Source organism: Hippoglossus hippoglossus, chromosome 8, assembly GCF_009819705.1.
Source record: "Hippoglossus hippoglossus isolate fHipHip1 chromosome 8, fHipHip1.pri, whole genome shotgun sequence".
NCBI lineage: Eukaryota > Metazoa > Chordata > Actinopteri > Pleuronectiformes > Pleuronectidae > Hippoglossus > Hippoglossus hippoglossus.
Genome location: NC_047158.1, coordinates 21079131 through 21311744, shown reverse-complemented (window position 1 = coordinate 21311744; position 232614 = coordinate 21079131). Strand labels below are relative to the sequence as shown.

At 46.6% G+C, this 232614-nt stretch overlaps 18 protein-coding genes and 3 long non-coding RNA genes across 47 annotated transcripts; 15 read left to right on the top strand and 6 right to left on the bottom strand.

The window, feature by feature from the left end:
* Nucleotides 1-9263: 9263 nt before the first annotated feature.
* Nucleotides 9264-26747, bottom strand: si:ch211-194b1.1 (protein Wiz). The gene is given in 18 exon segments (XM_034592513.1): nucleotides 9264-10248; nucleotides 10250-10376; nucleotides 10799-10964; nucleotides 11986-12235; nucleotides 13856-14067; nucleotides 14147-14701; nucleotides 14837-15343; nucleotides 15765-16205; nucleotides 16284-16823; nucleotides 17533-17679; nucleotides 20136-20531; nucleotides 21082-21513; nucleotides 22880-24358; nucleotides 24470-24615; nucleotides 25315-25390; nucleotides 25610-25802; nucleotides 25883-26072; nucleotides 26491-26747. Coding segments are annotated over 17 exon segments (5991 nt in total). The 5' UTR covers nucleotides 25973-26072; nucleotides 26491-26747; the 3' UTR covers nucleotides 9264-10014.
* A 655-nt stretch (nucleotides 26748-27402) lies between these two features.
* pglyrp6 (peptidoglycan recognition protein 6) lies at nucleotides 27403-30571 on the bottom strand. Its single transcript, XM_034592514.1, has 5 exons — nucleotides 30427-30571; nucleotides 28598-29410; nucleotides 28305-28515; nucleotides 27922-28216; nucleotides 27403-27525 (listed from the first exon to the last, which is right to left on the bottom strand). The coding sequence occupies exons 1-5, from the start codon at nucleotides 30494-30496 to the stop codon at nucleotides 27508-27510; spliced, it is 1407 nt and encodes a 468-aa protein (XP_034448405.1). The 5' UTR covers nucleotides 30497-30571; the 3' UTR covers nucleotides 27403-27507.
* A 1725-nt stretch (nucleotides 30572-32296) lies between these two features.
* trappc5 (trafficking protein particle complex 5) lies at nucleotides 32297-34534 on the top strand. 2 transcript variants are annotated; one of them, XM_034593518.1, is made up of 3 exons: nucleotides 32297-32394; nucleotides 32889-33161; nucleotides 33249-34534. In XM_034593518.1, exons 2-3 carry the CDS (start codon nucleotides 32892-32894, stop codon nucleotides 33543-33545), a joined length of 567 nt encoding a protein of 188 aa, XP_034449409.1. In that variant the 5' UTR covers nucleotides 32297-32394; nucleotides 32889-32891; the 3' UTR covers nucleotides 33546-34534. The 2 variants fall into 2 exon arrangements, with proteins under 2 accessions (XP_034449409.1, XP_034449411.1); XM_034593520.1 differs by having other exon boundaries at nucleotides 32318-32394; nucleotides 32886-33161.
* A 441-nt stretch (nucleotides 34535-34975) lies between these two features.
* Nucleotides 34976-42399, top strand: mcoln1b (mucolipin 1b). 2 transcript variants are annotated; one of them, XM_034593517.1, is made up of 14 exons: nucleotides 34976-35175; nucleotides 36220-36470; nucleotides 36594-36755; nucleotides 37234-37390; nucleotides 37893-37968; nucleotides 38065-38161; nucleotides 38451-38550; nucleotides 38674-38780; nucleotides 39223-39372; nucleotides 39478-39579; nucleotides 39728-39850; nucleotides 40175-40381; nucleotides 40659-40806; nucleotides 40900-42399. In XM_034593517.1, exons 1-13 carry the CDS (start codon nucleotides 35133-35135, stop codon nucleotides 40791-40793), a joined length of 1710 nt encoding a protein of 569 aa, XP_034449408.1. In that variant the 5' UTR covers nucleotides 34976-35132; the 3' UTR covers nucleotides 40794-40806; nucleotides 40900-42399. The 2 variants fall into 2 exon arrangements, with proteins under 2 accessions (XP_034449408.1, XP_034449407.1); XM_034593516.1 differs by having other exon boundaries at nucleotides 35000-35175; nucleotides 40897-42399.
* Nucleotides 42400-48096: 5697 nt separating this feature from the next.
* Nucleotides 48097-79222, top strand: wu:fb95e10 (cell surface glycoprotein 1). Of its 5 annotated transcripts, none has more exons than XM_034592594.1 (6): nucleotides 48097-48387; nucleotides 65133-65867; nucleotides 66226-66307; nucleotides 74400-74623; nucleotides 74822-75359; nucleotides 75477-79222. In XM_034592594.1, the coding sequence occupies exons 2-6, from the start codon at nucleotides 65240-65242 to the stop codon at nucleotides 77923-77925; spliced, it is 3921 nt and encodes a 1306-aa protein (XP_034448485.1). In that variant the 5' UTR covers nucleotides 48097-48387; nucleotides 65133-65239; the 3' UTR covers nucleotides 77926-79222. The 5 variants fall into 5 exon arrangements, with proteins under 5 accessions (XP_034448485.1, XP_034448484.1, XP_034448483.1 ...); XM_034592593.1 differs by having other exon boundaries at nucleotides 74822-75383; XM_034592592.1 differs by having other exon boundaries at nucleotides 74822-75386; nucleotides 75459-79222.
* LOC117765947 (uridine-cytidine kinase-like 1) lies at nucleotides 55402-57100 on the top strand. The gene has a single exon (XM_034592595.1). It carries the CDS (start codon nucleotides 55445-55447, stop codon nucleotides 57011-57013), a length of 1569 nt encoding a protein of 522 aa, XP_034448486.1. The 5' UTR covers nucleotides 55402-55444; the 3' UTR covers nucleotides 57014-57100.
* Nucleotides 79223-87580: 8358 nt separating the features above from the next.
* Nucleotides 87581-109040, top strand: LOC117765937 (serine/threonine-protein kinase N1-like). Of its 3 annotated transcripts, none has more exons than XM_034592572.1 (22): nucleotides 87581-88006; nucleotides 100291-100591; nucleotides 100835-100980; nucleotides 101084-101204; nucleotides 101853-101998; nucleotides 102090-102303; nucleotides 102379-102573; nucleotides 102670-102779; nucleotides 103131-103274; nucleotides 103463-103538; nucleotides 104068-104203; nucleotides 104449-104539; nucleotides 105619-105710; nucleotides 106059-106131; nucleotides 106818-106909; nucleotides 107019-107195; nucleotides 107343-107405; nucleotides 107492-107568; nucleotides 107743-107885; nucleotides 107971-108078; nucleotides 108215-108295; nucleotides 108486-109040. In XM_034592572.1, the coding sequence occupies exons 1-22, from the start codon at nucleotides 87986-87988 to the stop codon at nucleotides 108687-108689; spliced, it is 2811 nt and encodes a 936-aa protein (XP_034448463.1). In that variant the 5' UTR covers nucleotides 87581-87985; the 3' UTR covers nucleotides 108690-109040. The 3 variants fall into 3 exon arrangements, with proteins under 3 accessions (XP_034448463.1, XP_034448462.1, XP_034448461.1); XM_034592571.1 differs by lacking the exon at nucleotides 87581-88006 and adding an exon at nucleotides 96732-96874; XM_034592570.1 differs by lacking the exon at nucleotides 87581-88006 and adding an exon at nucleotides 97855-98231.
* A 2812-nt stretch (nucleotides 109041-111852) lies between these two features.
* On the top strand, nucleotides 111853-119465 carry engl (endoglin, like). 2 transcript variants are annotated; one of them, XM_034592577.1, is made up of 17 exons: nucleotides 111853-112098; nucleotides 112922-113013; nucleotides 113367-113539; nucleotides 114050-114187; nucleotides 114347-114521; nucleotides 114608-114779; nucleotides 114886-115030; nucleotides 115198-115390; nucleotides 115588-115754; nucleotides 115872-116027; nucleotides 117053-117136; nucleotides 117251-117508; nucleotides 117627-118160; nucleotides 118504-118648; nucleotides 118728-118829; nucleotides 119019-119143; nucleotides 119293-119465. In XM_034592577.1, the coding sequence occupies exons 2-16, from the start codon at nucleotides 112953-112955 to the stop codon at nucleotides 119129-119131; spliced, it is 2616 nt and encodes an 871-aa protein (XP_034448468.1). In that variant the 5' UTR covers nucleotides 111853-112098; nucleotides 112922-112952; the 3' UTR covers nucleotides 119132-119143; nucleotides 119293-119465. The 2 variants fall into 2 exon arrangements, with proteins under 2 accessions (XP_034448468.1, XP_034448466.1); XM_034592575.1 differs by having other exon boundaries at nucleotides 111855-112098; nucleotides 119019-119133; nucleotides 119290-119465.
* Nucleotides 119466-121568: 2103 nt separating this feature from the next.
* LOC117765940 (zinc finger protein Gfi-1b-like) lies at nucleotides 121569-124644 on the bottom strand. Of its 2 annotated transcripts, none has more exons than XM_034592578.1 (6): nucleotides 124542-124636; nucleotides 123618-123872; nucleotides 123253-123410; nucleotides 122285-122407; nucleotides 121989-122154; nucleotides 121569-121891 (listed from the first exon to the last, which is right to left on the bottom strand). In XM_034592578.1, exons 1-6 carry the CDS (start codon nucleotides 124609-124611, stop codon nucleotides 121695-121697), a joined length of 969 nt encoding a protein of 322 aa, XP_034448469.1. In that variant the 5' UTR covers nucleotides 124612-124636; the 3' UTR covers nucleotides 121569-121694. The 2 variants fall into 2 exon arrangements, with proteins under 2 accessions (XP_034448469.1, XP_034448470.1); XM_034592579.1 differs by having other exon boundaries at nucleotides 121574-121891; nucleotides 123618-123971; nucleotides 124542-124644.
* LOC117765941 lies at nucleotides 121836-123396 on the top strand. Its single transcript, XR_004614643.1, has 3 exons — nucleotides 121836-122088; nucleotides 122301-122389; nucleotides 123263-123396. It is a non-coding gene; the product is annotated as an uncharacterized LOC117765941 (long non-coding RNA).
* Nucleotides 124645-129121: 4477 nt separating the features above from the next.
* si:ch211-106h11.1 (volume-regulated anion channel subunit LRRC8D) lies at nucleotides 129122-133304 on the top strand. 2 transcript variants are annotated; one of them, XM_034592574.1, is made up of 6 exons: nucleotides 129122-129304; nucleotides 129953-130321; nucleotides 130415-130996; nucleotides 131085-131335; nucleotides 131472-131849; nucleotides 131992-133304. In XM_034592574.1, the coding sequence occupies exons 2-6, from the start codon at nucleotides 129980-129982 to the stop codon at nucleotides 133112-133114; spliced, it is 2676 nt and encodes an 891-aa protein (XP_034448465.1). In that variant the 5' UTR covers nucleotides 129122-129304; nucleotides 129953-129979; the 3' UTR covers nucleotides 133115-133304. The 2 variants fall into 2 exon arrangements, with proteins under 2 accessions (XP_034448465.1, XP_034448464.1); XM_034592573.1 differs by having other exon boundaries at nucleotides 129929-130321.
* Nucleotides 133305-133981: 677 nt separating this feature from the next.
* ddx39ab (DEAD (Asp-Glu-Ala-Asp) box polypeptide 39Ab) lies at nucleotides 133982-139139 on the top strand. Its single transcript, XM_034592250.1, has 10 exons — nucleotides 133982-134121; nucleotides 135316-135532; nucleotides 136152-136279; nucleotides 136575-136851; nucleotides 136937-137055; nucleotides 137166-137297; nucleotides 137546-137655; nucleotides 137802-137946; nucleotides 138035-138182; nucleotides 138474-139139. The coding sequence occupies exons 2-10, from the start codon at nucleotides 135325-135327 to the stop codon at nucleotides 138488-138490; spliced, it is 1284 nt and encodes a 427-aa protein (XP_034448141.1). The 5' UTR covers nucleotides 133982-134121; nucleotides 135316-135324; the 3' UTR covers nucleotides 138491-139139.
* Nucleotides 139140-139494: 355 nt separating this feature from the next.
* Nucleotides 139495-146403, bottom strand: si:ch211-106h11.3 (CCN family member 1). The gene is made up of 5 exons (XM_034592249.1): nucleotides 146210-146403; nucleotides 144526-144739; nucleotides 143423-143863; nucleotides 142742-142920; nucleotides 139495-141782 (listed from the first exon to the last, which is right to left on the bottom strand). Exons 1-5 carry the CDS (start codon nucleotides 146258-146260, stop codon nucleotides 141477-141479), a joined length of 1191 nt encoding a protein of 396 aa, XP_034448140.1. The 5' UTR covers nucleotides 146261-146403; the 3' UTR covers nucleotides 139495-141476.
* A 3769-nt stretch (nucleotides 146404-150172) lies between these two features.
* Nucleotides 150173-153402, top strand: LOC117765766. The gene is made up of 3 exons (XR_004614619.1): nucleotides 150173-150280; nucleotides 151031-151108; nucleotides 152929-153402. It is a non-coding gene; the product is annotated as an uncharacterized LOC117765766 (long non-coding RNA).
* Nucleotides 153403-154387: 985 nt separating this feature from the next.
* txn2 (thioredoxin 2) lies at nucleotides 154388-159316 on the top strand. Its single transcript, XM_034592246.1, has 4 exons — nucleotides 154388-154517; nucleotides 157285-157562; nucleotides 158121-158244; nucleotides 158438-159316. The coding sequence occupies exons 2-4, from the start codon at nucleotides 157285-157287 to the stop codon at nucleotides 158552-158554; spliced, it is 519 nt and encodes a 172-aa protein (XP_034448137.1). The 5' UTR covers nucleotides 154388-154517; the 3' UTR covers nucleotides 158555-159316.
* A 6627-nt stretch (nucleotides 159317-165943) lies between these two features.
* LOC117765759 (myosin-9-like) lies at nucleotides 165944-193874 on the top strand. 2 transcript variants are annotated; one of them, XM_034592225.1, is made up of 41 exons: nucleotides 165944-166150; nucleotides 177196-177527; nucleotides 179175-179331; nucleotides 180185-180212; nucleotides 180361-180454; nucleotides 181176-181196; nucleotides 183124-183216; nucleotides 183325-183388; nucleotides 183484-183582; nucleotides 183688-183831; nucleotides 183933-184028; nucleotides 184503-184774; nucleotides 184856-185029; nucleotides 185169-185342; nucleotides 185489-185603; nucleotides 186567-186754; nucleotides 186844-186965; nucleotides 187056-187125; nucleotides 187233-187393; nucleotides 187575-187683; nucleotides 187776-187907; nucleotides 188039-188245; nucleotides 188338-188475; nucleotides 188579-188702; nucleotides 188814-188985; nucleotides 189129-189341; nucleotides 189437-189581; nucleotides 189666-189872; nucleotides 189966-190070; nucleotides 190215-190367; nucleotides 190517-190765; nucleotides 190884-191096; nucleotides 191194-191406; nucleotides 191513-191674; nucleotides 191771-191899; nucleotides 192004-192092; nucleotides 192181-192304; nucleotides 192461-192669; nucleotides 192845-192953; nucleotides 193209-193381; nucleotides 193508-193874. In XM_034592225.1, the coding sequence occupies exons 2-41, from the start codon at nucleotides 177201-177203 to the stop codon at nucleotides 193614-193616; spliced, it is 5883 nt and encodes a 1960-aa protein (XP_034448116.1). In that variant the 5' UTR covers nucleotides 165944-166150; nucleotides 177196-177200; the 3' UTR covers nucleotides 193617-193874. The 2 variants fall into 2 exon arrangements, with proteins under 2 accessions (XP_034448116.1, XP_034448117.1); XM_034592226.1 differs by lacking the exon at nucleotides 181176-181196 and having other exon boundaries at nucleotides 165973-166150.
* Nucleotides 193875-196297: 2423 nt separating this feature from the next.
* LOC117765762 (mitochondrial glycine transporter A-like) lies at nucleotides 196298-199911 on the top strand. 4 transcript variants are annotated; one of them, XM_034592244.1, is made up of 9 exons: nucleotides 196298-196315; nucleotides 197138-197226; nucleotides 197269-197308; nucleotides 197653-197777; nucleotides 197969-198053; nucleotides 198163-198342; nucleotides 198472-198640; nucleotides 198718-198878; nucleotides 198992-199911. In XM_034592244.1, the coding sequence occupies exons 3-9, from the start codon at nucleotides 197294-197296 to the stop codon at nucleotides 199112-199114; spliced, it is 858 nt and encodes a 285-aa protein (XP_034448135.1). In that variant the 5' UTR covers nucleotides 196298-196315; nucleotides 197138-197226; nucleotides 197269-197293; the 3' UTR covers nucleotides 199115-199911. The 4 variants fall into 4 exon arrangements, with proteins under 4 accessions (XP_034448135.1, XP_034448133.1, XP_034448136.1 ...); XM_034592242.1 differs by lacking the exon at nucleotides 196298-196315 and having other exon boundaries at nucleotides 197109-197206; nucleotides 197251-197308; XM_034592245.1 differs by lacking the exon at nucleotides 196298-196315 and having other exon boundaries at nucleotides 197118-197226.
* A 1274-nt stretch (nucleotides 199912-201185) lies between these two features.
* Nucleotides 201186-214488, top strand: ubn2b (ubinuclein 2b). 10 transcript variants are annotated; one of them, XM_034592228.1, is made up of 16 exons: nucleotides 205306-206363; nucleotides 207579-207707; nucleotides 207832-207933; nucleotides 208219-208350; nucleotides 208570-208673; nucleotides 208928-209426; nucleotides 209643-209713; nucleotides 209802-209931; nucleotides 210193-210299; nucleotides 210417-210527; nucleotides 210835-211029; nucleotides 211114-211156; nucleotides 211251-212513; nucleotides 213325-213529; nucleotides 214124-214192; nucleotides 214371-214485. In XM_034592228.1, exons 1-16 carry the CDS (start codon nucleotides 206046-206048, stop codon nucleotides 214436-214438), a joined length of 3546 nt encoding a protein of 1181 aa, XP_034448119.1. In that variant the 5' UTR covers nucleotides 205306-206045; the 3' UTR covers nucleotides 214439-214485. The 10 variants fall into 10 exon arrangements, with proteins under 10 accessions (XP_034448128.1, XP_034448126.1, XP_034448123.1 ...); XM_034592229.1 differs by having other exon boundaries at nucleotides 206046-206363; nucleotides 214392-214488; XM_034592230.1 differs by lacking the exon at nucleotides 214124-214192 and having other exon boundaries at nucleotides 214371-214477.
* On the bottom strand, nucleotides 207031-230903 carry LOC117765761 (protein Hook homolog 2-like). 3 transcript variants are annotated; one of them, XM_034592239.1, is made up of 23 exons: nucleotides 230686-230903; nucleotides 229036-229118; nucleotides 228617-228689; nucleotides 228435-228485; nucleotides 228158-228290; nucleotides 227818-227885; nucleotides 227610-227675; nucleotides 226717-226797; nucleotides 224939-225105; nucleotides 224607-224747; nucleotides 223953-224154; nucleotides 223700-223810; nucleotides 222371-222458; nucleotides 222049-222115; nucleotides 221577-221714; nucleotides 220934-221021; nucleotides 220565-220570; nucleotides 220373-220407; nucleotides 220209-220291; nucleotides 220001-220104; nucleotides 219767-219868; nucleotides 219408-219479; nucleotides 217623-219299 (listed from the first exon to the last, which is right to left on the bottom strand). In XM_034592239.1, exons 1-23 carry the CDS (start codon nucleotides 230728-230730, stop codon nucleotides 219171-219173), a joined length of 2133 nt encoding a protein of 710 aa, XP_034448130.1. In that variant the 5' UTR covers nucleotides 230731-230903; the 3' UTR covers nucleotides 217623-219170. The 3 variants fall into 3 exon arrangements, with proteins under 3 accessions (XP_034448132.1, XP_034448130.1, XP_034448131.1); XM_034592241.1 differs by lacking the exons at nucleotides 217623-219299; nucleotides 219408-219479 and adding an exon at nucleotides 207031-207042 and having other exon boundaries at nucleotides 219687-219868; nucleotides 230686-230858; XM_034592240.1 differs by lacking the exon at nucleotides 220565-220570 and having other exon boundaries at nucleotides 230686-230858.
* Nucleotides 215100-216893, bottom strand: trir (telomerase RNA component interacting RNase). Its single transcript, XM_034592248.1, has 4 exons — nucleotides 216769-216893; nucleotides 216055-216385; nucleotides 215677-215748; nucleotides 215100-215584 (listed from the first exon to the last, which is right to left on the bottom strand). Exons 2-4 carry the CDS (start codon nucleotides 216346-216348, stop codon nucleotides 215477-215479), a joined length of 474 nt encoding a protein of 157 aa, XP_034448139.1. The 5' UTR covers nucleotides 216349-216385; nucleotides 216769-216893; the 3' UTR covers nucleotides 215100-215476.
* Nucleotides 221600-222645, top strand: LOC117765765. Its single transcript, XR_004614618.1, has 3 exons — nucleotides 221600-221723; nucleotides 222349-222486; nucleotides 222558-222645. It is a non-coding gene; the product is annotated as an uncharacterized LOC117765765 (long non-coding RNA).
* Nucleotides 230904-232614: the final 1711 nt, after the last annotated feature.

The following is a 232614-nucleotide window of genomic DNA, read 5'->3' as shown; positions in this document are numbered from 1 at the left end:
ATTTGCTTCCTCGCAGCCCTCTGGTGGCTAATTCGCTTTTCACTGTATTTGGCTTTTATCTGCGCCGGAGCTCTGGGAACGCTCCCCTCTTTAACGCAGCCTCCACCTCAGAAAGCATCTGAACAGATCGATATCGGCGAGCAGGGCTGAGAGCATCCTGTCGGGCGGAGATCTGTAAGTGATGAACGCGGGAGAAGCTTTCATCCCACCCGAGCTCCTGTTGAAACTAGACAGACTCCGGTTCTTCAGAGGTGAAGTGGCTCAACGCCGCACACGAGGCGGGGACGTGTGCAGAAGAACAGACGAGACGTTCAGGAAGTATTCCAGAGAACGTCTCTAATTTTAGCTTCAGGCGAGACGCTGGTGTGGTCTGTGGACACCAACAATAAACCTTCCCTGGGCTTTGATCACATCTTGGCAGAGAGACTGAGAGCGATGGTGAGAAAACAGGAATGTAGGCAAGATGCAGTTTTGATTGTTTGATATAAAACTAGCAACGAGGTTTAAGTGAATCCAGAGTGTGGACGGTAAATAAAGATGGACGACATGACTGCTTCCCAAAATGAAGCCAAAGTGTTTTGATCGCCCCCTGTTGGCTGGTTGCAGTATAGGTTATTAGTTCTTCAAGTATAAAAGTATAAAAGTATAAAACACAAAGCCAACAGACAGAAACTATAACCAGAACAATGACAGATGTAATTACACAGGGAGTCTGGTCCAAACTAATGGATCCACCACGTTGCATCATTACGAAATCTTGACCTCTAATTACAGCGTCCGCGTGAGTCCAATCAGCGTCCTGCTCAAAATGCCAGGACACGGCGCCAAACTGCGTGATCCCTGTGGAATCGCATGTGACATCAGATGATTGAGTTTGATATTCTGCCATTTTGTGAGATGTCTTATGGAAATCAGCTCAGAGAAACAGGGTCTCAGGCGAAACAATAAAACGTAGTGACGACGTGAAAACGAGTGAAACCCCGACTGAGCCAAGACGCAGCCAAACACACGATGATGGAATCTTCCGACGCCGGATCCAGAAGAGTCGCGTGGTGATTGAAATCAAGAGGAGATTTCTTGGCTCGTCTTTAAGTTGATGATCCCAAACTCATCCCTCCTGGGGGGCGAAGGCCACGTGGTGACGTTACGAGACGCATCGCAGCGCTCGATGTTCTGAGGGACGAGGGACATTAACGGACCAATTAGAAAGCAGCTGGTGAGACGCTGATGTGCTTCATGCTGCTGCAGGTCGGAGACGTTCTGTCTTCACGGGCTTCGGCCAATCAACGTTCATCTCTGCACATGGTGGCTATCACCTCAGCGACCTGTTGTCTTCATGCCGGTGATGAGCCTCACAGCAACTTCACGAATGTTGTGCTTTTACTTTGAGGACAAACTGTCAAACAGGAAGTGATTCTATGAATGTTGTTGCCATGACAGAGATCATCACCCCTTAATGTCTATTAAAAATACATATATATACTGTATATAAATCAAATTTGACACTGGACTTCCTCCCTCACAATTTACAACACACTTGCCAAGTGTGGAGCTGATAAGATAAACAAATAGAGAGATGTTTGTTCCACATACAAATAAACTGGGACTTCTGGAATTAGTATTTACATAAAAAACTATTAAAAATGTATTGGAGCAGAAAGATATTTGCTGATAAGTGTAATGCAGTAAAAGTGAAAAGCACCTGAATATAAATCTACTTAAGTACAGATACATTCAAAATGTACTTCAGTACAATAAAGTAAATGTACTTAGTTACATCCCAGCTCTGGATGGATCCTATCTATTTTTCCTGAGAACCACATAATCCCGTGTTATTTCAGTCGGTCCTTCCTCTTCCAGCTAAAAGCTACAACTTTCCGTCGTGCGTCTCCCGGGAGCATTAATACAATTTTTTTTTTTTTTTTTAAAGTCACCTGCACCCCCGAGTCGTGTCCCCGTCTTCGGAGGAAACCGCTCCATGAGAACCTCGGACAAAGTGAGGAAGCGTAAATTTAGGATTTGTGTTTAAAAATCTGAAATATCAACTATAAACAGCAGGACTCCTCTGGGACGTGAAAGACAAACATTTCACAGCAGAGTGTTTCTCTGTGAACAAAATTGGTGTTTTCAGCTGCAGTCACAGACGCAGCATGAGCCAGGATAAACAAAGCCCCCCCCCCCCCCCCCCCCCCGTCTCCACACACACACTAACAGAGAGAAGACTGTGTGTGATGTATATTTGTAGATAAGGTTTTGACTGAGGTATTTCTTCTTCTCTCCCGTGGTTTTAAAAGACCCAGTGATGATATAAATGAGCATCTCAAGCGAAAGCAGGGTGTGTTTTTCCCGTTTGCACCTCAGGCCTTGTGGCTAAACAGATTTTTTAAAAAAGGCTGTAAGGTGAACGTGTGCAGGCCGGCCTCCCTCACACAGCTCCTGGTGATGTACGATTCCCTGGGGGAGGTGTCATCGTCAGAGCCGGACGGTGAGCCTCTGCTCAGTGTCCCAGCATCTTCTAAGTCTGTGAAATAAAAAGGTGACAGTTCAGAAGACAGCCCGGGAAGGAAAAGTCTATAAATAGCCGCCCTGCCTCGTCCAGAATTAAAGTTTATTTACAATATCTTGAGTCAGTGTCAGGCCGGATGCTGGTGAACTTCTTGACTCACTTGTGCATCTTCTCCTCGCTCCAGGAAAAAGTCTCATTCCGGTCAGGAAGAAGACGTGTGCATCTTTTTATAGTTTGGTTTTTAAAGTAGAATTAAAGTTTTAAAGAAGCGGGAAATAAACTGTTTATCACAGCTGGAAGTTTGATTTTGTTTCTATTGGAGCGAAGACGGTGGAGGTGCTGAGGGCTGCAGCGCCCCTGAATGGCCAGGGGCTGTAACTACAGGGCTAAATACGTATACGAAAACAAATCTATAAACATTACAAATTTTATGGAAACATTCTGAGTCGTGTAGTAGGTGAAATGTTCACTCCTTTTGTTAAAGGGAGCTTTTTATAAACAGTCTGTGGTGCAGAGTGAAGTTAGAAAACTTTGTGTTCATCCTTCCTGGTTTATCTGCACATCAAATGAAACTGAATATTCTTAATGACTGTTCACGTCCTTGGTTTAAACATAAGTTTGAATGATTTACTTTACTGATGTTATGACTATTTCCGAGATCATCAAATAATTAAAACCATAGAGGAGGCAGCGTTTATGACCTATACTGCATCCAGCCACCGGGGGGCGATTGGGACACTTGCCGCATGTCGTCAATCGTTATTTAGTCCGGTTCTAAAACGCCATTGGAGACATTTTCAGTCACAGTTTTATATTCATCGGATCCAGAGCGATAAATCCAGATTATTCTTACGTGAACTTTATTCCGAACATAATCTTAGATCCATCCCGTGCTTCACATTCCACTTTCCCACACGTGTGCACAACCTGCAGAGTGAACGGCTGCGTCTGGTCGGAAGTGTCCGTTCACTCTGCTGCCAGGGAAATGTTTACATTTTTTCACATGATAAATTACATTAAACACGGGCGAGTTTCTTTTGAAGCGAATCCCCGAGAAGAAGTGGAATAAGTGAAGAGGCTGGAAATGTTTTCTTCTTTTCCTCCATCGAGGCCACAACATCTTCCATGTACACGTAAGTGGAACCATACACATGGTGGGCAAATGTCACAAGATGATTTTAAAAAACGTCTTTCTGTCAGAGACTCGAACCACATGATTAACTCAATGCAAATATTACTTTTAGACATGAAATTTAAATTACCAAAAGAAATAAAAAACATTTTTATTCATCGTTATTTTGACTGTTTCGCATCTTCACCGTAAAATGTGTTAATTTGCTGCAGATGTGTTAAACACAAACATGCTTTGTATGAAAAACAATGTTAACGCACTGTAACATGTTTGTGTTCGGATCCTTATCCAGATGTGAGGCTGATTTGAAGTAGCTTCCAAAACTTGACTCTTCTGATTTACGTGAATTGCACAAATTCTCAGAAAAACACCAAATTCATTTTTGATGGTCTCGACCTCATGATGGCACGAAATCATCAGGAGAACAAATGTCCTTATAAAACTCATGTTCCCACCGACAAGGAGGTTTTCATCTGCGTTTCTTTGTTTAATATTCGTTTGTTAGCAGGAATACGAAAAAACTACTGGACGGATTTCAACGAAACTTGGAAGGGTGAAGTTTGGGTCAGGAAAGAACCCATGAAACTTCGGTGTGCGTTATTTTCTGTCCACTTTCTTTGACATAAGGCGACATTTTCTTTGTTTTAACATTCAGAACGATGGTCTTCATGAGGGTTATGCAATAGAAGTTATGTTTTCACCCCAGTTCATTTGTTCGTGGGTTTGTTTCATTGTGCAATTTCATGCAGATCTGTAAAGTTTCCAATCCACCATTTTAATTTGGATTACTTTGGAATGGTTTCTGACAAAAAGGAGATAATATTATATTATAAATGTGGCCTGAATATCACCTTAAATATTGTCAAACCGAAAATAAAAAAGACTCAACATCAGTTAAACATCGACACGAATTATTAAAAAACCACAAATCAATTGTGTTCACTAGAAGATTCACGTTGATCATATTCAAACTGAAGGATGAGCTCAGCCATGTGTGTGTGATCAAGGGAGGAACAGGTGACTTCCTGTGTAACTTCCGGAGGCGGAGCTACAGGAGGAAGTAGCCAGGTCAGGCGAGGAGAAGAAGAAGAAGGAGATTCAAATTAAGATTTAGATTCAACAATTAATATTTAGGTTTAGATTAAAAAGTCACATTTAGATTTAGATTCCCACGTCAAGGTTTAACATTCAGGTTTAACTTAATATTTAGATTTAACATTGACATTATCTTGGATATAAATATATTTTTTAGACGAAAGAAGTCAATGTGAGAAGGTTTGCAAATATTGCTGTAAATCTGTTTTTAAAAAGTTACTTTAAAATGTTGGAGGCCTTGAACTCTTCAGATTCCAGAGTTTTGTGCGAACATGACTCAGAGGAGCCTCCGGGTGTCTGAACCAATCCTCAATCCATTACACTCATCTGTCAACAAGCCCCTCATCGCCCTGAAGAAGACGCCTCAGCTGACACGTCCGACTGATGGGTTTTCAACAAGTGAGACGCATCTTATTTCTGTCCTAACACAGAAGGAAACTTGTGTTTGTGAAGTATTGTTTCAGTATGTTTACACAAACTATCACTGACCAAAATACCAACGTTTCCCGCCCTTCTCTCGACTCTGTTTACCTTCTCGTGAGGTTACAATCGGTCCAGTTGGGAGGTTCAAGCGGCACCGCAGGGGTCCACAGATCTAATCACGACACAGAGATACTAACTGTTCTGTTTTCCTTCTCAGTTTCCCTCCAAATCAGTGTCTCGCAGATTCAAAAACAAATGTCCAGAAGGAAAAAGTGGAAGTATCGAGATGCAGAGAGGCTGAAAGTGCCAGAATGCATCTGTATAGAGATTAACTTTTTAAAAATATTTGGATCCACCCGTCCAGACACTTAATCCCCTTCCATGCGGGTCAGTGATCGCACGCTCACAAAAAACTGTTGAAACGTGGAATTAACTTTCAGCCTCGCACCAAACATGGATGTGAAATGGACGAGAGCTCGGCTAATAACGGAGGATTAACCCGTGAATACTTCCCAGCATTTTATTTACATACGACGGAAAGTTTTTACTTCTGTAGCACAAAAAAAAACACAAAATCAAACCAGGCCTGGACTTTGCGGACATTTTTGTAACCTCACACATTTTACAGTAGTGAAATCACCTCAGTGTCGATTGTGTCTAAATTTAACTGGAGCAACAGGACGTCTTTCTTCCTCAAGACGTTTCACCCATTTCCTCATCATTTGGTTTTCTAATGATGGTGGTGGGGACAGAGAGAGGCCCAGTGTGTCGGACCAAACCCAAAGGTGTGAGAGAGCTGGTGATCACACGTTTCAGTGACACACACACACACACACACACACTGTTGTAACATGTGAGAATGTGCAGATAGTCTGTGCTGCCCGCTGGGTGTGTGATAAGAGTGAAGATTGTGATGAAACAGCTGGAGTCAGTTACTGTGACACACTTTGATGAACAGGAAGCTGAGGCTGATCAGAAGATGAGGCTCGCCAGCAGAAAATCTCCCGATAAGACTTCAAGCATCTTTCCTCCTGCTCTCATGTAAATTCATGTCCTGAGTCGTATTTGTTTCATTACAGGATGTAAATGTAGCAGCCGCCCGGAACCTGAACGTTTCTGAATAAAAGAGCTGCTGCTCAACTTGAGGATTTAAGGTGTTTATGCTTTATACTGCTGTTAATTCTAAACATCTACTACTACGTTTCATTAAAATGTCTCTGAATCTGTTCATTTTAATATAGAGCAGATAACTGTTCTGTAACTGGTTGAAGATGTGAGTTATTACTCTTTTCTCAAGTGGCAGCTTTTTGATATTTGTGTGCTCGTGGTGTCTGTGTGTTGGCGACGGTCAGAGAATTAAGAGTCGAACATCTGCTGCTTCAGAACAATGTGCTGAGTCCAAACCAAACAGCTAATCACAGTGTGTGTGAACCCTCGTATTCATCCAGTGTATGAGAGCCATGATGACAATTAGAGAAGTGTCCTGAGTTTAGAATGAATCCTGATGACAAACTGTAAAAACACTGACAGGAAGCCGGAGATTTGTTCCAGAGTATTTGCTCAGGTGCACAACAGTGGGGTGTTGTTGCTGGATGAACTTGCATCTGTGGTTCAGGGCTTGATCTCAGTCAGAGCCTCCTCTTCCTCCCACGCACAATTATCGGAGTGAGTTTCCCATCACTGAATGAACTGAGGGAATACAATAACAAAAGAGGGTGATCCTCACAGATGTGGGAGCAGCACGGCCAATAAAACAAGAGGCAAAGAACAACTTAGTGAGTATTTCACAGGAATCATCTTGTTTTGTGAAGCCGATTCAAACACGCGCCGCTACATTGACTCACTATATGACAGTCCAATAAAGCCTGGAGGTTGTGAGGTCATGGGATTCGCTGCCAATACTCAGGTCTTCAAATATGCAGGTGACTCAGAGGAGTCGGTTTTGAGAAACTCATTAACCTCATTGATTAGAATCATTGTTTTTATTGGAAGATTAATAAGAATTGATCTTTAGCCTTTAAAATTTGTTAGTAAACCTGTTTTTAATTTACAAATATTGATTATTAGAGCTTGAAAACGTTGTGTAGCATATGTTAACAGTGGTGTCATAAACATCTGGTGTCATATCTTTTCGTTATTATTTTCTAACCGTGTCATGTGGTTTGAAATCCTTAATATTAGGAATAAATAATAAAAAACATACAGCCAGTGAAATATGAGGCTGTCACACATGCAACACAGATGACGGAAGTGAACCCATTGTGAGTTCTGCTGTGTGGTTGAGCCAATTTTTTAATTTCAATGAAGTTCCTAATTAACTTGTTCTGACATGAACATCACAACATGAAGCTTGTTGTGTAGCGCCTCCTAGTGGTGAAAGGACACTTCTACCTCCAACATCCAGAGAACACACACAACACACGAGATGTTTCAATAAAGAGTCTGAGGCCGCGTCTGAAATTGAAATCACATTTATTGTTTGTTCTGGAGTCGATTCACTTAAAACTTGCCCCTTTGTTTACAGTACTTTCCTCAACTGCATCTTTTTCTTCGAAGTCATCGTCATGTCACTCGTCTTCTCTCTCACACACACACACACACACACACACACTCTCACTCACACACATTCACACCAAGCAGCCAGTTTCACCAGCTGAGGCTTTTTCAGGCAATTTTTTAAAAAGGGATCCGACACACCGGCCTCATCGTTTACATCCCATAATGCAGCCACAGAGCTGTGAGAGGCGTCTGTTGCTCTGTGGCTGCAGGGAGAGGTTCATCATCATCATCATCATCATCATCATCTCGACGTGCAAAGTAGTCGTCCCCTTAGTTTATTAGAGTCCTTTGATACCAGGACGTGACAATCACATTTCAATGTTTTCCTCGCGCTCAGTCGCTCGCCGCCTCGTGGAACATTCTCACCAGCACCAAGGTTTCAGCTTGGAGAGACTAACAGATAAAAATAAAAAATACTCTAAGATTCACCTTGCAGGACTGCAAATACAGAAATGCACAGAGCAATAAAAAATACATAGATCAAAGGTTGAAATCAAATCACACCAGAGGAATTAAGATCACTTAATTTTCTTTTTTAAACTACCTTGCTATTAGAACTGCAGACGGCTCTACTAGCATCCACAGCTTCTTAAGTACATGTAGTTATATAGTATGTATCTATACTCCATAAAAGGGTCGGGGTATCATTTGGATCGAACAGTCATGTTTCAAACACTGGAACAAAGTTTTAAAAGGTCGTCAGCCTACATGGACCCTTCAGTTATTGCCTCAGCTCCACGTTGATATGAACACACTTCCTGACGCAGTGCAGAAAGAGACAGAACGACGACCTCGGCCTCAGGAGCCCGAGGTCGGCGGCGTTTCTGTGTTCGGAACGAGGGCTGAAGCTTGATTTGCGTCTACTTGGAATAATCAAAACCCTATAGTAACAACAAGAGTCCCGTGACGCTGCTCCAGGGGAGGATGCAAATCGCCGCTGGTTCAGTCCATTGTTCAGTGTGGAGCCTCGGGGGAACTCGAGAGCTGTGCAGAGCTTCCTCCACCATCAGGTCCAATGTAAACAGCTGTTCCAGAGGCAAGACAAGGAAGTAAACAGACTCTTTGGCACATCCGACACGGTGATGGATGCATTAAAGTCCTGATCAGACTTCAGGCCCCCCCCACACGGAGTCCGATCAAGCAGGTTTACTTCTGTCTTTCTCTTTCAAATGGGAAACAAATGCACGTTCGCTATGTATGTACACAAACATACAAACTAAGACACACACACCCAGACTGCGCGCGGGAGTAAAAGTGCAACGCTGACCTATTTTTCAAACATTCCAAAGATCTACTTAAGCTTTAAAATGACCTAGTTTTACCACATTCAGATGCATGGTAATCATAATAAATAAATAAGAATTTGGGCGACACTGAAAATGGCAGGAAGAAAAATCTCAAAAACACTGTGAACGGAACAAACTTTGTGTGGCGTAGGAACATTTTCTATGGCCCCACTTCTCAGATATAGAAACGCAACTGTGCCTCTGACACGACAGCAGCTCGGCGCTGGAAACAGTAAACTGTGTTTGAGCAGCAACATCACGGAAGGCAAAACGTCAACGGTTCAGTAAAACGGGGGCAAATGGTCGATTGTGTGTCTGTACGTGTGCAGATAAGGTTTCAATAGGTGCTTCAAGCTACATTCAAGCAAAATGTATATTTGGGGGGGAAGTTAATACATAAGAAAGTTAACTCGGGGATCTTCCCTTTTTGGCTGTGCTTCCACTTCTTGCTCCTTTAACCAATCAGAATTAGTTGTTTCAGTAAGTGCTGAGTGACCTCAACGGTAAAAGTGCCTTTTTTAACACTAAGTGTTACCACATGTTTAAAATCTCAACCACAAGATTAGAGTAAATGTCCTTTAATCTCAGTCCGAGGGGGGGGGGGGGGGGGGTAAAGTTTGATTAACCCCTGATTCGCCCAGTAAGCGAGAGGGGGGGGGGGGGGGGGGGGGGGGGGGGGGGACAACGAGGGTCCGAATCGACACCTTGACATTCAAGATAACCAAGAAACGCAAAAAACATAAGTTCGTCTCTCCTTATAACCTTGGACAGTTCCCACAATCCCCGGCGTGCGGATAAGCCAGGAGGGCTTCGTTCCCACGGTAACGGGACTTAGGAACAGCCCAGGAAGCTACTTCAAAGGTGCTCGGGGCTGCGAGGGCTCTTTGGAGACGCTCGTCCACAACAACACTTTGTGAAGGCCAACGGAAAGAGACAGATGGACGAAAAGAAGGCGTGAAGGCAGGAGGAAACAAGACGGGGTGAAAAACCGACAGTGAGCGATGACTTTGAGCTTACACCATCTGGGGGGGGAGGGGGAGGGGAGTGGGAGAAAGGGCGGGCTGCTCCTCCGAGACCTTTACGACCTCTGTGGCAGTGGCGGTGCGGGCACACTCGGCTACAGGCGTAGGGGAGCGGCTGTTAGGTGCCGTGGTGCGGGTCGGGGTGGAGGTGAGGGCCGGCGTGGTGGAGGTAGAGGTGGAGGCCGGGGCGGAGGCCTGGGCCGGGTCGTCGGCCGGGGGGGGCCGGGGGTTCAGCGGAAGCCGCTCTGGGAGCAGCAGGCTTGTTGTAGTTCATCTTGAGGATGTGCTGCTGGAGGTGTCTGATCCAGTCCTCCTGCACCGACAGCGGACCGTGAAACTCCACCTCGCAGAACCTGACGGAGACGGAGACACACACACAGTTGAACCAAATGCCACCGACGCTGTGAATTCACCGGCGGCAGCCATCACGGCTCCTGCAAAGTTCTCTCACAAAGAAACTAAATGAAATCTGATGCTGTTGAATTCGCCGCCTCCCTCGGGAGCGAGCGGCTCTGTTAAAAAACTTTTGTGCTGCAGTTATATCAGAACATAAGAACTCATTCAGGGCGAGTGAAAATCCCAAATGGTCCACTCGTCCCAGTGTAGTGCATTAGTCCTGTACGGTTCGGGGGGGTGGGAGCGGTGTGGGTGGTGATTGCTGCTCGGGGATTAAGGGACCATTTAAAATCTCTGCCCGACACATCCATTACGCAGCCGTCTCACATTCTTCTACTGTTAAATGTTTTTCGCAGCGAGTTGTGCAGGTTTCACTCACCGGCACTTCAGGGTGTAGAACTTGCCCACCAGTTTGACCAGTGGGTAGGAGGGGGGTTTGGGCACCAGGGCGGGGACGGTGCCTGTGCGGGGGGGCTTCGGAGGGCCGCTGTCTCTCTCCGTTCCATCTGGACAAGACGGGTGCTTCAAGGGCCGCCGCTCGAAACCTTCGCAGAGGGAGGAGGTGACATAATATACTTGTATTTAAGTGCATCAGGATAGAGCTGCTGCATAGACTTTGTTTTTAAGAGGAGGTAGAGGCATATTTAATCTAAAATCACGAGGTGCTCTTGACTTCAGGCTTTGCAAGATAAAGCTGAAACTGTCGTCAGTAGCTTGGTATCTGGAAACTGAAATCAACAGTAGAAATGTGTAAAGATAAGAACAAGTCACTGGAGACAAAGGCCGGCACAGTGCAAACCTTTCGATTCGTTCTCCTGGTGAAACACTTTGATTTCAATGTTTCAAACTGATTATTTGTCCAACTAGTCCAAAGTTGTCCCAAAGTTAAAACTGCTATTGCGTTGCTGCGAGTCTTCAGTCCTCCTGTTCACACTTTGAATATTAATAATATAATAATAATATCGTTTACGCTCTTTAACACTACGTGCTTCCCACACAAAAGACACAAGTAAAAATAACATAAAAACAAATAAAAACAGTCGTAACAGAATAAATAAAAGACTAAAACCACTCAAATTTAAGGATTATTACCTGTTATGATTATAAAAAGTAGAATTGGGTAAAATTAGAGAATGCAATATGATAAATCTACGTTCAAAATTTTGATTTAAAGTAGTTTCTCAGAGCATCGGAGCTTTTAAATGCTCGATGCTCAAATGCTGCTGTTGGTTGGTGATGTTGATCATTGCAGGTATTTGTTCAAACACAGGGCATCGGCCATATTATAATTGTGACCTGATGATGGTGCTAAAAGGATCCACAAGGTTACTGCTGGATTTAAAAACACATTTCGTTTCAATCCATATTCAATTATTTCACTCTAAACAACAGGCATCAATCGTGTGGTGATAATAAAGAAGTCAGGGAAGAGATCGATCAATGTCTGTACATCCAATAGGTTTGTAACCAAGCAACCAAATCATTTGCATTCGTTAAAGTCGACTATTCTGAAGTTGAAGTGTATTTGTACACGTGAGCCAAACCACGAGCTGGATCCTCACGTACCTCTGGGCAGACGGACATTCAGCTCGCTACGTGCCACCTGTGCTTGGAGCGGGAGGCCGCCGGCGAGCCGCGAGAGGCTGGGACTGCTGCAGCCGGGCCTGGCGACGGCGGCCCGGAAGTCGGACCCAGCTTCGACGCCCTCCGTGGCCTTGGAGGATCCCTGGACGACGTCGCGGCTCTGCGATCGCACCAGGCTCACAGCCAAAGAAGAAGACCACTGCGAGGAGGAGGAGGAGGTGGAGGAGGCTTTCTGCTGTGAGAGGAAGAAAGAGAAGTGTCCTAGTCAGCTTTCACCTCACGACACGGAGCTGGTGACGTTATATCGGTGCCTTGTTAATACGAGAACGCTCACAGAGCAAATCTCTATCTCAGCACATATTTCTACAGTCAACACTGATCAGTCTGGACAGTAAACATGAAGCTGCAGCTAGAAACCAGTTAGCTTAGCACAAAACTACAAACTTGTGTCTGTTAAATTGTAAACTGACTCTTTGGGTTCTGGTTTGTTGGTCATGGAAAAACATCCAAGACTTTTAGAGACAATGGATTCAGGAAAATGATTCGTTGCAGCCAGACAACTAATAATTACTTTCATCGTTGCTCCAGCAGCTGACAGGGAAAATGTTAGCAGTGAAATATTTTCCCTTCCTGTAATGAAAACCAGAAATGTTTTCCTGTGTTTGAACACGAGCCACGAATGCTTTGTAGTAAACCACCAGAAATAAAGTATTTAATAGCATTACATTGGACTTTATCTATCATTTTTAGTATTTGTATGTATTGTGGTACTTTTATCATGATGTTGTATCTCAAGCATTTGGTAGAAATCTTTATTATAAGAAACATATATAAGAAAAAACAAGGGTTGTTGTTATCATTGCCCAAAAGGAAAAGAAAAAGCAAACCAAAGATGTTTCCATAGCTTTTTACTTAGCGGGGTTATTAAAGGGTTAAAAGGAATTTTTCGTTCTGTTAATAAAATTGTGAAAAATTGCTAAATATAATAATATTTCCCAAAAGTCCAAGAGCTAAAAGTAGCTCAACATTTTCCCTGAGAAACTGGAACCATGTTTTTTTTTCGTTTTTGCGTGATTGCTTGAAACATAATTAGATCAGATTAATTTCTGTCAATCCACTGATCAATTATTCTATTTATATTCTCTACAAATGGATGAATACATTTCTAATGGTGCCATCGGTCTCGACTGGGACCTCAGATGTACGTGTAACCGCCCAGTACGAGCAGCCCAATTTTCCCAGTATGAAAAGAAACGTACAATATGATTACAAGGACGTTTAAAAGGTAATGCGTTCTGTATGTGTGTCACATCCCAGCTCAGGGAAAAGGTGTGACAGTGACGCAAATGCACCAGAAACTAATTCAGGAGGGGAAAAAAAAAAGAAAAAGGAATAATAACACACGTACATTTTTCTTCTATCAGCAGCAAACCATAATTTATCTGAAGATGAAACATAAGCTGCCAGGCACCCGGGTTACTATGGCAACTATCAGGCCAATAGCTGAGTTGTTCTGGCATCTGTCCCCACAGTGGTGGTGCTTTTTTTCGCAGGGTGTAAAGACACAGGATCTACAGTGAGGCTCAAAGCTGTTAGACAACACGTCTGAAGCTTTCCAAGACACAAAATGTCTGTCGAGCCACCGGCTGAGGAATGTTAGATCTCCAAACATGACGCCTGTGCTGAGATGCAGCACAGTGGGTTTTTATCTTTCACACATACTTCACATTTTCTCTCTGAAAAGACAGATTCACATTTGCCACAGTAGATTTCGCTGGAGTGCAGATTAACCCAAATGATGCCTGAGAACTTAGTTGCTGGAGTAAAACAGTTAGTTCCTGCGTCTCCTCACCTTCTTGAGGGAGGAGCGGCTGCCCTGCATGTAGCTCCGGTGCATCTCCAGGACCTTCTGTGGCCGGCTGCGCATCCAAGCGCTGAGCGTCTCGATGGGGGATCCATTTACACACCACTCGGTCACGCCAAACTGCCTCAGGTGGGCCCGTGCGTGGCTGGCCAGAGCCTTACGGTTCTCAAAGTAGAAGCCACACAGCTCACAGCTGGGATCTGAAGTGGAGGAGGAAGAGTCAGTACAAAACTGATGAAGAGTAAAATGAGAAAAGACAAAAACCTGACATCTGCTCACCCTGGTGTCCGTGCTTGTCCGGGGAGGCTTTTCTTTTGTAGGAGAAATCGTGCGGCAGAGGTGAGAAGGTCTTCAGCTGACGTGGAGGAGAGCGGGAGGTCTCAGCGGACTGGGCCTCCTCGGACAGGGGCCTCTTGCCCAGCGGGGACATCCTGAAAAGCTTCCCAGCAGGTGGCGTCCCAGATGGGCCCATGGACCCCAGGCCCTGCTTGTGGAGTCTCGAGCCCGACTGCAGCAAACTGAGAGGAGATTTACGGTACTTGGACGAGTGATAGCCCGAAACACCCAAACCCTCTGAGCTGCTGGCGCCCTCCCACCGGTTGGCTCCCTGGCTCGACTCCTTCTTCACTCCCAGGTCGGAGGAGGAGCTCACCCCTCTCTTGTGCATTACCTCCTTGAGGGTGTCGATAGGCGAGCCGTTGACGGACCACTCTGTGATGCCCATCTGGCGCAGGTGGGAGCGGGCGTGGCTGGAAAGGCCTTTACGGTTTTCAAAATATTCCCCGCAGAACTCACAGCGGATATCCCTTGTTGGCTCGACCTCATGGGCCATGGCTGAGGAAGAATGAGAAGATATTTAATGTACAGACGCAACAACACAGGTCTGACACCATCAATACTCTCATCTAACTCTTAGCTAAACAGGAAAAGTGTCAACTATTCCCTTGAATCACTAAAAGACAACGTTACCCAAGTTGAGGGGGAACGAATTGTCCGCGCTGCTCCAGCTGCAGCCCAGAGGTTCAGCGGAGAAGCTCCCAGATCTCCCCACAGCTCCAGGCGTGGTGACCTCCAGCTGCACCGGCTCAGGCTTCAGCTTGAGGATTAGCCCACCAGAGGACGTCGGTGGAGCCGAGCCCGATTTAGATACGGTGGGCTGGGGAGGACTGGAGGGACGGGCGAAGGTGAAGGGCAGGCGGCTGAGGAGCGTGGCTGAAGGAGAGGAGGAGGTGGACAGAGGAGAACGAGGGGGTCCCGGCGAGGATGGAGGCAGAGTTTTGAGCGGTTTTAGAGGAAGGGCGCAGGGGAGGCCCCGGCGTGTGATGATCTCCCGCAGGGTGTCGATCGGGGAGCCGTTTACAGACCACTCGGTGATGCCCATCTGGCGCAGGTGGGAGCGGGCGTGGCTGGAGAGGCCCTTGCGATTCTCAAAATACTCCCCACAGAACTCACAGCCTATTTCCTTTGGAGGGTCACCTGAGAGTTGATGTGTTTGACAGAAAAACAATTACACACCTCATCCAACATGTGTGTCAGACGTGCACTGAACTCCGGATAATCTCCAGACGTTCTCCGGAAGAGTGAGGAGAAAACAGCAGGAGATTATCTGGAGGATTCGAGCAAGTGGGCGGATTGACGACGTTTCTAACGCGTGATGGACGCAAAAAGGAAAGAAAACATAAATAATGCAAATTATCTCAGGATGAAAAAGAGGAGAGATACACAAAGTGATATTAGACGACGCTAGTGTCAAAGATCTGTAAAGAAAAACACGTGATCTCCGCAGAAGAATGATATGTTACCACCTCTCACCTGATATTTAAGATATAAATATATTTCTGTGTTGTTGTAAAAAGATTCACCACGTTCTTAAATGTGGTGTCATGGCAGCACTTACTGTGTGGAAGCGCCATGAGCTCGCCACTGCTCAGGCGGAAGAGCTGCATGGAAGAAGACTTGTGACGTTTGGCAGGCGGGCTGAGTAAGGACGAGGTAGCTTTGGACGTCGACCCTCCTCTAGCCGTGGTCACCTTGTAGAGGAGGGATGACGGGGGGGAGGAGGAGAGGCTCAGCATGGACAGCTTCGGGGAGGAGAGCGTGGTGGCGTGGCCCCGCGACTCTGTGAGGCCGTCAAGCGTCAACGTACTGGTTTTGTGCTTGAAGTCGTCGCTGTCGATGAGCTGGTTCAGGAGGTCGATGGGCGAGCCCTTGGACTCGGAGTACTCCACCCCAAAGTGCCGCAGGTGGGCTCGAGCGTGGCTGGACAGGCCTTTCCTCGTCTCAAACCAGGCGCCGCACAGCTGACACACAATGTCCTTGTTGGGGTCGACCTCCAGCGCTGCACATGGAGGAGAAACAAAACAGTGTGATCTCTACAGTGTTATCAGGGAGTCAGAGCGAGGGCGGCGACACTTACTGAGGTTGAGGGGCGCGTCGTTCTCCTGTGGAGCCCAGAGCGGTTTGGCTGCTGTGACGGTGGAGGAGAGGGTCGAGGTCAAGCCCTTCATTCCCCCGGCCTTGTGCTCCGGGGAGCGCAAGGGGGAAGACACAGGCAGCAGAGAGGAAATGGGGGCTTTTCTCACTACTGAGGAAGGGGAGCCGGAATGAGGCGGCGCTGGGGAGGCACCGGGAGAAGGTGTGGGCGTGGAGGAGGAAGAGCGCGGCACCGCTTTCACTGCTTTGGCCAGGAGGGAGAGAGGGATCGGTTTCTCGTCCATGTCGACTAAATCCTCATCTTTCTGAGGAGCGGGAGCGGAGGGGCCCTTGGCTGAGAGGGGCGAGCTTATTTGGCTGTCGATGTTGCGCTCCTTGGCAATTTGGTAGAGGAGGTCGATGGGTGCGCCGCTGCTCTCCGAGACGCTGATGCCCAGCTGGCGCAGGTGAGAGCGAGCGTGGCTGGACAGTCCCCGCCTGGTCCCGAACTGAGCTCCGCACACCTCACACTTCAAGTTGTGCTCTGCGAAAGAGGCAAAGAGCAGCTGATGAGACACGATACGAAACTTATAAATATCTGTTATCACAAGCTGCTTTCAGACATGCACTGAATCTCCAGACGTTCTCCAGAGGGGCTGTGAGAACGGGAACGCCCGAGAGGCTCTGGATATTCTCTGGAGTTTCACCGCGAGTGGTTGTGTTGATGAAAAACATACAAAATTAAAATATCTCAGGATGAAAAAGCGATGCCACACACGTAGAAGACACCGACGAAGATGTCAAAGAGAGCTTAAGGTGATAAGGGCCGAGAAAGGCCTCTGGAGAAAGTCTGGACCCGATAGTTCCCCGGAGTTCATGTCTCAAAACGACTATTAACATTCTGTCGATGCAGCAATAACACAAAGTTTGCAAAGCATCAGCAGGTGGCTCAGGTTGTTTTAGAGGCCACAGAAATCCCAGAGGACACGTCACCTCACTTACCCTCCCTGTCTACCTCCAGTCTGCAGGACCAGTGTGAGAGACGCTCTGATTAGCCATTAAATACCTTTGTCTCCCTCTCAGGATTTCCCTGAGGACACCCCTGCCTGGCGGGAGTTTCTGCGACGCCTCAACGCCGACCCGAGGGTCAGTATTACAAATTTCCCCGCTGACAGCTGCGATAAGATTCGGCCGTAGCAAATCCCACATCCTGTCAACACCCTGGGGTCGGCGTTCCCATATTTATCTCTCACCCTTGGCGTCTGCATCCTCCGCGGGAGAGATGCCGTCCGTCTCGGCGCCGCACAGCCCCGTCCTCTCCGGGCTGGAGCTCAGAGCGTCCAGAGCTGAAGGCTGCGGCTCCTCCTCGTCCTCTTCATCAGCAGCCTCCTCCTCATCCCCTACAACACAACATCCACATGAGTGTGCCACGTTAATTACACCAATTAAAGCGTCTGTGACGATAAATCACCTCGAATGAAACAATGTCGTCTGAGGACCGGGTCTCGGGATCAGATTGGATTTGCGTCAGTCGTATAAAGATTGTGTTTTCTGGGATGGAAATAAAAGACGGATGCTCATTCCCTATAATTTCTCAGTCCCTGCAACAAAAGCACATCTTCTGTGAGGAAAACAATTCAAGTAGCTGATGAAAGCCGGTGACAGAAAAGTATTAACTGGCTCCACTGTAGGAAACGAGCACGGCAGAGGATGGACGGTTCCCCGCAGTCACACATTCCTGGGACAAAAGTGCCATTTTCTGCGACAAATCGTTAAATCAAAAGCGACGTGGAGTCAGACAATGGTTTTTGTCTGGTGGGCGGATCTGCGCGTGTCACTTCATCTCCTGACTGTAAAAGATGTGACACCTCAGGGCGTGAAAAAACACTGAGAGTCACAAAGAAGACGATGCTGAGGAATCAGGGGGGGGGGGATTTTGGGGAGAAAGTGGATGAGGCGATAAGTTGACTCGCAGGAGAAACGCGGAGCCCCCCCCCCACCCTTCACCCCGGGGACACGGATACTTCCACTAAAGGAGCGGATGAGTTGTAACGAGATGTGACAAAAAGTTACAATGGTGTAAAAACACGCACAGACGCGTGCACATGAAAGCACAGCGTGTCCCCTATCAGAGATCAAAGCCGAGGAAAATGGCGAGGATTGGGCAACTGGAGGTAAATTCACGGATCCTGCAGCACTGGAGGGTTCGGACGTCACCCCGGACGCGCACGATTAAACACCGACACCAGCGCAAAATGCCCGCGCGTGCATGACGGCCGGGTGGGGGGGGGTGGCAGCGCAAACAATAACAACGAGCGTTCATCTTTTTTTTGTATTATTTTTGGGGGACGTGCACGAGTACCTGCATGTGCGCGACCCTGCCGCTCCGATAAAGACTTTTAATGTCTGGGGCGCGATGTGACAGCGGATGCGGCGCAGGACGCGCAGCCGAGACGCCGCCGTGTGATCCGAGGACACGCGGTGCGCAGGAGCGAGAGCGCGGTACTCACCGGTCCGCAGCCGCAGTGCATCGGACTCCCGGCGGCTGGAGCCAGACGCTTTCTCCGCTATTGTTTGGGTCTGCGGGGAGGTGGAAGCAGCCATTTTGCCCCCATATGCACCGCTAAGCTAAGGCGTGACCAATCGAGTGGAGGCGGAGGTTGGGATGAATGCGCCGAGTGCCACATCTACCACCGGCACCAGGGAGAGCCACTCTCTCTCTCAGGCACACACACACACACGCTCGCTCACACGCACATGCACACGCACACTAAATGCCTGAACATAAACCCAGGTCTTAAGCCTCAGTCTATGTTTAAAATGGTCCTTACAAAGGTACAAGTATAAGTAGACACACACTGATATATATCTATATATATATAAATATATATCTATCTATATATAAATAATAAATGCTGGAGCTCTTTATCCATCCCGACTAAATTACATCATTGTTTCACTGATCTGAACCTGATTCAGTCTGAACCCTCTGACAGATACATGGACCGACCACGATGTCCTCATAAGGTCAACAAGTCCACTGGTCCTCACAAAGACAGGTTTATAGACATTATAGTAGTACAAATACACACACCTATATCTTAGTGAAAACACCTTAAAACACACACACACACACACACACACACACACACACACACACACACACACACACACACACACACACACACACACACACACACACACCATCTTGGTGAAGACTGATATAACCTTAACGTCTAACCTAAAAACACCTCTGTCTTAGTGAGGACACTGACTGACACAATACAAAATGCCCTGAACCCACCACATCTACCTGCAGCACTTCCTCTATCACACATCACTCACACACTTCCGGTTCAGCTGTCAGAGGCAATGTGGGGTTCAGTATCTCACCCAAGCACCCACCTTCTCATTAGTGGACGACCCGCTCTACTGTCTAAGCCACCAAATAACCCCCAGACCCAGGTCTTAACCCTTAAACAGTCATTTCAAGGTGTTTCACTCTCTCTTTACCAAACTGTCCTCAGTCCAATAAAGTCTGACTCAATCACTGGTACCCACAAAGACACAAGAACAAGCAAACACACACACGCACACAACCCTCCATCACCATCGTGGGTCAACACGACACAACGGTGCAGGGATGTCACCCGGTTTATATTTTATTCAGAGTTAAAGATTCAAACCAGCATCTGAACTCATACCTCCCATTGCTTTATGTACTGGTAATGGTCTCTAGCTGGGTCTTTATACCCAGACAGGGTCACCAGGTCATGGCTATCGAACACACCAGTGACCAACACACTGGTTATTACAGGTGGACGTGACACACTGTGGATCAATAATGGAAACTTACCGTCACACTCCTCTCCACCGTCCTCTGTCTTCCAGGTTGGAGGAGATCCCGAAGGCTCCGCATCACAAATGGCAGCACTCAGCGTCCTTTCACTCTCCTCCCCCTCCAGCTTCACCTGAGTGATTCCCTCCCATTCCTCCTCCTCCTCCTCGTCCTCGTCGTCCTCCTGTGGGGAGACGAGGCTGCGGGGGGGAGCCGTGGGGATCACCAGGTCGGGCCTGCTGGAGAACAACTCCCTCAGGATGTGGATCGGCGAGATGGTGACGTCCCAGTTGGTGATGCCAAAGTCGCGGAGGTGGGCGCGGGCGTGGCTGGACAGGCCGGCGCGGGTGTCGAAGCCGGCGCTACAGAACTCACAGTGCATCACGCTGAAGGTGTCCGGGTCAAAGTTGGCAACTGAGGAGAAGACGGACGATACAAGATTGAGACGTGTGACTGAATGTGCAGATACTTTAAAGCTTATAATCCTTTGAAAATTGTATTTGGTGCCAATCATCAAATGTTAGCATTGGTCATTAAACCTGCTAGGTTTCAAATAAAGTTGGTGGAAGCCAGAGGGTTGTTCGCATTTAGATCAAAGCAAAGTGTAGCTTTCATCTTTTGCTATTTTAAAAACTTTACGGAGTCCTAAAGAAGTTAAATGATCCAGAAGGGAAATTAAAATGAAAGAAACTTCATACTTTGTGTAGCAGAAACTTTGACCCTCAGAGTCGTTGTGTGTCCATTGAGCGGGACCTGCCCCCCCCCCCCCCCGTGTAGTAACCACATCTAAAAGCAGGTGATGAATGTCTAGGATCTTTTTCAGCTTGACCCAAGTTGTTCTCACACACACACTAAGATCAGGGTCATTATTCAAAGTATATTTTAAGGCATTTTCTGCTTGTGTTACAAAATGTGCTCAGACAAAATCAACGTAATAAAGAAACACCTGCAACAAGCCGCTGACCTTTTTTCTTCTTCTTCTGATACGAGAACTTCCTCTCAATCGCGTTGACTTCCTCGGGGGAGATGAAGTGACGCACGTTGTAGCTGACACCCACTCGGTTCAGGTGGCCTCTCACGTGATTGGCGAGCCCGATGCCGTTGTGGAATCGATCGGGGCAGTAGGGGCACTTCCTCTCCACGCTCTTCAGCGCCTCAAAGTCCTCATCAATCTCGTTGTTCTCCTCGTCCAGGAAGCCCTCAGACAGGAAGCGTCGGACCCGCTCCTCGTCGGTGTCGTCGTCGCTGTCGCTTTCTGCAGGTGCACCAGTGACTCGGCTGCTCCTCCGCAGTGTGATGACCCTTCCCTCTTTCTCTGCTTCCTGCTCGTCTTCGTCCTTCACATTCTTCTTAGGCGGAGGAGAGAATGTCGGACTCTGCTGTGTTGAACTGTCGTCTACAAGGAAAGAGAATAATAATAGTTATTTACATGATTACACGTCCGGGCGGCGCAACACCTGACGTGACTGTAAAGAAGCTGCAGGAAGGTGTTGATGCACAGAGTCTCCATGGAAGAGTCGTCAGGAGGAAATCGTACCTGTGACTTCTTGACAAACCATCATCGTTGCCTGAAGTCTGCAGAGCAACATCTGGATAAACCAGCGACGGTTTGAGATTAATGTCCAGAACTCACTGAGATTTCGTGAAGTTCATTCTTCCCACTTTGTTCACTTGGCTTCCAAAGACACATCTGGATAAGCCAGATGTTGCGTTGCAGACTTCAGATGTGGACTCTTGTGATGTGGCTGCAGATAAGGTTTCCTTCTGATGACTCTTCCATGTTTGTGCATCGACGCTGCAAACTGGGCTCCATCGCTCCTGCGGCTCCTTTACAGCCACGCAGCAGTGAAAAGTCCAGATCGCGTCTCGACCTCAACGATTCCCCTCAACTGAAATCTCCTGAAGACCTTTTGATCGGTGGAAGTTTCAATCTGGAAGCGCTTTGATTTCTTTTGCATAGTTTTGTAGGAATCGGTTAAATGGTTGTTGTCAGCACAAGGTTTGAAGAGAGAGGGAGTTTGTGGAAATGTCATCAACTGAGATCTTCAGAACGAAAACAGTGTCCGGACTTATACCTTCATTATTATTTCTGATGGAAATAGATTTTTATCTCAGACCTTTTATTTGTTATTTTTGCATTACTTTGCCAAAGACAGTTATGTACCAATTTGTCTTTGTGAGTTAATTTACTCGTTTGAAAATGATTCATTGAGCATGATTGTGATTTTTAATAGTAAAAAAACAACAATTTCCATATCCGATTTTATGTTTTTGTGTATTTTGGGTTCCAATATGTTGATAAACTTTATCAAAGTAAAAAAAAACTTTTTCTCTCTCAGGTTCTTTGACTAAGCACTTTTAAGCAGTTTTCAGACGTGAACTCAGAAGAATATCTGCACATTTGTCTTTGTCTTTCACACAAACAACACAGCAGGAGATTCTCCGCTCAGACGCGTTTACAACAACACAGAAATCTCCAGAGAATTCAGCTGAAGGATGTTTCAGCATATATATATAAATATATGTATAAATTCAGCTGCAGAGATCACATGTGTTTGTTTCCAGCACATTGACTCTGGCCCTCAACACCAAAAGCTCTCTTGACATCTTCGTCTGCATCTTCTACGTGTACGGCTCCACCTTTTCATCCAGAGATATTTGTATTCTTTGTGTTTTTTCATTTTGGGTCCCAGCATCTCCGGCTGTTTCCTCACATGAGCTCAATCAGACATTCTCCAGAGTTTTTAGTCAGAGAACCTCACCAGTGTCCGATCGCCCCCTAGTGAAACGCTTCACTCCTGCAGGTGAGACGACCTCTCGTCCGGACGCTTCGGTGTCAAGCTCTGAGTTCTGATATTCATTCAGCTCTTCTTCTTCACTCCGCGGCTGCGTGTCCTCATCCAACCTGTGAGAAAACTTAGCCGGATCCGTCCAGGTCTTCCCTCTCCGGCTGAATCTCCTGTTCCCGACCACCAGGCTCGTGGGCCGAGCGGCTGCACCGTCCGATGCTGTGTTGTCCTCGGATGCAGCGACAGGTTTAGAAATTCGAGCGACCACGTCAGTCTTTGAGCGGCGGCCAGTCTCATCGTTGGAGAACTGTCCCGGGTGTGCAAGTTTGTGGTGTTCCCTCAGTACAGTGTCACTGGAGGTCCGGAAGGCACAATGACCACAGGCCAGGGAGGTGGACGTTAGACGTAACGGGGACCCAGGAGGCGGCGAGTCCGCCTGGAGGACGTTTCTCTTCCTGTTGTGGGTCTTTGAGTGATTGGCCAGTGCCTGGGACGTTCTTGTGCTGAAGTTACACTTGGGGCAGACGAAGCGACGGCGGTAGGCAGAGACGGCTCGAGCATGAGCTGGGGATCGAACTGAATTTGGAAGAGTTGCATCGGAGGAAACAACGGCTGGGTCGGCCTCTGGTGCTGAAACTGGGGATAGAGGTGGAGATGTGACCGTTTCTGGGTCTGGAATCAAAACGGGGTCTGGACTTATGTTCTTCACCACGTTACCGTCCAACCCTTTTCCATTTTCATTCAGCTTTTCAATCTCCTCCAGGATCTTCTCACGGGACTCCTGGTGCCTTTTGCGGTGGTCTGCCAGAGCCAGTCGATTCGGCAGGTTCCATCCACACTCGGTGCACCGGAAACGAGCGCTCTTCCCCAAACGCCGGCCGCCCCCCGACCCGCTCTGACAGTGCTCGACCATGTGCTCCTGCAGATGGACCTGCTTCTTGAAATAAATGCTACATTCCACACAGGTGAAGATCTCTTTACCGAGCCCCAGCCCACTCTCTTCTTCTTCCTCTTCGTCGTCTCTCTTCCCTCGTCCCTCTCCGAAGACGACCTCCTCGAAACCGTGCACCCCTCCACCTGGATTCAGCGGTGCCATCTCTGAGGACGTTGACTTCCGGAGACTCGCTCGTCCTGCCTGGTGGCCCGTCTCCGGCACCGTACGCTTCAAGTTGCCAAGTCCGGAGAAAGGCCTGAGCAGCACCCTCTTCTTTCTGCACCGCTGAATGAACGTGCAATGGGCCCAGGGGGCAGGCGGGGGACTCTCTGGGTCGGAGTCCCCAGGGAAGGTGTACACATCTCTATCGGACTCCTGGGTTTCTGTTCCCTTGGGCCTCTTGTCTCCCTCGTCTTCCTCACCCTCCTCCTCCTCCATTTGGCAACTTCCCTTTGGTTTTACTTTGGACAGAAACAGCTCAGCTCCCTCAGATACATTCCAGACTTTGCCGTCTGCCACTGTGAAGACAAAACAGAGGAATTGTGAATGAAAGGAGCCTTGAGATAATAAAAAAAAAGAGAAGATAGCAAGTGTGCAGGCGGATTCAGTTTCTCCCGAGTGGCGCTCACATTCTGCTCGGCCAAGCTGAGCCGCATTCGACTCTTCTGTCTTTGTGCTCTCGTTGGTGTCATCGTGCTCCTCCGGGGGAAACGGATCCATTTTACTCTGCAAGTGCTGCAGTTTTTCAGGTTCTGGGTCGTCCTCGCTATCAAGTCTGGAAGGAAATAAAACATTAACTTCAGCTTTGAACTGGTGAAGCTTTAGAGTCGCTGCCTGAAATAAGTGATTTCATCACATTATATTCATGACAGATGACGTGTGAGCTCTTATTTCTTATTCTCTGTGCAATAACTACTATCGAGGACAATGAGGTCATGACCTTGATCATTCTGCTGTGAATTAAGTGGGTTTTAGTGAACTGGGTGTAGTGTAAATATAAATATACACATGATATGAATGTTTTACACTGATTACAGAAGTTTTAGAGTCTCTCTATTTAACGCTGTTTGCAGACACGAGCTCTGGAAACTGTCTGGAGCATTGGGTCCAAACATTCTCCAGTTTGTCCTTCACATGCAGCAGGAGATTGTCCAGGTCACAACAATGGGAAAATTCAGGTGAGGGGTGAGAGGACGTGACGCGCAATTCAGCTGCGGGAAGCTCGGCGTTGGTTGTTATCACCAAACACAGAAATGTAAAAGAGGAGAAGATGCCAACGAAGATGTCAACTTGGAAAGACGAGGAGCTTTTGGGGATAAGGGCCAATGTCGGCTCTGCCCAGGCTCCACCCCTCTCCTATTCCTGAGGTTGTGAATGTGCCGTGAATTGGACGATCTCCGGCTGCGTTCAGACAAACCCCGGAGCAAATTATCCGAAAACGACTCTTCCTCCTTCGTCTCCTCCTCCTCCTCACCTGAGTCCAGAAGAAGGAGATCCTGGGCTGTGAGCAGCCAGACCATGAGGGTTAGAAAAGTGCTGTAGCTCCTCCTCTGACACGCGACGCCACACAAAACACACAACGACAGAAACATCACCGCACGGCCCAACAGTTAAAATCCACATTTAAAAATACAGTGCATAGATGAGACTACATTTAAAGCAGTAAGGGGACAACAGTGACGGGTGCTGCTCCTCGCTTTGCTGCAGGCGGTGAACACTCCTGAGAAAGCGTGCAACAGGTTTCCAGGAGATATTAAACCACGTGTTACCATCTTGTGTTTCCTTCTCTGAGTCAGAGTCCCAGCTCAGGGAGGAAGGGAAGGCCGAGGACCTGAATCTCCTCTGTGCGTTCCTCCCTGGGTCGGCGCCGGGCTGAGCGTCCTCGGCCTGCGTGGAGCCCTCATCCCCGGCTCGACCCCACGAGCGTTTCAGACCATCTCTCACATTCGGAGAACACGAGGACTAGAAGACATAGTTCCAATAAGAGGGTTTTACTGTTGCATGATGGGAATGAGAGCTCATGTGTGGATGAGGGGTTTTACCTGTAAGGTGCAGCTGAGGAAGGTTTGTGCTGAGTTGAAGGGTGGGGGCCCATAGCTGGTCCCTGGGGTGAGGGGTCCTTCTGGCTCCATGGTCCCCCAGAGAGCAGTATGGAGTCCCACTGGAGAGCAGCCGGCCTACATTGTGCAGCCTCCTCCTCTTCTTCAGGAAACATTCACACATGAACACACACTGCAAACACAAATCAAAAGTTTTACAGACCCTGGAGCTGCAGGGCACAGAAACGTTCACGAAACAGCGAAGCAGAGTCGGACCTGCAGAGGCTGTGGTGCCAGCTGCAGGTTTTCTGGTAGTCTGACCTATTTTCTCTGCTCTTAAAGAATGAACTGACGCCCAGATGGTTACATAAATAAGTGGCCTTTATATTCAGGCCCATATCCTCCCCTGCTGCCCCTCTAAAAACCAGGAAAATGTCCGGGTGGATGAAGGTGTCCCACGGGCTCTGCCCAGAGGACGCGTCTGTCATCGATCCAGCGTGTGTCAGGTGAGTGTTGTGAAATAATGCATCCGTGCACGGAGGTCTCAACAACTCTAAACGCGTAGAAACTGCATTCCCCCCCCTCCACACCTCCCCTCCACAGATACTCACAGGAGTCGGCCTGGTTGTTGCGGATCGCGGGGCAGAGGAGAGGCAGGAGCGGCGGGCTGCTCAGGCGGGGTTCGGCATGATCTCAGGACGGAGCCGAAGCCTTTCACGGGCCCGAGACGATGCCGTCACACCAGGGGGGTGTGGGGGGGGATTCACTGCCGCCGGGGCCGGAGTCGCTGCGTGAGCCGCCGCTCGGGCTTCGGTGCACGGATCCCGTGGAGATGCCAGACCGAGCAGGACTCCATGTTATTTGGCTGCGGGCGCGCCACGGCTGCTGCGTGCGTAACGTCGACGGGGAGGGTGACGAGAAGAGTTTCCACAAACCCGCGGACTGCAAGTTTATTAACTCCGACTTTCACCTTTTAGAACACGCACGTTAATGTCACGTCTTTGTTAGGACGTTTCTACGAGGATGGAAAATCTCTCTGGTTATTTGAAGCTTTTATATTTAATAACACGGTGGGACAAAAAAAAAAAGACATTTCATATTGTGTCACAGTGATAATAACACTTAATAATATTTTTGTATAAGTGTACAGATACTGTGTTAAATGCAATTTATGTCTGTTTTACAGTCAGTTACAGTTTATATGTGTCTCACATGTTAACTCGGTATTTAATAAGATGTAAACTCAACGTGTTGTGGGTTCCTCCCTGTGTGTTGTGTTCAGTTGTGTTGAGTTTAATTAGTTTGTGTAACAACATTCCTTAAATACTTTAAATCAATAAAAACCTCCAACTGCTCATTATTACGCCTTCAGATAGCGCCCTCTACTGGTCGCAGGTGGGACTGTGTCATTGTTCAGGCCTTTTTTATTAAATTTAGAAAAATCTGCAACTAAATCTTTCATGGGAACAAAATGGAAATCATATAAGTACAAATACCTCATTAACAACAGGACGGAAGTAAATGTAATTTAGCTTTTATTGACATATTGTTTATTGTGTTCAATGGGAAATTATACATTCATAACATATTTATTGGTGAAGTTCTTCTTCTTCTTGTGGAGTTGATCATCAATTCTTCTTCACCTCCTGAAATTAAATATGAAGGAAAATAAGTGAAACGTCTGATCATTTATATGATTTTATATATATTTATATTTGTTATATATATATATATATATATCATTTATATGAGCATGTGAAAGAATTCTTCTGGAGGAGGATGACGTCTGCAGCTGAATTATTTATTCTCACTACCAGAGGAATCATCACAAATCTCAGCTGTCTTTGCAAAACTGAATATTTTAATCTCACCAAACCGTTGCTGTGTCTTCTCTCTAAGGAAGAGACGTGTTATCTCACTTCCTAACTTAATCCTGCGTGTGGGTTGAGCACGTGTGTCTATTTCAATATCTCATACATAATGCACAGATACAGAATACATCACTGTGCAACACAGTTTATCAGTATATTCCTCCTACATACCCCAAAGTGCTCCCAGCTTGTGATCTCCTTATAGAAGGCGTCTCCAGGACAGGACGTGTTCACCACCTGTCTGTGGCCCTGCAGGGTGAAGTTGGCCTTCAGTCGCCCACCGCCCACAGCGCAGGACGCCAGCTGATCTCTCACCAGCCCCATGGAATGCTGGGAAGGCAGACTGCTGGCGTAGTCTCCGATGAAAGAAACCCCGAAGCCGATGGAGTTGTGTCCCAGGGTGTGAGCTCCTCGCCAGTGCCAGCCCCGGCCGAGGTAGATGTGTCCGTCTGAGCCGGCGACGAAGCTTCAGGGGGATCAGAGTTGTAAGTTGTTGCCACACTTTCACAGATGAGCATGTTTGATACAGATGTGTGACGTCAGACAGCTGTTACCTGTATCCTATGTCGTCCCAGCCCCTGTCCACCTGGTGGAAGCGCTGCATGGAGCGCATGTCTGCGGAGCACTGCTGGAAGGTGAGGCAGGGCAGCCCGGGGGAGTGAGTGTGGTGGATGTACATGAAGGAGAGAGGCAGCGACAGGTTGGTGGGGGTTCCTCTGTACGGCTCCGCACCCCACATACACCGAGGGATGATGGGGGGGCAATCTGAAACAGATGTGAAACCACAGCTGGTTAGCGGCTCACCACAGAATTGCCTCACTTCCTGTGTGTGGTCTCGTGCTCTCACCCACGAACATGTGGACGAACTCCTTCATTCCCTCCTTCACCGCAGCCGTCAGCTGCTTCCTCTCCTTCAACTCCATCTTTGACTTCCTCTCCAGTCTCCGCTGCAGCTCCACTGACTTCATCACATGTCTGACCAGCGTCGGAGGGACCAGCAGCTCCCTGAAGTTCCCCCTGCGACGCCGGCTGATGAGGCGCGGGGCGGCGTCCAGTCCTTCCCGGTCCAGCTGGTGACAGTAGTACTCTGTGAGCAGACTGCTGAGCCTGATGGTTCTGGCCTCCATCCCCAGAATCACTCCATCCATGGCCCCGTTGACGTGAGCGGTGGTGAGCAGAGTGGGGGTGTCGGAGAGGGTGAAGACGTGCGGAGAGGTCAAACTGTCCCAGCAGCCGTCCGGCCCCAGACGCTGGCTGAGAGGAGAGCTGTGCCTGAGCGACCGGCCGAGGTCCCTGGCCAGGGTGAGCTGGTACAGACCCCGAACACGCTCACTCCGCTTGGACAGGAAACCGGCCTCGATGCCCAGGAGCAGCGGCCTGAGGGCAACGCTGGTGCCATCAGAGGTCAGAACCACGCCCTCCTCCCTGGCATCATCGGTCACCCTGTACGGCACAGTCTCCCTGATGTAATCCAAGAGGCGGGCGTCCACCTCAAAACCACTGGAATCCACATCTCCAAGGAAGTGCTGGATGAATGGATCCCTCAGACCAGCTGCCCAGCGCAGCCTCTGCAACACAGCGACTGGGTCGGCCCCGGGGACCCCGTCCTCCAGCTGCTTCACCGCCGCGATGAAGTCGTCCATGTGCCGGGACACTGAAGCTGCAGACGATATAGAGAAAAGCACGTGATGTGTCTAGATGGATCATCGTCACGGTCTCACACGTGTCTGATCTTTTAATTCCCTGTTTACCTTCTGAGCAGCTGGAGATCTCTACAGTCTGCTGTCACTGACACAAGGAAACGAGTCTCTTGTGATGTTTTATTGTCATATATGCACTTCTGTATTTTAACCGTTTGTTCTCTGTGGTACTTGAAAAGGGCTTTATACATGAAGTTCTTATTGTTATATAATATCATAAAAGTATATGTAATATTATGCAGTTCCGTTTCCTTCGGTTTCAGAATCCGCTTCATCACGATGATCTCAGTTTAGTGACAGTGTGAGACAAGCTGTGTTTACAAAGTGTTTTTATTACTGTGGATTTATTATCCTCTTGACTTTCATGTCAATAAATCCATTAAACTAACTGGAAAAAAAACTGTCTCAGCCATTGCACGTGTTTGAAGTTAATTCGGCTTTATAAACTTTTATGAAATACAGTGAAAACACTTTTAAATGGATTTGTCTTGTGCTCAGGATTTAACTGTGAAGGAAATATTGGTGCAGAGCAACTTGTGACGATGACATTTGTACACACAGAAAATACTCACACGTGTATCAGTACATCAATATAAGTGTATCAATAAATCCGATAAATTCCATTGTCACATGTGCTCAGTGGTTTTGCACCAATCGAACCTTCAGATATGTTGATTTGTAGAATTCAGATTGTGCAGAATTTATCTGTTAATTGTTTGTTTCCTGAGTCAGTTAATTGTACAGTTGTGTGAATATTAAAAGAGAGAGGTCCTGTTGACATGAGGCTCCACACACAGACCCAGATGTTTGTGCTGCATGAGGAATTATCTGATGCAAACACAAGACGTGTGGACTTACACAGGTCGTATTATTGTCAAAGTAGATCAACCATTAAGAGTCTCATCTGAAAAAGTATCAAAGTAATGGTCCAAATAAAACATCAACACACACAATGCAGCTGTAGATATGTTCTGACCTTCTGTATCGTAGGTGCTGCTCATGACCACAACAAGGGTCAGAGTGAGTCTCCAGCAGGTTGGATCCATCCTGAGCCTCCAACACCTTCAGCTCCGAGCCTCGAATGTCTCTCACCTCCTTTCCTCCCCCTCTCATTTATAGACGTTCATATGCAGAGTATGTGGGAGGTTATGTAACATGTACACATGCTGTAGATACGTCCGCCTTTCATCAGCTGGCGTGGCTCCGTGAGAAAACCAGCACCTGCGGCTGCGGACCTGACCGCTCAAGGTCTCTTCCTCTGCAGCGTCAGAGTGACCGACCTGGACATTTTGGAGAAATTCACAACTTCTGTAATTAATCTGTGGCTGCTATTTGTGAAACGCACTCTCTGGGAATACTGGCAGCCAACAGCCGACTGAGGATTGTTGTACAAACCCCTGGCACTCCTCTCTGTGGCAACGTGTGTCTTCTTGTCCATGTTCAGAAAACACAGAGCACAACCGAGGAAGTCCCGTGAATCACATGTTTGCTGTTTGTGTGGCAGCAACCGAAACATATCTGATTCCTTCATTAATGATTTATATATATAAACTTTATATTTGCAGATATGAGACATTGTTTGAAGATCTGTCGCAGTTTTGTGTTGTAGGTGATATCAGTGTTTACCTCAGACGATACAACCAGCTCTGCTCCCAGTATAAACTACATTCACAACCATTATGGACTGCACTTCAACACTTCAAGTCTCAACTGTGCTGTATTCATCTGTCTGTGCAATTCACTCACTGCAAATATCCTCACACTGCACATATTCCTCCCTGTCTTTACACTGTATAAACTAGTTTAATTACATTCATAAGTTTTTATCTATTTATTTATATTCCCTTCACTTGAGTATTGCATGTTACTTAATACTTGCTGATGTCTTTTTGACTGTTGATGCTGTAATACTGCAAGTTTCCCCATCGTGGGAAGGATTCTCTCATGTGTGTGGTCTTAAATGAGGACAGGAACGGGAAGTGCACAGTGTTTGGTTCTGCTGGAAAATACATTGCAGAAATGTCAAAGTACTTTTGTCTTTAACCTATGTAGATTTTTTTATGGGGAAGAACGAGAGAGAGAGAGAAAAGCTGACGCAGACTAAAACAAGAACATGAAAAATAAATATATACAGTTTTTTAGGGCTCAGGCTGTAGATTGAAACGAAACTTGTATCTTTCTTCAGATGTCGTCAAATACAAATGTGGCTAAAAACATTAATAAAACTCTGCTTTACCTGAGTCGTTAGGTTCGATTTTTGTGACCTTTCAACGTATTGAAACTAAAATACTCCTGCAGGCTAACTCGGGTTCTTTTGTGTTTTTCCCACTGATCTGTACGTTTAATTAAAAACAAATGAATGTGTAAATGTTCAGTCTCGCATCCTTCACAAAATCCTCCTCCACTGATCCCAGGATACTTAAAACTCGTCTGTTCACAAATACCAGTAGTTTGTGAATCCTCAGCTAATATCTCCACTATAATTCTCTGTCCCTGTTTGTTTTATTATCATTATTAAATAAAAACCTTTCTTGCTTTACCTGTAAAGCCCTTAGTACCTTGAAATCAATGTTATTATTATTATTATTATTATTATTATAAGTAGTAGTAGTAGTAGCAGCAGTAGTATTAGTACCAGTAGTAGTAGTAATTAGTAGTAGTAGTATAAGCAGCAGTAATATTAGTAGTAGTAGTAGCAGTAGTAGTAGCAGTATATATTAGTAGTAGTACTAGTAGTAGAAGTAGTAGTAGTAGTAGTAGTAGTAGTAGTAGTAGTAGTAGTATGCACATGTAGGCCAATAATATAATATAATACAAGTACCGCTTCTGTCCACTGGGTGGCGGTATACACTTTAAGCTGAGGTTAACAGTATTTGAACCCCAGAGGAGCACGAAGAAGAAAAACGAGGAAAACAGGATATAAGCTGATCTTCTGTCAACTGAGGTTTGTTTATAAATGAACGCGACACTTTTATTAAACCACGATAATAGATATTAAACATTATCTGTGTGTGTGTGTGTCTGTGGGTTTGAGTTGTTTAGCCAAATTGTGTTTGTGTTCCTGGAGGAGCTCGCATCGCGGCAGGAAGCGTCAGTTAGCATCTGCAAGCTAGGTGGCTAACAGCTGACTGGGGGCGTCGAAACGCTGAAACTGAGCAGAATAATAAAAACAGCGTTAAACAGCTGATGTTGGTGAAAGTTCATCACATGTGCAGTTTCTGTTCTTTACTGTGAAATAAGATCCACTCTCTTTCAGTCTGATGTCTTACTATCAAGCTTGTTTACGTCTCAATGGCAGCAGATGTTGTTGAGCTGCCTCAGGGTGATGGAAGGTTTTCTGCACCATTTATTATCTGATGTGATATATTTTCATAAAGCGTGTCTGTGCTTCCTTATGAGAATAAATACTAAACTGTGACAACCATCCCTCCTCCACAGGAAATGGACACGCGGTTCACTCGAGGCAAATCCAGCATCTTGGAGCGGCCCCTGACTCGACCCAAGACCGAGGTCAGCGTGAGCGCCTTCGCCCTCCTGTTCTCGGAGATGGTCCAGTACTGTCAGAGCCGCGTGTACTCCGTGTCCGAGCTGCAGACCCGGCTGGCGGACATGGGCCACAGTGTGGGAGCCAGCATGCTGGACGTGCTGGTGCTGAGAGAGAAGAACGGGAAGAGGGAGACTAAGGTTCTGAACATGCTGCTCTTCATCAAGGTGAGCAGATGGGAAATGCTGATGTTGCTTTGAGAGGAAAATAACTTTGTACCTGAAACTTTTAAACTTGTTTTCTGTCCTTTTCAGGTTAACGTGTGGAAGTCCTTATTCGGGAAAGAGGCTGATAAGCTGGAGCAGGCCAACGATGACGACAAGACTTATTACATCATAGAAAAGGAGCCTCTCATCAACGCGTACATATCTGTGCCCAAAGAGAACAGCAGCTTGAACTGCGCTGCGTTCACTGCCGGCATCGTGGAAGCCGTCCTCACACACAGTGGGTTCCCGGCCAAGGTCACTGCCCACTGGCACAAAGGCACCACGCTCATGATCAAGTTCAACGAGTCGGTCATCGCCAGGGACAAGGCTCTGGACGGCAGATAAAACACGACTGGAGACACTGGCTGGTTTTGGTTCATCAATACAGGATGAGGATGAGTCATCCAGGTCCCGTCTTGTGTTAAAGTGTAGCTGACTGTGACTGATCTTCTTTCTGGTAACTGATGTGATGATGAATGGATCTCTGCAACGTACTGAGCCACATCTAGAGCAGAAACGATGCAGCTGATTGGTCCAAACTTCCAGTTTTCTGTGGATCTTCTCACTCACCTCATCAAGTTCCATACATTTGTTTACCTTGCATCACTTTTCATGTGTGGCTCCATGTGAGCTAAAGAAAATACAAAAGTTTGTAACTTCAGGTGAAACAGTGTTTCTCATGAACTCTACTGTTGCTTCATTGTAGATCTGTGCAGCCCCCCCCTCTCTCTCTTTTTGGACCATCAGAAAATCCATTAAGTTTCCACCATCCTTCATCATCCTGACCACACCACCACAGATAGACTTCTGTGAGAAGCACTGTCAAATGAGAACATAACATGATATTATAATATTAAATATCTGTCAATAGATCCCCTTCTAAATCCCACACACTGGTGCTTTAATTAAATATCATGACACAAGGCTCTGGGAAATTGTGATACCCCTTGAAACTGCTTTTAGACTTTAAAGAGTCTAAACAATGAATCAAAGAAAAACAACAGATTATTGTTTGCTGTAATTGACTCAAAGTTGGGTGGAGATGAATCTGAATAACAAACAACCTTCTAAATGTTGGCCAATTATTTTCCATGGAGTCGAGAGTCGAAGTTTTGTTTTCTCTTGTTCACTCCACTTCAGCTCAAGCTCTCAAGTTTCATCTCTGTAAAATAGATTCAGTCTGGTGCAGATACTGAGGTCCTCACTGTTTATTATTATATTTGTATTAATAATATTTAGATTCATTTGTTTCGTGTACGTGTGCGTGCATGCAGAAATTGAGGGTTAAACATGGGGGAGTTTCCATTCCACAAATAAAAGACTTAAAACACTTGGAGAGTTTTATAAGATGACTTCATTGTTTTTGATTGAATAAGATTTAGAGAACATATATTCGAGCTGAATGAATTATTATATCATATTTACCTAAAAGTGGTGTCAATCAACATTTGTCAATTATTGCTTATCATTATTAACACAGTTTTAGTGTTTGTTGGTAATAAAGTAAAAAATAATGTTACTGTTATTGAATATACTCACACATGTGGGAATCTGTAGGAATGAAGAGAGAATAATATAATTATGATATTGTTAATACATATATATAATATCCAGCTGCAGACAGATTAGGCTGTAGATTAAACTCACTTTATATAATTAATACATATATTTAATATCCCGCTGCCGACAGATGAGCCTGTAGCTCAGAGCTCTTGTTTTGTTTGGTTGCTAAGCAGCAGCAGCTCGTTGCCATGGCTGCAGACAGCGGTCACGTGGTGGAGTCACGTGCTAACCCGGAAGCGGTGATGTGATCGTAGGTGTCGTCCAAACATCGCGACGCAGAGATGAAGCAGCTGTGATGACATGAATCCTCCCGGTGAAGAAGAGGAAGATTCCCTCCTTCATTCCTCTGTGATCGACTGAAACATCAACATGGCGTCTCCAGGCTTCACCCAGGTCCAGGACAGCGACACAGGTCGGTGGTTTCCTGTTTACCTCCATGATGAGTCTGTTGTTTACCTGTTTACCTCCTGTTGTTTACCTGTTTACATCCATGATGAGTCTGTTGTTTACCTGTTTACCTCCTGTTGTTTACCTGTTTACCTCCATGATGAGTCTGTTGTTTACCTGTTTACATCCATGATGAGTCTGTTGTTTCCTGTTTACCTCCTGTTGTTTACCTGTTTACATCATCACATGTTGTTTACCTGTTTACCTCCATGATGAGTCTGTTATTTACCTGTTTACATCATCACGTGTTGTTTACCTTTTTACATCCATGATGAGTCTGTTATTTACCTGTTTACCTCCATGATGAGTCTGTTATTTACCTGTTTACCTCCATGATGAGTCTGTTATTTACCTGTTTACATCATCACGTGTTGTTTACCTTTTTACCTCCATGATGAGTCTGTTATTTACCTGTTTACATCATCACGTGTTGTTTACCTTTTTACATCCATGATGAGTCTGTTATTTACCTGTTTACCTCCATGATGAGTCTGTTATTTACCTGTTTACATCATCACGTGTTGTTTACCTTTTTACATCCATGATGAGTCTGTTGTTTACCTGTTTACCTCCATGATGAGTCTGTTATTTACCTGTTTACCTCCATGATGAGTCTGTTGTTTACCTGTTTACCTCCATGATGAGTCTGTTATTTACCTGTTTACCTCCATGATGAGTCTGTTGTTTACCTGTTTACCTCCACGATGAGTCTGTTATTTACCTGTTTACCTCCATGATGAGTCTGTTGTTTACCTGTTTACCTCCACGATGAGTCTGTTATTTACCTGTTTACCTCCATGATGAGTCTGTTGTTTACCTGTTTACCTCCATGATGAGTCTGTTATTTACCTGTTTACATCATCACGTGTTGTTTACCTGTTTACATCCATGATGAGTCTGTTGTTTACATTATCACATGTGTTGTTTACGTGTTTACATCATCACGTGTGTTGTTTTTTAATTTGAACGTTTATAATTTCACATCATCACATTTCTTTGTGTTCTCCAGAGAAGGACCGGCTGCTCTCCTCCACGACCAGCTATGGGTCCCAGGACCTTCTCGGGGTCGGGAGCCCACGCCCCGCGGGTCTGGTGGAGTCTGAGCTCCACCAGCAGCGGGAGGAAGAGGAGGAGGAGGAGGCTCTGAGGAGGAAACTCAAGTACTTCTTCATGAGCCCCTGTGACAAGTATCACGCTAAAGGGCGCAAGCCGTTCAAACTGGGCCTGCAGCTGCTCAAGATCATCACGGTCACTGTGCAGGTGGAGAAAACATCTGTTTACCTCAGAACCTGATAAAGTCCGAGAGTAGATAGTTTGTTTTATCTGTTGATGAATCTGTTTGCTTGGATCTTGACTCTCTTGTGTTTTGACTCCGACTCTTAGCTGGTTCTGTTCGGACTCAGCAACCAGATGGTCGTGACGTTTAAAGAGGAAAACACTGCGGCGTTCAAACACCTTTTCCTGGAGGGTTATGAGGAGAGCGCTCCTCAGGCAGTGCACACGCAGAAGGAGCTGTACAGCCACATCCACTTCGCCATCGATCAGGTAACCACACGTCATCTCTGCTCTTTTATCTCCAGCAGATTATCTCTGACATGCAAACAGTCGGACAGACGAGAGGCTTCAGGAGCCTCAGTGTTTTCTGTCGAGGAGAGAAACTCCCTTTACTGGAGACCTTTAGCTTTTTAAGAACTTTTACAGTCACAAAAATCCATAACACACAAAAGAGGAACTGGAAAACCTGAAGAAGCATTTGTTCCTGGAAGTGCTTCGTAAATGGCTGACACGACATTTTCAACCACTCAATTAAATACAAAAAAATCTAATCAAAAAAGCACAGATGATGGGAATATCAGGAAAGAAGTAGTTTCTACTAAATTAAACATTTTGGCCGAATGATGACGTAGATGTTTTTCAGACCAGAAACAGCTCCAGAGTAAAAACTGTGCTTTATTGTGTGGAAGCAGATTTTGTTAACGTGCCTCCAGCTCAGTTTGAATAAAGGTTCTCGTCTCCCGCCCAGTACCTGGCTCTACCGGACATCTCACTGGGACGGTACGCGTACGTGTTGGGCGTCGGCGCCAACGGAAGTGCGCTGTCCCTCTGCCAGAGGTACTTCAGGAAGGGAACCATCGACCCCGTCAACGACACCTTTGACATCGATCCCCACGTGGTCACCGGTAGGGAAGCCCTTCAGGTTGTGGAATATTTCTGCTCGGTGAAAAAGTGACCGCCTTGTTTTGTTACCCAGCGACTGTATTTTCCCGGCCCTGAAGGAAATGACTGTGTCGGTGAGTCACTCTGTTGCTGCTCCACACATGTCCAGAGGAGCCCGGACACTTTGTCCTACTTTCACAGGCCTGACGTGGTCCAGTTCTCAGAAAACACAGCTTTAAAGCTTTGTTTTACCCGTATGCCTCGGGAAAGACTTTATTTGCATACACCTGCTGGTTTGGCGATGAATGAAAAAATCTTGTGACCGAAATAGATCAAGATGAATAAAATCAATGTTACGCTCCAAGGAAACGATTAAAATGCTGAGAGGAAGTGCTGGAGTCTGGTTCAAGCTGCATGTGATGTGGAAAAAGATGATTTATATGGTTTTTTAAATAACATTTCCCCATCTGATATCGTTTAGTTCCTCTAATGCTATTTTTGGGTTTCTGCCTTTTTTTTTTTCAGATTGCCTTGGAGTGGATCCCGTGAATTACAGCTTTGGAAACAGTGACTACAAGAATTTCACTCTCAAGTTTTACAAGTAAGATGTTATGATGTGTTTTCTCATCATTAGACCCAGAGAAGTATTTTGTTCCCGTTACAGCTTCAACACATTTAATTCTCTGTGTGTCTCCAGGCTGATCAATGTGACTATTGACTTCCAGCTGAAGGCCATCAACATCCAGACCATCATAAACAACGAAATCCCCGACTGCTACACCTTTGCCATCACGGTGAACTGCCCCTCCCATGATCCCTATTCCAGTGACCGTGTTGCTTTACGTTTCACAACAGACAAGAAATCTAGTTTTTCCAATTGGAGATGATGTAAATAAATGGATAGATCTAAAACTGACATGAGAATTATGACACATATTGGATGAAATTGCAAACACTGATAATAGATAAATATAATAGACGTGGTGTATTGTAACGAACAGTAAACAGAGAGTGTATCGCACACAAAGACGTCCATATCCACAGTTTGTATATTCACTACGGTTCTTCTGCGTCTGTGATCAGATCGTCATGGATAACAAAGCGCACAGCGGCAAAGTGAAGATCAGTCTCCTGAACCAGGCCTCGATAGCAGAGTGTAAAGACCCCAATGTGTCTGGGCACGGTGAGTAACTGGTGCTGGACCAGCTGCAGTGGAGAGATTCATCCATCTGTGTCCTGATATCAACTCTTTCATCTGTAACTTTACCCGTTTGCCTTCGGTCCCTCTTCTCTTTGCCTCTGGCAGCGGAGAGCTATGCCCGGGAGTTGTTTGACATGCTGGTGGCGGTGGTTTGTCTGTTGTCCCTGCTGCTGTGTGGACGCTCCATCCTCAGAGGCATCGTCCTGCAATATGTAAGAGGGCCGACCGGACGTTTATGCAACGCTAACTTTTTCAACACTGTTTGATAAGATCAGCTTCTCTGTTGTTTTGTGGCTTCGTAGAAAGTTTGGTCTAAAACTCTGCTGTAACCTTGACCCTCGACGGATTGGAAAACACTCTATGGCACATGATTACTGCACAGCCACATTATTGCACAGTTCACCATAGGAAATACGCCAAAAAAGCACCAAACTAGCCTAAAGCCCACGTTGGGCTGCAGGAGGAAGCTCGAGTACCCGGAGAAAACCAGGAAAATCATCACAGAACGAGGGTTTCTCGAACCACCGGTTTATTTACACTCACACTGCTGAACAGAGATTAGCAGAGATTCCACAATCCTCCATATTACAGGATTAGAATCTCACCTTTAGAGGGCAAGTCTGTTTAATGTTTGTCTCTTACGTCCCGTCCCAGGAGTACGTGCACTTTTTCAATCACACACTTGGCCGCGACGTCAGCTGGGGAGACAGGATGGAGTTCATCAACGGCTGGTACATTCTGCTCATCATCAGCGACCTGTTCACCATCGTCGGGAGCTTCATCAAGATTGGGATCGAGTCCAAGGTAACGTGGCAGATGTTACCAGTAAGACGACCTTCAAGAAGTCGTCAGGGACAAATAACTGTAGCACCGTTCATTATAATCATAGATGTCCCTGTTGTGATGCAGAATCTGTCATCGTATGATTTGTGCGGCATCCTGCTGGGAACCTCCACTCTGCTGGTGTGGGTGGGAGTCATCCGCTACCTCAGCTTCTTTCAGAAATACAATGTATGTGGAAGACACACACACACACACAAACACACACACACACACACACACACACACACACACACACACACACACACACACACACACACACACATCTATCGGCTGCTCTTTCCTTGAAGTGTAAATATCTTCTGCTTCTCGCCCACAGATCTTGATTGTGACTCTTCGAGCTGCTTTTCCAAACGTTATCCGCTTCAGCTGCTGCGCCGCTGCCATTTACCTGGGATACTGCTTCTGTGGCTGGATCGTGCTCGGGCCTTATCACGCCAAGGTAGTGAACCCACTCAGGAAGGTCTCTGACCAGAAAGGAGGCGCCATGAGTCACTCAGACCAGAAGTGCACGTCTTCACAGCCTAATTATAATAAAATGCCCTCCAGCATATCAGCCATGTAGCTGGTGTATTATTAATGAGAGAAGGAAATTGACCTTTATTAAATATGAATCGTGAAAACATTATGTTATATTGTTTTGTGTTGTGTGCTTGTAAATTAAAAATCAATCCTTACAGCTAATAAAAGGTAATTTACAGATTGAGAGGTGGATGAAAGGGATGATTTGTAGTTGACCTTGTTAACACTGATGCTCTCTGCCCAGTTCCGCTCCCTGTCCATGGTGTCCGAGTGCCTGTTCTCTCTCATCAACGGGGACGACATGTTTGTGACGTTCGCTGAGATGGAGCGAAGCGGCACGATGGTGTGGATCTTCAGTCAGGTCTACCTCTACACCTTCATCTCCCTCTTCATCTACATGGTGCTGTCCCTCTTCATCGCACTCATCACCGGAGCCTACGACACCATCATGGTACAGTTCGGTTTGTGCTTTATGTGTTTTGTCACGGTTCTAATGGCAGTGTCCTTCTGTCGGTCCGTCCACCGGCTGTCCAGACTACAATTTACTTTTTCGTAAGACCTTCATTGTGTCTAGAAGATCCAGATCCGGATGAAGCAGTAAAATGTTTGAAATTAGCCTTAAAATGATGAAATGAAAAAGCCATTGCTGCCATTAGGAGCTGCAAACCAGTCACTCTGGACATAAATCAGAAGAACGTGCACATGTTAATGTCTGTTGACCCACACAGGCCCAAACACAGGAGCAGGTGCCCGTCACTGACCTTCACGTCTTCATCGCTGAGTGCACGGACACGCCCTGCTCCGGCAAGTTCCGTGGACCCGAGGGCTCGTCGTGCTCCTTCCTCTGCTGCTGCGAGTGGTGAAGAGGATGTGAGAGTAAGTAAAGAGATTTTGCTTTTCTCTTGAAAACCACAGAGTTTCCACTCCAGTGACGGCTGATTGCAATTTCACTCCTTTCTTTCCCAGAAACCCAGCAGGGACGATGAGTGTCTCGACAGTGGACGGACTGACCTTGGAACATAATGTCCTCTGCGCCCCGGGTTTGAATTTTGCATTTAAATTAATTCTGGACCAGTAGAAGGCACTTATCAGTCACAAGGCCAATTACCTGCTTTTGAACTGTATGAATAATTTATTGTCTCTTTCTCAAATCTTAGTTTGTTGAGGCTTTGATGACGAGACACTTGATGCCAGTAAACACGACTGGACACGGTCCACCAAGTAAAATGAAAATGTTAAACGCTCCACTATGTACAGGATGGATGTTTTTATAATTTTACTGTCCACTACTTAGGAGACATTCTTTTGTGACCCGTGATTATGTAAATATATGTAAGCATCTGGATCTTCATGGCAGAAGTAGAATAGACACAAGGGAGGCAGGCGAGCAGACAAACGAGCGGCCATTAACTGCTGTGTGTGCATTAGCTCCTGCAACACTTTTCATCAGTTTGGTCCTTTTCCTCACTCCTCATCCCCTTCGTTCAAGTCCCGCCTGTAACTGCAAGGAGATGACGGCTGCACGAGGAGGGACGAGCCCTGCAGCCAACCAGTCAGTCATCAATATGTATGAGCTGCTTCTGCTGTAAAGAGCCAGGTGCACGCTAATGCACTGCACGGTTGGGCATTTCCGCTGTTTGTTTTTAAAGTGCTGCACACGAGGCAGCAAAATAAATGTCGTAGAAGAAAATGTTAAGATTTGCACATTGTCCCGGACTCGTCAGCCCCTTTTAGCCAACGTCTTGTATTTGTTATAACAAGATGAATCACTAAGATGTGTGTGTATCTCCAGGAAACAGGAACAACTGATTAACTTGCTTTCCCTTGTGTATTTTTAATGATTTTCTTTTTTATTCATGCTGTTTTTATCCCTGTAAATTGCACATTTCTATGGTTTAACCATTTTTATTTAAAGGTACAGTGTCAGAGGTGTCAGACCAAGTCGACGTCATTACACTGACATTAAAACCGTGTGTAAAAGGTTCATATCTATTTCATCATGTCCATGAATGACGAGGATCACCTCTACAAACCAGCAGTTCTTCATTGATGCTTTTCAAAGTAACACGTCACTGTTACTATGGGAACTTGCTGAAGTGGTAACGTCCCGCGTGCTGTGTAAGGTCAAATGAAGGACGCTCACTGGAAAAGGGACGTTCACTGCACAAACTCTGATCAGGAGAAAACAGAACAAATGTACACGTCTGTTTGATGCTTTGGTATTATTGTGTCGCGTTTACTTAAATTATCGGATCTTGTTTACAGTCACAACAGGTACGTTCATTTACAGTTTATGTGCACTTCATGAAGAGCGATGTTCAGCTTCTCTTGATTTAAATGTGTCACCTGGGAGCCGTATAGCACAACGGAGCCCAGCGCTGTGTGTGTAATGCATCTGTTAATGTTCTCCTGACACTCCTGGGAAGGTTCGTCAGTGTAAATCTGATTTAGTAGTTTTACTGCTCACTAGGTTTGTTTACAAGTATTCCGTATGCTGTCTTAATTATTTTTACCTCGTTTCCAGAGGAGGTGTGTACTTGTTAAAAGGGAGTTTATCTGTTAATGCACCGGAGGAAGTTGTTCAGGTTTTTATCGTCTTTTGTATTTAATGTTTTCTGAGAGGATTCTGCCTTCTTCTATTATCATAGAAATAAACTGTGTCAAGTATATAAATAAACCAATAGACTAATGACATGTTATTTTATCATGTTACCATGACTGAGTTCAATGTTTATCATTTTCAAACTTAAGATTCCCCCAAATGTTTTGGTTCAATTTGGATATTTGGGAATTTTAATATTTAATCAGGATGTTTTTGCCGCCTTGTTAAACCAGGTTGAGAAGCTTGATTATTACTCATTGTTATAATTGTTATGCACTAACTTGCCTAATAGAATCAATGTAATACTATAAAATGAATTAAGTAAACTTAAATGTGATGCCATTGGATGAAAACTAAATAATTAATTGTAACACAAAATAAAAAACTGTTACCATGGAAAATAAGATCAATGAAACAGAATTTCATAATAAAGAGTTGAGTTTTATTGATTTCATGAGTTATTTCACAATTGTTTTTGTTCACTTACATGTACTATACATGATTTACTTCATAATAAATACTTGTTTATACATCAAACACTGGGCTCTTTATGATCATGTTAACACAGGATGAACATGTACATTTTTAATGATGCTGTGATAGGTTGATGAAGGGATGTAGATGTGATACAAGGTCTGAATCTGGTGAAGCTCTGGTTTCTCGTGGTGGTTGTGGTGGTGGTGGTGGTGGTGTGGCACCACTAGGGGGAGAGAGTCTGCTCTGTCTGCAGCCAGTCACAGGAAATCAATGCAATCCATAAGCAATAAAGAAATGAGACGAAGCTCAGGCACTTTGAGGAGGAGAGGAGGGGTCGCTGCCTTCATTAAAGATGAATAATGCTGAGAGTATAATTAAAGTACTTAACCTTCGAGTGAACCATTATCACAAACTACCTCTCTTCTCAACTCAAGGTAAAGCAGAGTCGGGCCGTGCCAAAAGAAAAAGAAAATGCACGTGAGCTGAAGATGCAAATGGACGAGAAGGGGACAGAGAGTCAAGGCACAAACTGTTCGTGCTCACTCAGTCCTCTTAGTGCGCTGGAGTGGTGTAGTTGTCCAATATGCTTAGTGCCTACATGCATTATTTACTCCAGGAGGCAACCAGGGCTGAGACAAAGCACTTAGATCAGACCGACAGGAACTGGCCGGCTCTGGACATCATCAGGTTTCAGGGTGAAGCTGATTTAATGGAAAAAAACATACAAGACAAGGCCTGGTAGCTGGTTAACTTAACATGGCAACTCACTTCCAACCCAATGACTGAGAAATACACCAGAAGCAATGAAGATCCTCAGATTAAAAGGTTCTTCATCTTTGCATTTGCAGTCAGATCGTCACGTTACTGGAGGACATACATGATAATAATGATCCATTGATAAGGTTCCTCTGCATCGCTTTTCACATGTTGCCTGTCCGCGGGAGCAGGAGCATCCTGCATGTTAATGATATGCTGTGCTGGCATGTTGTGCTCTTTGGGGAGTCAGTGCTGTGCACACAGAGCAGCAGCCACACAGGCGTGTTCCAACCTGCACCCGCCTGCTGTTTACTCACACACACACACACACACACACACACACACACACACACACACATTTGAGAGATAATGATATTCGCGTTAGTGGAGTGTGACACCGCTCGTGCATTTTGAATCCACTTGTGTCAACAGGGGTTTGATTTGTGAATATCTCTACAAAAAAAGATGGCGGCTGTGTCTGATGTGGTGGGTGTGTCTCCCAGCGGTGCCAGCTCCTCTCTCTGCTGACAGGAAGAGACTCAGACCTGTGCACAATGTGACTGTACATGCTGGGATACACAAAGCCCAAAGGGAACATGCCTGTGTCTGCTGCTGGTAATGAGTTGGGAGCAAGTCAAAGGTAAGACCCCTGACTGGCGGCCAGGTTTTGGAGCTTGACAGAGTGCCAGTGCTTGTGTGCTCTGGCTGCCCCCAGCTGCACTGTGGGCCGGGGGGGAAAAAACAATGAGATAAATAGCACGGAAACCGCGCTGCAGGGAACACAGCCCTGCCCCTTCCTGCCTCCGCTGCCGCTCACCACCGCCTGTGTGAAAACACCTTCCTCTCTTTGTTGTGGCTGGGTGACCATGCCAATACGTCCATCAGCGACAGGCCGGCAGGCACCAGGAGGCACCACCCTCCTCCTGGTCTGCTTCCATGTCTCTCATGCACTTGCACACGCACCTGCACAAGCACATGTTCATTTTTTAACTCTTATTAATATTTCTGTGGGCTTGACTTGACCTTCAGGTTTGATGTGGATGGAGTTCTCTGAGCTGACAGGCCGAGCAGTCGGAGGTCAGTCCACTTCAGAGGAGAAGCTTCCTCTGGAAACCTGAGCAGGAGCGATAAAGAGGCAAGAGACAAATGTTTGTAGAAAATAATCCTAATAATAAACTTTATTTATATAGCACCTTTAAAATCTGTTTGTTTCAAAGCAAAAATGCCAGACAACAATGTTGAAGTGGTCGAAAACAAAGTAGAATTCAATTTAATAAATATTTTTAACACGGTCCCACAAAAACTTGATCACATAAAAGCAGTAAATTGAATAAATGAAAATATATAAAATAAAAGGTGATAAGGAGACAATAAAAAGACGACATCACATGAAAGCACGTCTATAAAAATGAGTTTTAGGAAGTAATTTAAAAGAAGTCACCGACTCTGCGAGCCTTATCTCCTCAGGCAGGTCGTTCTAAAGCCGAGGGGTCCTGATGGCAGGAGAATGGTCACCTTTACTATTGAGCCTGGACATTGGAACAGCCAGCAGGATCCATCTGAGGATCTAAAGCTGCCAACAGGCACATCGGGGGGGTCAACATATGATGTAGATTGAGGTCAGACCCCAGCGTGCTTTGAAAGTGATCTGTAAAAATGGCTGATGGAAGCAAGGATCGGGGTGATGTGATGAAGTTAAAGCCGCTTGTGTATTTTTTAGTTTAGTGCCGTATATTTGGAGCCTGAGTCAATCCGAAACCTCCCCTGTCCAGCTTTTGGAAAGCGAGCACCACCGGCTCAACAGGCCCGAAGCCCACATCCCCAACTGAGCAGCACACAAAGGCCTGGCTCATGTAGACAGAGGCAAGTGGCTGCTGGGGGCTGAGCAGCGTGGGGCAGCAGACAGACAGGCAGACGGGCGGCATGCCCTCCTCTCAGACTATCTCTGATGAAAAGCCCCGTTCTGGTGAGGAACGTGGCGCACACAGAAACAAAAGGTTTTCAAATCCACGAAAACAACGCCCCTCAGTGTCGTCGCATTGTGACTGAGAGACAACACGCTCGGCTACAGGCTTCCACACTGTCTCTGCTGCTCCTTGCTGCATTTCCTGCCGCTTTTCAAATTCACTTCTTTCTATTTCGGGGCCTGTTTGCTCATCTCTGTGACTAAACTCGCAGGCAGCCTCACATGTTAAGCTGCATCACTTCTAAAGATGCTTGTTTGTGTGTAAATCCTCTAATCCTACATCCCAATATGGAAATAACTTTCTTTTAAATTGGCTCAATAATTATCCTAATAAGAATGTTACGATCAACAGGTCTGAAATGTGTTGAGAGATGTTCAGGTTCTCGATGCAGCGCTCGTGTGGACAATGCAACTGCTTTAATGCATGTGGGGCAGCAGTAATGTGTGTGTGTGTGTGTGTGTGTGTGTGTGTGTGTGTGTGTGTGTGTGTGTGTGTGTGTGTGTGTGTGTGTGTGTGTGTGTGTGTGTGTGTGTGTGTGTGAGTGTGTGTGTGTGTGCAGTCGTGCATGCAGTGAAGAAGAAAAGGGGTTGAAGAGGACAGAAAAGGGGTCCAGGGGCCTGAGAGGGGGGGGGGGGGGGGGGGGGGGGGGGGGGGGCAACAGACAACTGGGAGGAACTTGGGGCAAGACGGTCGGGTGACTTGCAAGAGGTGACATCATCCTTCGTTTGAATAATCCCTCGAGCCGGGAGGTGATTGGCTGCTCCCTGAGAAAGCAGTGCCCCTGCTATTCGCTATTCATCCCTTTCAATTTCAGCATGGCGCGCTGTGCAGGAGAATGTGGCCTTCACGGACTCGTAGATTACTAGATTCATTTGTAACAAGTAACAAACACACACAAAAGACTTAATGCCTTTAGGGCCCTGCTATCTTACATTGGGCATTAATACTGTTTTGTAATAATGACTCTATTTATATTGCACTTCTCAAAACAAACCAACAAATTGCACATAAGCAAAAAAAACTAAATACAAACACAGTCGCAATAGAATAAATAAAAGTATAAAAACTCTAGTGACCACTTATTACAATGATACAAACTAGAATAAGGTTTCAAAAGCAACACAAAGAAGAATCGTTTAAACAGATGCAACAATAAAATAAGATAACAAAACAATAATAATACAATAAAAGCGCAGTGATTATTAGATCTGATAAAAAGAGAAAGAGACATGAGCTCCTTCACGTGTGATCATTATTCCGAGGTTTATTTAGCAGCACCTGAAGGCAGCGGCAGCCTCTCCTCCTCATCCATCCGTTCACCGGCGTGTGCGTGTGTGCGTGCGCGTGTCTGTGCGTGTGCAGCGTCACTCTCTTTCTTAGAGACAGCCAGCTCGAATCGTGGCAGCGGCGGCTCGGAGAGGCACTTCCGGTGGCAACAGAAACTGCCACTGATTTGTGAAGGCAGCTGTCAGTTGCCACAGCTGTTTGTGACTTATTCAGGGAGACTGGGACCAGTTTGTGAATGTTGACCTACTTGTTATTGTTCCGGGGCCTGGATGGTTATGACTATGAGATGTACTTGAAGTTATTGGTTAGCCAGGAAAGTATTAATAACAGTTTGCTTCAATATCAGAACATTTCAGCCTGTATCAATAGTGCTGTCCATGGAGTCATTGTCACTTAACTGAATTCATATAAATACTGAAGACATGAGAATAAAAGTTGGTTCAAAAAGTAGGTCAGTAGCTGTTTGTTGTGTGAAGCTTTGTTTGTCATATGTGGAGTATGTGCACTGATGCTTTTACACCATAGAAGTTCATAACTCATAAAACAACAAGTCTATTTAAAATGTTCTTATGGATGTTAGTGTATTTAACTAAGAGTCCTTGCAACTGTGAATGGTTAATTAACTTTATTCGCAATTGTAAAGTCACATTTTGTTGTTGTGTAACACAGAAACACAGATTTAATTTATTAAGCTGTTACTACAGTTACTAAAACTTTGTTCCTTTGAGGTATTTCCATCTACTTTGGTCCAGTTATATTCAATAAATTGCTACATGGAGCAGCGGCAGCTCTGTGCACCATTGCTATCATGGAGTTATAATTTAAGGCAAGGATACAAATGTACATATTTTCTTTTGGTTCATCACATCAAAGACAGCTGCCTCCAAACAGTACAGCATCACAGGCAGCTGCCTTTAAACAGTGTGGCATCAAAGGCAGCTGCCTTTAAACTGTGTGGCATCAAAGGCCATCGATGAAGGCAGCTGCCTGGACATATCAGTGGCAGCTTCTGTTGACACCGGAAGTGCCTCACGAGCTCCAGCTGCCACGCTCTGAGCTTGCCCCCCCCCCCCCCGCTGCTCTTTCTTCCTCTGTGAACGCGCATCACTTGAGGAAAACGGCGCTCGAGACCCAGAAGTTTCTTGTCCTTCGGCTCAGCTCGACTCGGCTCGGCTCGGCTCGGTCTCCCTTCTCTCTTCGTCTCCTTCTTCCTGGTTCTTGGCTCTCTTTTTTTTTTATAAAAGCCCTCCTCCGCCTCTCTCCGCCTCTCTGTCTCTGCTGACCGGAGGATCGAGCCGGGGCGTGCGGGGCTAACACTGGGCGTAGCTGGGGAGGATTCCGCGGACCTGCCGCCACACCGACTGACCGGTAAGACCGCGGCAGCTAGCATGCTAAGTGTCCGCTAATAACTGACGGTTGTCTGATTTTTAAAATCTGCGTGAATTGGTCAAACCTCGTGTCCGTGGCCCGTCGGTGTCATCCCGGTATTTCCCGTGATTCCCCCGGTTCACACCGCTCCGCTCTGTAGGTCGAAGTCCCCGGTTCAGGTGATTTCATTCCCCTGCTGGACCCTTTTTCTTTAGTGTCCCCCGTGTTTTTCAAAAAGGATGAGCCGCCCCTGCTCCTCGTCCACCGGCTCCTGTGTGTTGATGGGGCGGTGGCAGACAGGAGAGCTGTGGAGCCCCCCCCCCCCCACACACCCCCCCCACTCAGCTCATCTTTAACCAGGGTTTAGGCTACACGGTGATAATTAGTTTTGAATTCATGCTAGTTTCTGTGTGGGCTGCACAGGGACACGTTGCCTCCTTTGTGACACCATTTTCTGTGCTTCTCCCCTCCCTGAACTTTCCAGCCTCGGCTCCCCTCCCTCTCCATCCTCCATCGTGGATGCCCATTGTTCTGCAGATGAGCCAAGTGGTGTGTGTGAGTGCTGAGACATGTTGCAGCCTCCTCCTGCTCATTTCCAGTCTTCTCCTCCACTATATATATATATATAATTTTTTTTTTTTAAAGCATTGGATAAAGCAACAATTTCCCTCAGACCCTGTTTTTTGAGAGAGAGAGAATATCTCTGTTTGTTGTGCACAGACTTGAGCCGGCATGTAACCAGAGGTGATTAATGTCACCCCCCAAAAGTGATCAGCTATTGTGGTGTGAGAGTTGGAGCCGGAGGGGGGGGCCGTGGCTGCTCCGTCACCGGCTCTCTCTCTCTTTTTGGTGGGTGAGTGCAACAAGACAGATTACACTCCTCTTTGTAGAACAATGGGGGAGGAGGAGGAGGAGGAGGAGGAAAAAAACGCTGCCAGTTCCCAAAGCCCGGCCAAGAGCATTTTAATAAACGGCAAACATGCAGGCATTGAAAAATCTTTATCCTCAGCCCACAACTCTGCTTCCCCTTTCCCCTGAGGTGCTGCAGACAGGCGACATGAATTGTCTCCAGCTCTGTGGAACTCGGCGGCGGGCATGTGTCGGTCAATAACGTGCCGCGATCGACCAGGAGGTATTGATGTCATCCAGAGTAAATGGCGTCCCAGGGCGACTAATATGAGCACTTTTAAGGCTCTGTCACACAGGGCTTGGAGACACTTCAGGAGGTGGGCTAAGCCATCGGCTCGTCCACCACCCCCCCCCCCCCCCTCCGGTGCGTGGATGAGAGAATGGCTGACTCACAGTGTTGGTGGATGAGGCTGGGAAATGGAGGACAGATGCACGGCCTAATGCAATAATGGCAAATTAAATTTAGCTGCCATTAAAAACCACACTCAGTTTTTTTTCTGAAGTTATTTAAGACGATCTTAAAGGGGTTATTAGGACGAGTATTTCCTGCCACAGGGATTCTGTGTGTGGAGAGGATCTGTCTGAGATTATACTCGTTTAAATTAAGCCGATTGTTGTAATTGCGATAAATGTCTAAAAATTGGGAGCATTTCGTCAACTGTGGTTTCTTTGCTGCTGTATTTTTATGCCCGTGTCTGAAACAATCCTTCATGGATGTAATGTCGAAGCTGTGATTCAGTTAATCAACAGCTGGGCAAACTTATTTATCAATTGTAATCAATATAAATCAATGGTATTCAGACTAATGATGTCTGAAAGTTCCTTGGTTTCAGTTCTAGCAGCTGCTGATAATTCAGACGTACGTTTCCAGCCCACCAGCCACACGCCTCTTCTGTTGCGATTGTTCTCTGCACATTTGAACACATTGAAGAGTTGTCACTGATTAATTTCCCATAGAACGTCTTTCATGAGATTGTATTTTGAGCAAATTTAAATTTTAATGACCTGTTTTACCCCCGGCTGGCTGCTCGGCCCTGATAGAGGGAGATGATTGTTGCATTAATAGACCTGTGTGTCAGCTTGCCCTTAGCCTAAGGACTGGTGTTGGGGTGGGTGTGACTCAGAATGACCCCCCCCCCCCCCCAGATCTGAACTTCTCCTTTGTGACAAGGGCAAGCCTGTGCCTCTGGTCATCCTCAGGCTTTTTTCAGCCTGAACCAGTGACCCTTGCACTTTTTAACGTCATCAGAAAAGATGACTCTCTAGCCCTGTTTTGAGCCGCGGCAACAACTGCACAATGGTTTCTTGTTGTGAGTTTATCAAAACACCAACAGAAACAGTTTTTGGCTCAATTTCCTCCTCTGTTCTCCGGGTGATTGAGGCTTGAGGAAACTGTCGGGGGCACCGCCGGGAATTTGCAGAGCGAAGATAAAGCAGAGATAAACTTTTCTGTCGTCTGCGCTCCCAGTCACGATAGCAGCCCCCGGGTTGTTGGTGTCACAGTTGTCGGGGCATGCAGTTGGCAACTGGCGGCGTGGTTTTGAGGCTGTATTTGCCAGCAGCTGCAGTAATTTGCTGTTTTCGGACGCTCTGAATTCCTCTGGTGGGAGGATGGTTAATGGATGTGGTGCGCAGCCCTGTTGCTAGGCTTCAAGACCAAAATCTTCATGGCACAGTGTGTAAGCAGCGCTCGACTGTTTGGTGTAACGCACCCATGGAGATGGTAAAATGGGGCCAACAGTGACGTTTGCGATGTCAGTCATTTGGTTATGCTTTACCACCTGTGGCACACAGATATTGATGTCAGCGGGTCTGAATTTGTTATCACTGTGCTTTTGCTGGTCTGGCCCAGTGGTTGATATGGTTACGATTATTTGAGAGGCTGCCCAGCATGCCCACACCATAGCCTCGTGTGGAATGACAGGCATTTGTGCCAGACACTGGTGCTGACAGAATGACGAACTCCTTTTTACCATAGGCAGCTGTAGGCGTCAATTTGTTTTTCTGTCATTTCAATTTCTGCCGGTGACATTTAAATCTGGCTATGCCCTGTCTCCGCGGACCGCTGCTGTAAAGATACTTCAGCACCTCCATGTGAAGTGTTAACGGCACTGGATGGGGTTATGGTTGTTGTGGATGTCAAAGAGTGGCGTTTTAACACCAGTTTCATGGCGTGTGTGGTTAAATTCTTCGAAAGCTGTATATTGTACCATCCAGCCTTCCTGTCGTCCTGCTAGGGATCAGATTCCATCTGGAACGTGCCTTGTTCTACTTCAAACAGGACGACATAATCCTCTTACGGACACGGTTGTTCCACTTGTACTTTGTGTGCATGTGTCCGTGTCCCTCGTGCAAAATGTGGGGAGAGCGCCACGGCCTCTCTGGTGTGTTTCTGCCACCCTGTCCAGATGCATCAGTTCTGCCCTGTTCCTCCATCTCTGTATCTGCTCTATCTGGTGTCAGTGATCCAAGCCACCAGCTGGTCCTGGGCCGGCCTGATCTCATTTACCCACGGCGAGGAGCTTGTTTGTGGGCAGACGGCCCATTATGGAGATGATCCAGCAGCTCTTCAAGTTACAAATTAGCCTCAGTTTCTCTATCTCGCCTCGTGCCTTGCTGTCCTTCACTTTTCCTCCCCCTTCTTCCCTTTTTATTGTCCTCTCCTATAACCGAGTCACTGCCATCTCCCTTATCTCCCAGGGGAGAGGACTAACAGCATCAGAGGAACCTGCTTGACTAATGCACTTCCTCTGTCTCTGTCTGTCTGTCCGTCTCTTTCTTTCCCCTGCCCATCTGTGGAGCCGTTGGCTGCTCCCCACTCTCTCCTGTGCGATCAATATCCACACAGTTGAGCTCTGCGCTGTCCTGCTGGTCGTCCCTGCAGGCAGTGGGGCTTACCCAGGCTGTAGTGGGGTCCTCGCTGACGGGGCCTTGTTTGTAGTCGGGCTCTGTCTCAGCCTTTTATTGTTTTGGGGCTCGTGGACCCTCTAGCCCTGCCTCCCTACAGTATTGTCTGGTTTCTAGGACATACTGAGGCCTCTGTTGCTGCCGCGTATCAGTCCCTCGTTCTTTCTTGTCTTTCTTGGGCTTCTCTCTGTTCATCTTTCTCTCCGTCCCTGTAGCTGTGTGTGTACGCTGTTTGAGGACAGTCTAGGCCGACTGTACAAGATTAGCATCTCTCTTTGTCCGGTGTTAACAAGCTCTGTCATGTGTTAATCTGCTGTCCCCAGGGGGCCGAGTTTCTCCGAGCATGGCCGCCACCATGGGAAGGACGGGTTTGTATGTATGCGTTGTGTGCGTCAGATTGTTTGGTGTTTGCTGGGAGGGGGGGTGGTGTGAATGCACACAATTTACAGCACTGAACTATGAAGGACATAGGAATTCTCTATCATCTGTGGAGGTCGCACTCGCTTTTTGCTGATTTTTATATTTTTCTTACTCACTGCAATGGGAAATTTTATTAACAAAGAGGTATGTTTTTTGTGTTTTTAGTCTTGTAATCTCCTAATTTCATTTGTAAAACCTCAGTATGAATCTTCAAATAGTCCTTAGGATTAGCGCCAGCCTTTCTGATCACATGTTCGTCTGATCCAGGTGTCTGTCTCGCAATCTGCTGCTCGCTCTCACGCAAAACCAGCAGCCAAGTAAACAAGACAGAGACAGAAAAAGACTTGTTCCTTCCTCTCGGCGGGGGCCTTTGTTCCGCCTCCGTTTGTCTTATTGAGCATCCCACTGACCCACTGGAAATCAATGGGTAGATATGACCGTACTCTATAATGGGAGTAGTCTAAGTTACAGGTTTATATTTTATCTAAGTCTTCATCTCGACGCAAGTTTCCGTCCAGTTGTTTTTACGTGTATTTTGAATTTGAACATACTAAAATATTTCAATGTTTTACTCTTTGCTCTGTGATGACAAGGGAGTGATTTCCACAGGGGATGGCAGGGACATGTCCCCCTCACTTCTCACCACCTCTGCTTATTTTCTAAGGGAAAATAATTTAATCACAGTTAATATTGTCATAAAAGATTAGATAAATCTGAGCTAAGGCAGGTTTCCTTTTAAAGATATCACAGTTTATAAAGCACATTTTTGTTTGTACTACCATTACAAAGCCTGTTAACTAGTGTCGTCATAATTTCTTGATTTCTAGATTAATTTAGATGTAATCTATGTGAGGAAAGGTGTTGCAGTATTAGCCAGATTTGTTGTGAGTTTATTTGTGTGCAGGACAGAGGGAGTTTCCTGACCTCACAGGTCAGGGGTGTTTGGGGAATGTGAGTTAGCATTAAGTTGATGGCAACACTGGTAACCCCCCAGCTGCTTTTAACAAGCAGTCACATACCTTCAGGACCCCTTGTCCGACTTCCACACACGAAGACATTATTTCTTATATTACGTCTGATGGTTGGCGCTCAGATGTTGTCTTTAGGGATCAGCAGCGAGAGACGTGTTCGTGTGTTGGAGCTGAGGAAGAGGCAGTGACTCGCACAGCAACCCTCCCACTAAGTGTCAGGGGGAGAGAGTCAGTGGTGGCTGTGATTGTGGGCAGGAGAAGTAATCGCTCTGAAAGACTCCTGTGAGTGCTGTTACATAAGTCCTTTACAGTAACGACAGGAGTCCCAATGAGAAAAGCTTACTTTACAGACAGGATGTGTCAGTCTAATACTAATGGGTTTACCGACCATGGAAACCATACACTGTGTAGAAAGATGGACGATGCATCTACGTCTCCTCCAATTATACAGAAATTAAGCCAAAATATCCTGGATATGAATCCTTCCATCAGAGGATTGAACTGCAGTAGTGGAGACGTGCTGTTATACACGCTCCACCAATCAGGAGTCAGTCTCAGCTCAGACATTTCTTTTTATCGCATCAATTATTTGAGTGTGATTAGAACGACCTAAAATGACAGAAACCATCTTTGAAAAACCTATTTGATATGCATTTTGACTTTCTAGTTTTGGCAGGCTCTATGACCTATACTGCAGCCCGTCAACAGGGGGTGCTGAAGAGGCTTTGGCTTCACTTTTGGGTTGCCGTGATGTCGTCCGTCTGTGTTTACAGTTTGTGAAGGAAACGCCCTCTTTCAGAAACATCTTGTGTAGAATGCAGCTGCTGGTCTGTTGCTGGTGTCCTGCCAAGATGTGGCTGAGAGTAAATGAAACATGCTGCATTGGGGAGTGGAAGCTCTACATCTTTACTTTTGATCCAGTTCTCTAAGCAGCAAAGATAAATCTGTCTCCCTGCCAGTCCCTGTAGCACTCCTGTGCTTGAATTTACACTTATGGCCCTCTGCCAGCCTTCCTCCTCACAACCATTCTAGTTGCTGATGAAGTTGTCTGTTGTATTATACTTTCTGACAATTCTGTAGTGCTGCAATAAGGATGGAATATATAATGTTAGCTAGCTTACACAGGTGAATCTTTACAAACAATAAAACCGCTCCCTGCAGGTAGCAGGTGGCACTGTTTATCCCATTTAGTGGGATTTAATATGAACCCTTTTAACTAAGTTACATACCCCCCCCCCCCCTTAAATCCTGCTGAATTGGGGTACAATAAAACTAGTACTCAAAAGAGCATAATCGTATTCATTCAGTCCAAATCTTTCCACTTGGAATTACGTCAGCAAGAGATTGGCCAGACCCCTCACCAACATAGACTCAAAAGATGCTGTTAACACCTATAATATAAACTAAGCTCTATAACAGGGATAACCACACGTTACCACATGTTATCACTAATGTGAGTAAAAAAATTTTTTTTCAAAACAGTAGTAAACTATCCAGAAAACATGTTCCTGACAAAGAACGTCATCGTGCTCCTGCAGGTTGACCAGTTCACTCCTTGGTAGAGAGGCAACTTGGTCGACAAGAGCAAGTTGCGGAATATCTGATCCAGTGCCTCTGACTTGGCTTACACCTCCAGAGTCATGTGCATCCAACACAGCTGACGTCCTGTGAAGATAATGAGGCATCATCATCAGCTTCGTCCTCAGGCTGATCAACAACCAACTGAGTGTTAGAAGTACATCTGGATGCATCCTGTACTGTCCTATCCAACAACCCACTCACTTGATTCTGCAACAAATCATAAGGTTCAGTTACAGGGCAGGGGCCTACTGGACAAAGGGCTCTCAAAGATGGAGAACGAGGAGAAAACAGCCTCTTCATCGAACAGTGGAAGTGGATCGCTGGACCGACTCCTCCCCTCAGTGAGCACAGGCCCGACACCTCGGAAAAATACCACCAGCCAGTGCAAGTCTGAGCCTCCTCTCCTACGCACCGCCAAACGAACCATCTACACCGCTGGACGCCCGCCATGGTACAACGAACATGGAACACAGTCCAAAGAGGCCTTCGTCATTGGTCTGTGCGGCGGCAGCGCTTCAGGAAAGACAACAGTAGCCAGGAAAATCATCGAGGCTCTAGATGTGCCTTGGGTTGTGCTACTTTCAATGGACTCTTTTTACAATGTCCTCACCCCAGACGAGCAGATGCTGGCCGCCAGTAACGACTATAACTTTGACCACCCTGATGCCTTTGACTTTGGTTTGCTGACACAAACCCTGCGCAACCTCAAACAAGGCAAGAGCGTTAAAATCCCTGTGTATGACTTTACAACCAATGACAGACGTAAGGAGTGGAAAACTGTGTATGGAGCCAGTGTTATCATCTTCGAGGGAATCTTGGCCTTTACAGATAAAGAGCTCCTACAGTTGCTGGACATGAAGATTTTTGTGGACACGGATTCTGACATTCGCTTGGTGCGCCGGTTGAGGAGGGACATTACAGAAAGGGGGCGAGACGTCGAGCGCGTCATCAAACAATACAACAAGTTTGTGAAGCCAGCGTTTGAGCAGTACATAGAGCCCACAATGCGCCTGGCTGATATTGTGGTGCCACATGGTGGCAGCAACATGGTGGCCATTGATCTGATCGTGCAGCATGTCCACAGTCAGCTGGAGGAGCGTGAGCTCAGCGTCAGGGCTGCCCTGGCATCTGCAGACCAGGCACAACCCCTCCCCCAGACCCTCAGCATCCTGGAGAGCACACCCCAGGTCAGGGGTATGCACACCATCATCAGAAATAAGGAAACCAGCCGCGATGAGTTGATCTTCTACTCCAAGAGGCTGATGCGTCTGTTGATCGAGCGAGCGCTCTCCTTCCTCCCCTCACAGGTCCACCTAGTCCAGACCCCCCAAGGAGAGGATTATGAAGGCAGAACTTTTCATGGGAATAGGATCACGGGCGTTTCCATCCTGCGAGCCGGGGAGACCATGGAGCCGGCACTGAGGGCCGTCTGCAAAGATGTCCGCATCGGCAAGATCCTCATTCAGACCAACCAGGAAACACGAGAACCAGAGCTTCACTACCTGCGTCTACCTAAAAACATCAGTGAGGATCATGTGATTCTGATGGACTGCACCGTGTGCACTGGAGCCGCTGCCATGATGGCTGTACGAGTTCTGCTGGATCATGATGTTCAGGAGGACAAAATCCTGCTGGTGTCTTTGCTAATGGCGGAAATGGGAGTCCATTCAGTGGCCTACGCGTTTCCACAGGTCAAAATCATCACAACAGCCGTCGACAAGAAGGTCAATGACCTCTTCCACATCATACCTGGCATGGGGAACTTTGGGGATCGATACTTTGGAACGGATGCACGTCCTGACCGGAGCGATGACGAGATGGACGAGCCCAGTTGCTAATGGCGTTATTGACTGTGCACTAAAGTGTCTGGTGATGCTGGTCAGCGCCCCTCTGAGGACAATACACGGATATGCTCTTTGCTTCGGTCAGGCCATGACATACTGTACAGTTTTGTTCCTCCATATCTCTGAGGAATACCCACAATCCCTTGCCCCTAGGGCTCACCGCTCCCTGCAGGTATATACTCTCCACACCAGGTGGCACTGTTTATCCCATTTAGCGGGATTTAATATAAACCCTCTTAACTATGTTACAGTTGCACAAAACAAGACATTTGATGACATCACCTCAGCGCTTCTGGATTGTTATCTGTGGTTAAACTAGATTTGATTCATTCCATTCCAAGTCTTGGGTCTGAGTAGCGGTAAATGAGCTGGAGAGTTGACTGAGACTACTGTTGTCATTTAGATTGAATAGACAATCAGAGGCCGCTTGCCAGCGTGCGGCATCTTGGATCGGACATTGTTGCCATTGCAGAGAGGAGGAGTGATACGCACTCGCACACACACACAGAAACAAACATTCAATTTATTTCAATCGTTTTTGGTCACAGTCTCAAACTGCGTCAAATCTGAGGCCGATTGCATCATCCCACTTACCCATGGGCGGTGGTGCCATGAGCAAGAGTGCAGTAAATAATTGAAGCAGCTCTGCAGAGTTGTGCTCGTGGCAGAGAAGAGTTTGGAGCTCTTGTGCCATTTTAGGACAATGAATCCAGAAATTCTCTAAAAAGAAAAGGACTTTATCAATAGATATCAGACTATTGTGAATTTAATATTCACACAAAGAGCATATGACACTTCTCATCTTTAGTCTTTCATGGTTGGATTTGTAGAAGTTGAAAATAAATTAAATGAAGAGCTGTTCAAGAAAAGCTGGTCCTTGTGTAGCGCCCCCCCCCCCCCCCCCCTTTAAGTTCTAAGCCAATGGTAGAAAGGTTAGAAGTGCAAACATCTCTCTGGGTCCGTGAGCGGTTTAACTAGAGTTTAACTATGTTGAACAGATGACAAATCTATTGCCTAACAATCACAATTCATTCACAGTACTGGATTTGTGGTATAAAACACAATGAAAATAAAATAGAGCTCTCTTAAAGTGCCAAATGAAATAGAAAAATAAAGAATAAATGTCCTTGTGGGGATCTGTGACCCCAAAAGGCAGCATTTGAGTCCTTGTGTGTGATGAATATTATGTTCACTGCTCCCCGGGTAGACTGTGTGTATCCATATGAACGGGTTCACCGCTGGCCACACCGTATCCACCGCTGGCCAAAGCTCCGCCATCATTTGACTCTTCTTTCTCGTTCACATAAAAAACAACCCACACAGTAGTAAATAATTCCCTTCTCTTTCTGTTCTAATATGAGATCTCATTAGATGAATTGCTAGTTATCACAGCATTCAATGTTTTAACCTTTACATCGTAAATTGTTTCATTCACTTACTATCTGTAACCATTAATTATTTATTCCTACATTTTTGCCTTCTAAATCCAACCTGTGCTGTGTCACGGGGGGGAGGACCCTTTTATTAGCAGTGTCAAAGAGCTCAGTGTCTTGTGTTTGCTGCTTGTGGAGATGAAAGCGTGTCAATTACAGGGTCAGAGGTCACTGAATGCTCATTAAAAATGTCTTCAAAAAAACAGACCCTGCAAACGAACGTTCTCTCACCTCATTGGCAGCGTCTCTGCTCGAACCCTCTATCCTCTTACTCGGGCATTAGTTATGTCTTAAGTAATTCTATCAAGCGTGCTCGAGTTCACGTTGGCATTAGCTAAGGGTTACGTCGGCCACAAAAGCTCACTTTCTTTTCGCATCTTCTCTGCCTTCTCCCCTGCCCTACCCCCACCCCCACCACCACCACGGCCTCCTTCCCCCACAATCCCTCTCTTTGACTACTATTTAGAGTAGGCCCCGGGGATAGAAGAAGGCTCACAGAATGCATGTGCGTTTGTGTGCGTTTGTGTGTGTGTGTGTGTACACAGTTGTGTCCTGTGAAAGCAGTAGTCCAGTCTCTACCACAGCAGTTCATAGATGCTCTGAGACGGTTGGTTGGCTGAAATACGGGAGTGAGTGAGCGAGCGAGTCCAATTTGATTCGGGTCTTTGTGTAGATAAGGCGAAGAGTCTCTTGTTTCTAACCGACAGCGGCTGTGATCAGACGTGAACACACACACACACACCACAGCCCAAGAGCAGATTTCACATTAACATTTAGTCTCATAACAAGCGCTGCATCTTCTTGATTTCAATCTGCATAATAAATCACAGCTACCCTTTGCACGGTTACTTAAAAAACAGGATTCAGATATTTGGTATTTCCCTCAGAGCGGTTCTTCAAAGGAACCTGCTGTATTCTATACATGCATTGTTGTGCATTGTGCACCCCCCACTACTCACACAGTAGTAGATTGTACACAAAAGGGGTCAAAGTACCAGTTTTTCTGTTTTAAATATGCTGATGACCTGATTATTCAAGAACAGCATGTTTTTGTCTAGACAGTCAGAAAACCTTGAATCCCTCAGTGGAGCTGGATGCCTTCCAGATATTGACTGTATTGGAACTGTCGAGTGCGGATAGAGAGAAGCACATTAACATTTGAAGACACACACAAACACACACTTTGTTTATGTCCCACTGTGGGTATTAGGAAGGGATGATGCCGAGGAGGATGATCTCACCTAGCAGAGCTGCTTGGCCATCATTAGCTTACCACTTGAAGCCTATTAACTGGAATAATAATGACAACAACAACAACCGGAAACAAACTGCACAGCCAGAGTCAACTTATAAAAGGTCTTCAAAAATCGTTGTATTGATAAAGACGTCAAAACAAGAAAGGCATCTTGTACGAGATAAAGAAAAAATTAAGTTTAATCTGTGTACTGTGTGTCAATAAAAGTTCAGTTAAGATAATAGAACAGATTTAGCTGAGGTTTAAATATGATCAGATTATGCATGACTGAATAATTATTGTACAGTGTGTGTGTGTTACCTCTTCAGGACCATTTCCAGTATAAACAGTGACTGTGTCAGGACCAGCAGACATCATGGAGCCTCATTTCTGAGCTCCTGGTTAAGGTCGGGGTAGGATGTGAGTTGTGGTTGAGGTTAAGGTTAGTCATTGCTAAGGTTGGAAATAAGGTTTTGGTCTGACTTTCTGTGTCCATGACTGTCACACCAAAACAATGCAGAATCCAAACAAGGATAGTTGTGTGTGTGTGTGTGTGTGTGTGTGTGTGTGTGTGTGTGTGTGTGTGTGTGTGTGTGTGTGTGTGTGTGTGTGTGTGTGTGTGTGTGTGTGTGTGTGTGTGTGTGTGTGTGTGTGTGTGTGTGTGTGTGTGTGTAGACCCTGACCACTGCCTCTGGTATTTGTGTGACTTAGTATTTGTGTGGGTTCCTTTTGTTCTCAGTTGCTGTGTAGCTCATCATCGAGGCTTGCAGGGAATTTGGAGTGGGATGCTGCGACCACATGACTTGGACACACCGCGAAGGCCGACACGCACATTTTTTTGCAAATTCAACTACATTCACAAGTTTACTTTAAACCAAGAGGAAACCAGTGTGAAACGTCCAATCTACTACATCCATGCGACTCTGTTCCATCTCCAGCTGTTGTTTTTGGGTGGAGAGTGAGTCCAGTGGGGATAACAACCCCGGACTGTAGAAGTAGTTCTTGGGCGACAAATCATTTGTGTGTGTGTGTGTGTGTGTGTGTGTGTGTGTGTGTGTGTGTGTGTGTGTGTGTGTGTGTGTGTGTGTGTGTGTGTGTGTGTGTGTGTGTGTGTGTGTGTGTGTGTGTGTGTGTGTGTGTGTGTGTGTGTGTGTTGCTCGGACCACAGGAGGTCAGGACAGCTGATAGATGCTGTCCAGCTGCTGGGTCTGAGGTAGGTTGAATAGAAATTCTCTGCAAATGTAAGCCCCCCTTTTATGCTCTAAATACTTCACACTGCGCAGGGTGCCTATAATTAACCATGTTTTGAAATGAACCTAATGTAGCTGACAAAGCCATCTGCCTGGAATCCACTGCAAGAAGTGTTCACTAACTCTCAGACCATTATGTCTCAGGTCATTGAATTCATTTGGTCTCTTATGGGTTGAAAAATGCCTGTTTGTGGGGGTTGTAGCATTAACAGGATCAAAGTGGGTGTCGGAGAGGATTTCCCAATCTGGGTTTTTCCCTTGGTTCTTGGAGCAAAGCCCGAGTGTTAAGACAATTGGATGGAGACTTGATTTTTTTTACCTTGGAATGGATGAGCTTAATTCTGCCAGATTTATTCATGTCAGTTTGGTAGACGCCAGGGGAAATGCATAAACCATTGCTTGGAGAGAGTGCTGGATCAGTGTAACACCAGTGTAGTGGTTTTTAATATATTATAATTCCATTGAAACTCCTGTTAGAATGTACTTTGATCCAAAATCATCCATAGATGGGGCATAAATAATTGATTATTGAGGAATTACACGTGCTAATTTAACTTTTGAAGCCAGTTCGTATCCAATATCCATTTTAGAAACTAGAGTTCAGCTTTACAGTGTTTAGAAACACTTGAAACATTCAGTCATTTTACAGCCATTCAAATAGGCTAATTTATAAATATGTGCCCTTGTAGCGAGAGTCCCAGTTTAGTCCATTAACTGCCTTCAATCTAATTAGGTTGAATGAAAACCTGTAATTGGCATTGAAGATGTTTCAGTTGGGAGTGCTGCAGTGATTAGGAATGGAATTCAATACAGTACAAAGCTGCTGTAATTACTGTGCAATGAAGAAAGAATTATATATACGTCCAAAGCCTTACGTATGGGTAAATACACATTGTTGCTTATAAATATAGAAGGCCAAGAGTTAGATAAATTGGCATTTTAAATTGGGGATTAGTTTTTCTCCTGAAATGGTGAAAGTGCCTCGATGCAGCTTAGTTTCTGTGCAGACTAGATGAAAAAGTATGTTTACTGCTGCGGTGTTTAGCCTGTTTATGCTTACCTCTGACTGATGGTCCAAGTGACGCATGCCTGAATGAGCAATCGAAGCCAGAGAGAGAAGTGCAATCTCACAGCTGCCTGGAGACTCGCAGGAGAGAGAAATGTTCCTCTGGCTGTGGGTGTGCAATCTGGATTTATCACTCTCTCCAACACACACACACAGACACACACCTCTACTGTGGAGAGAAGCAGTGACATGAACAGTCTAGCCAGATGCTTAAGTCTACTGTGGGAAGAGCAGAACACCAGAGTCTGAAAGACGGAGGAGGGATTGGTGATTGGACACAGTTTTATTTCCTGGTTAACTGCGCGGTCATCTCCTCCTCTCTCTCTCCTCCTCCAGCTCCCCGATCTGCCTGTCGAATACGTGTTGATGGCTATAAATGGTCTTAACCAAACCGCAGTGTGCGTTTATTCAGGAGTCTGAAGTATCAAGTGGGTGGAGTTAGAAGTACGAAACTTAATTTGTCTCAAAAACAACATCTGGTGCAATGAAGAAGTTTGCTCCTCGCATTTTGAAGTGAAAGTTATATTTTCTTATCCAACATTGCAGGAAAGAAACTACTTTCCAGTTCCTAGAATGTTGAAGTGAAGTAAGACAGCTGAAGATTAACCACATTAAGTCTCAACCACAGCTTTAAGATAGCTGGTTAAGCACATTATCAATGCTGATTATATTATCAATATATATATTTATATATACAAGTAAATGCATGTAATAATGAACTTTCCCACATTTATTTAACTTCAATTTGTTTATTTATTCAGCAACATATCAAATGTAAAACTCGAAATGTGTTTACATGGTTGAACAAGATTTATATTCAATCATTCAATTACACAAAAACGTCAACCAACTGAATTGAATGAAATGGCCTCTTAGCTGATTAGTTTTTATGCCGACTTCCTGAGGCACAAGGAAAACCGCAAAAGTTAATTTATTATTATTATTGAGGCAAATTTTGGAACAAACAATAGCGTAGGGGAGGAGTTGAGCAACGCATCAGAGATCAAGGAGGTTGCCATAGGAATGAATACACTTCAGTTTGACCTGCTTACAGACACAGTCATGTGGAAAATGACTGTTATTTTACTTTCCGTATTATTGTCTGTATTCCACCACTCCTCTCTCTCTCTCTCTCTCTCTCTCTCTCTCTCTCTCTCTCTCTCTCTCTCTCTCCCACCAGGCTTCACCCTGTCCCTCTCCTAAAAGCTGTGACTGGTCGTGGCATAATTAAACCAACTGTCCACAGTTTGTAGCCTCACTGGCATTTAAAAGCCTCCTGTGACCGACGGGTGCGGCAGCATGAGTCGCCCCTCGCAGCTACCCGTGGTCTCTCAGCCTCTAAGGTTGTTTTGGGCAGCGGCCTGTTGCACTGACTGTGTGTATCTGGTCTTATGTGTTGTTTGGGATGCATGGATTCATTTTTTTTTTTTCTCAGTCTCTCTTTCCCCCTCTGGCCCTGCTCAGCTGCTCGAGCCATCTGTGCAAAGGCAAACAGAGAACAGAGGGATGGAAGGAGAGCAGGAGCCATGGGGGAGGAAAGGAAATCGAGGAGAGGGGAAAATGGTCGGGAGAAATGGGAGGATCGCCGGGAAATGAAAAGAAGGAGATTTAGTTCAGACGAGGAGTGACCGAAGAGGGAAAGAAAGACGAGTCGGGGTGTGCGAGAATTGTTTCCAGGAAGCCAGCGGCACAAAGATGATGTCTGTCCCATTCTAGAAATAGGACAGTGAGTGTGTGCATACAAGTTTAGGTCAGTGGAAACTGGGATGAGTAAAGATGTCTGGATTCTGCAGTTTGACCAGCAATCACCAGCCCAGTAGTGAGCTCATTTTACATCTTGTTTTTTTCCCCCTGTCTCTCTCCTCCCCCTCTGTCCCACCTCCTCTCACTGTTCCCATGCTCCGCAGGCCAAGCCTCTTCCTCTGGGCCGGCCTCTGCTTTGCCTCAGAGTTTGTCTCGGCACTTGAGCCTCCAGCACAGTCGGCTCCTCGCTCTGTTTGTAAACTTTGACAGTGCAGTTTCCTGCGTACACGCGCCTCACACACACACACCCTTCTCCCCCCTGCACTTCGCTTATTCCCTCTCCCGTCATCCGTCCATCTGAAAATTGCAGAAGAATCACAATTAATTAACACAGATGGTCGCCCTTCACCAGGCCTCGCATGCCTCACGTCCCCATTTCTTGTCCTCAGTTGCTCATCTTTGTTTTTCACCCATGAGTCAAACTGTCTTTGGGCTTGTTGTTCATGTCTTGACCCAAATACGTCCACGCCAGTTCCACATCTCCTTCCTTTTTCTTTTCATATTAATTTAAGTCAAATAGTTGGAAGTTGTGTTATGATTACTGGTGGTATATACATACTGTGTGTGTGTTTTGTGTGTGTGTGTGTGTGTAGTTTTTTTGCTGAAGCTTTTAGTCCTTGACGTGCTCTATCCCAGAAAACTAGTCTTCCACACTAGTGACTCTGATGCCATTTTGTAACGGGGCAAAAAAAAGAAGCCGTTAAACTGTGTCACTGAGCTTTTTGGTGTCACAGAGGGAAACATTTGCCACGGCACTGCAGTTGGCATTGAAATTAATGAAGGCTATTTGTAGAGTATGTCGTTCCTGCGGTAGACATGTGGCCCCTACCCCGCTACACCACCTTTCTGTGGCCCCTGGGATGTCGCACTGATCATAAAATGTGTGGATCTAATGGTTTATCCGCAGGTTTCCTCAAGCACGACTTTTATGAAGCTGTGATCTATTTTCTTTTTAGTGCCGCTCATGTTTGTGTGCATGTCTCTCTCTCTCTCTCTCTCTCTCTCTCTCTCTCTCTCTCTCTCTCTCTCTCTCTCTGTGTTAAACTGTCTAACCTATGATTCAGTCTCCTTAGGGATTATGCAGCAGTCTCCTATACAATGTTATGGCACATGATTCTTATACAGTTCTCCAGATACTTATATAAAATATATCTCTTTGTGTGGGGAAGCTGTAAGTAGATAGAAGCCATTGGTTTATCTGATTCAAAGGGCTAACAGCATTCCTGGAGCTCTGTGTACTGATAGCAGAGACGGCACACTGCGTTTCATGCCTGGTCTTGCTGGTGACTAACTGGGTTATGCTTTTCTTTATCTTGTCTCTTTCCAGACCAGACCTTGTATTCTCCAGAAAGCCCGTAGACCTGTGGCCATCCTGTGAGCTTCAAGTCCATCAGCCCTGCCCTGCAGAGACGGACCACCACCACTCAAGAGGAGATGAAGCCGGATGGGGTTGCCACGGCAGCAATGGAGCCAATGGAAGCATTGGATTCCAATCCAGGAAATGAGGCAGCACCCGCCGTAGGACAGGAGCCCAACCAGGCAGCCAGTCCGGCGGAAGAGGAGACACCACAGCAGCATATAGGAGATACGGTTCAGGTGGAACCTCAGCCTGAACAGGCCAAGGAAACCCCAGCTGCTAAGACTGACAACAAGTCCTCAGGAGACTCCAAAGCCAAGACTCCAAACAAGGCCACGGCCAAGACAAAACCTTCCTCCACCACCCAAACCAAGACCACAACTGGCTCACGGCCCAACACATCCCAGAGCCGCGTCTCGAACGGCACGTCGAAGCCTCAGACCAACGGAGTGGCTAAGAAAGCCGCGCCCGCTCCAGACAAAAAGAGCACTCTGACCGCAGCGCCCGCCAAAAGACCAACAAGCACGGCTGGAGCGCCGCCCCCCAAGAGCAAAGTGGGTGAGAAGAAGTCCCCCGGTGCCGCCACCACCACCGCCAGTTCTGCAAAGCCGCTGCCTGGACCAACCGCAGCCAAGAAGACGCCGTCCTCATCTGCAGCTGGTGTTAAAACCAGCGCCACCGCAGCTGCTGCGAAGAAGCCCATAGGTCGGTGACCATTTCATCAAAAGACTGGAATTTGACATCGTTGTGAAAGTATATTTCTAAATGTAAACAGGAAATGTTTCCACAGCTCTAACTCCAATGAGGAATATTTATTGTAATGTGATTACATGCGGATAGAGCGCACGCATTAGACATGCCCGAGTGACTGCTGCTGATCTAGAAATACATTTGCCCCAGATCCATCTGACACACAATATGAAAGCAATACGTGATGCACTATTTATACGCATACTAAAAATGGCTTTATAAAGCTTATTGTCTCATATGGTGTCACATGTCCTTAACTTTCTCTCCCCATCCTCATCCTCATCTTCATCCTCTCCGTCTTTCTGTCCTCCAGGTCCAAAATCTGCTCCTCCCTCCAAACCGGCCACTGCTGCCGCACCTAAGCCTGATAAGGCCGCTGTTTCCAAGACAACCAGGTAAGTGTGACATTTGTGTAGAGCTGAGGCCTCGCTTCTGCTGGAGCCTGAGAGAGACTGTCTGTCTGTGTGTCTGTAGATAGCACAGGCAGCCGTCTTTAACTGGTCCTCTCCTCAGACCTTCTCCCGGGGAACATGTTCCCACTGGGCTCCTTTTTTTTATTAAAAGCCTTTCCAGTCATTTTGCTCGCAAATCACTGCATTTACTCCAGAACAGCAGCAAATCGAAATAACTTTCCAGATAGATGGGTATTGTGGGGAATGAGTTCAGCATTTTAAACACGCTCGGTGCCAAGTGAGAAGCAGTTGGTTCAAAAGGCCTCGCTTGACCACAGGTTCAAAGAAAACACTGTTTAAGAGAAAACCCACTGGAGGACTGGGGGACAATGATCCCCCACATAGAGGCTTGGAGGGGCTGGGCATAAATAGGCCAACAATCCACCAATGTCAGAATAAGCCTCAGAGAAATGCCTCGCAGGGTTTCACAGCAAGTATTATACAGCATTATTAATTAAAACAAGTTTTCAGTAGGAGGAAGGGCATTCTCCAGAGTTAACTGAGAACAAGAGAATACTCTTAATGTTTCGTCTGCGTGCTTATCTGCGTTTGTGTATACCAGAACGTCTGTTTGTGTACAATCACGTCAACATGTGTTCCTCACCTGAGTCACACTGGGTGCATGGTGTTGGGTCCTGAGGTGACTTGGCAGCAGACCAGTATAGGAGGATGAAGGAGGCCTTTGTCTGAGACAGTGAGGGTCCTGATCAGATGCAGCCTCCGGGAAGTCTCTGACTCTTCTTCCAACAGAAACTTACACTGCTGCCTCTTCCTCCTCTTTGTTTATTTGTTCAAGCAATACGCCTCTTTCTTCCTGACTGTTTTTCCACTATGGTGCATGGTTTAGTATGAAAAGTGTTGTCCCCATGTTGGCATGTCTGTATGTGGGCACATCGGTTAGTGTGGAACATACATACACACACATATATGACCTTTTGGCTTGTTCCCCTATTCTTTTACTGTAGTTATTACCGATACACCAACATGACAAACGTACAGTTGCAAGCTGCTCTCCTCCACCTGAGAGCAAGGTGTTTTACACCCCACCCCCCCACCCCCTCTCCACACTGCACGTGCCCTGGGTAGCAGTTGGTGTGTGGAGATTAAACTCAGATTACAGCTTTATTCAACAGTTGATGTGCAAACATCTCATTAAAAGGTATTACACGGGGGCATGCAGGCAATCACCAGTGCAGAAGAGAACACTCATTGTGTGCACTTCACGGACTGTCATGGTGATTTCATTCTTAATTGCACACACACAGGCCATAAACTCCTCTTGAAGTGTTGATACTTTACTCATGACTGTGGTAGAGAAATGATTGACTCTGAGTAGTTTGACACGTATCAGGCGCTGATCTCATCACTGGTGTACGATAGATGGTGAAGTCACTCACAGTGCTGTTGTTAACAGAGATGTTTAGATACCAGCATGGCCACTGGTACTGCTGGAAATACCGGGTTGGGCTACTGGGTGGAATTAGTTTCACCCAGATGAAACTGCAATTTCCTTTTCCCGGAAATCCCCTCTCGTATTTTTAGAGCAGTGTAGAAAAAGTGATTTCTGGTAGTTTACCGTTCACCAGAGCTTTGCCACTTCCAGTTCACACTGGAAAGTCCCACAAGTAAAAGCGTGACGTGTACCGAATGTAAGACTGTCAAGTTTCACGGGGGGGGGCACTGGCACCAGTGATATCAATTACAATGATAACAATCTTTTCTCACACATGATATCAGTTACACAATTATTAGGAATCGGTTCATCTTGATCAACAACTGGTGAAGCTACTTCTCCGATTCAGCCTCAATTAACCAACTGCAGCAACTTGTATTCTTACTTTTTCATTGCAGCCAACAGTGAAAACTTTTTCTTTTGGAATATTTGAACTATTCCCCCACCCCCCCACCCCCCCCCCCCCCATAATTTCATCTCAGGTTTCTTTAAGCACAAAGAAATCCTTGTAATCAGGTTAAGATCCGATTATTAGTGTGTTTTTAAGCGCAGCTACGTCTCATTATTCATTGTTAGTGTGTGAGTCAGTAACATGTGTCACACTCGGTGCATGTGTAGCCCACGGAAGCGTTTTACTGCAGCAGACCTACATACAAATCCCCATGAGAGAGGTATAGCCATTACTGATGATAGGCTCATCTGACAGCACCGTGTAGCCATCCCTTGTTAAGTGTGTGTGTGCGTGCACGTCAGCGTCTGTGTGTGTGATGTGCTCTGACGGGGCCATAAATTTCTACTTTAATTAGATTTTGCCCTTTTCCTACCTCACTCAAATCTTAATCCAGGCCTGCTATCAGTAGAGTGGTGGAGCCGGATACATTCACTGGCACAGCAGGCACCCCCCCTGCTTCCCCTGTTGCTGTCACAGACACACACAAACACACACACACGCACACACACACGCACACAAACAATCCCAAAGTGGGTCTATCAATTTACTTAGTGTTTCTCTGTGGCTCGATTGATTTAATTCCATCTGCAGCAGGTCACACTTACCAGAAATTAAAAAAGTGCAGAGCAAATGTTCAGTAAGTGACTTCCGTCTGAGTTAATGCCACTCACAAGTGTTTTATTCTTCTCCTCAGCTGGGGTTTTAGCTAAATTAGATTAGGTTTGTTGCCAGTGGCTATCACAGCTCACTCTTTGTCTGGGTAAACACCCACACTGCACAGCCAGGCTTTTTTTTTAAAGAAGACCATTGAGTCATCTGAAAGCTCACGTGCATATTTGCCCAGTCTCAGCATCTAACTACTCAAGGAACAGGCTCTCTTCACACGGCACTTTTATGAGCTGCAGCGGGTCAGGGGAAGGTGTTGTGTTGACGTCACAGTCGGCGACCAGTCAGTCAAACATAATGACACCTTCAGTGAGGGTGTAGAGGCGGAGTCGGTGGTGATATTTTGTTTAGGTTGCAGGTTGTGAATGTGTTTGTACAACTCAAGAGATGTTTGTGGGTACATCAGTGCACATCGCGTGTGTGTGTGTGGGTGCAGACACAAAGTGTTTGTGCATCACGCCTCTACTTCCCCTTTAGGTCAATTCTCATACAGTATTAATGTTTTGTTTTCGAGTCATGTGTCATTGTGTCGCTTGCTTTCTTTATGAGGTGTGTGTGTGCACCTGCTGTTAAAAACAAATTGCCCACAGCACGCAGCTTGTGACGGGAAACATTTCAGCCTGATTAGTGTGCAAATGGCAAAAGTAGAAATCATCACAGGTTGTGTGAACATCATGTCCGTGCGTGCTGCAATGGATGCTCACAGTTTGTGTGTCAGCTTGTGCGCATGAATATTCACAAGTTTCTGTCTCTCGGGCCGCAAATATGATTCATGTTTGGCGTAGTTAATTCAGCGACTGGTATGCAGCACGCAGGACCACACAGCAAACTGTATGTGTACAGTGTACATAATGTACAGTGTGTGCATGTGCTGCAGCTCCTGGACACCTGCATAGTAGGAGCAGCATGCAATTAGAATGCAGAGCATGTGTTCATTTGCCGGTATATTAGTCAGTATGATGCGGAGGTAAAGGGGGATGGGAGGCGTACACGGTGGAGTGCTGGACATGTGTTACGTGCGCACATGCCACCGAGCTGCTTCCTACTGCCGTGTGCCGGTGCAGCAGCGTGAGGTGAAAAAGAAAAATGGTGGCGGGTGGAGTATGGAAGCTACATGGCTGAATAAGTCATGTGTCCCTGCTGGGCTCCCATCACGGGCTGCCAGAGAAACGTAGAGAGTGAGAGGGTAGTGCATGCAGAGAGTGTGAGGTGTGTGTGGGGGGGGGGGAGGTGGTGAGGAGGTGGCGAGGAGGCGAGGACCACCGGGTTTCTCTGCGTGAAACAGAAGAAAATATTGAGTAGAGGACACAACAAGGGTATTTGCTCCTGTAGAAACTCTAGATGAGACGGGCTCGCTGTCGGGCGATCAGGTTGTTTTCAGTTTGTCCTGCCAGCCTCTCGTGTTCCCACATTAGTCATGCTGTTCCCCTCATTGATGGTCCCTGGGGAATGATTCATTTTTACTGCAGTGGGTTGAATGCAACAATTCTTCATGATCTTACAAATGACTGCTGATGTAATGGTCCAGCACTGATGTGTGTGTGTGTGTGTGTGTGTGCTGAGCAGCAGTCCGGGTCCTCGCCCCCAGATAGAGGACGTGTTGCGCAGCCTGTAAATCATCTGGACTGTTCTGGGTGTGGTCGGTGACGCTGCGATGCGGTCCACTGCTGCCATGAAGCCACTGAGCCAATTACCAAATGGATAGAGTGGGAATTAGTCAGAGAGAAGTGAACAGAAGGAGGCGTTTGTGTGTCTGAGGGTGAGACAAAGGTTTAAGTGTGTGAGGGGGTGTTTATGGGTGTGTTCCCTCATGCTGCAGACATGTGACACTTGTTTATCTGTAACAGAACCAGTTTACTGCTCTATTTTCAAACACAACTATTTGTTTTTATTATTTACTATGAAAACTGCTCATCTGATTTCCACGAAAGTTTGGGCAGACGCTGCTCTGGGGGCGGATCCAGGATTATTTTTCTTTTTCTTTAATATTGTGACGTTTTTCCACATTTTTGTTGATTTGTTAGATATTTACTGAGTCTGATATTCATGAGTTTCAAGTCTATTTGTCACATCGGTATGTGAGTTAACACAGGGTCAACTGTACAATGACAAGTGTTGGATACAGACATCTCAGCTCAGCAATAAGAGCAATGTCATAGAGAAAAAGAGAGAGGAACATTTAGATATGGTAAAATAGCTCAATATTAACAAAGATAAGATACCATTCAATCAGGTGAGTAAACAAACATGTGCTGCCAGATGTGCAGAGGAAAGTTGGACATGAATTGAACTATGAGTTGAGAAGCCTAATGGCCTGGTGGTAAAAACACGTTCTGGAGTCTGGAGTCAGATCTAGTGACTTTAAATGTGGTTTCATTTAAAACATAGAGCTCACAGGTTTTCATTGTACCCTGTAGAAACCTTTGGGACGGGAGAGCAACAATCTTGTTGACTGAGATCTGATCATTTTACAATAAAATCCCCAAAGTGCCCTCCTTCCTTCTCGAAGTGTCTGAAGCCTCTTTAACCCAGATAAAAATCCCGCCTCCAGGTTCCTACTGCTTAATTAACACACCATCATCTTTAATTTGCTGCTCGTCTTCTGAAGCTCGTCACCTCCGCTGCAGGCATCACGTCTGCCCGCATGCTCGCTGAGCTCCCAGCCACTCACTCGCCCCCTTTCGTGATGCATCTCATGATTTAAATCTTGGCCTAACTCCTGTTGTATCTCAACAAAGCAACACCAGCAGGCAGACGCTGTTTCTACACACTAATCCCTCCTCAGCCGCGACGTTTGAGGAATAGTAACAAAGCTAAGGTGAACTTTAAGGCATCGCTGGGAACGTCAGTCAGCCTGTAGCGAGTAACTGTCAGAGTCATGTGATGTTTCTGCTCCAATGCATTTCTGAGCTTCCTGTGCAACATTTGCTTTAACCCCAATTTATACTGTTATTTATAGTGTTTCTCTGAGCTCGGCCTGTGGGGAACGAGGGGCACGTTTCTCTCCTCCCCTATGATACATGCTGCTCATTGAATTAAATGTAGGTGCAAAGTGGCTGCAATAACCCCGACAGCCATTCAGCTGACAGCGTAATTACAGCCTGAATGGAGGCTTAGAATAAATCAAGCATCACAACATTGTTGGTTAACAACACATCCAGTGTTGTTAAACCCATCTAATCCCAGAACACAACCAGAACACACAAGATGTAATTTTCCTGTGGCCCAGTCTCTTAAATCCTGCCATAATTTTACAAGAGTGCAGGCTGCCGTCTTCAATGAGACACTGATATAAGATAATGTGTAATCGGATGAACATTATCGGCCTCCGCTCGCTCATCTCTCTCCCTCTTGCCTTGTCTCCATCTCCCTCTTTGTTCCTCAGTGGCCTGGTTCATTTCTAGCTCTCTCCAAAGTGCTCCTGCCTTTTTGGATTACCCGTCCTCCTTTATCACACTGATTATTTTGAATAGTCTCTGAATTACCCTCGGCACACTTCATCTCTAATGCCAATCTCTGTATCCTTTAATTCCTGTCTGATTTAAAAATATATATATATTTTTAACTTCAATTCAGGCACCACCACAGAATTTATTCTCATTTAACCTTTTAAAAGCTTAACACCTCCCTGACCGTTTCCCAGTTTAATCTCAGGAGATAGAGCTTTGTGGTCGAGCGTGTTATAGAGTTCCAGTAGAAATTTTAGATTAAATTTATTTGCAAGGACTGAACTTAACTTTCCTCTGGAGGATTAGCTCCAGGGTTTGAATTCTACCGCTGAGTCACCGGAAAATCATTTTGATCTATGTCTTTTGTACTGTCTCTGTAATACCATCTTCAGAGGGCTGCAATAACAAGAGCACAATAACTTCACATCAGCATTTCCTGATTTTACAGTCAACACAATCTTCTCCAAATACAACAAATCAATGCCTCACAGACGCGTCTTATCCGTGGTTTTATTTAGCCAGAAGGGCTTTGCTCAGTAAAACGGTGCAGACATGATCCAACAATCCCAATATCAGTAACACACCTTTCACTGGCCCAAAGCCTATTATACATTACGAGGATTAAGTGTAAATGCTGGTCTGAACTTCCAGCATGGCCACACCTTAATAGTGTTGCCACCCGCTGCTCTCAGGCTTTAATCTCATTTCATGTTACCAAACAGTCTTCCACTACCTCTGCCAGGTTGCGGATGGCACGCACCACTTCGGTGCTTCCGACACAGCCCACGGTTCAAACTGGGCAGATTTGGAGAAGTTATTTTTATTCTCCTTTCAGTATGAAAGATTAACGTGCCCCCAGCCTTCTTCACTCTCTGTCTCTCTACCTCCCTCTTGTTCTCTTTCTGCCAGTCCTAACTCGATTCTTTATTTAGAAGCAGGCAGTTAGTGTAGCATGGGCCCGGGAGATTGCACACCACAGCGCTGTCAGAACTACTGGATGTAGGTTACTTCACTCGCACAGGACAGGGAAGCCAGATTCTGGGCCAGGCAGGCCGCCAGAGCAGGCAGGCTGATGCATACTGCCCCAGGTGTCGATGGCGGATATGGACAAGAGATCAGGGGCAGGGTTCACTGGGGTTTGGGCGCCTCGCCGGCGTCCGCTGTGACTCACGTTCCAAACTTCATCGCTTCACAGGCTCTGTGGGGAGTTTGTCCTGGGGTTGTGGAAAAATGAGCTGGGCCTGAGCCTGTTTTTAACATTGTTTCAGATGCTGATTCACTGAAGGCAAGGTCGCGCTTGTAAACAACTAGTTTGTTGCAGCATGTTGTTCATATCTGAAAGCTAAAGTGTCTATAGATGGTCAATTGGGTCCGGGCATTTTCCAGAGTTTGTCTTTCACATATTAATAAGGCAGGAGGAGATCGTCTTTTTCCTCCTGAGATATTTGTATTCTTTTTGGATATTCGTCCGTCGCACATTCTGCCATAATGAGGGTTGTGCATCTTCCCTCCAGTCTTTGAGTAGGTAGTCATCAACAACTCATTGTAATTGGGCTGATGCTCCATCTGTAAAGGTAATTTAGGTCATTAAGTTCTGAGGTGAAAAGCCTCCATACCCTTGTACGGTTTCAGTCCTGCAAGCTTTGCAAACAACCTTGACGGTGTCGGTGCCGTGTCTTGGGGTCTGTCTCCTGGCTGTGACTAATGCGTGAGACATCAGTGTTGCTCCCTGTCACAATCCCTCCGAGCGCTGACCAGCACATGGCTGGAGTGAGATCGGATGTTTCATACTCGCTGTGAGGGGCTTGTCAACTCAAATGCCTGAGTCACCTTCAATCAATGTTCATCCCTTGTAAAAAGGGAACTCACCATCTTGTTGAGCTCACTTGCATATGTCCGTCTCATAGGGATTTGGAATGATTGGACAACTAAGAATGGACCAGCAGAGAGAGATTTAGATCCTGATCTATGTTGAAGAATGTCTGTTAACCCCGTTCTTTGTCTTCTTCACTTCAGGCCAACAACCACCACTCCAGCGTCCTCTCGTCCAGCCACAGGCGTAACCCGGCAGCCCCTTGCAAGTGCAACCAAGAGCTCCCCCGCTGCATCCAAACCTCCCACTCCCAAAACCCCGTCCTCCGCTGCTAAACCGGCTGCCGCCAAACCAAACTCCTCTGCCCCCTCTGCTGGCAAAGCTCCCACATCACAAACATCCAGAAACTCAACCCCTGTGAAGAAAGGTAACGATAAAAAGATGATGTTATGAACAAGTATGAGCTGTAAGCATGACAATAAAAATCAAGAAAACGTTTTCATCCTTAACCTAAAATCAGTGACATCCCTACAGAATGAGTTTTGGTCTTTTGTGTGGATTATAAAATGCTGTCTTTCAGTTTCATTATGAATCTAACATTCCTTGTGCTCTGTTCTCCCCCTAGATGTTACCAAACCAGCAACCCCACTCAAGAAGGCTGCAGATTCTCCCCTTACCCGCACCCCAATTACTACAAAGCCCGCAAAATCTGAGACCCCCAAATCAGCCTCAAAATCAGACACCACCACCAAAAAGCCTGCTACTACCACCCCCAAGTCTGTGGACACAAAGACACCCAGCCGCCCAAAACCACAAGAGAGTAAGCCCACACCTTACAAGACGCCTATCTCCAAAACTGCAGCCAAGACCCCCACCCCCAAGAAAACTGTGGGCAGCAGCACCCCGACCCCAGTGAAGCGTGGCCCCAAAGCAACAACAGTTGCCAAACCTGAAATGGAAATTGCCGCAGCTGTAGCTGCTGCTGCAGCTATTGCTACGGCTGCAGCTGCCATCGCCGTGCCAGAGGAACCAGAACCTCTCGCCGAAGTAGCTGTGGAGCTGACTGCTACAACTCCTGAAGCAGTACAAGAAAAAATCTCTGAGCCCATAGTAAAACAAACACCAGAACCTGTTCGAGAACCAACACCAGAACCCATTCGAGAACCAACACCAGAACCCATTCGAGAACCAACACCAGAACCCGCTCGGGAACAAACACCAGAACCCGCTCGGGAACAAACACCAGAACCCGCTCGGGAACAAACACCAGAACCCGCTCGGGAACCAACACCAGAACCCATACGAGAGGAAACACCTGAGCCTCTATATGAACCAACACCAGTACCTGTAAAACAACCATCTCCAGAACCCCTTGTAGAACCACTGTCTCAGCTGTCATTAGAGGAAGAACTAGGAGATGATTCATTCCATGATCAAGCCTCCAGTGTTCCCGTGTCGGCCCAGATGGACCTTTTCAAATTTCAGGAGTCGGTTCCTTCCTTGGGAACTACTGTCATGTCTCCTCCTTGCTCCCCACCAGGCCCAGTTTCCCCAGTCAGAGAGCCACAGAACGCTTCCTCTGGGCTGGACATGCACTTTCAGTCTGACCCCTGGGCCAAGAACCAGCACTTGGCCTCGTCTGACTTTGCTTCAGAGAGCACAGTCGGCATGATGAACTTCCAGACTGAGGAGAGGGAGAATAAGGAACGATTCACACATGAGACAAGGGAGGAAGAGGAGGAGGAGGAGGAGGAGGAAGATGACGAAGAGAAGATCATGTTTATGCCTCCCTCCACAGCTCCATCTGCAGAGGCCTTTAATATGATGGCACAACCCCCCTTGTTGGTTGCCTCGCCCCTGGACGATTTCACCCCCAGGGACCTGACCTCCCCTCATGAAAAGGAGGAGGCAGTGGAAAAGGCTGATGAAGAGATCAATGAGGATGATGACGAGGAGGAGGAGGATGAAGATGAGGAACAGAGGAGACTAGGCCATCAGCCTTTATCCTTCACCACTGACATGAGCACTTCTCAGCCCTCTGAGGAGTTCCAAGTCCGCTCCTCAGCGTTTGGCGGTTCCGCGGGCTGGCACGGCGACGACCTCCTGTCTGGGATGGACTCAGAGGATGTGAGCAGCTGCACCAGCAGCCGGCAGCAGGGAGTCTCTGACCTCAGCAGCACCCAGCACACGGCCATCTTAGAGGGCACCCAGAGCTCGGATGCCATGATCGATTCAAGCCTCCGTGGCTCCGAGGGAGATGGTAATCTCATGGGTTCCCCCAACGTGGAAACCCTGGCCAATGAAGAAGAAGAGGAGGACGAGGACGAAGAGGATGAGCGGGTTGATGATATGGACTTAAGTTCAGAGAGAATAGAGGAGCGTCACAAGGTGTTCCAGCAGCAGGAGCATGATGAGGAGGACGATGAGGATGTAGAGATGCACAGTGAAGGTGTGACGGAGAGCTGTGGAAACGTAGATGAAGATGACTTCAATGAGGAGGAGCATTTAGACAACCTCAATCGCTCTGTTCCTCCCCCCTGCAAGCCCCCAGCCGCCTCCTGGGGCCAGACCAACCCTTTCGCTGATACCTGGGGTCAACCAGCGTCCCTGCTCTCTGTCTCCTCCCCCAGCCCGGTGTCCGACCACGGGGCAGCTGAATCTGAAACACCAACTCAGTCTCCTGCCCAGACATGTTTTGACGGCGGTGCCCCTTCCTTTGTTCCTCAGGCAGAGCCCCAGCAGCTTCAGTCAGCCCACGAGGAGCTGAAGGGTTCCGAGGAGGCACAGGACCTTCTTGCTGGCCCGGCTATGGGCATGTCTAAGAGTGGCACAGGTCTGTCTGCTCACGGCAGCAGTGAGACGAGCACGCCAGAAGAACTCCGTGACTACGACAGCAGCTCTGGGGTGGAGTCGCGCTCTGACAAGCAGCACACCCCGGTGCCTGCTTCAGTCCAGCCTGACATGGAGCAGGACCTGGGTATCCACTTGGAGAAAGGTGATGGAGAAGAGGAGGAGGCTGAGACGCTCCCCGCCGACGAGGTCCTAGGAACAGGACCCCCAACTGCTCCAGCATCCGCCCCTTCTTCCCCCTCCACCTCGGGAGACGAGGCCAGTGATACGGAGGGTGAGATGCAAATAAACGACCCAGACGCACCGATGATGATGGATGAGAGTGCTGGATTTGAAAGCCCTACTCCAACCTGTAATCTGCCAGCTCTTGACGAGGATGAGGAGGCAGCAGCTGCTGGAGACGGCGAAGAGGACGGAGGCGGGGCCACTCCCCAGTCGGCCCACTCTGTGGCGTCTTATGGCTTCGACTGCACCACATCCAACTCCAACGCCCACTCGATGGCCGAGAGCTGCGGAAAGAGCCCGGGGATCTTCTCCCTGGAGAACGAGGAGCAGCTGCCCGAGGAGGCCAAGGACCCCTCCCTTATCAAGGAGCTGACCCTGCCATCAGCGGCCGCGGCTGCCTACGCAGACGACCTGCTGGGTAGACCTGTGGACCTGATGCCTCTGGGCCTTCCAGGAGGAATGGCGCCCAGCCTAGATGAGCACCACTACATGCTGGGTGGAAAGGTCGCAGCGGACCACCTCGGGGAGGTCGATCCAATGGGGTCCAGTCGCCACTTCGGGGCCCAGGAATCCGGAGACACCGACGATAGCCAGCCACCGTACTACTCAACCATTTGTGATAAGACTGATAGTTTTCTTGCAGGTAACGTATAAGTCCCTGCTATTACCCCTGGAATGCACCTTTTCCCCACAACCCCCCCCCCCCCCCCCCCCCCCCTTACCTGTTGTCTGTTTTCTCTCCAGTTGAGTTAGATGGCTTAGAAGAAGAAAAAGAGGAGAGCCAGATTGTAGGAAATGATTTTAAAAAATCAAAAGAGAGGAGATGAGAAAAATGACTGTAGCAAACTTTAAGTGAAGCCTCCCTCTTTCATACTGTTATGATCCTGGTTATGAGTGTCTGGCTTAAACTCCTTTATGTACAATAGCTACTACCATTTTCTAGTAGAATGTTCTTTTTAAGTAACACTGCATATCCTGTAGCCCCTGACGGGGTATTGACTGATTGGTCCAATGTGACTGAGCGTTTAAACCGAAAAAGGAAAAAAAAAAATTGATGGAATGAAATGGACTCATTGTGTATTTATCCTACTGTTTTTACCGAACAAATGTCAATGACTTTTTTCTTTTTGTTTTGTTTTGTATTTGCTTATTTGTTGTTTTTTGTTTTGTTCCGTTCTGTTGAAACCAGGAGCCCGTGCTGCGAAACAGGATTTTACGATTATCGAGGTAACTGAAGCTTCAACTCTTGAGTTTTTGTAGTTCTTCAAAAGCCGTTCGGCACCAGTTACCATGGTGATTTGATTTACCCGGCAGAGTTGGCGCCGACGTTACCTCGCTAACCGCAGATTCCTCCTCGCCGTGCAGACCCCTGGTCCTCCCTACCCTGTGTACACACGCTTCATGTTCAACAGCACCATAGCGATAGTCACATGCTCCTTTTTAAAGGTTGTGTTCCTGTTTCAAGACTTTTAGCTTTCGAAAATAAAGGCTAGTTATTAACAGGGCCGCTGGCCCGTACAGATGTGTTAGGTCTGGGAGTGTTAGATTGCAGTTGGTGAAGTTTTTTAATGTGTGCATCAGGAGGTTGTGCGCTCATAGGTCGTTAAGGTATAACGTGCAGTCACGTACAGTATGTGTTTCAGGCTTTTGGTTTTTAAGTGGCTTCTCTTCCGGCCTCAGTTAGCTGATCATTTGTGTTCCAGGAGAGACTAACAACTAGCCCATTATTTGTGATGAGACCCTGCATTGTCCTACACAGCTTTACATTCGCTGAGAGGTTTCTCCTAGTCAGCGTTTGGTTTACTATTTCAACAGTATATTGCATGTTTAACTAACAAAGAGACTGTGTACTACCTTGAATTTGAAACAATTCTACACTAGACATGTTCATAAATGAATGGTTCACACTAGGTTATCTTTCAAAATTCCATTAAAACATCCTTGCAAGGCATTTTGTTCCTGTTTCTTATTTCCCCTGTGGCTCCAGCATGCCTGAACTTACTGTCCTTGTGTTTGAATCGCTGTGTATTCGTGTGTGTCTACACAACTGATTTCCCATGGTCCCTCCTCATTATTCACCATGGGAATAACTGGTAAACAGGAAGTGATGCAACATTGTACAACAATGTTGTATCTCAAATGGAATTTTGGTCAAAGTCAATGAGGCGATGGCGTCGTGGTGCCTTGTTCTACTCCAGCATGCTTGTGCTTCCAAGACATCGTCAGATTCAACACTAGCTGAACAACATGACACTGAAAACACAGTGAGGCTCATGTGAAGATCCCTGTGGAGGTTTTTTATGACCAGACAATTGTGTACTCGGTTTTTAAGGTATCCCTGAGGTCCAACAATTGTGTTGAGGTGTATTTGCAAAGCCGAATATTTTAAATGATTAATTGCTAACATTCACGTTGGCCTTTACAACATCGTTAATCTCTATCAACATATTCTACATCTGAATCTGAAGAATCTGGAGGCGAGGGACCAGATTTTGTACAAAAAGTCCCACTGTTTGTTTTATCACACAAGTTTCTCCTTGTGTGATAAAACAGTTTAGAGTGTTTTATCACAAGTTTCTCCACCCTAAACAGTTTAGAGTGTTTAGGGAGGAGAAACTTGTGTGATAAAACAGTTTAGACTGTAAACAGTGAGTCGACAGAGTTTTGGCCTCTTTTCCTCTGTCTGCACTGAAAGCCCCAAAGTTTTGGCTGTTGCCCCCCAGAGGCTTATGTGCTCCAAGATTTCTACATTGTTGGCGCAGTGTGGTGTAAAACCAGCAGCCGACATTACACACACAAGACAGGGACCCGCTTTACAAAATGTCCCTCCTCTCTAGTGGTCAAAGACTTCACAGGGAATCTTTAACACACCTTTCTCTCTTCGAGATGTGATCATAACCAGGTGAAACGTGCTCAGATCTGTAAAGTTCAACCAACGTGCACACAAACGTCCTGCAACATCTCCTCCCTGTCGCATCCTTGCATCCGAATGTTGACCAAAGAAGACCAGACACTCTTCTCCCTCTCGTACCCGCCTGCTCCTCTTCATCAAAACCCTCGTATGGAAACACACACACACACACACACACACACACACACACACACACACACACACACACACACACACACACACACACAGCTTTGATAGTGAATGAATTCATCAGACTGTGAGCCCTGATTCAGGTTTGTGTTTCGGGACATTTGACAATATGAAGTTTAATAGAGGCGCCCAAAATAAAATGAATCCGCTTCAGAACTTTAATGACAACTTAAACAAACCATACAAAGCATTATCACATTGTCATCAACCAAGTTCAGTCTGTCCTATGTGATGCTTGTGTTGAGTTTGATTCCCTGTGTTCATTTGTCTCTTCAAGTACATGTTGTCTGTACTCTGTCTTTACGACTCCTGTCCTGCACGATAACCACAGTATTCTTGTACCTTTACGTGTGATGTGCTGTAGTTTACATCATTAAATAGATTTACAGTGAAACATGTTATTCTAAAGGAAATGCAACTTCAGAGAGAAAACACCTTGCACCTTATGCTGTGTTCCTGTTTCCTGGTTTGTTGCTACAGTTCCTAGTTTTCCTGTGTCATGAATGTCACTTTATTTTTTAGACCCCCCCTCCCCCCCTTTTTCTTTTTGCGTTCTACCTTCTTCGCCCTCTTGTCAGATGTCTCCTGAACCCTGCTCCTCCTGGCCCTTGTTGTTGTTCCACCCGTACTGTTGATGCATGCATCTCCACTGGATGCAACAAGTGATCTTGACTGTCTCACAGGAGACGAGAAGAGCGAAGAAGCGGATGGAGCCCACAAGGTTCAAGCCCACTCCCAGGAAGACAACCAGAACCAGAACCACACGACCCCCGGTCCTATAGCCAACGGCCACTACTTGGCGTTGGTCCCAGGAAACAGGAGGCCCATCGATCCGAGTCTTGCGGCACATTTTGCCAACATTGCGCCCCCTCCTCCTTTGATAGACACCAGCGGTGATGGGCGCGCTGGTGGAGAGCAGCTGAGGAGGCTGGAGGAGCACCAACTGAAGCTGAGGGAGATGCAGCACCGGCAGGAGCAGGAGAGGCAGAAGAGGCAGTGGCTGGAGGAGGAGCGACTGAGGCTGGAGCAGCAGAGGCAGCTGGAGATGCAACGCAAGGAGCTCCTGCAGCTGCAGCTCCAGCAGCAGCAGCAGGAGCACCGCCAGCGCAGGCAGGTTCTTCAGTGGCAGCTGGAGCTGGAGCAGCAGTACCGCATGCAGCAGAAACACGTCCAACAGCAGCAGCAGCTGAGGAGGAGCCCGACCGGAGTCATGCTCTCCCCGTCCTCGGGCCTCTGCACCATCTATGAGGCCATGGAGACCAGCGACGAGGAGGACGAGGCCAGAGGAGACAACAGGAACAAACAAGTGGTGGGGAGGGGCCCGCCGTCCGCCCAGGAGTTCAACAGGCAGCTGCGTCCGGTGCCTCCACAGGAACTAGAGTGGAACAAGAAGGTGGACATGGTGCAGCAGCTCATCAACCAGACCTTGATGCTGTCCGGGGACGGAGGCTGCCCACCTCTCCTCCTCCTCCCCGTTGGGACCGGGGGAACCCTGAGCCCCCTGGAGAGCAGCATGTGGCCCAACATGCTGCCGCAGTTCAGCCCCCCCGTCGCTACAGTCACCTCCGTCAGCAGCTACTCCCCGGACAGTCAGGGCAGCTCCCCCCCTGGAGACTGGACGGTGGTGGAGGTGGAGACTCAACACTGAGGAATCAACAGGTCCATCAACCACTAACAGAACATTTAGAGAAATGTGCTTATTCGCTCTCTGGTGGAGAACTGGATGAGAAGATTGATTCCACTCTGCATGGACTAGTCTTGCAGCTAGTTAGCTTAGCATACATACATACATACATATATACTGGCCACCCCACCGAACAAATAGAAGTGTAAAAGTTACTGTTTGTGTTTTGTTTTCATAGTGATTATGAAACGTATAACGTCCCCTAATTTGCACCAAATTGCACACACTCTGAAATATCATTCCTCAAACATTTTTCATCGAGATTCATGAATTATTCTCTAAGAAAACAAGGAAAATGTAGAAAAATTGTAACGTTAAACAACCTGAGAAGAAAACACGTCCACAGTAATAGCACCTTGTTTGTTTCCTTCAGATCCACAGTGGCTGTTTCTTCATTTCCAGTCGTTATGCTAAGCTAACAGCCAGATGTGGGCGAGGGATCGATTCTCTCACCCAAGTCTCCACTGGAGAACCAGCCAATGAGCACATCTCCCAAAATGATGACCTCTTCCTTCGATCATGGAAATGCAACGATGCAGCCAAGACTGAAATTAGTGACCGATTTGTGTCGATACTGAAAACAACACATGACACAGAGCAGTCGGATCTAAAGACACTTTTCAGAACGAGAGAAGTGATCAAGTTGTTGTTATTATAAGGAAACACACGGTGTCATTGGTCAATTTCCCAGACGTGCAGATGTTTCCTCACCAGATGTGTCTCCCTCTGTAGCTGCTGCAGAAACACTGCTCCTGTGTTTTCACTCTTTACACTGAAGCCACACGTCCCCCCCCCCCCCCCCCCCCCCCCCCTCTCACACGAGGGATCTTACGATGCTATGACAAATTGCACTTGTTGTTTCTTCTGTTTTTCTGTCCGGGCCCATGTGTTGACACAGGTAAGTGGCCGAGTTGTAAAGCATATTTCAAACAACCTATGGTGTGTGTGTGTGTGTGTGTGTGTGTGTGTGTGTGTGTGTGTGTGTGTGTGTGTGTGTGTGTGTGTGTGTGTGTGTGTGTGTGTGTGTGTGTGTGTGTGTGTGTGTGTGTGTGTGTGTGTGTGTGTGTGTGTGTGTGTGTGTGATGAAACCGGATGGGGAAGATGCTGCTGCTGCGATAGAACCTCTCCCCTCCATCCTCCCTCCCTCCCTCCCTCACCCGTTCACGTCACCCAGTACATAAATGTGACTTTTCCAGGTTTTGACTTAATGGAGTCGTCAGTCATGGAAGAAGAGGGGTCGGGGGGGGACAAGAGGGAGAAGAAGGCCCTCCTTGTTGTGCTGTGAAGGGGGGAGGGAGACGAGAGGGAGGGTGCTGGACTGGGGGGGTGGTCGAGGGGGGGGTTGTTGTCTTCCCTCTCACATTCCAAAGTTGTAACCTCATTTCCTGGGTGGGCCTGTATTCAGGGAGTCTCCGGGGTTACTGGGTGATGTCATCGGTGGGACAGACAGGAGGGTGAGACAATGTGCTGCTCCGGGTGGGTGAGGGAGGAGGAGGAGGAGGAGGGGGGGGGGGGGGGCTCGTCATACTTCATTTGTGTTCACTATCGTCATATACGACAATTAAGAGCTTCCACATTTATATATACTGTGATTTGTGCAATATATCAGAACAACAGGTGATTAGAACATATCAGGAAATCATCTTATATCCATAAGTGTGATTTAATGTGTGTGTGTGTGTGTGTCTCTCTGTCTCTGTCTTTCTGTCTGTCTGTCTGTCTGTGTGTCTGTGTGTCTCTCTCTGTGTGTGTCTGTCTGTCTTTGTGTGTGTGTGTGTGTGTGTGTGTCTGTGTGTAGACAGAGAAAGCACCTGTTTCTCTTTGTGTCTGAACAGTCGAGGTGTGGCTGAGATTGTAGGAATAACATCTAACAACACTGCCCCCTGTTGGTCTGATCTCGCCCCTGCACTCTCATATCAGTAACGTGCACGTTTTTATATGAATCAGAAGAGAGAATCCTTATATGATATTTATGCCATTTGAAAGCCGCGTGTACAGAATATATAGTTTTCTACATGGTTTATACTGCACCTACGTTATATGCATGTTTTCTCACATTGTGTTTGTGGTTCGCTGCTGTAGCATCAGATTCTCCAGAGGTTAAACCTCGTGTGTGCAAGCACAGATCAAAGCAATAACTCTGCATGCAATTATAATTATATCTATTAACCTATGTTCTAATTTAGTTGGTATATTAAATTCCTGTGTAACCTTAACATTCATTTTCATATCATACAAATAATATTGTGTCTGAATTATTCATATTTTAATATTTGTCTTATGAATGTTTTACCATCATCGTCCTTTTTACTGCAGCAACTCCTGTGGTGGTGTCGTCGTGTTTTTACCAGTTTTTAGAAAGAAATGTGACGAATCTCTGCTGCAGCTCCAGAAATAAAATGATGTGAAATCTGTCGTGTTGATGTTTGTCCGGTTTATTAAAATGCAAATTGATGGAATAAGAGAAAGAGAAAGAACACGTGAAGCATCAGTGTTAGTGAAGTGTCGTCTCCTCCACCAGGAGCTTGAGTTCACACACATTAACAACCTCAGGTCCAGTGACTGATCATCAGGAGACTGGTGTAGTTCTTCATGTTTCACTAAGAGAACAGTTTAAACATCCTCCGTCAGTCGTCTTCGATCCAATCAGGCTGCAGCTAACTGACCACGGATCAGTTCTGATGTGTCTCCGTTCAGATGAAGCCTCAGTGGAGTCGACATTATGGGGTCAGAGGTCAACAAAACACAGCATCCCATGAATCCACAATGTGAAACAGAGACAAACGACCTCAATCATGATAACATTGATTTTTGTTTATAGTGTTAAAGGGGGGGGGGGGCTGATAGGTGGATGATAGAGGCACAAACCTCATTATCACTATGAGATAATAAACTTTAATCATGTTAAAGATGCAACATCATCAAACATCTAAACACTGACCCTGGAGGGGGGTGTGTTGAAGGGCTGCAGCACCCCCTATTGGCAAGGAGCTGTAACTGCAACCGTCCATTATCTTCTGGTTATGTTATGATGATTAAATGATGTTCGCGGGTCGTGGGAGGAGCTGCGGCTGGTTCCAGGTGAAACCGGACAAGAGGTGAGGTTGATCCTGAGCAGGTCACCAGCCAATCACAGGACGAGCACAGAGAGAGAAACAACCAGTCAGAGTCTTATGAACCTGCAGGTCTCTGGACTGAGGGAGGAACCTGGAGAACCAGAGAACTTCAGAGTCTTATGAACCTGCAGGTCTCTGGACTGTGGGAGGAACCTGGAGAACCAGAGAACTTCAGAGTCTTATGAACCTGCAGGTCTCTGGACTGAGGGAGGAACCTGGAGAACCAGAGAACTTCAGAGTCTTATGAACCTGCAGGTCTCTGGGCTGTGGGAGGAACCTGGAGAACCAGAGAACTTCAGAGTCTTATGAACCTGCAGGTCTCTGGACTGTGGGAGGAACCTGGAGAACCAGAGAACACACACAGACAAAGGGAGAACATGCAAACTCCACAGGAACCGAGAACCTGCTTGTTGTGACAGTGCTGACCACTGTACCGCTTTACCACTGTGCCGCCCTATCCTACATTTGAATATTCTAAAAAACATTTAACTTATTTTTAACCATTGACGTCTTTACTGTGTCTGAAAAAACATTTCATAACTTTTAACAGAAACGTTTTGAGAGTTAAAAAGCAGTAGGCCTTTTTTGATTTAGTATTTGTTTTCATGTTTAATTTCCTTCCTGTTTTCAGTGGGTTAAATTTAGATTTGTTGAGTGTTGTTGTGTAAAAATGTTCTAACACAGAATTCATGCGCTGGATTCAATATGAGGTTATTGACTTCCTCTCAGTTTAAACCCTGACCTCCTGCGTCCCTGCTCCTTAAGGACAAACACTGTCTGAATTCTGCAAACAGCTCTGTGGCTGTTGACTTCATTGACAGTGTGATGAATGGATGTTTGTGGGTGGGGGGGGGGGGGTCTCTCCCTGCACATGCCTCCATCACATCTGTGAGAAACCCTGGAGATACAGTGGTGATACTGTTGCTGCAGAACTAAATCCTTCCTGTTGCAATGAGGCCTTTCATTCATTCATGTGTGTTGCAGCGCATGTTGGATTTCCTCTGTGATTCGACTCTGCAGAACAGAACAGATGCACGAGTCAGAGGAAAGTGAATTAATACACATCAAACTCCGGGGGTGGGGGTGCTCATCCTGCTGAAGTGCTCTTGAACACCTCCTCTCACCTCATGATGGGATGAGAAGAAGACACATAGTTCTGTGTGTCTCAGGTTCCCTGTGTGTCTCCATCCAACCAGGAAGATGCATCTTCATGAAACACAGTGAATCTACATGATGAATGAAGTGTGGATGTTGATCAACAGGTCTCAGACTGAGGATTCTCTGCAGCTGCTGGTTTCCTGTACAAAGCCACAACACCAGCACAGGAAAGAGTGCACTGGCTTCAACATAAAAGCATGCGTCCCTCCTGCCAAATAAACGAATGGGCTTTGTCAGTTGTCACAGCACAAATTATTTTCTGATAATTCATATAAAACATCCGGAGAGGTCAAGAACCTCTGAGTGGGTCAGTGAGGTTCTGGTCCAACGATGAGCCGGATCTTCAGAACTCAGTTGCCAGACCTTTTAAACTAATCACAGCAGAAACAATCACATCACCCTGATTTTAGGATTTGACTGATTACTGTTGAGGTTCTCCATGGTCTCTGTGCAAGATACATCTCTGACCTTTTAGAACCAAACAGCACAAACCTTCAGGTCCTCAGACTGAAACTCTGTCTGCTCCAGCAGCTGAAAGATCCTAAAGGTCCAAAGGGGACAGAGCTTCTGCAGTTTGGAACCCGAGACCCTGGAACGACCAGGACACCTGAGGCAGTGACGTCTCATCGTCAAGTCAAAGTTTATTTACACACGTTTAAAACGACCAAAGTGTAGAACAGGCTTAAAATGACATTAAAGAATATTCAAATAAATATAAGAAACAGAGAATAAACAAACATACAAAAGCAATAAGACATTAAACATTGAAATAATTGAGAAATAAAAGAAATGCACAATTACAGATTTAATCAAGATCTCAAACTTTACTATTAGTTCATCAACAATTATCATTATTATTTAAAACCACTTTGTAATGTGGGCTTTGAAAAGTCCTCTTTAAACAAACTATTTTGTGATTCTTTATCATTATTATTATTACTATAATAAGCATTATTAGTAGTAGTATTATTATTGTTATCATTATTATCATCCTCAGCATTATTATTATTAATCATATTAGCAGTATAATAATAATAATTATTAGTAGTAGTATTGTTATCATTGCTATTATTTCTCTTATCATTATTATATTTAATATTATAATAACATTTTCCTTCAAACAACCACATCTGGATCCAGATCATAAATAGTTACACCGGAGGTTTTCTGTCCCTGTAGCTCGGTTTTATTGTGAAGGTCTCGGTCGGAAGTCTCGCCGCAGTGATGGAGGTTTGACCGGACACTTGTTTCCTCCTCCATCAGTCGGAGGTTTTCCGCAGAGCCGAGCGGGAGAGAGAGCAGCGCCGCCGGGGAACGAGTCCTCGGAAGTCCCGCTGATGAACCGGAGCCGAGTCCCGGCGGAGGAGAGGATGAGAGGATGAGAGGATGAAGGACGAGAGGATGAAGGTGAAGGATGAAGATCACTCTCCCGGAGCCAGGTGACGGTGTCCTCCTCTTCCTCCTCCCCGCTCTGCTCACCTGCTCCACCGGCTCCATGTCCACAGACAGTCCGTCAGAGTGCGCGTGCTCCGGGGCTCTGTGACCTGTGGGAGAACCTCCGGAGGATTTCACCTCCGACAATGATCCAGTGACACATCGACACAACTCACCTGGAGCCTCCTCCCTTCTCCTGATTGGCTGAGCGCCAGGCTCCTGATGGCTAACAACGGGCTACAGGTGAGTTTAACAACTGCTGTGAGTGTGCAGATGTGGCAGATGTGTAGTATAAAGTACTATATGTAGCACAGATGTGGCTCAGTGACACATACACGTTCTAGAAAAGTATTAAAACACGTTTTCAATACAGAAGTAAGACAGAAATATGTGTTTTAAACGATTCTCATTCGTTTAATAAGTTTCCAAATGTAGTGTTTTCTATTCACTGCTTTCTATCGTCCAGGTATTTAGTATCTTCAGCTTCCAAATTTACATTTAAAGTTGGATAATTAATTACACAAATTAAAAATAATCAGTACAGTAAGTTTTATATTTAATAACCACACTCGAACCAATTATTCTGTGGTGTAAATTAACATTAAACCACCTGACAAGTGAAGATGTGACAAGTCACCGACAAATGAATTCATGTTTTAAAGTATTTTTCAACTTCACCACCCGGAAAAACGTCTGGTGGTGCAACCAGATATTTGTAAAGATGCATATTTATCGATATATGTGACTGGTTTAAATGAGCATTGACCACCTGACTCCATGACAACTGAAGCATTACAGCATAATTACATATGAAATACAGACGTGTTTCAGTCAACAGTCTTTTATTTGAGTGTTTTATCAGACGATAAAGTATTTTAGATTAAAAGTGGTTCATTTATCCACATGAATTCACTGAGGTAAACGCCTGGAGGTGAGTGGATGTCTGCAGAGGTGAGGATGTGTGGGATGGAGCTGTGTGGGGGTGGGGTGGGGGGGTGGGGGGGTGGTGATGTGGTGATGGTGCAAACTGAAGCTGCACACTCGGCCTCAGATGTCCTGCCTCCGTCCTGCAGTTCCCACAGAGGAGCACAGAAGCATCTTGTTATCGAAGCCCTCAAGCAGACCAAACGCCCGGAGCCTTCAAACTCGACACTCACCACATTTCCACACGGACCCGTTAAGACGTGCGGTCGTCTCTGTTGCCACACACACTCACACCGAGCAGACGGAGAGTTTCCCACGTTCGTGACTCAGCGACGACCGAGGCCATGTGGACAGTTTCCTGCTTCCAGCTCAGGTCCTCTAACCACAGGCCTGGAAGTCTGAGGGACTCGTGTCTCAGCTGTTTGGACCTCGGTGTCTGTCGAGCTTCTCGTGTTCCTGATGTTTCTGTGGCTAGGGATGGCTTCCTCTGTCACAGCTGCCTCCTTCTGCTGCTTGTCCGGTTGGTGAGCATCACCAGTTCATCCGTCTGGATCTGAGTTCGTCATTCTCCACCACCTTTGGAGGTGTCCTCCATTTTGACCTTGGGACTTCCTCGATGTTAGATGTAGCAGATGTTTCCTGTACTCTCTAGGAAATGGCGTTCGATTTACGCCTGCGTGCATCTCAAACCCAGGCCCGGTTGTTTCTTCACATCCGAGCAGCAGGAATCTGAGTTATACATAACACAATCAATACAGACAAAACAAAGTCAGTGGTATTTTTAATGTTTCTAAAAGCAGACAAACACGGTTTCTCCACAACAACCTTGGCAAAGCTCAGTTTTCCCCAAAATACGTGACAGGATTTTTCCATGTGAGACTCGGCGGTGCCCTCAGGTCGTAGCGGGGTGAGTCATGGACGGACCTGTGGGGGGTGGGAGAGTTTGAGTTCCGGTCTGTGTCCAGCTCAGGAGCGTGCACATGGCTCTGTGGTCACTAGCTCCTCCCGCAAGGGCTTCACTTTAACTTTAGTGGCTCCAGCAACACACACGTGAAGACATGAAACAAAGTGTGGTGGAGTCAAATGTGACTTTGTTTCTCACACTCCGTCCTTTATACGACCAATTTGACTCCGTGACGTCGCTTCATCCGCATTTTGCAGTTTCCCCGAAGTGGGAAGGAGCCTGAAGCGTTTCCTGGAAAGCTACGGTGTGTGTGTGTGTGTGTGTGGGCACGAGGATCAACAGGAACAGGTGATGTGGGTCGTGGTGCAGCTTCAGGTCCTGTTGAGTTTAAAAAAGTGTTGTCTTCAATCATATAAAACCCAAACTGAAAAGCTTTTATTTGAGCGTTTCCTGTTTCCAAACAACAACCTACTAATATAGATGTGGCCTGTAAATCCTCTGTGATCACTTGAGCTGCACTCCAGCAGTTTCTGTCTGGTCATGCTGCTTCCCACTGCGATGAAGACGAGGGTTCAGGCGTCACGGCAGCCGACCGGCAGACAGCGGATTGAGATCAAGGGGTCACGTTGGTAACGACGATGGGCGGAGCCTGTCAAAGAGCAGCGAGGCACCGCGGCGTGAGGGTTGACCTCGATCGCTCTCGTCTCTTTATTTCTACGACGCTGACACAAGAGCCCATCGGTGTAAATTGAAGCTCAGGTGTCGGTCCCTTCCTGTCGTCTCTGTCTTGTCCCTGCTGACGCGCCGGTATTCATTGATTTGGGGCCTGTTTATTTTCTGGCCCTGCTTCTCCTCCACATGGAGCTGAGGTGTGTAAATCAAGCCTCCGGCCGAGGGCGTGAGCGCTCAGCTGACAACATAACCTACACTCGGAGGCAGCTGTTCGCTCTGCGGCCGCCCTCTCATGAATTCTTTATTCCTGTTGGTTTCCTGTCATTATCGTCTGCAAGAGTTCTGCAAGTCAGAGGAGCCGCCGCCTCTGCATGGGCGAACTGCAGATGACTTTTTTATCGATCACCGCGGCGAGTGGAAGCAGCTCGGTCCATTTCTTTAATGGCGTCTGAAGACTTTTTTGAGCACGCTCGTATAAAGGCAGCCGAGGTCAGTCGATGGTCTCGCATGTGTGAGGACGCACAATGATGTCTTGAATCACACTCACATTAATTTGTGTCTCCAGCTGCCACTGCGATGGAAATAATAGGATTAAGAGGCTGCGGACTTTACTGTGTGTCTGACCCCCTAAGAGGGAAGCATTGTAACACACACACACACACACACACACACACACACACACACACACACACACACACACACACACACACGCAAGCCCCCAACATCCAGACCCTCCCGCTTGAATCCAGGATTAAACTGTGTCTGCAGAAATCTGTCTCCCACAGAAACCAGTGGAAAAACATGCAACTGCTGCATTTACAGCTTCAATGCACTGACGGCACTGGTCAATAAAACCAATGGGAGCATTTCACCCCGAGCTTTCAACTCATCAGGGAGCAGACAGAGCCTGAAATGTAAGAAATGTGGTGTTCCCCTTCAAGTGGTGATCCATGTCTGTCTCGTGTTTGTGGGCCAGTCCGACGGCCTGATTCCCTTCAGCTGCCCAGTGTGAACAGCTGCTGCTGCTACATGCCCATCACCCACCAGGCGTTCGGAGCTGTGCTTACCACTGATACCACGACAGGAAGGAAACAACCTAAACACCACAGAGACGCACTCACTGCAAGTTAGACTGGTTACTCGTGTCCATCTGTGTTTCGGCTCTTTCTAAGCTGGTTGTGTGAGTGTTCCAGGGCTTTGAGGGATTGCTGGTATTACAGGATTGAAGAATGTGTTGCTAAGAAGGACAAGTTAGAGAAATGGTGCAACACATCGTAGATTTCAAAACTCGGTGTAGCACATACCTCCGCCACAGTCTCCTGAAACTCAGTCACTGTTTTGTGAGAAACTCAAGTCAAGAGAAATGTGACCTGACTATGTTTACACCTGAGGCACTGGAGATGAGTCCTCCCGCCGCTGCACAGGGGTCATGTGATAGCCTGCGTGTTGTGCCTCTGCAGCGGTGTTGGGTTTAAGGGGAGCACAGACCTGGAGCTCCATGGGAGCAGCGGCGCGCCGGGCCCAGTTAATGCCCTCAACACTGGAGCTATTGTTGTTACCTGCAGAGATAGAAGCAGGGAAGCCCAACGAGGAGGCCGCCCCTCAGAACGTAACCCAAACTGCAGCTATTGTCATTAAAGTCTCTGTGGATGAATTGAATCGAAAGTATCAGCCAGGTACTTTTGTTTTGTGGCGGGTTTTTTTCGCCCTCCGTTCACAATGTGGGAGAGATTATGAGAGTTGTAACAGGAGGAGTGTAAATAGTCTAATGAATGGGACGAAGCATCTGCGGAGGGAAAGTCCAGAGAAGAAGAGAGCGAGACTTCTTCAGTGAGTTCAGTGCAGCTCGTCCATTCGCTGCGTGACCTGTGTGTCTGTCTTCATCCTTTTATTTCATGTCACTCAAACATGGGGCTCATTACACAATCAGGTTTGGAATATTTCCTCATATATGTTCTGACAGTGAACGGATCAATTAACAATATATTGTCTGTGCAGCCAGAGTCAGTTTATCCCTCTTCCTCTGTGCGGTCGACCTCAGTTGTTTTCCAAAGGTACAGTGACCGAGATGTCTCGCATACAAAAGCCACAACACAAATGTGAAACTGAAACTGCAGAAACCTCACAGAGGAAACACAATCACAACCGAAGTGAGTGACGTCTAAACATCTATATATAGTCAGTGGCATCACAAGCTTGAGGCTGAGACTCACAGACATGTTGGGAAAGTCACAAGGATTCAGACTGAACACAAGGACGACCTAACACGTTGTTTCGCTTCGGGCGTTTTACTAGATCCACTAACAACGAGTAAAATATTCAGCAGCACAAACCTAAATGAGGAGCGAGACAATTAAAAAAACAACTCTCTGTTGACTCCTGTGACCTTAACACATCTTCCCTTTACCAGTGGCTTCCTGTTTTCATCGTGCTGTTTTTAAAAACAACACAAATCTGTTAACGTTTGTGTTTTCCCTCATCTTGTCATGTCTTCGTGATTATGAATGCTTTGCTATCGTAATCAACGGCATCAGTAAAGAGGGATAATCATCTGCTTTATGGAATGGACCTCTTATCCCCCTCAGCCCTTCTGCCATAATCATTTTTAATCTGCTTTCCACGTCCATTACCGCCATGGCTGCTCAACCATTCCCTCACATAGCGGCGCTCTCAGCAGACATCCTCACACTGCACTGAGCGCTGTGTGCCTCACGCTGCCAAGCTGCTAACAGCCACATGTGGAAAAGCTGGTTATCAAACATTTAGTTTCTGTCTTTATGCAGCTCACCCTACTTTTTGAATTGAACTGCACATCATTCCCCCAGAGAGGTGATGTGTTCTTCATTCCTACGACAAAGCCAGGAGTTGGGGAACCTTGGTTCCAGCTATTTCCTGAGCTTGACTTCCATTTCAATCCAAGCCTAGGGGTTGGTAACTCTGTGTAATCTTCTCAGGCCGTGGGGCAGCCTGACGACCGGCCTCCCCTGGTGACCTGTTGATCTCACCTGGAGCTTCTGGGTCGTGGTTTGCAAACAGAATGAGTTACCTCGATACAGAGGCGTCCTGAGAATAGTCACTGTTCCTCCATACCTCCCTCGGGACGTTTTCCATCACTCTGGGACGTCTGCAGGTAGAACTCAGACACAGCTGGAGAGACTGTAGTATTCTCTCAATTCGGAGGCCAAATACTTCAGGGAGCTTGATCTGCTTGGTCTACAAAGTTCTGGTCTTGTTAGATCAAGTAGTTTGCAAAGGCCAAACAAAAATAAGATGGCCTGGTCTTCTTCTGTATTTGCGTAGCCAGCTTGTCCTTTAGTCTTACTGTTGCATCGTCAGCTACTTTGAGCTGCAGCTTGGCCGCCCACTAGCTAGCTACTCTAGATACTATGGAAGGGCGCAGTTCTCTGGCCTATGTTTCAAGGGATCTTTGAAATGCAACCGCTCTTCGAATGCAGCCTCTAAACGAAGCAGCTCTTGAATTGGAACAGAATTGTATCTCATCTGGCCTGGGAACACATCTGGATCCCACAGGACGACCCGCAAACCACTGGGATACCGAAGGGATACCACCAACTCTGGATAAGCTGCAGAAAGCGGATGGATGTTCCCTTCTTACACCCACCTTCCCAAACTGGAATCATAAAATCCAGTGGATCAGTGTGTTTTAAAGTGGCTTCTCCTGTAAAGCCACGAAGAGCCTCATTCCTCTGAGTTACAGACTAATCCAGGTTGACTGTTGTAGGTCGACAACTTTGTTCGCTGCCTTTTTATATATATGCAGGTGGTGCGTGCTGGCCCACTTCAGAGAACAGTGGGTTATGTCTGTTGGATTCAAGTCCCTCTTACTGGACAGTTTAAAATGCAGTTGATTGCACTGGCTTCATTGTCGGCTTGAGGAGATAACGAATCTCAAAAAAACAGTTTTCCCCTCGTCGTGCAATTTCCTTTCAGTGTCCCTCACTTGTCCCGTATGTCTCGAGCTTGTGTTACATGCATGACAGAGGCAGATTAAGTATGTGCACAGCAGAGCTTTTCTCACTGGGGCTTTATTCTGCCTTATTCCTCAGCAGCCTGCACAGGGCGACTGTTTGTTGCAGCACAGTTCACAAAGGACAAAGCTGGGAACACAAACACGTTTTACAGTGTTTACTGAAGTCTCTTGAGAAGATCGACCCTTTCACAAAGATGCCATTCATGCTGATCTGCTCCTCCTACAGCTGTGGAGCGGACACACACGCACACAAACACACACACACACACACATGCACACTGCCTCAGACAGATGTGCACTGACACACACACACAGAACACTGTTTCTCACCTCACCCTCAGGACAGTCGTTCTCCTGTTTACCCAGACTGGGAGAAATCGCCTACCCTCGTGCACGTGGTGCGTTCATGACGCTCTGGCTGTGCAGAGCATGTACATACAGACGTGATGCACTGGAAAAACGGCAAAAGGAGATTTGGCGAGAGAATGTTCTCTGGAATATGAGGGATTTTAGGGATTAGCAGGAAACACACACACAGTCCAAGGTACAGTCTGTAAACTGTTAACTCGTTCACAGAGGGACAGAGTCGACTTGTTTTTGTTAGAATTTGTCGCTTTGTTTCAAGTGCGGATTAAACAAAGCAAATATAAGATGGTTCATGAATGATCGAGGTGTCGTGTGTAGGTTGTGTTACCTTCGGACTGATCTAGTAGCCTATCGAGGCTATCGTTGAATTAGCCTCTGGGATATCCAGGGAAATACTCTCCTCCATTCAGCGCACACGTGTTTACAGTCCGAGTCCACACGAGTCAAATGATTCTCCACACGATTAATTAATCAAATTAAAATTAATCTTCCGACTAAACAAGGCTAATTGTCTCCTTCTGTTTCCAGGGTTTCATGCTAAACTAAGATTATGCTAAGCTAAGATGGCTGTAGTCACATATGTGCTGTGCAGATCTAAAAGCACTTGAGTGAGATGACTGAGGGGAAACTGAGTCCTGGAGTTAACTCTGCACACGTCTCTCAGACCTGCGACGTTTCCTCCTGTTAGTCATCACAACATCCAGATGACAGTCTTACACTGCTGTTTAATTCATGTGTACGAGTCCTGTGTGTTCGTATGTGTGTGTCTGTGTGTGTGTGTGTGTGTGTGTCTGTGCTCAGAGAGATTAATTGGAATTCACTTTCTCCCAACCCGCCGCAAACTCCAAACCACCCCCTTTAACCCAGATCCCATTCACAGCGTGCAGAGTGTGGAGACATCAGGATGTGAGGGGAATTTAAAACTTACATCGATTCTCCCAACTTCTCTCTCTCTCTCTCTCTCTTCCACAAGCTGCGTATCACACTGTAACACACACACACACACACACACACACACATTGTGATGCATGGCACTCTTAAGGGAAATGTGACCTCTTAATTCCCCTCTCTCTCTTTTCCTTTCTGTTTGGTCGGCTCATGTTTTCCTCTCCTGATAAACCCACAGTCTTTTTCCTGCCTCCTGACGATGTCACTTCCTTTAACGACCTCGGTCCTCGGGTCACGTTTGTCTCCGCAGCTTGAAACACCGTGTGACACTTCAAGGCAACAAGGCCACGTCTACACAGGCTGAAATATTGATAAAATCACCTCCACTCGATATCTGGCTGAGGCCACATTTATGAAATGATGTCTATATTTGGCAGCATGTTAACAATTAGGTTAAAAGTCCCCAGCCCAGTCATTATTAATCATTATTATCGCTTTGTGTCATTTGCAGTTGTCGGTGAGTGGGTACGAGTTAGAAATCCCCCCCCCCCCGACCGTCCCTCTACCCCCAGCAGAATAGACCCCATCTCTATTTTTAGGCCCAGGCACAGGCACAGCTGACGGGCCGTTCAAACTTAATCAAAGGGATTTGAGGCTTTGTGTCACCCACCGACGGCTCCGGGCAGAAGTCTGCCAACCAGACACCGAGGAGATGATCTGTGACGGATTGATAATATGATAAAGAAAAGAGGGAGCGAGAGCAAATGTGGAGCGAGGAGCACATACACTGGGGGGGGGGGGAGATGGAGGGTGTGAGATTATATAAGAGAAGTGAGAAAAAGAATCAACGTGACATGATGAATGGTGAATCACCTGGTGGCTGGTTGCAGCATAGCTCCTAAATCCTGCCTCCTCCATGTTATCTGGTGGGACATGGACCAAACTAAAGAGATTTCTCAAAGATGGTTTCTGTATGTTAACGTAGCTGACGTTTCATAAATAACTGTAAATTAAAAAACAACCAAATATGTAGAACTTGAAATTCTGCATTGTTTATTCTGTAATATGTCATTTCTACAAACATTTATGCAGATATGATACACAGACTGTGACTTTAAGGCTCAGTTGCATAAAGTGAAGTGATGTTAGTTCCTGATCCTGTGGTCGGAGCAGTTTGACTGAACTCAGTGAGCGAGGCGTCGCTGCAGCTCGTGTTTAACGTTTGACTCGTTAGGAATCGAGCTTGTGATGACGAGAGCCGACCTGTGTCTGTGAAGGTGAGCGACAGTATGGATGCATGGGGGCTGTTATCTCCGCAACCGCCGCTCTGCATCACTCAGGAGGCTCCAAGAGGCCGAGCTGCTCGGTAAGGAAATGTCTTACTGCTCAAAGATACACGGAGCGTTTGTGTTTCATTAAAACGAAGAGCAGAAAGAGCAGCTGCCTGTATTTTTGCATTTGTTGGCCCATCGTGTTATTTCACTTCCTATTCCCCTATAGGAGTGTGAGTGAATTAGAAGAACTAGACTGTGCTCTGGTGTCTACGAGCATGAATCCTGTTTGCATGGTACCACAGATACAGATAGGGAGCCAGCGAGAGCCATCTGCCACACAGTGAGGGCTCGGAGGTCAGTGACCCCGTGGGCGTGTGTGTGTCTCACTGACAGGAAGAGGACAGACGCTGGACAGCAGAGACACCGTCTGTAGCCACTAGGACGAGGCCATCATCAGCTCGTCCCTGTTGGACATTTGTCAGCAAAAACGCAAATGCACCCTGCGATAGGTTGGACCGGGAAGGATCCGCCCACTGGAGGTGTGGTTTCTCCGGGGGGGGGGGAGACAGTAAATAAAGACGGACGTCACGTGAATCCATGGCGTCTCAACCAACCCTGGTGGCTGGCTGCAGGAAAGGTTACAAATCCTGCCTCCACCATGTTAGTGGATGGGACACGATTGACAGCTGAGGCTTGTGATTGGTCGAGCTTGTGTATCAGTGGAACCTCCCTCCTCCAATCGCTTCATGCTCAGACTTTGGGTTCACATTCAGGACATCTTGGTTTCACTTCTGCATCGCGGGGATGTTTTGCCCTTTAACCTCTTCTCTCGTTTTCTCAATTCACCACTTTTAGTGCACTTTAATAAAAACGCAGACCTGCAGGTTAATAATACAAATAATTCTGCACGTTTACACAGACATGCACTGTTTTGCATGTGCACATGCACACGCACCGATCTGCTGTACTTGGTCTGATCATCTCTTTGACATCACCACAATCTTTCACAACAGCTTTGGAAACCCGGTAGCAGGAAGCTGGTGTCTGTGAGCTCTCTCACTTACAAAACCTTCCTCCATGTGTGTGCACGTCTGTCGCATGACGTCTCTATCTGGCCGAGAGCAGAACAGGAAGCAGCGGGGTGGAGATCGGTGCACGCCGCTCTCTCTTCCTCTGCCACGTTCACTTGCTCTGAATTTAGACCGGCTTTTGATTCCTGGCGGTAGAGGACATCCTGGATTTCGATGAGGCAGGAAAATCGCTCGGCGTTAGTGTGTGTATGATAGTGTGTGTGTGTGTGTGTGATAGGGGACAGGGGAAAGGAGGGGGCCCGGGCGTGACACCAGAGGGAGGCCCAACATGGCCAGTGAGGACGCACTGGAGGAGCTGCCCGGGGATCGAACAGTCGATTCCCCCGTACACACTGAGCAGAGTGACACTGAGTCATGGGTAGGAAACTGTAGCCGACGCAGGCCTCAACATGGCCGCCTCTTCTCTTCCCCATCCATCACGGCGGCCCTTCTCTTTTCTGTCAGCTTCCTCGTTCACTTCCTGTTGAACACATCTCTGTGGCTGCGAATCACTCGTGAGGTTTTCTTTCCCGTGTGCCGTTGTGATTTCGCTCCACTGTGCGAGTCGTCTTACTCCTCGCTCCAGTGGGTCTTTGTTGTAAAACACCAGGGATTCAGTTGTATTGTGTTGAACGAGAGTGCGTCACGGCACAAACTCTCCCTTCCTGTCACGGTGCACAGAGCCACCGCTGCCGCTGCTGCTCTCTGTTGCCTCGATGAACCACTCAGGACTTCCACATCAGTAGAACTTGTTGAATGATGTTGTGATGAGTTTCTCCGTTGACAGAAAACAACACAGAAACACGCTCAGTTGATTTACTCCAGAGTTGTGCGGTGACAAAACACTGCATCAAAGCAGCAGTTGAGATCCCGCCGCCGTCGGCCCGCTCCTCGCCGTTTTTACTCGGCTGCTCGGGACGCGGCCGACTGTTGTGCTGTATTGTGTTGCAGATGGATTATGGCTTTAATGAGAGCAGAGCTGCGGCCCCGGCCTGCATGTAGCTGGACGGACACACAGACCTAAGAAGTTGTAATCAGATCTGCTAAGCTGGACGGCTGGCTGCACGCTGCAGTGAAAGGCCCTGAGCACCCCGTCATTATACCCTGTGTGTGTGTGTGTGTGTGTGTGTCCGATTAGATCTAATGTCACAACATTAAATGAATGCATTGACATTTAAGGTCGGCTTTCGAGGCCTTTTCAATAAGGTTGGTGGAGAATATATGTGGTTCTCTGCTCGTCTGGAGGATCTGGGCAAAGATTATCGATAATTATCGAAAGAGTTTTGCCCCTGAGTGAAGTGGTTGTGGTTTTAAACTTTTCTTTATGACAAACGTTTGATTATCAGCAAAACATTTGACTGATCTGAGGTCGTTAAATCACGTGTTAAAGCTCCTCAAGCATGATATTAATATATATGTTGGGCTTTTGTTATGTTGCTGTTGGTAAAATATATGTGTACTGTGCCTTTAAAGGCCTGTTGCATGTTGCTGTTCACGTTCTTTTTGTCCCTTGTCTGGTCGTGCATGACGAGTGTTGGTTAGTCGTGACATCGGGAAAGACTCATTGCTAAAAGCAGTTTTTCATGTGATTATTATGATATGATAATGTGATTATTAGGTGTAATTTCTGTATTTATTTCAGGAATCCAGGTGTGGACATTGTGGTTTTGTGACATGTGTCTTAACCATTAAGTCACCGAAGTCTCATTCTGACTCATTGGACACTTTAATCACTTCAGCTCGTCCCACACGTTTATTCTCCTCCTCTTCCACTTTCTTACAGCAACATCTCTGCCTGGCAGCCAATCACCAGCCAGCAGATAACTGCTCCACCAACCACGTCCTTGTGTCTGCACACATTTACATATACATACAAGCATATAGAAACACACACACACACACAGACACACACAACAAAAAAATACAACTGCAGTCCTAACATCTGTAATTGTGATTCACTTATAGCAGAAATCTCAGTTTATAGATAAACGGATTCACAAGGTGTGTTGGGATGAAGCTTGAATCTTTTTCATGTATAGCCTGTGTGTGTGTTTCCTTGTGACCCGTCCAGAGGCCGACAGGAGCCTGATTGATTTCAGTCTGCATTAATGCAGTTCTAATCCCCTCTGATCTGATTAGTGTTGATCAGGAGAGAGCCGATGTGAGCACTCAGCTCTTCACGCTGCCTCACAGTCTCAGCTCAGCAGCTTCCACACGCTGTTTTCTCCTGCTTTCCTCCCACAATGCTTCACTCTGCGAGGTGACCGGTACCGGCTCTGTAGGTCGTAACCTCTCAGCTGGAGGTGTCACCGCTGAATCAGTTTCTCTTCATACACATTTTAACTTAATATTTGTAATATCTTCTCATTGATTCCTCCTCCTCCTCCTCCTCCTCCTCCTCCTCCTTAACCCTCTCGCCCTCCTTCCTCTCTCCTCAGAGCGACCCAGGTGGGCTGTCGGTGCTGCAGCAGCTCGGTCTGGACCAGAACTCCGACTTCTCCGACTCCAGTGTGCAGCAGCGGCTGGACGAGCACCGCGAGAGGATCCGCAGGGAGATCCGCAAGGAGCTGAAGATCAAGGAGGGCGCGGAGAACCTGCGCAGGGCCACCACCGACAAGAGGAATGCCCAGCAGGTGGACTCGCAGCTGCGCAGCTCCAAGCGTAAGCTGGAGTCGCTCCACACTCAGCTGCAGGAGCTGGACGCGCACATCGTGGTGAAAGGCCCCGATGACAACACAGGTAGTTTATCCACAACCACCTTCATGACATGTTGTGCACGTTTACACCACAATATTTATTTATTTGCCTTTATTTACCTTCTAAAACAGCAATAATCCAACTGAGAGCATGTCCAGATTATGAGTGAAAGGATTTAACGTGTAAAATCACTGGTCATGAGCTTTATGATCCACCTGAGGATACAAATAATGAGTTAAAGTCTGTAGCCTGTTCTCTTACCAACCCCTGACTCCTCTCGCCCAGATACCCCTCGGTCCCCGGGGTCGGTCAGTCGCACGTCGGCCACCCAGCACCGCATCGCAGCTCTGGAGCGGCAGCTCAACATCGAGCTGAAGGTCAAACAGGGGGCGGAAAACATGATTCCCATCTATTTGAATGGAGGAACTAAGGTACTCAGCTGTCAGCAGTACTTCCACATTACTGCATTGGCTGATTCTGTAACATTCGATCTGTGCTGCTTCACTCTTCCCCTCGTCTCCTCCTGTTTTCCAGGACAAGAAGTTTCTCCAGACGGCTCAGCAGATGCTGCAGGACAGCAAGACAAAGATCGACATCATCCGCATGCAGGTCCGAAAGGCCATGCAGGCCACGGAGCAGTCCGAGGACAACCAGAGTATCCGTCGTTCCTTTGTTTTTCATGCTCTCCCTCTCTTTCATCCCACCTGCCACTCTCATCCTCTAAACACTGCATATTTTATGATGCAGGTGGTGATGGATCAATTTTTCTTTAGAACTTAACAGTGTAGAGGCTTCCAGTCACACACACACACACACACACACACATTGTCCATTACAGACCAGGTTAGAGCCTTATTGATGTTCCTGCATCCCCTTGATGTTGCCCAACAACTAAAAGCCACGGCTCATTTACCAGAGGTTAGAGAGGAGGCAGGTCAGATGCGGGGAGCCAGGAAGGGAGTGAGACTGAAAGGACTGAGTCAGAGGTGAGGACAGAGAGAAGGGAGAGGACGGACAGAGACGGAGATGAAACAGAGAATAAGCAGGGAGGGAGAACGAGAGCTCAGAACAGCAGAAAGAGCTGCAGCTACAGAACAAACTTACTGATTTAGACGTGCGGATAATGTTCATGTTATTCTCCACACACCCTCCCTTCATCCCCGTGCTTTAAAACCACTATAATCTGTATTTTTGTATCACTGTGGTTCACATATATTTATCTATATCTTCTCTCTACATCTTCTCTGCTGCATGTTGCTGTCGCTCACATGTCACGTGACTAAAAACGAGCTCTGTTTACCAGGTAAGCCCGACATGTGTGGGGTGGAGCTCCGTGTGGAGGAGCTGTGGCATCACTACCGCGTGGACCACGCCATGGCCGAGGGCGCCAAGAACATGCTGCGACTGCTGGGCGCAGGGAAAGTCCAGGACAAGAAGGCCATGGCTGAGGTCCGAGCTCGGAGATTTGACAGACTTTTAAGATGTGATAAGTCATCTGTTGTAATTCTTCCATCATCGTGTGTGTGTGTGTGTCCTGCAGGCTCAGTGTGGTCTGAGCGAGTCGTCCCAGCGTCTCGACCTGCTCAGGTGTTCTCTGGAGCAGCGGCTGCTGGAGCTGCCGGAGGATCATCCCAAGGCCTGCCTCATCAAGGAGGAGCTGGTGCTGGCGTCGTCCTCGGCTTTCAGCTCCCGTCACAGCACCCCCTATGTCCACAACCAGTACAGCACCCTGATGAAGCCGTCGCCTCTCACAGGTACGACAGAGAAACCTCACATGTCTCCGCCTCGCCCACGATCAGCTTTAATATCTTTACTTTCGTTCTCTCCAGGAACCCTTCAGGTGCATCTTCTGGGCGTTGTCGGGCTGCTGGAGACCATCCCCGGGCGGAGCAGAGGGAACCCGGTGGTTCTCCCCTCTCACTCTCTGGGAGACGGACGTTCCTCCTTCAAACTGAGTGGCCTCTACAGCCGCAGCACCAGCAGCATGAGCCTCAAGATCCCGGGCAAGACCGACGAGCTCTCCAGTGTGTACAGACACCCTCAATGTACTATTCTGATATTACATTTCATCCATAAAGAGGCACATTTCTGATGTGTGTGTGTGTGTGTGTGTTTTACAGCGGAGGTGAGCGCGGTGCTGAAGCTGGAGAACACAGTGGTGGGTCAGACAGCTTGGAGAACGGTTGGAGAACAGGCCTGGGATCAGACCTTCACTGTAGAACTGGAGAGGGTAAGATTCTGAAGCTGCTTTCAGACCTGCACTGAAGTCCAGGTGGTTTCCTGAAATGTTCCTGAGGTTCTGTACGTGAGAACATAGAACATCCTGTAATGAGCTGCTTTATTGTGAAAAGAGAAGAGAAAAAGCACCAAGTCCCTGTAAATACGTCAATATCCAGGAAATGTTTAAAATACATACTGTGTAAGCTTGTGTAATAATCACAAATGTGGATATTATTAATATTGTTAAGGATAATATCCGTCAATAAGAGTTGTTCTTTAAAGTTATCTAACTACTTCCAGTTTTTAACATCTCAAAGATTGATGCTGTGACCAGTGAATATATCATGATGTGTGTAATTAGTCCAGAGAGATGGAGATCGCCGTGTACTGGAGAGATTATCGCTCCCTGTGCGCTCTGAAGTACCTGAAGCTGGAAGACTTCCTGGACAACCAACGACACAAAGTTCAGCTGGAGCTGGAGCCTCAGGGGCTGCTGCTGGCCGAGGTGCAGGACACACACACACAGACACACACACACACAGACACATACACACACACACACACACAAGGGGCTTCTAATAGTGTTCTTAGCCCCTGATAGTCTGTTTATCCACAGACACGAGAGAGACTCAGATGTACATTTACTGCAGTTTCAGTTTTGTCACTTCAACATAGTTGTGATTTTTGTTTCAGGTGATTTTCTTCAACCCAGTAATAGAGCGAGGCCGACGGCTCCAGAGGCAGAAGAAGGTTTTCTCCAAACAACACGGTATGTTCACGAGGTTTTGTGGTGGGAAAGTTCCACTGACCAGGTGTCTCACTGCTGTGACCTTGACAAACAGGGTGTCTGCCCTTATTCGGTGATGTTTTCTTCCAACTGCTACAGCAGACAGACACAGATGATGATTTCCTGTCTTGGGATTAAAAACATTCAGAGGAGACGCAAACCGACATGCAGCAGCTCAGCCTCACGGCTCGTGCACATAGGGAATCTGTGTGTGCAGGTGAGCGCCATCCGTCACGGTCAGATTGACCATCAGCAGAACCGGGAGATGTGTGTCGGTGGCTGTTGAAACATCCATAAAGATGTTACCGTCCTCCGCAGGCAGGCAGGATTCATCTTAAACTTCTCGGTTTCACTCTGCGAATTCACGCCAGAAGCAAGCACTCAGTTCCCTGCTGCAGGCATGTGCATGTGGAGATCCACTCCCATGTCCTCCCTGCAAAAACGAACAAGTCACAATCTGTACTTTTCCATTACAGTCCTCTGTGTCTGTGTGTGTGTGTGTGTGTTGCAGGCAAAGCCTTTCTGCGCGCTCGTCAGATGAACGTGGACATCGCCACCTGGGTCCGGCTGCTGAGGAACGCCATCCCCAGTGGAAGCAACGCCCCGGCCTACACGCCCAGTTTTTCAAGCAACACACGAAGCTCCGGGTATGTGAGCTGAAGAACATTGAAGTGTTTAGAGTCGAACATTCAGGCCCCACAAACCCACGAGTAGTATTTATGTGCAAAAAGTGCTATATACTGTAAATACAGACCATTCACTAGTTTCCCCTTATTCTCATTTCTCTTCCATGGCCCGAGTCCTTTTCTTCATGTCAGCATCTTATTTGTTTCTCTGCAGCGACACAGACTCCGAGTCTCTTCTCTCAGTTTAGTCTTTGTTTGCTTTGCAGAGAAATCTCAGTGGAGAAGCTGAATCTGGGCGGCGACTCGCCTCCCAAACCTGAGATCAGGAGAGACGTGGTGGACGCCCCCGCTGCCTCGGTGAGTGTGATGGGAACAGGAAGGAGAGCAGACAGAGGCCGGGGGGGGGGGGGGAGATGAGCATCTCTACACGATCATGTTACCGCTCTGCTCACTTCCTACCTGCAGCCTCCGTGCTCACAGGCCACTGCTCTGTGAGCTGCAGTGGAATCTGAGACGGGCCTGACAGAAGAGGAGGAGGAAGAATAATTAGAGAAGTGAAAACTCAGGGAGACAGATTTAATGAGACTCAAGTGGATGGAGGGGGGGGGGGGGTTAATTTGGTCCAGAGCAAATCCTCGTTTGTTACCGAGTGTGAATCACACGATCTGCAACGGAGAGAGAGAGAGAGGGAAAAAGAGAGGAGGAGGAAATGAAGGGACGAGTGAAACTGAAAGAAAAATAAAAAAAAACAGATAAAGACATAACTTAAAATGTTACAGACAAAAATCTGTATTTTAGAAATCAATGCAAGTTAGAAGATTTGTTTTGGGTGAAATATATAAAGATAAAATACAAGGAGCTTAAATGAAAAGTTTTACAATATTCTTATCATACTTTTAAAATCAAATCAACATGATCCAAAAGCTGTTTCAAATTCCTGGCACCACACAAAACGTTTCCTAGTTCATGGACAAAACAAGGAGCCTAAAGGAAATGACCTTCAATAATATAAAGATTATAGAAGTGGAAGAAACTGAATTCAACACTAAATCTATTCTCTTTAATAAATAAAACCTCATAATGCCAATAAAGCACATTTGAATTTTGGAGACAGAGAACTGGAGCAGCAGAGAGTCGGGGGGGGGGGGGAGGAGACGGCCTGTGGCAGATGGTCCGACTGGGTTGAAGTATTATGGGATTAATTACTGATGATGTTTTGTAGAGAACTAATTAGCAGTGAGGAGGGAATGGAGGGGGGGGGGGAGCGAGGCTGGGGGGGTCAGCTGATGAGCTTCAATCTCTGCTTGACTGTCTTTACTGAAGGTCGTTCCAGATGTTGACGAATGTTTTTTTTGTCCTCGTGTCTGTTGTTGTTTCTCCTCCATGTTACTGATGTTCTCACTCCCCCCCCCACTCTTCTCTGTGGCGTCTCACAGGAACAGACGCCGGTCATCGAGGCCCCGCCCACACCGGATGTCCCTGGGCACGAGCAGCCGACCGGATCGCTGCCCCAGAATTCCTTACGCAGGTGCACAAGCACGCACACACACACACACACACACTGTAACACACACACACACACGCAGACACACCTGAGCTTTTCTTTTTTGCAATATGGCCGACACAGCTTGACACCAGAAACACTCCCCCGCACACATATGCTCCTGTGGTATAACCTGTTTTTCTGGTCGTGAATTCATTACTGTGGCACATGGCGAGAAATACTTTGAAACTCAAATAAAGACAGTGAACATTAATCATAGCGAAACCCGACATTTTAGATCGTTGTGGATTTGCCACACACGTACAGGATGTGCTTTTTTTCCGGCCTCATGTGTTACGTCGCACTAATCTGCCTGTAATCTTTGCTGCTCAGAGCCAGCAGAGGCCCCGTCAGCCTGCAGGACTTCAAGCTGATGGCCGTGCTCGGCAGGGGCCACTTTGGAAAGGTACCCGTGCTTCTAGTTCCCTCACAAGACGAGCAACACCCTCACGCTGCTCATTTTAAAAAAAGCAGCTCTGCATGTCTTGATTCTCTTTCTTCTTTTCAGCAAAAATGTTTAAAAATCGAAATTATTGTGATGTGATTTTTCTCTCTTTGCTCCGAGGGTTTTAGCTGCTGTTGTTTTTTGAGGAAGTTCTGATAAACCCAGTGTTTCCTCTTTTCAACCAAAGTTAACCGAGCGCTCCGGAACCGTTTAGCTTCTCTGTGGGCTGGAGCCGCCTCAGAGACATTACGTCACCGTCTGATTTCACACACAATCTCAACCCCAGGTTCAAAGCGTTCGCGCCGCTCGTCTTGATTTCTGTGGACGTCGATTTACTCTTCTCAGCACCAAACAGACTCAGGTTCAGACGAGCTGCTGAGCACAGAGGAGCATTTAGCAGCTGAGGAGACAAATGTTGACCTCAGGCGTTGGTGGAGATCAGCAGCAAAACATCGATGACAGTGTTTCTGTTGTTTTGCCTCGAGAAAACCTTAATAAACACAATCTGGTGAATACGATATGAAAAGGTCATTTAAGTTGGGAGAGATAGAAGACAGCTGGATAGAGGAGGGTCATTATCTTTTGTGGTGTTTACTCCCTTTGCGTTTTACTGAAGTGACTAACGAAGCGTTGTCCCGACTCTGCAGGTGCTGCTGTCGGAGTACAGACAGACCAGCGGCCTCTACGCCATCAAAGCCCTGAAGAAGGGAGACATCGTCGCTCGGGACGAGGTTGAAAGGTGACGTCCCGACACTCGGTGACCTCCAGTCTCCGCTGCACATTTCATTCTGTAACTTCCTGTCTCATCGGCGTCCCCCCCCCCCCTCCCCTCCTCTGTCTGTCCCCAGTCTGATGTGTGAGAAGCGGATCTTTGAGGCCGTCAACGGCTCGCACCACCCCTTCCTGGTCAACCTGTTTGCATGCTTCCAGACACCAGAACATGTTTGTTTTGTCATGGAGTACACGGCAGGAGGAGACCTCATGATGCACATACATGCTGACGTCTTTTCTGAGCCGCGTGCTGTGTGAGTTCTCTGTGTGTGTGTCTGTGTGTGTGTGTGTGTGTGTTTTCTTGGAAAGCTCCACACTGTGTCTATGCTCACACGATCTATTCGATCTCTTAAGCGTGACTATGTAACAGCGTGTGTCTCCGCTGGTCGTGTGTGTGACAGGTTCTACTCGGCGTGTGTGGTGTTGGGTCTTCAGTTCCTTCACGACCATAAGATTGTGTATCGGTGAGTCGTCGGTCCGTCTCCAACACACACACACTTTTCTCTAGACTCCGTATCTGGTGTGAAAGCGGTTTTCTTGTCCTCGTCAGGGATCTGAAGCTGGACAACCTGCTGCTGGACACAGAGGGTTTTGTGAAGATCGCAGACTTTGGGCTCTGCAAAGAAGGTGAGTGTCCATTATTTATTCAGCGCATCTCTCATCGACACCAGGTTCCGTACATTAACAAACTTTCTTGCTTTGCATTATTTATTATACGTCTCTCATCACCCGCTCGGTCAATAATCCTCCGTCCTCACACTTCAGCTCACTTTGTCCTCCTTTTGTCTTTGTCTTTCTGAGGTATGGGATTTGGGGACAGGACCAGCACCTTCTGTGGGACCCCTGAGTTTCTGGCCCCTGAGGTGCTGACGGACACGTCGTACACCAGAGCCGTGGACTGGTGGGGCCTCGGGGTGCTCGTCTATGAGATGCTGGTCGGAGAGGTGGGAGGAGACGTTGTTCATCAAAGGTCAAGTTCACGGTGGCTTTTGTTTCTTATTATTTTATAATGCGTCTCTTTTCTCTCAGTCTCCGTTCCCCGGTGACGATGAGGAGGAGGTCTTCGACAGCATAGTGAACGATGAAGTGCGTTACCCTCGCTTCCTCTCCACCGAGGCCATCGGCATCATGAGACGGGTGAGACTCGACTCTGGGCTCCGGGTCTCCTTCCTTTTCTTACATCCTTCAGATGTTTGGAAATGTGAAAAATGGAAGTTGTTTATTTGAGTTGAAACCTGTTTTCTGCAGCTTGTGCTTGTTTCTCTGCTCCCAGTTGTTGAGGAGGAATCCTGAGAGGCGTCTGGGCTCTGGAGAAAAAGATGCTGAGGATGTGAAGAAACAACCTTTTTTCAGGGTGAGCGTGAACTTTGTGAAGCTTCTCTAAACTGAGTTCAAGGTTAATGATAGAAGAACTTATTTAATATATATATATGAACATAATAATAAAAGCTTGAGTGAATTTTAATATCTTATATATTAGAATTGAACAGTTCTCACATGTTGCACCTTTAAATATTAATCCTCAACTCCAATCTGTCTTTCAGGGTCTGGACTGGGACGCTCTTCTCCACAGGAAAGTCCCGCCGCCGTTCGTCCCGACCATCGTAGGAAAAGAAGACGTCAGCAATTTCGACACGGAGTTCACGGCCGAGCCGCCCACCCTCACGCCGCCCAGAGAGCGCCGCACGCTGTCCCGCAAAGAACAGGACTTCTTCAAGGACTTTGATTACATCTCCGACCTCTGTTAGGGGTCAGGGGTCAGGGGTCAGGGGTCGTCGGGTGAGGAGCTGCCCACTGCCGCCCACAGACTCTGAGAGGAGACGTGAAGGCCGACTCTGTGGAGAGGAACTGGATGGCGAGGAACACTCCTCTCTCTCTCTCTCTCTCTCTCTCTCTCTCTCTCTGTGTCTGTGTTTGCGAGGGGGATGGAGGACGGAGGACGGGGCCGGGGCCGAGCGCGTGTGAACGGGGATCAGTGGAGTCTGATCGTGTGTCGCACACATTCACGGTGCCACGGATCTGCTGACCTCCAGATTATCTGGAGTGGCTTTTAGAGGAGGAGGAAGTCGCGATGATGACAGGAGATAATCCAGATTATGTTAAAAAAAAAAATGGGAGATGAGATGATGGACGCTGCGACACGGTGGAGCGGTGATTGTACTGAAACGCTTCACGAGCCTCGGAATCACACAGTGAATCTGACAGGAAGCAGTTTGTGTCTTTCCCATGTTCTCTTGTCCCCTTATCTCTGCTGTGTGTTGCTGCTCAGTGTGTTTCGCTGTGTCCTCGCCTCCCGTCGTGAACGTGTCCACGTCAGACGCACTCGTGCATCACCCGGTCATGAGCACACGGGGGAGCCAGAGGACAGAGAGACGCTTCCTGTGTGTGGGTTCACGTTTGTGCGTCTGGATCTGACGTGCGACGCCTCGGGCATCATCCTCGTCTCTTTCTGTCTTTCAGCACAACACTGATTTTTAAACAGTTACTTTTTCAATGACAACAAGCTTTTACAGATTTTGTTCTGTTTTTGTGATGATTTTTTGTTTTGTTTTTTAGTCTTTCTCCCTCGTCTGTTTTCTCCATCTGTCATTTGCTGGTGAAACGTGTTGGAACTGTGACTCAGTAAAGATGTGAAACCAACACACTGGCACTGAGCGTCTCTTGTCATTGGTTGTTTTATCTATTTATTATTATTTAAATCTTTATTTTCACGTTCAGGAGCACTTTGTACATTTCAGAGCAGAAACTGCGACGAGGACGACGTCTGAAAATCATTTCTCTCCCACCTGAAGGGAATGATGTGTTTTTGTGAGTTGTTCTGATTGTGAGTCTGGAGGACAGACTGTTGGGAAACGTGTGGTTTTGCATCACCAGATGATTTTTAGGACAAAAAGATAAAAAAATCTGCAAACATCATTGTCCTCAGACTCGAGCGGTGGCGGTTCTAAGAGCGTGGTCACAACTCCACGTGAAGCAAATCTTTTATTCTCCTTCTCGCTCTGGCAGATTCAAAGTGCCTGTTTGAATGAGCTGTTTCCTGATCCTGTGGTGAGGCTGGTTGCTAGTTTTCTATCCGTGACCTGCAGGACGTGAGCCGCTCAGTCCACAGAGCCTGAAGTTAAGATCTGCTGCTGCACAAGGATCTGTTCACCTCTTTATTCAAACGTTTGGTGCAGCTCAACCTGGTTCACAGACTCTGAACTGGAGAACGTGCTGTTGTCATGTTGTCCCAGCTGCTGCCGGTCGCCTGTTTATTCAAAGTTAATTCAAATTGAATGTATCACGCGTCTAAATCGCACCAAATTCAACGCTGCACTTAATTGGACCTTTAACAACACCAGAACAAGTGTGGAGCTACAGACGGTCCCACTGACCCCAGATCACCGAGCTCAGGCCGGAGCTGCAGCAGCTGCGTCCACGTGGTTTCTCCGAACTCCGGCAAACAGATTATATTTAACGGGAGGGATTCAAACCACCGGTTCTGCAGCAGGAGGTCGATGATGTTCGGGAAAGTGCTTGAGAATGAAGAGTCATGCAGAGCAGGTCTGGTCCCAGCTGCTATTGATAATGACGTCCTGAACCGTTCATGTCTGAAAGGATTATTGGAAATATTAATGAAGGGAATCTGGAAATTAAGATATAAAGAAGTAAAGCATGCAGACACACACACACACACACACTAAAAATAGTCTTTAAAAGCATGATTGTACAGAAATGATGAGTGGTCATTTTTTCATTTAAAAAAGCAGATGTGCAGAGTGCAATTTTGTTCCATCAGCAAAATGTTTCAAATCGTCTAAAAGGAAAAACAATTTTCTCTGAATCACTGTGCACGAGGGGGGGGGGGGGGTCAAACCTGATGCACAGACACAGATTAAAAAGGTCCAAACTGAGACATTCTGACTTTTTAATTCACAGAATGAGTCAATCTCCCAAAATCCTACATCCTGCAAGTCCCCGTCATCTTTCCTTGGAGGACGTGTCCACGTCCAAACCTTCATCTGACTTTCTGTCCTGCACGTTCACAGGAAACCGTCTGAACTATAACAGACGTTCACGATATTACATCTCGTCGGGATTCAACTGTTTAAAGCTGATCATCGGACTCCTCGAGTTGAGACAGCTACCCAGCAGTGTCTCGTTCACCCCCTGGTGGCAGGCTGCGGTACATGTCGTAAACCCCACCTCCTCCATATTAGTAGATGGTAAAAGTACACATCCAATACATTTTCCACACTTTAAGTCGTTCTCATCACACTGATGTATGATCAAGTGCTATTTTTTCCGTTAAGTTTCCGTTTTAATTCGTTATTTGATGTCATATAAACGGGGAGAAGCGTCATGATTGACAGCTGAGACTGACTCCTGATTGGTCGAGGGCCTGTCGCGGCTTCATTTCTGCACAGTGGCAGGAAGTCGCCCGTCCTTATTAACAGAGAATGTGAACACTGGACCTAAATTTGCCTGATGGACACAAATATGACTCCGACTGAACGATGGTGTTGCTCCATAACTACCGAATGTTACTTCTCGCTAAACAGGAAATCGTAAATAAGCGTAAACGGCAAAAGAAAAAGTTTCTGCTGCTTCGCAAGAGACCAAAAATCCCTCCAGGTTTAAAATGAGAAAACCCTTTATTAGCTTTATTGGTTTTCTCCATGTCTCATCTGTTGCATACTTATAAACTCAAGGGCACAAACATGGAGAAGATGATGATGATGATCTCCCTCTTCATCCTCATTTCACCAGTCAGTCAAACCCCTGAGCTCCACCCTCCTCCTCCTCCTCCATCCCTCCTCCTCCGCCTGCAGCCATCTACGTTTGGAGACGTTTCCAGAGTCTTTTATTCCCCCGCTCTCTCTCCACTCTGTCACACCATCCCGCGGTCCCTCCCCTCGCCCCCTTTAATTGCCCCTTTACTCCCCCACCCCCACCACCACCTCCTCCCCCCTCCCCCCGCAGCCGCTCCGTGCGTAAAAGTGAATTTAAAGGAAAACTTCTCACCACTGGATGGAGGAGTCACGCAGCTGAGGGTTGCGTGTTTTTCTGCGTGGTACAGGATGATCCCGGTGCGTGTTGGTGCGTGTGAGAGAGTTTAGGAAGTGATGTTGGGTTGTGAATCTGGAGCCACAGCTGGATCAGCGAGTTTCCTCTGAGGTGAGTTCAACGTTTCAATCTTCACACAGATGAATCTACACTCATATGAACCAGAGGAAACTATCTGCTAAACGTTTATGTAATTATACAGATAATACTTATAATGATAATGTACTTTATGGTTGAATATTCCTTATTATAAAGTTGCTTTCTGTTTCTTTATGCATGTTTTATTTCAATAGGCTGTAAATATATTATATTGCATGATTTACCTCTGTTTGAATTCTATATATATTAGTTCTTTTCATAGTTAATGAGACAGATGCTTTCTGACTTACAACAATGTGGATGTTATTGTTTTGACTGTTTGTCATAATTTTGTCTTTATGAAGACATTTGTTTATCAACATTACATCTATTTGTCTCTTTTTCCAGCTTCAATCTCAACTAATTGCTATAAAAAGTATGTTTAACTACCTTATTAACCCATAAATGACTATTTAACTATTTAACTATTTAATGACTATAAACCTGAAGATGTTCAGTTCATGTACGACAAAGAACAACATCACATTTGAGAACTTGTATTATTGTTTATCAAATCAGAATCAGAAAAACTCTATTGATCCTCGGGGGGGGAATTGGAATTTGTCGCTCCAGTCTTTATAGGAATAGAAATCAAGACATTAACAGTAAATACAGATTCAAAATATAGGGCTTGTAAAAATATGTGCATTGTAATAGAATTAATAAAAAAGAAGCTGTAAAAGTACAGTATTTACAACTTGTTATAAATTAAGGAGGAATAATCAACTAACTGCTGCAGCTTTAATGAGCTGAATATCTAAAGAAGTGATTTTCTAGTTGTGTGTCTGTCCAACAGGCGGCTGCAGTGGATCCTCTCACGTCAAGTCATGATGTCAGCGACTGGACGGACTCTCTGCTGTCTGCTTCTGCTCTGGAGGAGAACATCAGGTCAACACCAGTTTTATCATTGAAGAAAAGCGAGGAGTGTGTTTCAAGGGGGAAGAAGACGAGTTTCAAACCAGAGAATTAAAACTGAGTCAGAACGAAAGTGAAAAATTACTATTCGTCTCTTTGCCCCCGGGCAGGGATTTGCCTGCTCCCGTCAGACTGTTGTGCAACCTGCAGCTCAGAGAGAGGAGGAGACAGTGAACACACACATGTTTGTGTCTCTATGTTGAAGCAGAGCATTGATCCTTAACTCCACTCATATCTTGTTGTGTTGCACAGAGGAACACAGCAGCTTTTCTCAGAGCGTCCTCCTGTGCTGATGTTTCATGAAACCTCTGCTGTTTCCTCCTCAGCTCAGGCTGCAGAGCTGCGCTGCCCCGCGGCCGGCCCAGTGGGGGCGCTGCACCCTGTTCAGGGTCTGCTGGAGACGTTTGAGGCGGGTCCAGGTTGTGCTGCTCGAGAGCGAGGAAACAAGGAGACTCATGTGGTTGCAGTGAGGAGGTCGACCAACAGCCCAGAAAACAAGGTAACGAGCCAGACTCCAGAAAGATCAACACGATGACGTGCTTTTACAGTAAGTTTGGTTTTAATTAGTTAATTGATGCTATAAAAACAAGGTAAAGCATCATGATTGACAGCTGAGACTGACTTCCAATTGGTCGAAAACCCACTCCCCTCCAAACCCACTCCCAATGTGGAAGATGGCAGCGTTTGTGTCAGAGATGTTTTGTCTTCAGTTCTGGACGCTTTGTCTTTATTTACAGCCTGTGAGAAGAAACCATTACATTCTGGTGTGGATCCAGTTAAATGAGCCAAAAACTAAGTTGTCACTTCTCAGGAAATCAAGTAAAAATCTGACAGATTTAGTTTTATTTAACCCTGGGGAAGATGAGCTTTTACTTTACTTTACTTTACTTTTAGGGCTTCAACCAACTAAAATAAATGTCCTCATCTGACCTATGTTCTGTAAACAGATGTGATTTCAAACTGGTTCAGAGTTTCCCCACACTGCCCGTCTCTCCTCTGGTGTTTTCAGGTGACGGTGCTGCTGAAGCCCTTGTCTCCGTCTCCGTCACCTGTCAGAACTCTGCACCTGCTGCTCAGCTCCAAGCTGCCAGTCAGCTGGTGGCTGGAGGCCGAGAGACTCCCGACCGATCTGCCCGTGCACGTGCAGGTCAGTCTCCTTCCAGGGGAACACCACGGGCCTAAGCCTCAGCTGCCGTTGTAGAACACAGCGAGGAGAATCAAGAGTCACTGACCCTGTTGTCTTTGCTAACAGCTGCTGTTCAGTTAAAGTCTACAGATCCTTCCCCTGCTTGTCCTCATCTGCTAGGTGTCCTCAAACTCCAGCGTTCAGTCCCGCACGCTGCATTTGCTCGTCCACGTGGTGCATCCGTTACCGTTTCGTCCGCGTGCACTGCACCGCTGGGCCCTGAGACACCACGGCAACGTCTCATCTCTAACGCACACAACACACGGCAACCGGGTCTACATCCGACTGGGAGAGGGTGAGCCACCATCACTGGGAACACACCTGCAGTAGAAGTCTTAAACGTTACCACTAATCTCCTTTGCCTTTGTGTCCGTGTCACAGATCCAACTTTACCTCCCGTGTGCCAGCTCCAGTCCACGTTCCTCTCACCCAACTACCTGACCTCTGACCTGCAGCCTCAGGAGGTGCAGGGCTGCTCCCACCCTCCGGCTGCTGGCATCAACCCTGCGGTGCACGTGATCAAGCTCCACTCTGCAGGATCAGGACTCTGTGGGTGAGAACCTGCAGCTTCCTGCTCACAGCAGATGTGTAGGACCACTCTGCAGCCATGCAAGAAAAATAAAAAGTTCAATCTCGTTGCCTCTGTTCATCTCCTCCAGGTCTCTGCAGGTGGAGGTGGTCGTCTCTCTCGTGCCCCCGGTGGCCAACACCAGGGCGCAGAACATTGTGCTGATCCTCAGCAGCTCAGTGCCCGTCCACTGGGCCATCACTGCTCGTGGTGTCCAGGGTCACATCTCCGTTCATGTAGGGACCACATCTTTATCAGGCTATTACAGAAACAAGATATAGTTTAACTAACTACTGGCTGGTGTGATTCTACCACATCCTGATCAGCCGTGCACTGATGTCTTCTTCATGTTTTTCCCGTGTCGCACATCTTGTTAATGTCCGTCCTCTGTGTCTCTCCCCAGTCGTCCAACAGTGTGTCCCCGCCGTTCCCCCCTGAGCCGGACCTGACCCTGTCCAGCACCCTAAACTCTAACCTGTCCACCGTGTCCGACCTTCTCCTCTGGGCCAATGAGAGCGGCTACGCCCAGGTGACCTCGTACACTGAGGCCGACCTGGCCAATCGCTTTGTGATCCAGCTGGCTGGGGGCGGGACAGGTCAGGACCCCTGTGTGTCTCTTGTTTCCGTCGCTGTGTGAGTCAACTGATCATTTGTGTTCTAACCCACTTTCCTTCAGATTCCCTTTGTCTCCTGTGAGACATGAGACCAGAATATGTCCATGCACACATACAGTGCATGTTGAATGAAGGGGTAGTGAAGTGTTTATTGTCTCTGCGTGTCTCTGCGTCCACAGACGTCCTCGCAGTGAGGACTCCCCTGGTTGTGAGGCCTCCCTGGGCCGAGGAGCGCAGGCTGAGGCAGTGGCTGAACGGTGGAGACAGAGCAGGAGGACGAGAGAGTTTCACGGTGCAGTGTGAGGACGGACGCCTCAGTGTGACCGTGGACCGACGCATCCTGCAGGTCCTCTTACTCAGGATCAGTTTCAGTGTTTTTGATTAGTCAGTGATTGATGCACGTTTCTTGTTATGCAGAAGATTTATTGGGTTTTAAGGTCTGACGTTAGCTCTGTGCATTCAGACCCTGTCCGTCCCCGTGGCGACCGTGACTCTGCAGGACCCGACGTGCCAGGCTCAGTCCAACGGGAGTCATTTCCTGTTGGTGTTCCCAGTCATTTCCTGTGGGACTGAGGGTCTGTTCCTGGGACGGCCCAGAGGGGTGCAATACACGAACATGGTGAGAGCAGATCTTTGAGCACAAACTCAGTATCGTGTTTTAACTGTTTAAATGATTCTTCTCTTAATTCCTCATAGTACTTTCTATATCTTACTACTTGTGAGTTTTCATTCAAATGTTATTCTAGCAGTTTATATGTAAGTCGACCACAAACCTCCACCGAGGCCCAACTGTCTCCATAAAGTTAATCAAGCTGCTCACTCATAGAATTTAGCCGCCTAGATATTTATTTCATTTAGATCCATTAAATATTCCCTGTAAGTATCGTGAATATGTTGGAAAACAGTTCTTAGTTTAGTGGAAATCCTTCCAGTAGTAAATTAACATTAACCCAAAAACAAACCGAGGCAGAGAGAATAAGAGAAGCTGCTTGAGAAGAAGGAAACAACAGGAACGGAGTGAATGTAGCTTTAAGATGGAAAATCATCTGAATCCTAAACAAGGTCACACTTCATCTGACGGTGGCGAGAAAAGAAAAAAAAACACACGCGGCACATAATGGACACTTAAAACGGTGCTGAGTGGAAGTTTCCCCGGCTGAGACCGGTGACCCAGGTCATCACGACCGTCACACCGCTCCGCTCAGGCCTGAACACAGGAGGCTGCACAAAGCAAATCAAGTGAGAGAAGATCACTGAGTCAGAGGCAGGAAATTAGAGGAAGGATTCAGAAAAGAGCAAAAGTGTAGAAACGGCAGGTGAATGTGATGAAACACCAGCCGGCGCTCGATGATGCAAAATCAAAACAAACGGACAAAATGCATTGAAACGAAAGTAACGAGCCTGTTTTTAAAATGTAAGGAGCAGAAAGTAAAAAGTCGTCAGAGGAACAAATACTCAAGTAAAGTACATATACCTGAAAAGTCCAAGTACAGTAACAAAGTATTTGAACTTTGTCCCTTCCCACCTCTACCAGGTGTAATAGAGGAAGCTGCTTTTCATTTTTAACCTTTAATCTGAACATATTTCCATATTGATTCCACATGATGAATCCTTATTTGATTCTTCCCCCTCGTTTCTGCCCAGATGATTCTGTGGAGGGACCAACCTCAGACGGTTTTTGGCCTCAATGACACGGAGAGGAAGTCCAAAGGTCCACTGGGCATCCACGTGAGACATCCCTGTGCATGTCGGAGTGTATATCTGCCTCATAAATGTCACAAACATCTTTATTATTCTTGTTTCTATGTTTTTCAGCATCCGATATCCTGTGTTTCTCCTCAGTTCAGCTGTTTGGCTGCTGTTCCCAGTGTCGCTGGTCCAGCTGCAGACAGTGTCGAGGAGGCAAACACTCCTCAAGCTGGACTCGTCCACTCGGCACCGGGGGAACCAGCAGGGCCGGATCCAGCTCTGGGCCACCTCCCGGTCCCCAGACACAGACCTGGGCCCGTGCTGACTCTGAGACTGTTTGTGACTGAGGATTACGAACAGAAGCGGATTGGCCCCTGTGTCGTCACCGCAGGCCACCGCGTCTACGTGGAGGTCGGTAAATGTTAGAGTAATAACCATCATAAGCCGTTTTCAGACACTAATACGATTCAGATGCGTTCACAACATCAGGAAAATCTTCGTCTGTGTTCTGTTGTTTGTCATTCTGCAGATTTCAGCTAAAGGGCCCCTCCCAGATGCTGTGGAGGTGAAGTCATGTGTGGTCTCTCCTCTGTCAGACCCCAAAAAATCCCCTTTCTGGACCATCATAAGCGAGGGCTGCTCCTCCGACCCCTCACTGACCCTCAGCGCAGAGGCAAAAGATGAAGAGGAGGAGGAGGAGGAGGAGGAGGAGGAGGAGGAGGGCGATGCAGGTGAACTGGAAGAGATGGAGAGGATGAAGAAGAGCAGAATTCATCACGGAGACGTCTCACCCCGGCACAGATCTGAGAGACGGAGGAGAGAAGCTCCGGTGGGGTCGGAGAAGAGCGGCAGCAACGTGGCACCAGAGGAGGAGACACAGCCGCTGAGGTTCAGCTTCATCCTGCGACCGGTTCACAACAACTCCGTTCAGTTCCTCCACTGCAGCCTGAACCTGTGCAGCTCGGACTCCACCCGAGGTGAAGCCGTGAAGGAACCGGCAAAGAGGGTGTGTCGGGACGGACTGCCTATTCCTGCTCTGGTGTCCAAGTCCCCCACACACCAGGTCCACAAACACATCACACACAAAACAATCACAGGATCAAGATTCCTGTCAAATGCAGTAAGAGCAACGATGATGGCACAAACCTCCACCAGGAGGCAACACTCTCCTCGTGAAACCTCTTTTAAATTCATTAGATCTGGATTTTTATTGATTCATAAATATCAGTCCCCTAAATATGATTCTATTCATAAAGATCCATTAATTATTGGATGTTAAAAAAGTAAAAACTCTGGATCCGACCCCTGATCTCTTAAAATGTGGCCCTTTCCCAGTCTATCCCTGCAACTAGTGCAACTGGTGTCGTGGCCCCAGAATTCATTAACCTCTCTCTCCTCCCGCTCAGTGTGAGATCAGGAACCTGTCCCGGCCGATGGTCGTCACCCAGTCCATCAGCTCGCTGGCCCCCAAGCTGCTGAGGCCCCCTGCTGGCCCGAGGACCAAGAGACTGGGTGTGTCCCCTCTGGCGAGTCCGGAGCCCCAGGACAGCAGTGAGTGTCCTCCAGGTTGATTCTGTCCTTCCTGTTCCTGTTCAGATGGTTTATCAGCTCTGACTCACGCCCTGTGTAGACTCTGTGGTGCAGACGGGACCAGTGATGGGCATCGTGTTTTCAGCATTTGTGATGGGGGTCAGCCTGATGGGGGGGCTGTGGTGCATCTACAACTATACAGGTAATGGAACCAGCTTCCTTCTGATTCATGTAGTGACTGAACCCACGCAACGTATTTATTAAAACTGTGGCACTTGAACTTTTAGAGGGATTGTTGAGGTTTGGGGGAATTTGGGAGTTTTTCTCATCCACCAATCCACAGATACGTGAATAATAAACATGATACTTTACATTTGTGTGTTTACTGAAGCGAAACGTCCGACCTCACTTGGAGGAGAAGGTCAATTAATAGACCAGACTCCCGGAGGCCACAACACCTGGAATCCACCGCTGCTGTACGATCAGTCCTCCTGCTCCGTGTAGAGGTGAGATCTGATCCGTCATATCTTCCTTTTTAAAACACACAGTTCAGCCATTATTAAAATACTCATAATGATTTAATTGCGCTTCGATAGGAAGGAGCTTGAAAGGTAAGATGATGGAGTGAGGACCTTATGTTCTTAGGTGCTCTGTGGGATTAGGAAGAAGAAGGAGGAGAGATGGACCCTAGTTGAAGAGGAGGTTTGAAGAGGAAGAGGAGGACACAGTAGATGGACTGAACAAAGATGAAGAAGAAGGGTTCCTGGACACTGGTGAGACCAAGGAGGGTTTCACTGGTTCTAAAGCAGGTTATTGGTTTTAAGGTTGCGGCCGACGAGCAGGAGCGTTTCAAGTGAATTTGGAGACAAAGAGGAACCTGGTGGCCAAACGTCGAACTGCACCGAACAGTTTCTGCTTTTAACACAAACAGTTTTGAACTTTCACATTTTACCCGACGGACGCTCTTTAGAAGTATGAAACTGGAGATGGAGGCATTTTAGTGACGCTTCATTTAAACCAGTTTATGTTTACATGTCTTACTTGTGTGTTTGTTATGATATTGTTACTTAAAAGTATTTTGTGTGTAATACGTGTGTGTAATGTTCCTAATGACTTGGTTGTTGTTGTTGTATCTGGTTAATATCTTGTGTGTTTTTATATTTGGTTCCAATTCTGTTTGTGACTCGGCTGCTGAAATAAGTTTTGAGTAAAAAACAAAATGCAAAAAACAAACATTGTGTTGTAGGTTGTAAAGTTTCTGTCAAAATAAATCTGCTGCTTCTTGAAACTACACACATCAGCTTGCAGAGCAAAACTAAACAATATCTGCCACCCTGGTGTCAAAGCTGTGTATTAAAATAAACAGTTGTGGTCACATGCACAACAAACGGCTCCAGTAAATCTATCAGCGCGAGTCGTGCACCTGCAGATTTCCCCTCTGATGAACCAGATACTGCAGCTCGGAGCAGTTTGATTCTTTTATTTCCGTCTCAGGATTTCCTCCTGCGAGTCGGAGGGAGGGGGGGGGGGAGAACTGGGACAGAGGTGTGAACAGTGTGTCTGTGCAGCTCTGCTGGGGAGTTGTGTTCATCGCTGTGCAGCAGAAACACACAAAGACCGAAACCATCCCGTAGAACTTAGTCATCGCAGCTTTGTGACAAGTCAAGTGTTTTTATTCAGAGTGAAACGTTGTGCGACGCTGAACGACAGCTTTCTGCATCGAGTCATTTGGAAACTGGCAGCGAGCGTCACTCGATTCTAACACAAACCCCAGAGTCACCAGCTTCAGAGGCAGAACACGCTGCCACACAGGATTCGAGAGGTGACTGTGTGTCAAGAGTCTTTTGAAATATTTGTGTTGTAACCGTGAATCAGCTGGAAATCAAAAAAACGACGTCTTTGTGTTGATGTGTCAAATAAAAGGTTTTAAACTGAGCCACGAATCCACTTTGTCTTTCACCCGCAAATCACACGACTCCTGTGAAGCAAAGGAGGTGAATCTGTTGTGGTTCAATGAAATATATGATATGTATTTGTTTGATAGTAAATTAAGATTTGGCCTTTTCAAAATAAAAAAAGTAGGTGGAAGTGTGATTGTCTCATTCAAACCCAAAATCCTGATCAGTGCATATGTAATCTCTGAGGTTAGATCCACTGAATGCTCAGTAGAAACAGAACTGAGAGTTCACACGTCCTCAGATGTCGTGAAACCTTTTGTTTCTGGAAATTAATTTTTTTAAATAAGCCTCTTGTTCTGAGCATCAGTCTGAACTGTCATCATTAGTGAACTCTGTCTGGAGCCCGGCTGCCATTTATCAAGCTGCTTCAATAATGACAGACAGACAGACACACACACACACACACACACGCACACGCACACACACGCACACACACACACACACACACACACACACACGCACACACACACACACACACACACACACACACACACACACACACACACACACACACACACACACACACACACACACACACACAATCGCTCTTGCCCAACTTTCTGAGGAAAATGGTTTCTGAAAAATTACACTGGATGATGTTGATCTAAAAACTCCGTTGACCAGCGACAACCACAGACATCACGTTTTCACGTCGTCCACCCGTCCGTCCATCACTTGGACTCAATGACAAGCTAAGGGTTGGGGTGGTCAAAGGTCAAAGGTCACCGTGACATCACGTCCGTCTCAATGTCGAGATAATCTTAAAATCACCTTCTGGGAATTTCTTTGGCACAAATTGGTTTGAGAGACGAACAGATGAGACGTTGGTGGATCACATTCATTTATAGGGATATTCAATCTAAAATTACAGGTTTTTGTAGGCGGACATGAAATCTTTCATTTATAAATATATACCCAGATTATTCATATTGTGGTCATGTAGTTTTCTATCAAGAGCCTGAGAAAAGCTCCGATTTGAAGAAGTGAAACAAACCAGAGCAGTTTTACTGAACATCTTTAATCGTGCACATTCTCCCTCGGTGCGTCGTCTTGGCTTCTACGGTTTATAAAATGATAGAGATATTATTTACAGTCTCCTCTTCACCCACTCAGCTCAAGCTGTACACGTTCTCATAGCCGCACTGCGCCTCCTGGTGGCGCTGCAGGTCCACCCGGCGCTGGAAGGTGCTGTGGCAGCGGCCGCAGCTGAACGGCTGGTGGCTGCTGTGCTTTCTGCTGTGGGTGATGAGGTTGGAGCTCTGGCTGAATCCTTTACCGCACACCTTGCACACGTGTGGTTTCTCACCTGAGGGACGACCAGAGGGACGTTAGCTGTTGTTGTTGTTTCGCTGTTTGTGTTGTGTTGTGTTGTGTGTGTTTCTGCTGTTTGTGTGTCGACTCACCCGTGTGAATGAACGTGTGTTTCTTCATGTCGGACTTCTGGTGGAAGCGTTTCCCACAGTACTGGCACGGGTAGGGGCGCGTGTCCGAGTGGATGAGGAGGTGCGTGGACAGGGTGGACGAGCGCTTGAACACTTTGCCACACACCTTGCAGCCGAAGCTACGCTCCTGGAGATTCACACACACACACACACACACACACACACACACACACACACACACACACACACACACTCAGTCATTGTTTCCACTAAAAATGATAACAACCAGTGATCACTCTCTCTCTCTCTCACTGTACCTTCGCTCGGTCATAGCTGCCGAGTGCAGTGAAGCCAAAGGGCACGTGGGTCAGGTCAGAGGTCATCGGTGATGTAGCCAACGGGAACGAGAAGATGTTGCGAAGGTGAACTTCTGAAAGAGGCTGAGGACAGAAAAATAACTAAACAGTTACATATTTGTTATATAAAAATCAATTATATAAATATATTGTTTGTTTAAAGCAGTAATAAGTTATTGTTTGGCCTCTTGGGGGCAGTAGAGCTAACTAGGAACATGAAACAAACATTTTCCACATCAACTTTATTTTTTAATGTGGACGTAGAAAACATGTTGATCAGTTCAGACTCATTTATCATCATGTTGTTGTCCAGCTGGTGACAATACAAGATTTACCCCCAAAAATCCAAAACTTAAGAAGAACATGGAGGATATTTAGATTTATTTTCATATTCAAATATAACTTCTCATATTTATTTTATATTTTATACAAATATACAATATTTAATATATTTTTCAACATGTTGTGGTCACACATCTTGACTTGATTTAACACATTTAAGTGAAAACTGCTTTGTTTTTTATTAAATTAGGCTGAGAGGGTTTTTAAAACTCTTAAAAAATGTATGTATTAAAATGTTTTTAATGTTTGCTTTAAAATTCCAGTGTGAATCAGGCAGGACATTTATCATATTTTATTAAATCTGAAATACACGACCTTGGACTGAGACAAACAGTCAGTCATTAAAAACAGTAAGATAATATGTATCAATACAAATTACAACACTTCAGCACTTTAATGGAGCTCGATTTAACTTTCGTTCAACTTTTTATTTCTTTATCTGGTTAAAACACACACATTTGCAGTTGTCCTCCTTTTGAACACTGATATATTTCACTGATATATTTCACTGATATATTTCACTCATGCACGTTCCCTTTGTGGTCGTGGAGGTTTGAGTGGATTGAGACGTGTGACGGCTGTCGTACCTTTTCACAGAGCGGACACTGGCTGACGGGGGATTTCAGGTCAATGTGTGACGTGTGGTTGAGGAGCATGAAGACCAGTTTCTCCAGCTCCCTCTCTCTCTCAGACGGCCACATGGAGACGGGCCGAGCGGCGTCTCTGTTCCCCTCGGGGACGTTTGCTGGAATAAGAAACGATAACAAAATCTTTTTTCTCTGCCTTTTTGAGATATTTAGTGTAAAAACCCTGGATTTTAAAGTTGCACTTGACTAAACTGATTTCTCAGATAACTCGAAGCCTCTGTCCTCCAAACAACACAACTGCACACTTACTGTGGTCTCAGATAAATGTCATTATAACAAACATTGTAAAGGAGATTGTCTGGTACCTGCAGTACAAGAATCGTGTGTGGAGCCACTGTTGAACTGGACTTCCATCCCATCCAACGGTGAAGCGTCAGCCACAAAGTCTTTGACCCCTGAGGTGGAGGGACTTGCAGGACGCCCCCTGTCCTGTCCCGTCACATGCTGCAGGGCCTGGTCATCTGTGTGGGACGGGGTGTGCTGTCTGACCCTGTACGAGCCGAGGACATGAGTCCGTTTACTCCTGACGAGGAACGACCGCGGCATCGCAGGGGGGTCGACTGGAGAGAGGGAGCGAGGCGAGGTGAAAACCCTCCAGAGAATAACAACCTGCAGGAGCCTGAGGTCGTCTTTCGTGTAACTCACTGAGCTTCACACACCTGCAGGTTCATGTTCAGTTACGATGCCAAAGCTTGAGGTTTCCTGAACAAATGCAGCCTGACACCTGCAGACTGAGGGTTTTACTGAGGACCACCCTGATGTGGGGCTGTCAACTCAACTGCTTTCTAAACTTCCATTTCATTCTAAACAATCAGATTAGAACAGCAGCATATGTATTTAAAATTTAAAATCTTTATTTCCACATTGTCCACATTCCACAAAAGGTATTTATGAAGAGTTATTTATTATTTAAATATTAAGTAATAGCATAAAGATTCTTTGATTGACATTAGATTAGATCATCAAGAAATATACGAGACAACTTGAGGGAACTACGCTTCAGATGAAAAGCAACCTTTTCCCAAATGTATCTCAGACTTTCTAACAAATAAAGATGATTCATTTATTAATCTCTTTTTCTGAGATGATGATTTCCTTCACAGTGTCAAGTTAAAGTCAAGACAATTTCCCACGTTTTAGTTACATAAGACAATGAAAAGTCTGAAAAACATTTAAATTAAATGTAATCATGACAACCAGTTGGATTCCAGCTGCCTTGCTGCTCTTACCTTGGTCTTGCTGAGTGTTTCTTGGGTCTTTGCTGCCGACAACGTCCTCTTTTCTCGTTCTCACACCCATCGACTGATGACATGACACAAAGAGATTTGATTTGATTTTGAGCGGGTGCTGAGGATTGTGGGACTTGAGGCATGGGAGGAGATAAATGGTCGACCTTTATATTTTCCGGTTCTGGACCCACTTAGAATAAAAGTGTCACTTCACCGATGTTCAGGTTATTGACTGAGAGATGAAAAAATGCCCGTGTCACTGCTGTGTTCACTACTATGGTGACTGCCTGTGTAGGTGGACACACACACACACAGAGCATCAGTCGGAAATTTTTTATTTTACGTGGTACCCAACCATCCTACACATCTGCATCTGTGAGAGAGACCTTTTCACCACATTCACCTCAAACACTAAATTACAACCCCGTCGAACTTTTAACCAGGAAGAGGCTGAAAATAATCATATCAACGCTGTTTTATCTTAAATACAAGCTCGGCAGGAAGGAAGATATAAATCTAAAGTCAAGAGTAGAGTTTGATAATCTGTTACAAGTCATTTTTAAACTAAATATTAACTGTACAATCATCTGTGTTCTTTTAAAAATTATTTCAATAATAGATTACTATAATATTTCTTATTATTACCAGTTCTTATAAAGATATTAATTATTTAACTGCACATATTCAGTAACTTGTAAAGAAAACAGGACAGAGAGTCGTGATCATTCATGACTTCCCTAAACTTCTAGTGTCGACAGAAAAAAGTCATTAATCACGTAATGGTTCTTTAAAACCTTTACAAACGATCTGTAGATGATTTAATAGATTATTGCTGAGTGTTTTACAGAATTCGTTAATGTGTGTAGTACAGTTTCCTTTAAACTATGTATAAATGAATATTTTATTAATTAACAACACACCTAAAGCTACTGATAAATCATCTTTAGCCTTTATTGAGATCAGGAATCGATTTTAATCCTAAAACCTCAAACAAAACACACAGATACAAAATATTAAAACACAGAATCACTGTAGAAAAACATGAAGTCTAACTGCATCCATTCAAAATCAGGCATTAAAAGCTCAACATTACTTTGTTTGAGGTAATCACACCTCTACGTAACCATAAAACACAAAACTGATGAACTGGAGTAACTGCAAGATGTGACAACATCTTAGAACATACGATAGAACATTAATCGTAATTATTTGATAATAATCAGCTGCTTCGACAACTCACAGGGTCGTATTTTTATGTGAGGACAATAGAGTTCAGTGAAATCCCAGAAACCTCCTCAAGAGGAATCCACTGACGCTTCTCCTCATGGGAGGAACTAAGAGGGAGAAACTGTTTCTTCAGGAATCAGTTGTCGTGCAGCTGTTTTCATACAAAGGGGTCGAGAATCTGAATTCAGATTGAAATCAAATTGTACAAACTGAAACCAAAGCCTCTCTCAATGTGGCTGTATGTTCGCAGACATGTCATTTGACTCCTGGTACAAGCTGCATGAGACGGAGCTGCGTTCGCCTTGATGTGCACGAGGAGAGGCACGTCGGGGCCATGTGGTCGATGTGGTGGGGGGCTGGCAACCTTTTTCCAGGGGCTGTCAGGGAGAGCAGCCGAGACGAGCGCAGGGAGCGGAGACGGGCTGGTGGCTTTGGTGGCTTTGGGCCTCGTTTGTATCCCGGGGGGGGGGGGGGGGGGGGGGGGGGGGTGGGGGGGGTTCAGGGGCTCCTCGTTCCCCTCATGGTGGCAGAAAGGTGTCTTTCTAGGAACTTGAAACTCAGGAGTGGGGGAGAGAGATATTAGTTCTGGTTTGAGTCGTGCGTTGAAGTCACACCTAACCAGGGAGGACTTGAAATCAAATTAACATGTAGGTGACATTTACTGACATTTTGCTGAATATCTACCTCTTCGTCTACTTTCTCGGTGTGTGTGTGTGTGTGTGTGTGTGTTTTCGTGACAGCCATGTAGGTGTTTCACAGCACGTTAGATTACATCATCTAATGACCAGGGAACGAGAGCTGCCACATTATCAGGCCGCAGCCTCAGCTCTCTGCTGTTTATCTGTGTAGCGTCAGAGGTGCAGTGGTTTCAGTTTGGGAACTTGACAGATGAAGCCACTTTCTCACGGCCAACTTCTCTATCTGTCTTCACCAGTTTACCCCCACCCACCCACTTCTGTCACTGTGGTTGGCAGAAGAGCAAAGTTTACGGACGTGCACGGCCGACGACGCAAAGGGAATCAAGTCTGAGGGCGTAGTGAGATTTTTATGTTGGTTAATGTTTAGTTTGCACATCTAGATTTCACAATATAGCAAAGGAGAAAAAAAAAGCACAATTGAATTAGTAGAACCGTCTATCGCCGTGGGAACTGTGGACTGTGCCTGCTCTCTGCATCACAGGGTCATGTTCAAACGTAAAGCCACAACTCTCTCCGCTCGGCCTGTGCCTCCCACTGAACAGGAAGCCAGGGTTTTTTCTTTGCGTTACGTCTTATCACTTCCTCCTTCTCTTTTCGATCAATCACAGATTCAAACCGAACTGCAGGGTTTTCCATCAAAGTTATATTTGTATATATACAGAGAGGGGGGAGATATATTTGCGGTGATACACAAACACACGCAACCGGATCTGTATCATTTTGAGAACGCGGGGTTAGAGAAAGGTAAGAGGGCGTGAGAACCACAGAATGACACAGTACCCAGGACGGCAGCTGCCTGGCAACATTAGTGGTGGTGGTATATGTCGTGAGAGTCTGAATATGTCATAAGAAGCCTCAATAGTAAAGAAAGGTTCAATATGTAACACCGTAGTGGTGGTATTTACCTTAATGTCAAGACAGATGCCGTAAGATCAACAATCAAACAAGAGCAATGCCGCGATCTTTCACCCGATCTCCTGCGGCGTTCTTCCTACGTGAAAGTCAAATTCCCAGAGAAACCTCCGACCCCATTGTGCCGAGTTCATGTCTGAAATGGCTTTACTGGAAACTCCAACATACATTAGAGTGACCTTAAATGTACTTTGACTTTGTAGTTTGGTCCAGGTTCCGTCCGTTGACAGGGAGGAGGCGAGGTTTAGGACCCCTCCTGCAGCCAGCCACCAGGGGGCGATCAAAACGCTTTGGCTTCACTTTTGGGGAGCTGTCGTGTCGTCCATCTTTATCGAGTCTAAACAAGCACAACTAGATTTGAACACCTGACTGATTTCACACAAATTTCTCGTCTGACGTCTTTCTCCGAAGTGAACAAACTGCTGACTTCACTTCTGTGAACATTTTACAGTCTTTTGTAGTGTAAATCTGAAAGTTACATCAGTAACACAGGACGTGTGAATGCATCGTCTAACCAGGCTCCTCAGATGTTCCAAATTTCATGCACTGAGGTCTGTGACAAGGTCGTGAAGGTTTTTCTCAACATCAACGTGTGAATCCTGTCACATATCACAACCCCACCCTGAACGTCCCTGCCTATGGGCATGGTTGAGTGTTAGCGTGTGTGTGTGTGTGTGTGTGCGTGTAGCAGATGAGAAGGTGTGAAGCCGCAGGCCTTTTCACAGCAGAACCTTGTAACCGAGGGTGAAGATAAGATATCGGCCTCTCGTGATGTCGAGCCCCACCACAGCCACGCTGTCTAAATTTAAAGTCACATATTTCCCTGAAAGTGTCGCTAACAGCTCAATCAAGTTTCACTCCTTGCAGTGACATCGAGAAACTTGAAAAACAAACTTGGTAAAGAACAAAATCACAAGCTCATTGTCATCTCATTTACTTTGTTTACTAGTGACAGGATCAAATGAATCTTTTAGTTGTGAAGATCACTTTGACACTGTCGGAAATACAACTGTTTGCGTTGCTGCTGAGATTCACCTGTCACCTGTTTGCTCTGTTGTTGTTTGTCGGCGTGAACGTGAAAGTACGATGTGGTGAATCTGAATTTCTTCTTCTGGGACAATAGACAAACCAAGAAACTAACGCACACTTTAACACAGCGATAAACACAATGAATACACACACACACCAGCTGTGCAGTGAGGATCACTCTGTGGTTCACTGTCAGTTTGAGTCTTTGCTCCAGATTCTTCTTGACCCAGATACACAAGAAAATAAACACTGACATATGACCCTCACACACACACACACACACACACACACAGACACACACACACTGACTCACGACCCCTTTTTCATTTAAAACTTTTCATATCACTGTCTGCATCTTTAACTTCTAAGGAAACAAACCTTGTTTCCTGCAGACACACACATCCACTCATTGCTATGCAGAGTAACACAACACTTAAACTCCAGCGACCCCTGCTGGACATTATTGGATATGGCAAAGTCGTTTATGTGGGAAAACCCAATCATCATCGTGCACGAGAAAGAAGTAAAAGCAGTGGAACCAATATAAAATTTAGCAGCAGATTTATTGTATTATGAAAAAGAAGGTATAATGAGTTCCAGGGACTTTCTGCATAGTAAGTATTTATTTAATTTTTCCTGTGAATGTGATTTTTGTCTGTTGTTTCCCAGTGATTCAGCTGTGAAGGAGTTAAATGGTGCACACGTTCCCTCGCTGGGTCTCGAACCGGCCTCTCGTGCTGAATTAGATTCCTCAGCCACACATCCTCCATTGCCATGGCAACCCTCCAAAAGCCGAGTGTTGACCGGAGAAGTTTTGTTGTAAGTTCTTCACAGAGGAACCGGACAGCGCCGGAATGAAGTGAGCTGGTCGGGGGGGAGAAAAGTGATTTCCTCGAGGTAGGTGAAAATCAAACTGGGCTTTTTTTTACATTAACATTTTAGCCAAGTAGTGAAGTGTTTCTACTGAACAGTAAATATTGATTTTAGAGTTTAAAAGAGTTTAATAATCAAAATCCCAGCTGAAACTGTTCCTGTCATCAAGGCTGTGTGGGTGCAAACAACCCCAGAGCTGTATTTTGGTTAAACTCGAAATGTGAATGGTTATTAACTACATATACACACATATACACTTTTCCAGTCTTTTTCGACCACTCACTTCAGTTCAGTTTCTTGCCGGTGAGCAGACTGGAGAAGCCGGGGGATCAAACCACCGACCGCCTTGTTAGTGGACGACCCTCTCTACCTCCTGAACCACAGCTTCCCTGAATATTGATAAACCCTGTTGACATGACATTGTTCAAAAGCAAGGACCGAACACTAATACAGAAATCTTTTGTGAAATAAATGAAACAAATAACGTGTGCAGGACCAAAATGTTCATTAATATTAATACGAAAATAAGAATAAGAATCTTTTGGGGCCTTTAAAATGGGAAAACTCGGACCAGAATATTTACATGTTGATAATTGCTCTTGCATTAAACTTATATTTATACGTCACAACTTTATGTGCATGGCTCAGACTTTTCTTCACCGTCTCTTCCAGTCGTCCCTGAAAGAACCAGAGGTCGCCATGTTCTCCCTGTCAGAGCTGGTGCCTCTCAACCAGCAGCAGAACCGGTCCAAACTGCTGAAGCCCTGGTGGGAGGTCTTCATGGATTACCTGGTGGTGCTGATGCTGATGACGTCTGTTCTGACCTGCACCGAGCAGCTGTCCAGGGATCGAGTGGTGTGCCTTCCCTTGGATCCGTCTGTCACTGCAAACACCAGCAGTCGCAGTTTCTCAACTCGTGACACTGTGGCTACGGCTCCATCGTCAGAGCAGCCGATGCAAATTGAACCTGACGACCTTCACTCTGCACCCAGAGGTCGACGCACTCATCTGGTCTATCAGCAGTATGTGTACATCAGCCAGGTACTGTTACACTCATTAACACATATTGTGTGTGTAACTGCACATGTCCGATGAGAAGGTTAAATAATAATCTACCGTCTGCTTACACTCCAGGTGTGCTACCACGAGGCCTTGCCGTTGTGCTCCCGCTTCTTCCCCTACATGGCCCTGCTGCAGTCTCTGGTGCTGCTCGCCAGCGGCTCCTTCTGGCTCCACTTCCCCCGCACCTCCGCTCGCATCGAGCACTTCCTCGCCATCTTGGCGAAGTGCTGCGAGTCGCCCTGGACGTCTCAAGCCCTGTCTCACGCCGCCCGGCAGGAGAACGTCCGGGAGATGGAGGCGGAGAGACAACCTCCCCGACCTCCTCCCCCTTCATCCTCACCCCCAGTGACCCGCACGAGAAGCTCCACCACAGACTCAGGCACAGACAGCCCACTGCTGAGGAGGTCAGATAGTAGTGTGTCCTCGGCTGTACCTCCCTCTCCGTGCCCCTCCACGCTCTCCTGTGCCTCCACCATGTCGTCAGGGTCCCTCACCTCCCGGGGGTGCTCTCCTGGTTCCAAGCCGTCGGTCGTGGTTGACAGTCCCAGGCAGGACATCAGTCTGGATAAAAGTGATGGGGAACAGGCCAGGGCTCTGTTCGAAAGGGTCAGGAAATTCCGGTCCCACTGTGAAAGCTCAGCTGTCATCTACAAGGTGAGAGATCCTCTAGTCTGGATGATCTGTAGTAGATCTATAGATCATACACGTTCTTCTATGTCTGTTACCTTCATCTCTCTTTCAGGTCTACTTGGCTCAGACGATATTCAAACTGCTGATGGTAACTCTGATCGTGAGTTACACCATCCCTCTTCTCAGCAACTTGTCCTTCACGCACACGTGTCGCCCTGAGGAGCAGGACCTGGTGGGCTACGCTGCCTTTGACTGTATCCACGTGCTCTCCTCACTTCTACGCAAGCTGCTGGTGGCCTACCTGGCCCTGCTGGGGCTGTACGGCCTTCTCAGCGTTTACACCCTCAGCTGGATTTTACACAGGTGAGCAGGGATAAACATGTTTGTGCTGTAACGTTATATTTTGGTAAAACCCTTAAAGCTGCTCTAATGAATATTTGTGTGTGTGATGTGAATCTACCAACGGTTCTTATCATGTTTTTTGTCTGTGCCTTTTGAGCTCTTTACAACAGTATTCATTCCACTCCCTGAAAGAGCTGTGCTCCCTGAGAGACGTCCCAGACCTGAGGAACGACCTGGCCTTTCTGTTACACATGTTGGACCAGTATGACCCTTTGCTGGTCCAGCGACTCTCCATGTTTTTGTCGCCGGTCGGTGAGAGCAGGCTGCTGGAGGAAAGCTTGGAGCAGCGATGGGGGGAGGAGAAGCTTCGAGCCATGACGAGCGTGGATGAAGACGGCTGCTCCAGACTGCAGCTGGTGGCCCTTCCTCGCCTTCCTCCAGTCCTCTTCACCCTCAGCCAGCTCCAGGTTCTCAAACTGGAGCTCATCAAAGAGGCCAGGTTCACTGCCCAGGTAGCCAACATGACGTCCCTCAGGTGAGTGGTGCAGTGGTGTAGTCGGGCTTCACAAGTTTTAAACAATGCAAAGCAAATCAAAAGTTCTTTCCAAAGCAGTACAATAGTACAAACAAGTATTTCTTTGTCACTAACATACTTTATTTGGTTGTTCCTACGACAGAGAGCTCCACCTCTACCACTGCACAGCAGCTGTGGATCCCAGTGCACTTGGAGTCCTCCAGGAACGTCTGGAGAGCTTCCACCTCACCTTTACTCAGGCATCAGAGATCCCCAGCTGGGTCCTCTCCCTCCGCAGCCTGCATGAGCTCCACCTCTCTGGTCGCCTGAGCAGTGAAGGTGGGGTAGGCCGCAGCTGGGCGCTGGGCAGCCTCAGCCGGCTGCGTCACCTCCGTGTGCTGGTGATTCGAGGCATGCTACAGCGGATCCCTGCAGAGGTGTGTGAGGTGGCAGGCAGCTTGGTGAGACTGGAGATCCACAACGAGGGCACCAGGCTGCTGGTTCTGACAGGCCTGAAGCGAATGCTCGACCTGACCGAGCTGCTGCTGCAGGACTGCCAGCTGCAGCGGTTGCCCTCTGCACTGCTGTCTCTGACCAAGCTGCGGACACTTGACCTGCAGCATAATAACTTGAGGACTCTGGAGGAGCTGCTCAGTCTGGCTCATCTACGGCGTCTCTCTTGCCTCAGACTTGCCTATAACCGTGTTGTAGTGCTGCCGGCTAGTGTTGGTGTGCTTCGGGGCCTTGAGCTCCTGGACCTGTCCAACAACCAGCTCCAGAGCCTTCCCTCAGCCCTCTTCACTCTGCGCCTCCTTCGCAGGCTCCTGTTGGCGGGCAACCTGCTGGAGGGGCTGCCTGCAGAGATAAAGTCCCTGCAGCTGCTCACAGAGCTGGATCTCAGTGGGAACAGGCTGGAGAACCTGCCCCCTGAGCTATTCAGCGGTTGTCTGGAGCTGCGCATCCTAAACGTGGCTCACAATTGTCTTAGTTCTTTACCTTGTGGGATTGCAGCTTTAAATAAGCTGTGCAGGTTGGACTTGCGTACCAACATTCTGCAGGAGCTGCCTTCTGAACTGGGCTGCTGCACAGGCCTGCACAGAGGGGGTCTACTGGTGGAAGACTGGCTGTTTCTTTCGTTGCCTCCCAGTGTCAGGGACTTCCTGAGCCGTTCATGCTCCCCCTCTGATGCACACTCGGGGGATCGTTCCCGTCCAGAGTCGGACAGCTTCCCGTACTTCTCTCCGACACAGTGGAGCTTCTCTTCCGCTCTGGAATCACAGATATAAGTTTAATGTGGATCCTAGTAGTATCCTAACACTGTTTATCTTCTGTCAGGTATCTTTGTGTTGTGATATATTTTATATTTACCTGCACACTGCTTTTAGCTACATAGTTTTCCTGTCCTGGTTCTTCTAACACAACATTCTTGTAGCGCCAAATCATTGTAAACATTATCTCAGGCCACTTTACATAGAAGGTCGTGAACTTTGGAGACTGGAGAGAAATGAGCTCCTGTCTTTTCAGAAGACAAAAAACCGGTTCCACAGCACAATATGTTTAAAGGGTTTGTCCTGGTATAAACCTGAAGTGGAATAACCAGTTTGCAGCGATTCAAGGAAGCTGCTTCAACCTATTTTCTTCTGTGTGTTTCAGCCAAATATCAGAAGCTTAACGACTTTGACTTTTGATTATTGATTAATATCGTTTAAGGGTTTGTCCTGATGAAGCATGAAGTGGAATAAACATTAGAATATATATGTATATATTTGTATTATTGACTCAGCTGATTCCAAGTATTTTGTTCTGTTTGTTTCAGCAAAATGTGAGCAACTGATTTTTTGATTATTGTTTAATATTTGTTAAGGGTTTGTCCTGATGAGCATAAAGTGGAATAACCAGTTTGCACTTATTCAAGGAAGTTGCGTACGATGCATTAGAATAAAACAGTATATTTTCTTTATTGACTCAGCTGATTCCAGTTTCCAGTATTTTGTTCTGTGTGTTTCAGCAAAAAATATCAGAAACTTACCAACTTTGAGTTTTGATTATTGATCGACATTGGACGCTCGCGAGCTCCCGTACGGCCGCTCTCCGACGCGTCCCGCTTTTTTCCGGACTGCGGAACCGGTTCTGACCAATCGCCGCACGCGTTGGCAAATTGTCGCGCGGCTCCACCAATCAGCGGGGCGGGCGGCGGCGGAGGCGGAACTTCCGGCCGCTGGTATAAACGAAGTGAGGCCTCGCATGCGGTTCGGATCTGAAGCTGCTGCAGAAACAAGCTAACGCCGACAAGGTGAGCGCGTGGAACCGCGATTTAATTTTTAAACATCCACAGAGTTTGAAGAAGTTTTCTGTCGTCGCTTCGAGTTTTAATGTTATTTTCGGTAACAGCGCAGCTTCTCCACGAGCAATTAGCTTCCTCCATTGTTTGCGTGCGGGCTGCTACCGGGAGCTAGCTAGCGTTGTTATAGCTTAGCATCCGCTAGCTTAGCCGAGCGGCCGTTCTTCTTCTTCTTCTTCTTCACGTTCGCTCGGTAAATGCGCAACTTTGTCGTTTTCCCACCGACGCGTTCATAACAAATATCCGTATTTCTTCTGTTTCTACTGTTCGTAGTAATAACCCGTTAGCATCCGCAGGTTCGGGAATAGTATACGCACGTTAGCATTGCCACGTTAGCATCGGTTACGCAACACAATAGCGATTCGGCGTCGTTCCGAAGCTAACCGGTTATGCTAGCTTTAACCAGGCTTTGTGTGTTTTTACACTTTACTCACAGAGAACTCACGAATCAGACTCGTCTCAGTTCGGTTTCTCCCGCTAGATTTGTGCGTAATTAGCCAAACATCGTGTATCTGTGATGCTCACCACCGCTGATTTCCATCGGTTTATCAATCAATCACGATTTGTTTGTGTAGCTCGTTTACACAAAACAGTTTGTCTCATGGGACTGAACAAGGTTCGAGCTCCTTTTGTTCTTAAACACAAACAAGAGCAAAACTACCAATAAATAAACTATTTACAGGATAAAACGTTTAAACCTCAGAGTTACATGTGAGGGGTCGTTTCTCAGGACAAACAGAAAGTTTAACTTAACATCAGCAAAACAAGTGTTTACAACATTAATAAGAAGAAACTTTGTAAGAATGTAAAAGTGTGTAAATGATTAAAGTATTTATACATGAGAAAGGTCTGATAGAAGTGAAGGAGGAGCAGTGATGAATGAATCATGGAGTTATTGTTAGTAATGGTATGTGAAGCAGTCTTGTTTTGACAAGTTCTATTGTCCAGTCTACGATCCACCATTTTATATCAATTCTTAGTTCTATGAGCAGACCTGTTGACTTCCTAACAAATCTGCCTCATGAGAACTTACTCATCACTTTGACCCTTTGCTCAAACCACTTATCTAAATGTGTGGAACCCCAGTAGGTGATATATAACCGTGATCGGGTTATAACACTGACTTTGTCCTTTTTTGTGTTCCAGACAGATAAAATGGCAGAGAATGACGTTGACAACGAGCTGCTCGACTACGAAGAGGATGAGGAGCCACAAGGAGCACCTGAGAGTGCAGCCCCCGCCGGCAAGAAGGAGGTGAAGGGCTCCTACGTCTCCATCCACAGCTCCGGCTTCAGGGATTTCCTGCTCAAGCCAGAGCTGCTGCGCGCCATCATCGACTGTGGTTTTGAGCATCCATCTGAAGGTGAGAGGAACATGGTTGCATTGGTTTGAGTTCCCCCCGGTTGTCCAGCTGGGGGGAAGTAAGGCTTCTGTGTTTTTAGAAGTAGGACTGAAGCGACTACCACACTCACAGAAGTCCCTGACTGAAATCTTTGCATTAAAGTTGTAGTAGTATAAATCATTTTAGTGTGAACTGCTCAGTGGTGACTGTTTCACATGGACCTCCTGTTGTCTTGCTCTTGTGGTCATTTAAAGACGCAGCTTTATTTGTTGTGTATATGCACACGTACTAGGAATTTGACTCCAGTGTTAATTGCACTCGGTGTACATACACAAATAGACAAAGCTATCAAAATACACAACTACAAGCTATTTAATAAGGAAATAAGTACTGGATGACTATAAAAAAACATAGCTGCTGCCCTTATTAGAAGACTTAGTGTCCAGTAGTAGCTCATACGATTATTTTCTGTAAATGTCGCCACTGTAGTTGGCTGAATTGACGATGCTGCAGTTGGATCTGCTGCTTCGTCAAATGCAAACTGTTTTAAAACAAGAGCATTATTTTTCTTGTTGCTTGAAATCATTCCTGCTCAGACACTGAAAGTTCACCTTCCTAAACTTTTCTTTTTTCCATACAGTCCAGCATGAATGCATCCCACAAGCCATCTTGGGCATGGACATCCTGTGTCAAGCCAAGTCTGGTATGGGCAAGACAGCCGTGTTTGTGCTCGCCACACTGCAACAGATTGAACCCGTCGACGGACAGGTTAGTGTTTAAAGACATCATCCTGCGCCTGGTTTCATTTGGATTTGATGGTTTCCTTCTAGTCATCTCCGATGTATTATGTTTATATTGGAAAGCACAGATCAAAAGTTAGAGTAGGTGACAAATGTTAGACTGTTCTGTTTGATCAGTTTCAAATATTTACGTGCTTTTGAATCTTGTAGTGGCATTTTAAGATGGTACAAATCTTTCCATCTCAGTGAATTATTTGAAATTGATTCATCTTCTTTTAAAGAAAATGTATTAAGATGCTGAGTGTTTTGTTTCTGATCCCCAGGTGTCTGTGTTAGTCATGTGCCACACACGAGAGCTGGCCTTCCAGATCAGCAAAGAGTACGAGCGCTTCTCCAAGTACATGCCCACAGTTAAAGCAGCGGTGTTCTTCGGCGGCATGGCCATCAAGAAGGACGAAGATGTCCTGAAGAAGAACTGCCCCCACATCGTCGTCGGAACACCCGGTCGCATCCTCGCTCTCATCCGCAACAAGACCCTCGGCCTGAAAAACGTGAAACATTTTGTCCTGGATGAGTGTGACAAGATGCTGGAGCAGCTAGGTGTGTTCTTTAGACCTTTCTTCTTGGTTTTACTTGGTTGTACTTTCGATGTCGATATTAAATCTGACGTTCTTTTGTGTGTCAGACATGAGGCGTGACGTTCAGGACATCTTCAGGATCACACCCCATGAGAAGCAGGTCATGATGTTCAGTGCCACTCTGAGCAAGGAGATCCGACCAGTGTGCCGCAAATTCATGCAGGATGTAAGTGATGAAGCATTAAACTGCTCTTGCATCAAAGCCACTGTTCATATTTAATTCCACTTCATTCTAATATGTTTTGACTAACGACTGAACCTCCACCTCCTGTGCAGCCCATGGAAGTATTTGTGGACGACGAGACCAAACTCACACTTCATGGCCTGCAACAGTACTACTGCAAGCTGAAGGACAGTGAGAAGAACCGAAAGCTCTTCGACCTCCTCGACGTGTTGGAGTTCAACCAGGTAGGAGACGGAGCTGGTGCACGACTCAGAGTGGGATCATTTCAATCAGCCATAAATTAGACTTCATAGTCTGAAGAAATCCCAGTTGTTGGCTTGTGGTCTATAAGATTAACACATAGTCTGCAATGAGAGGATAGAACTATAAATACTATATATTATACATGTATAAAACAGCCTAATGTTGTATATTGATAGAAGTTGTGTCCTCTCAGAAGTGGCACATTCTAATACCCTTGCTTCCCCTCTAGGTGGTGATCTTTGTCAAGTCAGTCCAGCGGTGCATCGCTCTCTCCCAGCTTCTGGTGGAACAGAATTTCCCGGCCATCGCCATCCACAGGGGAATGGCTCAGGAGGAGAGGTGAGACACGTGCACACAAATGACCCCCAGCGCTCTGATTGCACAAGGCTTCATTAGTGAACTGGACACATCAATATTTCAGTAAAGCCACAGCAGCTGTTGATGATAATCCCTCTCTGACTCTGTCCCCCCCCCTCTCCACTTAGGCTGTCTCGCTATCAGCAATTCAAGGACTTCCAAAGGCGGATCTTGGTGGCAACTAACCTTTTTGGACGAGGGATGGACATCGAGCGAGTCAATATCGTCTTCAACTACGACATGCCCGAGGATTCTGACACCTATTTACACAGGGTGAGTAAATGCACACTTTTTCTGTCACCTCTATCGGTCCCATCATGAGGGACGTTATAGTCTAACGTGTTAAATCTCTCTACACCAGGTCGCCCGTGCTGGTAGGTTTGGAACCAAAGGCCTGGCTATCACCTTTGTGTCTGACGAGACCGACGCCAAGATTCTGAACGACGTGCAGGACCGCTTCGAGGTCAACGTGGCCGAGCTGCCAGACGAGATCGACATCTCCTCTTACAGTAAGTCAACTTCCAAATGTCTGCTGAATTGCACTGATGCTTGTTGACTTTATTGCCGTGGAACCTTTTAAGGGATTTGATTTGAGGATTAAGTGAGTTCAAAGCCCCACAGATAATCAGCTGGTCCAATAAAACTTTGAAGAGTCATTTGGCAACTGGAGGCGGCAGTTGGTGCTGCCATGTCACTCATCAAATCAAATCCCCAACATGTTTAACCTGTCGGTGTGCTCAGCTGTCGCTCTGGCTCTGTTTCACGTGTTCACTCGGTGTCTCTCCTCTGTTCCTCCGCAGTCGAGCAGTCCAGATGAGTCCTCCAGCCCAGAGCAAGTCTTCTCTCCATGGATCCCGAGTCTTGTATTTGGAATTCGTCGGTCTCCACTGTTGATTTGAACGTTCTGTGCGTTCCCTTGTTCACCAAACATTTGTTTTTACTGTCAGTTTTGGGGAGGGGGTGGGGGGGGTACTGTCTATTTTTAATTTGTCTTTTATTGTTTGTTTTATGCTCAATGAAATTAAAACTTTTTATAAAATGCCATTTTTACTATTGTGGTCTCTTGTGAGGCTATTCTTGTCTCTACCACATTTTCATTGATCTTAGTCTGGAGCAGTTCAAGAAGTTCTAAGGAACATAAAAGCAATTTCAGGCCCCCCCCCCCTTCAATGTTAAAACTAGACTATAGTTGTTTCTCCCCATTGCAACACAAAATGAGATTTAGAAATGATCCAGTAGTCCTGTAGGTAACAGTGGACGACACACTTATGGCTCATATGGCAGCTCGCTCTCTGACTTTTCAATTTAACGCCTCCAACTAAGTTATCAAGTGGAGCCATGGTGGTGAATTTTGCTAAATTTTAACTCAACTATGTCATTAGCGCACTGTATAATCAAGTAATTTCTGTTTATGTATCGGTTGGTATCTTGTTTTTAGGTATTAAAACACTTAACACAAAACTACAGTCACACAATGTCATTAATTGTATGTATTCCTGTTAACTAAGCAAAAAATCTAGCAGCTTGATAATCGGCGTTCGATGGTTTGATGAGAAAAAACTTAATTGATCTCACATAAGGGAATTTCACCAGATTTTTTCATCCACTTAAACATTATTTTTGTGGCAAAACAAATCACACTGAGCTTCCTGTTCACGTTTGTTATATTTAATACCTGTAATCTAGTGAAGATCCCATCGACCTCAACTCAGTATTTGGCTGACTGGCTAAATTCAAACAAGATCATGAACACGACCTCATAAAGTCGACGTGCAGTTATATCGTTGTCATGGCTACAGACTCCACAGGTTTATAACACAGTCCAGAGAGAAAATGTCTTTATTCAAAAATGAAGAACTTGTTGAAATGTGTGTAAAACATTCGGTGGAGAATCAGTGAGGAACATGATGAATTGTGATTTGTCTCCGTGAGTCTGTTCTTTAATATATAATCTTAAAAAGCACGACCTTATTACAGTTGGTATGAGTGTTCACCAGCAGACACACAATCATGCTCTATTAAATTGGCACTTAAAGCTCATGTAGGATCTGAGCCCTGCCTCATTTACTGCTGAACTACACATGAACTACTTGAAGAATTGGCCCTTAAACTGCAGAAAACTACAAATACTGAAACGATGCATCTGTACATATTTCGCTGCTCTATAGTGTCCTTTAACAAGTCTAGACAAACGGTACCAAAACCACAGCATCTACAAAGTAATGACAAACATCTTTTTAATGTAACACGTGTGTAAGAATTGCCGGCAGCAGTCTGAACTACGAAAAGCCTATTCTATCCAAGAGATGGTAGAAAACTCAAATGTCTTCCAGTTGCACAGAAAACTGCAAAAAACACCAACGCCACTTTCTTATGGCACAACGTGAAAAGTCTTAGAAGTCACTTTACAAAAATGAATGCAAGTAAAATCAAAAGATCTCCCGATCCCTCTGCATCACATCCGCTTGAAGTCGGCCGACACGATGAGGTGGTGAGTCGGGCCCGTCGTAAGGTGCGTGAACCTTAACCCAACGACCAGTTCAGGAAGATGGTTGGGTTCTTCAGTCATTACACAAAGTCTCAGACATGAGAGACTGATCCAGAGTCCGTCTCCTTCCTCGTCCTGAGAAACAGGTTCTTATTGGCGTCTGGGAGCTCGGGCCCCGACCTCCGAGGCCTCAAAGCTCCTCTCAGTCTCCGACAGTGACGTCAGCGGCGTTTGTCGGGAATAGACGCCACTTAAAGCACGAAGACGCAAACGTTATTGTGCTTTAGCCGTGTTGCTGGATTACAGGCCAGATCGGGCACCAGAGCGTCTCCACCCGCTCGTCACTAATTACATGTTAACTCAGAACATGCAGTTCTTCTCATTTTATTTTTATAGCAGACCAGAGAGCGGCCGGTTTTCTCTCACTGCCCGTCGGAGGCAGGATTGTAATTTGCACAGAATTAAGCGGTCGACTTGTTGACGCCAGAATCCCCGGCTCGTTCTTCTCGTGCTCGTTAAATGTCTCGGTGTCTTGTGAAGGAAAGGCAGGGGATGAGTTCAGCTGTGTAAACAACCTTTGACATATTCCGCTCTAACGCGTACGGAGCCGTCACCCGTCGGGCTCAACTCTTTGTCTTTTTGCCACCATGTACCACATCTTCTCCTGAAGTCTTCGTCGTCCATCATCAGGTTCGTCTGTTTGTCTGCTGCGACCCCTGATGCCCTCTCGGGGGTCAAGTCCTCGTCTCCCCGTGTCATGGCTGACAGCTCTCAGCTGTTGTGTTCCTCTCAGATCCCAAACATAGCAGCGCCGCCCCCCCCTCGGTGGCAGGCCACTGTGTCATCAACAATAAATACATACATATATTTGGCTCCAAAGCGCCGTCAATCCCTGTTGATCAGTATCGGAGACGTGCTCTCCGTCGATAATTAGGCTTGTGTGTGTTCAGCTCCATCGTCCCCAACAAAAGTCTCAGAGTTCAGAGGACAGTTGGTGCAACATGGCAGCAACATGGCAGCCGGTTGCCTCCATGTTTCCCCAAAGGTTTTGTCAGTGTGACGGATTGTGTTCAGGCCAGAAACTACTTCTTATCTACACTAAAGCAGGGGCCAGTCACTTCTCGTTTCCAGGTTGGAGTCGCACCCCGTTGCTCCCCAGTCCTCCCCAAATCATCTACCAGACGCCTGCACCTTTCTCACATCTACTCAGAGACACTAAGGACATCTATTCTAATCTATGGGGGAGTCAAAGTCTTTTTTGTTGTTGTGAGGGAATGTAGGTTGGGGGTGGGGGTGGTGGGGGGGGCTGGTACCACTAGTCGATGAACTTGTGTGTGTCTCCGTAGAGCCATCGCTGTGGCGGCAGGGCGGCCTCATTGAGATGGTTGCATTCATCGCTGCACTTGCAGGACTGGATGAACATGACGGACCGGCTGAAGCGCTCGCCGTCGGGGCAGGTGAAGGCCACGCTGGCAGTGCGCGTGCGACGGGGCGAGCAGCAGCGGCCGTCCCTGCACACGCCGCAGTAGTTGGGCCTGTACAGACGAGTGGTCCTGCAGCCAGCGTAGGACAGGCGGTGGGGCTCCGGGGCCTTGTGGGTACGAGAGCACTTTCGTCCTTTCTGTAGGGGGACAACGAAGAAAGAGTAAAGTCAGACGTTTCACTCAAGAACACAAACATCAGCCTCCTGGTGGAACTCGTTTCAGATTTATCAGGACGCTGCTTTTCACTGAAAGTTTGCTAGTGCGTGGAATCAGAGCTGCACACACCACAACATGAGATAACCCACTACTCCAACTCTGAGACATGAAAATCAAAGTTAAAAGGCAGTTAAGTGCAGAGGCGGCAATAAACAAACTAAAGGTCATGGCAGCAGATGAGTGCCAGAGAGAGGAGCCATGCCAACAATAGCTGGGGACTGACACTGATGCACATTAACACCCACAGCGGCTCGGCAAACAGCGGGAGAGCGACGGGGAAAACAGGTGCATAACAACCCTTCAGCCTCATGAGTGTCTCTGAAGGTGTTGTGTTCGAAATGTGAAGGAGCAACAGAGTGGGCGCAAGCGAGGGCTCTTCACATCGCACAGCACGGGGCCACCGAGTGCAGCTGACAGCCGCAGTGTCGCAGGGTCAGCGTGGGAGAGCTCCAAACCCCCGCAGACAGACCACGGGAGAGTTGGTCCTCCATCGCTAAAAGGTTCTAGCATTTATGCCGATGTACAACTAACACTTGTCGTGAAAGCTTGGAAAACAACGTGACAGTGACAAACTGGTTCGCAGTGGGGGAAGCAGGAGGCTACATGAGGGGAAACCTGGTCCCAATCAGCTCCGCTCACACAGCAACAGAACCCTGAATAGACGGGATGAACCAGAAAAAGGCTCCAGCCACAGAGAGATTCAGGGGGGGGGGGGGGGGGGGGGGTACACACATGCCATGATATTAATACCAATCTGACCCGTTGAGAGAAATCCTTTCCTGATTCCATTTAGCATGTTGGCTGGACGACATAGTCGAGGGCCATTAGAGGAAACGTTGTAATCTATCCCCATCTTAAAAGCACTGAACACATTCCTCACCTTGACGGGGATGGACATGGAGCTGCAGGGCCGAATGTTGCACAGGCGCGTCTCCTTGATCAGCTTACAGCGGGCATTGTCATTGGTAACGCGAGAGGAAACGCCCATCCCACAGCTCCGGGAACACTGGGACCAGGAAGTCGTCTGAACCACACACTGGTCGCCCATCTGCCTCCACGCTGGGGAGAGGTGAGAAGAGAGGAGACGTGAGACAACAACCACCTGACGACGCAAAAAATCTGAAGGCGCGGGAAAACGAGCGGCGACATCGGCCGAGGTGAAGCAGGATGGAGGGAAAGGGCCGCTGGGCGAGAGAGGGGAGAAGCAGAGAGACGCAAAGCACACAGGCCTCATTCAGTGAACAGGCAACACTGACGCATAGAGAGGGTGATTACAGAGAGGGTGACAGAGGTATGTGCTGTGTGAGGGCAGTGTGAGGGAGAGGGTGTACCTCTGGTGTGCAAGGAGCCAGTGGAAAACAAGCCTCACATAAATGCTGACACACACACACACACACAGACACACACACACAGACACACACGCACTGATGCAGAGGGCAAGGCTCACAGTGAGGCTGTTTGTGCGTCAGAGGGCTAAAATGGTTAAAACATAAACATGATGCTTTACTGCGTGGAGGAAACAGACGGCGCTCTGAGGCGACACGGCGGCACCCTCTCTTACCCGCCAGGTGCTTGTTTCCACGTGGCTTGTCCCACTTGCGCCCCAACTCCACCAGCTCGTTGCCCATGGTGTCCTTCTCCTTCTTGGGTTTGTAGGGGTACAGCTTCCGGTAGGGTTTGGGATACGGCTTGGGGAAGGGGTAGGCCGGGTAGGGGATGAAGGGGTAAGGCGGGTAGACCGGAGGTTGGGGTCGCCTGTGCGCTGGGGGCACGACGGCGGTTCCCTTGTGGCAGTCGATGCTGAGGCAGCACTGGCCTGGCACCTTGACCAGCTGAGGGGCAGGACAGGAGGGGGACGCCAGGGGCACGTGGCTGGGGCAAAGGGGCACACAGCCCACTGCTCCGTCGATGCAGGTGCACTGGTGTTTGCAGCCGGCGCGGAAATTCTCGCCGTTTTGATAAATCCGCCCGTTGTATTCGCAGGAGCGGCCCTCGGCCTTTGCTGGGGAAATCAGGGAGACACACGAGACGGTCAGAATACTTCACAGCACAGAAAGAAAACCCTGAAGCTGATGGAAAAGGTAAGAGATCGAAGAAGAAGCGGCTCATATAGAAATACATCTTCGATATGAATAGAAGGTCGATAAGAGCGACACACTATCTCCAGATTTATGAAGCGAGCTCTATTCTTAGACCAGCGGAATTTTGACTTGTTTACAATGTCCTTCCCCTTTCGCTCCCTCAGTGGAACTCCCCATACAACACCCCGGATACCCCCCTCTATATAGAAACACCCCCAAATAAACACACATATAAAAATACCACTGTGTGTGTATGTTTGTGTGTTTCACGGGGCTGTTTGTGTACACATTGGACTACTTATATAAATCCCGGAGTTGGCCAGGTTTCAGTCGCAGCTCATGAAGGTGCTCTGTTTTCGAAATGTGGCACAGGCTTCAAACCTCAGGCTCCTATCAAAGAGAGACTCCAGCCGCTTGGCTCGGAAGCCAGACCCCCCCACCCCCCCACCCTGAAGTCACACATTCCCTCACTCAACCCCGAGCTAAACCCCCCAAACTCTGGGCCCGGTCTAAACCCAGAAAAACTCATTTGACTCCTCCCTCCTGTGATTCGGCCTTCCCGCCACCTCTGCTGTGTACGCACCCCTGCAGATGCCATGGGTGCGGCCTACATCATTGCCATAGTTGCACTCCAGGCCCTTGTGGTGGTCGCAGGGCCGTCCTTCGTGGCAATCCTGGTTGAGCTGGGCGGCGCACACCTTGCAGCAGCCGCAGCCGTCCGGGACCGAGCTGACCCCTGGGGGACAGGATGGGGGCCCCGCCGGACACTCGCAAACCACCGGGCAGCCTGCGGTCACCTGCAGGAGGGGACACACAGAACAGCCATGTTGAAAAACAACTTTCCTGGCACTGAAATATTCCTGTGAGGGGAAGTCACACTGGAACCGAGCGGGACAATAGTTTGACTCATGTTACACAGATCATAGAAATTCCTCAAAGTGTGTGTGTGGCTTGAACATCAGCTGAATACCAGGCACTGTCCCCGGCCCCACAGGGATATCTGTAACCCTCTGTCGCCTTCCGCTTGGCATTCGCCGGATGAGCAGGGATGAAAGGGACCTTCTCTGACTCAAAATCTCCCCCCCATCTTTTGTTTCTCACCCTCTCTGTCTCTCCACATACACATGCACACACACACACACACACACACACACACACACACACACACACACACACACACACACACCAGGGCCTTTCCACAGCTCCCATCCCAGGGAGCTGATCACCCAGAGGGATCCGGCCGTGCCCCCCTCGCCGGTGCCGCTGACAGTTGGCGGCTGTGGGTGTGTGTGGAGGTTCGATGTGACATCACACAACGCAGTGACAATAACTTTCCATTTTTAGCATCGTATTTGGGGTGTAACCTGGTACTTGAAACATCCCCATGTAAAAGTCCCATAATATTCCTGTGGATATTTATAGACTTCAGTGAGTCCGTCCTGAACTTCCAGTTATTTACTCTTATTTGATTTCTCTGTTTTAACCGATGTAAAGAGGCTTTGAGCAATATAACTAAGATGTATTACTAATATTATTAATAATTTTCAGAAGGAGGTGTCACACTTTTGTTTTACGGCATTTGATGATTATAGATATTCAACGACCAACCTGTTTATAAAATGGTTGAGACCAACTCCACCAACTTGAATAGTAAAATACATGAATCATCCACACGTCTAATAACACATAATAATAATATTCCAATAACTTATAATGGTTTATAATAGTATAACACTCACAGTGGCCATGTCTCTACATTAAGGGCAGAAACCTTAACCCTGATAATACGTATTATCATGTACTTATGACTTAAAATAACAAAAACATTACATAAAAAAATGAAAAAGAATAAAAACACTTAACACGACTACACACATACACACATATATAAAAACATATATATATATATATATATATATTGATGCAGCATTTTTCAACAAACAAAGTAACAAAGTGCTTCACAAGTAAAAACAACATAAACATAACATAAAAAGAAAAATGAATAACTAGCTTTACAGTATGTACCACACACACACACACACACACACACACACACACACACACACACTCACACTCACACACTCACACACTCACTACTTATCATATACTTATTATAGTGAGATTTCATCAGAGCGTTACTTTGACAGATTAGTTCGTGTGAAATGGAACCAGACGACAGGAGCTGAAATCCAGTCACAGTCCAGACACGTGAGTCTTTATTCCTCAGTGTTTACGTGCAGCAGCAGAAACAGCAGAGTCCAACTCACCAGACCCAGTGTGACCAGTTGCAGGACAGCAAATAGCAGCAGTGTCCCCATGCTGGCAGCCCAGTCACATAGGAAAAGACAAAGCGTGAGCAGCTCTTTTAAAATCACAGGAAAAATTTAAAAAAAAAGATAAATCCCGCGGCAGCTCAGAGACAAACGTCCTCTCAGATTAAATCCTGCGGAGCCTCACTCGTCCTCCATCATTCTAAACTCCCATCGATCAAACTCTCCTCCCTTTTATACCAGCCCCGTGCTTTTTAGCCCGGCCCCGCCCACTCCAGGACGCCTCTAACCAATCAGGAGGCAGGCGCGCGGCCTAGGTGTCTCGGAGGGGGCGTGGCCGTGGGCGGGGCGGGGCCTTGGAGCTCCACTGACAGCTGCAGGGCGGCGGGAGGGAAGGGGGCGTGGCCAGGCATGAATGCAGTCATTCATAAAAATTCAGAATTACTACATTCCAAAGAGAACCTGGGTGTTTATTTATTTATGTTCGAGCGAAAATAATATTTTTGATGCTTTAAAGTTCTTTTCACACGCACACGTCTGTCCGGCCGCTGCTTTGTGAAAAGTAAAGTCAATATACTCAGCTGCTGCTCCGCGCTACATTAATACTGCAGCCGGCCAACAGCGACTTTATACAAATACTCCGAGACAAGAGCTGGACAGATGAAGTACAAGTACGAGTCGGCCTTAACGACACCAGTGAGTGATCGCCATGTTGGAAATGATTATGATAATCTCCTCCTTCCATATCCTGCCTGTAACCCCCACATTCCTGTTACTGCTCAGAGGTTCCCACCACACACACACACACACACACACACACACACACACACACACACACACACACACACACACAAACCCCATGTAAACACACAAGAATTTACTTTTTGGGTTCAAGGTTTTCATTGAAGAGTCCAGAGCGGTGGTGAGAACCATCCAATAATCTTCCTGTCATCCCCACAGACATGCACACAGGAAACTGGCCTTCTCAGTATCAGTACACACACAGACACACACAGACACACACACACACACACACTGACACACACAGACACACACACACAGACACACACTGATGTGGACTTGCTTGTTGTCCCCACAACACGAGTATTACCTGGATCACACACACAGGAAACTGGGTTTCTAACTTCTCACTGTTCCCTGACACACGTTCATTCTCCGTGTGAGACGGTTAAATACATATTTCTCAATGTGACACACACGCAGTGAGAAAGAATGTGTGGTGGATAAATTGTTGTTTTCTCAAGTAGTTTAACCAAAACATATGATTAAACCGAGTTACGCCTGCAGTCATTTGTACCAACGAGGAAGATAGCACCCCCCCGCACCCCCCCCTCTTCATCCTCTATAAATCATCTCCTGCACTTAACCAAACGACCTGTATTTAGAGTTGTGTGTTCACTGGCTGCGCAGAAAAACACACACACACACACGCACACACAGAAGGGAGGATAAACTCACATCCTTTACTGAAAGCTGAGGCTCGACTGAACTTCAGATGCAGGTGTTACAGCAGCAGAGACAAATAAATAGTGAAAGTATGAAATAAACACAAACTGCCTGTCTGGTAAATTAAAGCAGCTTTCAGCCGTTGGTTTTCATTGGTTCAACAATATTTTTGCGTTATATAAACTCATTGTGTTATTATTATTTACGCAATTATTAAGTAGAATGGAAGTAATACAAAAATGTTAGAATAGTTTCAAATGAATGAATTTGACCTCTGAACCTTTTTCACTCAAATTAAGTTGGTTCACCTTAATGAAGCTTTTAGAGGAAAAAATCATATTATGTTTGTTGTATTAAAGTAATTGTGTAATTCTAACTATTAAACTATCGTGGGATTTACTCAATAATTGCTAAATATAAATCCACATGCAAATTGTTACTTTGATTCTTTTAAAGTTGAGCCAGTGCATCTTTTTATAGGAATAAAGTAGAATAAGCTGGAAATACTTAAGTCAAGAAATGTTTTTATATATATGAATAACTGTACTTACATGTATAAGCCCCCATTGCAAGTACACTCACATTTACATATCAGCAGCACAGTGAATATGTCTTATAACACACAGACACACACAGACACACACAGAGAGCCACACAGAATTATGTATTTACCAAACCTCCATCCTCTTCCCACACAATCCATCTCTCTCTGTCCGGGACGGAGGTGATGTAACAGGCCCGTGTAAACAGGGGGAAATGAATGTGTTTGTGTGTGTGTGTGAAATGTTTTTGTTGTTTTCATATTTAAGTTCCATTGACTCATCAAAGAATGTGTCCTTTCCACTTTGGTCCCGGTGGCTTCCATCCCAGACATAACAAACAAACATGTGCGTTTTTTTTTTCCAACACACCAGAGAGGAGGCATTCATCCGCTGCTCTGGATCCTGGACACTGACTCTGGGAGCTTCACCCCCGAGCGCTGACCTTTACATTCTGGAGCTGACGGCGAACGTCAACTCGTAACGGTCAAAGTGACACAGGTCTGCTTTAGGAGTTCACTGGAAAACCTCCCCGTCACTACTGTTAAACATCGGGAGGGAGACGGGGGGGAAACAGATCAAACCTTTGAAAACAAGTCTGTAAATCAGACGGACAGACTGGAGCACGTGCACGGAGCCAGAGTCAGAAGAACGTACAGGGAGAACAGGATGGAAGTGTGAGGGCGTCTCTCTCTTTTCGAAAGCTTTGTGTGTCTGTGAGAGGAAGAGTGTGTTCATACATGGGTGCAGTGCACGTGCAGAGGGAGACAGGTGTGGAGTGTTTGTTCAGGAAAAGCCTCTGCCACACCTGCCGACACAACTCCCACCCAGATACACACAAACACACACACACACACACACACACACGAGCTCCGTCAGGAAACAACATCTCTGTGAGATTTCTACTAATCTGTAGATTTCTGTCGAGGAGACAAAGCTTCATCAGGTGTCATAAGAACTCTCAGATCGGAGGGAGCAGGTGTCTTTGTTATGTCAACACTTTGTGACGGGATTAGAACCATTAGGAGGTCACGGGGGGGGGGGAGGGGGGGGGGGGATATGTGTTCCTCTGGCTGAGAGGAGAGAAGTCTGACTTTCCTGAGAGATCCAGAGAGAGTCTCTCATTTGTTTTTAATCTTTCCCCACATCCTGAATTCATACTCAAGATTTCCTTTGTAATAAATATCCACAGCTTTCGCGTGTGCAGATTTATTAATGTTCATACAACAAAACATTCCATTCAGATATGAAGTTTTAACTCTTGGTACATGATTTAATGATTTGTATCAACTCACATATTGAGGTGATTATCGTGACGTGCTGTGGGGAGGAGGTTCTTTCGGTTTTTGGCTTTCATTGAAATACAAATTTTTGTTTTCCGTTAGCGGCTCCAAGGAAATTAATTATAATGACATCGTTAGACTTTCTAGTTGTGTCTCAATTCAGAGGATACACACTTCGGAGGACACGGAACCAGACCCACGAAAGAGGCCGACTAGACCATGGAGTCCAAACCGAAATGAGTTGTTGATCTGTTCCTCTGGATCTGAAGTTCTTTTACCACCACTTTTATTTCTATTATGTTTGATGTTTAATTATCTTTTCGTTCTCTCAAGGATCAAGAAGGAGCTGCACTGATATTTTGCAGAATTATATGTTTTATTCTCGTCTCTGCTTCGGCCTTGACAAGCGATTTCTCTCTGAAAATGGCAGTTTTTCTGTTAAACACAGGCTCTTCTGCACAAAGTGGAAATGTAGATGTTTATAACTCTGTTCTGTGTGTGTGTGTGTGTGTGTGTGTGTGTGTGTGTGTGTGTGCACAGCCTGTTCCAAAACAGAAGAAAGGGGGAAAGAAAAACAAGCAGAGAGAGAGAGAGAGCGAGAGAGAGAGAGAGAGAGAGAGGTTAGGAAAGCGCCATTAAGAAAGGATGAGACCAGGGGGGCGAGGAATTTTAGTCCTTAAGTTATTTTTAAACCATGAACAGGAACTCTACTGTTGACTCCTCAAACACTGAAACATAGATCGGCATAAGAGGAGAGCTGGGTAGAGGAGATGGGGAGGGTACGTGCGCACACACACACACACACACACACACACACACACAGCCATACAGCTGCCAGATGTGTCATCCCACACACGTGTCTAAATCCACACACATGCATCCCTAAAAACACACAGTACTGTCAACATCTGCATCTCGCATCATCAAAGCTTCAAGGGAAAAATGGAAAAAAATGCTCCTTTTATTGCGACAATCCTGTTTTCCCATATGTTTTTATATAAATGTATATATGTGTGTACATATATAGCATTTGGTCGGACTGACTATAATCAAGACATAGTGTACACATGAGGAACAGTGAATTACAGGCCGAGTGGAGGAGTCACAACATTTAAAGATGATGACAGAGCAGCAGAACACACAGAGAATCCAGTTCTACACAAACTGAAATAAAAACAAGGTCATTATGAAGTTATCGCCACTAATATTTTTGTGCTTGTGAAATAATGTTGTGGTTGTACATGAACTTTTGTAACTGTAGATATGTGACACACACCAAGCACCAGGTATCAGTGACCCTGACTCGACTGTGACGATGTTCCCGGCTCGATCCGCTCAGCTGCAGCCTTCAGTTGTGCCACCTCCGCTGTTATTAGCAAATAAAGACATCTGGGTTCACGAAGAGAGGAACAAAACTCTCCCACAAAGACGGAGCGGAGCGGAGGACACACACCCTGCCATTCATGCACGCTTTGTCAGGGCCTGTTATGAAACCTCAGCTTCCTCAATGGCTTTTGTTTTCCCAACAGCTGCCAGGAAAGAAGCGAGGAGCGGGAATACCGCAGGAGGTGAACGGTCAGGTGCAGCGGTCCCAACCATCCTGAGGGGTTAGTCGGGAAACTCTCGGTACAGTGCCTGCGTCACACGGTATCGCTTCCTCTTGACCTTTGACCCCGCCCCCCCCCTCCCCCCTCGGCTCCCTCTGTGACAGGATAGGTCAACGTCAGCACGCACTCCCGATGGGGTCAAGAGAAACTGGGTCACCTGTACCTGTTTGTCAGTGAATATGCATCTTGCTAATGGCGCCCACCAACCAACCAAGGCAAGGTCACGCCCTCCCTTCTGGATCCCCCCCCCCCCCCCCCCCTCCCTCCTTGCGTCTTCGCCCTCCCTTCACCTCCGAGGTGTCACAGAGAGCACCCTTGTTCGAGGCCCTCTCCTCCTTTCCACCGGGACCCCTCAAAAATCCCAGATATCCCTGCAATTTCCGGTGCAATGTTTATTTGGCATAAAGACGGAGGGGAGGAGGGGGGGGGGGGGGGCTGACTGCCTTGAAAAAAGAGCCTCACTCACAAACAGTTTGAGGGTAAACATGAGCAGGGGGGGGGACGCGAGGCGAGCGGTAAGAAGCACTGAGGCCCGTGTGTTCAGGTCCCGACACACAGATCCCACCTCAGCAGGGACACAGAGTGCAGCTCTGTTCAGGCCCCAACGGCCTCCGTCTAATAAACCACCACCCAAACCCTCCCCTCTACCCCCCACTGTCTGTCCTCGGGACAGCGCCCCCACCTGGAGAGACGAGGGCACGACAAGAAAATAACAGGAACGAAGAAGTAAACCCAAAGAGCCTGAAATAAAGATCTCACTCAACACATGGTTATTTCGTGCACCGCTGGAAAAGGGGATTGGACACAACATCACAACAATATTTGTATTTTACCTGATGAGCTACAACCATGTACATTTCTCTCTTTAGCAGGATTACGTAAAACTTCTGAACAGATTAGCATGAAACTTGGTGGAAGGGTCAGGGAATAACATTTTTAATTTTTGACGTGGATCTGGATCAGGGAGCAGATCCAGATTATGTTTTTTGCATTTTAATTATTTAATTATATTTCTTGAAACTGCATTTAATAAAATAAATGTAATTTATAAAACTAACTTATACATTTAATAAGCTAATGAAACAAACACATATAACAGCTCCACAAACAACAGAACAAAACTTTTTAAATATCAACATGTTCTATGTTGATGTTCTTCTCACTGTCAGACTTGGTTTATTTAATGAAAATACAGATGTGTATTTACATATTGAACAATCAAGATACATGAAAATAATGTATTAGAATAAACTTCACAGATTTCCAAACACATCTGTAACGTTATTAAATTGTTTAAATAAATCGTTTGAGAGCACCTGAGAACGTAAAGAAGTCTGAAACACAGTCGGTACCAAACCAGAGCCACGAGACCGGAGGAGGTTCAGCGGTCGCTCTTCATTGGCTGCGTCTCACTTCCTCCTCGATGTGATTGGCCGCAGCGGCGGTACAGGTAGGGAGAGGACGGGGGCTTCTGGGAAGGTGCAGGGTGAGGGTGGGGGGGGAGTTTTCTGGAAGCAGGAGGGGCACATGAAGGAGGGAGTCGGACTGACGGATGGGAGGCAGGAAATGGGGGCGTCGGTCTCTCCTGTGACTCGCTGCTGTGTCAGTCAGTCTGAGGCCTGTCACTCCACTGCACCCGGACAACAGCTGGTGGTTTGAGTCCTTCTCTTTATCATCTGCAAGGTCCAGACTCTGAAGCCAATCACAGAGCCTGGCGTCTTTCTCAGTGAGCGATGCTGCTGCACGTGTCCCTGCACAGTCCACCTTCACCCTGTAGCTCCTCTTCCTCCTCTTCTGATGCTGCTTCTCTTTGATCGCAGGCTCCTGTGATGTCTGAAGTGGAGTCACCGATCTGCCCTGCCGGCCCACGCTTCTGCCACTGACTCCTGCAGATGGACAGATGTGAGAAAACAGCTGTCTGTCCTGCTTCCCAGACCATGTACCTGACCCGAACACAGCTCTCCTCTGTGGATCCACCGCAGACTCAAGTGGATCCAACACCCTGCTGGACTGAAGATCCTCTGACCCCAGTGGGCACAGAGTTGCTGCTGGGGCACGGTTGCTTGTCAGTATGTCTGTAAAAGTGTGAACCTCTGAAGCTTCAGAGTTGTGTGTGTTTGCAGGCAACACGGCCGTGGACCTGCAGAAGAGAGAGCGCAGTCGTCTGTGGGGGGGAAAGCCGAGCCCAGAAGGTCCCATGCTGCGAAACAGAGGAGGAGGGGGGCGAAGGGGGGAAGAGGGTGTTGAAGCTGCAACTTTCCTCTGAAGGTTTTTATCCATATTAATATCTTAAAACGAACAAATATCCCTCAGATGTCCTCAGAGAAAATGTCTCATTCCAATGTTCAAAAGTGCATAAAAAGTGTCCACATGGAGGTAGTTAGTTTTTGGCAAAAAATAAAAGAAATGCCTGAAGAAGATAATGTGACAACAGCGTTAACATGTGTTCATCAGCCGAACAACACAGAGGGAGTCAGACTCTTCATCTTGACAAATCATGACAAATTACAAAAGCATCAAATGACTTGAAGCACCAAGACTCATCCTCCATCATTAATGTCAGCTCCTCTGCCTCAGTTCATCTGTTCCTCTCTGTCCCGATGTTCAATCTGTTTGAGTCGGACTTTGAGTCACTCAGCCTTGGACGACACACATCCCTGTTTGGAACGACGCACCCACCTTCTCTCTTTCATCGCGCTGCCCTCCTGGACATGAAAGACTCCGTCCCTCCACCACACAACTCCACCTCTATGGACCATGAGCAGAGAGGTTGTTTATTTACGTACACAACTTATTTCTGATTTATTGTTCATACACACAATAACATATGAAGGCTTCACCCAATGTTCATTATGTAAAATTAAACTTTCCAGGGCAGTTCCTGATTTAAAAGAATTGATGGACTGATTGGCTCAATTAGATTTTGGTATTTGAAGGTCAAAGGTTGAAGTTCACGATGACCTCATGTTCTTGTGAATGGGATCCATCAGGCACACGAACAATAACATAGTTCAACCGCTCTTATTCTATAAACACATTTCATTTACCTTCATCGATTCTTGATGGACATGATTCTTTTAGTAAGGTCTTGCAAAACAAACAGTTTTATAGTCTCCTTAAATATTCTTTATATTATAATTTAGCCGAAATTTAAGACCCCTCAGTTATTTATTGTATTTATTTATTTTACTTTAACTAAAAGTTTGTATTTGAGTATTTTCAACAGAATAAAAATAACGTTTGACCGACATGTAGTTCCGGATCTGGCCGGGGGTGGCGCTGCTCACTGCACGGCGGAGGATCAACAGCCTCTCGGTCTCCTCTTGTTAAATCCGCGGCTCCAGACCGGAAGTGCTCGTTTGTTCCGTGAGGTGAAGATCAGCAGTAGAAGAGAAACGTAAACATTAAGGTAAAAACACGCGTTATTTCTGCGGTGTGCGTGAGAGTGCGTGAGTGCGGGGCTCAGGGGCGTGTTCGTCAAACTGTGCGGTCTGTGTGCGTGAGTGTGCGGGTCACAGCGGGAGGAGGAGGCGGGGTGAGGTCAGGACGAGGAGGGCAAAGTCACACACGTAACGGAGGGTAATGGAGGAACCGGGCTGCAGGGGACACCGGGGGAAGAGGAGCAGAGAGTCCGGTAGAGAGGCAGGGGACACCGGGGGAAGAGGAGCAGAGAGTCCGGTAGAGAGGCAGGGGACACCGGGGGAAGAGGGGCACGGAGGTCCGGTAGAGAGGCAGGGGACACCGGGGGAAGAGGAGCAGAGAGGTCCGGTAGAGAGGCAGGGGACACCGGGGGAAGAGGAGCAGAGAGTCCGGTAGAGAGGCAGGGGACACCGGGGGAAGAGGAGCAGAGAGTCCGGTAGAGAGGCAGGGGACACCGGGGGAAGAGGGGCACGGAGGTCCGGTAGAGAGGCAGGGGACACCGGGGGAAGAGGAGCAGAGAGGTCCGGTAGAGAGGCAGGGGACACCGGGGGAAGAGGGGCACGGAGGTCCGGTAGAGAGGCAGGGGACACCAGGGGAAGAGGGGCAGAGAGTCCGGTAGAGAGGCAGGGGACACCGGGGGGAGGAGGGGCAGAGAGTCCGGTAGAGAGGCAGGGGACACCGGGGGAAGAGGGGCAGAGAGTCCGGTAGAGAGGCAGGGGACACCGGGGGAGGAGGAGCAGAGAGTCCGGTAGAGAGGCAGGGGACACCGGGGGAAGAGGAGCAGAGAGTCCGGTAGAGAGGCAGGGGACACCGGGGAGGACGAGCAGAGAGCCCGGTAGAGAGGCAGGGGACACCGGGGGAAGAGGGGCCGAGAGGTCCGGTAGAGAGGCAGGGGACACCGGGGGAAGAGGGGCAGAGAGGTCCGGTAGAGAGGCAGGGGACACCGGGGGAAGAGGAGCAGAGAGTCCCGTAGAGAGGCAGGGGACACCGGGGGAAGAGGAGCAGAGAGGTCCCGTAGAGAGGCAGGGGACACCGGGGGAAGAGGAGCAGAGAGTCCCGTAGAGAGGCAGGGGACACCGGGGGAAGAGGAGCAGAGAGGTCCCGTAGAGAGGCAGGGGACACCGGGGGAAGAGGAGCAGAGAGTCCGGTAGAGAGGCAGGGGACACCGGGGGGAGGAGGGGCAGAGAGTCCGGTAGAGAGGCAGGGGACACCGGGGGAAGAGGGGCAGAGAGTCCGGTAGAGAGGCAGGGGACACCGGGGGAGGAGGAGCAGAGAGTCCGGTAGAGAGGCAGGGGACACCGGGGGAAGAGGAGCAGAGAGGTCCCGTAGAGAGGCAGGGGACACCGGGGGAAGAGGGGCAGAGAGTCCGGTAGAGAGGCAGGGGACACCGGGGGGAGGAGGGGCAGAGAGTCCGGTAGAGAGGCAGGGGACACCGGGGGAAGAGGGGCAGAGAGTCCGGTAGAGAGGCAGGGGACACCGGGGGAGGAGGAGCAGAGAGTCCGGTAGAGAGGCAGGGGACACCGGGGGAAGAGGAGCAGAGAGCCCGGTAGAGAGGCAGGGGACACCGGGGGAAGAGGAGCAGAGAGTCCGGTAGAGAGGCAGGGGACACCGGGGAGGACGAGCAGAGAGCCCGGTAGAGAGGCAGGGGACACCGGGGGAAGAGGGGCCGAGAGGTCCGGTAGAGAGGCAGGGGACACCGGGGGAAGAGGGGCAGAGAGGTCCGGTAGAGAGGCAGGGGACACCGGGGGAAGAGGAGCAGAGAGTCCCGTAGAGAGGCAGGGGACACCGGGGGAAGAGGAGCAGAGAGGTCCCGTAGAGAGGCAGGGGACACCGGGGGAAGAGGAGCAGAGAGTCCCGTAGAGAGGCAGGGGACACCGGGGGAAGAGGAGCAGAGAGGTCCCGTAGAGAGGCAGGGGACACCGGGGGAAGAGGAGCAGAGAGTCCGGTAGAGAGGCAGGGGACACCGGGGAGGACGAGCAGAGAGTCCGGTAGAGAGGCAGGGGACACCGGGGGAAGAGGGGCCGAGCTGCCGGTAGAGAGGCAGGGGACACCGGGGAGGACGAGCAGAGAGTCCGGTAGAGAGGCAGGGGACACCGGGGGAAGAGGGGCCGAGCTGCCGGTAGAGAGGCAGGGGACACCGGGGAGGAGGAGCAGAGAGCCCGGTAGAGAGGCAGGGGACACCGGGGAGGACGAGCAGAGAGTCCGGTAGAGAGGCAGGGGACACCGGGGGAAGAGGGGCCGAGCTGCCGGTAGAGAGGCAGGGGACACCGGGGGAAGAGGAGCAGAGAGTCCGGTAGAGAGGCAGGGGACACCGGGGGAGGAGGAGCAGAGAGTCCGGTAGAGAGGCAGGGGACACCGGGGGAGGAGGAGCAGAGAGTCCGGTAGAGAGGCAGGGGACACCGGGGGAGGAGGAGCAGAGAGTCCGGTAGAGAGACTTCTATTTTTACAGTTTACTTAAAACTGGGCAAGAAACACAAACACATGGAATCACGTACACTCAGGTGAATCAATGACAGAAATATACAATCATATCTTAAATAAAGTAGAAAATAGAAGAGTAGTAATCATACAAAAATAAATAGGAAATAACCTAGTGAGTGATTCACCTAGAGACATAAGATAAGGTTATTATTATTATTATTATTATTATTATTATTATGAAAAGCCAAAGAATGAGACATTTTCTCTCCCACATGAACAATGACTTCAATCTGCTAACGATCACTAATCCTTGTCATCTCATGTCCTTTGCACAGATGGCTCACAGGCTCCTGCTACGTAGAATTTGGACGCTGTCTGCGAAAGAGATCCGCTGCCTCCCAGCCTCCACTGCCTCCGTCGCCTCCTCCTCTTTCTCCACCTCCCCGCAGTCCGCCACAGCCCGGGTCTTCCTCCTCTCTCCGTCACGCACTCCCCCTCGATCCCTTCCTCACACCTTCAGCCGGGCCGTCTCCTTCAATGTCCAGGACCACGACGACTTCACAGAGAGGGTCATCAACAGCGAGCTGCCCGTGCTCGTCGACTTCCACGCACAGTGAGTAAAGTCACAAGTGAAGTCTTTCAGTCTGAGAGCAGGACTTATTGATTTCACGTTCAGATTTTATAATATGTTCAATCTGTCGTCTTAAAAACTCTTAAATTTAACTTTAACCTGCAGAAACCCTGATGTCTTTTCTCTCGACTCTCTGGGCTGACTTGAATCTCATGACCACACATGTTACAGTGCGTGTTTGTGTCTCGCTGTTTAAAAATACACATGCATGTATGTTCACATGGGAACCACCGTGAGGGATTCCCCCTGACAAGTCGTGCAAGGTTACACAACAGCTACAGTTACAGTCCCTGGATGTACTGGGTCCTGTAGAGGGGTCGTCACCTCACTGGGGTCTGGATTATTTATTGCAAACTCTATTTCTGGTGCATTCTGACGACCGGAGTGAGCCTCAGTGGGTTTTTTACGTGGATCTAGTCACAGTTGTATTCCTCCTGAACAGCTTTCACAATATAATATTTGTATTGTTTTATGCTTGTAGCAGTCAGACTCCATTCTGTGGTGTTGTGACCTGTGTTCTGTTTGTGTGTTGTTCATTAGGTGGTGCGGTCCCTGTAAGATCCTCGGGCCGAGGCTGGAGAAGGCTGTAGCGAAACAGAAAGGCCGCGTTGCCATGGCGAAAGTCGACATAGACGATCACACAGACCTCGCTATTGAATATGGGGTGAGAGTTTTTTTTATTATGTTAGCGTCTAAACTTTGAGGTTTGTAGTTTGTGTAGAGAACAAATTCTTAGTTGCCGTGAATGAAATTTTGCTAAAATGACACCAGCTGTCAAAAGTGGATGATAAATAGTTTTTTAGTTGCGTAACTTCATGTTTTTGGTCGTATGTCACATGACTCCTTGCGTCCTCCAGGTGTCTGCTGTCCCGACAGTCATCGCCATACGTGGAGGGGACGTCGTCGACCAATTTGTCGGGATCAAAGACGACGACGAGCTGGAGTCGTTTGTCAGCAAAGTCATTGGACAGTGAAGCGTGTGTTCCCGCCCTCCCACTCACCAACATACTTCTTCTTTCTTTTGTACAACTCCAACATGGCCGGCAGCCCTTCGCCGCCATCTTGAACCTGTTTAGCAGGCGCCAACAATAATTACAACCATGCCACCATCCCAGCTGGCAAACTCTCAAACGCTCACACCCAAACCTAGACACGCTGCCTCAGCTGTGCATCGCTGCTTCCGTCTCGCTCTTGTTTCTCTTGTCTAGCGCTGGGTGTGTGCCTCCATTAGCCTTTTAGTTCACGCTGTGCTCCATTTTGGAGCAGCTCCATTTCTCTTGAATAATGCGACGGCTCCTCGGCTCCTCTCATAACCCTGGAGCTGCCGAGCTGGTGTGTAACAGTTTAATGTTAAAGTCTATAGAATGGAAATTACCCCGCTGTTACGCACTTATACTGTTTTACATGAGGGACGAGCATTTGTAGTTTTAACGTTGAAGAGGATTGAACTTAAAACCAGACGATACTGAATGAGAATCGTGACAGTGTTACCTGTAGTTCCTACTTTTCTCCACGAGAGGGTGGCATTTCTTTAACATTGCAAAGCCACACATGGTCATTTTACACCATTATGCCTAATACTGTGAGAGGAAGGTGTGTGTGTGTGTGTGCGTGTGTGTGTACGTCTTTAGGTCCTGACTGTGAAGCTTAAGTCGAGTTTGATTTAATTTATTACTGAAGTGAATTCTATGTACAGAAAACGTGATAAAAGTCAGTAATAAAGTAAACGAAACATGTTCTGTATTCAGCTTGTGTTTTTTCCTGTGTTTGAAAAAAAGAAGATGGTGGTTTTACTATGATCATGTTTATGTTTCATTACCGTTTGTCTATGTGTGTGAGCAGGATTTACCAAAAACTACTGAACTGGTTTTCTTGAAACGAGCTGGAAGGTTTGTTTGTTCCAACAATAACACATTAACTTTTGGAGCAGATTCAATTAAAGGGGCACATACAGGAATGTTTCCACTTTCTATAATATTATGAATCAGTGTTTCTCCACATTGTTGTGGATTTGTATAGAAATAATCAGAAATCGTTAAGAAAAAGAAATTAAGGGGCCCGCTGGGCTTTGGTAGAGGTTCGTGCTCTCACTGATATTGTAGTTAGTTCATGTTTTTTGTTTTCAGCCCATCACTTATGAGTTGAATGCTATTATTTGTGCTTGGAGCATTAAAATGCATAAGAAATAACATTTTGGGGGCAAGTACCTTGAGTTTTTGTAGCATCACCATAAGTTCAGTTTATGTTTTCTGTAAAATTCTCAGACAATAAGTCAAACACTGGAGGTTTCTGGAAACATCAGAGGTAGGAGATGAAATGTCTTAGATATCCTCATCCAAAGAGGGCGGTGGTCAACGTGATTGCAGCGATGGAAATGAAGTTTATTGAGAGAAGCTGATTAAAATCTGTTGTATATCATCTGCTGGTTGTTTGTCAATCATAGGAATGTCAAGTGTTGTAATGTTTTCACCCTGTCTGTCTGTTTGTAAGCAAGATTACACAAAAACTACTGAACGCGTTTCCAAGAAACTTAGTGGAAGGATGTGTTCTGGGTGTATTTATTGAATTCAAGGGGCCTTGGCAGAGGGATGTGCTCTACTGACAATACAGTTTGCTTCAGGTTTCTGTTTTAGTCATTCAATCATCATTTTATAGTCATTCAGCAACTTTTTCTTACTCTGTATGTCTCTTCAGTAGATTTGCACCTTTGTTTTCTCTTTTAATGGTAATTTAATTGTGTCCCACTTGCTCGTTTGCTGCACTTATTATATATATATATACAATAAACTTATATTAGGGCCAGATTTGAAGAGCCTTTAGTAAACGAGGTGAAATGGGGCTGAAGGAAACAGCAGCCAACCTGCACTCAGACAGTTATTACATCATCATTCCCTCCTCTCTCAAAAACCATTATACTTCGCATCCTGGTGCATGAAGTCATCCACAGCTGACAGAATCATGCACCGACCTGCAGACGCCTATTAAGAGATCAACAGTCGACATGTTCCCTCTGCACGTTCACTGGTCCTGGCTCGGATTCGCCAGGGGACAGAATCCTCAGTAGCAGCCAGAAGCACAGACCCGGTGGTATTTGTTTTTTTGCAAAGAGGGAATTCCACTGGCATTACATAGGCAGGTGATGAGAGAGGGAAGTGATCCAGATGTACAGACATGGCTGTTGTGAGCCGGATGAAAGACATTCCTGCAGAGATTTTAACGTGCGTGGGTCTGTACCACAGCACCTTAGTAAATGATCTCCCATTCTAACCACCGTCGACCTTCTTCTTCTTGTCAGCTCGTGTGCTTTCCAGTAATCACTGACTGGTCTGCAGACCTCAGGGCTCATGACTCAATCTGCCCCCCCCCCCCCCCCAGGACACACATATCTGTCTCATCCTCAATGTCTGACCTCAGACACGCAAGTGAGGTGAGTGTGGAGATGACGACAAGCTCCAAAGGTTCAAGAGCAGCAGTAACTCTACACCTTTTGTGTAAAAAACAATAGACCACACCTCCACCCTGGCTCCCGCTGTCTCTCTCTCTTACTCAACCACTCTTATGACCATATAAGGCAAAAAAAAAGACAGGGGAAGCCAGTGGCTGCTGCTGCTGCTGAGCAAACCGCCTGAGAGACGCTGAGGGGCAGAGTTGCAGAATTTTTCTGGTGCCTCTGTCCTAATTTGCTCCTCCGCCGCTCTCTGCGCCTGAAACTGTGAATGTTTGCTGAGAGTTTGTTTGAAAATTAAAGTGCCTGATGACACGGAGGCCAAATGCTCTGGCTGCGTGGTTGATACATGGCCGTGTGGGTTTCTGTGTGCGTGGGAGAAACTCTGCAACAACAGATCTGGCGCAGCCCGAGAGAAATCTGTGTTTATAGTAAATACGAAGCTGTATTTGTATTAGAAACACACGCTGCACTCCAACTTGTTCGGCCGCCGCTCTGCTCCAGACTAAAACCAGCCTGAGACAGACATAACAGCCTCTGCTGTGTAGTATCCCTCCATCTTTTTCCCATGCATCATACAGCACGTATGGCTCACGATGACATGTTGGCGTGCATTGGCCAGGTTGTGAAAGCAGTTCAGATGATGAAGGAGGGAAGAGACGTGTTAACAAAAGAGGGGAAGCTTTGCGTAGTTTCCCCTTGACTCCACATTCCTTAGTTCTGTGAGTCAACATGTGTGTTATCGCTGCTTTCTGGGTGCTGATTACTGTGGAAAGGAAGAGGAGGACGGAGGCGAGAGAAGACAGAATAAATGGCAGAACTCTTATTGTTGCATCAACTTAGAAGCCGAAGTCGATCCTGATTATTTGTGGTTCTGGGCTGTTCGGGACACACACACACACACACACACACACACACACACACACACCAGCATTATCATGTCAGGAGACTAAGTGGTTTGAGCAGGAGGGCGTTGCACATGCTGGGGAAGGATGTTGAACAAAACACAAGTTGTTGGAATGAGCGGCGACATGTTTTCCCGGGGATCCCATTAAAAGCATGTGTGTGTTGGATTGTGTCTCAGTGCAAGTCAGGTAAGAGGTTACAGCTGGAAGGTCTCAGATCTGAGCCTCGGTATATTTATACACATTTCCATGTTCATGGATGAGGGCACGCACACACACACAGACACACACACGCACACACACACACGCACACACACTCATACTCATATTCTCACAGACACACTGGAGCATGAACGCCCGCACACATGAATTCACACAAGTAATTACACGGCGAGAGCGGTCAGTGAGTTAACATGGCACCCTTTTAATGTGCTGAAACTGAATGGGTCCTTTTTTCCCCCGACTGGATGATATAATGGCTTCGCACACCCTGAATTACAGACACACCCTGCTGCTATTACAACCGACTGAAGGAAAGAGAGAGAGAGAGAGAGAGACTAGGTCACAGTGAAAAGGAGGGCGTGAGGTAGAGAGAGGGAGGGAGGTAGAGAGAGGGAGGGAGGGAGGGAGGTCAGAAGTGTCCATATTTGGTCATTTATCCCAGCGTTTATGCCTTTTTAAGCCCCGTTCTGTGTCTACATGTGTGAACTTTCTCTCAGTTTCACCTTAAATCCACAATTGTTTACTTTTTATTTATTTGTTCTATGCACACAGTCTCCCTCTGTCATTTACTCCTCCTCCACCCCCCCCGTTCTCCTCCGCTCGGCCCTCTCTCGGCATCTGGTCCTGCTCAAGTAACGGGCGACGAGTGTGATCTTTGACCCCTGAGCTGAAATTTCAGATATTTCCCATCCGTCCCGAACCCAGAGTGTGTGTGTGTGAGATTTATTGATTTTTCCAGACGGGCAAGTCGAACGTCAAATGTTTTGCCTTACATGCACACACGTGATGCCCGGCTGCTAAACCCCCAGGAGCCCACATTCCTTTCCTAGTGACACACAACGTGAACGTAAATCACACGTGTCACAGAAAATGTGATTTTCCTGCGTTTATGAATGGACGCCTGCCACCACTGAGGCGCCGTTATACTGCGAGCGTTGTTTTTGTGCGGTGTGAGGAATGTGTAGTGGACGTCACCGACGGAGGCCAGGTCGTTCTCAACAGGTCGTGTTACAGGTTCGTGTGTTTCGTGCTCCGGCCTCTTGTCTGGCGTCGGCCTCCAGGTAAAGAGAGGACGATGGAGCAGAAAGAGGTCACTTCCTTCCTCTGAACCCTTCATACCCACAGACACATCTGTTCATGAACAACATCAATCCTGTGACGTGTTATTTTGACCTAATTTTGAAGTACTTTCAGCTATTTCAACTGTTTATGTGTTACTTAACATTCACCATCACCAATTATGCATAAGATGTTTAGTTTTCACACATTTTTTGGATCTTTTCAATCAAATCCTGTTATTTCTTCCCACAATCTTTCCCAGTGAGGAAGCAGAAACACCCTTTGATGCTCGATAAGCCCTGGATAAGAGTCGCTGCTTTAAATTATCTTTTGGCCTCAGTGTGTTCTGATCAAAGCTGCTTAATTTTCAAATATGTTTCATACGGAGAAAGTGCAAAAACCTTTTATTTTCCATTGCCAATGTCTCCCTGCTGGTTGTGGCATGTGAATTGGCTCCGTGCCTCCAGTTCCACTCCACAAACTGGGATTCAGATCGATCCCAGAGGGGCGTTTGAAGTAAACAGGTTCTCATTGTATTATTTCATTCTTCTGCAGGGATTTTGGCCGTGGCCCCTCGGAACTATCGCCTCCGACACCCAGAGATACCCGTCCTCTTTTCACACTGGTCTCCTATGATTCCTCTTCTTCCTACATCCAACTAACAACTGTTTTTACAGACACCTCCTGCTTTTTTACTCGAGTTCACCTCCATTGTTTATCTTTTCATCACCTCCGTCACTTCTATTTAATAAGGACGAGTTCGAGCCAAGGAAAACAAATGTCAGGGTGGATTTGTTGGACTGAACAAGTGTTTCTCCCACTCGTAGTAATGAGATCATCACCTGCAGCGGTTCCCAGGTAATGTCAACGTGTCTCGTCATGAACCTGGTCTGACCTGCTTCAATGATGTGAACCTTAGTAAATCAAATACCTGTCATGTGCTTTATCTCCCGTCTTGATCGCTGACAGGTGAACGGATTCATTTACATAACAGCACAACATCATTGCAAAATTTAAGAGTGAGAGCACTGACAGGACATTATGAGAAATCCAGATAGTATAAAATTGACAAAGCCAAAATAGATTTTACACATGGATGTTTAATTATCATAACCGCTATTATCAATGTATATTTCTACAAGTAAAGTACATTTAGTTTCAACCACATTTACGTTTTTTTAACTCGGATCGAAGAGCTCGGGCAAGTTTTATGAGGTAGGTAATAAAAATATTTCAATTCCCTTGGTGTGAAACAGAGGCCAATAGGGTAAAGTTACTTATTCTTTTTAACAAGAACATGCTTATGTTTTAAATTGTTCAACCATTTTCAGGCCAGAGTCCACGGAGCCAAAGTGTCGGACTCAGGCCTCATCAGGTCGACTGGTCCGTCTGACCTCTGACCTCTGACCTTTTTAATGGAGGGGAGAAAAACCATAATAATAAACTATATTCTTTATAGCACCTTTCATTAAAATAACATGTATGAATATATGATCTTCATCCTTTTTTTTACTGTAAATGCTTCTATCACACTACAACTGCTGCTTTCTCTAACTGCTATTTACATGTGGATGTACATTACATTACTTCCCATGAAGTATTGTTGTACTACTCTCATCCTATCCACCGTGTGCCTTATGACTGCATACTGTGTTATACTGTGTACTATGTTTCGGGTACTTATATGTTCTATTTTTGCGTACTTATATGACAGATCAGAGAGAAACAGCATTTCAATCCTGTCTATGTCCTGCAGAATTGACAATAAAGTTGACTTTGACTACTTGGTCAGACCTGGTTACACATGATGGAGGCCCTGGATGATGCAGTCCATCCTGAGAGCGGCTTCTACTTATATCTCATGTTTTTGTGTACTTATATCTTCTGTCTACTCTTATGTCTACACAGTGAAACTGCATTTCACTCCTCTTTATGTCCTGTGCATGAGGCAGAATTGACATTAAGTTGACTTTGACTCCTTGTTGTGTGACGGTGGTCCGACACATGATGGAGGTCCTGGGTGATGGAGTCCATCCTGAGAGTGGCTGCTACTTATATGGGCACAAACCCCCTTAGTGTGCACATACCTCCTCCATTAAGCAGCTTGATGTGGGACCCTCTCCTCTGCACCTCCTCTCCTCTGCACCTCCTCTCCTCTCCTCTCCTCTGCACCTCCTCTCCTCTGCACCTCCTCTGCACCTCCTCTGCACCTCCTCTCCTCTGCACCTCCTCTGCACCTCCTCTGCACCTCCTCTGCACCTCCTCTCCTCTCCTCTCCTCTCCTCTGCACCTCCTTTCCTCTGCACCTCCTCTGCACCTCCTCTCCTCTCCTCTCCTCTCCTCTCCTCTGCACCTCCTCTCCTCTGCACCTCCTCTGCACCTCCTCTCCTCTCCTCTCCTCTGCACCTCCTCTCCTCTGCACCTCCTCTGCACCTCCTCTCCTCTCCTCTCCTCTGCACCTCCTCTCCTCTGCACCTCCTCGACTTCCGCTTCTCCCTCAGCGGCTGTCACCCTTTCAAAACCCTGCAGCCCGCCCCCGGGACCAGCTGATTGGTCCCGGAGCGAGTGGATCAGCGGAGCTTCGGCCGCTGATTGGCCCGTGGGGGCAGCGGCTCCGCGAGGCGGGGCGGATCCGCGACGGGGCCGGGGACCCGCCTCGGAGCTGGACCGCACCCCGGCGCCGGCTGTCTGCGCACCGGGCGGAATTACGGCGAGCCAGCGCGCAGCCAGTGGAAGAGGGAGGGGAGGGAGAGCAGGAAGAGGGTGAGAGAAGAAAAGAAAGAGTGAGAGAGCCAGAGAGAGAGAGAGAGAGAGAGAGAAGCCACAACTCTCCGCGAGGCTCGACGGGAAAAGAAGTTTGACTCACGGCGACGCGGACGCAGCCACTCGCTTGTTGTTAGCCACCCACTGATCGGCCCCCTGCACCCCCCTACGAGCAGGTAAGGACCCCGGGATTCAACTCTTTTCCTCGGCCATGCTCTCCCTCCTCTGCCCGCTCGCTCCGGCCGTCACTTCCAGCAAGTGCAGCGAAACCAGGAAGCGGCGCGGCGGCGAGTCGGAGCCGCGCTGGGCGGAGGGAGGGAGAGAGAGACCTCCGCGACGCATCCGAGCCCCGGGCTGCTGCAACTCCAACCCGCGAACTTACCCACTTTTAAATACTATATTATTTATGCTTTATCAACCGGAAGGAGTCGAGTTTAGTTTGAGAAGCTGGAAGCTAATGAAAAAAAAAAAGTGCAGAGGCAGGAAGTGATTCGCTTGAATGAGTTGCAGGAGGAGGCCGGGGGAGAGCTCGGCCTCGAGCGGGATGGAGGTGAACGAAAAGCGGGCACGGAGCCCGCGAAGGGCCCGGTGGGTCGGTTCTGATGGTTCTGATGGTTCCGATGGTTCCTCGGGGGACCAGGAGAAGTTTAGGATTATTGTGATTGGTTAGTAATGGCGGAACTTTCCGTGTTTGAAGCGTCAAGAACAAGACGACGTGTGTGGCCGGTAACGTGTCTGGCTGGCGGCATGACGTCACCAGGTCACCAGTGGACCCCCCCCCCCCCCCCCCCACCTTAAAAACTTATGAAAATATAACTTAAACTAAAATACTTAAAATATGTCTGTGATGATCAAAGAGAACGTGCACATGTGTGTTGACCATTGTTGCATGTAAATGTAAATTACATGTAAAGTACCTTTACAACAAACCCATATAGTTCCCAGGTGCCCCCCCCCCCTTTATACACCTAATAACTTAAACATATAAGTTTAACATGTTTTGCTGTTGTCTGTGATGATCAAAGTAGAATATACACATGGATCTTTCTCATAACCATTGTTGTAAATGTATATGTTTGTGTAAAGTACATTTCAAACAATCCCATATAGGAGCATAAGTGTGAGACATGCTACGTCCACAGCTAGTGGCATGATGTCACCGATGGACCCCCCCCCCCCCTTTATAAACTTAAAGGTTCAGTGTGTAGAGTTTAGTGACACCTAGTGGTGAAGTGTCATGTTGCAGCTGAATGCCCCTCACCCCACCCTCCCCTCCCAAACATGGAGGAGAACCTGTGGAAACCTTCAGTCGCACAAAAGGTGGACTACTGTAAAAAAAACAACATGGCGTCCTCCGTAGAGAGGCCCCGCTCCTGGTGTACATATTTAAATATAAACGGCCCGTTGTAGGTTGAAGAAAACAAATCGTACAATTTAGATAATTACACAATAGCTTAAACATCCCTGGGATTATTTTGTTGTGAGTCATGCTATGTCCTGGCGGCATGATGTCACCAGGTCCCCCACCCCACCCCCCCCACCCCCCACTCTGATCATCAGCAATTCGTTTTGCATCAGGAAGCTGAGCAGCTTTGGTGCGAGCCAGCACTTATCAGAAATGGCACATATCCGCCAGGAGCCTGGTTGAAAGCATCGGTTAACCTTACAGCTCGGTGTGGAAAGCACAAACAAGCTCTCTGAGATGATTAAACTGCAGGAGAGGTGATGGACACGTCACCAAAACAAATCTGCCGTATACTGGACTCAGGGAAGCTAAGCGGATAACTGCAGATACCATCACATTCACTGGGTCATATAATAATTACGGAATCATAAACGCATCAGTTGTTGTATCGTGTAGATTCGGTTGCTAAAACATGGGGATGCCAGCTGAAAATGATCAGGTTTGCCTTCTACTTGGAGCGCAGTCCGCTGTGATGAGTATTTGCTTGGCAGCATGAATTTTCCACAGCTTAAGAGATTTTTATGGGGTATATCAATATCCAGCCAAGTTAAGTACATTTTATTTATTTACCGCAATGTCACAAATCTTTCTCCGAGAGCTTCATCAGCTGCGAGACTCCCTTCTAATCTTGGAGCCTTGAAACTTTAAGTCCAGCGGGTATCAATCAGGAAACGTGTGTCAAAGTGTGGGGAGGGAGTAATGTTGATTAGCGACGGCTTCAAACTGTGTCTACTTCATTAGGTCTTACTTTGCAGTTTTCAAGTCGTCGTGCTTCTATCAGGACAGTTTTCCACCCCCGCTTTTAGGTGGTACATGGTCGTGTGTGCTCCCTGGGAAGCAAACAGACTCTGGTATGCTTGCAAACCCCTCAGAGTTTGAGTAAGGGGAGCTGCGTGGCTCAGTATTTGAAGTATTCTTGTGAACTTAACCTCAAGTCAGGCTGGGCATTGTAGCGCTCGCAACTCCTGCATTCCTGCACCGAAACCTGCTTCTCATTGAACAAAGTGTTGGTGGTGTCAGGGAAGGTGAGCATGCAACCTTTCTCATCCTGCTTTCAGTAATCGGAACCAAACTCTCCGGTCCAGCTCGTGTTCTCTGCCAGGAAGCCATTAAACTACAGTGGTATAGAATTATTTGCTTACATGATGCGTCATGCTGAAATACCCGTGTGTGTGTGTGTGTGTGTGTGTGTGTGTGTGTGTGTGTGTGTGTGTGTGTGTGTGTGTGTGTGTGTGTGTGTGTGTGTGTGTGTGTGTGTGTGTGTGTGTGTGTGTGTGTGTGTGTGTGTGTGAGAGTCTAGTCTTATGTGGCGTGTGTGTATCTGTTTCTATTCAAGTCATCAACTCTTATCCAAATCTAGTGTGGATAATAGACATTTGCTGTGTTGTTTGACAAAGGCACATCTGTCAACACAATGGGTGACATGTGCTATGTCATATCCTGTTATTGCCTTTGAGTCACTGAGATGAATTAATTCCTGGCAAAGCGTTGTGCAATAATGTCAGTGGAGGCCCGTTCCTTGCATGGGTTGCCAGGTTTGGTGCAGATGTGGAGCCCTCCCGCAGAGATCGTTTCATTCCAGCGTTCATGTGTCAGCAGCGTCCGTACCCGAGGCCCCCCGCGGACTTAGATGCAGATACTTTTAAAAAACGTGAACGTGGAGCTGGTATGTGAGTCTGTTGAATCTTTGCAGAATCGAACCCAGTTCTGAGAGAACATGTTTGGGTGTTATTGAATGGTTGTCCCGCCTGAGCCAGATTACTTGCAGGCCCCCTGCTTTTGTTGCAGATGAGCGCGGCGTGGGGAGGGCAGGGTGACACAGTCTGGCACCGTACGACCCACAGCTGTCTTCTGTTATGAAATCTCAACGTTCTTCAAACAAATGTGCCGTGTTTTCAAAACTTTTATCGGTTGTTAGTGTGACCTAATTGCATTCATGGACTCAATTATCCCCTAACCTCAGATGGCCAGACGGAGATGAGAGAAATGCGTGTTTTGCCACACGCTACATAAATACTTCTACGTTTTCAAATGTCAACGGCATTTTCAAACTAAAATAATCTCTTCACACGAGTGTTTGGGCTCTGCATCAGTTTTAAACCCCGTCTATACTAACACGCCTGAAGACTCTCGTCACATGACCACTCACATACTCTGGGCATGCGTCTGTAATAACGGCCTGAAGAACATCTTGTCTCCTACACGTGTAAACAGTTGTTTCATTGTAAAAGGCAGAATTTGAATTGCACAACAGCCGTCACTTGTGATTGATCCTCCATGTTGCGTTCTACACTGGTGGCTGAGTCTACTGCTGCTCGTGTTCTTCTGGAAGAGGTCATGTGATGTGAGCCTGACGAGTCAGTGAAAGCTACGTCGTGATCAGAAAAGACCCAATCGGCCGCGAGCGTCGACGTCATCGTTCCCAAACATTTCGGTTTCAGTGGTCAGAGACCGGAAAAGCTAATATAATTGCTGTATCTCAAGAAGAGAGCTGCCATCTTGTTCCAGCTTTTCATTAGCTGCCACTAGTCCTATGTTAAAGAGCAGAAAGATGACGCTGCCAGTTTTCTCTTCTGAGCACATACTTGTGCATTTTCTAGTAATACTTGGTGCCTATAGGCCAGTAATGCAAAGAGTCATGCTTATCCCAGTTTCCTCCCCAGTCAGCTGACATTCACTCACTCAGGCAAAAGAACAAATCCAGTCAGTGCAGAGACCGTTGAACTGTTTCGTTCACCGGGGCCGAGCCGATCAGGCTGTTTCTCAGTATGTAGTTTGATCGTGGCTTCTGGTCACAGGGTGAGATTCACAGTGTTCATCAGGATTCAGAGAGCATCCAACCAAACAGACGTCCGTCCTCACACGTACTGAGTGAACTGTCTTTGCATTGAGTCGTATATGACTAATGATGCTTTTTACTTCAGCTCCTTGAACAGATTTGTTTTTCTTGAATATCGGGTCTATTTTCTGCCCATTCATCATTTTCCTTCTGGTTGACAGGAACATAATAATTAAGTTGCCTCAGTCGGGCTGGTTTGAGTGTCGGGGTTTGAGATGAATCTGCAGCCGTGTGTGTTGCGGGTTACCTACTTCCTGTCACTGCTTTTTTGTTTCTCTCATTTCCTTCTCGTCTCAGTTTCCTCAACAGACCTTTTGTCGTTGGTCTTTGTTGCCCCCTGACTATGTTCTCCTTCGTTTCCTCTGCTTGTGTTTTTTGCCACCACCCCATCCTTCCCTCCATCCTCCCCCTCACGGCACACACCTGTAAGATTGCAGTGCTTCCAGACAATACAAGGAAATGGCTGCGCTCCAACTCAGACCGCGTACAGGACGGGCTCAGTGCAAATGTCTGATGTGGGAGGATGGACCTTGACCCGGGCACAGTTTCTATTCTGTGGTATTATGAGGTCATACTTGATCACAGATTAGTGACCCACAGACCAGCCTTTCTTAGAGCGCCGCTTTATTGATCCAGTTTCCTGTTGGGTGACATTTACGTGAAAGTGAGTTTTGGACTTTCCTGCACAACGTCCTGGTGGAAAAGCATTTTTATTAGGCAGAAATGTTCTTAAGACTTTTGTGATGTGTTTGATCTAATTGGTGGAGAGAGTAGTACAGTTGATTTATTGTATAACGAAAGTAGACTGTGTGTGTGTGCGTGTGCGTGCATGAGAGAGCTGCAGAAATGCACACACCCCCTGGAGTGTAACTGCAAAGAAATTCTTTTCACATTGTGCAACGCATTCACCGCAGACACTTTAAACTCTGCACCGTGAACCTTGAAACACGCTGTGTAACTGTTCTAACCCGACTCCTATTGGACATGTCCAGGTTTTCAAACTCTCCTGTTGCTCGTTGAGGTTTGTGATCACACGTCTGAGGAGAGGATTGCTAAAACAAAGATAGCTTTGTGTGGTCGTCTGAGTAACTCCAAAGGGAGGCACCCAGGTAGAGATAACAAGTGATAAAGCTAAAAAAAAAAAAAAAAAGGGCTGTATAATAATCCACAAGGATAACGTAGGTGGGAGGGAGGAGTCGTCTGCTGATAGGATTGAGGGGGGAGTAGCAGATTTTCAGCATTGATTCAGTCAGAAGTCGTAACAGTGCTGCATTCCTGAGAAGAGAGAAGAATGCTGACAAAAAGAAATGTGTATCTTATCTCCGCTTAGAAATCTCCCCCCCTCTCTCTGTTGAGGGGTTACGTAAACGTCTAACAGTCAATACCGCTGGAGCGTTTCGTTAAAAAGGTCAAACTGGTGCTGCACAGTAACCTGCCATGGTTGAACAAACAACCAGTCGATGCGTTCAGTGGCGTAATCACGCAGCTGTTTGAAAAGATAGGCGTGGAATTTGTTCTGTGACCCTGAAAGTTATGAACGTATCACACAATTATCTCAATTATCTCACCCCTGTGATTTACGGTAATTGTCCAAAAAGGAATAGTTGAAATGGAACAATGGGCTTTATGCTGAAATCACTCAAGGTTTGACTTGCACTGTGGATAATGGCCCCTTTGCAACAGCGCCACCTACAGGAGGCCTTATCAGAAACAACTGGGTATTACTCATGTTGGTGAGTAATTGTTTATTTAATTATACGTTGACTTGGATGAAACGGCCTCTTAGCCAATTAGGTTTTGTGATAATTAGTTGTTTTTAACCTCCTGTGGCAGAAAGAGCACATGGTCAGAAACTCCCCACAAAAGTTCAACTCTTTTCCACGTACATGGAAGCAAGTTCTGGACCGAAAAAACCCCACTGGAGGAGGAATTTCGCAACACATCTGGGATCATTGAGGTTACCATAGGAATGAATACACTTAAGTCCAGCTTCTGCCGCTCTGAAGTGGTATTAATACTGCGAGTACATCTGTGATAGTCACATTTATACAAGTAGTGTTAATAATTCCAAGTGCAAACAGCTGAAACGTGACTGCTGGTGATGGGTTCCAGAGTTCATCAGACAAAAGGCTGGGATCCACTGGTGCAGGTCACAAGCTGAGGGCTGCAGTGAGACCTATAGCCTGGACCTCTCTGGTCCTACTGGCATTGGGTAGCTTTCAGTTCAAAGTGAAATTGGATCCTGGTCGGGGCAGGAATGTGAAAAGTAATGTGGAAAGTGATGTAGATCTGTCATGCAGTGCGGTTATTTTCCAGCAAGGGCTTAATTTACGTCTCACTCCTCTGAGCCGCTCTGCGTGTGCTCGAGAAAACGCCACATTCCCTCCTCCCTGAAAGACGCTCTCTCACAACAAGTTCCACAAATGGGCAAAATAGTTTTCTCGGTTTGTCATTTCCTCCTTTCTCCCGTCTCTTCCCCTATTGCCCCACCCTTCCCACTTTGGGAGGAGGAGGGCGAAGGGGCAGAGAGGGAGTCGACATGTGAGCCCACAATGGCTTTTGAACCGACTCAGTACCTTTCCAGTCCACGTCTGGCAACCAGGAGGTCTTTTATGAGAGGGAAGTTGCAGTTAGATCATCGCACAGTGAACACGAGAGGGAAGCGCAGATGTGACTCAATACGAAACAACAAGATCCAAACAAACTAGGCTGACAACGGTGCAAAGTCAGATCTTGCTCTGCACAAGCGAGGGCTTTGCGTTTGGTTGCAATAGCGTTATTGACTTTGCTGTTGATGACCTTCCCGTCAGTGGGGAGGTTTATGGCTTCCCCTCAGCTGGAGCGGGAGGCTTTGCCTGTACATGGTAATGCTGTGGTAGAGGCCGTCATGTCTCCTGGCTTTTACAGTAACTCGGGGAGAGTCAGTGAAGCGGAAAGGAATGAGAGGGAGTCTGACTGACGGACGTATGGCCTCCGCTTTATTAGGACTCAGGTTGACCTGCTTTCTAAACAGGACGAACGGGACTGAATAGGATGCTCTGGAACTCATCCCTTTTCCGTTTCTCTCCTCGTTCCTCCTCCACATCTTTTTCAAAGTCCTGGCCTGTGCATCACTTCCTCTTTTTGTAACCACACTCCGCTCTCTGAGGCCAGTTTCTAAAACAGGCCTCTGTTCCCTTCCTGCTGTTATTTATTTTATGGTTCCTCTTCCTCTTTCAAGCAAGCTGCATGGACAGGATACTCCTAACTCTGTTGTCATTCGGGAATTTACCGAATATATAATCCTTAAATGGCATCTGTCACGTTTCATAAAGTTTAGGAATCTTTGCCAAGGATTGGTTTCAGGATGACGGTGTGGCCATGTATTCAGTTAATGAGTAATCCTTGTTGTGAATATCCAGAGCAGCTAATCTCATTGTAAATGGGCCTCTGAGGAATAGATAGTGAAAGGTTTCCCAGCTGAGCAGTGCTGAGAAGTAACAAGTAATCAAGAAAACTGTGATTTTTACAGGATTAGAGGTGAGGCTGCAAGAACCCGGGCCATGAGCGGAGGAGGGCGGGTGTCAAACTCTTCACCTCCAGTCAACATCCCCGTCTTACTAGGAAAGGTTTTAGAAAAGTCGGATGGGAGTTCTTTATCCGTCCTTTTTCTTTCTTCTTTCAATGTAGTTCAGCACTTGCCAAACCAGAATAGCTCTTGGAGTCATTTTTAGGCCTCGTTGCCTCTGGAGACGCAGTTTGAAGTGTGTCACTGAGTTATCTGTGTCAAGCATGTGTGTCGGACTGTGGCACACAACAGCAGACCAGACTCTGACTCGTGTCTTTGCTTCTTTAATAACAAATTAGTACGCAAGATTATTCTGCAGCTCTTTCGTTTATCCATCTATCGTAAAAAAGCAACTATTATCAGATTCTAAATAAAAAGGTTTTAGAGAAGAACAATGATTGAAGAAGTCATTAGTCGTGGCTTTTTTAAAAAAATTGATTTTCTGACATTTGAAAGGCTCTAGCTGCAGATCAATAAATTAGATCCACAGAAAATGAATCAGAAAATTGCCTCGACAGTCGCTCCTCAAATATGAGGATTTGATGCTTTTCTGGCACTTAACTGAATATCTCTAATTTGGACAGTAATGAAAATAATTGCTAGTTGAAACTCTAAACTCAAAATCACATTATTTCTGCATAACAACATTACATATCTATGATCTGCTAATCTTTTTTGATATATTGATGTTTTTGAGATGCTGTTTTCATGGAAACGGGCTAAAGAAACAGCGTTGGGTGTGTTCAGCTCAGTTTTTTATTTCACAACAAGAAAAGCTACTGGGAATTTAGTCGATCAACCTGACTTGTATCCAGTACGCTCGCAGCCAATGCACTGGAGGGAGAAATGGTCCAGTGGATTTTCAAGGTGCAGGGGAACAGACTGAGACACCTGTAGTAGTGTAAGATATTCTCGGGTGTGCGACCAAGGTGATGCTGATCTCTCCTGAGTGGAGAAACTCCCACACATGACCTGCTGGTGTGACGGGAATAAGGGGGGGGGGGGGGGGGACAGGAAAGGAAAGCCAGAGAGAATGGGTCAGAGAAAGATGTAAGGGAGGAGGCATAAAGGATAGAGTACAGAAATGTGTGGAATGCCGTTCCTTGCCGTCTCTCCCTGATAAAGGGTGAGAGTATGGGAGGAATGCGACCCTGAAAAGACTGGATAAACACAAGGGGAGGGGGGAGGACGTCGGTCGTTAGGATTCTGCAGAGGCAGAGGAGGGTGACCGAAGGCAGCGAGGGGAGTGCGGAGCCAGCTGAGAGCTGTAGCAGGACTAATTTGCTCCACGTTCTGTTGCGGGATGGGGTCGGTACACCAGGGATGAGTTGGGGAGGCGGGGTGAGCGGCTCTCGGCAGCTAAACCGTCGGCTGTCAGCGGTGATGGAGGACAGAGGGATGCAGGGGTCATGAGAAGAATGGCTCTCCCTCTGCGTTCTTTCTCACAGATCAGGGTTAATGTAGTGGAACAGACAGGACACACACAAGCCTGTTAAACGCAGCAACTGCTATTCTCTCTTTCAGGAGATTCTTAAGGGTCTGCCACCTCCTCTTAGCCCAGTCGAGCTTCAGAGTTCGTCTGGAGCAGCGTTCTAGCTTAAAGAACTGAAAGGTTTTTCTAAGAACCCGTTGGAAAATGCAAATTTCTGAAATAAATTTGTGCAAAATCAGTTAAAAGATGTTTTTAGGATCTGTGTCTTTTGCGCCGTTATGTAAAAGCAGCGTTTTATAATATTCAGCATGAGAAGTTGGCCCCAGATTCTCCCACTGGACCTCATTGTAATGTGAAATTACCCTCGTGGCATTTTAAACACTTCAGTTACTGTTATTTCAGACATGACGGTAACTGCACAAGCTGAACTTGACCTCTGCAAAGATTTATTTCCCCCTTGATGTTTGCATATGAGCGCACAGCATATGCAAACAAGTTTTTGTATGTGGCAGCTTTTCGTGTGTTCCCTCTGAGGCGAGGGGAACATGGAGGAAGGCTAATGACCCTGGCACTGCTGGGAATACGTTGTCATGCTCCTGCTGTGTTGGAATGATAATTGAGATGGTAAAGTCTGGGGCACCGGTGTCAGCGGAAGCACAACATGTTCAGCTCCTCGCTCGGAGTCTCTGCACTCGCTGAAGTCGGGGAGGTTTGTTTCTGGCTTACTCATCTGTTGTTCCGTCACACTGGTTTAACTGGTCTAGTCACTTTCTATATAGGTTAAAACGCAGCACTCCCTGTCAACAGCTTGTTATTCATTAGCTCTCACAGGTGACTCGAAGCCAGAGCAGCTTTGGCACAGCTTGTTACCTGCTGCATGTGCCTGGACAAGAAAACCGTCTGTGGGCTCATGTTTGACGTGAAACTTCAGCGTCGAATGTCAAGCTTGTTGACATCTAGTTTTCGAACTACCCTCTGACCCCTAAATACCCATAAACTGTGTATTTAAAGTGACGGATACTTCTTTTCTCTCGTTACCTCTGCTGAAACCTTATTTGCACTAGTACAATAACCTGAATCTGTTTTTTGTTGAATGGAGAATCAAACGTATAGCAAACTGTGCACGTAGCTTGTATACAAAATGGGACTATACGTTCTTTTTATACTTTATCTTTTACCCTTTATCTCTACTGTTCATGTCTCCAAAGAAATGGAAATCAATAAAATAAACTTTTGTTTCCTGATTTGCTTCGTGGGAGGTTTTGGTTGTGACAGACCATAATTCATCCCGGATCCCTCATGGTTCACTCGGCTCCCCCTGACTGACCAGTAGGGACGGCAGGAACTTGGACAGGCAGGCTTCCCACCAGCAAACAGACACTTGGGTTGTGGTTGACGTAGCAGTCAGCCAAACTCCGGCAGCTCTGCTGGGAGGTGAACTTTAGATCTGAGATCCTGGTGAATGTTTCTCTTCTCACCCCGACGGTCCAGCAGCCGGACATTGGATGAAGTATTCACAGCAGTTAGCCAGGGAGCAGCGTGGGGCCTCATTGGACACGGCTGTGTGTTTAGTCGACCTGACCTCACTACAGCAGCGTTTTCCTGTTGTACATCACATCAGTGTGACCTTTGCATGCCACAGAGATTGCATGTGTTAAGATGGAAGCAGAGCAAAGGTCTGGTCCTAAAACCTTAACTTAACAAGGAAGTCTATTTTTCCCCCCAGTTATTATTTAAGACATGCAGCAAGACACTAAGATAAGATAATCCTTTATTAGTCCCACAGTGGGTTAGTTTTAGTGTCATGATGGGTAACGAACATATAAATGATGAGCAGGATGAATGTTTTATTACGTCTGTTTCTTATCTAGCATTTGATTTTTCTTACTTCCCGTTCACTGACCACAAACGCGGCCTCTTCTGCTCTCTCTGAAACAGCTACCATGTCGGATGCAGACAAGTTCCTGTACGTGGACCGCAATCCGGTCAACAACCCGCTGGCGCAGGCTGACTGGGCCACCAAGAAGCTGGTATGGGTGCCCTCCGAGCGCCTGGGCTTCGAGTGCGGCTCCGTGAAGGAGGAGCGCGGCGACGAGTGCGTGGTGGAGCTGGCAGACTCCGGTAAGAAGATCAAGGTGAACAAGGACGACATCCAGAAGATGAACCCGCCCAAGTTCAGCAAGGTGGAGGACATGGCGGAGCTCACCTGCCTGAACGAGGCGTCTGTGCTGCACAACCTGAAGGAGAGATACTACTCTGGTCTCATATACGTAAGTGTGGAGCAACAAAAAGTTCATATTGTGTATTAAAAATAACCCTGGTTACACTTCCTTCCTCTTATCTGCATACACACTGCGGTTGGACCAAACTCCACAAACTATTTCTCAACTTGTGGGGAACACTATAGAAATGTGAACGATGAATATCATAATCCATTTCTGCCCCTAAATCACTCTCTGGTTCTATTTTTAAATCCCACTGGCTTAAAGAAAACAAATCTGCGATGCCCAGAAACCTCCTCACTATCTCATTAAGCCCCATTGTTCAGGACAATCCACTGTGTTCAAAGAAACTGTGCAGTTTGTGAACATACTCGGGGTATGCGAGCTTTCATGTCCTTCATCCCCTTCCTGTTGGTCTCTCCCGTTTGCACTCTCCCTCTTTTTCTCTGTGCTCGGATTCGTCTCATAAACAGGAAGTTAAAGGGAACAATGCACTCAAGACTACGAGAGGGGGAACGGTGTTAGGGAGCGAGGGAGTGAACCCTTTTTTTTTTGCACAGATGGACATGGAATGTAAAATGTGTTGTAGCTGCTATTACTGCTCCCATAATTAATGTTATTTATCGCTGGTGCTCTGTGCCGGGAGTGATTTGGTCTCCCTGACGCTGTGGTGTGACCGGGTCATATCAACACAACCCGTTGTCACCTCCCCTCGCTCCCCCCCCCAGAGATCCAGGCTCCTCTGTAGTTTCTAGATTTCAGCGTCTCCCAGGGGAGAGAGAGGGAGGGGGTGTACGATCGAGGGAGAGATGCCTGGTACAGAGATATTAGGAGGGCAGCACAAGAATGCAGCACGTAGGGGGGAAAAAAATCAGAAGTTATGGTCGGAGGAGAAATGAGTCCAGACGCACAGAGAAAATGATTTAGCGGCGTTTATAGAGAGGAATGAGGAGGATTTAAAACTTGGCCTAGAAGCCGAACAAGATAACTCTACCTGTTGGATCTCAGATACGACTTGGCAAAGCAGTCACAGTGACAAAGCCAAGGTTGTGTCAGTCTAAACTTACTGCAGGGCGTGGTTCAGGTTGCGTAAGAGAGGCGGACGCGAAGCAGAGTCCGAGCAACTTTCAGCTCGGTGTCGACGAGTCAGAGAAAGAATCGAGAACTTCTCCTTTTTTATGGAGAAGCTCGTTTTTCGGGAGGCTCCTGCACTGACGTTAGAACATGAAATGAGCGATAGGGCCGAGAAATACTGAAGCTTCAACTGCTGCCATGGTAATGGACGTTCAAACCAGCGTTCAAAGCAATATCCCATGAAATAAGAAATATGAATTATCATTATTCGTTCTGCCTCAACATTTAGTCCTCTGAGTTATTCTCAGACAAGGACATTTAATCTTTTGTGCTTATGTTACCAGCACTAACATCAAAACATCACAACATCTGGAATAACTTTCCAATTTGTGAACATGACTCTGAGAAAGTCGATTCCCAGATACGCCAAAGGAAACGGTCAAAGAGAAAATTCCCAAACCCCATAAAGGGTTATTTGTGTTCATCTGACTAAACAGAGTCTTGGAATTATTCTTTTAAAGTACATTTAACATTTACAGTATCAAATTCACCGTCTCTCTGTCCCTGGTGTCTTGTATCTTTGTCTTCTCTGCGTGTTTTAAACCTCTCTCCGTTCTGCAGACGTACTCCGGTCTCTTCTGTGTCGTGATCAATCCCTACAAGAACCTGCCCATCTACTCCGAGGAGATCGTTGATATGTACAAGGGCAAGAAGAGGCACGAGATGCCGCCTCATATCTACGCCATCACTGACACATCTTACAGAAGCATGATGCAGGGTAAGTCCTGGTCCTTATGAGGATTGGATTTGGAAAGATGAGGGGGAGGGGGGGAAGCAAACGTCTCTGGCTCTGGACTTTCTCAGAGTTTCCTGTGCCAGCCTCCCAGTAGAAACTCTGGATGATGCCATACATGTGGAAGAGAAACTCCTGAGAAAGTCTGGACCCCACGCTGTGTGTCCTCCAGAGTTCAAGTCTGCAAGCGGCTCATGTTTTATGCTCACACGCTGTAATACTGGCACCATAATAACACCAGTGCCCCTCCTCTTAAAACCCCATTTAGTGTTTGTATGTTGGGCCCTAAAGTGACACACACACTGGGGACCCATTGCACAATACTGCTGGGAATCTCCTCACCAAGTATTTCACATGATTTACTTGCTCCGCAGGAAATTCCAGATGCTGTCAACTCTAAGTTTTTTTTTTTTTGTAAATGAGGCTGCGTGTCTCCTGTGCTGCTAATTCATCATACTCAGTGTGGGGGGGGGGGGGGGGGGGTGTACACTACATATGTTAGAGGTACTAATTGTGTAGAGTATTTCATTTTTTACACAATCTACAGTTAAGTGCACATTTTACTTTGCTAGTGGAGACTTTCTGTCTTTGACGTTTTGCATGTTTGTCCCCAAAGTGCTCCCACCACATAACCGGGGCTTATGGGTAATTAACCAGTTAGTTTGAAACGCGGCAGCGCCTCTCTCCAGTCACCCGAAGCCGGATATGGATTTCCTGTCTGTGGCCATGTACATCCTGTATGCACCGTAGTGATAACGTATGCTCACATCGAATTAGCAGCAATGTTCTTATGCACCAAAAAAAGCATAATCAAACTTTTGCACATGTATTTTTGCAGATCGTGAAGACCAGTCGATTCTCTGCACGTGAGTTTCAGATGCTTGCACACACACGCACACACACACACACACACACACACACACACACACGCGCACACAGATGGACATGACTCTTCCACGCCGTCCTTTTCTCAAATCTGTTGACGGTTTATTTGTGTCTGTCCGTGTTGTGCAGCGGAGAGTCTGGAGCTGGAAAGACGGAGAACACCAAGAAGGTCATCCAGTACCTGGCTCACGTGGCCTCCTCCCATAAGACCAAGAAAGATCAGGTCCGTCCCTCATCGACACACCTCGTCTTCCTCCAGTTTCTCTCTCACATCCTCCATTAAAGCCTTTTATCTCTCACTCCTTCTTATTTCACTTACTTATTTCAGTCCTCATTTTGGAGCCAGATTCAATCCCTATTTCCTCCCAGTGTTTTTATTTTTACAGGCTTGACATTATTCCTGTTTGCATCAACCACTTTTTCTTATTGTGTACGTGCACTTGACTGTGCACATGATTGTTAATCCATCATCATCACACTGCTGTTTTCAAAACAGCTTGTTTTCAGCAGCAGGAAAAGAGGCGGCAGCAGGAAAGTAGCTCCGCAGGCACAGAAACAACAGAAGTGCAAATTTAAACTGTGGCTCCGGCCTTTTACTTCACCTGTGGTGGTTTCTGTTTTCTCACTTCATATCCTCATATCGGAGATTAACATCAGTCTACTATATTGTAATCATTGTTTTGAACCTCTTTAACACCAGGATTAGCGAGTGTATGTTTTTAAACCTGCTAAAAAGAGGCGGATTGACTCGTTCCCCACGGCTACTAGACGAGTCAGTAGATTTTAATTAACATTAACATCAGACTCCACTATAGAACTACTTCTATCTGTCCTGTCGGCCTTTTTGAGTCGATGCTGCTGAAAGCAACAAAGTGAGGTTTGATGAAAACCACATCCATCATCCCTTTTTTGAGGTTGTTGTATTTCTCTCTTCCCATCAACAGAACAGCTTCGTCCTGACACATGTGAGTCCACTCGCTCCCTCCATTCACCCTTCCTCCCCACCTGCTTCTGTCATCACCCTCCTCCTCCCTCCTCTTTCCTCCCCCCCGTATTAAGGGCAGGGGGGTGACATGCCTTGCCGGCCAATTGGAGGCAAGGAGGAAGTTTGTTTGCAGATCAGTGGCAGCCATTTGTGTTCCTGTGAAAAATTCAGCTAGACAATGGTGGGATAAGGGGGCGGGACCTTTGCTGTGGGGAAAAAATAACCCAGCAAATTTTTATTTCATAGATGTGATCACATATTTGTCTGGTTGAATTTTTCATAACCTTTTATCGCTACTGTGTGTTTGCACCTGAGTCCAGTTGCTTCTCTCTCTTTTGTTGTATAAAGTTTTGCTTGGTCATTGTGTGTATGTTTGTACAACGTCTGGTCCCAACACACACACACACACACACACACACAGACACACACGCGCTGACATCTCATGTAACACACGTCTTGTGATGGCCTGGTTTTATGGTCTCAACGTAAAACGAAGTGATTAGTTATGATTTTCATTCTTAATCAGGTTACTCGGTCGTCCAGAATCAGATTTGCTGTTTGGATTTAAATGTGATGACTCAGACGTTACCACAGAGAATATTCTTACTCGCCCTCTTCAATGGGGAACGTCGGCTTTTGGACTTTAATTGAAGTCACATTATTGCTGGATTTGACGTCATCAGTAAAAAAACAAGTGGAAAAACCCTTTGTATGAAAATCCAAGTAGCAGCGACCGACACACATTCTCATCAATCACTTCGGGAAAAGGATTTGTCGTCTTTCTGTAATGAAAGTTACTATCTGTGAGGAAAGGTTTGAAAGCAACTTACCAGGAAGTCGTTCAGAGGTGGGGACACTGAGAGAGCGTCTATAGAAACCGGGGGGGGGGGGGCAAACATGGCTTTATAGCAATGAAAGAAATCTCTAACCCACTATAACCACCACTGAAAATCAGATCATGACATGAATGTTATCTGTGTCACATTCTACTTTAGTGCATCAGATACATACACTGAATACTTTCACCCCCTTGCCTGTAGGGGTCGCTGCAGCCCCCTCAGCGCCCCTACTTCCAGCGTCACTGACCGATGATGTCATGTTATATTTCACACAATGGTTCACTGTATATGTGCAGACACACACACACACACACACACAGTGTAGCTCCAAGGGAGAAGTCAAATGTTGTAATTGAAGCTGACGTTGTTCTGTGTTCGTTCTGCTCTGGGAATCTGGTGATGGGTCATCGATGAGGGTCACGGGGTCTTCGGGTGTTTGCAGATTTGGGCACTAACTGGATGTTGTGTGTGTGTGGAGGTGAAACGCTTTGGTGCAGTGTGTGTGTTTGTGTGCGTTGCTGGTGTGTACATGGTATCTCTCTTGTCACTTTTTGTTTTAAAAAGTTTTTGCACAATCCATGATCTCTCTCATCTCGGTACATCGTGGGGCAAAGTAACAAAGTATGACGGAGTATTGGGGCCAATTAAACGGGAAAAGAGACTTTAGATCCAGAAAGAGAACAACTTTGGTGAGCACAGGTTTTCTCTGCTGGTTATGTCCTAAAAGAAAAGTTATTTTTTCTTGTAATTTTGCGAAATTCTTCTCATTGAATTACAATTTTCTTCTAAATTATGACTATTCTCAAATTTCAGAGTTCTTTTCTTCAACAATGCCCTAATGCTCCGTCGTAGAAAAGCAGCTGTCATCATATTTATATAAGAAAACAAATCATTTTTCTTGATTGATCTTAATTTGAGTTTCTATCCCTGCATTGGAATGAGTTATCAGTTCTGGTGATGAGATCTTGTCAGATCAGAATCCACGGCTGAGAAACGTCCAGATTCACCGGTGAAGAAACCGTAACTCTTCATATTATGCTTTGCTTTTTTTATCTTCCTCTCCACCAGGGGGAGCTGGAGAAACAACTGCTGCAGGCTAACCCCATTCTCGAAGCCTTCGGAAATGCCAAGACGGTCAAAAATGACAACTCCTCCAGATTTGTAAGTCTAATATGTATAAACAGTTTTTTGTCTTTTATAAATTCTTTGTTTTCCACCTCGACTGCTTCGACTACTTGTTTTACGACGCTGCTCTTGTTTCTCTTCAAGGGAAAATTCATCAGGATCAACTTCGACGTCAACGGTTACATTGTCGGGGCCAATATTGAAACTTGTATCCTTGCTTAACTTTGTTCTTGTTCATACACAAAATGTTTCAGAGAGCTTTAATCACAGAAGTGTTAGAAAACTTAACAGATTGACCACTAGACCTGTTGGAGAAATCCCGCGCCATTCGCCAGGCCAAGGACGAGAGGACCTTCCACATCTTCTACTACTTGCTCACGGGGGCTGGAGACAAACTGCGCCGTAAGCAACTCTTTACTTGACTATATGAATGAAGACAGAGTGAGGAACTCTCTGAAGGATTTCAGTTTCATTCCTTTCTCTCACGACGATTCTTTGCCTCCTCAGAGGAACTCCTCCTGGAGAATTACAACAACTACCGTTTCCTTTCCAACGGGAACGTGACCATTCCTGGGCAGCAGGACAAGGATCTGTTCACCGAGACCATCGAGGCCATGAAGATCATGAGCATCCCGGAGGACGAGCAGATAGGTGAGGCAGAAAGCAAATCACTTTCAATCAGCCACTTGTTTTGTTCTTTTAACTGTGTCACGGCGGTAGATAAACCCATGTGTTGTTCTGTTGCTGTGCAGGAATGCTGAAGGTGGTGGCCTCTGTGCTGCAGCTGGGCAACATGAGCTTCAAGAAGGAGCGACACACAGACCAGGCCTCCATGCCCGACAACACAGGTGAGTTAGACAGTTACTGCAGTTGTATATTAACCCTTTAAGACCTAAGGTGCTGAATAGAAAGGCACAAAAACTAGAGTTCCGCAGCTTAAACATTCGATAACTTAGACATTTGGCTTTCATTGTAAATCGTTGCTGTTTCCCTAAAATTCATCTACATTCAAAAAACAAACCCGGCAAACTCCCGAGATCTCTCTCTTGTTCTTCTTCCTCCTCCTCAAACACGTCTCATAGCGACTGATCAGCAGTTAAAAGCTTCTTTGCAGGTTAAGAGTTCCAACAAATAAACCAAACTACATTTCCATTGTTGCATTTCGAGAGTCTTTCCACATCATGACTGCAAACTGCAAAGGGAGAAGCAAGCAAATGTCACATCCGGTCTAAATGGATTAAATCTCATTGTCCCGCCTGTCCCTCTTCAGCTCTGCCATTTCTGTGCTGCTAATTGTCTTCCTCCCATTTCCTCTGCCACAGCTGCTCAGAAGGTTTCCCACCTCATGGGCATGAACGTCACAGACTTCACCCGAGCCATCCTGTCGCCCCGGATCAAGGTGGGCAGAGACTACGTCCAGAAGGCCCAGACCCAGGAGCAAGCGGAGTTTGCTGTGGAGGCTCTGGCCAAGGCCACGTACGAGAGGATGTTCCGCTGGCTCGTCATGAGGCTCAACAAAGCGCTGGACAAGACCAAGAGACAGGGAGCCTCTTTCATCGGCATCCTGGATATCGCCGGCTTTGAGATCTTTGAGGTAAACAATCGGGGAAAACTGCAAAACCTGCAGAATCTTGTAACAGTGTTCTGAACCTTTTTATTTTGTTTGTCCCTCCAGCTGAACTCGTTCGAGCAGCTCTGCATCAACTACACCAACGAGAAGCTGCAGCAGCTCTTCAACCACACCATGTTCATCCTGGAGCAGGAGGAGTACCAGAGGGAGGGCATCGAGTGGAGCTTCATCGACTTCGGCCTCGACCTGCAGCCCTGCATCGACCTCATTGAAAAACCCGTGAGTCTTTCTTTTACCTCTCCAGCTTTCATTTCTTTATTCCCAGAAGCGTTGCAGCCTCTTATTTCTAATTAAATACTGCATTTTGTACTTAAACATCTTCATGGGCTAAGATCTGCACTCTTCCTTTTGCCTCCAGGCCAGTCCCCCTGGTATTCTGGCTCTGCTGGATGAGGAGTGCTGGTTCCCCAAGGCCACCGACAAGAGCTTTGTGGAGAAGGTCGTGCAGGAGCAGGGCACTCACCCCAAGTTCTTCAAACCCAAGAAGCTGAAGGATGAGGCTGACTTCAGTGTTATCCATTATGCCGGCAAGGTAAGCTTGCAGAGTCGGTTGTAGAACATGTACAGGACTTGAAGTTTACTTTGTGTTTTCACCCATTTTCGAGTCGTACTTCCTTTCATTTGTCCAGTGCTCAAACTTTGTCTCATGTGATGAGAACATGTCTCGATTCCCCTCAGGTGGACTACAAAGCAGGAGAGTGGCTGATGAAGAACATGGACCCCTTGAATGACAACGTGGCGTCGCTGCTCAACCAGTCCACGGACAAGTTTGTCTCTGAGCTGTGGAGGGACGGTGAGTCAAGACACACGTTAAACTCAGTCGCAGTATCGCAGGGAATCGCTGCTTCTCTAGAGGAAGTTCTACATGTGCTCCTGTTCCTGTTTTGCATTTCATAGTTCTTTTTCTCTTTTTGCTGTTTTGGTGTGTGGACCTTTGTTTTCTTCCTCGTCAACTCCCGTTTTGTTGTTTACATCCATTTCTTCCTCTGTACGGCCCCGTTCTGTCTGTCACTCTGTTTCTTTCACTGGGCCTCAGAGGTACAGAAATGTCAGAGAGCCTATTTTTATCAGCGTTTTCCTTTTCTACACTCAGACTCAGGTGATGAGGTTTCTTCTTGTTCATTTCTTTGTTCTTTCCCTCTTTCTCCCGTTGTCTGGTTAAGTGATATAATCATTCCCAACACGTCCTCCTCTCCTAAAATGATCTTTCCCAAGAAATGCCAGTAAATTCTGTTGTTCCATTTGTCTTTTAACCAGCTCCGTGTTCAGTAACCATCTTCATCATAGTTGTTGCTCTGTCATTGAACTCTCCCTCTCTCCCTCTGTGTGATAGCGTTGTTTGGGGACTCCTGGTGTTGGTCATGGGTACTGCAGCAATGGGTATATACTGCATGGGTTTGGTTGTTTGTTTGCTCACTGCAGCACCGTTTGTCACCACAGACAGATTCAAGTGAAGCATCACACATAGTTTTCACTCTGAGAAATACAAAGCGTTTCTAATAGATAGTGTGTGTGTGACCTTTCCACAGTTCACCTCCCTTTGCTTCCCTCTACATTCACTCGGTGTGTGTTTGGTGTTTCACTCTTTATCCTCTCCTGGTGCGTGTGAACCAAGAGAACGTGGAGAGACAATGGTCACATTCATTCTTCCTTGTGACATGCATTTGGTTTGAATTTGCCTGGTTGAAGATGTTTATTGTTTAATTTAAATCCCCACTGACTTCTTCTTCCATAATGTCGTGTCTTCCTCTTTCAGTGGACCGCATCGTGGGTATGGATAAAGTGTCTGGCATGTCCGAGATGCCCGGTGCCTTCAAGACCCGTAAGGGCATGTTCCGCACGGTGGGCCAGCTGTACAAGGAGCAGCTGTCCAAGCTCATGGCCACGCTGAGGAACACCAACCCCAACTTTGTCCGCTGCATCATCCCCAACCACGAGAAGAAGGTACCAAACACTGGCGTCTATTAGGCCACTTCCAACACAGGGGCGTTCAGAGTCAGGCAAACCGACCAGCATGTGTTCCCCTCCCACAGGCTGGTAAGCTGGACCCTCACCTGGTTCTGGACCAGCTCAGATGTAACGGTGTCCTGGAGGGGATTCGTATCTGCAGACAGGGCTTCCCCAACCGCATCGTCTTCCAGGAGTTCAGACAGAGGTAACGGAATAATCATTTTATTGGTCCCATTCCAATTTATTGTTTTCATCCAGCAATATTTCAGAAAGACTAACATCTGCTTTCCCCCAGGTATGAAATCCTCACTCCGAACTCCATCCCCAAGGGCTTCATGGATGGAAAGCAGGCCTGCGTGCTCATGGTAATGGAGCTACTAAATTCTTGCGAGTCTGAATAATAATACTAAATAATAAACGCAAATAAATCCCTGCATGATGTGATTGCTCATCACATTTCTTTACCTGTCAGATTAAAAGCCTGGAGCTGGATCCCAACCTGTACCGCATCGGCCAGAGCAAAGTTTTCTTCAGAGCCGGTGTCCTCGCTCACCTGGAGGAGGAGAGAGACATGAAGATCACAGACATCATCATCAGCTTCCAGGCCTGGTGCCGAGGATACGTGGCCCGAAAGTAAGAAGAGACCATCGCCACGTTTCTTTGAATCCACTCGTATCAGGATCCTCTTTCAGTAGCTGCAGTAGAGAGCATAACTAAACTACTTGTTACTATGCAGCTGGATCAAAGAATGTATAATTTAAGGGCATTTCTTGAACTGTGTTATTAAATGTGATTTTGTAATTTTTCCTCGCAGGGCTTTTGCCAAGCGACAGCAGCAACTGACTGCGATGAAGGTGATCCAAAGAAACTGCGCCGCTTATCTCAAACTCAGGAACTGGCAGTGGTGGAGGCTCTTCACCAAGGTGAACTTCTACAGCATCTTACTCAACATACTGCAGACTGTCCCTTTCTTTCCTTGTCTTTGACTAACGCCCCTTATTCCCCACGTGTTCAGGTGAAGCCTCTGCTGCAGGTCAGCAGGCAGGAGGAGGAGATGCAGGCCAAGGATGACGAGCTGTCTAAAGCCAAGGAGAAACATATGTATGCTCAGGAGCAGCTTGTGGAGATGGAGCAGAAACAACACCAGGTAACATGAAATGTAGAATAAAAATCCCCGGACTTGAATATAATATTCATCGATGGAAGATAAAGGAGTTTGCTTCGTTTGAATGTCCGATAACTGCTGTTAATTCATCCACCCTTCTACTCTGCTTGCAGCTGAGTGCTGAGAAGACGGCCCTGCAGGAGCAGCTTCAAGCTGAAACGGAGCTCTGTGCCGAGGCTGAGGAGATGAGAGCCCGTCTGGCTGCCAGGAAGCAGGAGCTGGAGGATATCCTGCATGACCTGGAGGCCCGAGTGGAGGAGGAGGAAGAGCGAGCCTCTCATCTGACAACAGACAAAAAGAAGATGCAGCAGAATATCTCAGTGAGTTGATGAATGTAAATGGGAAACGGTGCATATGCAGACATTGTATACGTTAGGGTACTAAGTGTTTGATTTGCCCCGTTTCCCCTCAGGACCTGGAGCAGCAGCTGGATGAGGAGGAGGCGGCCAGACAGAAGCTCCAACTGGAAAAGGTCACCTGTGAGGCAAAGATGAAAAAGATAGAGGAAGAGGTTATGATTCTAGACGACCAGAACAACAAACTCAACAAGGTGAAGATTAAAATGATTAGAATGTGATTTAGATCTGTACTTGTAGGAGTTGGTGACTGCTACAGTGCTCGATCTGAGCCTCTCTGCTACTTTGTGAACACAGGAGAAGAAGTTGATGGAGGAGAGAGTCTCTGAATTCACCACCAATCTGGCTGAGGAGGAGGAGAAATCCAAGAGTCTGCAGAAACTCAAGACCAAACACGAGGCCATGATTACAGACCTGGAGGGTAAGAAGGAAACATGAAGGGGACATGGTGCAACAGACATGAGCCATCATAGATCCTTGTGGCTTATTTTCCCCTTCCTGTAATTTACCAATTGTTCTTTCTTTCTGTCAGACCGCCTGCGCAGAGAAGAGAAGCAGCGTCAGGAAGTGGAGAAGAACCGACGCAAACTTGACGGTGACTTCACTGAGGTTCAAGACCAGATTTCCGAGCTGCAGGCCCAGATTGCTGAGCTTCGTGCACAACTGGCCAAGAAGGAGGAAGAGCTCCAGGCTGCTCTGGCCAGGTCTGTGCGCACTTCACGGCTCCTTGTTTTATTATTTTGTAATAATTGTTTGTCTTTTGTTGAATAATGGGTTGATAGTTGATTTGTATTCCTTGGCTCGTGTTCTTTTTGTAAATTTTTTGCTGACCTCTTCCTCCCTTCAGGATTGAGGAGGAGGCGGCGCAGAAGAACCTGGCCCAGAAGAAGATTCGCGAGTTGGAGGCTCAGCTCTCTGAACTGCAGGAGGATTTGGAGCTGGAGAGGCAGGCCCGCACCAAGGCAGAGAAACACCGCCGTGACCTGGGAGAGGAGCTCGAGGCCCTCAAGACCGAGCTGGAGGACACTCTGGACTCCACTGCAGCCCAGCAGGAACTGAGGTAGACAACTGGTTACGGGAGAGCTACAACAATGAGATGTTTCCCTATCATGCTCCACGGTATCAAGGAGATTAACCTCTGCTCTGCCTTCTCAGGTCCAAACGTGAAACAGAGGTCACACATCTTAAAAAGACTCTGGATGAAGAGGCCAGAGTCCACGAGCAGCAGCTGGGTGAGATGAGACAGAAACACGGTCAGGTCTTCGATGAGCTCAACGAGCAGCTGGAGCAGGCAAAGAGGGTAATTAAAATCTATTTCAGCGCTTCTGTCCACCCAATGATTTTCTTTTCTCTAAGTCTTAAATGTTTCTGTCCTTCCCTGCAGAACAAAGTGTCAATGGAGAAGGCCAAGCAGGCTATGGAGTCGGAGAGGAATGAGCTGGCCATCGAGATGCAGACGCTGATGCAGGGTAAAGGAGATTCCGAGCATCGCAGGAAGAAGGCGGAGTCCCAGGTCCAGGAGCTGCAGCTCAAATATTCAGAGAGCGAGCGGCAGAGGCTTGAGCAGGCTGAGAAACTGTCCAAAGTGCAGGTAGAGATCTCAGACAGAATTATGTCTGTGTATTTATCAATGTTTTAACAGTTGTGGATGTTCAGGGGTTGATTTGTTGTCTTCTGTCCACAGGCTGAGTTCGATAATGTAAACTGCATTCTGAGCGAGGTGGAGGGCAAATCCATCAAAGCAACCAAAGACTGCTCTGCTGTGGAGTCTCAGCTGCAGGACATTCAGGTACACAGACCTGCACGCTGTTTATACCCTGCTATGTTCTCAGAGATCTAAAAACCAACTGACTCTCGAGAGCAGAACAAAAACACCTTCAATCAAATTACCTCCTTCTTATAATTAAGCTTTGCATGTCCATGTTTACAACAGGAAATACTCCAGGAAGAAACCCGCCAGAAGCTGTCCCATGGCACACGCATGCGCCAGCTAGAGGACGAACAGAACAGCCTGAGAGAACAGCTGGAGGAGGAAGAGGCCTCCAAGAAGACCGTGGAGAAGCAGCTGCTGACTGTTCAGGCCCAGGTAAGACATGAATGTGCTGATCACCTCATTCACACCAGTGGCTGCTGAAGATTTAAGGAACTATAGCTACTTCATCCAGGATGTATAATGAAGCACACCTCTACGTCACAGTGTCAAACTTTTGAGTGACACCACCTCTTTCCATACAGCTTGCTGAAATGAAGAAGCGGGTGGAGCAGGACGCAGGGTGTCTGGAGACGGCTGAGGAGGGAAAGAAGAGGATGCAAAGGGACATGGAAGCAATAAGCCAGCGTCTGGAGGAGAAATGTGCTGCCTTCGATAAGATGGACAAAACCAAGACGCGTGTCCAGCAGGAGCTGGACGACCTGCTTGTGGACCAAGACCACCTCCGACAGATCGTCTCCAACCTGGAGAAGAAGCAGAAGAAGTTTGACCAGGTCAGATTATCTGTATAATGTAAATGCAGTGCCATAGATTTTAGTAGACATTTTTAGTAATGAACATATTTTAGCTTCTAGATTTGAGTTTTAAACCCTTTGCCCTGACTTTCTCTAGATGCTGGCAGAGGAGAAGAACATCTCCGCCCGCTTCGCAGAGGAGCGTGACCGAGCTGAGGCTGAGGCCCGTGAGAAGGAGACCCGGGCGCTGGCATTAACTCGTGAGCTGGACTCTCTGATGGACACAAAGGAAGAACTGGACCGCAACAACAAACTGCTGCGTGCTGAAATGGAGGACCTGGTATCTTCTAAGGATGACGTTGGCAAGAGTGTAAGTCTGGGAAATTAGTTTTGTGTGTATTTGTGACTATGTGGTCTGTTCATACCGTTACAAGTTCTCATCACTAATCCTGCTCCCTGTCGTGCAGGTCCACGAACTGGAGAAAGCCAAACGTGCCATGGACCAGCAGCTGGAGGAGATGAGGACTCAGCTGGAGGAGCTGGAGGACGAGCTGCAGGCCACGGAGGACGCCAAGCTGCGTCTGGAGGTCAACATGCAGGCCTTGAAGGCCCAGTACGAGAGAGACCTGGCAGGACGAGACGAGATGGGGGAGGAGAAGAAGAGATCTCTGATTAAACAGGTACTAAAGCCACTGTAACGTATGTCAGCTGTGGTCATCTTTTGGGGAATTCGGTTCTTTACTATCGAAAAGAGCACATGGCTGAGATGAGTTGTGCGTCCTCCAGGTGCGTGAGATGGAGATGGAGCTGGAGGACGAGCGGAAGCAGCGTTCTGCAGCCGTGGCCTCTCGCAAAAAGCTGGAGCTGGACATGAAGGAGCTTGAAGGAGGCATCGACATGGCCAACAAGAACCGGGACGAAGCCCTGAAGCAGCTGAAGAAACTCCAAGTGAGTTGGTTGTTGAGATATCTTCAGTAACTCAAATATACCAACTACAATGACTCGGCTAATTGATTCATTTCTTTTTTTATTCTCTCTCCTCAGGCCCAGATGAAGGATCTTGTCCGAGAACTGGAGGACACTCGCATGTCCCGGGAGGAGATCCTCGCCCAGAGCAAGGAGACCGAGAAGAAGCTGAAGGGCATGGAGGCCGACATGATCCAGATGCAGGAGGTCGGCACGCACACGTCTTCAGCCTCCTTTTCTCGTGTCAATGCTTTTAAGTGACGGTGATATGAGCCAAGAACTAAACAAACTGCTCTGTGGTACTTGTGCAGGAGTTGGCATCAGCCGAGCGAGTGAAGAGACAGGCCCAGCAGGAGAGAGATGAGCTGCAGGACGAGATCAACAGCCAGGCCACCAAGAAGTAAGACAAGTTGTTAGTTATGTGCATTACTTGTTGTTTACCCGTGTGTGTTTGTGCTGTTCTCACACCGACCTTTCTTCCATCTCAGTGCTCAGGTTGCAGAGGAGAGGAGACGGCTGGAGGCTCGTATCGCTCAGCTGGAGGAGGAGCTGGAGGAGGAGCAGTGCAACACTGAGCTGACCAACGACCGGCTGAAGAAGGCAATGCTGCAGGTCTGTAGGCTCCTGTGATGCACTCGATCACTGCAGGTTTTCACGTGACGCTCAAGTTATTCGAGGCGTCTTCAGCCGGCGGTTGTGTTATTTGAAAACATTAAATCCTTCCTGTGTTCAGCCCCAAACTGACCAGTGTCTGTCCCTCTTGTTCAGACTGACCAGATGAGTGTGGAGCTGACCGCAGAGCGCAGCAGCTCTCAGCGTGTGGAAGGTGCTCGCTCTCAGCTGGAGCGTCAGAACAAGGAGCTGAAACTGAAGCTGCAGGAGCTGGAGGGAACCGTCAAGTCCAAGTACAAGGCCAACATGGCCGCCCTGGAAACGAAGATCGCAGCGCTGGAGGAGCAGCTGGACATGGAGACCAGGTGAGTCTCGGCCGGATATTCACAAGCAAAAGAGATCCTGTATTCTTACAAGGAGTCAACTGGCTCAGACATTCATGTTCTCATTAGGAGACTGAAACACTTCTCCACCACTGACCGACCATATGATATATTGTGTAAAGACTTCAGCCTGATCGGTGATGTTCTCTTGACTCAGGGAGAGACAGGGTGCCACCAAACTTGTGAGACGCACAGAGAAGAAACTGAAGGAGGTCATCCTGCAGGTGGACGACGAGAGACGCAACACGGAGCAGCACAAGGACCAGGTCAGAGTCTTTCCTTCATCAGCACGTTCAGCTCTGCGTCGGCTACTTCTTTCTCTGGACTCGTTTTAGATTATTGGTGAAATGTAGATCAATACTTTGTAAAAACCTGGTAAAAGATTGTGTGACGTCATAATGTGTAGAGGCCCAAGGTTATGGGAGACAATTCAGTAAGTTAGGTAAGTTTTAAAGTGCAAAGCTGAAGCCCTGCGTCTTTTTTTATATCTTTAAATGTTCTTTAATCTGTCCAATTGTCAGGTGGACAAGTTGAACTCTCGTATGAAGCAGCTGAAGCGTCAGTTGGAGGAGGCTGAGGAGGAGGCGCAGAGAGCCAACGCCAACCGAAGGAAACTGCAGCGGGAGCTGGAGGACGCCACAGAGTCGGCAGACGTCATGAACCGTGAAGTGACCACCCTCAGGAGCAAGCTCAGGTGGGAGGAAGGAACTTCACACACAGATCTTAATTTTAAATGGTTGTGACTAACTCCATGATGGTGTCACCAACATTATCTCCAGCGATGTGTGCTCACTGTGTTTCTCCTCTCTATCTGGTTCAGGCGTGGCGAGCTCCCCTTCCCCATGCGCCGCACCGTTCCCCGTGTTGGCATCGAGAGCGACGAGGAGAGCGAGCCCAAGACCGAGACGCCCGAGCCCAAACCTGAATGAAACTTCCGCCACTCTGCTTCTTTAGAACTGCATCGTAAATAGACAGACCCAAATACCCATGAGCAAACCTTACTGTACCTGCTGAACAGGGAGGAGCGCACACACACAATAATGTGACCGTCTGATCTCTTTACCGTTGACAATCTATGCATTCTTAACGCCAGTTAACTCGGACAATCACATGCTGACAAAACACGTTATTTTTTTCGGGCCAAATTTTTTTTCTTTTTGCTTCCTTTTTCATTCTCTGGGAAAAAACAAAAAAAGAAAAAAGATATTTTTATAAGGAAACATTCCAGTTGTAATAGTCCTGATTACGGATCTATTTTTCTAATTGAAGAAAGAGAAAACAAAGAAGTATACATGAATGAAGACCGATTTACTGGAAGGGGACCAAAGTAATATCTCGAACTATAGAGTTGTATTTTATGCAGAAGTTTTTATAATGGTTAAGAATGGAAGTGCTTCATGTTTATTTACGCTCTCGCCTCAGTTTATAATGAAGGTTTATATGCTGAAATGTATTCTATCAATTTAGCTGCAGTTAGCACTTGAGACTACGCTTTTGGGGCTTAATAATTTGATTCATACATTTCATGTGGAAAATGAAATTTGAGGCTGATTTCGGGAAATAATTAGAAACTCATTGACGTTAAAGTGAAGGCATTTGATTGTGACTGTGCTGAAATATCTTTAATTTTGCACTGACATGGAGAAAAGAAAAAAAAAAAAACTCTTTCGCCTCGACATCATAAACCACTTGTTTGATTTGAAACGGAGAAGGAAAGATTGTGCACGTGCTCGTGTAGCAGGCGTGCACGCACACACACACACACACACACACACTGCCAACACACACTAAAGCCTTAAAAGCAGCAGAATTTCTACTGGGCGCGGTTGTTGGCTTCTATCTGGACATGCTTTGATTTTTTTTTTTTATGTTTATCACTATCAGTGTTTTCGTTAATGTTCAGGGTTCAGTTTAATTTGGGTGGTGGGGTAGTGAAATACTCGCAGCACACAATGTATACTCAGGGCACAGCCTGTGGAGGGGGGGGGGGGATAGGTGAGGATTTTACACAACCCAAGGCAGATTCCGGATGTAGGCGTGTACTTTGTTACTCGAGTCCATGTACACTTTACTCTGACTGGCCGGTGGATCATGAGACCCCCTCACAGCTCGTGCCCCGGGCGGCTTTTGGCTCACACTGCTGGGAAGTGAGAGGAACCTGTTGCTGCAGAGCAACGGGTTCACAGTTCAAAGGATCACATCTTTCGCACTTAAATACAAAGAACATCTTGACAAAAAAAACAAAAAAAAATAAGAGGATAAAATGAAAAAACTGCATCTTCTCAATTATGTTGTAACGTTGGTCTGACCGCTCCTCTGAAATGGAAAACATGTGAAATGTTGGTATTATTGCAATTAAAGAGGCTTTCTAAACTGCTGCATGTGCACCCCCCCGTGTCTTTATTTCATACAGAGGAGAGAGAGAGAGATCAGAGGTTCTGATGTGATGAAAACTTCAAAATGTTGTTGTTATGATGCTCCTGCAGCAGCGGGGGGCGCTCCGGATCCCAATCCAGTTGGAACCAGTAGAACACGATCAGGTTCTAACTGGATCCACCAGAGTAACAAATAGAAAACAGGGAGGAAACTTGTGAGAACTCTCTGGTGTTGTTTTGTTTCTGTTCTGAACTCCTCATAATGATATAATGACTGACATGAAGGAAGTATTTGAGAAGCTGTAAGTAGTTTTTTATATATATCTACTATATAACTACATTTGTGTTTCAAATATATGTTCCCCTGGTTCTTTAAAGCAGTAAGTACTTTTACTCCACTGTTTGATTGCGATAGTTTAATTTTCAATATTGGTAATAAGTATGTTTTTAAAAGGAGATTTAAAGTAAGATGTTCTCCTATAAATGAACAATACAACAGCGTGTACATAATTGTATTATTTATTTCTTCAACATTAAGATGCTGCTCACACATTAAATCATTAATAGAAGTGATGCAATGGTATAAAATTATATCTAAGCATGTTTGAAATGGTAAGGTTTGGGGTTTTTTTATTCATTACTGATTTATATTAACTTAATAATGTTGACATGTTTTTTGTACACGTGTCATTGAGTATTAGTGTTATTTGTGGATGAAGTTTTGTTTTATAACATTCACATTTGTTTTACCTTAACTTGGAGGGTGTGGAGTACATTTTGTATGAAACATAGTATTTGTAACATCAGGTAGTTCTAATGTACTGTATAATTTAAAAAAACTATTTAAATAAATATTTGCCATATACTGTCTGTTTTAAAGATGTAGTTCCCATACACTGTTTGCCACAGACTGTATATATCTATAAAGTACTTGAATTCAATGTACTTAACATAGACTAAAAAATAGTTCCCACAGAATATATATATATATTTAAAAAGTAGTTCCAACACACAGTATGATAAATAGTATTTCCCAATATGGACGTCACGGTCAGAGCGCTGGTCAGCCAATCAGAGCCGTGTGTGGGCGGGCCTGTGTCGTCACTAACCAGGAAGCGGCAGGTGGAGGTTACCGGTGAAGAGAAGCAGATCGTGTCTGAGGGCGGAAGTGACAGATCAGCTGAGCTTCATGTTCCTGTCTGTTTCAGCTTCACTGTCCGGATCTAGCGACGGAGAGAAAACTGAACCATCAGGTGAGTTCATCTGACCCGGGATACAGCGTCACACTGCGTGCTACACACCCGAGATACAGCGTGCTACACAACCGGGATACAGCGTCACACTGCGTGCTACACAACCGGGATACAGCGTCACACTGCGTCCAACACAACCGGGATACATCGTGCTACACAACCGGGATACAGCGTCACACTGCGTCCAACACAACCGGGATACATCGTGCTACACACCCGGGATACAGCGTGCTACACACCCGGGATACAGCGTGCTACACACCCGGGATACAGCGTGCTACACACCCGGGATACAGCGTGCTACACACCCGGGATACAGCGTGCTACACACCCGGGATACAGCGTCCAACACAGTTCGGTAAAGTTGGAAACATATTCACGAACTTCCCGGATCAATACGTCATAAGCGAAACGTTGTTAAAACCCAAACTTTCATTTGTATTTCTGCTCATATGGTTCTGATGTGTAGTGATCGTATAAAACAGTAAAAGCTTCAACACTGTCAGGTTACTACTTGCGTGACCTTAACCTGACTTTACGCTATCCTTACCTAACCCTTACCCTTACCTTAACTTTACCTTTACCCTACGTCATGCAAAGTTTTAAAACATGATCCAGGTCCCCACAACATGAGTAATACCTGGACTACACACACACGATCCAAACACCTGATCACTCTTAGTGCTGAGCAGGATGATCTGTGGTTGGTTAATGAGGAGCTGTGTGTTGTGTCAGGAGGTCGCCAATAGGAAGCACACTGTCAGTCTGGTGATCTGTATTAAGTGTGTGTGTGTGTCTGTGTGTGTCTGTGTGTTTTATCAGCAGCCTGACACAGACTGGTCTCCTCGTCTGAAGCAGATTCTCTGTGGGACTGATCAGTGAACAGCAGAAGACAAACCGAGGACAAACAGAAGACAAACCGAGGACAAACAGAGGACAAACAGTGTTGGATCAGACGAAGCTTCGTCCTGAAGAAGCATGGAGCTGTCACTGGTGAGTTTTATAGTCAGAATATACACCTTACTTTAACAGTATGTACAGTGTTTGTGTGTATTACTGCTTTTATATTGTACGTTACAAAGTCGGTCTCATCTTATAACGATGCACTGGTTTGTTTACCTGATGTAATTCATTATAAATGATAAATCGTCTGACGAGAGGCTGGAGCTGCGTGTCAGTCTGGTCAGGTGCAGGGGGAAACGGAGGGAGGTTACATAACTGACTCCAGGTCGGAGCATCCTGACATGTTTCTAACCTTTACCCTACGTCCTCCGATGATAGTGTAGGAGACTTCATGTCTCCTCTCTCCTTGTCTCCTCGTCTCCTCGTCTCCTCAGGCTCACCCGGCCCTCAAAGCCTTCATGTGCGGCTCCCTCAGCGGGACCTGCTCCACGCTGCTGTTCCAGCCTCTCGACCTGATCAAGACCCGTCTGCAGACGCTGCAGGGCGGCGTGCAGCCCGGGTGAGTCTGCGTACACTGACACACTTACACACACTTATCAGTACTGACTTGCATAACTTGACCTCTATAACCTGCTTTATTGACCTGGACGAACATCTCATATCACAGCTGCCGCACCCGGGCTCCACATGCAAGCAGAAGCCATTTTTTAACCTTTGATCTCCTTCATGTCCTTCATGTTCCTCCTCCAGGTCGGGCAGAGTGGGGATGGTGACGGTGCTTCTGAGCGTGGTGCGGACAGAGAGGCTGCTGGGACTGTGGAAAGGAGTTTCACCGGTTAGATCCTGTCACTCACAACCACACATGTTCTCCTTCTCACTCTCATGATGATGTTCTTGATTTTTCCCTGTTCTCACTCTGCTCTCTCCTGCCTGTGAACCTCCAGTCCTTTGTTCGGACCATCCCGGGCGTGGGGATCTACTTCAGCACCTTCTACTCTCTGAAGCAGCACTTCCTCCAGGACGGCAGCCCGGGGGCCACGCAGGCCATGCTGCTGGGAGGCGGGGCCCGGGCGGTGGCGGGGGTCTTCATGCTGCCGGTCACTGTCATCAAGACACGCTTTGAAGTAAGCGCTGGTGGACGTGTGTGTACAACTAGACTCTAAACAAGTGTGTTTCTGCAGGAGCAACAGATTCAGTATGTAAGGCATCTATGAGTTTGTCTCAGACTCCGTTTCATTGTGTGTGTGTTTCAGTGTGGCAGGTACGGCTACAGCAGTGTGATGGGGGCTCTGCGCAGCGTGTGTCAGACGGAGGGTCCTGCATCTCTGTTCTCTGGCCTCATGGCGACTCTCCTCAGAGACGTTCCCTTCTCTGGTATCTACGTCATGTTCTACAGCCAGGCCAAGGCCTCGCTGCCAAGAGGTACGTCAGGTCTCAGAGAGAAATATGACTTTTAACATTTACATTTACTATTGTAACACAAGCTGTATTCCTTCAAGAAATCAGCACGTCTCCGTCGGCCCCCCTCGCGAACTTCAGCTGTGGTATCCTGGCGGGCGTGTTGGCCTCCCTGATCACTCAGCCTGCCGACGTGGTCAAAACCCAGGTGCAAGTGAACCCACAGCTGAGGACGGCAGAGGCTGTCAGATGCATCTACATGGTAACTGTGTCCCTCCTCTCTTATTTGTTAGTTCACCTGGACATCCAGCTGAACAGCACGTAGCTGCATGATTCATTCAAAGGTCTGACCTCCGTCTTTGTCCGTTCTTTAAGGAACATGGCGTCCAGGGCTTCTTCAGGGGGGCAGTTCCTCGGTCACTGAGGAGGACCATGATAGCCGCCATGGCGTGGACGGTGTATGAGAAGATGATGGCTCACGTCGGACTGAAGTCCTGAAGGGGAACGTGGACGAGTGAGGAGATTCAAGTCAAGTCACTGTATGAAGACGGTGAAGAGGAAGGAACTGTTTGGAGATGCTGACTCTTGAGCAAAGACAAGATATGAAGTGTGTCCCTGGATTGTGGCAGAAGTTCAGGAATCCAACTTCCTGCCTGTGCAAAGTAACTTTGGAGAAACTAATACTGACACTGATTATATTTTAAATCACACAACAAGTTTTTAATCTCAGTGAACGTTTGGACTCCGTCATTAAGTTCTGGAGATGCAGTGGGACATTCCTGTATCTGTTGATTTCAAAAAGACGTCAGTGATCAGGCTCAGACGTCTGTGATGCACTTTAACCTCGGCCGTTCTTTCATGGAACAGTCTAACACCTGGAGAGACTCGTAAATGCCTTTCTAATAACACAGTGTAATTTATGTTCTTATATTTTAATGTGAAATTAAATGTGCTTCTAATCTGCCTTAAATTACAACATGTGTTTTTGCTTTGGTAAAAGTATTTCATCTTTAAAACAAACGGGACTCAGTGTGATGAATGACTCCGAAGCCGTCTGAAGAGATGAGATGGAAACATACAGCTGTCAGATCGTAAAGGCCAAAGACTCGTCACTGTGGAACAGAGATAAGCTGCAGAGAGGGGGGGGGGGGGGGGTGACCAGGCATAAAATAGTAAAGGTGGAGTGGAGGAGGGTCAGGCTAAAGTTAGAAAAGACAGTATTTCTAGTGTCTATCTGCTGGAAACAGTTAATTATTGATTGATGACCAGAAAATTACATAAAATCTGTTTACTAAACTTTATAAATGAACTATGACTGTTTTTTTTTATTTACTGTGTCCTGTTCTTTACCCTCCAACTTTCCCAGAAAACGTCAAGTCAGTCCTTCATGTGACAGATGCCGTGCTCCTCTTCTCTGACCTTATTTGTAACGACCTCTAACGTCCTAACGACCTTCACCCAAACCCTGAGTTCTGCAGCCACATAGTTTGAGTTCAGTCGTGAAGCTGTAAAGTATCCTCACGTGTTTAGAGGAAGAAAGTAAAGTTCGTTTGTATCGTACTTTTCACAGAGACGACTCACAAAGTGCTTTAAAGGCCCAACAGGTTAAAAACAGAGTTACACAATACAAATATAAAAACAAACACAAACCACCTGAAAACCTGTTTCAACACTTTATATCCTACACAACTTTCTGCACATGCAGGTTTCATTGAGATGATTTATCTACTTGTTGTGTAAGTGTGTCAACACGAGGATCTCTGTGCCTGGAACTCTTTATCTCAAACAAATAAAGTCGCTCCACAGGTCATGTTTCACTGAGGAGTCTCCGCTGGGTCTTAATATGGTCTTTCCATCTTCTCCTCTGTCTTAATATGGGATCCACACAACCGACCTCTGGTTACCTCTGTGGACCGGGACCGCCCACCTTCAGGGCTCCACCAATCAGAGACGTCCTTACGACACCTGAGGGTTGTGGGTAGTGTAGTTCTTCACGTAGACTTTGCAATTTAAACACATTTTAAAGATTGCACTTGTGTTGCTACAGAGTTATGGAGAAAATAACAAAACGAACGTCAATAAATAAATCATTTAGAATCTTATTCAAGCAGCATAAACAAGTCCAGTAAAAAAATAAGTTTCAGGACATTTTTGTCAGTTGTGTTTTAAGATGATCTGGTATTTATCTTTGATTCGTTCTCCCATCTGTTTATATGGGGGCTTGACTTTTAAATAATCAATAAAACTAAATTAAAAATACAGAATATGGACATGAGATACCACAGATTTCGCCACATCAATGTTGTTTGTATAAAAATGTATAGAGATGCCAAAGAGCAACATTTCTGATAAACTTATTGGAGAATTGGCCTCATTTCTGAATCCATATTAGTGTTGTGCAAAATCTGTTGGTTTTGTTTTGATGGAAACACTTTATCATAAGTTCCTGATTGAAGATGAAACTCTCAGATCTTCGTATTTAAAGAAACAACCGGATTTATCTATGATTTTTAAATAAATTAATTGAATGTCGCGCTCTGCTAAAGCGCGCGGGAGACAGCACCACCCTGCGGCCACGTTGCACACCCTACGTCATCTCCGCTTCCGGATAACCAACCAATCACACGTCTGGACATGTACTATAAATACGACGTAACTTCCTCCCAGCGCTCTCTTTTCACCGTGCGGTCAGATCTCCATACGGCGTTGTGTCGTGGTGAGTGTGAACTCGTTGAATTTAACTGATAAACCTGTGAAATCCCCGCGGAGACGATGTTTAGTGATGAGTTGTTGTGTTAACTCACAGCAGGTTGTTACTAATCCTCCATGTTGCGTCTTTAAAGTCTCTAAATATCGTTGAAAGGACGATGCTAACCTCCATGCTAACACGCTAGCTGCTGACACGCGCTCCTCCCGCTGCTGTCCATCTCGTGCCTGACGATAAATACCCAGGAAACCGTGTATTCGGAGTTAAGCTCCATTTGAATAATTACTCGACACTTATTAAAATGTGAAATATGATGTGAAGTCTGTACAAAGTGGTTTCAGGCCTTTTAGTAACTGGGCGCCTGTGATGGCTGCTCCTTACTTAGCCGGTGTCTTTTTAGAAAGCTAATTATCTGTCAAAACGATTTAACTTCCCTTTATGACTTGTTTTATCCCCTTGAATATATTTAAACTGGTAAATATGGACTGGGTCTTTGAGGCATGAGTCAAAAGTCCTGAGGAATATTGATTCTTTCATTCATACTAAGGAGGCCGAGAGAGCTCAATGCACTTCAAATTAAGAAAACGCATGCTAATAGAAAAACCCACCCAAACCCGCAAATTTAGAAAACAACTTCATTTTGACAACATGTGCAAATACAGAAACGTGCTGCAAATTGAGAGAACAATGGAAATGTTTCCAGGGGACCCATTAAGGAGGTGAACCTGCTGTAGTTCGATGCTTTATGCAGTTAAATCACAACTTAAAGCAGAGTCGGAGATGGTCTGCACCCAAATGCATGGGCCTTCTCTGAAGTTTGTCTAAACTGCTAAAATATCCCTTTGACTTAACACTGGAAGGCCCTCATGCAAGTTTTAACATTTTATGGTTGAATGACAAATCTGAAGCTGATTTTCTGACAAATCCACTGTCTTTTCTTTTCCCAGCTTCCCAATAAACTCGTAACTCCGGGAAAGTGGTCACGATGTCCGGGGGTCTAGATGTCCTTCAAATGAAGGAGGAGGATGTGCTGAAGTTCCTGGCGGCAGGAACCCACCTGGGAGGAACCAACTTGGACTTCCAGATGGACCAGTACGTCTATAAGAGAAAAAGCGACGGTGAGCCTTCTCACTGTGAAGTTAGTCACTGTGCTTGAGATGCAGAATAATCAAAGACTTCTGTTTGAATCTCCAGGTGTGTACATCATCAACCTAAAGAAGACCTGGGAGAAGCTTCTGCTGGCAGCCAGGGCCATTGTTGCCATTGAGAACCCAGCTGATGTGTGCGTCATCTCCTCCAGGAACACCGGACAGGTAACGTGCAACACTTAAAGAAGTTCTGTACATTGACTTGAATACGCACACTTTTAAAACCGGGCACCGCTGTTGGTGTTCTGGCGTCGGATGTGTGCAAGAGTAATCTGGCCGGGTTTTCGCTAACACCATTAGGACGGCTGTCCCATGACTGGAGTTTGATAGTGACCTGAGCCACAGTGCGAACTGTTGAAGATAAAGTAACTGTCGGAATTCAACTGAGATTTAGAATATAACTTGTTTTTCTCTGCCCACTTCAGAGAGCTGTGCTGAAGTTCGCCTCTGCCACCGGTGCCACCACCTTCCACGGTCGTTTCACCCCAGGTACCTTCACCAATCAGATCCAGGCAGCTTTCAGAGAGCCCCGCCTCCTGCTTGTGACCGACCCTCGTGCTGACCATCAGCCACTGACTGAGGCTTCCTACGTCAACATTCCCACCATCGCTCTGTGCAACACCGACTCCCCACTGAGATACGTGGATATCTCCATCCCCTGTAACAACAAGGTGAGAACCACTATCTCCTGACGTGACTCCTCACACTTTGCACACCGTTAGAGCCCGGTACTGTCCTGTCTGTGCAGTGTTGGGTGTAGGATGTGTGCTAAAAGAAAGTGCTTGACTTCTGACCACTCTTTTCCGACCCACTTGGAGGGAAATGGTTGGAGATCTTGCCACAGAATCTGTTCTATCATACATTTATGTACTTGGTGAATATGCAATGGCAGCTGCTGGGTGTTTTAATCTATGTTGTTCATGACTAAAGTGTACTTGTGTTACAGGGTCACCACTCCGTGGGTCTGATGTGGTGGATGTTGGCCAGAGAGGTTCTCAGGATGAGGGGAACCATCTCCAGAGAGCACCCATGGGAGGTCATGCCTGATCTGTACTTCTACAGAGACCCTGAAGAGATCGAGAAGGAGGAGCAGGCTGCAGCTGAGAAGGCTGTTGGAAAGGAGGAGTTCCAGGGAGAATGGAGCGCCCCCGCTGCTGAGTTTACTCAGCCGGAGGTCGCTGACTGGTCCGAGGGCGTTGCTGTTCCATCTGTGCCCATCCAGCAGTTCCCTGCCCGTAAGCTCACTTTTAACAACTCTTATCTAAACTTTTTAATGCTGCATCTAGTTGGTCTGTGACGTGGCCCTGAACGCATCATTAAAACCTTTCTTTTCTCTCTAGCTGCAGCAGCTGCACCTGTCAAGCCCGCGGAACCTTTCCCAGCTGAGCGTAAGTGAAATCTTGAATTATGTAAACATTAATACTTTTGAATAGAAGTATAAACTTGTTCTTGATGCTAAACTTGTGTTTTCTTTCCTGCAGAGGACTGGAGTAACCAGCCTGCCACTGAGGACTGGTCCACGGCTCCCACTGCCCAGGCTTCAGACTGGGGTGGTGCCCCCGCTGACTGGTCTTAGATCAGTGACTCTGGCAACAATAAAACTGTTGTTTACACTCTGACTGTTGTGTTGTTTCATTTAATATTTACTGAAGGTCTGAAATTCATCCAACATGAGATGAGCCATCATTTGTCCCACTATGAGGAACTTTTCCAATAACTTCTGTAAAGGATGGCAAAAAATATACGCCAATAAAAGTAGCACAAGTAAAGGAATATAAAATATGTAAACAATATTGTGTGTGTGTATATATAGTATAACATTATTGCGCATTATACATGAAATTGACACGGTGGGAAATGGCTTGACATCAACCTTGGCCAAATAATAAATCCAGTTTAATTCCTGAAGTCTGGACACCCCATATCAGTGTGTAACATGTAGTCAATCAAGATTAGTCTGGTCATCGGGTTAATAGAGTTTATAAACTTTGACTTTGCTGTAATGATGTAATTGCATAAAACCCATTAAGGTGGATAATGTAAAAAAATAAACAGATTGACAATCTGCAGGACGATAGGATTCTGACATTTGCTGTTTTGGGTGAAGTTGCATATTTTATAATCTGACCCCAAATGCTACACAGATTTATTTAACACAGTGGCACAGTTTGCATATGAGGGATGGACAGAAAGATGATGGTTATATAAAAGTTCTGCATTGAAATGTGTATGTAGATGGGAAGTTTGATCTTTCCAGCTGATTTTATAATTGCAGGTGAAAATTAACTTCTACAGAAAGCAAGATTCAAATGTTAAAGCTGTAGCCTGAACTGTCAATTATTCTCCACTTGTTAAAATCAGTAGAAATCTTATTAAGTGTATATACACTAAAGATTTAAGGGACCAACCAATGAAGGTTGACCTGCTGTACCTGCAGCCAGATAAATATATATCTACTGCTTATTCCTCTGTTTTCATATAAGAACCAAAAATTCTAAATTGCTCGATCAACCTCCAGGGAATTAAAAGGAGAACTCAGATTTTATTACAAGACAAGATACCCTCCACTGGTCAGAAATATTATCTTTTATTTTATTACAATTATATTACCACGGCTCCATGTCCCCTCGCAATTTTATTGAATTGAAAAGGCGATGCAGATAAAATAGAAAGAGATTAAATTAGATTAGACAAACTTTACTGATCCCAGCTGGGGAGTTTAACTCGTTACAGCAGCACAGGTGGAATACATTAAACAAGAGAACATCTAAAAATAGAGTTAAATACTAAATATAATACAGGGAACACATGTATGTTTATTAATGAGTATGAGACTAAATCCCCTGGGAGAGAGTGTGATGTAATCAAAGGGCTTTTAGAAAACACTCGCATTCCTGTTTCTTTTTTTTATATAATATTGTTGAAATAAATGTTTTATGGTTTCATCAGCATATGATCTGAATGTGTGTGTTATTTAGTGTGTATTACTAGTGTATTGTTGAGTATATGAATGAGTGTGTACCACTGAGTGTGTACCATTGATATTGATTGTGTATTATTAATATATTATTGATAGTAACCGACTTTGTGGTTATTTCTTCACACTGAGCACGCGCCTCGTCCCGCTCGCGCAGAACAATCGTCTCCTCCACGTTCGCGCGTGTGTGTCAGGTGGGCGTGTTCCGGCCCCCTGATTGGTCGGCGGCTCTTCTCTTTCCTCCCCGGCTTCCGCTTTCTCTTCACGCGCACGCCCTGCCTGTGGATAATGATAATAATGATCAAGATGGCTACTGGAGACTCCCAGCGGTAGCGACCCCACAGATTTCATGGAAGCTCATAAAACTACGATCGGTCAGAGTTCGAGTCCCTCGTAGGGGACGGGGGCCGCCGCGGGGATCGAACTTTATGGATTAAAGCGGGCCGGGCGGAGATAGACGCGCCCGTGTTGTCTGCTCGCTCCGGGGACGTTAGCTAGCTCCGCCGCTAGCTCCTTGTGCTCGTCGACCAGCTCCGGGTTCAGCTCCGCGGCTCCGGTGAGCGGCGCCCTCCCCGTTTCCCGCGGCCGGTCGTCGGGATGGCGGAGCCGAGGAAAGTTCCGTTCGTCACCATCTCGTCCTTCGGCGCCGCGGCCACGACCCCGACCCCGGAGTCCGGAAAGAAGCGCCGCCGCGAAGATGAGGCCGTCGAGTGCACTTCGGGGAAAGATGGAGGTGGAAGTGCGGCGGCGGGGTCAGGAGGTGGCGGAGCTCCGTTCGGAAACGACCAGGGAGCCGACGTCGAAGCCGCGGAGGCGAAGCCCACCGTGCGCCTCCACCTCCCGCTGACCGAGCCCAACGAGCGGGGCTCCGCGGAGTTCAACTACGGGGAGTTGGTCAACCCCTCCGCTTCTCAGGTTAGCGCACACAGCAGGCACCTCGATCCGGGCAGGAGGGGCCTAAAGCCGGCTTCAGCTCCGGAGAGGCAGCGGCGGAGAGATGTCACGAGGGTTCACAGCCCAACATCTGTTATCAGGGTTTATTTATTATCACTGCTCATCCAGATGTTTGTCACCGGATGTTCACTCGGTTTCTACAACTTAACAAAGAGAAATAAATAAATAAAACAAAGACAGAAACTGACGTTCAGGCCAAAGGGGGAACAGCAGCAACAACATCCGGCTCAGCGCCGTGTTGACTCAAGCACATGTTGGAAACTCTACTTCATTTTATGTGTAGATCAAAACAGACATTATCTCAGGGAACTTTACACAGTGAGGTCGAGAGCTTATAAAACTACATGTGCCTCGACCGGTGGGTGGGTGAGAAGAAGGGGGGGGGGGGAGAGACCAGTAACCGTTGAGTAACCGTCATATTTAACTTCTCTGAGGCTGGTGGTTGTAAGAAAACAACGATAAGAGTGATATTTATAGATGCAATGCTGTAATTCATGATAATAATGAAGGATAATAGTTCTGGATCCTGCAGCTCAGTGATACCTGCAGAATGTGAGCGAGCGAAAGAACAAACCACAAACCTGTGATGATAAAAACTCAATTTACAGCATCACATCATCACTATTACAAAGTCGTCTTTCTATTATTCAAATAAATACTAAACACTTCCACGCATTCATCTCCAGCAGATTAGATTACACTGTTTTGCACTTTTTCGCAGATCTATCAAGAAACACAATACGTAAGATTGCTCCAGTGCCGTAAAGACTTGACTTCAAAGTATAACTGCTTGTTTACAAGGCCCTAAATATAGTTTAATAAAAAGTTTGAGTACCCAGTACGAGTAAAAGTACCTCTGTGAATCCAGAGCTGCTCTGTTGTCGTGTGGAACGAACTCTGTTAAAGTTCCTGCAAACCAATCTATTTATGTCAGAGGGCAAAAACCTCCATGTTCACAACGTACACAGGACAACTCAACACGGCTGGTTGAGTTTAAAATATAACCCTTAACAGTGTATCCATTAAATCTGAGTTTAATCGCCTCGACAAATGTAACTGTAGCTGTTCTATTTTCTGTCACTTCTGCAATTGTGAAGCACTGAGTCATAATTTCTCAGCTTCTAGAAAAGTGAAGTCTGTGTTTCAACCCAGATCCGATGTCTTTCTTCTCACCAGGTAAAGCTCGCAGCTTCAACGGCCCCTAAAGGACTCACCCCCCCCCTGGACCCCAACGACCCCTTTGCCGACGACGAGAAGGAGCGACTGCAGGTGGAGGCGATGGCCAAGAAGTTCGAGAACAAATATGTAAGTGTTGTGATCTCCGGATGCTTGGGTATATTGTTCCAGCTGCGACGGCTCTGTACCCGAGGAGGATGTCAGATATTTTTTTTAAAGGTTTTTGATCCCTGTGTTTTCCGTCTGTCTGTAGGGTGGCGCCGTTAAGAAAAAGAAAAAGGACAGAATGCAAGATCTCATTGATATCGGATATGGCTACGATGACACTGATCCCTTCATAGACAATTCAGAGGCTGTGAGTTAAAACAATTTCAAAGCGCACACATCACTTAAAAAGTTAGCAAGCTATGAAACATATTATCCAAAGTCTGTGCCCCCTTTTTTTTTTTATTCTTAATGTAATAAGTTCTGAGGAGCTGTACTTTTCTGTTTGGCCTGAGAATATCGTCAACAAGGATCAAGAGTAGCTTCGTCCACACGCCGTTGATCTGACCAGCATTTCTTATTGCACAACATCACATGACGTGTCCTAAGTTATTGAAGACGACTAACGGTACGCGTCCTTCTCTCTTGACCTCAGTACGATGAGCTGGTTCCTGCTTCTCTCACCACAAAGCACGGAGGCTTCTACATCAACACAGGCACCCTGCAGTTCAGAGCAGCGTCGGACTCCGAGGGAGAGAACGCAGGCACCGAGGATAATCCCTTCAAGGTAGCTTCTTGCTTCTCTACAAATAGAATGACACTGTTTTATTTGGGTTTATTTCTTTTTTTAATCAAGATCCTTCATATATACCCTAGGAAATGGTGAAAATGTAAAAAAACTATTTGTAATTGTATTGAAATTCTGTAAATCCTTATCTGGACTTGAATTTCAGTAGTAATTTAGCTGTCATAACTGTGCTAATATGTCTTTTTCACTCACCTGTAGAAGATGAAAGATGGTGAAGAGCGGGTGATTAAGAAACGGCGGAAAAAGCCAGATGGAATTCTGGAGGAAAAGAAACCCAGGAAGAATAAAGTACCAAAGTCTGGGTGAGTTAATTCTCAGATATTTCCTTTGTATAGAGTTTTGTATGTGTCATTTCCTCTTTAGGAAATCTGTGTCATATGAGTCTAATAACTGTGCGTTAGTGTGGACTGAAACAAGGAGTTCACTAACTGGACGTCAGTCAGATGTGTCGTGGTTTCTCATCGTCACATTCTAACGTCAGTTCAGGAGCTAATCCTGTCTCAGTCCTGTGTCTCTGGGTTAAATGTCTCTTCTTCTTCTTCTTCTGTTGTGGCAGTGTTTCGTCCCTGAATGTTCATCGTCCAGAAAAGAAGAAGAGGAAGAAGCTGATGAAGGACTCTATCCATCTGGCCAACATGCTGCGTCGCTTCACCAGGGAGAAGGAGGAGATGCGCAAGAAGAATACATCTGCTCCCAGTCTGCCACGACCCAACGCCAAAGTGCCCGTCGCCAACAGTGCACTCCTCATCGCCCACCCCAAGGCCGCTGGCGGCAACGACTGCAACATCACTGACCTGAGCGCGGACCCGGCTGTGATGTCACTGCTGGGCTCGACCAATAACGACATCCTGCAGGACATGATGGGGGACCTGGACTTCGCGATGCTGGACTCCCCTCAGCCGTCCAGTCCGGCGCAGGGGGAGAACGGCTCCTTCGGGATGGGACACAAAGCAGGAGGCAGCCGAGTGTCGCAGGCTAACATGATGACCCCTCCTCCTCCTCTGCCCAATGGACTCCCAGCCCCGCTCACAAAGAGGATCGAGGACCTGAGAGCGGTACGAACTTCATCGTTAGGAGCTAGTCACACGTACACGAATGTGAAGCGGGTCAACGTTTGAATGTTTTAGAGGAAACTGATTGGAAGTGAAGCTTGGCCACTCCAACATTTGTGTATGTGTGACCGTGGCCTCATTCTGGATCCCTTCAGTCAATCCAATATAATTTGTATAAGTCTAGAAGTGTCTGATGGTAACATTCAGCTCTTGTCTCAGGCGTCGCGTCTGTTTGATGAGGAGGGCCGGAAGAAGTTCTTCACGTTGGACATGAACAACATCCTTCTGGAGTGAGTAGCTTCACATTTACACACACACACAGCAAACAACAACCAACAATGTGTGTAAATCTCACACAAGTGTGTGTGTGTGTGTCAGTATTGAGTTGCAGGTTCAGGAGCAGCCTGCAGAGGTACGTGCAGCTGTCTACTCTCACCTCGAGGCCTTTGTGCCCTGCAATAAAGAAGCTCTGCTCAAACGCCTTAAGAAGCTCAGCCTCAACATACAGGTGAGGGGGAGAGATCATCATTTATATTGTTGTTTTTATTATTATTAGACATAAGGACACAAATCTTTGTTCCTTTAAGACAGAAGCAGGAGTGAGAGCCTGACCCGTAGAGCTCACAGGCTCTCTAGTAGAGCTTGTAGAGCTTGTCTTCTGGCTTTGTGTCCGTTATCTGATTCTATATTTAGCACATCAGTATAACCCCCTGTGTGGGGGGTGTGTGTGAGAGAGAGACTTCTGACTGTGCTTATCCCTGTCGCCCAGGATGACCGTCTTCGCACACCCCTGCTGAAGCTGAAGCTGGCAGTGTGCAGCTCGATGCCGGAGCAGATTGCTCGGTACAACATGGACTGTATCGCTAAGGTGGCAAAGTAAGAACTCGTCTCCTGATGTGAACACAGTTCTGTGTGTCTGCCTCTCGACACGTTTCCGTCCACATTGTTTCTAAAGGGGATTTGACGTGTGGTGTTGTGTTGATGTGTTCGCAGGCAGCAGTCTGGGGAGGGAGAGAAGAACGGCTCCGAGGACGATGATGAGGAGAAACCAGGGAAGAGGGTGATGGGACCACGGAAGAAGTTTATCTGGGACGACAAACTCAGGTCAGTGTCACAGATGACGGAGAATCACTTCTAATACAAAATGATTTTGTGCCTTCAGCTGGTTCAAAACTTAGCTCTCGGGTTTCAACTAGTACTCTGTGAATTACAGCCACACCTTCGACCTCTTGTTGTTGTTGTTGTGTCGACGGTTAGCCACCAGCTAACTGTCCACTAACGTTACGTGCTGCCAGAGCTATATAAATAAAGTTTATTATTATTATTATTGTAGATATTATACAAGTGGCCATAAATGTACATAACGGTCAGAATCACCTCTGAGTATTCATGATGCTTGTTTGTTTTCCAGGTTACTGCTGTGTAACCTGGTGCGGGTGAAGCTGGGCTGTTTCGAGCTGGAGGGGAAGAACACGCTGTCTCTCGAGGATTACCTCAAAGCCTTCATGGAGACGGAAGTGAAACTTCTCTGGCCCAAGGGTTGGATGCAGGCCAGGATGCTGTTCAAAGAGAGCATCATGGCTCATGGTCACCTCACAGGTTACACGTGAGTCAGGCAGACGTATCTCATATCTCAGAACTGACTCTGGTGCTGTAGCTTGTTCTCACTTCTGTCGTCTTTTCACTCCAGAGCAAAGAGGAAGATGGTCACGACTCCAAAGGCCAAGCCAAAGGTGGGACTGTTTCCTCTGATCTGGTTAGTTATGATGAGCAGTCAGGTCGTGACATGGTGTGTAAATGTTATGTTTGTGTTCTCTTTGAATCCAGGAGGCGGTTTGGGCTCGGCCCACACCCTCAGCGGGCGCCACGCCCTCACCTGCAGCCCAGGTTGCCAAGCGACCACCTCAGTCCCCCTCTGAGCCCATATGTCTGGATGATGATCTGACAACGCCCTCCCTGGACTCCATCTCCCAGGCCCTCGCCATCCTCGGCAACGCGGCCAAGGGCCTGGCCCAGGGGGACAGCCCCCCATCCCCCGACGGACCCAGGACCATTGCCAACCCCCTCTCCCTCCACACCTCACCACTCCTTCAGCAGCAGCAGCAGCAGAAGAAGAACTCTGTCAGCACTCTCAGCTCCAGTGCACCTCACTACATCTCTACCTCTTCGTCTTCCTCCACCCCTCTGTCTCGGCTTCCCTCCATCACGTCCTCTCCTCTGCCCTCCGTGAGGGTGGACGGGATGGGGGTCGTCAAGGGCATCGCGCAGGCGCACAGACACTCAGTTTTGAACACTCCGAGACCTTTGGGTGCAGCAAAAACCATCATGTCTGCCTCTCCGTCGCCGCTTAAACCACGTCCCCCACCCACTGCATCGCCACTCGTGGCCCCGGGATCTAAGACGGGGGTCTCCACTCCCCCCTCTGGCCTCCTCAAAGGCAGCAATAATAAATCCAACAGTGGTGACACTCTAATCCTCACATTGCCTCAGTCTCGGCCACACACCCTTTCCTCGCCCACCATCATCAAAACCTATCAGGGGCCTCGTATCGCCCACACCCTGCAGAGTAAATCCTCCCCCTCCCTCTCTCAGACGCTTTCTGGAGTTCAGCCCCAGCCACAGTCTAACTTTATCACCCCTATGCACGCCACGCTCACCAAATCCACACACAGCAGTATCCCACCCATTGTCAAGCTCACTCCCCGCACCCCCATCCCCATCGTCACCACCTCAGTCTCCCCCTCCATCTCTCAAAACCCCAGGTCTCAGGCAACCCCCACCATACACCAGTACTCTCCCCAAACCATAGCAGGGTACCGCCCGCCGTTCTCAGGTGTCAAAGGAGGAGTAACCAAGCCAGGGCAAGGCAGCTACACTCCTCCAGGTGGCCAGAAGACCCCCAACCACAGCACCAACAACATCAGCCTTATTAACGTGTCATCCATAAGCAAACATTCAGGGTCCAGTGCCTCCCCCACCTTGGTCTCCATCAACCCAGGCCAGCGTCAGAGGCCCGGGAGTGTGACACCTCAGGGGGCCAAGTCGGTGGCGTCTGTTTCATCGTCATCCATCTCCTCTCAGCTGCCACAGGTTTGTACCGTCAGCGCGTCCACTTCATTCATTATTTAGCACATTTACACTCACTGTAGTAATTTGATCAGTCACCAGGTTTATTAGTTTATTAGAATCTCCAGAAGAAAAACTTTAATACAAAATGTTACTGTTTGAGTTCAGTAGCTCAGGAAACATCTTTGCTCGTGGGTTTTTGATTCTGTTCCAGACGAGTCAGCGTTTCTCTGTACACATTAATTAACTGATTAATTTGGTTTCCTCAACTGTGTTATTCAATATTCATGTGCACACTGGAGCGTAGCTGCAGCTGCTTCCAAACACGGACTCTGGAGAATGTCTGTGAAACGAGGTCCAGACTTTCACCAGACTTTCTCTCTGATGTCGGAGTTTGTGAAGTTTGGTGCAGCTGGATTTTAAAGAGACTTTAATTTCTATTTAAGATGAATCCTTTACTCAAATAGTTCAAACAGCAGAAAATGAAGAAGCAATTACTTTGGTAATTTAATTATCCTTTCAACCGAAAGTGTTGAACATTCAGTAGTTTTTCTTGGTGATCATTTTTCAGTTGTGACGTCATTTAAGACTAAATTAACTTTGGGTTTTAAACTGATCAGTTAATCAAGAACAAACCTACATTATTACAGGTTAAACTCTACAACACTAGTGATATGAGTTCCCTCTACAACCCTGTTAATCTTAATGAATCAGTAGTTCTACCTCTAGTAAAACGTATCTATTGTGATTTGATTGAACGGTAGAAGTTACAGAAATGGGAGAGCAACTGGAGGAAACAACAAGACTTGTACGATCTGAATGTGTTTGTGTCCAGGTCTCCACAGCAGGAGCCGGCGGTCTGCTCAGCTCAGCCTCGTCTCTCACCCTGGGGTACGGGATGCTGGGGGGCCTGGTGCCCGTGTCCCTCCCCTTCCAGTTCCCGCTGCTCAACCTGCCTCCGCTGGGAACGGCCGGCTCCAGCACGGCAGGCGGCGGCTCCGCGGCCAGTAGCAATGCATCGTTCTCTACCCTGACCCAGAGTGAGTGATGAACGCAGGGCAGAAACATGGAGAATTCACACTATGCACAACGTCCAGATTTAAAACTGGGGACAGACACTAAATGTAATAAACAGAATAGTGAGCAACCTCTTTTAAAGCAGCTTTTGTTCTGGAAGCAAACTTCTCATTGATTTTCTCCAAGAGTTTAAAGCTTTACTTCCAGAACCACGATGACTGACTGAGCTCTATACAGAGTTTATATATTTCAGATTTCAGTAGCAGACAGACTCTGTATGTGACGTCGAGCTGCTGTTGTCTATTCAGGCCTCGTTTTGTGTTACATGTTAGAGCCTCATTTCTTTATCACCATATTGTGTGTCAGGTGTAAGCTTGTGATTTTTCTCGTTTGACATTTTCATTTGTTTTTTTTTTTGCTTCATTTCCCCAAATTTCTCTCAACCCTGTTTTGGAAACGTTTGTTATTCACACCTCTTCTTGTCTTTATCTGCTGTTTTGGCTTTGTCATCATCTGTCCTTTTATCTCTCTCCTTTCCCCATCCGTCTCTCCATCTGTATCCACGTCTCCCCCTCCTCCCCGCCCTCCCTCCTCGTCCCCCTGTCCTGTCTCCTCAGATCTGTATAAGAGTCTACAGGCAGGGTCTCAGGTCGCTGTGCCTCCTCACTTGCAGCTCGCCTTCTCAGGTAAAATCTGACCCTCCCTGCTCCCTTTACTCCTGCCCTCACTCCTTGCGTCCTCTCAGTTGTTCTGTCTCAGTTTGTCCTGTTCTGTCTGTGCCTGCTCCTGGAGTCATTTCAGCTGTCGGCCAATCTCTGTTTACGTTTTATTTATTTTCTATCACTTCTTCTCACTGATTTCAAGAACTGTGCTATTCCCGTCCAGATGTCAGTCAAAACCAGGGAGGAGACGCAAAGAGGAAGAATCTATGATGCAGCTGGATTCCTTCACCCGGTGGACGCAGGGACAGATGATGGGACGTGGCTTTGGGTGATGGACAGACAGATGGACACCAGCGGTCTGGGCTTCACTTGGGACTGTTGATCTGAGATCAGCTCCAGTTTTTTCATGAATACCACAGTTGCATATAACTTTTTTAAACAGTTTGATAAATTTGAAATACTATTCTTCTTAGAATTGTTAAATGAAATGACAAATGCTGTTTGTCAATGTTTACAAGATAGACCTATATCACTGTGGACAGGGAGGAGTGAGTGGGTTTTTAATGCGTGTGTGTGAGAGACTGTGTGTGAGTGGGGCTGAACGCGTGCCTTTGTGTGTCTCCCTCTCTGATGCATGGTCAGTGTGTCTATTCGGTGCTGTTTTTATCATAATGTTATTATCACTGATACCTGTAAGAATTGTAAACTGCAAATTGATGACTTTGAGCTTTTTTTTTTCTTCCTTCCAATGAAAGATGTAAACTTTTTCATTGTACATAAATTCTTTTTCTGTATAGAACTCAAACTGACTTAATTAAAAATCTTTGCTTTCACTGCAGACTAAATTGATGCAATTCAACAGAAAGTCAAGCTTATGTCATAAACAGGTTTCCCTCTTGACGGCGACAGAACGGAGGCACGACAGAACACAAAGAGGCAATGTGAATTTAATCGAGTTGGCGTAAAATCAAAATCACTAACGAAACCGAACATGAACCAGAAGTGAGAAATTGGAAAAAGGGTTGAACAATAACCATGAAAGTCAAGTTTTCAAAAGCACCGTTTGACACCAGATCAAATCACCGACATCGAACAAATAAGCAACACAAAAAAAAAAAACGATACAAAAAAGGGGGGGTGGGGGGGAGAGGTTTGTCAGTATGAGCAGTTTGTGATGAGACGGGTCACTTGAACTGTCAATACGAAGGGGCGGGAGTGTCCGGCCCCCCCCCCTCACCACGGCTTCTCCCAGGTGATGTGTCCCCCCCCCCCCCACCCTCAGCAGCTTCACGTTCACCTTCGTGGAGCCTACTTGACCAGAGGCCTGGTTTTATCGTCGTCGCCGCACTGGTGGGCTTTGTACTTTTTCACCTCGGCCATGTACGATGACCAGGCGTCACTCTTTCCTGGCACAACCTGGACGGGGGGGCGAAGAAACAACTGGAGTTAACACACAAGAACACACACATCACACCGACACCACAAACATCAGCAGCAGATCCACTTACCTCTGACTCGTCTTTCTGCTTCTTCGCAACCATGCCGGTCTTTAGGAACACGCCGCCTCTGCGCTTCCCCACCTGGGTGAGGGGATAGAAGACTGAAACCGTTACAGGAGCTCTCAGGTGGGCGGCCACTGAAGGAGACTACACCAGAGCAGACGCTTCTACATTGTGTGTCCTGCCGCACCCCCCCCCCACCGGGAAACCAGCAGCAGGGAGCCTCCCTGGACTGCACTGGTCTGCTGTGTGTTACTTATACAGTGAACAACAATGTGAGTGTAGGTGTGGAGATAGCACTGACTTCAGATCAGGGGTGTACTACGTGTAGCTCAGTGTGTGGTGCTGTCGTTTGGATGCATGTGGATCTGTCTCAGAACCCCTTACAAAGCTCGTCACTGGAGGGGGCTTCTTGTCCACGGGTGTCTGTCCATGTTCTGAGGCTCTGGCGTCTCCTCCTCCTCCTGCTCGCTGCTCCTGCTGCTCCTTTTTCCTCCTCTCCTCCGCCTCCATCTTCTTCTTGAACATCTCCATGAAGCTGCCGTCGTTGGCGAACACGTTGCCCCCGGGCGTCGCGGCTTTGTCGCCGGCCGGCGCGCCGCTGCTGGACGGGGACGCGGGGCTGGAGTCGCCGCTGCTGCCGCTGCCGCTGGTTGCTGGAGGTCTGCGGTTTGGATCCATGTTTTCCCGGAAGTAAAGTTCATACACGGACCCGGAGCTAAGAAAGAAAACCAGCAGACGCTCTTGTGTTTTTAAAAGAAATGTGGCTCGTTAGCAAAGTTAGCTTGAAGGAGGAAGCCGCACCAGGGGGGGGGGGGGGGTCAAACCTTCTGGAGGTGAACTGACGCTCCTTCCGGTGTAAAACAGATGAATAAGTATTACTTAAAGAAACGAGTCAGATAAAAGGAGCTAACAGGTCTGTGGCTCCGCCCGGACAAAAACAAAAAGCTCCGGTGCTAACGTGCTAACACTGCGGGCTAATGCCCGGATGAGCGAGGCCTTCGCGGGACAAACTCCACAGGAAACTGCGGCCGAAGTGACGCTTTGTTCCCCCGCGTGTTCGTGATTCAACTGTCGACGTTCACCGCAAAGTTCAAATACCTGAAGTAAAGTGTGAAAGTCCCGAACTTCAGCAGCGCCCGAAGCTAACGTTAGCCTCCATCCCACCGTCCGCCATCTTTACTCTGCTGACGTCACGTGGCGAGCTGGAAACCACCCAGTGACGCCAAAGGTAAAAGGAGCGACATTTATTTTTATATTCATTTATAATTAGATCATATTTAACTCCTTCTGGTTTATTTAAATACACGCACATGTATTACATGTATTTTTATATATAGTATATATTTCATTCACTCGGAATCAACGAAAGCAATCTAATTTATTTTCAAAATAAGATGATTTTCGGTTTTCGTCAGAATATTCGTAGTTTTTCTGAATTAATTTGTTTTAATTTGTTTTCACACAAAAAGGTTTTTCTGAATCAATAAAATCTGTTCACTTGAGAAAATTCAGTTCTTCGGAACTAATTAGATTTCTTTTGTTTTAATGAGAAACAAGAATTTGAACCAAAAAATGTTTTTTTCGTGAGAAACTTCTGAGTCTTTCTGAATTAATTTTTATTTTCTGTTTTCACAAGGAAAAAACTATAATTTTCTGTTTTAATGAGAAAAAATATCTGCTCTGTTTTTTTTAAACTAAGATTATTTTCTAAATTTCATGAGAAAATCCATGAATTCAGTGATTTAACAAACATCAGTTATCAACACTATCTGGTCTGTTTGAATGTGGTGGTGACGCGATCTCCTTCGACTGTTCTGAGACCTGCCCAGTCTGACTAACCAGTTTGAAGAATGTGATCAACTCAAGTCTCTCTCACATCCTCCTGAAGAAGAGTTTGTTTAAACTTCTTGAGTTATTTTTACACATTTTGTCAAAGGAAAACACAAGACGACTGTTCTTAAGATCCCATTTATTTGTTGTGCAAAATTAGAGCGTTACAGGACTACAAACCTTTAACTTGCCTCAAATCCCCGTGTGAAGAACAGTTTGCTGTAATCTACGAGACCATCATGGTACAAACGCTGACAAACAAAAACCCTCCAGCCATGTAAATGTGCAGCAAAGATAACGACATGACACCATAAATATAAACTCAAAACAACAAACCACCAGTGAAAAGACATGTGCACACACACAACAGCAGGATTCTGGTCCGTGTAGATCACAGCACAACTGGTCACCGGGACAAAGACACAAAGACAGCAGCTCTGATAAGGGACGATCTAATGTTGCTACTCCAGCTGAGAAGGAAAAGTATGAACAAAGGCTCGACCGTTTGTTTCTGCTTCGGACTTCCAGTCAACAGACAAAAGAATTCCAGTGCATTGATGAATCTTCCAGTTCAGTTGAACTCTAAATGAGGTTGGCGGTGGTACAGCCGCCGAGTCGTTATTCTTAGTGTTATTATAATTAGGGATTTCTGATCACATAGTGTTTCAATGTAAAGTGGTGAGTGCAATTAGGTCCAACCCACAACCGACGTCCTGCTTCAATCTTTGGGAGGAGGGCACGAAAGGGAACGAGAAAAAAAAAAAATTTCAATAAAATCTGAAGAATTAGCACCAAACGAGGTCATGAAACAGAAGTCACATCATCACAAGACATGAAAATTAACCATTTTTTGCCAAATTAGACGGAGAACGTCCAGGTTTCTTCCACGGTATCACGCCGCTGACGTAATGAGGCACTGGACGAACCCCCCCCACCTAAAGAGAAAGTGCTTTGGTGTAACTTCTGAAAATTACAGTAATTTTTAAGAATGAATGTTATGTTTAGAGAAAAACAGTAAAACGAGACTTTAGCAAATTAAACAAACCTCATGGTCTTGACAATTTCTTTCCTTCAAATCAAAAAACAAACAAAAACATAATGGTCTCAACACAGACGATCTACGAGACAAAAATAAAAACTGATGAACGAAACCAAAGAGGTTTACTAACAGCTTCTTCATCTTCTGTTATCAGTCTATAACTTGTGTAGCTCCATGTCCTCTGAACCCTAACAACACCTCCCTCGTCTACCAGGTTTAAATAGTAACCTGGACAAAACTAGCTCCTAGTCCATCCTAGTGTTAAACATAAGAGATTTAAAAAAAGAAAAAAGATTTAAAAGAGACCTAAAAAGAAACAAGAGCGCGTCCGAGACTAAAGATGAAACAAAAGTCACCTTAAAAGGTGATTCAGCCTCTTTTCAGGCTCTAACTCCTCCTTCCCCAGTCTGTTCTGTTTCTGAGGCTGAACTCTGGATTAGTCGAGTGTTTCTCCGCTGCGGCTCAGCAGAGGAAATAAAAAATGATCTTGTACCATCAAGAGCCAGCAGGGAGCAGTAGCAGCATGGAAAAAATACTCCGAGGTGCAGCGATCCAGTGAAGGCATCAAGGCAAAGTTTCAGAAGAAGTTTGTCGTAGATCATTTCATCTTCTTGTCAGCACGTGTGTGTTTTTATCTCGGGTGGTGTCGTGTCAGGCCTCTCCGGGCGTTGGTGGCCTGCCGCTGCTGGGCGAGGAAGGACATGGCCGGGTGGGACTGTCCCAGCCGCTCGCCGGACACGTGCTGATGCAACGCCATCCCCTGAGGAAAACAAACGTCTTGTTCAAACTCTTTCTGTCCAGGAAAAAAACCTTCAAACACATGAAGGCGTTTTCTCTGCCAACATGTTTTTAGATATTTGTCACTTACCATGTTGTACCACGCGCTAATGAGGAGTTTCTCCTCTTGGTCGTGTCTGGATCTGGTCTTTTCATAGTCGTGCTGCAGGGAAGCAACAGACCATCATGCATTCGTGAGATTTGTATCTGCTGCACATTATTTAAAAAAAACATGGGAGTCCACAGACAAAACGACAGATGTAACCGATTTAATGTTTTAGTCGTGAGAAGGCAGTCGAGACGCTGGACCACACACTTTAAAAAACGATTTCTGAGCAGAGATTCCAGAGACTTGGGAACTCACAGAAACTCTCATGATCAAAAGTGTGGTTCCAGCATGAGTGGAGCTAGAGACGACTCATTGTGTCTTTGCATTAAAATGGTTGTTACCTCCAGGTGGTGGATCCGTCGATCCTTCTCCGTCACCTGGTTCTTCAGAGCCTGGGTGCCAGGAGCCGCCGGCTGCTGCTTGGGATCCATGGTTTTGATCACCTGCACACGAGAGAACTTTAGTGTTCTTCTCCTGTAACACTGTTGTGTACAGGACCGCTCTTAATGAAACGATGCAGTAAGAACCACAGGTATTGTCTTTTGCCTGAGGACGACCTGTTCAGGTGGACTCACCGTTTTCGCCTTCTCCACGTAGCGTTTGTACCGCTCCTCCATCTGCTTCATGTCCTGGTCCTTCTTCCGCAGGATCTCCTGGAGTTCATCGATCTTCTTCGCCACTGAGACGGAGGAAAAGCAAACGAGTGTTTAGAGGAGAAGAAGAAGGAGTTGGACAGAGGCAGGTGCTCCAGGAATCAGTTATTGTTTAATATGAATGACTTACTGCTGTTGTCCACTTTGGGCTCCAGGTCGTCGATGACCTCTCGTTTCTTTTGAAGGTCTGAGTGAGCTTCATGGAGCTTCTCTCTGCAACGAGCACATGACAACAGTGTTTGCTCATGTTCGGGGCAACACATGGAGAAATGATGCACAAGATTTTTGACTTACAAATGCTCCTCGAGCTTCTTCTTCAATAAGGACGACTAAGAAAAACGGGAAAAACACACATTAAAACCTAAAACAGGTTTTCTAAATGGCACAGAAACACGCACAAACACAAACATGGTATAAGCATCAAAAAGCCAAGCTGTCAAAGAGTTAAATCATGGGCCAGGTGGACAGAGGGTGGGCCGTACTTACGATGGCCTGATTTTGGCGGAGTTGACCGATGGGGGCAGACGAAGAGAGACAGACAGAGAGGGGCAGGTGTTAACGGTGAATCACCACAGCACACTTGAGTTAAATTCCCACACAACATGTATGATAAGTAAAAACACTGCATTCATTGACGGCTGACTGTTCAATATACTCCCTCAGTGTGCCATGCAAATGTTTTATGCTTCTACTACATACGAGTGTCACATCTTTGCTAATCCAGTTTCAAAATTTAACACGGATTGATTGTAGGAAACTATGATTTATGATGAGTAAAGTTTGTGTGAAGTGACTAAAGTCTGCAGAGGAGGAGGAGGAGGAGGAGGAGGGGGAGGCAGCTCTCGCTCCACTCACATCTTCAGTCTTGCTGTCCTGCTCCTGCAGCGCTTTCTGGAGCTCCTCGATCTGAGAACGCAGCTCTGAGATCTGCTGCTGGTTCAACCTGGAAAACAGACGAGGAGAGGGAAGGGACACGGAGACAGATTAGGAAGAGAAACAGCATAAAAGCAACACGGTGGAGAGAGATGGTTGAAGATAAACATGAGAGAAGGTGAAATGTAATGTTGTTGAGATGCGTCTCTCTCTGCCCGGCCAGTCCCTGCTTGGCTCTACTGAGCATGCTCCCTCCCCTCCTCTCCTCCTGTTACTGTTGCTGAGGATGCTTCCCACACCCTGGGCCTGGTGTTGTAATACACACGCAAAGTCCACCCACATGTCCACATGCCCACCGGCATGTAAACACACACATATACACACAGTCAAGGGACAATCTGGCTTTCTGCTGTCCGTCCTCCAGTGCAGCCCACACAGCTCCGCTGAGCACACAGTCCAGAGGGTGAGTTGACATTTAGGCAGATATCACTCCTACTGTCAGCCAAACAACCTGCTCAATGTCCAGGAACACACAATATGGCGACATAGAAATGACTCAACCAGTGTGTTGGCCAGTGTGTTAAAGGACACACACACCCACACAAACACACACACACACACACACCTGTTCTGTGTTTCCAGGGTGTTCCTGCTGCGCTGAGCCTCCTCCAGCTCGGCCTGCACCTCCACCAGCTTCTGCCTGTACGACTCCTCCTGGACGCACAGCATCTTGTTTTCACTCTGCAGACGCACCACCGTCTCCCTGTAGCAGGTAAGACGAGAGAGGGGGAGTGGGGGGGGTAAAGAAAATGGAGGAAAGATGAAGTGGGTCAGAGAGTGGTGGGGAAAAAAAAGATTGTGCAGAGTTGACCAAGCCCGTTGAAGGACAACGCCCCGGCCAAGTGTGCCGCCATGTGTCGCTATTTCAGGGGCCAACTGCGCATTCAAGTTCTAAAAATAAACTTTGGCCGAGTCGTTTATCTCGGGCCAGGGAAGATGAATACGGGGTGTAAGTGGGCGAGTCTCATCTGTTACGCACACATCATCCACACAACAGCTCACACGCAGACGTACAGAACAATAAATAACGAGCATACTTGAGCTCAGTCGGCATGATCTCTGCAGCGAGGCTTCCAACTGGGTCCGCACTGTCACACAAGCCTCCTGTGGAGAGAGAGAGGGACGTCACCGACTTAATTAAAACAGTTCTTAAGAAAATATTTAATATGCTAAAAGATGAATGGTCTCTAGGATTCATGATTTGATTCATTATAACAATATTGAGTCGTCGGGACTAAGTCTACAGCCGGACGACAGTAATAACGTGTTTTACCACAAGTGGAACATTGTTATTGATTATTACATCAGATTGCAACTTGTTTATTATCTATTTCCAGACCGAGCGCTGTTACAACTCACCAGCTCCACTGAGGCCCCTCTGTTGGACCTGTGCACACCTCAGCTCGTCGTTCGTCTCCCGGAGCGTGTCCCTCTCCGAGATCAGACGCTGAGGAAACCAAGCACAACACGAACACGTCTCACTTTGGTTTGTACGTTAAGAGAATTTAACTAAAATCACACTTGAAGCGGATTACCCCCCCGAGAGTCATTTCAGAATTGATTTGAAGATATTGTTAATTTCTCTCTTTCTTTTATTGCCTTGTGAATCAGATTTTATAAAAGTGGATTCTTGTAAAACCCATTTCTTTATTCGTCTTAATTACTTTATCTTGTTGCATTTTAATTAATTTGTTTTAATTATGATTGGTTAACATTTCAACAGTGCTTTTGATTCCTTGTATCAATTCATCTTGTGAAGAACTTTGCAAATTTGTTTTGAAAATTGCTCCATAAATAGTTTATTACTATTATTTATCTGTTTACGATTCACTTTACAACATATTCCAGGATCCTGCTCCAGGGATCCAGACTGGGACACTGTTTTGATGCGAGTACGGATGAAGTGAATGTAAAGGCGGATATGTCAGTACACGTCGGTACAGTGTGTATTTCTTAATTACTCCCACAAGTAAGCGAGGACATTAATCACTGCTGTCAGATTGCAGAAGGTGCTAGAACTGACACTGGACGTGGGAGTCCACTGAAGAATAGTACGATATTTGCCTGGCAACAGCTCCTCCAGGCAGCAGCGTGCGTACTGTAATCATCACAACAAGACCTAGTGTATGTCTGGACCTGGTGAACCTGGTGAAGCCGAGGACGCAATCGAAAAACTCGTGTGAGCTTTGTAAACAGCAACTTCCAAAAGGGAGGAAAGTAGCTAAAGCTCGAAATGTCTCTGAACGTCAGCAGATGATGCAAAATACAATAATCGGCGAATAATCGGAACAAATAGAATAATGAAATGCATCGAACTCAATGTGGAAGGTTTCTGTGCATGGCGATTTTTATTAAATGACGGATTAAGATCTTTAGGCTTCATGTCAACCAGCAGTTTCCAAGCTGCACCACACAATTTGTTGTCGGCCAGAAGTTCTAGATTTGCTGCTTGATGCTTTAAAAAAAGTCACTAAAGGGTCTCAGGCTATCGAAGATGCTAAATTGGTCAACAACTGTTATCTCTAAGGACGACCTTGCTGTTTCGCCCTCACCAACAAATGGAGATCCACACAAGGAGATTGAATTAAAAACCAAATCACTGCTCCTTGTGAAGTAAAAGCGGCACGAGCACGTTTTTCCCTCCCATTCACAACTTAACTTTCACTTCCTGACGTTCTTCCAACTCACTTCTTTCTCTTTCAGCTGTGCGTCATACTTGTCGTGAAGGTTCTTGTACTCAAACTGCCACTTCTCAGCTTTCATGGCCTCCGCGGAGTGCTTGGTGTGAAGCTCATGAACCTGCAAGTCAGAGAGCATAGCAACAGTCTGTGTTGGCAAGAGCGCTCTATAAAAACTGCAAACTTTTCCACAACACGTGCCGAAGCCAAGTGATGTGTTCAACTTGGAGATCAACACAAGGAGCAAGCCTCGCTCTCCTTGCCTGTCGCTTGTAGATGTCCAGCTGGTTGCGGACGGCGTTCGCTCGGCGGAGCTCCTCCTCCAGCTCGCAGGTGCGCTGCATGTACACGGTGTTGCGCTCCTCCAGGAGGCGCACCTGTCTGCGCAGGTCTCCCAGATCCTCCAGCTTCCTCTTGTACGTCTCCACCAGCGCTTCGAGCTGGTTCACCCGGTCCGACGAATGCCTGAGGGGGGGGAAGACATGTGGGAAGTGTTGAGCGCCGACACAGGAATATGACTTTTAGTCAAACACAATACATCCGTGTGGTTATGTACTTAACTGCTGAAAAGCAACGACTGACGCAAGCCAGCGTCAATGCATAAAATTCATATTATCAACACAGATGTCAGAGAGAGGAGCTAATGGACGTCTGTGTGTGGGCAGTGTGGGAGTTGTTTCTGTGAGTGTAAAACGATAATAAATGAACTGCTGCTTGTGATAACCTCCATTTTGGGTATTGTCAATAAATCCCTTGAAAAACATCAGATGAAATATGAACAATGTGCAAGTGAGGAACATAATAAACCTGAAGAGTCTTCCTGTAAATATGCATCAAGTCCATGTGGATGAACGGTCGTCAGTGTAAACTTAGGTAAACCAGTAACCTCCGGTACAGCCGAGTACTGGAGGTCTCACCTGAGAATATCCATCTCGTCTTTGAGGCCTTGGGCCTCGTGCGCCAGGCTGTTCAGCTCCTCGTTACGCAGCTGCAGGACGACCACCTCCCGCTCCAGAATCTCTCCCCGCACACGCATGTCATCTCTGCTGTTCTCCAATCTGACACACGACAGAGGAACAGGGGTTTGTGGAGCTGAATAAACTGGATGGTTTCACTATAGCTGTTTTCAGACACTTAAACAACAACAAATAACATGTCTATTACGTAAAGGGCCTGATCAGTGTTACTACTGATGCATCCCTGGACTCTTTTCCCTGGGTATATCTGTGTCTGTGTGTACTGACGGTACCTGTAGTTCTCATCCTGAAGCTGCTCCATCTGACTCTGCAGCAGCAGCAGCTTCTTGCCGGTGATGGCAGTGGACGAGGTGTCCAGAGAGTCGCGGAAGTGCAGCTTCTCTTTCAGGACACGTGTCTCCGCTTGAAGGACCGACTTCTCCTCCAGCGACACTGACAACTGTTCAGGGGGAAAGAAAGAGAAACAGATGTGTTGCAAAACAGAGGCGTAAAGACGGAGATTCAGTTTTAAACGGGTGAGAAGTGATGAAGATGCGATAAGCGACAAATCTGCAGCTGTAAAAGAGGAAGGAAAGAAGAAGATCCACAGAAATCTGCATCAGAAAAGTCCTCGATGCTGAGTTACAGAACAACATCATCCAGGAAGCTGATAAAAACGATCCTTATCCAAAATAAAGGTGAGTGTCAACTGTTCGAGCACTCGTCCGACTCAAGGAGGAAAAACACTGATACGGTGAAACACACTCACCCCCTTTAGTGCAGAGGAGCTGGAACACATGCTCGTTCTCTTCTCACATGCTCAGTAGTCAAAAGATAGTTAGTCAGCTGGTGTGCAATGGTCTCAGGCAGATGACACGTTCTCAATAGTGGCGTTGTTAGCGTTAGCCTCAGGGTCAGAACCAGACCCTCATGATGTAAACACATGAATCTGAATAGCTCACTGAGGAGCATCAGTGATTTGTGTTATATTGTTATAGTTGGAGGGCAGAGATGTTCTAACGTCAGGGCTGGTGAAGGAGGTTTGAGCGGAGACAGGGAGAGAATGTGCAGTAAATGTGCAGTTTAGAGTCGTTTTACATCAACAACATGTTTGTGCTTGAGGTAGTTAGAGAATCTGGTATTTCAGTTTTAAAAAGGGGAACTTATCCTTACCTGCTGCACCTCTTTCCAGTTTGAATACAGCAAAACCCTACACTGAACTTTAAGCACAGATTGCATGCTTTAGCACAGGACCAGTAAATAGCTTTCAAAACAACACAAATGACTAATCCCTAATGCGTGGGCTGAGTAAGTAAACAAACAGGTGGGCTGAGAGCAGCACAAATTATTGTTGGCTACAGCTCCGTCCCGAGGCAATGTGTCAGTTCTATCTTCATGTTATGCAACTATTGACTAAAGTGTTTCTTTAAAAAAAAAACAAAATAACCTACATTAATCCCTCCTCGGTCAGTCGTGCACAAACAAGGCAGAGGAACACAGAGTCTCAGGCGGATCAATGAGAGCTGAACACATTTAAACATCTCAACTGACGGCTTCGTGAGATCGGAAACATAAAACAAAACGAATCACCCTCGAAAACATCGTTAAAGTAAAAAAAACTATAAATAGTAAAACCTTCATGGAACCAAAGCCCAGTTATGCTCCACAGCTTTTCACCATTAGCCCATATTTTCAAATCACAATTTGCCTTGTCGGTCTTAACAAGGTTCAGCAGCCTCTGATCTTAACTCTCGACTAATCACACACACTTTATATAATCCAGTGTAACTTTTAATCAGAGTGACTGTTCACTCTGCTTCACATCTCAGCAGCATTAAGTTCCACAGTATCACATTAACAGAGCGGAGCCAGTGAAACATGTGATGCTTTTATTGTGAAGCAGTCACACAAAATGGTTTGTTCTGAAGATGATTATTCGTCAACAAACAGCAGGTCACAGTGAGCAGTCGCATGCGAAGCACTAGCTGTTACCTGACTGACCACAAGTGTCACCGCATCAACCAGGGAAATCGTATTATTATAATATTAAGGAGATAAGTCATAAACGTACCTGATGTTGCAGGTGTTGACAGCGTTGGCTCAGATCCCCCTTCTCGTCTGCTTCCTCACTCAGAAAATAATACTTTCTGGACTGAAAACAACACAACACAGAGACAGAGGAGATACTTACTGGTCAGTAGGCTGGAGAAAAACATGATAAATACAATTAAATAATGAAAAAAGATATAACAGATCCCGGTTTGTATTCCAGAAAACAGATTAAGTGAAAACTGACTTTGTTAAGTCTGAGCTGAGGGAAGCTCTGGGTTTTCTGTTCGGGAAACAGAGAGACTGGAACTCACAGTCAGTTCCTGGGCTAATTTACACTGTGAATGTATAACTAACTTCCTGGAGGTGTTTCTCCAACAAACCTTCTCTTTGCTGAGCCTGAAGAAGTCATCTGACACGACATTTAATTTCCTCATTCACAGTCAAAGTGCATTTCAGCAGCACGTTCATCTGCAGACGTGGGAGAAGATTTAAACTCCATTGGACATTAACTTGTCGCTCAAACCGTCTAACATTACGTCTTTTATCGTCCATCAGTCATCAATGTGAGGACAGAGACAGTGAACTCTCACATTCATCTGTCAGGTCGTCAGCTTCTCCTGCACTGAAACATTTACATAGATTAATACTAAACATTTAAATCATCTGTGTGAGGCTTTAGACACGAGACTCCGACCTTGGAGGAATCGTATCTCATTGTGATTGGTCGCACTGACGGGACATTCCAGTCCTACTCATCATAATGTTAAGGACATTTCATGGACTGTCCCAGTTGGGCCCAGGTGGAAAAGTACCAGAATTCCCCTTAAAGCTTTGTTAAACCTGCTTTCTGATACAGGCCCCCGGTGAGAGGGGGGGGGGGGGGGGGGTCAATGGAAGAGCTGAAGGTTTCACCTGCGAGTCAAAGTCTCCGTAGGTCTCTGGGCTTCCTGGTTCAGAGGAGGCTTCCTTTGATAGGAGCTGAGAACACAAACAGCCATAAGAAAATCAATGAGATCAATCAAAATATGAGAAAGATACACGAGCATTATCTGGGCAGCTTTGTTTGATAAAACCTGGAATGTACTTTTTAATCAGGTTTAATGTTTTTCCAGAAACTCACCTCTTGAATGGCCGTCATCACAACGTGCTGGACGGATTCCTCAAGGGTCATTATTTGCTGAATTTGCTCTGTGTTCAGGAGAAGAAATAACAGACGAGTGAATGTGCTGCCAAATGCAGACGATGGCTCAAATAATCTTGGAATCTTTGCAATTTCAAGCAAGTATTTAAACACAAAAAAGGTGTTTAAATTATTATCTGTAAAATGGTTTGAGTGTGGTTGGTTTCAAAACTTGACTGACATTAAATAAGAATCATCTGAGACATATTTGACTTAATCCTGTTTGTTTTGTCCACAGACGGCTGCTTGGTTTTCTTTTCTTCTACAGCCGACGGCTCACCTTGTTTTTTCTCACAGCTGACGGCACAGCCCAGTACAAGCTGCACCAGCTTGCCCAGCTCGGTGACATCACCCATCTCTCCGATGAGGTTAACATCTGGCAAGTGTTCCTCTGACACCTGATGACCGAGAACCTGTTGATGGAGAGGGAAGGTGAGACAGAAGTGAGTCTGGAGATGAAAGTAAGAAGGAGACAGAATCTAGCAAAGGAAATACAAGAAACTAAAGCTGCTTCCAGACATGAACTTGACTCAGGATAGAAAATACAATCTTCTTACGTCATGATAATACTCCAGCATGCTCTTGAGAATCTTTTTCAAGTTGCTGACCTGAAAGAACAAAACAAGAGCAATAACTTTAGATTCTCATTTTCATCAGGGCAAAGTGAAAACCCTGGACATATTGGTTACTCTTGTTTGCTTTAAGGTACCATGTCATATCCTGTTGTTTCACCAATTACCTTGAGGCGCCAGTTGGCCCCGCTCTCCTCCTTGATCCTGCCGAGCCACGCCTCATTAAACCAGGAGGGGTCTCTGTTAATGAGAGCACGAGAGGACTCCAGTGACAAGGACAACACATTTCTGGACATCAAGATTCACAGGAGGCCACGGGGCAACGGAGGCTGTGCGCTTCTGTTCTACTCAGTGCGATGACATTTGAATACAGCAGTTCATTAAAAGTCATAAGTCACATGTGGGGGGGGAGGGGGTAAGGCTCGAGAGGCAGTTAATGTAACCTCAAGTAAGAACACATTTAGATTGATTCATAAATTCTTCAGTTGTGTATTTATCAGCAAGGGTGTGGGTACAAGGGAAACCCCTCGGAGGTAAAACAAAATGCAAATCTACATGAGTTAAATATGAATAGATTTGTGCTTACATTCTGTGCAGCACATGAGCAATGGCCAGTCCGCTTGCCAGGTCGTACTTGCTGCTGCACGATGGCACATGAAACGTCTGCAGCTGAGAGGGAAGATATCAAACATTATTAAACATTATGTAACATAACATTATACATTTCATGCACAGACATATTTTTTTTTAAACTATTAAATTAAACCAAACCAGCAGAAAATCACATTATATTAGAATATATGTCACAGATATGAAAAAGATTTGGGATGCTGATTTGGTTGAATGAGAAAACTATGAAAACTATATCAAGGGAGAAATGAACAATCAAATTCATAGAGTTCACCTGAAAAGCTCAAACTTTGTGAGCCCCTTTCTGCCTTAATTAGGATCCAAGACACATGAAATTTCGCTTCCATGTGTTTCTCACGTGAACAAATCAGCATGAAAAATATAATTAATATCTGTGAATGTGTGGCCCAAAAGTGTGATGTGTCTCAGATTCTAATTAAGGGAGATAAGGGCTAACAAAGGTTGAACTTCTTGCAGTGACTCACTTTGATTTTGATCATATCTCCTTTAACATAGGTCACATAGAAATGATTCTCATATAGTTTCAAAGCTTTTTTTAAGCAGTATATTATCACCAATATGCAACATGCAGCACTGTGAGTGATAACAGTTAAAGCTGAATTGCAAGATAAATATATTTTAAAATTGGTCCGATTTCCACCCAAGTTAGTTTATGATGTTATTTATACCTGCAGAGAGATGGTGTTTGTTTGTTTTTGTTGTTGTTGCTGAGATAAAGTTATTTACCTGAAGCTTCAAAACTATAAAAGAACCATTTCTCTGTGACACATGTTAAAGAAGATTCAGTCAAAGTCATTGTTCTAATATCAGTTGAAGCTTCAGGTAAAAAATCATATCTCAGCAACAACTCAAACACAAAACACTCTGGAGTTTATTTTAATAATATTAAAAGCCAATTTTGATGAATCTGACAATTCAACTCTTCCTGTTATAATCACTCATGTTGCTGTTATTTTAATATTGGGGACTTTATACTGTTTAGATAAATATATGTTAAAAACAATATGAGAACCATTTCCTGGACCTACATGAAGATGATATGACATGTCAGCCCCACAAGAGCAAACGTAGTTAACCCACATCTCCATTAATTAGGATCTGTGAAGGTTTATGTGACATGTTATGATCCTGATGAAGACTCTGGCTCAATCCTTCTCCTGCCTGTGTGAGGAACCAGTGCCAAACCAGTGGATTTCCCTGGGACCTGGGCCCAGTGGCTGTGTCGGGACCCACACAGCTTACTGGGAGCTGCTGGGTCCCAGTGAGCTGTGTGTGTCCCAGTCTGTGCGGAGCCTGCAGTCACTGGAACAACAAGCTAACACCACACAGGGCAAACTTCCACTGCTCTGGGGCTAGCTGGCTAAGTTAGCTCCGGTGGCTAGCGACGGGTTAGCATCAAAACACACACTTCACACGGGCTCCTGCGTCAAGTGGCCGGGGGACTAGAACCAAGCTTCAACTTACAGGGGCGACGCCATTGCTGTCCCTTAGTTAGCTGGTTAGTTAGTTAGTTAACTAGTTAGTTAGTTAGTTAGTTAGTTAGCCACCTGCTGTCACCTGTTAGCCCTGCCGGGGACAAACTTACCCAGGTTAGCAGAGAGTCACACAGCTCCGCTTTATCCAGACTCATCGTGTTGATCTCGGTCTCACACTCACACACACACACAGGAGGGTTTCAGCTCGAGTCCCTTTACTCCCCTCGGGTTCGACTCTCGCTCTTCTCCACGTCAGTCATGACCCGCGGCCTCCTGCTGCTGCGGCCGCTTCGCGTTTCGCCGCCTGCTCATATCCCAGCGGGCACCCGTACTCAGAGCGTTACCATGGAGACGGCTCTGGTTTCGGGTCAGAAAAACAAAGAATAAAACAACAACTTAATAATAATGATGATGATAATACTTCATACTTCAATACTGTACTACTACTCCCTACGAATACTACTACTACTACTACTAATAATAATAATGATAATAATATCACCAACCATTTTTATTCCATTTTCTTATTTATTACAAACATGTAAATAAAAAAGAGAAATTATACAAACTAACTACTATACAAAGTATTGGAGGAAAAAAAACTTAAACGCTATATTCCAAAAGAAGTGAGAAGAAGTATAAACTTCAATTATATTCAATACTACTACTACTACTACTACTACTACTACTACTACTACTAATAATAATAATAATAATAATTCAGTAGTAAAGTCATAATGGGACAGATCTTCAGAGCTCAGAGGCTCTGGAACAAACTGAGGAAACACAGCAGCTGAGTAAGAAGCTTCCTTTGAATCAAAGCTTAAAATAAATGTATTGTTCCCTAATTTTACTGTATTCTAGTTTTTGTCGTTGTAGTGTGTGGCCACGCTTCGATTTCTGTCACACGTTTATGGTTCAAAATCTTTTATTTATACTTGTGTTGTTGTTATTGTTGTGTACTTTTACCTTTGTACCTCCTGAGTTGGCCTCTTCCGTCTCATTGAGCTCCAGAGGTCCGGCGGTAGCCACACTTCTCATTTCCTGTCTGCACGTAGAAAACAAAGAGTCATCTCCTGCTGTGTTTTCACATGGACGTCATCATCGTACAGCTGTTCTCATCCACTGCAGCAAGAAAAACACTCCAACTACAAAGTAGAAGCTACTGAACAGCTGGTGGCAGGTTTTGTCCGACTGAGATTTCCACAGACAATAACAAAATAATATGATATAATTGTATTTACATGACCTTTGGCCTTCAAACAGCAAAGTGATTTATCCAAAATATCCAAATGTTGACATGAACTTTTTTTTATTGTTTTTACTGTGGAGAACTTTGTGAACTCCAGATGAAGGGAAGTGGAAACCAGTTCATGTCTGTGTTTCCTCGCCCTGAGGTTCACCTCTTCTCCCAGTGACTCACACAGGGATTCTCCTGCGGACGTGACCTCGGACTCCAGCTGTCGAGGAGAACGTTGGGATTTGAAAGTGTCTGGGGAGACGGCCATCGGCTTTTTGACGAATCGTCTTATTTACTTGTTTGTTTGTTTATTTGGATCATTTTATACCACGTTACGAGGAATGTTCACAGAGTTTAATTGGATAAATAATAATTCCACGATGACACGCAATTTTTGTTCAAAGGGAGAAATCTCAGTAATGAATTGTGGCTCGTGTCTCTTTTGAAGGCCTCATTGTTTTGCTGTGTAAACCCTAGTTCCCTGATGCACCACTGGATGGCTCTAGTTGACAAATAGCTTTACAGAAAACAGGCTGAGGAACAACTGGCACTTCAAACTACCCACTGCCAACTGTATCACAGGTGTTTCTTGTTCAGACGTGTTCTCTCAGCAGCCAGGATTTTAAAAATCAAGGAAGGAATAATGCAATCATTCACTTTCCACATTTTTATTCTATTTGGTATTTCACAGCTTTTTTGAACGTGTATGTTCCACGGTGGGAGTTTCTTTTTCCATAAGGACCCCTACACTGTGCGAGGTGTCATCAGAAGGCCTCCGAAGTGTGAATAAACCGACCAG

What these genes read in the sequence shown, in the direction of transcription:
- si:ch211-106h11.3 (XM_034592249.1), bottom strand. Translation starts at nt 146,260, where the DNA reads ATGGGGACACTGCTGCTATTTGCTGTCCTGCAACTGGTCACACTGGGT. An exon ending in AACTGGTCACACTGGGTCTG is followed by an intron (nt 144,740 to 146,209) that starts GTGAGTTGGACT and finishes CCCCTCCTGCAG; the next exon opens with GTGACCGCAGGCTGCCCGGT. An exon ending in TGGAAACAAGCACCTGGCGG is followed by an intron (nt 142,921 to 143,422) that starts GTAAGAGAGGGT and finishes ACCTCTCCCCAG; the next exon opens with CGTGGAGGCAGATGGGCGAC.
- si:ch211-106h11.1 (XM_034592574.1), top strand. Translation starts at nt 129,980, where the DNA reads ATGTTCTCCCTGTCAGAGCTGGTGCCTCTCAACCAGCAGCAGAACCGG. An exon ending in AGTATGTGTACATCAGCCAG is followed by an intron (nt 130,322 to 130,414) that starts GTACTGTTACAC and finishes CTTACACTCCAG; the next exon opens with GTGTGCTACCACGAGGCCTT. An exon ending in GCCAACATGACGTCCCTCAG is followed by an intron (nt 131,850 to 131,991) that starts GTGAGTGGTGCA and finishes TTCCTACGACAG; the next exon opens with AGAGCTCCACCTCTACCACT.
- mcoln1b (XM_034593517.1), top strand. Translation starts at nt 35,133, where the DNA reads ATGGCGTCTCCAGGCTTCACCCAGGTCCAGGACAGCGACACAG. An exon ending in AGATTGGGATCGAGTCCAAG is followed by an intron (nt 39,373 to 39,477) that starts GTAACGTGGCAG and finishes GTTGTGATGCAG; the next exon opens with AATCTGTCATCGTATGATTT. An exon ending in GAGCCTACGACACCATCATG is followed by an intron (nt 40,382 to 40,658) that starts GTACAGTTCGGT and finishes TGACCCACACAG; the next exon opens with GCCCAAACACAGGAGCAGGT.
- LOC117765937 (XM_034592570.1), top strand. Translation starts at nt 98,142, where the DNA reads ATGGCCAGTGAGGACGCACTGGAGGAGCTGCCCGGGGATCGAACAGTC. An exon ending in GAAGCCGTCGCCTCTCACAG is followed by an intron (nt 102,304 to 102,378) that starts GTACGACAGAGA and finishes CGTTCTCTCCAG; the next exon opens with GAACCCTTCAGGTGCATCTT. An exon ending in GGTTTTCTCCAAACAACACG is followed by an intron (nt 103,539 to 104,067) that starts GTATGTTCACGA and finishes TGTGTGTTGCAG; the next exon opens with GCAAAGCCTTTCTGCGCGCT.
- LOC117765761 (XM_034592239.1), bottom strand. Translation starts at nt 230,730, where the DNA reads ATGAGTCTGGATAAAGCGGAGCTGTGTGACTCTCTGCTAACCTGG. An exon ending in TGCTGGAGTATTATCATGAC is followed by an intron (nt 228,291 to 228,434) that starts GTAAGAAGATTG and finishes CTCCATCAACAG; the next exon opens with GTTCTCGGTCATCAGGTGTC. An exon ending in ATCATGCCGACTGAGCTCAA is followed by an intron (nt 221,715 to 222,048) that starts GTATGCTCGTTA and finishes TACCTGCTACAG; the next exon opens with GGAGACGGTGGTGCGTCTGC.
- ddx39ab (XM_034592250.1), top strand. Translation starts at nt 135,325, where the DNA reads ATGGCAGAGAATGACGTTGACAACGAGCTGCTCGACTACGAAGAGGAT. An exon ending in GCCGCAAATTCATGCAGGAT is followed by an intron (nt 137,056 to 137,165) that starts GTAAGTGATGAA and finishes CCTCCTGTGCAG; the next exon opens with CCCATGGAAGTATTTGTGGA. An exon ending in ACGTGTTGGAGTTCAACCAG is followed by an intron (nt 137,298 to 137,545) that starts GTAGGAGACGGA and finishes CTTCCCCTCTAG; the next exon opens with GTGGTGATCTTTGTCAAGTC.
- ubn2b (XM_034592228.1), top strand. Translation starts at nt 206,046, where the DNA reads ATGGCGGAGCCGAGGAAAGTTCCGTTCGTCACCATCTCGTCCTTCGGC. An exon ending in AGAAGTTCGAGAACAAATAT is followed by an intron (nt 207,708 to 207,831) that starts GTAAGTGTTGTG and finishes GTCTGTCTGTAG; the next exon opens with GGTGGCGCCGTTAAGAAAAA. An exon ending in ATGAACAACATCCTTCTGGA is followed by an intron (nt 209,714 to 209,801) that starts GTGAGTAGCTTC and finishes TGTGTGTGTCAG; the next exon opens with TATTGAGTTGCAGGTTCAGG.
- LOC117765762 (XM_034592244.1), top strand. An exon ending in TGTGGAAAGGAGTTTCACCG is followed by an intron (nt 198,054 to 198,162) that starts GTTAGATCCTGT and finishes GTGAACCTCCAG; the next exon opens with TCCTTTGTTCGGACCATCCC. An exon ending in CTGTCAGATGCATCTACATG is followed by an intron (nt 198,879 to 198,991) that starts GTAACTGTGTCC and finishes CCGTTCTTTAAG; the next exon opens with GAACATGGCGTCCAGGGCTT.
- txn2 (XM_034592246.1), top strand. Translation starts at nt 157,285, where the DNA reads ATGGCTCACAGGCTCCTGCTACGTAGAATTTGGACGCTGTCTGCGAAA. An exon ending in CTCGTCGACTTCCACGCACA is followed by an intron (nt 157,563 to 158,120) that starts GTGAGTAAAGTC and finishes GTTGTTCATTAG; the next exon opens with GTGGTGCGGTCCCTGTAAGA. An exon ending in ACCTCGCTATTGAATATGGG is followed by an intron (nt 158,245 to 158,437) that starts GTGAGAGTTTTT and finishes TGCGTCCTCCAG; the next exon opens with GTGTCTGCTGTCCCGACAGT.
- engl (XM_034592577.1), top strand. Translation starts at nt 112,953, where the DNA reads ATGATGTCAGCGACTGGACGGACTCTCTGCTGTCTGCTTCTGCTCTGG. An exon ending in AGGGTCACATCTCCGTTCAT is followed by an intron (nt 115,031 to 115,197) that starts GTAGGGACCACA and finishes GTCTCTCCCCAG; the next exon opens with TCGTCCAACAGTGTGTCCCC. An exon ending in TCCGGAGCCCCAGGACAGCA is followed by an intron (nt 118,649 to 118,727) that starts GTGAGTGTCCTC and finishes CGCCCTGTGTAG; the next exon opens with ACTCTGTGGTGCAGACGGGA.
- wu:fb95e10 (XM_034592590.1), top strand. Translation starts at nt 65,240, where the DNA reads ATGAAGCCGGATGGGGTTGCCACGGCAGCAATGGAGCCAATGGAAGCA. An exon ending in GCTGTTTCCAAGACAACCAG is followed by an intron (nt 66,308 to 74,399) that starts GTAAGTGTGACA and finishes TCTTCACTTCAG; the next exon opens with GCCAACAACCACCACTCCAG. An exon ending in CTCAACCCCTGTGAAGAAAG is followed by an intron (nt 74,624 to 74,821) that starts GTAACGATAAAA and finishes TTCTCCCCCTAG; the next exon opens with ATGTTACCAAACCAGCAACC.
- pglyrp6 (XM_034592514.1), bottom strand. Translation starts at nt 30,496, where the DNA reads ATGGATCCAACCTGCTGGAGACTCACTCTGACCCTTGTTGTGGTCATG. An exon ending in CAGCACCTACGATACAGAAG is followed by an intron (nt 29,411 to 30,426) that starts GTCAGAACATAT and finishes TATCGTCTGCAG; the next exon opens with CTTCAGTGTCCCGGCACATG. An exon ending in GTTCGTCCACATGTTCGTGG is followed by an intron (nt 28,516 to 28,597) that starts GTGAGAGCACGA and finishes CATCTGTTTCAG; the next exon opens with ATTGCCCCCCCATCATCCCT.
- trappc5 (XM_034593518.1), top strand. Translation starts at nt 32,892, where the DNA reads ATGGACACGCGGTTCACTCGAGGCAAATCCAGCATCTTGGAGCGGCCC. An exon ending in ACATGCTGCTCTTCATCAAG is followed by an intron (nt 33,162 to 33,248) that starts GTGAGCAGATGG and finishes TGTCCTTTTCAG; the next exon opens with GTTAACGTGTGGAAGTCCTT.
- LOC117765947 (XM_034592595.1), top strand. Translation starts at nt 55,445, where the DNA reads ATGGAGAACGAGGAGAAAACAGCCTCTTCATCGAACAGTGGAAGTGGA.
- LOC117765940 (XM_034592578.1), bottom strand. Translation starts at nt 124,611, where the DNA reads ATGGGTGTGAGAACGAGAAAAGAGGACGTTGTCGGCAGCAAAGACCCA. An exon ending in AAACACTCAGCAAGACCAAG is followed by an intron (nt 123,873 to 124,541) that starts GTAAGAGCAGCA and finishes CCCTCTCTCCAG; the next exon opens with TCGACCCCCCTGCGATGCCG. An exon ending in ACACACGTTCATTCACACGG is followed by an intron (nt 121,892 to 121,988) that starts GTGAGTCGACAC and finishes GTCGTCCCTCAG; the next exon opens with GTGAGAAACCACACGTGTGC.
- LOC117765759 (XM_034592225.1), top strand. Translation starts at nt 177,201, where the DNA reads ATGTCGGATGCAGACAAGTTCCTGTACGTGGACCGCAATCCGGTCAAC. An exon ending in ACAGCTTCGTCCTGACACAT is followed by an intron (nt 181,197 to 183,123) that starts GTGAGTCCACTC and finishes CCTCTCCACCAG; the next exon opens with GGGGAGCTGGAGAAACAACT. An exon ending in ACCCTCAGGAGCAAGCTCAG is followed by an intron (nt 193,382 to 193,507) that starts GTGGGAGGAAGG and finishes TATCTGGTTCAG; the next exon opens with GCGTGGCGAGCTCCCCTTCC.
- trir (XM_034592248.1), bottom strand. Translation starts at nt 216,348, where the DNA reads ATGGATCCAAACCGCAGACCTCCAGCAACCAGCGGCAGCGGCAGCAGC. An exon ending in CCCCTCCAGTGACGAGCTTT is followed by an intron (nt 215,749 to 216,054) that starts GTAAGGGGTTCT and finishes CCCCTCACCCAG; the next exon opens with GTGGGGAAGCGCAGAGGCGG. An exon ending in AGCAGAAAGACGAGTCAGAG is followed by an intron (nt 215,585 to 215,676) that starts GTAAGTGGATCT and finishes CCCCCCGTCCAG; the next exon opens with GTTGTGCCAGGAAAGAGTGA.